The 248,038-nt window shown below is 43.6% G+C and overlaps 4 protein-coding genes across 5 annotated transcripts; 2 read left to right on the top strand and 2 right to left on the bottom strand.

The window, feature by feature from the left end:
• Positions 1-291: 291 nt before the first annotated feature.
• Positions 292-57,324, bottom strand: LOC308676099 (vesicular glutamate transporter 1; the record flags this gene model as incomplete). Its single annotated transcript, XM_081341824.1, has 12 exons — positions 56,365-57,324; positions 20,178-20,430; positions 19,232-19,350; positions 18,083-18,197; positions 15,138-15,225; positions 14,243-14,329; positions 12,554-12,696; positions 11,353-11,502; positions 10,182-10,314; positions 8,116-8,226; positions 3,366-3,493; positions 292-639 (listed from the first exon to the last, which is right to left on the bottom strand). Exons 1-12 carry the CDS (start codon positions 56,424-56,426, stop codon positions 292-294), a joined length of 1,737 nt encoding a protein of 578 aa, XP_081197950.1. The 5' UTR covers positions 56,427-57,324.
• Positions 57,325-77,295: 19,971 nt separating this feature from the next.
• LOC308676101 (PIH1 domain-containing protein 1-like) lies at positions 77,296-98,251 on the bottom strand. 2 transcript variants are annotated; one of them, XM_081341828.1, is made up of 11 exons: positions 98,172-98,251; positions 95,307-95,358; positions 94,777-94,886; positions 90,854-90,920; positions 89,530-89,715; positions 86,694-86,755; positions 85,487-85,571; positions 85,234-85,330; positions 83,448-83,538; positions 83,173-83,316; positions 77,296-77,634 (listed from the first exon to the last, which is right to left on the bottom strand). In XM_081341828.1, exons 3-11 carry the CDS (start codon positions 94,858-94,860, stop codon positions 77,587-77,589), a joined length of 864 nt encoding a protein of 287 aa, XP_081197954.1. In that variant the 5' UTR covers positions 94,861-94,886; positions 95,307-95,358; positions 98,172-98,251; the 3' UTR covers positions 77,296-77,586. The 2 variants fall into 2 exon arrangements, with proteins under 2 accessions (XP_081197954.1, XP_081197953.1); XM_081341827.1 differs by having other exon boundaries at positions 95,307-95,449; positions 98,170-98,185.
• A 4,382-nt stretch (positions 98,252-102,633) lies between these two features.
• On the top strand, positions 102,634-157,701 carry LOC308676096 (aldehyde dehydrogenase family 16 member A1-like). The gene is made up of 18 exons (XM_081341820.1): positions 102,634-103,510; positions 106,222-106,604; positions 110,800-110,902; positions 111,598-111,724; positions 113,762-113,940; positions 117,580-117,657; positions 119,603-119,787; positions 122,418-122,570; positions 123,695-123,892; positions 124,571-124,669; positions 129,504-129,640; positions 131,415-131,520; positions 131,598-131,764; positions 134,414-134,581; positions 139,812-140,016; positions 141,731-141,916; positions 151,055-151,180; positions 157,221-157,701. The coding sequence occupies exons 1-18, from the start codon at positions 102,688-102,690 to the stop codon at positions 157,392-157,394; spliced, it is 3,597 nt and encodes a 1,198-aa protein (XP_081197946.1). The 5' UTR covers positions 102,634-102,687; the 3' UTR covers positions 157,395-157,701.
• A 22,340-nt stretch (positions 157,702-180,041) lies between these two features.
• Positions 180,042-209,088, top strand: LOC308676102 (fms-related tyrosine kinase 3 ligand-like). Its single transcript, XM_081341829.1, is given in 9 exon segments — positions 180,042-180,518; positions 187,809-187,909; positions 193,769-193,879; positions 197,956-198,009; positions 200,142-200,288; positions 202,957-203,113; positions 206,140-206,171; positions 206,174-206,311; positions 208,434-209,088. Coding segments are annotated over 8 exon segments (699 nt in total). The 5' UTR covers positions 180,042-180,518; positions 187,809-187,873; the 3' UTR covers positions 208,458-209,088.
• The last annotated feature ends 38,950 nt before the right edge of the window (positions 209,089-248,038 follow it).

Here is a 248,038-nt window from a genome sequence, read left to right on the forward strand (position 1 = left end):
AGAGCATCAGCCTAGAGCAGGAATGGACAATGTGGAGGTACAGTGGCCTGTACCCAAGGAAGAGTAAAGGTTTGAAAGTAAGTGCTTGTGGATCATTACCGAGGTGTAGCAGACCGCTGGGAAGGGCAATTTTCAGTGGGTCCAGACATTGATTGCCAACATATCAGAAATGGGATGGAGGTTGAAGGACGGGATGGTAAAATAATGGAAGATAGAGAAGAAGCCTTCTCCTCACTCCAGTGGATTGTAACTAAGGCCCCATCATCACATCAGGGTGGAGGATGGGGTTCTCTACGACAAGTCCCGTTGTTCTGGCACGCCATACATATAGGAATCTTTCCCAGGCTCCTGTATATATTCCTCCTTTTTGTCCCAGTCAGCCGTCCAACCTCCATTGGCGAAACTGGTACTTTTAGTGGCCCCATAACCGCTGCCGCCTGCTCCTGCTCCCACGCGGGCAGCTTCATCTTCCTCATCAGCCAGTTCATCCTCGTTGATGAAGCCACATTTCTCTTCAGTCAATTCTTCTGGCTCAGCCCAGGGTTGCTTCTCCCCAGAAGCAAAAATCCCATAGAAGATGACACCACCATAATGGACGAGAGAGGCAATGAGGAAAACATACTGCCATTCTTCTCGTGTCTGTGGAAAATATAAACATCCCATCATTCAGAGCTTATTTGAGGGATATCCCGTGCCCGTACAGGTAGTTCTCATGTTACGAATGTAATGGAGCCTGCCCATTCCATTTGTAACTCGAAAACTAGGAGGAGTGAATCTCGTACCTCACACGAGATTGTTCCCTGCTCGTTAAAACGGCTCATTAAGTGAAGATGAGGTATCTCAGGGTGGGGAAGGCCACGGAGGGCCTAGTGATGTAACAGGCCCCCAAGGCCTCCCTGGCCAACTAAGATACTTCATGCTTCCCACTCTCTTCATGCCCCGCCGGATTCACCTTGAAAAGATCTTGAAAAGATCTGGTTCCTGCTGCCCCCTATATCTGATTTGATTGATTTGATTTTATTAAATGTATATGCCGCCCTTCTCCCTGAGGACTCAGGGTGGCTCACAACCATAAAAATTAAAAAAAACATAAAGTAAAAAATTTAAAAAAGAATTAAACAACAGATGCAATAAATACAAGACAATTTAACCCAGTAAAAAGCCTAATTAAAACCATAGTCAATCCAGTCCCGCTTGTTGCAACAACCAGGTTTTCAGGTCACGGCGGAAGGACCGAAGGTCAGGGGCCGTCTGCAGCTCCGGGGGCAGTTCATTCCAGAGGGTCGGCGTGCCCACAGAGAATGCTCTCCCCCTGGGCGTCGCCTGCCGGCATTGCCTGGCCAACGGCACCCTGAGGAGGCTGACCCTGTGGGAGCGAACCGGGCGATGGGAGGTTGACAATGGCAGCAGGTGGTCTCGCAAGTACCCCGGGCCTGGCAGATGCTTCTGCGTGCCTCTGGGTGTCGGAGGCCTTTTCCAGGCTGCTGCTGCCTAGAACTGAGGCTGGGAGATGCTTCCGTGGCCCTCCGGATGCCCAGTCCGAGTGCCAAAGGCCTTTTCCAGGCTGCTGCCACCCAGATCTGAGGCATGCCCCAGCCTCAGATCCAGGCGGCAGCGGCCTGGAAAAGGCCTCGGGTAGCTGGATCGGGCCTCCAGAGGACCACAGAAGCAATCCATGGCTTTAGGCACGGGCGGCGGCAGCTTGGAAAAGGGCTCCGGTGCCCGGATCAAACCTCCAGAGGCACGCGGAAGCATCGCCTGGCTTCGGTTCCGTTCTCTGCCGCAGAGGAGGCCTAAAGCACTATGAGATCACACGAGATCAGTAACGTGAGATCTCGCCTCCCTAAATTCGTGTGATCTTGCATTACCTTAGGCCTCCATTCTCTGTGAACGCCCCAAAGGCCTGGAGCAGCCAGGAAAGCGAAGGATCTCGATCTTCGCAGGGTGAGTATTGAAGGCCTAGCGCCTAGGGAGACCCGGGGCGGGGGTGGGGAGGGAAGGAATAACCAGGGTGAATATTGCAGTGCCACTATGGTCGCTTGTAAGGGTGAACGCCTGCCATGATGCCGCAATATTCGTAATTTCGAGATTTGCTCGTAAGCACTAGGGGGCGCTTTATTGCATAACTTCGAATGTTTGCTAAGGGAACGCTCGCAACTTGGGGATTACCTGTATTTTTCAACCCACAGTGGACACCCTCTGAAAATCCCCTTTTCTTACTAATAATTAAGTCATCATAGCATACAGTGCAGCTTTGAAGGAGAAAAGGATCAGGTTAGTTACAACTAAATAGAACTGATAATTTATAGGATCTACACTTATCTAGATATAAATATTCAGAAAGTAAAAACTTAAGGTTACATAAAGCACCCCTTCATTGTTTCTAGAACCAGTCAGAGTGGAGGACCAATATTTTGTGCAGCTCCATAACAAAAGTTATAAAATGCAAAGAACTAAAAGGAGCAGTAAAGGTTCCTTTTACTAACATAATACAGGTAATACTTGACTTGCAATCACAGTTGACCCTAAAACTTCCATTGCTAAGTGAGGCAGTTGTTAAGTCAGTTGCACCTCATTTTATGACCATTTTAGCCGCAGTTGTTAGTTAAGTGAATCACTGCAGTTAGGTGAATGGGGCAGTTGTTCAGTGGATCTGGCTTCCCCTGCCTGCTTTGCTTGTCAGAAACAGTCGTAAGTGTGAAAAATGGTCATGTCATGTTTTTTCAGTGCTGTTGTACCTTTGAATGGTGACTAAATGGGTAGTTGTAAGTCGAGGACTACTTGTAGACCAAAGCCAAGTAAGCTATCTTGTGACTTAACTTTATGCATGACCATCATAACCTCTCGCTCTAAGGCTCTTTTCCTATGGCAAATTAAAGTTCTCTGCATCCATTCTGCAGAAAATTAAATGAGCATGAAATCTGTCATTCCTTATCCGACAGATACTGCCAGTCACCTGATGTCCATCCAAAAACCTCTCGCTCTAAGGCTCTTTTCCTATGGCAAATTAAAGTTCTCTGCATCCATTCTGCAGAAAATTAAATGAGCATGAAATCTGTCATTCCTTATCCGACAGATACTGCCAGTCACCTGATGTCCATCCAAAAACAATGGGTAACAACGCCTGATGTAGGACATGCCTTTACGCTTAAGGGCAACTTAATCTTATCTGACTCAAGAGATGAAGATGGAATGAAAGCAATGTCCAAAGATGTTACCTGCACATTTTAGGTCATACTTAAATGGAAGTGGGGAAAGGCCGTATGTACAAAAAGCCCTACATACATTTTACACAAAAATAAGAATTGTGAGGATAAGAAGTACATAGAATAAAAACTTTCCACTTTCTAGAAACCATTTCTTACCTTATGTTTAGTCATTGCTCCAACAATGATTGGGCACACCATGCCTGACAGGGTCCCCACGCCATTGGAGATGCCCATCAAGATACTGGCATATCGGGGGGCAATATCTAAATGGTTGACATTGAATCCTGGAAGTGGAGGAGATAAAAGTGAAATGAGTACGATACACTCCCTGAAAATTTATATAATTTATAAATTTATATAATTAGACTGCATTAAATTGCAGTTTAATAAGAGAACTGTTAATGTTACTATGGTCTTCTTCAGTCTAATAATACAATCAGCCATCTAGAGGAGTTGCACTTCAGTTTCCGTAATCAGATTGGAGAAGACATCCATAGCACCATCTAGCTTCAGCTGATTGGACCAGGATGGATGAAGGGACAGGGAGGATTTAAAGGGGTGGGGGGTGGGGGGGAAAGGAAAGCATTTTAAGGTGCATAATCAAATCTGCAAAATTCATTGCATTTCTATTGATCTGCTAGGACAGGGGTAGGCAACCTTGGCTCTTTTATGACTCATGGACTTCAACTCCCAGAATTCCTGAGTCAGCATAGCTGACTCAGGAACTCTGGGAGTTGAAGTCCATGAGTCATAAAAGAGCCAAGGTTGCCTACCCCTATGCTAGGACAAGCATGTTATGCAAACTAATTATGGGAGCCATTAAATAATTAGTTCATTTTAACACAAGCAGAACGTGGTTCAGCTACTAGATGGTGATAGTGGAACAATGCAAGAGGACATTTTATGTGATTGACAAGGGATGAAGACTAGCCAAAGTGTATCATTTCCAGCTCCGTAATTCTGAGGTCTAAGATGTCCTCAGCATAACTTAGTTTGGGTGGGTTTGTGTAGGAAATGCCTCTTAAGGATTGACAGAGGGCAGTTGATAGCCATGACTACATCACAGTGGCCCAAGACTCAACTCCCAACCAACTGAAAAAGCTTCATGGGGCTAAGCAGGAAAACCTTCTGTTTTGGAACAGAAAACCAAACCAGAAGGCTCTCTCTACTTTCTTCAAAAAAATAAACATAACATTTAAGGATGCAGTGAATTTCCCTAGACATCTGATGGGAGGAAAGACGTGGTTTGCATCTTAATACTGCAAATCCTCATATTATGATGCTCTGCATCTCTCTCTATAAATGCACTTTGAAGCACACTGAAAGCTGTGGCACCTTGAGGTATGAAACCTTCCACCAATAGATAGTAAGTTGCACGCGTACAATGAAAAGTAGAAGTGGATTCGCTTCAGATTATGGTACAGGAAACCTGTTCTTTTGATGCATCACGCACACCTGCCTTTGCTACACTTGAGTTGAGTTAACTTGAGTTGAGTTAACTTGAGTTGAGTTAACCTTCAAGGATTAGCCTTTTCCAGTTACGTTCTCATATTCTTTTTGGTTTGTTTCCCCCCTTTTGTGCTTTCTTGTTTTTAGCTAGTGGCTAAGACAGTTTCTCAGCCTGGGCAACTTTAAGATACGTGGACTTCAGTTCTCTGAATTCTACAGCCAGCATGAGCCAAGCCAGGAGTAGGCAACCTTGGCTCTTTTATGACTCGTGGACTTCAACTCCCAGCAGTGGCGTAGCGTGGGGGGTGCAGGGGGGGCCGGCCGCACCGGGCGCAACATCTGGGGGGGCGCGCTCGACGGCGCCGGGATCCGGCAGGGCGGAGGCACCGGAGCCCCAGCCGGGAAGGGCCTGACGCCCCACGGCGCGCCACACACACACACACACACACACACACAAACACACAAACACACAGCGTGACTCCTCCTTCGGGCCGCTCCGCCTTCGCTCCGGCGCTGGACGGAAGCCTTCTCTCCCTCCTCCCCCCCCGCAAAGGAGAAGGCGGCTCCTGCCGTGCACAGAGCGCGGCCCTCCTGCAAGCCCGGGGCTCCACTGCGGAGGCTCTCCCAAGGCGCTCCCGGGGTTGCCAAAGGCGGGGGGGGCGCGGCAGGGCTTGAAAGAGGGTGGATTTCCCGCGGGGGGAGGATCGCTGCAGCGTCTCTCTGGGGGTCCCTGCTCTGGAACGAAAGCTGCGTCGGCAGGTTGCCGATCCAACCGTGCATCGGCGATCGGGACCGCCCCCCCCCGACACACGTCGCCAGCAGCGAGAGTTTCCAGCCAGGCCGGCGAATCTTTGGGGTGAGGTGCCAAAGAGAAGGAGGCGGCTTGGCTTGGATAAGCAGCGTCTGGGCAGAAAATAGGTCGGGCGCCGCAGCAAGTATGAATTCCTGGGGTTCAGCCTAAGCAGGCAAAGCTGCAGGGTGGGTTGGTTGGCTTTTCCGGCTTTGGAATAACCTTGGGAAGCTGAGGCATTGTAAGTTGGAAGTCATTGTTTGTCGCCTAACATGTTGGGTCAACCCCACGCCACATGCTAAGCCATAAACCGTGGTTGGTATCCAGGGTTTAGGACAAGATGGAGAAAACTAGCCAATTGTGGGATCATAAATCTTGATGAAGCCCATCATCGCTCCATGTGATGTATGCACTCAATCTACAAACGTAGTCCAAGCCTATTCACATCTGTTGTAAGGTCATTCTCTCGTGGGGTTTATCCTGACGTCCACTAAGAGTGGAACAAACATGCCCCATTAACCATTTTCAACGCCATGTCCTCTCTTTGTCTCATCCTAAATCACAGCTGAGGCACCTTAAAGTTGCCTTGTTTCAGTGTTAAACTAGCATTTTCCCTCTTCCCAGAGACCCTTTTTTGCCTTGAACCTAACTCAGGGGTAGGCAACCTTGGCTCTTTTATGACTCATGGACTTCAACTCCCAGAATTCCTGAGCTAGTGGAAGAGACTCGAGTGCTAAAATCCACAGGTTAGGGGGCGCAAATTACTTGCCTTGCCCCGGGTGCTGACAACCCACGCTACGCCACTGACTCCCAGAATTCCTAAGTCAGCTGACTCAGGAATTCTGGGAGTTGAAGTCCACGAGTCATAAAAGAGCCAAGGTTGCCTACCCCTGATCTAAGCCAATGAACAATGGTGTTTTGTTTTTTTTACAGAATGAGGCAACACAAAATGTTTCCCGGGAAGTAGGCCCATGAGAAACGACTTATGGGTCTGAGGGACAGAGCAGAGCGAACTCCATTTCTCTCCTTGCGTTATTTCGAGGCAATACAGCAGAGTAAGAGACAGTTGGAAACTGGCAAGGGGAGAGCAAAAATGAGGAAAGGGATGGTGGCAAAGTGGCGCTAGTGATGATACAGGAAGTTGAGGAAGGAGGGGGCTATTGTGACATGATGACAAGGTGGAAGCTTATCACAAGGAGGTGGAGGGGTTGGTGAACTGGTGTAAGGAAAACAGCCTAGTTTTAAATACCGGAAAAACCAAAGAGGTCATTGTCGATTTCAGAAAAGGCAGACACAGCCACACTTCTCTGTGCATAAATGATTCACCTGTGGAGATGGTTACCAGCATCAAATTCCCGGGTGTGCAGCTAGCGAGTAGGCTGGCTTGGTTGCTCAACAGTGAGACACTGGTGAAGCGGGCACAGCAGCGCCTGCACTTTCTGCGTCGCCTGAGAAAAGCTCATCTTCCTTCCCCTGTCCTGACCACTTTCTACAGGGGGACGATTGAGAGCTTCCTGTCATACAGCATCAAGTCTGGTTTGGAAGCATCACTGCTTCAGACAGGAAGGCGGTGCAGAGAGTGGTGAGGATGGCCGAAAAGATCATTGGCAGTTACCTCCCTCCCATCCAGGACATAGCACAGAAGCGTTGCTTGAACAGGGTCCGTAAGATTATCTGGGACACGACTCATCCTCTTCACAACCTGTTTTCCTTGTTACCTTCTGGGAGGAGGGGGCTTCGTGGTATCCGTAGCAGAACATCCAGGTTCAGCCATAGTTTCATTCCATACAGCATTAACCTTGTGAACTCTCAGGTTTCTTCCTTCCGTTATATATTCAAGATGGACAGTATTTAACATTTATTTGTTATATATATGTAGGGGTGTGGGTCTATACGTATGTTGTATATAGTATGGTTAGGTGTGTGTCATGTATGTGTTCCACCTTGAGAGTGGGCAACTAAATTTCATTTTTGATGTGTGCCTTTGTGTCCACAGTAAAAAAAAATGACAATAAAGGTTATCTTATCTTGTTCATCCCAAAACATATAGGGTGGGATAACAACACTTATACTTTACCGTATACAGATAGTCCTTCACTTACAACCACAAATGGGACCAGATTTTCTGTTACTAAGCAAAGCGGCTGCTAAGTGAGTCATGCCTGATTCTATGACTTTTTTTGCCATTTAAGTGAATCTCTGCAGTTGTTAAGTGAGTCACGCCGAGGTTAATCAAATCTGCCTTTCCTCGTTGACTTTGCTTGTCAGAGAAGTGGCTTGAAAGGTCACAAGTGGCAGTCACGTGACCCAGGGAATACTGCAATTGTTGTACATACATGCTGGTTGCCAAGTGCCTGAATTCGACCATGTGACTCTGGGGATGTTGCAATGGTTGTAAGCGTGAGGACTAGTCATAAGTTACTTTCTTTGGTGCTGTTGTAACTTCGAACACTTGCTAAAGAAATGGTTGTACGTCAAGCACTACTTGTAGTGCTTTGGCATCTTTTCCATCCTTGAAATCATCCCAAGTCAGGTTGAAGAAGTCTGGGCAAAGCTTTTGGCCCACTCATATTGGGCTCCTATCCGGGTAAACATAGGAAAGGAGTGGATAATTTACCGTAGAACCTAACCATGCCTCAAAGTCAGCCCAACTGTCCAAGAGCTTACCTGAGATAGCAAAGCCACTGAAACCCACAGCCAGGACGAGAAAGGAAATCGCCACCCCTCTGCTGTGGGAATAACCAACTACTAAGAGCAATGTGGCTTCCATGCCAAACCCTGACGAGAAATGAGAACCACACATGTAACTATGGGTTACAAATAATGTTAGCTGTATTCAAACATCTCATGAGACTAAAACTAAAGAAATCGTGTTATGGATGTCATGGTTCCGACTAATAAGACAGATCAAAGAACATTCAGGCATTGTTTATTCTAAAAAGTCTATAGTAATGAGAATGAAGCATCGGCACTCATGGATGGATGCCAGAATCTGAATTCTCTTCCCCTGAACACATCGTATCAAACACAATTCCCTCCCTTAGTTTAAACGTCATAAATCACATTCTCCAATTAGTTTAACATGCAAAGCTTCACTTCCTTTCTATAGCGTGCCATTCCTTATCTTATTAAAACAACCGGCTTAGCATTCTCCTCCCTCCCCACCCGGCCAGCTTCATTTAATTCAAAGCAAAACAGTTTTAAAGGAAAAGGCTGCCTCTTATATTGTCAGAGCAAAAACATCCAATGTTTGCAGCATTGACAATGGCTTAGTATGCAATATAAGAACCCAGTTTAAAACCAATAATCATCATTGGCATAAGACCAGGTGAGAGACAGGTGAGATCATCATGGAGAAAATCTATCTGGGTGGTCTCTTAAGAGCTGACGTTGACCTGATGGCACATAATCAATAAACCCAATGATAAATTCTGCACTATGCCAGTCATTTTAATACTTTGAGATTCTGAGATCATTTCAGACCATTCTGGAAGGAGGTTTTCTGAAGCTTCCCTGTAACAGTGCTCTTCAGATGAGGTGGACTACAGTTCCCAGTGTTCTCATTGGGAGGGCCATAACTATGTTGGCTGAGGATTTGAGGCATTGTAATTCCAACCCACCTGGAGGAGGATGTACCAAGTCTTGGTGTGCTTTTTTGTTTTTTAAAGAAAGCTGTTCTTTCACACATACAGGAGTTTGGAGGTTTCTGGCAAGTTGTCGGAAAAAATCCCCCTCAGGAAAGAACAGACAAGATGTACAAGGCCTTTCACTCTGGTTAGGCTCAGGCTGTTGGAAACCCAGCGTGGACTTCGTTAAAGCCAGATGCAAAAATTTAACAGAGATTTTATTCTGTGAGTGCTGGAAACCTATCTTTCTTCCTCATTAAAGAGGAAAACAGGATTTCTCTGAATTGTCTGCAAAGTTTTTGGGTTTGGAGGACCTGTGTTATGAATTAAAACTAAGTTATGAATTAAAACTCATAACTGCTGACCGTGGTTGTTATCAGCTAGGGATGATGGGATCAGATACATAGCATCACCTTGACTCCATAGGCTGCCCCTTTGTATTTTAAGAAATACAGTGTGACCCTACAGCAGGGGTAGGCAACCTCGGCTCTTTTATGACTCATGGACTTCAACTCCCAGAATTCCTGAGTCAACTGACTCAGGAATTCTGGGAGTTGAAGTCCATGAGTCATAAAAGAGCCGAGGTTGCCTGTCCCTGTCCTACAGCATTCCTTCCTCTAAAGCAGGGGTCTCCAAACTTGGCAGCTTTTAAGACTTGTGGACTTCAACTCCCAGAACTGGGGAAGTCCCCAGATCTTAAAGTTGCCAATTTTGGAGACCCCTACTTTAAAGAATTCAAGTGCCTTTTGTTAATTGCCAAATGACTCTCAGTACTCATCCTTTCGATCTGGGTATCTATCGATCTCATTTTTCTTTTAAAAAAAAGGAAAGAAAAGAAAAGAGAAAGATACTCTCTAGAGCCAGGGGTAGGCAACCTTGGCTCTTTTATGACTCGTGGACTTCAACTCCCAGAATTCCTGAGCCAGCCATGCTGAGGGAAAAGAGAGGTTGCCAAGTTGAGCCGTGCTGGCTCAGGAATTCTGGGAGTTGAAGTGCACGAGTCATCAAAGAGCCAAGGTGGCCTACCCCTGGCTCCAGAGGTAGCTGCTCAATCCTAACCCTTGTTCCCACCACTTGTTGTATGACAGTGATGCCTTTCTCACTCACCCCCACAGTTCATCATCTTGCGGACATTGGTGGTAGTCATAAGTCTTCGCGAGCGCAAGAAGTCAGCAATTTGGCCTCCAATGGGTACAATGATGGTCATAACCAAGTGGGGCAAAGCAGAAAGCATCCCCACCTGTGTGTCAAAAGTGAAGAGAAACAATCAGCATCCCAGAGACCAGAAGGTACTAATTAAAAGACAGCTGAGCAAATCCAGGTATCCCTTAGAACAGCGTTCCCCAACCTGGGAGGCTGGGCGGCCCGGCTGGGGAACTCCTCACACAAAGAGAGAAGAGAAGCCTTAGGGGCGAGCCTTTCGCACTCCTTCAGGCTTCTCTGTGCCAAAAGCTTTTGCAAAGGGATGGAAGGCCCGAAGAGATCGCTCCCCCGAAGCCTTTCATCCATTTACAAAAGCTTTTGTCCCGGAGAAGAGAAACCCCTGGTTGGGGGGGGGCGCAGTCTCATGCTCCTTCAGACACACTGAGGCTGCCTGACGCTCCAAACGCAGATCCGGAGTCTTGCGCAGGTAGCCTTGGGTCAGTCAGCGAAGCTCAGCAGGGTGTGCTTGCCTCACTCAGCCTCTGCTCTCACTGCTCCACTTTTGGAGCTTCAGAGCATTGGTTTACCGCAGCTGCACGCGTGTACCGGCCCACCTGTTGCACGGCCCGGTTGCGAATAGGCCACGGCCCAGTAGTGGGCCACAGCCCAGGGGTTGGGGACCCCTGCCTTAGAAGATGAAAGGCCTGGAGGGAGACAGTATCTAACTCCCATTTCTTTTTCAGAAATAGATTTATGACATTATGCAATTATTATTATTATTTTTTTAAAAATAACTCCAATCCCACTTTCCAGCCGCGAAAACACGTTTTAAGAAATAATAACAATTTGGCACTTTCCCAAATCTTGCTCTATCTAAATTTTCCTAATAGTGGATATTGATTGATATGGTTTATACACTACACGCCTAAAAGGCATTATCCACGGTCTTTAATCAAAGTGTAAACCAAAATGGGCCAGTTCTAAAATTTAGAGAGGCTCCCAGTTTCTACGGCCAATGAGGATAAGCATCTCCCTTGCAGAATATGCCCAGGTGCTGGTAATGCCTGCAGTAAAGCTATTAGTGTATCCCTGTGCACACACATAACACAAACCAGGAAAAAAAGCCTTTTCTTACCTTACTGATTTCAAAGCCAAAGACTTCTTCAAAATAGGCTGGCTGGCTGATTAAGAGCAAATAAAATGTCCAGCTTCTGCAAAAATTGGCTACAATTATGGCATACACCGGCATGGATGTGAAGAACCGGCGCCAGGGAGCTTTGAATTTCTGCAGAGAAGGAGCAAAGACCTCTTGTTATCTGATACCTTCTAGATGGGCTGTTTTATGATTTCTATACGTTCCAGATGGGACAGTCAACAGACGTGCTAGCTGGGGATACATCCACCCAGGGTGGGAAGCCAAGAGCTGTAGGACACACTATATTAAGCAAGCAATTTAATAAATGAAGGTAAAATTGCCTGGAGCATTTTGAAGCGCCACAGAGGAGCTGGCTAACTCAGGGCTTTTCAACCTTTTCACCCATTGTACCACTTTTAGGATATGCCGACATCTGAGTACCACCAGTCGCCTAGCAAGGTATCAAAAACTTGATGACCAAGAAAAAAATGAAAAAAAATGATGAAGTACAGGTAGTCCTCGACTTAGAACAGTTCGCTTAGTGACTGTTCGAAGTTACAATGGCACTGAAAAAAAGCCCCCCCCCCCCAAGCCACAGTCGAGCAAGACACCTGCCTGCCTGCCCGGCGGCGCTCTTCCTCCTGTCCGAAGTTTTCATTGTTTGTGACATTTCTGTTGAGGATTGGCAGCGGGGGTGGGGTTGGGGGGTGTTTGGTTTTTATTCCCCCCCCTCTGCTGGGTGGTTGCAGCAGGTTTTGGTCACTTCACGTGACCCTGGGACACTGTGACCGTCATAAATATGAATCAGTCGCCAAGCATCTGAATGTAAATCACAAGACCCTGGAGATGCTGCAACATTCCAGCTGATTGGTGCTTCTTCTAAGCTCAGCAGAAGCGCCAGGATCAGCACTGAGCTCCAGCTGGAGCCTGGCACTGATCCTGGTGCTTCCGCTGAGCCCTGACAGCCCTGAAGAAGCGCTGATCCTGGCGCTTCCGCTGAGCCCTGACAGCCCTGCAGCTCTAGCCGTCTCTCGCTCAGGCTTGTGCAGTGCTGCCACCGGTTCAGCTCATCCCCCCCCCCCGCTACCACTTTTCTAGGATGGTCGCGTACCACCTGCCAGGTGCCAATGTACCACACGTGGTACCCGTACCACTGGTTGAAAAGCCCTGAGCTAACTTACAGATATATACAAATACTGACTATCAGGGGATTCATCAGGGTGGAGCTCTCTCCGATGGTTTCCTCTATGTACTTCCTCTCTTCCTCCGTGATGGTGGGATGCTTGGCCGGACTCTCATAGGAAACCATCAGCCAGAATAAATACCAGAAAATACCAAAGCTCCCTGCAAAGACAGAAGTGCAGAATAACCGGTGAGAGGATAGAAATAGAACAGAACAGAACAGAACAGAATAGAATAGAATCTGGAAGGGACCTTGGAGGTCTTCTAGTCCAGCCCCCTGCTCAAGCAGGAGAACATATACCATTTCAGACAAGTGACTGTCCAGTCTCCTTAAAAACCTACAGTGATGAAGTACCCACAACTCCAGAAGGCAAGCTGTTCCACTGGTTAATTGTCCTCACTGTTAGGAATTGTCTCCTTAATTCCAGGTTGCTCTCTCTCTCTCAGTTTATAATAATAATAATAATAATAATAATAATAATAATAATAATAATAATAATAATAATAATAATAATAATAATAATAATAATAATTTGGAAGGGACCTTGGAGGTCATCTAGTCCAACCCCCTGCTCAGGCAGGAAACCCTATACCATTTCAGACAAATGGTTTCCAACCATTGTTTCTCGTCCTGCCCTCTGGTGCTTTGGAGAATAACGTGACCCCCCTCTTCTTTGTGGCAGCCCCTCAAATACTGGAGTACTGCTATCTTGTCACCCCTATTTCTTCTTTCATCTAGACTAGCCAAACCCAAGTCCTGCAGCCATTCTTCGTATGTTTTAGTCTCCAGGCCTTTGATCATCTTAGTTGCTCTTCTCTGAACTTTTGCCAAAGTCTCTCAACATCTTTTTTGTAGTATGGTGACCAATCTATGATTTTCCCCACTCTTGGGTGCACGTGCTCGTCACCGCTTTTAAGTCAGGGGATAACTAACTCAGCATGAAATTTGTGACTCTGATCGCCGATCCTTATTTGGCTTCAATTGCTTATGTTTCCCATCATTCCAGTGATCTGACTTCTTGCCAAGTTGATGGGTGGTGGCAAAATGTAACAGACCTGGATGCTTTCTGCAGACGGTGGTGGAATAAGTGGAAACATTTACAACAGATAGTCCTCAACTTACAACCACAATTAAGCCCAGTTGTTAAGCAGGTCATTATGTGACCGTGCCCGATTTTACAACCTCTTTTGTGGTGGCTGTTAAGCAAGTGCCATATTCACTAAGCCAACCCGTTGTTCACTATGGGATTTTTTTATTTTTATTTTTTGCCAGAAACTGGAAATTAAAGCCCTTTTCCTGCAAAAATGTTTTAAACCACGGTCACGTGACTCCGGAACTCTGCAAACGGCCATAAATGCAGGCTGGTTGCTGATTGCCCAAAATGTGGTCACATCACCTTGGGGGGGGAGGTTTCGAAGCTGGCCATCAGAACTTGAAATCCAGGTTGTAAGTTCCTTTTGGGGGTGTCTGTCGTAACTGGCTGCTAAGCAATTAGTCATAAGTCAAGGACCACCTGTACTTTAACATCTGGATAGCACAGAAGGAGATGGCTTACGGCGATCTTATTGGGCTGGGAAGGAGATGAAGGCAATGGCACAGAGACGTGGAGGATAAAAAAAATCTGCTAAAGCATATTTGGGCTCTGGTTAAGTCCCAGTGAAGAACGGCCCAATATGGCAGCCATCGCTTTTGTGCCAGTTCACTTACCATACACGTAGAACACAGAGCTCCATCCTGAATATTGAACTAGAATCCCAGCAAGAGGCATGGCCACCACCGCCCCTGCATAAGAACCTGGAAAGTTACGTAGGAAACATTAGCTAAATATACAAGCCAGGATTCCTCATTCCCATCAGCCTTTGAACTGATGCCACAGTTTCTCTTTGATTTGAAAATGCCATTCTTAGTCGTGGTCGTGATTTTTACACAAGAGAGAAAAACAGACAATAAAACCCTACCCGCAAGAGGAACGGGAGCTAATAAATAATGGTGAAATTAAGGTGTAATTCCTGAATAATTTACCAGCAACGCTAATTGAACTGGAAAGGAAACAAGAAGGGCAGAAGCTCCAAAATAAAACTACTAATAATATTTACAGCTGCGTGAGACTATATTGTTTCCAAGTAAACCTTATAGAAATACGTTGCCTACGAATATGAGCGCTGATGGATATCATGATACTGTACTGAATGCTTGGAGCAACCACTATTTTAATTTTATTACTAGATTATTATGGAAAACAATGCCTCAGCAACAATAAGTCAAAAATGTGAAAGCAACTTAGCAGCCATTTTTAGTGAGTTCATAAACCAGTCCTGTGATGATTCGACCCATGGGATGAGAGGGAAAACTCTAGTGAAGTGTTTTGATCTAGAGTTTTGCACAAAGGCTAGATCAGTGTTTTTCCAACTTGGCAAATGTAAGTTGTAAGTGGACTCCAACTCCCAGAATTCCTCAGCCATCATGCTGCCTGAGGAATTCTGGGAGTTGAAGTCCCTATATATCTTAAAGTTGCTAAGCTTGTAAAATATTGGGTCTCGATCAAAGATTCAACTTTCCAGAAGTCAACAACTGTCAGCTTTAAGAAACAAGGTTATCTTACCACAGAAAGCTGTTGTGGCCAGGCGGCTACGTTCCAAAGGGGGCGCCCATTTGCTCCAAATACCATGGCATGCTGGGTAGGTGACTCCCTGGAGGTGAAGGGCAGAGAATAATATAAAGAGGAAGGCCAGAAATTAGATTCATTAGTTTCTTAGCTCTTTCCCATTCAGACTGTTCTGTAAGAAAGTGATAAGATACATGGAGACGGGACAAAATTTCATAGAAGAATTAAGCCTGTTGACTCTGAGAAAGTAGATAGGATCCTGAGAGCGGTCAGTGTGATCACCTGTGCATTAGATCCATGTCCTTTAGTTGGTCAATGTCTCCCCAGGAAATCATGAGTTGGAGGGTCCAAGCAGTGGTAAATTCATCCTTGAGAGAGATGGCTGGCTGTCCTCTTCTCGAGAAGACCTTCCAAGAAGACTGTACCATATTGGATAATTTCTGACCTGTCTCCCACTTGCCTTGGGGAAGATTGTTGAGAAGGTGGCCATTCTGAGGCTTCAGAAAACTCTGGAGGAAGTGGATATCTGGATCTGCTTCTGAATCAAGGCAGAGTACCAAATTGGCACTGATCTCCCATGATAATCTAGGAAAAGACTGGGATGGGAGGTGGGGGAAGGATCCATTCTGGACCTCCCTGATCTCTGAGTGGCCTTTGATAGCATCAATAAATTGCATCCTTCTGAACTGGCTTAGGTTATTCGGAGAGTTACTCCCCCCAAGTCTGGGATTGTTCGGACGACCAGCCTGTCTTTTGAAAGGCTCTAAAGATTTGGCTTTTCTCTCAGGAGCCTTGTGGGGTCGTTTTAATTATTCTGGTTGTGGGACTGTGAGAAGTTGGCTCCTATGTGAGATGGCTTATTTTTTATTTCTCTTAAAGTTGCCCTGAGTTTCTAATTAGACAGCTATAGAAAAATAAAATAAAACAAAATAATAAAATAATAATAAAATGAAATGAAATGAAATGAAATGAAATAAAATAATAAAATGACTGAATAGGGCAAGCCCAACTCTGCTTGCTAAGATGAAGAACAAGTACTAATTAAGAAAATTCTAGAGTGTGGAGAAATGGATAGATTGGCTTTAAAGATTAAAGAGAAAAAAGACTCAGTGTACTTTAGAACATGGGATAATTTCTATCAATGGCTAGAAAAATGAGTCAGAGAGAAAGGAACGTGGTATGTAATTGTGAATATATATTAGCAAGAAGAAGGCTATTGAGTGATTAATTAACATATTGTTTATGATAATTAACTATATTATTGTTAGTTAAATACATGTACCCAGACATTATGCTGTTTGCTAAATATTGAAAATGTTATTTGGAAAAACCCCAACCCTAACCCCAACTCTAATCCCGACCCCACCTTATACCCTAACCCTATAAAAATTAATAAATTCTATATATAAATTAATAAATTCTATATATAAATCTAGATAGCACACTAAAATGCAGAGACATCGCCCTGTCAACAAAAGTGCGTATAGTCAAGGCTATGGTCTTCCCAGTTGCAATGTATGGCAGTGAACGTTGGACCATAAGAAAGGCTGAGCGCCAAAGAATTGAGGCCTTTGAACTGTGGTGCTGGAGAAGACTCCTGCGAGTCCCTTGGGCTGCAAGGCGATCAAACCGGTCAGTCCTAGAGGAGATCAACCCTGACTGCTCTTTAGAAGGCCAGATCCTGAAGCTAAAACTAAAATACTTTGGCCACCTAATGAGAAGGAAGGACTCACTGGAGAAGAGCCTCATGTTGGGAAAGATTGAGGGCAAGAGAAGAAGGGGACGACAGAGAATGAGGTGGCTGGATGGAGTCACTGAAGCAGTAGGCGTGAGCTTAAATGGACTCCAGAAGATGGTAGAGGATAGGAAGGCCTGGAGGAACGTTGTCCATAGGGTTGCGATGGGTCGGACATGACTTCGCAGCTAACAACAAAAACAACAACAATATATAAAGAACAATGGAATCTTTCTCCCATTCCAAGTATGGATCTCTCTGAAGTGAATCTCTTTTCAACTCTGAGTTGAGAACATATTAGATGTGAGAACAGAATCTAAAGTATGCCTACAAGCAGCCAACCAATTCAGGGGCTTATGACAGGCCATTTAGCATTCAGAGCTGTGTCTTCCAACTTCACTCTTCTCTCCCCTCTATCTGTCACCTCTAGACAATCTGATGATTGGGCTGATCCTACAGCTGAGATATCAATCAGCCTTCTCCAGTTTGTTGCCCCTTGGTTGTCTTGATCTTCACTTTCCATAGCACTTGCTTGGCATGGACTTTTGTCATGGTGGCAGGCTAAAAGCCCAACACATCAGGCTGAGGAAAACTGAAGTAAATACAAGAACCAAGCTGCTGTAAGGGAATATTATTTTTAGGCAGATCAAGAACCTCTTTGTAGGGCAAAACAGGATTTATCCCATTGAGGGCAATAGCACGGCATGATTTGATGTTTTTCTTACACCTGTAGATACTGTTTAGATGTTCATCTTCTAGCTGTATGATACTTTTAGCCAATTGAATATCTCTCAATGTTTATTACTGTTAGCAATAAAAGTGCTCACGACCAATGTTTATTTTTTATTGGATTCTTGCAATACCCTGGAGATTCAGCCAGGCTTTATTTACTGTAAAGTGGAAGAAGCTCACAGAATCATAGAATTGTGGAGTTGAAAGAAAGAACAAGGGTCATCTTTTAATCCACATATGTCAAACTCGCGATGTCACGTGACGTCATGCAACATATTGGGACGGTTTTGCCATTGCCGGCAATGGGGTGGGTGCGGCTTCCACATGATGCATCCGGCCCGCGGGCCGGCAGTTTGACACCCCTGTGAAGAGGAACACTTAGGGATATTGGGAAAGCTTATCTTCTGCAACTCCTATCCATTCCCGTGTCAACTTTGTGGCTACAAAAGCAAACATGGGAAGCGATCAGCCTTACCTCAACAAGCCCTTGTAGGATCCTCACAAACATCACACAGCCAAAATGGACCCGAGCAGCTGAGGGAATCAGCATGTTCAAAGTAGAGGTTGCCACAATGGCAAAGCCAAAAACCCTACAACCAGTAGAAGAGGGTGTTAGCAGAAGTAGTAGCTAACAGCATTGTTTACTTTGTGCATGGAATTTCTATTGCATCGTTCTCCTATGAAAGTGTTTAGAGTGGCTCTTTTCACTAATCATCTAATCAGTAAAACCCAAAATCAAAGCTTCATTTTTTTCCACTCCAAGCACAAAGTCCAGAAGCGATTTCCAAGTAGAAACAAAAGTACTTATATATTTTTTCCTTTAATCAAAGCAGTCAACCACCTGTATGATTCAAATTGGCATCTTTAGAAAAGAACATGCAGCTTGAATCATAACTGTTCAACTATAATCTTGGACTGGGTCTATACGCTCAGATCAACTATAGAGCCTTGGTGGAGCAGTGGGCTAATGCCTCCTTAAGAAACACCAGCTGCCTGCAATTAGTGCAGGTTCGCATCCCACCAGGCTCAAGGTTGACTCAGCCTTCCATCCTTCCGAGGTAGGTAAAATGAGGACCCAGATTGTTGGGGGCAATTAAGCTGACTTTGTAATAATGCCGCTTGTGTGTGTGTGAAAGCCCTAATAAGCAGGCATATACATAGAATGAAGGCTACTGCTAAGCTTGTAAGCCGCCCTGAGTCTTCGGAGAAGGGCGGGATATAAATGGAATTTTAAAAAAAACAAAAAACTGAGACCCAATTTAATGGCATTTTCAAGAGTTGCTGGTCTCTTAACTTTTATTAGCCCAGACAGGATGGCCAATGGTGATGAGTAGCAGAAGACCAAGACACCAACATTTTGATGGCCGAAGATTCCCTAGCTCAGGGGTCCCCAACCTCCAGTCCGTGGACCAGTACTGGGCCATAGCATGCCAGCAACTGGGGTGCACAAACAAGCAAAGTCCCATCCACGGGATGCAGGCAGCACACAAAACCATGCCCCCTCCGGTCTGCGGAAAAACCTCTCTCCACGGAACTGGTCCCTGGTGCCCAAAAGGTTGGAGACCTCTGCCCTAGCTGATCTACACACAAACATATATTCCACTTCCCCCCTCAAAACATTTACCTGTTAGCTGCAAATTTCTGTGCTATGAACCCCCCTGGGATCTGAGTGACGATGTAACCCCAGAAGAATGACCCGTGGATCATGCCTACTGTCTCTGGATCCCAGTTGAACTCAGCTTTCTAAGCAGGAAAGGATGAGAAACAAAAGACAGGGGGACACATGAGCAGGCATTTCCTAATTGGAAGCACCTATAATACCTCCTAGATAGGACTTGGAGCAACTTGGAGAAATGCAACTGAGACAGTTTATCGCATTCTGCAGAAAAGAAAAAAGCAAGAGAAAGACTTGCAGAAAATCATTTCAGGTAAATGAAATTGTACGTGGACCATTTTATGTCCAGCAGTTCAACTTATTTACAGTACGTGCACAGCTGACAGCACATATTAACCTGAACGGAGGCTGAAAAGAGTGTTTTTGAGAATGTGAAGAGTGCTTTCCTCTGAGACCTGACACCAGAATGCCCAGGCTTAGGGAAAACCCATAAGTGATTGTCAGCAGTGGTGGGATTCAAATATGTGAACCACCAGTTCTCTGCGTGGATGCTGCTTCCGGAAGTCCATTCTGGGCCTGGACAACAAAAAATTAGCTACCGGTTCTGCCAAAGTGGTGCGAACTGGCTGAATCCCACCACTGATTGGCAGGCTTTTTTCCTCTCTTCCTGATGTTTATTTTTAGAAATGAAGCATCTGTTAAGAAGTGTGTACATTTTGTTTCCTATGTGAGTGGTGGCTTGTATTTTTATAAACTCAGGCTTCTCGGACTTCTAGAGCTTCGTCTTCGTCTGTTGAGCCGATGCATCCTGCAGAATTCTAAAAAAGGTACAGAATGTCTGTTTGAGATGAATGCCTCCCTACAAAAAACAAGAAACAACAACAACAAAACAAAACAAAACCCTGAACCAAAACACAAGTTACTTTCCATTAACGGAGGACGGAAACAGCCTCACCTTCACAATGACTTTATCCCCTTCGTAGACGGTGTTATTATTAACCATGCTGACAATGGCCACGCCCAGGTTGCATCGGATGCCAAAGCTGATGCAGAAGCCCAGACCGCAGAGGATGGCAATGATGTAACGGCGAGGCAGGCCAAAGCAGGTGCAGTCTATGACGGGCTGGGTCTTCTCGGTCACTCCAACAGGCCGCCCCTCTTCTGTCAGCTCGATGATCTCCCCGCCGGGCTGCTTCCGTTCTAGAATTCTGGGGGTGGAGACGGCAGGCAGGGTGGGAACAAAAAATGGGTGTATGTGACAGAATTAGCCGTTTGATGTAGCGGTAAAGGTGATGGGCTGAACCCCAGGAAATCAGGACTTCTAGTCTTCACTTAAGCCTGAAGGCTGGTGACTGCTTTTGGGCCAGTGGCAGTGATTCACTTAAAAACCACCTTGCCCTAGCAACCAAAATTTTGGTCCCAATTGTGGTCCTAAGTCAAGGACTTACCTGTATTATTTCTAATGGAAAATCTAGACAGATTCGATTCGATTAGAATAGCATAGAGCTGGAAAGGACCTTGGGGGTCTTCTAGTCCAGCCCCCTCTTGCTCAAGCAGGAGGACCTATACCAGGGGTAGGCAACCTCGGCTCTTTTATGACTCATGGACTTCAACTCCCAGAATTCCTGAGTCAGCTATGCTGACTCAGGAATTCTGGGAGTTGAAGTCCATGAGTCATAAAAGAGCCAAAGGTGCCTACCCCTGACCTATACCATCTCAGACAAGTGACTGTCTAGCCTCTCCAGTGATGGAGCACCCACAATTTCTGGAGGCAAGCTGTTCCACTGGTTAATTGTCCTCACTGTGATTGCTTCTCTCTCTTTGATCAGTTTCCAACCATTGTTTCTTGTCCTGCCCTTTGGTGCTTTGGAGAGTAACGTGATCTCCTCTTCTTTGTGGCAGCCTGTCAAATACTGGAATACTACTATCATGTCTCCCATATTTCTTCTTTTCTTTAGACTAGCCTGTTATGTATTGGGCTTGTGGTGTTACACCACGTGCGTTGCTGGAGGAGCTAACAGCTCTCCAGCAACCCAGACACGCCGTCTCCGGTCCTGCAATTGGTCAACCCAAGGTGGCAAGCATGGGTTCAAACCTATTGGCTGCCGCCTAGGGGTTAAACTATATATTATGGCTGGTTGCGGCCCAAGCTTCAGTACAGTTCCAGCAAGAATAAAAGTATGAGTTATTCTGTACTCAGCCTCGTGTCATGATTCCTGCTCTCCAGAGCCCACGACTTAACATAGCCAAATCCAAGTTCAGCAGCTGTTCTTTGTATGTTTTAGTCTCCAGGCCTTTAATCATCCTAGTTGGTCTTCTCTGAACTTTTTCCAGACTCTCAACATCTTTTTTGTGACCAAAATGGGCTGCAGTATTCCAGGTGTGGTCTTACTAGGGTTTTTATAAAGCGGTACTAATACTTTGTGTGCTCTTGATTCTATGCCTCTGTTTATACAACCCAGGATTGTATTAGCTTTTTTGGCTGCTGCTGAAAACTGCTGGCTCATGGTTAAGTGATCGTCCACTAGGACTCCCAAGGTCCCTCTCACAGTTACTGTTTTTAAGCCAGGTCTTGCCCAGTCTGTACTTGTATCTTTGATTTTTATTAAAAAGGTAAAGGTAAAGGTTCCCCCGCACATGCGTGCTAGTCGTTTCTGACTCTAGGGGCCGGTGCTCCTCTCCGTTTCAAAGCCGAAGAGCCAGCGCTTGTCCGAGGACGTCTCCGTGGTCATGTGGCCGGCATGACTAGATGCCAAAGGCACACGGAACGCTGTTACCTTCCCACCGTAGTGGTCCCTATTTTTCTACTTGCATTTTTACGTGCTTTCGAACTGCTAGGTTGGCAGAAGCTGGGACGAGTAACAGGCACTCACTCTGTTATGCGGCCCTCGGGATTTGATCCGCCAAACTGCTGACCTTCTGATCGACAAGCTCAGCGTCCTAACCCACTGAGCCACCACGTCCCCTGGTACCTAAATGTAAAACTTTGCTTTTCTGTACTTTGAAACTCATTTTGTTGGATAGGGCCCATTGTTCAAGTTTGTCAAGATCTTTTTGGATCCTGAGTTTGTCTTCTGGGGTGTTGGCAGTTTAGTGTCATCTGCAGATTTGAGGAGCTCCCCTTCAATTCCCTCATCTAAGTCATTTATGAAAATATTGAAGAATACTGGGCCTGAGACAAAACCTTGTGGTACCCCACTGCTTAATTTTCTCCCTGTGGATGTGGTGCCAGTATGACAGTACTCTTCTTCAGATTCAGTGTTAAAGACGAATTTCTTGTCAGGGATGATATAAAAATACAGGTATTATAGCAGAAGGCTCATATTTAACATATAATAAGGTTGCCCAGGCATTCTTCATTAAAGCCTCCATCTCTGGGCTGCAGAGACCCACATGACTGTTAGATGGCAGCAAAGGAGTTCCGTATTTTTCTGGCCTTAATCTTTTTATTTTATGTATTTATTCAAAAATCACTTCATTAACTGATTCTAAGGCATACAGCTGGATGCAACTGCACAATCAAAGTCCTGTCTTTTTTTTTTTAACACACATTGTGCTTTGCAACACAAATAAAAACATGGAGGGCTTCCATCATGCAGGTGTGGCCTCCATCTACTTCTTGTCATTTGATCTCTCTCTCTCTCTCTGCAAACTTCCCGCAATATAGCTATGTGTTTTACAAGCTTCTTTTTTTTTACCAAGTAAGGAATTATATTTTGACCTTCTTCCTTTGCAAATACAAGGGAAGGCAGGGATTCAATTTATGCCTTCCTGGTGCTCATCAGAATTCACTGACTCTTGTGAGTCGGTGAGCAAAAAAATAGAGAAAAACTCCATTGCTTCCATATATGCAAAATAAGAGATTTATCTTGGATAATACCAGACATAAAATCAATAAAACGAAATCAATAATGTAGGGAAGAGCGCTGTTTCGTGACTGGCAGATGCACTTAGCATGGGAAGAGGTCCTACCACAGGAGGCAGGCTAATGATGCCAGGAGGGTTGGACTGTCCCATAACTATAGGGAAGGGGATATACACGGGCAGGTCAGTATATTTCCTTTCCTAGGGAAAATGTGGTATAGTTATTTTAGAAAAACAAAAAACCTAAACTAAATCTATTTTTGGTCTTGGCAACTTTCATGTACGTCTTATCTCCGATGGGCAAGAAAGCCTCTCATCAAGGAACTAATCCAGGAGAGAAGCAACCTAGAACTGAGGAGAAATCTCCTGACAATTAGAACAATTTAATCTGTGGAACGACTTGCCTCCAGAAGTTGTGGGTGCTCCGACACTGAAGGTTTTTAAGAAAAGATTAGACAGCCATTTTGTCTGAAATGGTGTAGGGGGCTTCCTGCCTGAACTGGGAGTTGGGCTAGAAGGCCTCCAAGGTCCCTTCCAACTCTGTTATCAATTTTTGGCAGTACTAGGGGTACTACCAAGTTTGGGGGTGGTGGTCTTCTGGTGGCCCTGGGACTGCCTTACAGGCCCATCCTGGTCTAATGAATGGAAAGGGGAGTTTGGCCTACTTCCCAACCTGTACTGAAGAATTAATGGACTCTGCTTCACTTGAAAGCAGAGTGACCTGTAACTAGGCGGCTGCGAGAAGGAATTGCAAAAGTTCTTCTCTCCTGCCAAGGATTGTAGAGAAGCTTGGAGCCCTCCCAAGTCCTTGTCCGTCACCAGCCTCTTCCTGCTCTTCCATACCGTCTTGTCAGCCTGGTGGAGAGGCGGGTGCAACCCACGCAGAAGCTGTTCTGAGCAGAGCCGATGCAGATGGGCTGCGAGCTCCGTCTCGGCTCCAGGCCCAATAATTCTTTCTCTTGCTTAGCAACCAAGGAACACGGTCCTTATTCCCAATCCTGCTTTTCCTGACCTTCTCTTCCCTCATCCCCAAATCCTCCCTGCCCTTCTTCTAAGTCTTCCGTACCTTTCCAGCCTTCATCTGCCTCGCAGGAATGCAACAGTAACGTTTCCGGTCCTGGCGCCAAGGAAATTTTCTACATCTATCTGAAACTCCCCAGTGCTTATGAGACCAGATGGACAGAATGGCCCGCGTTCATTTTCTCAACCTTAAATTCATTGCATTCCATTTCTGCCTGGTTTTTTTTTTCCTATCCTTTTCCTTTGGGCTGCCCCTACCCCCCCCCCCCCCCAAATCGTACATATTTCCCTGTGCCTTTTTCTCATTATTGTACTTTTGTATCCTGCCTACCAATTTTCTTGGTATAGTCATATACTATGTGGTTGAATACAAATGCATTTTAATGCCGTGTTTGCAAATATATGCATCGTTTCCCTACATTTAAGGCACATTCTGTATGCCTTAAAAAAGTAAGAACACTATTGCAGAATTCAGAGAGGTGTGAATATCAAAGAACAACTGTATTTTTGTCTCCCTCAGGAAGTGCTAATTTGGTACGTTTAGTAAAATTCCACCTCCGTTTCTACTTCTGGCCTCTATTTCTATCATTCTCTGTTCCTTTCATTAGTTGCTGAATTATTTATTAAACCTGTGAAACTAGTTGAGATGCATCAAATACTAGTGCAAAAGAAATGGGACATGGGATTTGTGGATTTATAAAACACCCCTTTGCCTTTCCAGATTTTTAACTCTGAACTCTTAGTTGAAATTTCCAGGTACATGCAGTGGGTATAAGTACACTTGCCATCAATACAGGTGGTCCTCAGCCTACGACAGCAACTGATCCCAAAATTTCTGTTGCTAAGCGAGGCAGTTCTAAAGTGAATTTTGCTCCATTTTACAACCTTTCTTGCCACACTTGTTACACGAATCACTGCAGGTGTTCAATTAGTAACATGGTTGAGTGAATCTGGCTACCCCATTGACTTTGCTTGTTAGAAGGTCGCAAAAGGGGATCACACAATCCCAGGATACTGCAATTTTCATAAATATTGAGTCAATTGCCAAGGGTCTGAAATTTGATCACATGGGATTCTGGGATTCTGCAATGGTTGTTTGTGTAAAAACAGCCATAAATCACTTTTTCCAGTACCGTTGTAACTTTGGTCACTAAGTGGACTGTTTAAATCGAGGACCACCTATATATAAAAAAATGGAGACCTTTATAGAGATTGGACTGCGAATCTCGGAATTCCAAGCTGTGATGGCCAATGGCGATGCATCTTGTTTCTAAGGTCTGACATCACTCTTCTACTCCCACCCCCTAGAAGAGAATCTGTTCACGGATTGGCTGAGTTGACTACACTGGGAGAAATACCAGTGGCACTGTAATTTTTTCCACAGATAACACAACCACTCGTTTTATGAATTTCTCTCCCATATCTTTCAACAAAAGTCAAACACACAAAACTTAACCCATGAATTCCTGTCAGTACGGTATAATGGTACCTCTCTACTTTTCTAAAAATTAGGGGAGCGTACCTGAACAAAGTACATTCTACCTAGGTCTAAAAAAATGCCACTTGAATATTTCGCTGTGCTGTTTTTCTAAGAAATTATGATTGTAGCTGTTTGTTGTCTTACACAAAAGCAATGCAGAGCTTTTGTAAGGAATTTTGAAAAATATGGGTGGTCTTTGCTGCCTTTAATTTCTGGCTGTGGTCAAAAAGGCTATTTGACATGGTTACAAAATACTGGACATTATTTTATTCAATACTTTTTTGGAAAAATATTGATTTCCCAATATTTATTATATATTGATTAATATTATAGAGATGCGCAGGATGTTATAATAATCAATGTTATATTCCTGTTTTAATGTTTATCTATAAACTATGAACTTGGGGGGGGGGATTTCAGAGGACCTGTTGAAGAATTGATATGTTATATAAGACAACCATAGGTCAACTTATTGCTCACTCCAGCAGTTCGATCCTGACCTGCTCAAGGTTGACTCAGCCTTCCATCCTTCCGAGGTCGGTAAAATGAGGATGCAGATTGTTGTGGGTAATATGCTGACTCTGTAAAATGTTTTGAGAGTGCTGCGAAGAACTGTGAAGCGGTATATAAGTTTAAATGCTATTGCTGTTGCTAAATCTGAAGATTTTCTTTTTTTGGGAATAGCTGCTATCCTCTCCTTTCCTCCTAAGGACAAGTTGCCAGCAAATTGTCACTGTTACTTCCCCTTTAATCAATCTGTCTTAGGTAGAAAGGACCTAACCTTGAACAAATTGTAACAAAGGCAAATTTTGCATTAAAATTCTTAGGAAGGAGCCCTGTTCAAAAAGTCTCTCTCTTGCTGGAATAACGAGGAAAATACTACTTTAATGCTGACACAGCTAGCAAAAACTTAAGGCTGTCTCAGTCATGAACTAGATGTGAGAGAAAGGCAAAGATGCGGTGAAGGAAAAAAAATATTTGTACCATAATTAAGTGGAACTGAGGGGAAAAAAAACACATATTATTTTCTCTCTTATTCCGATGCCACCCAAGAGCAACCTCAAGCTGTGCACAGTACAGGTAGCCCTCTAATTACAACCATTTGTTTAACAACCATTCATAGATACGACGGCACTGAAAAAAGTGATTTATGACCAGCCCTTGAAGTTATGACTGTCACAATTTGTGGGTGCTTGCCTTCAGAAGTCGTGGGTGCTTCATCACTGGGGGTTTTTAAGAAGAGACTGGACAGTCACTTGTCTGAAATGGTATAGGGTCTCCTGCTTGAGCAGGGGGTTGGACTAGATGACCTCCAAGGTCCCTTCCAGCTCTATTCTGATTGGTTATTGGTTATTCCTTTCGCAAGACTCCCCCAGGGCCATGTGATCGAAATCCAGGCATTTGGCAACTGACCTGTACTTACAATGATTGCAGCATCCCGAGGTCACTTGATGGCCATTCAAAACCTTCTTAGGGTCCCTCTGACAAGCAAAGTTAATGTCGGAAGCCAGATTAGCTTAGCAACCATGACCAAAAAAAAAAAAAAGAAGGATCGTAAAATCAGGTGCAGCTCCCTTAACAATTGCGTCACTTGGCAATGGAAGTTCCTGTCCCAATTGTAGTTGTAACTCGAGGCCTACCTATAAAATCTATTTGGTTTTTGACAACTATTACCTTGAGGGAAACTGAGTTACTGCAGAACCTCGATACGGAAGCCATCAGGAGTGACCACAGATCTGGTCCAAAAGATCAAGATGATGGCTCTGACAGTACAATCAAAGTTGTGCCTGTTTTTTTAAATGAGCATTGCACAAACCACATGCAAAAAGAGAGAGAGAGGGAGAAGACTTTTAATTGCCACCATCTTGACTTTTTTGACCACTGCTTACATAAAGCTATGGAGGCAACAGAGACAGGAGGAGGAGGCAAGAGTTTTCAATTGAATGAGTGGTTCACCCACTCAAGGATGGGTAGAAAGTGCTTCAATTCAGCCGTGTACAAATGCCCTGAGAGCTGTTCTCTAAAAAACTTTGTTTAGCCTGCGTTTCAACAGATCGGGGTAAAGGAGGAAGAGCCCATGAAGATGGTGGATAAAGCCTGGTAGACAGATTCACCCCATTTGTTTTTGCACTGCCACAGGATTATTGGCTGTCACCCAAGAGGGAGGGCAGCCAAACTGGAAGGCTCAACCAGTCCCTTCACTTATCCACATACTTCCCCAGACAAATCAGGACAGCACCAATTGGCAGTGAGTCAGAACATAGGTAAGACAGGTAGGGTAGAGGCTGGCAGTAGACAGAACAAGTCTCATGCTGGGATATTCTCAGTCATTTCAGAGATGGGTATACAGGATTTTAACCAAGAAGAGTTGTGGACATTTATGGACAGGACTGTCCATAAGAAAGATCCAGGTTGGTTGTCCCAAAGCTGCTTTTTCAAGAGGCAACTGGACTTCCTTGTTTTTCTCTGAAGACATTTCACTTCTCATCCAAGAAGCTTCTCCAGCTCTGATTGGATGGTGGGGAAATGGAAGGATTTATACTCCTTGCAGACAGCTGGTCATTTGCATTCTTTTGGAGAGTCACTGAGGCCACTTGGAGGTTTATCTATGTCCTCAAGGCCGCCTGAGTGACGCAAATGGGCGTGGAGCCCTCTTGGAGCTGATGAAAGGACTGTGTTGTAGACTGGAGATAGATGATGTCGTATCTGTTGAGAGAGGGCTATTGGTGAGAAGCGAAACCTCTTCAAAGAAAAACAAGGAAGTCCAGTCGCCTCTTGAAAAAACACCTTTCAGATAACCACGACCTGGATGACTGAGAATCTCCACGGACATCCAGGTTGGTTGTGGCGGACCCTGGCAGGTCCTTCAGATGCTGATCCCTGGCGCTGGGCTCAAGTGAACTTTTAAAATGGACATATTCCAGGATTCCAGTATTTTCCTCCGTATTTCTTTCTGCCTGTCCCGAGGAAGATTTACTTCTGCTGGCTGGGCTCTATTCTCTGCCTTTTGCAAAAGAGCATGCTGCCTACCTCCGGATTTTGCACAACTCTGGATATGATCCCTTGTGCTGACGTCAGCTCTAGGTGGTGGAGCCGGCTGGCAGCTTAGGAGGAACGGTTTTAAATATCCCTGGCTGTGCTGTCCTCTGCCAGCAGCTTTGCCGTGACCTTGAATAGTACCATAAGCTTCTCAGACTGTAGGATCTTGCTTCTCTTCCGCCTTATAATATCCACTCTAGGCACTAGATACTAACCACAGGGGAGAGCAGAAACAATCCCAGAGGCTGAGTATTTCTATAATCATCCAGAAGATCCAGCACAGACTGGCAATACTTGATTTTCAGGGTGGTTTCCTCGAAAGTAAATCTTACGAATTTTGACGGATTGTCCTCCAGAGTCAGAATTCCTACTACAGCTTCAGCCACAATAGCTTTGATGCTGCTCAGGCCTTTTATGAACTCATCAAATCTTTTCTTATCTAGTGACCTCCAGAAGTTCTGGACCTAAGGATCCAAATCTATCCCAGATGCACCAGGCTGGGGAAAACACATCCATGTTTGTCCATTTAACTGACGTCTTTATGTCTAACAATCGAAAGACCCTCAAAGAAATAACTCAAAACGTTCGTCGCTAACGTTTCACACAGGAAAGGTGGGATATTAGTCTGTGGTTTTGAACTTCAAGGCAATGCTGTAAGTTGGTATCTTATTGAATGTTCTCCAAAGTGCTAATTTGCTTCTAGTGGGTCTAGAGAGGGTTCGGATACAAGCATTTCCTATTCTGCTATGTACAAAAACTTCATCTTCCTATAAAGTCGGCATGCCCAACCAAAGAAGCTAGCATGACAGGGAGTCCTCAACTCACAACCACAATTGGGACCAGAATTTACATGGTTAAGCAAGGCAGCTACTGAGTTGTGCCTGATTTTTATGACCCATTTTGCCATGTCTATGAAGAGTCTCAGTCATCCAGGTCATGGTTGTCCCAAAGGTGTTTTTTTCAAGAGGCAACTGGGCTTTGTTTTTCCTTGAAGACTTTTCACTTCTCACCCAAGAAGCTTCTTCAGTTCTGTCTGAATAGGGGCATCCAAATGTTGACCACGTAACTGTGGGATGCTGTGTCAGTCATAAATGTGAGGGCAGGCTGTAATTCTCTTTTCCCTCCCCAAAGCTGTTGTAGTTTTGAATGACTATGAATACTAAATGAATGGTTGCAACTGGAGAATAAGAGTAAGATAGTCTTTATTGTCATTTTTTACTGTGGGCACAACGGCACACATCAAAAATAAAATTTAGTTGCCCGCTCTCAACCGCATTGTTACCAACTTAACCACTGCATTGATTCAGTTAACAACTATGGCAAGAAAGGTCATAAAATGGGGGCAAAATTTCCTTAACAACTGGCTTGCTTAGCAACAGAAATCTGGGGCTCAAATGTGCTGTAAGACAAAGACTACCTATATTTGAAAACCTCTATTGACCGAAGGAACAATAGGTGTGAAAGTCAACAACTACGGTCCCATCTAGTGATAACTTCAGGATACAGATGCTGTAGCTTGTACAATAAGAGGAATAAATAGTTGTTGTTGTTAGTTGCGAAGTTGTGTCCGACCCATCATGACCCCATGGACTACGTTCCTCCAGGCCTTCCTGTCCTCTACCATCTTCTGGAGTCCATTTAGGCTCATGCCTACTGCTTCAGTGACTCCATCCAGCCACCTCATTCTCTGTCGTTCCCTTCTTCTCTTGCCCTCAACCTTTCCCAGCATTAGGCTCTTCTCCAGTGAGTCCTTCCTTCTCATTAGGTGGCCAAAGTATTTTGAGTTTCAGCTTCAGAATCTGGCCTTCTAAAGAGCAGTCAGGGTTGATCTCCTCTAGGACTGACCGGTTTGATAGCCTTGCAGTCCAAGGGACTCGCAGGAGTCTTCTCCAGCACCATAGTTCAAAGGCCTCAATTCTTTGGCGCTCAGCCTTTCTTATGGTCCAACTTTCACTGCCATACATTGCAACAGGGAAGACCATGGCCTTGACTATACGCACTTTTGTTGGCAGGGAGATGTCTCTGCTTTTTAGTATGCTGTCTAGATTTGCCATAGCATAGAATAAATAGTAAAGGATATGAATTAACAAAGGGCAGGAATGGAAAAAAGCATCTTTGTGCATCTAAAAGAAAGAGAAAGGAGAAGGATCTAATAGAACTAAATCAAAGTGTTCTGACCTTGTGGAAAGAAACTGATTAATAAATGCAGAGAAGTGAAGATGTAGGTTTCAATATGAAAGAAAGTGCTTAAACCTATGTCAGAAATTAGGAATTGATATCACCCAGGAGGTTATTATGGATGCATATGACAGTAGGAATCCGTAGTTTTGTAGCAGTTGTACATTACTTTCCAATGAAGGCAAATAATGGTGGGGGGGGAGATGAATTTGGGTACAACTTGTGCAACATTTTGAATGAGTGTAATCCTGGGGGATAATAATTCTGCTAGATGACATAAGTGATGGGTGAGAATGAGATGAGAGCACATAGAAAAAATTGCTCTCAAGACATTTGTAGACTCAAAAATAAGCGAGAATGATGACTGGTGAGAAACTGCTTAGCAAAAGATATGTGACTTTTTAATATGCACTTTAATGCTGAAGTCTATTCATTTGTGCACATGGCAGAGGACATCAGAAAGGATATGAACTACCAATACAATTTGTGAATAAGTTACAAGGGATGAAGAATGTGGGAGAGGCAGTATTTGGGAGTCTCAAGGCTGGCTCTTGGGAGGGAAGTGGATTGAAAGAAACTGGACTGAAAGTAGAATGACCACAGGTAGTCCTTGACTTACAACCAAAACTGAGCTCAGAATTTATGTTGCTAAGTGAAAATTTTTGTAAGTGAGTTTTGTTCCATTTTACGACCTTTCTTGCCACATTTGTTAAGTGGCAGTTGTCACTGCAGTTGTTAAATTAGTAACAGGGTTATTAAGTGAATCTGGCTTCCCCATTGACTTTGCTTGTCAGAAGATCGCCAAAGATGGTCACATGACCATGACCCCGGGACACTGTGACCGTCATAAATATGAACTAGTTGCCAAGCATCCAAATGTAAATCACATACCGTGGGGATGCTGCAATGGTCTTTGTTATGTATCCAGGTGAAGAGAACACATACACACTTACAAAGCAGTCACCACCAGGGGGCGTTGAACTGTAACTGTTTTGGCGGGAACCCAGTTTCGGCAGGAAACAGAGGTTCAAACCCATTGGCCGGCTGCTCACCTGGCCAGGTATAAAAGGAGGGCAGGTAACCCCTATTCCCCAGTACAGTCACTTCCACCTAATAAAGATCTGCCATGCTGTATTCATCATCTCGGCGTCCTTCCTGCTCTCCAGAACCCACTACGCAACAGTCTTAAGTGTGAAAAATGGTCATAAATCACTTTTTTCAGTGTAACTTCGAATGGTCACTAAACAAACTGTTGTAAGTCAAGGACTACCTGTATAGGAGAAAAATCTGTTATTCTTATGGTCCTCCAAGTCAAACTTGGTTCCTAGGGATATCATAAACAAATCCATGCAGCTTTCCTGCCAATATTTTTGGAAATGGTCTAGCAGGGGTAGGCAATCTTGGTTCTTTTATGACTTGTGGACTTCAACTCCTAGAATTCCTGAGCTGGCCATGCTGGCTCAGGAATTCTGGGTGTTGAAGTCCACGAGTCATAAAAGAGCCAAGGTTGCCTACCCCTGGTCTAGAGATACTTTTGTTGGGGATGTTTTCTTACTTCTCAATCTAAGATGGTGTTTCTCAACCTTGGCAATTCAAAGATTTATGGACTTCAACTCCCAGAATTCCCAGTCCCAGTTCTGGGACTGATGCAAATGACAGTATTTACATCATTTGCATGATAATGTCATATTGGGTGTTACTTAAAAACTTCTATCAGTGCTTATCCTTCAACTTGGAAGATTTGTTTTATTCTATATCAAGGTTTCAGTAGAAATAAGAAAATTAGTGTAATTCAGAGAGAATACTTGTCAAAAAAAATAGTTGGGCTACAACAAAACCTATATTGGATTTTGTTTCATTTCCTTTTAATTTGATTTAATTAAATAGTTCTGACATGATTGCTCTCCAGCCATGCATTTAATAATTCTTCCTATCTGTCACCTGAAAAATTAGTTTGGCAATAACTGGAGATCTGTCTATATACTCCCAAGGAATCACCAACTTGATGGCACATATAATCAATAATTTTTGGGACATTCTCAGCTTACATACAAACCTTTTGGGGATCAGTTTTCAAATTCTTTGATACTTGTTCTTACCAATATATATGTTTCTGGATACCTAAACATTATCCTGAATATAAAGAAATTATCTTACTTTTGGCTGGATTTGTTTGACTTCCAAATTGATAGGCATTAAACTTCCTAGGTTTATCATATATATTTTTTGCAAATATGCAAGTTAACTTGAGTTGGAAATTCTAACTATCACCAATGCATAACCCAAGCATTTCATATTTCTCCAATTGCTCTTTAAATTCTGTAAACTGATCAGAAGATTATGTTTTTCACCAGCATTTGAACTTTCTAAAAGACCATTAAGGGACGCGGTGGCTCAGTGGGTTAGGACGCTGAGCTTGTCGATCAGAAGATCGGCAGTTTGGCGGGTCGAATCCCGAGTGCCGCGTAGCAGAGTGAGCGCCTGTTACTCGTCCCAACTTCTGCCAGTTCGAAAGCACGTAAAAATGCAAGTAGAAAAATAGGGACCACTACGGTGGGAAGGTAACAGCGTTCCGTGTGCCTTTGGCGTCTAGTCATGCCGGCCACATGACCACGGAGACGTCCTCGGACAAGCGCTGGCTCTTCGGCTTTGAAACGGAGATGAGCACCAGCCCCTAGAGTTGGAAACGACTAGCACGCATGTGCAGGGGAACCTTTACCTTTACCTAAAAGACTGAAGCCTAAAATGATTAGGGGACTGAGGGCTAAAAATTATAAAGAACCGTTGCTGGAATTGGGTATGTCTAATTTAATGAAGAGAAGGACTAGGGTTGACATGATAGCAGTGTTCCAATATCTCAGGGGTTGCCACAAAGAAGAGGCAGTCAAGCTATTCTCCAAAGCATCTGAAGGCAGGAGAAGAAGCAACGGATGGAAACTAATCAAGGAGAGAAGCAACCTAGAGCTAAGGAGAAATTTCCTGACGGTTAGAACAATTTACCAGTGGGACAACCTGCCTCCAAAAATTGTGGGTGCTCCAACACTGGAGAATTTTAAGAAGAGATTGGACAACCATTTGTCTGAAACGGAATAGGGTCTCCTGCCTGAGCAGGGGGATTGGGCTTGAAGACATTCAAGATCCCTTCCAACTCTGTTATTCTGTTATACCATTTTCACACCACTTCCTTTCATTCCTGTTTTGTCAGTACCTATCTTCATTAATCGCACGTTTTCAAGTCTCCCCGATCTGGGATAACTAGTGAGGCTTACAAATCCATCTGTATTTTATTTTGGGGGAAAAAACTTGAATATTATTTCACCCCATGGCATTTGGTTTAGCTTCAGATTTCCAAGTCCCAAATGTTCCCCAATGTGATTATCTATACAGCCGGATATGCTAGCGTAAGTGCTGTGGGACCAGAATTCTGGGAATCCTTCTCCACCTTTGCCTTCTTCTTCCACGTTGGTGCTGTTGTTCATTATATTTCTGATCTTTTGGAAGATTGAATAAACATTTTGGGGCTGGGTGAATTAAAGAGGTTTTTTTTAATCTTTTGCAAAATGGCCAAAGGTAACAATTTAGGGCGTGTGGTTGTTTTATCAATGTTATTTTCATCCTCCCTCTTTTCCTTTCGCAGCGCTAGTGGAACAGGTGCCAAAAATGGCACTTTGTCACATTTCACACATAAAACTTCTAAAATAGAACAGAGAGATAAAGAGGGATGCAAATTAAATAAGGCAACTCTTTCTTCCATTTTTTTTCTTTCTTTCTTACAGCTGAGTACCTTCTGCTGTATCCTGTTTTTTTGCAAGATGGTGCCTTCAAACGCCAAAATGTCAGGCAATTCTGATCCTAGCAGACTATGAATGTGTATGTAGGTTGAGTGTGTGTACAAGACTGCGGGTGGGAACATATGGAAGTAGTGTTAAACCTCAGCATATCATCACTGTGGCCAAAGCCTCCGTCGCTCCCATTTCCCGCCCTACCCTCATACATCTTGTCTAGCGAATATGCAGTAAAAAAACACCTGAGAATAACACAGGATGCATAACGTATGCATGCAATCGTGTTTAGTTCCCCTCCTTCCCAGAAGCATTTTGCTAAGAAGCTGTCACTGGCAGACATTGTGGGTGAACTTTTGTCGTCTGCATTCTGCTGGGCGTGACACAAAAAGAGAAGGTGACAAGTGAACATGGAGAATAAAAGTTGAGGTGCACCAAAGGAAACCCCACCAATCGTCTTTGACGAAGTGGCCTTTCAGAAATGGGGGGATGCAGCCATTCCAGAATGCTGGAACTGGTTCATGAGACTCCGTTCTTCTCCGCTATTAAGATTGCTCTTTCACGTTGATTCTTTTTGTGTTCTTAAGAGTGAAAAAGCTGAGCCATCTTGTCTTCCGCTCCTTCATAGATTACAAGAGTTTAGCAGGCACTGAATTTTCTCAGAGATCTTTCAGACCGAAGCCTAGCATTTTCACCAGAAATGTACCAGGCAACAAGAAGTTAATTTTGTTTCAACTTTCTGGTATTTTTGCTTGCACATATAAAATAGTGAAAAATACATATTCTGTCATGTAGTGTGAAATATACCACACTAATGTCTACGGAGATTCTCAGTCATCCAGGTCATGGTTGTCCCAAAGGTGCATTTTCCAAAGGCAGCTGGACTTTTTTTGTTTTTCCTTGAAGATGTTTCGGTTCTTATCTAAGAAGCTTCTTCCATTCTGATGACAGAACTGAAGAAGCTTCTCGGATGAGAAGCAAAACGTCTTCAAGAAAAAACAGTTGCCATTTGAAAAAGCACTTTTGGGATACCATTCTAATTATCTTAAGGTTTTTGTTCAAGTGTCTTCCATTCGACCTGTATAATTCAAAACTTCCTCTGTCTGCTCCTTAATTTCCTGCTGCAGGTATATTTGATCTGTTCATTATCAAATGTGGTGAAGAAAAGATTCTAAGTAGCAGCAAGATTAAACTGCCCCCACCCCCCAACTGAAGCTCTTGTAATTATTTTAGGCCAAAAGGTAAAATTTCCCTCAAGTCAAGCTCGATTCCTGATGACTAATGAATACATCCATGCATTCATTATCTTGAAAACTTGGAAGTGCCTTGTGATCATCTTCTACTGGAAAGTTTTTCCATTTCCCAATTTTAGGATTTCCTAGTGATTTCCCATTCAAATTTTAACCTTTTTAAGTTTTTTTTATGAGTCAAAAGATATCAGTTTGAAAAACCTGCCATGATATGAGTTGCTGTGAATATAGGTGGTCCTCGACTTACAGCAACAGTTGAGCCCAAAATTTCTGTTGCTAAGTGAATCATTTGTTAAGTGGGTTTTGCCCCATTTTACGACTTTTCTTGCTGCAGGTAATAATAATAATAATAATAATAATAATAATAATAATAATAATAATAATAATAATAATAAGAAGAAGAAGAAGAAGAAGAAGAAGAAGAAGAAGAAGAAGAAGTTGGAAGGGACCTTGGAGGTCATCTAGTCCAACCCCCTGCTCAGGCAGGAAACCCTATACCATTTCAGGCAAATGGCTGTCCAGTCTCTTCTTAAAAACTTCCAGTGTTGGAGCATTCACCACCTCTGGAGGCAGGTTGTTCCACTGGTTAATTGTTCTAACTGTCAGGAAGTTTCTCCTTAATTCTAGGTTGCTTCTCTCCTTGACTAGTTTCCATCCATTGCTTCTTGTCCTGCTTTCAGGTACTAAGAGAATCTCTGCGGTTGTTAAATTGGTAAAACAGTTAAGTGGATCTGGCTTCCCCCTTGACTTTGCTTGCCAGAAGGTTGTAAAAGACGAGCAGGTGACCTCGGGACACGGCAACCGTTGTAAATATGAGTCAGTTGTCAAGCATCCGAATGTAAGTCACATGACTATGGGGGATGCTGCAATAGTCATAAGTGTGGAAAGTGGTCATCAGTCACTTTTTCCAGTGCCATTGTAACTTCGGCACTGAATGAACTGTTGTAAGTTGAGGACTATCTGTAGTTTGTTTTGGCAAGACAGCAGGTAGCATCGGAGCCAAAATGCTGTGTGTTCATAACACACTGAACTACGAACTAGCCAAAGTACGAAGTATATTAGCGTACCATATAGCCTGGGATCTGTATGATGCAAGTTATGTTTCTGTACCTTATTCGAGTTCTGAAAATTGGGTTAATTGGGAAAAAACAAACCCTGGTTCGGTTAGCCACTGCTAAGCATGTTGTGCAAAAGGATCCCATGAAATGCCAGTCCAAGTCTCCTGTCTAAGCGCCCGGGGCTCCTCTGCTTTGTCCTGCAGGCTTCCCTGTCATGCTGGGTAACAGAGGTAGCCGAGAACTGCAGGATGCCTTTTAAACTTGCTCCAGGCCTAGGTGAATAATTCATCTCATTCTGGTACTAAATACTTCCTTCTTCATCTATATTTCATGGAACTAAACACTCCTCACTTTTTCTTTTTTTTTAAAAAAAAATCATGATTTGTTTAATTCTCCTAAATTCTTTAGACACGGGGACAAGTTTCCTGGAAACTTGCAGTAAGTGAAATATGAAGAAATACGACTCCTCAGACCCTTTTTATAGATGAGTAAGGGCATTGTCTTCAGCTATCATTGGAGATCTTTTATATATTATTTGGAGATTTGCTCGGATCTGTCCTAGAAGAAAGAGGAGGAGGAGGAGGAGGAGGAGGAGGAGGAGGAGGAGGAGGAGGAGGAGGAGGAGAAGAAGGCGGAAGCTTACAATCTTGGACATGGTTTGCAATTTACACTGTTTCAGTTTATTCACAATAAATTGGATTTGCACTTCACACTAAATCATGGTTGACAGACCACAGTGATAGAGGTCATACAACATGTTAAAACCTGGCAATCTTGTTACAGTTATGGGAACACAGCAATTGACTGACTGATCCAGGGATGTCCAGCCAGCATGGGAAATTCTGGGAGTTGAAGGTCACAAGTCTTCAAGTTGCCGAGGTTAAATATCCTTGGACTGACTAAATCAATTGGATTGAATTGGCATTGATCTGATTCTTGCTCATCAATGAAGATCACCTTCTCAGACCTGAAAGATGTTCACAAGGACATGTTTTGATTCCCTTCCTTTGGGAAACCAGGAAGTTGGGGGTTCAGAGGCTGATCTTCCTGGTAGCTAACCTATCTTGGTCATATAGCTCAGGGCTTTTCAACCAGTGGTACGGGTACCACCTGTGGTACATTGGCACCTGGCAGGTGGTATGCGGCCATCCTAGAAAAGTGGTAGCAGGGGAGGGGAATGAGCTGAACTGGTGGCAGCACCGCACAAGCCTGTGCGAGAGATGGCTGGAGCTGCAGGGCTGTCAGGGCTCAGCGGAAGTGCCAGGATCAGCGCTTCTTCAGGGCTGTCAGGGCTCAGCGGAAGCGTCAGGATCAGCGCCAGGCTCCAGCTGGAGCTCGGCGCTGATCCTGGCGCTTCTGCTGAGCCCAGAAGAAGCACCGATCAGCTGGAATGTTGCAGCATCTCCAGGGTTTTGTGATTTACATTCAGATGCTTGGCAACTGATTCATATTTATGACGGTCAGTGTCCCAGGGTCATGTGAAGTGACCAAAACCTGCTACAACCACCCAGCAGACGGGGGGAATAAAAACCAAACACTCCCCACCCCACCCCCGCTGCCAATCCTCAACAGAAATGCTCACAACAATGAAAACCTCGGACAGGAGGAAGAGCGCCGCTGGGCGGGCAGGCAGGTATCTTGCTCGCCGGTGGCTTGAGGGGCACTTTTTTCAGTGCCATTGTAACTTCAAACAGTCACTAAGCGAACTGTTGTAAGTTGAGGACTAACTGTACTTCATTACTTTTTTCCTTTTTTTTGGTCATCAAGTTTTTGACACCTTGCTAGGCGACTGGTGGTACTCGGATGTTGCCCTATCCTAAATGTGGTACAATGGGTGAAAAAAATGAAAAGCCCTGAAATAGCTTTCCTCTCAAGGCTAGGATTGCACCCCCCCACCCCCTTATCCTTTGAAAAAAGGTAAATACTGCAGAGTCTTTAGACCCAAGGTGGGGTTGTGTGACTGTTAGGTTAATCTGATTGTTCTATTTTTATATATTAAGTTTTTAGTCTTATATTTGATGTGTCTATGATTTCATAGCGTTATTTCTATGACAATAAGCTGCAAACAATCTACAACTGGAGAGCAGTATCTACTCTACGTCTGAAATAAGCGCTATCGCTCCCAAGGAAAAGATATTTGGCTTCTGTCTGGTTTCTTTCTAGTGAGTTTTGATCTTTTTTTAATTTGCAAATGCTTTTAATTGAAACGTGACTTGGATTTTTAATGGTATTCCCTCACTTATATTGAACTGAATTGATCAGCCTGAATCAATTCATTGCACAGTGAAGCCTCTCCAGTGAAGAATGGGAACAGTAATCAACCGCCTGGGTGGTGTGTGTGTGTGTGTGTGTGTGTGTGTGTGAGAGAGAGAGAGAGAGAGAGAGAGAGAGTGTATAACTATTTTTAAAGGTATGTTTTTGTGTATGAAGCAACTTGAGAAAAATATTTTTAGAGGCAATATGAATTCTTGAAAAATATACTAAGATTAAAAGCTTCTTGGCTTTAAAGAGGATTAAGTGAAATTTGGGCGTATAAACCAACAAATAGCTAAACTGGTATAAAGGAATTTCCTTATTTACAGACTGTATTCTCTTAATAAGAACTGCTGGAAAAGTTTATTATATTCATAGCTTGTTTGGGCAATTCCCAGAACATCTGATTGTCCCTTGGGAAAACCAGTTGGATTCTGAACTCTTTTTCTTTATAAAATGCAGCCATCAAAAATGAACAAACAGGACCTATTAGCTAAAAGAATGTAGCCAACGATTATTTGTTTACTACAATATTACTGTCTCTTTAGAGAAATTACGGTATACTTCTGCATTTTTCCACTTCTGATACCAAAAACTATGAAGTTCTTTGAACATGGTCTATCAGCCCTGCTAGGTAGACCAGGTGAGGAAATCAATTTTGCAGAAAAGCTACAACTACTTTTAGTGAGATTATTAATAACACAATCTTGCAAGTCTAGTTATCCTTCCCTTCCCCTGGCCCCATTCTTATACCCCAGTGAATTGAGGAGGCATCTGCCTGAGCCACTTCAAAATCTTATCTTGTTTCTCCTGGCTAAAAAAATGTTTCCACACCCTTTGCCTAAACAATGATCTCTTCATATTTCTGTCAAGATCACCTTCCTTCCTTCTTCTCTACACCAACAGCTTTTGATTGCAAAACTCTGGATAACCATTAGATCAGGGGTCCTCAAACTTGGCCCTTTTATGACTTGTGGACTTCAACTCCCAGAATTCCTCAGCCAGCATGCCTGGCTGAAGAATTCTGGGAGTTGAAGTCCACAAGTCATAAAAGGGCCAAGTTTGAGGACCCCTGCATTAGATGGTAACAAAAATGTTTTCTGTATCTTTTTGCTGCTGTCTCAGGTTACCCACTGCAAATCTTGGTAGCCATATGCCTGGCACCTGTGAACACTTGGCGTGTTTGACTGTGCAGGAGGATGTCTCTGAGATGTTGACATTAAATAAAAAATAGTTTGATGAGCTAATTAGATCCTCGAAAAGAAAGCGGTGAGACCTTTAAGGTCAAAAGGCAAGTAGGTGTTGGCTGTGGCAGAAGCCACAAAAACAGTTGGGAAGGATATAAAGGTACAGAGAGATATAGCAAATATTATTACATAAATTCAGTTTAGCTTCTCTTTTAACGTATTTTTATGTTGCTTGCTATTTCTTACTCTTTTTCTGCACTATGCAAAATATTGCTTATTCCAAAAGGTGTAATAGTAGGGTTGGTTGGTTGGTTGGATGAATGAATGAATCTATCTATCTATCTATCTATCTATCTATCTATCTATCTATCTATCTATCTATCTATCTATCTATCATCTATCTATCTATCTATCTATCTATCTATCTATCTATCTATCTATCTATCTATCTATCTATCTATCTATCTATCCTACTGGGGAGGAAAGCTATGGCAAATCTAGACAGCATACTAAAAAGCAGAGACATCATCCTGCCAACAAAAGTGTGTATAGTCAAGGCCATGGTTTTCCCAGTTGCAATGTGAAAGTTGGACCATAAGAAAGGCTGAGCGCCAAAGAATTGAGGCCTTTGAACTATGGTGCTGGAGAAGACTCCTGCGAGTCCCTTGGACTGCAAGGCGATCAAACCGGTCAGTCCTAGAGGAGATCAACCCTGACTGCTCTTTAGAAGGCCAGATCCTGAAGTTGAAACTCAAATACTTTGGCCACCTAATGAGAAGGAAGGACTCACTGGAGGAGAGCCTAATGCTGGGAAAGGTTGAGGGCAAGAGAAGAAGGGGACGACAGAGAATGTGGTGGCTGGATGGAGTCACTGAAGCAGTAGGCATGAGCTTAAATGGACTCCAGAAGATGGTAAGAGGACAGGAAGGCCTGGAGGAAAGTTGTCCATGGGGTCGTGATGGGTCGGACATGTCTTCGCAACTAACAACAACATCTGTCTATCTATCTGTCTGTCTGTCTGTCTGTCTGTCTGTCTGTCTATCTATCTATCTATCTATCTATCTATCTATCTATCTATCTATCTATCTATCTATCTATCTATCATCTATCATCTATCAGTTGTCCCTGCTATGAGCAGAGAGAGAGAGGTTGAGATTTAGATAGATTTAGCTATATAGGTGCCCACAACAGGGACAATTGGTGTCATCTTCACTGACCATCAGCGCTCCCCAGGCCATAGGTTGGGAATGTTGGGTTAGGCAATAAATCCTCAGTTACAAACCACAATGGCTAAATTCACAGAATTCAATATATGTGACCACCCAACTCAGATAATAACTTGGGACAGCTCACAACAGTGTTAAGTTGATCACAACATGCAATACCTAGCTGGTAGCCATCGTAAAAACTAACCAATAACAAGTAACATAACCATATCATGGATTTTACTTGACCATCTGATTCTCACAACCTGGGTACAGAGCTATGTTTTCAAGGCCTTGCAAAAGGCTGGCAGATCAGTCTGGGCGAATGACGTTCCAAAGGGCAGGGAAAATGACAGAAAAAGCTGGTTTCCAGGGTCCCACCAAATGGCAATGCTTAATTAATGGGAACATATCATGGCTTTCCTGCTAGTTACAATGGAACAGGAAGAAGTGACTGAGAGAGGCAGTCCCACAAATAACCCAGCCCCATCCTACAAAGAGCTTTATGGGTGATCACTAGCACCTTTAATTGCACCTAGAAACATGCAGGTAGTCCCTGACTTATGACCAAAATTGGGAGCAGAATCTGCACTGCTAAAAAGGCAGTCGTTAAGTGAGTCATGTCTCATTTTATGACCTTTTCTGCATGGTTGTCAAATGAATCCAGCTTCTCCCATTAACTTTGCTTATTGGAAGATGGCTGGGAAGATTGCAAATGGCCATCACATAACTCTGGGCTGCTGCAACCGTCATAAATACATGCCAGTGGTCAAGTGCCGGAATTTTGATCGTGTGACTATGGGGATGTTGTAAGTGCAAGGACCAGTCGTAAATCACTTTTTTTCAGTGCCATAACTTTGAACAATTGCTAAAGAAATAGTTATAAATTAAGGACTACCTTTGAACATCCCAAGGAGCGCTTTCAACTGTCTGTGTCACTGTCGTTTGAATTGGCTGCAGCTTTTGGATGCTCTTCAGGGGCAGCTCCTTGTAGACTGCATTGCAATAGTTTACATGGGAGACAACTAAGGCATGTGTGGCTATAAGCAGAGCCTCTCAATCAGGGAAAGTCAGCCTTGGCAAACAACACAAGAGTTGTGTAAAAATCTTCCTGGATTTCCTTTTTGAATGAGAGATCCCATGTCAGGCACCGGTTTTGTTTTGGATAGTGTAGCCCCAACCAGAAAAAGAGAGAGACTGTCCTCAGAACCAAGGGCCCTAAAACTCAAAGACCCTAGGCCTTGCCTTAATTGGGTTGAGGCCTTTTTCTTGCCTAGCCAAATCCCCACAGTTTCCACACACGGAGCCTCTGTGGCATCACGATGGTCAGCCCAAAGTGGATTTGTGAAAATGAAATTGCATCTCCCTTTGGCCATGTTGTGTGGGGAATTCACTGGAGAAAACAATTCTGTTTGGAAGAGTTAGCAGTAAAAGGAAACCAGGCCATCAACACGGTGGCTGGACACTATCAAAGCTGACACCAGGCAGAGCATAAGAAATCTCAAAGAAGTAACGCAAGATTGGAAGATGTGGAGAGAGAGAGACCTGGCCCATAGAAACGTCAAGAGTCAGACTCAACTGAATGGATAACATCATCATCATTGGCTTGATATATTTATTTTATTTATTTTATTGAATTTGTATACCGCCCTATTCCCGTAGGACTCAGGGCGGTTTACAGGGCAGTTAAAACCATGAAATACAAAAATTAAAATCAATTAAAACAATTAAATTAAATTCAAGCCCCAAGAGTAAATCTAAAACCCATTTAAATTAAAAACCCCACAGTCTGGACCAAACAGATCAAAGAGCCAAGTTTTCAGGTCCCGGCGAAATGAGCGAAATGAGCAGTCCTAAGTTCCGTGGGTAGTTGGTTCCATAGGGCAGGCGCACCCACAGAGAACGCCCTTCCCCTGGGAATAACCTGCCGGCATTCATTAACCGGCGGTACCCTGAGAAAGCCCTCCCTGTGGGGGCGCACAGGAAGATGGGAAGATGATGCCGGCAGCAGGTGTTCCCTTAGATAGCCCGGACAGGAGTGGGGAACTTGTCGAGCCTTGTGAAACACTCCAGAAAGCCGGAGCTGTGTGTTATGTATCCAGGTGAAGAGAACACATACACACTTACATAGCAGTCACCACCAGGGGGCGTTGAACTGTAACTGTTTTGGCGGGAACCCAGTTTCGGCGGGAAACAGAGGTTCAAACCGATTGGCCGGCTGCTCACCTGGCCAGGTATAAAAGGAGGGCAGGTAACCCCTATTCCTCAGTACAGTCACTTCCACCTAATAAAGATCGGCCATGCTGTACTCATCGTCTCGGCGTCATTCCTGCTCTCCAGAACCCACTACACAACACTGTGGATTAGGCCTCCCTTCCTCTAAATCAGGGGTAGGCAACCTCGGCTCTTTTATGACTTGTGGACTTCAACTCCCAGAATTGTTGAGCCAGCTGGCTCAGGAATTCTGAGAGTTGAAGTCCACGAGTCATAAAAGAGCCAAGGTTGCCTACCCCTGCTCTAAATCAACACCCAGCTGGAGCCAGACCAGAGGAAGGGAAAAAAAATCAGGGCAACACAATGTCAGCCACTCCCAATCCCTGAAGCCTGCTCAGAAGTATAACATGATGAAGGTATCAAACGCCACCGAGAAACCAAAAACAGCCAGCATGGATGCACCACCCACATCCCACTGAATCTTATTAAGTAGTTTCCTTGTTTCTTGATGCTTCATCAATCCTTCTACTTGTAGCTTTTACAGTAAAATTTAGCATGAAATCTGAAACCCAGTCATAGAACAAGCTAGTTGAAATCAGTTGTACCAAATTAATAAGGGCACCTTTAAGCCCTGTTCTGTGATATGTTGAGGTTGGGTTGAATCATAGCTGAAGGAGCTGTGCAGAAAGATTTCAATGAATCTGAGAGCTGAGAACTACAAACTAACTGTGGATTCAACTCGTGGTGTCTTTCCTCCTTGAGGTTTCTGAAATGACATAATACTGATTAAGATTTGCAAAAGCCAAGTTTCAAAGCAGATCAATACTCTTTGCCAAGACGCTTCTGCAAGACTACCACAATAAGTTGAGTAAGATAAGAATGAACCTCACAGTTCCCATAGCCAATCTTTGACAAAGGCTCATCAACAAGCTAGCCTTGAAAGCTCGGCTATTAAGCAACTGTTGATAAGACAGGAGCTGATCTGCAACAAGAATCCGCTGACAATTCTTCCAAGAGTTCCTCTGCATGTGAAATGAAGCAAGGGAAGGTTGGCCAGGAGCCAATGACATGTCACTTCAAATAAAAGCTCACGAACAGAAACAAACAAAGCCTTCGTTTGTGGGTGGCATCAACAGATGGGCAATATGGTGTGCTAATGATTTGGCTTTGTGTGTATATGTGTGTGTGCGTGCACCTTTAGGAATGGGACGTGCTAATATTAAAATGCTGCACTTGACTTTAGGATTGAATGAAGTTGAAAGATACAGAGAAAAGAGCATGCAGGGAGACCTAGGGGAATAAAATGTGTAGCTACGTACTATGCTCACTAACCACAATGACTTGTCTCACAGGGCATCCTAAGCTGAAACCCAATAAACCAGATTATGGCTTAGCCTATTTGTGCAAATCCAGTCATTATCCAGTTCCTTTCCTTTTTTTCCTTTTGTACTTTTAAATTAAGTAAAACCATCCATCATTTTAGATAACAGAATAAACAAACAAACAAACATCAAGGAAATAAATCAAAATAATCAAGATTAGTAAAAGATACATCAGTTTCAATAGATAGATAAATAGATAGATAGATAGATAGATAGATAGATAGATAGATAGATAGATAGATATAGACAGACAAACAGAATAAGATACTGAAAATAGAGTAAACTGCACATTTATATATTGAAACAATACAGTTCTGAGGAAAGGAAATTGTATTTCTATTTATCTAAAACTTTTGCTTTTAGAAACAGGCCTCTTTTACATTAAGCACAAATTAATTTAGGATTAACTATTATGAAATAATCTAGGTGATGTAACATTTGTTCTCAATAATTATTCCCAATCATTCACCATACTAATAATTCTGCTTATTAGGAGGATGTGTTTATTTCTAAATTTTGCTACAGTTTGGGAGTAAAATAATGGGGTTTTTCCCCTCTAATTTATGAAGTTGCTACCTTGTCCATAAAAATTAATAGGTTTGTCAAGGGATCAAAGAACAACCAATGCCTTGGAACTTTTTTATTCCATGCAAGTTAAAGAAAAAAAAAAGTATTACAACTCTTAAAGCAGTCATCCTTTCCCCCCCACTAATATGAAAAAGGAACTGCTGAAATAAATAGAGCTGCTTTACACCTGTGAAATTTGGAACGTTCTTTCTTAAGAAATATGCACAGCCCTAGTGTTTTACTCCTTAATGCCTGAATTCATCACATCTTGAAAGTTTAATTCAAACTGGTTTCTGGATTCGCATGATATGTTCTATCATAAACTACCCAAAGGGGCTGTTTATGCAACCAATTGAGCCATTACAAATCAAAAGAAAAACCAAAACTGTGCCAGTGCAACTGATCATTCGATTATTCGACCATCTCTGTGAAGGTCAGGGTGTGGAATGGTATGTGGGAATGGCCTTGGGAGACAGGAAGAAGAGCTGCAGATGGGACAATGGGCAGGTACAGATGTCTCTGCCCACAAGAACTAGGGAGAAATACTCTCGGCCTTGCAAGATTCTGTTAGGAATTGTTGTGCAGAGGTCTCCTTGTGCTACCAAGGAGTTGCACAGACAAGGAAGGGTACTGACAGCAGTAAGAGTCACACAGTAACCCCAAGAGTACACTGAGTTGTGAAAGCAAAAAGTACTTTACTTTTGAGGTGGTGTAAAAACAAAAATGCACGGTCAAAAAGAAAAACAGTCCAGGTCATACACAATAGTAACAGTCCAAGGAGTATTCCAAATACAAAGTCTTCTTACCGGTCCAGAGGTCAAATACACAGTTCAGGTTTATCACAGTAGTAAACCAGTAGTAAACCAACAGTACAGCAAAACAGTAATAGTAGAGAGAGAGAATTCAGAGAGAGAGAAGCTACGTTTCTAGCACCCTCTTATGGCCAAGAGAACACTTACACACCCATTGGCCAATTAACATCTTAAAGTCACAACATCATAGTTTATATATTTTCAACCCAACTATGTAGGCTATCACCATATGCCTAACAGATTCTGTTAATGTTGTTGTTATTTGCGAAGTCGTATCCGACCCATCGCAACCCTATGGACAACGTTCCTCCAGGCCTTCCTGTCCTCTACCATCTTCTGGAGTCCATTTAATCTTATGCCTACTGCTTCAGTGACTCCATCTAGCCACCTCATTCTCTGTCATCTCGTTCTTCTCTTGCCCTCAACCTTTCCCAGCATTAGGCTCTTCTCCAGTGAGTCCTTCCTTCTCATTAGGTGGCCAAAGTATTTTGAGTTTCTCTGTTAATCTAGCCCTTACAATAAAAACAGAGCAAGCACTCCTGGTTGTGCTTCTTGTCTGAATGTCATCCAGGTTATGGTTGTCCCAAAGGTGCTTTTTCAAGAGACAACTGGACTTTCTTGTTTTTCTTTGAAGGCATTTCGCTTCTCATCCAGGAAGCTTCTTCAGCTTCTTGGATGAAAAGCCAAACGCCTTCAAAGAAAAAAAAAAGAAAGTCCAGTTGCCTCTTGAAAAAGCACCTTTGAGATTCTTGTCTGAATGATCCCACAAGGATAACAAGGTTCAGGGCTTTTTTTCTCATAGAATGCTCAGAACGGAGTTCCGGCACCTTTTTTGGATGGAACCTTGTAGGGTAGGCAAGGCGGGTTGTATGATATGTGTGAGTTCCGGCACCTTTTTCTTTTACAAAAAAAGCACTGACGAGGTTACTCCAACCTTTCCCCTCCCCCAGAATAGAAGCTCAGTGCGGTTGTCCTCCACCTTAATCACTGTGTCACCAAGACTAATAGGAGGAAGAAAGAATGTTATGTATGTCTGCCACCCAGTACTTATTATTGCTTATAAAGTAATAGGAAACAAACAAACAAACAAAACATACACAACACAACATAATACATTAGGCCCATTTTCTGAATCGTGGGATTGCAACCTCACCTTGTCAGACAGGTAAATGCCACAGTAAGCCACAGAGGAAAAACCATTTCCCACTTTTTGGTAAGTGATAATCACCATCAAATGCGGCGAGAAATAGGGCTACCACAACTTCTAGAGCCAACTTTGCTTAACGTCATACTGTAAGTCCATTCGTTCTTAGCTGCATGGCCCTGCATAACTGAAAACACACAACTTCCCCACGTAATAATCTTTCTTTTGTACTAGAACCAGTACAAAATTCCCACTTATTTTCCCCTTCTGAGGATTTACTTTTCAAATCCAGTTCCTGCCCCCACGTCCAGATCCAGTGTTGCCAAATTTTAGTGTATCTCTAAACACACCGTCAGTCAGTCTCAGACACAGACATCCAAAATGCACACATCCAGGAACACATTATATAAGGGTTAGGCTATTGGGGGCAGGAAAGCCAAACAACATCTATGAAAAGAATTTATGCCGGATGCTAGACAGGGGATTAGCACTGGGGCCAGCTGTCTTATTCTCTGCTCGTGTGTACAAAATGCTACAAGCACCAGTCCGAAATCGTAGCTGGCAGAGGAGAGCTATACCGCCAAACCTTTTGTTCCAACTGCTGAAGGCTCAGAAATATATTTACTAACGATTGAAATCACTTTGAAACTCTGTGTGTCTGAGCCAGGTCTGCAGTCTGCATTAATTGAAGGCAAGAAGGGCAGAGAATCACAGGGCACAAATGATAGCAAAGATTTTTTTTCAGATCCCTAACTAACCTCCGTTTCCCAGGATCCTTCAGGAGAGCAATGGACACCTGAAAGCTTCACATAATATGTGGGGCCAGTATCATACATAAATGTAGGACCAAAATGGTTTTCCTTTTTCCTCTCAAAAAGGGTTAAATCTATTTTAGGTGTTACAGTTTTGTGTGTTTACTACTTCAGGGAGTGCTGGTTTTAAAATTTGGTTCAGAGCTTATTATTTATTCCGTGTGTGTGTGTGTGTGTGTGTGTGTGTGTGTGTGTGTGTAGGCACACACACGCCTTCAAATTAGTTTTGACTCCTGGTGACTGCATGGATTAGGCCCTGCAGTTTTCCTGGCAAGATTTCAGAAATGGCCTTCCATTGCTTTCTTCCTAGAGCTGAGAGGGAGGGGCTGGCCCAAGATCACCCAGCTGACTATGTGCCTAAGGTGGGACTAGAATTCACCATTTCCTGGTTTCTGGCCTGATGCTTTAACCACTCATCAGACCAGCTCTCATATTTAATAGCATTAGTACTTTTATTTGGTATGTCTTATATCTAAATGCATAGTGCACAGTACCTAGGCTTATTTCCCCCCCCATAAGAACAACACTGTAAGTTAGGAAACAAAATGACTGCCCCCTCCCCCCACCCCCAATCACCCACTGGATCCAATGCCTCACTTTCTACATCACACCAACTCTAACAGAAATGATTGTAGAATATAGAATACGAAATTGTGATGCTTTGAGGAGAATTATAAAAGATTTTGATGAAAGAAGTGGCCTTCTGCTTTACAATGATTTTGTTTGTGCTTAAATCTTGGTTACAGTCCATGAGAATGATGTGGAAGGAGCTGCTGCACTGGATACATAAATGAAACTAGTTAATATTTTACCAAACCAAATGAGGGATTTGGATAATTTTCTTAGATTGGATTTACAAAAGAGACCTGTTAAAGTTGTAAAGAATTTTGTGAGGGGGGGGGAAGGAAGTCATAATAAATCAAGTTCCATGACTTTATTTGAGAAGATTAAGGATTAAGATTGTTAAACATAAAGGGAAAGAATATGAGGTTGGTTTATTTGATCAAGACGAAAAGATTTACAGATTTATATAACATATATATATATATAAACCCGAATGACCAAAGATCTACATCTATATCTATATCTATATCTATATCTATATCTATATCTATATCTATATCTATATCTATATCTATATATCTATATATATCTATATATATCTATATATATCTATATATATCTATATCTATATCTATATCTATATCTATATCTATATCTATATCTATATCTATCTATCTATATCTATCTATTTATCTATCTATCTATCTATCTATCTATCTATCTATCTATCTATCTATCTATCTATCTATCTATATCTGAAACACGGGACAAATCTTATTGCCTGTTTCAGCCTAGCAAGGTATTCTAAAATACTTAACAAACACTTAACACATATCTCCCTTGCCTCTCAGCTAACAAAGCGAGAAAGAGCCTGTGGCCTAGAGGTTAGAACAATTGCCTAATGTGCAATTGGCCCAGGTTCGAATCTCAGAAGGGTATGGCTGACTGATGAGAACAAATGAGTTTGAAATGGCCATATTAGTCTCCCTTTAATTCTTTGTTAGCAATCAAAAAAATTTACACACACACACACACACACAAACATATTATTTCACTCTACCTTTTCTGAACTTTCTATTTTTTTTCTTTTTATTCCTATATTTTTTTTAGTTTGCAATAGTTCCTTTAATTGTAATGCTCATTAAAATTAGTATTTAAAAAAAGGTTTTTTGCCTTGTTAAGATGAGGGTATGCCAAAAGAAACAATTCTAACCACCAAACTGGGTTTCATGGAATTCTTTGGGTAATCTTGAATTCTTAAAGATCAGGCATAACAAGGATGTTTGTATGTAATATAGATTCCCAGGTGTAAACAACCAAACACTCACTGAGTTCAAAGCACTGAAAAATTTATCACTGAGATCTATACACAAGAATCCAATCAACTAATGGGCAAAGCTAAATAGGCGCTAGATAAGGGTCAAGGGAATACACTGGTAGGTCTCTTGTGGGAGCGCAAGGATTCCAAACTGATGACACATTTATCCCCACCTTCCAGTTCAGCTTGCTTACCTCCTACATGATGAAATAATAGAACCAGGAAGGACCTGAGATTCATCTCCTGACAAACAATCACACGAATGTACCTTTGATTCTCTGGATCTTCTGAAGAAGGCACCAACCTATTGAGTTGGCCATCTTTTCTGTTACTCAGAGCACTGTGTACTCAAAACCAACTTGGCATCTCCCAGATGATTTGAACTGTAGCCCTCATTACCCTTAGAAAATCACGTGAGTGAAAATTTGTGGGGAAAAGTCCAGCACATACAGAAGGTGCAATGTCAAAGAAGGCACAGGTTCAGACAATAATTGAAAGGGGCTGGAACAATTTGGCTCTCTGGCTGTCCAAATCTGGCATAAATCAGAACACCTTATTTAATTTACTTTTTTTAAAACAAAAAAAATAAATATACTCAAGTCCTCAAGTACAACTAGAGAGAGACACAATTCTGTAAACACAATGGAAATGTTTGATTGAAGGAGAGGTGATATCATGAAATCAAAAGCCTCCTGTACAAAGTTCTTTTGTATTTATTATTTAAATCAGGTATGCCTAGCCTGCAGCCCATGGGTCACATCTGGCCCTGTATAGTGAGTAATGTGGCCCCCACAAGATAATAGAACATTAAAAAATAAAGGAAGTTTGTTATTTATATACATCAAGTGTACTGTATATTTTATATGTGGCCTTCTTCACTCTGTGGTCTAGGTTAACCTGGACGACTATGATCTAGTAGTAACTGTGAGAGAGATCTTGGAGTCCTAGTGGACAATCACTTAAATATGAGCCAGCAGTGTGCTGCAGCTGCCAAAAAAGCCAACACAGTGCTAGGCTGCATTAACAGAGGGATAGAATCAAGATCACGTGAAGTACTAATACCACTTTACAATGCCTTGGTAAGGCCACACCTGGAATACTGCATCCAGTTTTGGTCACCACGATGTAAAAAAGATGTCGAGACTCTAGAAAGAGTACAGAGAAGAGCAACAAAGATGATTGGGGGACTGGAGGCTAAAGCATATAGGGAACGGTTGCTGGAATTGGGTATGTCTAGTTTAATGAAGAGAAGGGCGAGGGGTGACATGATAGCAGTGTTCCAATATCTCAGGGGCCGCCACAAAGAAGAGGGAGTCAAGCTATTCTCCAAAGCACCTGAAAGCAGGACAAGAAGCAATGGATGGAAACTAATCAAGGAGAGAAGCAACCTAGAACTAAGGAGAAACTTCCTGACAGTTAGAACAACTAACCAGTGGAACAACCTGCCTCCAGAAGTGGTGAATGCTCCAACACTGGAAGTTTTTAAGAAGAGACTGGACAGCCATTTGTCTGAAATGGTATAGGGTTTCCTGCCTGAGTAGGGGGTTGGACTAGATGGCCTCCAAAGTCCTTTCCTCCTCCTTCTTCTTCTTCTTCCTCTTCTTCTTCTTCTTCTTCTTCTTCTTCTTCTTCTTCTTATTATTATTATTATTATTATTATTATTATTATTATTATTATTATTATTACAAAATATAGAGCAGAAAATGATAGACAGCCATACTGCAGAGAAAGATTTTTTTTCTCTACTCACCCAACTTATGGCGACTGGTTTGCAAAGACAATCCTACTAAGCGATTGTTGTCTTATTATCTAACTCCACTGTTACAATGTTGGAGAAGAGTCCTTCAAATGAATCTTTCCCCCACCCCTCTTTCTGAATTTCTCCCTCCTCTTCACCACGTCGCTTGCACACCACCCAAACGCCACCCTGGTTGCACACTTGCAGAGGGTGGTGAACAAGGGGAAGGGTAAGAAAGGGAAGCAAAACTGGGATTTCCCCTCTTAGCGTGGGGACCTCAGTCAATCCCTGGTGAAAGAAAACTTGTCCTTCAAGACTCATGGAGCAGGGGGCCCACGTGTCTAGATAATATAAAGTCCTTGGCTAGTAAGGGGAGTGATGAGGACTGAAGGTTGTTTTTTTCCTCAGTCTTAACTGGCTTTCTTTTAGCCTGTCTCTCTGAGGAACATATTTAAGAAATGGCCAAGAGACAGCAATAAGACAAAACTTACTTGCAGGATACAGAGGATACCGAGGATGGAGTCACACAGTAAACCTTAAATCCAGCTTAACAAAAATGCAATTGCTCCGTTTGTGTAACATGCTTAGGCCCAGAGAGCTGAACCTTGTGGCTTAGCATGTCTAGTTCACACGAAACGCTAACACGCAACTGGGTGACCTACAATATTCCAAATGACAATCTACCCACCCCCATTTTGACTAAGAGTGCTGTGTCAACTAGCCACTTGCTGCTTTGTTACATTACCTGTAAAATTGAGGGAAATGGTTTATTTTGCCAGGTTTTATTATAGGTCTGGTTGAGTCACCTCTGGCCAAATATGTTTTATGGGCACAGCTTGCTCCTCTGTCTTCCATAGCCTTTCCTAGTAGAAATTTGTAGCTACCATTCTCATGTTTCCCCATCCCCAAACCCAGTCTCCTGCTCTTTTTGTTAGTATCTAACTTTAGCCTAGGACAGGAAGGCCTGGAGGAATGTTGTCCATAGGGTCGCGATGGGTCGGACACGACTTCGCAGCTAACAACAACAACTTTAGCCTCTTCCAAAGAGTAAACTTTAATTCCCAGCATCTCCAATGAAGGTTGTGCTAGTTGAGGAATTCTGGGAACTGAAGTCCACGCATCTGGACATTTCCAAGATAGGAAAACATAGACTTGTAACTACATAGCCTCATTCTGACAAACTTCTTAAAATATACAGTGACTGCCAGTACGGGAAGGTCATACATTTTTTCTTCAACAAGTTTCAGCTGCTACATCATCTAATTTCTTCTTCTGGAGACCAGCTTAGTGGAACTGACTTTCAAAATTTCTTCCCAATTTCTAAGGGCTGAAGCTGTGAGGTGAGAACCGGTGATTCTCAAATACACAGGTAAAACTGCATGGTTTCAGAGCATTGGTGTCTTCTATCCTGTTTGCGGTAAAATTACTTACCTAGCTCTATTATGCCCGTTAGGGTCTGCTGTAAGGAAGTATCTGAATACAGGTTTTAATATTGGAATTGATGACCCTGCTTGGCATGAAAGCTGGCATACTCTTGAATATTGATGAGGAATTTACTGTCATCCCTCCATCCCCATTCCCCAGTTTTAAGCAAAGGTGCAAAAATTCTCTTAGGATTGGGTCCCCATCATTCCTTTGGATGCTCCATCCTGTCTTTGTCGCAGCTGTTGCTGAGTCAGAGTGACACACATCTTGTGCGGAAGACATCATAAGCTGTGACTCTGGGCTCCAAACTATGCCCTGTTTTGTTTTTTAAGTAGTAGATCATTGATCGGTCCTGAAGTTCAAAAGCTGTTTATAAAGAGATGATATGCACAGATGCATGTATTCAGGACTTGGTACCATCCTGGGACAATCCAAATCCAGCCTGAAGAAAAACAGATTCTGCACCTCAATAAATTATGCAAAAGAAGCACATTTGCATATCTCTTCTATAATTTAATCTGTTTCTGCTACTAGGAAGTGTTCCATTCCTCTACCTGCCTTATTCAATCTTTGCCTGGCATTCCAAAGTTCTATCTCTTTGTTTTTCAAATTTAGCTTAGAAACTTGGCTTTGATTTCTTGTCTTTTTTTTAACAGCAAGGGTTATTCTATATGCTGAGGGTGAGCCTGATTAATTTCATTGAACTGGGTACTCCAAATTCTTATGCATTCATAGAGATGCCTTACAAATCTTCATGTTGTCCCCAGGGAACCGTATTTGCGGAAGGGATAATTTGTTGTCTGCACAACTATCCATTTTAGTCAGAATAGTTATGGAAGACGTATACGTCCTTGTGAGTTTAAATATACTTATAGAAATAGGAGCGGGGGGAGAGAGACACAGCGAGCGCTCTCTAGCCACTTATAACTCTGGTGAATATTTTATGTTCCACTATGACGGTGCATATTTCAAACTGGAATCCATGCCAATTACGTAAAGCAATTTTGCTGTGGCAGTCAGACTCCTCCCTCTGTATCTTTATGGTGGGCTGGGATTTTATTTTAGTTTTTCTTTGCTTGGCTTTGTTTATTTTTAAATAGCAATGATCTTCTCAGCTGCACCGACTGTAGCCTTGTTTGATCTCCTAGTACTTTAGAAGGCCTTGCTTGGAAGGAAGTGGAGTGGATGTGGGGAGATTTGGATGATGAGCCATTCCTAAAGGAATGTATCATCTTACGTTGGGTTTGCTTTAACAGGAATTGGGCCATTTTGGATCGTGACTATCCAAAACCTCTTTTTGCTCAAGACTTAAATTGTTGAGAATTTGATCTCAGTGGGCTTAATATTCAAACATTCCTTTCCCGATTTGATTTCTTGTGCATTGTCTTTCAATTCAGGAATTGACAACATTTCGAGTTCCTTGTCCTGCTAATTGAAGAAACTAAGATGAATTTGACAAGCTCATATCACCCCTTGCTATTTTAAAGTCCATCCTCTACTAGCAAAATTATTCTCCGGACTGATACAAGGCTGAGCAAATGTAATAAAATAAATGAAAATATAATATTCAGCCCAGGAAAAGATTTAGGTATAATGGGAAATCTATGGATGTATTAAGGTGGTGGTGGCAGAAATAGTAATGCTGAGTGGTGGCAACATTATTGTATGGGGTGATGGGGTGGGGTGAAGAAATGGATAGATGAAGGTTAAAAATAGAAACATTTCTCTTTCTTGTTCTTTTCAATCATGGTGACTTCTCTCATCATCACATTCTGGTGACCAAATATATAGTGTTTGGTAAATGCTAAAATACTGGAGATAGGAGCAAAGGGAGATATAAAAGAGTTTAAATGTGATTTGTAGAACTAGAAAAATGATTTCCCTATATATTTGAAGCATGCAAACACAGTGATACAAAATAAATTGAAGCATTCAGGTTTGTAGCCAAGAGATTCCATCTGGCTATAGAGCAAAGGAGAGATTTTTTTTTAAAAAAAATATAACTTAGATAGAAAGTGGATTCTGTAAGCAGGGGCACACATGAAAAAAAATAAAGCAAAAATGGAAAGAGAAGGAAAAGCAGTTTGTGGTCTTCGGTGCCTGTATGAAAAGCTACTAGAAAATATATATTATGCTGTGTGAGAATGCTAGTTAATCATGGTTGACCTCCAGTAGCTGAGCACTCAGATAAGTATGCAATTAAATATGGTTTGTATATTTTAATTCCACCTAATTAAATCAGGAGATCATATATAATTCCCACAATCCCCATTTGACTTGCACACAACACCCTAGTGAGGTAGGGAACTGACCTGAATTCAACCTCCATCCTTCCCCCTCCACAAACTGTGTACTGGGAATGAGTTCATTAACAAGAGACCGGTATTTTTCAGATCTGAAGTGTTCGGATGAGGCAAGCTTGTGTGATTATTGTGAGAACATACAAGAAATACTGAATGGGATGGCATTACGTTAAAGACCTTGCTGTGTGCATGTGTATCTGTTTAAGTGCAACCTCAGAGCTGGAAAATGTGTATAAGCTATAAGTGGGTAATTGAGGATACGAGTATCTGTAAAGTGTGGGCATTGCCTATGACAGTTATAACGTCTTGCAACACCCCCCCCCCATTTTCAATTCCAGTTTACCCTACAATTCAATGAAAACGTAGAGCATTTACATGTACTGTTTTAAATAGTTACAGTTTACAATTCAAAGCCCGTTATTTCTCTTTTGCCTAGATGGCAGTAAACTTTGTTTTAACCCCCCCTTTCCCCCCTCCCCCCCAAAAAAATCTGTTTGCATTTTCAAAGAGAGAAAGGAAAGCAAGCAGGCAGTGTCAAATTCTTACCTGTTTATCTGCCCCAAGGTCCTTCCAGCCAACTTCTTAAACTCCTCTTTTCGAAACTCCATGACGTTTTGCTTCCTTGGTAAAAGTCAGAAGCGCTGGGACGCCTCTGCCCCTCTCCTTTCCCACTGTCACCTTTGGAGACACGGAGGTGAACAGTCACAGACTCCGCCGCAACATCAGGAAGGCTTCTTGGGGGAAGAGGACGGGGGTTGCACAGCGATCTCAACCCGTTCCTCTCGCCCGACGCCTTTATTTATTTATTTATTTATTTATTTATTTATTTATTTATTTATTTATTTATTTATTTATTTATTTATTTATTTTTCTCGTTTCTCGTGGGCTTCTTTCCCTCTTGCCTCGATTTCCCCGTTCTTTTCTTCCCTCCTCTTTCCTTCCTAGCTCTTCTTCCTCCCCTTCTCGCCACCGGTCTCCGGGTTTTCTCTAGGACCCTCGAGATCTCTCAACTTGAGGAGCGGTGCGTGGGGATGCGACCATCAACGGCGCTGCCGCCTGGCGCCCTGCCCGATCCACCAACACGGCCTGAAGCGTCATGGGGGCAGCTCTGCCGCCGCGCACTAGTGCCCGCGCCCTGCGTGGGACGCTGCGGAGGGTCCCGCTCTCTCCCCGCGCTTCCGCAGGCACTTAACCACTAGGGGGTCAGCCTCTGGCAAGGCATTTGCGGAGCGCCGGGGCTGGCTCAGGTGGTCGGCGCGAACTTTTCCCTGTCCCGAAAACCCGGACGCCGCCCAAGGTTGGGGTTTCAGCACCACGGAGAGCGACGCGAGAGTGCGCTACAGCGCCCGGCGTGAGATTAAGGGAATCGCGAACCTGTGAGCTGAGAGTCGGGAGGAGGAGGAAGAGGGGGGGGGGGAACGGGCGGATAGAAGAGATTACAGGGGAGTGGACCATGGATGGGAAGACGAAAGGCAGCGAATGGGGAGGGAGGGTTGTTAGTATAAAAAACTGAGGTTCCGAAAGTGGGGGGGTTGGGGCAAGAGATTCTGGGTAGGGAAAGGGTACCAAAAGAAGAGAAAGGAAAGGGAAGGCGGAGAGCAGAAAGTAAGAGCTGTTGGAAAGAAGAAAAACTAATATAGCGAATAGAAGTGACAACTTTTATTTCGATAGAAGTCTGGATTAGGGTCTGCTGAAAAGATGAAGATGAAGAGGGAAGAGAAAGGAGAGGAGAGAAGAGAGAGAAGAGAAGAGAAGAGAAGAGAAGAGAAGAGAAGAGAAGAGAAGAGAAGAGAAGAGAAGAGAAGAGAAGAGAAGCTTGGGCAAATAGAATAGCAAATAGAAGTGACAACTTTTATTTCGATAGAAGTCTGGATTAGGGTCTGCTGAAAAGATGAAGATGAAGAGGGAAGAGAAAGGAGAGAAGAGAAGAGAAGAGAAGAGAAGAGAAGAGAAGAGAAGAGAAGAGAAGCTTGGGCAGGACGCAAGACTTCCTTGCAAGTTACGGCTGCATCCCAAGAGAAGGCCCAGTAAGCAGCTCAGAATCATTAATCTTTCAAAAGTACTGAACTAAGCCGAGACAGGAAGAAGCTGGGATTGGGGTGGAGCACAGTCTGGGCACTCGGGGGGGGGGGGCAAGGCAGGAGTAAAGGAAGAAGAAACGGGGGAGAGGTGGTGGAGGCAAAATTTTGTATCCCGCAGTCTCCATTGGGAGCAGGTTGATGGCAGAGTGTTCTCTCTCCCACATCCAAATGTAAGCAAAGCCCTCAAGAAAGTGATGAAATGGGGGGGGGGCATTCCCATGAGGCATCAGCACCCATTTGCGATCAGGGCTGGAGAGTGGAATAACGTGCAGGAGACCCCACTCGCTTGGGATGATGCTTTTCTTGTCCTTTTGATAGGCTGTCATATCACATTAGCCATGAGAAACAAAATGCTCCGATGCAGTTCAATCTTGTGAACTTTTATGTTGTGTGGACTTCATCTCCCAGAATTCTCTATGCTGGCTGGGGAATTCTGGGAGTTGAAGTCCAGACTTCTTTTATGTTGCCAAAGTTGAGAAACACTGCTGTAGAGTCAAAAGAGATGCAGATGATCTGTCTTAATAGCAAAATCCTATGGCTCCAATTCAGAAGGAAGACCCATTCTTTTCAATTTTACATTCTTACATTCTATGAAAAACGTGTTTGATTGGTGCACATTTTATTTTTTTATTTTTTTATTTTTATATTTAAATTTATATACCGCCCTATTCCCGTAGGACTCAGGGCGGTTTACAGGGAAAATTAAAAGTTAAAAATACATCATATACAATTAAAACGATTAAAACTAAGATTAAATTGATCCCTGAACTTAACTAAAATCCCATTAATTAAAAATTAAAACCCCTCAGTCTGGGCCAGACAACTCAAAAAACCAAGTTTTCAAGTCCCTACAAAATGAGCGGAGGTCGGGGGCGGTCCTAAGCTCCGTGGGAAGCTGGTTCCAAAGGGCCGGCGTGCCAACAGAGAATACCCTTCCCCTGGGGATAACCCGCCGGCATTCCTTAACCGGCGGTACCCTAAGAAGGCCCTCCCTGTGGGAGCGCACAGGACGATGGGAAGTTGATGCCGGCAGCAGGTGTTCCCTTAGATAATCCGGACCCAAGCCATTTAGAGCTTTATAGGTCATTACCAGCACCTTGAATCTCACCCGGAGGGCAACCGGAAGCCAATGCAGCTCACGGAGAAGAGGTGTTACATGGGAGTATTGGGAAACTCCCATAACAACTCGTGCAGCTGCATTCTGCACCAGCTGAAGCCTCCGAGTGGTCCTCAAGGGCAGCCCCATGTAGAGAGCGTTGCAGTAGTCTAGCCGGGAGGTCACAAGCGCATGGGTGACTGTGCGTAGGGCATCTTGGTCCAGATAGGGCTGCAACTGGCGCACCAGACGAAGCTGGGCAAAAGCCCCCCTGGTCACGGCTCCTATATGATCTTCAAAATTGAGCCGTGAATCCAAGAGGACGCCCAAGTTGCGAGCCCTATCGACGGGGGGTAACACCTCACCCCCCATCATTAGTGGTGGAACAACCTGGTTTATCTGAGATGCCAATATGCACAGCCACTCAGTCTTGGCAGGATTGAGTCGAAGCCTGTTTCTCCCCATCCAAACCCGGACCGCTTCCAGGCAACGGGACATCACGTTGAGTGCATCACTGGGTTGGTTCGGGGTGGAAAGACATAGTTGTCTGTATTTCCCAAAGGCCCAACCTGGTGTCCTCCAGTTGTGTTGAACATCCATTATTCAGACACAGCTTCAGACTGGTGAGAGCTACAGTAAAAACATCTGGAGAATTTGGAAAAGGCTGCCTTGACTCATCTTCTACAAGAATTGTGTTAGTTGTGTTGTTATGGCATCTGTAGGCTTATCTCATTTTATACCAATGTTCAGTTAGTTTAAATATATTTATTCCACATAAAGTTAGGGGGGAGAAGAATTGCAATTATAAGCATTTTAATTTGCTAGTTTCTGTACCATCTTATATTTAGTAAATGTTCAAACAATTCCAGAAATGAGAAATTGGTCAATGCTACAACTTTGCTTGATGAATTGATTCAGTTCCACAAAAATCTTGTTAATAAAATAAAAATATCAAATGAAAAATGGCTCTTTTTGAATGTAGTGGCATTCTTCCCAAAATATATAATATTATTAAAGAGCATTGATTTGGCTTTCTGCATTATACAGAGAACAAAACAAATCAAGTTTTTTTTAAATCTGCCTGGCTGGATATATGCAACCTATGTAAATGAATGCAGACATGCAAACTTTTACCAGAAAAATAAACCGCAATAGTCACATTGAGAAGTTTTCTGCTTTTATGTCTCCTAGTTACAAACCTTTCAGAATTAATATGTGGATTATTTTTCCTACATATTTTTTGTTAAAGGCAAAAATATCTGTAACAAAAAACATCTTTGAGACCCAAGCTGAAGAATAACGGAATAAGAGGAATGGGTGATAATAAGGATTTTGCTTAATTATTTACATTGTACTAATTGTGACCTATGGCTGCTTACTTGGAAGTAAATGCCATTGCTTAATTCTTGCTTACAGTTTGTGCTCCTGTCTGCAATGCAAACATGGTTTGATGGCCATTTTTAGGACATGCCCTCTTTTCATTGACTGTCTCATCCTTAACAGTCATCTGAGGAACCCTAAAGTCACCAGTCATTTGATAAGACCCCAATCAGAACTTCCACTTTCCTTAACTTTTTTCTAGTAATGAAGAAAGAAGTATCAATCAATCCAGCCCTTTCCAGCCATACTTAGAGAATTTACAGATGGAGTTTGAATCTGTACATTTAGAAATGCAAACAGGAGGCATATGTGGGTTTCCTTGCACCGCTGAAGTTCTCTCACTGTTTCTGAAAAACAGATTGCCAATCTCTTTTTAAATATATGTGAACATGACAACAGTTCTTCTGGATCAGGGCAAGGCCATTTTATTCTTTCTCACGGTGGCCAACCAGATGCTTCCAAAGTACTTGCAAGCTGGAGGTGGAGAAGTAGCAACCTCCCATAATCATTCCTCATATCCTGGAAGGGATACTGACTCCATTCCAACAGTGGCAGGAAATGTTCAAAATGAATACTGTGTTTCCCTGAAAATAAGACCCAACCGGAAGACAAACCCAAGCATGATTTTTCAGGATGCTCGTAATATAAGCCCCACCCCCAAAATAAGCCCCAGTTAAGATTATCAGCCAGACTGACGTAATTAGTACAGTATTTTCCCGAATATAAGTTCTAACCAGAAAATAAACCATAATGTGTGTTTCGGAGAAAAATTTAATATAAGACCTGGTCTTATTTTCAGGGAAACACAGTAGATCTGTTTTTTGAAAATGTTATTCAATTCTCCTTAAAACCATCCAAACCAGCACAGATCACTATGGCAAGTAAGGGATGAATTCCACAGGCTAGTTACTTCAATTAGCTTGACTGAATGAAGTAACCAATGTTTTAAAAGCAGTGTTTATCAACCTTAGCAATATTAAGATGTTTGGACCTGAACTTCCAGAATTCTGCAGCTAGTGTGGGTTGAGGCCCACACATCTTGATGTTGCTAAGGTTGAGACACAGTAAGGATGGACAAGCTCTTCTCTCTGTCCACCTTCTCCATGATTTTATACACTTTGATCATGTCCTTCCTCATTTTTTGGTTTGGTTAAACCAGAAATCCCAAATTGTAAATGTAGAATAGAATGTTTTTTATTGGCCAAGTGTGATTGGACACATAAGGAATTTGTCTTCGGTGCATAAGCTCTCAGTATACATACAAGCAACAAAGTGATAAATCATAAACCATAAGATATAACCAACAAGTGATACTCATAAGATACTTATAGGAGTTTTAGTTTTAGCTTTTTTCTCCGACGGAAGAGAACTAATATGCTGGGGAGACCACACATTATTTGTTGGTAATTGGATTGTATAGATATCAGCACAGTAGGGGAATGAGATGCAATAGACAGGGAAGTCACAAAAACATCGTGGAAACAAAATTAGCAACCCACTTCACTATTGCTGCCAAGAAAATTATATGGAAAAGTTATCAGAAGTTGAACTCAACTTTAGCTTATCTTTATCTTTTTATATAGACTCACCCAAGTAGGTCAAAATACTATTTGCTTGCTTGATTTGGTATATGGAATAAACTCAGAAATATTAGTTTTAAATTGTAGTTTATGGCAGTGGGACTTTAAAGCCAGAGCTTTAATAAATTGTTATTTATTAAATAAATCAGTGTTAAATTAAGGGTTTTTTTGGAGCTGAGTGACCTTAACATATCTAATAAATAGATAATGCCTTAACTGGCAATCTGAATTTGTAAGCCTAAAATAGGTGTCTTCAGGGATTGGTGGAGTGTAGTCCAGATTCTCAAGAGGGAGGGGCCATATTCCAGAGGAGCAAGAGACAGCAATGTTTAGATAATTTGTTGGGAGAAAAAGGTTCAAGACAGCTGCCCGCTAGGAATTCTTAAGAGTATTTCTTCGGTGATGCAAGCAATTTGTGCTACTTTGGCAAGATTCCTGTCCTATAGGTGAAAAACAATAAAGGAAACTTCTTAGCAGTAATTCAGTGTGTCTTTGTTGCTTTTGGGAGCCTGACAAGGGCAGTCTGTGGCAAATATGTATGTTTTCAACCAATCAGTCAATCATCTATTGGCCTCTGTTGGATCCAGTCCTTTCACCGAAATCAAAATGGATGGATGGATGGAAAGATGGATGGATGGACATCTTCCACAGAAATGGGCGTGGAGTAATCGATAAAAGCAGCATTATACCAGTGCAATACAAGCTCCATCCATTTTGTAGATCCAGATCAGGAGGAGCATTGTTCTAGGCTAGGCCCTCAAAACTCCTCCCCTTTCATACAGGTATGCAGTGTCATGATCCATGTACAAAATGGGTGGAGCCTGTATTGCACTGGTGCGATGCTGCTTTTATCAATTGCCCCATAGCCATTCCTGTGGCAGATGTCCATCCATCCATCCATCCATCCATCCATCCATCCATCCATCCATCCCTTTTTAAGAAACTTACCCAATCGATGCAGCAAACATCCCCATATACCAGAGACTATTTTAAAAATCCGCCGATAGCTTCACTTCTGAGGCTAGCAATCTGATCCCTTGGAACCTGAGACTCAAACAAAGCGCTAAGCATAATTCAGGTCCACGCACCGGAGCCGAAAGCCTCGTTTTAGCTGTGAAACAGGAGGCAAAGAGTCAGGCCGAGGTGGCAGGAAGGTGTCCGGGTTTGTGCGAGGCTGGCTCATTTCTTCCTCTTTCCAGACTCAGGGGACAGACCAGCTGTCAGCTGAGTCGCGAGCAGTCAGGGAGTTGGCAGTAGTGAAGGTGAAATGGGATTTTGGAAGGGAAGAGAAACCCAACAGGACACAGATGGTGCTGGGTGGGAGCAAAGCAAAGGCCGAGGGACAAAGCAGTTTTGGGAACAAGTGAAGAGGAAAAAAAACGCTTCAGCCAAGGTGAGACTGATTCTGTTTATTCTATTATTCAGAGAAGATTCCCTTCATTTTGGACAAAACTAGTTGTGTTAGACCAGGGCTTTTCAACCTTTTCACCCATTGTACCACTTTTAGGATATGACAACATCCGAGTACCCCCAGTCACCTAGCAAGGTGTCAAAAACGTGATGACAAAAAAAGGACTGTTCGAAGTTACAATGTCACTGAAAAAAGTGCCCCCCAAGCCACAGCCAAGCAATACACCTGCCTGCCCACCCAGCAGCTCACTTCCTCCTGTCCAAGGTTTTCATTGTTGTGAGCATTTCTGTTGAGGATTGGCAGCGGGGATGGGGTGGTTTTTATTTCCCCCCCCCCGTCTGCTGGGTGGTTGCAGCAGGTATTGGTCACTTCACATGAGCCTGGGACACTGTGACCATCATAAATATGAGTCAGTTGCCAAACATCTGAATGTAAATCACAAGACCCAAGAGATGCTGCAACATTCCAGCTGATTGGCGCTTCTTCAGGGCTCAGCAGAAGTGCCAGGATCAGGACCAAGCTCCAGCTGACAGTCCCGAAGAAGCGCTGATCAGCTGGAAAGCGGCACTGATCCTGGCGCTTCCGCTGAGCCCTGACAGCCCTGCAGCTCCAGCCATCTCTGGCTCAGGCTTGTGCGGTGCTGCCCCCAGTTCAGCTCATTCCCCTCCCCCGCTACTTTTCTTGGATGGTCACGTACCACCTGCCAAGTGCCAATGTACCACAGGTGGTACCCGTACCACTGGTTGAAAAGCCCTGTGTTAGACTACATTTTCCGTTATCCCCAGAGGGGTGATTCTCCGATCATGGTCTATTTCTTTTTTTAAACCCCAATTGGTTATTTTGTGCTGGGTACAAGAAAGAAAAGAAAGAATTAACATTATAGCCTTTGCTCCTTGTGGGGGGGGCCTGTGTAAAACTTGCCCTTTGGTATCACAATGTGTGATCGTTTGTGCTATAAGGTAGTCCTCGACTTACAACAGTTCACTTGGTGACCATTCAAAGTTACAACGGCAATGAAAAAAGGGACTTGTGGCCATTTTTCATACAACCATTGCCGCATCCCCACAGTCACATGATCAAAATTTAAAACCGACTTATATTTATGACAGATACCATGTCCCAGGGTCACGTGATCACCTTTTGTGGCCTTCTGACAAGCAAAGCCAACGGGAGAGTCAGATTCCCTTAACAACTCTATTACTAAAGCAACAATTGCAGTGATTCACTTAACCACCATGGCAAGAGGGGTCGTAAAATGGGGCAAAATTCACCTAACAAATGTCTTGTTTAGCCTCAGGAATTTTAGGCTGAATTGTGGTCATAAGGGCTACCTGGATAGGACTACCTATCCAGGACTACCTGGATAGATTATAATTTATTTATTAAAAGTAAAGGGGATATTTATTGCTTGCCTGAACCTCAAAAGAAAAGATTGACTTTATCCCGGTTGGAGGCGACATTTGCACGAATTCCTTTTTAATGACAAGGTGTCATGATACCCCAACATTTGAGAACCCTTGCACTGAATCATAGAGAGCACACAGGCAATCAGCCAAAATGAAATGTGAATGAACTGTGGAATGTGAACGAACCCTGGGAAACTGTCAAATGTGAATCTGAAGAGATGCCAAATCCCCAGCGTATTTATTCCTCAAGCTCTGCGTAAGTGGCTCTGTCTAGCAACAGCTCGTCACCCAAATATGTTGCCCATTGGCTACTACTTGAGCCTTTTCAGTGACCATCCCAGTGACCGGTGACATGCAGAGCTTCCGTTCCACCATTATACCATATTGTGACCCCTTAGTAGGAGCCGGAGTCTTTGGCTTCTCCAAAAAGCAATGGTGTTTGAATGGACTCCTACTGCTATCTTGTATCCTAGATCGCTGCTTTTGCAGCTTCAGTAACTAAGTCAACGGTAGGCAACCTTGGCTCTTTTATGACTCGTGGACTTCAACTCCCAGAATTCCTGAGCCAACCATGCTGAGGGGAAGGGAGAGGTTTCCATGTTGAGCCATGCTGGCTCAGGAATTCTGGGAGTTGAAGTCCACGAGTCATAAAAAAGCCAAGGTTGCCTACCCCTGCTCTAAGACATATGGCCTTCAACTCCGAGAATTCCTCAGCCAACATGCCTGGCTGAGGAATTCTGGGAGTTGAAGTCCACACATCTTAAAGTTGCTGAAGTTGAGAAACACTACAGGTAGTCTTGACTTATAGCCACATTTGGGACCATTGCTAAGGAAGAGTTATTAAGGAAGTTGCGTTTGATTTTATTGCCTTTTTTGGCCATGATTGTTGAGTGAATCATTGCAGTTGTTAAATGAACCACACAACTATTAAGTGAATTTGCCTCCCCATTGACTTTGCTTGTTGGAAGTCAGCTGGGAAGGTTACAAATGGCAGTCACGTGAACCTGGGATGCTGCAACTGTCATAACAGCAAGACTGTTCAAATTACAAATGTCTTGTAATTTGAACCGTTGCTAAACAAATGGTTGTAAGTAAAGGATTACCTGTATCCTAGAAAAGAATTACTTACAATCATTTGTTTAGTGACCATTTGAAGTTACAATAGCACTGAAAAAAAAGTCACTTATGACAGTTTTTTCACATTAGCATTGAAAAATGATCACATGATCATGTCACATGATAAAAATGTGGACACTTGGCAATTGGCTTGTATTTATAATGGTCACAATGTCCTGGGGTCACGTGATCACCTTTTGCGACTTTTAAAAAAATATTTTATTATTTTTCTAGTTTTACAATCATAAATACTTAATAAACAACATGTTGTCCTATGTCCATTAGTAATTCAATGGTACATATTAACATCTTCAATCTAGGCCCAATATTACACCATCCAATGCCTCCTCTCTTCTTCCAGTAGTACACATTTTCTCACATTAGGCAAATACAATTCTTATTGTTGTTAACACATATACAATTGAATATCAACATCCTTGTTACATTTTCCTAATAATATCAATAATGTTGGTTTAAAATATCTTTTCTAATCAAAATATATCTCAATCGCATTTGCACTTAATATCTGTTTGTTCAATTAATATCCTGTTTTTCCCGCTTTTAAAAAAAATAATTTCCCATCAGTGTTCAAAATGTCTCTATCGCTTATAATTTCTCATAAGTTATATTTGGGTAACCAAAAGCTTCCCTTATTCAAATCCTCTTAGCATTTTCTTATTTCCCTTCTCACACCAAAATATAATATTCTGTCTTTCTAGTTATAATAATACTTCTATTTCTAACAATTATCTATTCTCATTCACATTCAAACATCTGATTAATAGTATAATATCCCGTCGAATGGGTCAAAACCTCTATTTTCTTCACTTTTACTCTAGCTTTCTTCCTTTGCCAACTAACTTTCCAAGTCAATGCATTTGAATCATCAAGTAATTCTTCCTCTATTTTTGTGTATATTGTTTGGAATAAGAAAGACAAATCTGATTAAAGTATTTTTAGAAGGACATTCAACCCATTGATATTCATTAAACAGCTTCCCTCCTTCTCCAATTTCCCACAATTCTCCTAACAGCTTTATCTTCCATTCAATGAGCTTCTCTTCTGTCCTCAAGTGTGTTCTAAGATCTTGACAGATAAGGTATGTTTTCCATTTCCGATATTATCGCTACGTCTTCTAATTCTTCATTTGTCTGAATCTGTATGTTGGTTCCTTTCTTTAGACCCTCCATCTTTGGATCTGCTTCCTCTGATTTTCCTTCCATTTTCTGGGTTGCTAGTTCCTTCTTTGTAGTCATTTTCTGAGTTTGTAGGTTTAGATTAAAGAATTGTTCTTTTATCTCCTTTGTATTATTTTTAGTCTCATCATGAGTTAAGGCAATTGTCTCTTGTATTGATTTTAACATAGAATTTCTTTCTAAAATTCATCAACATTTTCTTGTTGGTATGTCAAGCTGGGGACATTGGGGACAGGTGTTATGGATGGTTTTTTACCATATGAAGCTAAGTATGGAACATCCATTTTGTTTTTGTATGTAGTCTTTATAGTCCAATCTATTTAGGCATTTAAAAAGTTTCAATAAATTGTCATTTGAACTCCTAATTATCCAGCTGGCCTATCAGTGTGTCCTTAAGTCTCCCCTCAGCAAATATAAGTAAAGTTTGATTTTTTCAACTTTTTTGTCCAATGAAAAACACATCTTTTCTGTTCAGAGACAGAAGAGCAATTAAAAATTGTTCATCAATCAAAAGTTTACAGTCCAAAGTATTCCATCATCTCAATCAATAATGCATGTTTCTTCTATAGGGAAATAGCTCCATGACACAGCTCTAAAAGTCAGTTAGTATTTATATTCATAGTCCAGGCAGGCCAGTTTCAAAATAGTTTATTGTCTCTGCCACACAGATAAGCAGACAAGGTTTGCCCCCCCCCCCCACTTTTCCCAGCTGCAGTCTTCAAAAGTGAAAGTTTCTGAAAACAACAAGAGTCTTATCTGAGTCTGGGCTTCCAGCCAAGTTTCCTTTAGGCTTTAGGCATAATAAATTGTAGTGTTGTAGTTCACCACTAAATGTCGTTGACATGGTCTTCCAGATTTTTACATCCAAACTTATATTACAAGCTTTTTAAGTCTCTTCTTAAAAAAAAAGAAATCTCAAAAGTGTATCTAGTCTCCAAATATGTGTATTGCTTCAAATTAATCTTGTAATTTTCTCTATTTTCCCCCAAGCAATTAATTCACCACTTTTCTTTTCCTGAGGGAACGGAGTGTAAATTCCCCTTCCCTCTCTTATCAGGAAGGATTCTTTGCTTTGGGCAGTTTTTCCCCAGGAAAAAGTCTGTCATAAAGAGAGGATAGGGTCTCACCCAGTTCTACCCACATTGCTCGAATATTGCTGGTTAATGCTTATTTTCTTTGGTTGTCAGCAGCTTCTGACTGGCCACACAAATGTAGCCAGTCTTTCCCCCGCTGGTTAAGAGGGCTTCCTCAGATCAAATGGAAGGACCGCCACCCTCCCGTGATCAACAAGGGTCCCCTCCTTCTCCGTGGCGACTTTCAACCCTTTTTAGGGTCCCAGCGGGGCAAAATGAAACATGGAAGACAGAGCCCCGACTTCCTGCGCCCGTTACACCACAACGGCAAACCGGAAGTCCCTTTTGCAACTTTTTGACAAGCAAAGTCAATGGGGAAGCCAGATTCACTTAACAATCATGTTACTGATTTAATCACTTCAGGAATTCACTTAGCCTCTGTGACAAGAAAGGTCATAAAATGGGGCAAGACTTAGCAACAGAAATTTGAATTGTGAACATAAATCGAGGATCGCCTGTATAGCTTAACTTATTCTCCTTGAATCAGCTAAGAATCCTATCAATCAATCAGAATAGAGCTGGAAGGGACCTTGGAGGTCTTCTAGTCCAACTCCCTGCTCAAGCAGGAGACCCGATACCATTTCAGACAAGTGGCTGTCCAGTCTCTTAAAAACCTCCAGCGATGAAGCACCCATAAATTCTGACGCAACTCGTTTCTATGGTTAATTGCTCTCACTGTTAGGAAGTTTCTCCTTAATTCCAGTTTGCTTCTCCAGGTTGATTAGTTTCCTGTGCTTAAGCATCTAACAGTACTGAGTAGCTTTGTGGGGCCATACATGTTCTGCCAACCTAGCAGTTTGAAAGCACGTAAAAATACAAGTAGAAAAATAGGGACCACTCCCGTGGGAAGGTAACAGTGTTCCGTGCGCCTTTGGCGTCTAGTCATGCCGGCCACATGACCACGGAGACGTCCTCGGACAAGCGCTGGCTCTTCGGCTTTGAAACGGAGATGAGCACCGGCCCCTAGAGTTGAAAACGACTAGCACGCATGTGTGGGGGAACCTTTACATGTTTAAAGGGGCACCAAAGTCCCACAGCCAGCACCATCCTCATTGCACCCTCCCTCCTGCTTCAGAAATCAGCAGGAAGGATAGAATGAGTGTGGAGGTGGTGCAAACGAGCAGTTTCTGAGAGAGGAAATGCCACTGGCTGGACAAAGCACAGGTAACAATGTACTTGAACCAATCAACAACACCCTGCACTTTTGGTGATGCAGAGATGTCTGTGAGTTGAGAATAGAGACTCTCTTACCTGCACCTCAATAGAATTGCTGCAAACACAAATCATCTTCCCAGATGTGACAGGGCTTTTCCACCTTTTCACCCATTGTGCCACTTTTAGGATATGGCAACATCCAAGTACCACCAGTCGCCTAGCAAGGTGTCAAAAACTTGACGACCAAAAAAAAAGGAAAAAAGTGAAATACAGGTAGTCCTCAACTTACAACAGTTTGCTTAGTGACTGTTCGAAGTTACAATGACAATGAAAAAAGTGCCCCCCAAGCCACAGCCGAGCAAGACTCCTGTCTGCCTGCCCAGTGGCGTTCCTCCTCCTGTCCGAGGTTTTCATTGTTGTGAGCGGTAGGGGTGGGGTGGGGGGAGGTCTTTGGTTTTTATTCCCCCCATCTGCTGGATGGTTGTAGCAGGTTTTGGTCACTTCACATGACCCTGGGATACTGTGACCGTCATAAATATGAATCAGTTGCCAAGCATTTGAATGTAAATCACAAGACCCTGGAGATACTGCAACATTCCAGCTGATCAGCGCTTCTTCTGGGCTCAGCAGAAGTGCCAGGATCAGTGCCGGGCTCCACTGAGCCCTGACAGCCCTGCAGCTCCAGCCATCTCTCTCTCAGGCTTGTGGGGTGCTGCCATCGGTTCAGCTCATTCCCCTCCCCCGCTACTTTTCTAGGATGGTCGCATACCACCTGCCAGGTGCCAATGTACCAGAGGTGGTACCCGTGCCACTGGTCGAAAAGCCCTGCCCTATGAGACTTGCTACACTTCTACGGAGATTCTCAGTCATCCAGGTCATGGTTGTCCCAAAAATGCTTCTTCAAAAGGCAGCTGGACTTTGCTTTTCTTGCACCTTTGGGACTTGCTACGCTTCATGTTTCAAAAGTGCACACCTGTGCATGGGTGTTTCTCTGTATATTTAAATATTGAAGTATATTTTGTTTGGAGATTCTGCCCACTTTTTAGGGCAAAATATAATAGCAATAAGTAGAACAGACAATAAAACAGGCAGTCCTTGACATGTGACCTTAACCGACTCGGAATTAAGGTCATAACGTGGCAGTTGTCCAGAGGGTTACCATGTGACCCCATCCATTTTAGGTCCTTTGTGGCTGTCATTAAGTGAACACCATGGTCATTAAGCAAGCACTGCAATTGTTAAATGAATCCATTATACCCCCATAGGCATTTTTTGATGGAAACCAGAAGTAAACACAGAAAACCAGCAAAAAACCCAGTGGAAATTGTGGTCTCCTCACCCTGGCATGTGGCAAATGGCTATAAACACAAGCTAGTTGTCAAGCATCCAAAATGCAATCTCTTGACCACAGGGGTGGGGATGAGGTAGGAGTTATAGGGCCTTCAGAACTTCAAAATTGGGTCATAAGTACATCATTTAAGTTGCTAAGAGACCAGTCGTTAAGCAAGAACTTCCAATAGAGAACTGAAATTATTAGAAATTGACAGAATTAAGATTGGCATTGGCTCCTCTCTCCATTAATGCCCACAATGGTAATGACCAGAGCATCATTTTTGTATAATGGCAGAGCCTGGGGGTGGAGTCAAAAGAGGAATCAGCATTCAATTAACCCTAATCTAATGCTAACATAGCACTATTCAGATAGGTAACTGTTAGTTGACTAGCTTTTTGTGCATAGGCATGAGCAATAGATCAATTTAATTGGGGCATGACGGGTCCTTGGTACTCTCTGAGTTTGGTTGTTTTCTTGCAAATGTTTTATTACCCAAACTAGGTAACATCATCAATGCTACCATGTTTCCCTGAAAATAAGACGTAATTCTAAAATAAGCTCTGGCTTGAGTTTTATGTGTGCGCCTAAGCCCTATTCCCAAAATAAGCCCTAGTTAAGACCCCACCCATTCCATCCCACCATCTGGTTGCACGAGATGGGGAGAGGCGTATGCGTAAAAATCAAGCTAGGGCAGGGGTGGAGTGGGGTGGGGGAGCTGTCACACACACACCGCACCCACTTACCTCAGGACGTGTTGCTTCCTGGCCTGTTTCGCTGGCAGAGGACTTTCCTGAAGAAGTGGGCCAGCAGCGGCCACATGGCCTCCTGCTGGACGGGGCTGTCGGTGCTGCCACCCCGAGGTGAGACAGGGTAAAAAAAATAAGACATTCCCCCGAAAATAAGACCTAATGCCTCTTTTGGAGGCAAAAAAACCAAAAACCAAAAAAGGTCTTATTTTCAGGGAAACACAGTAATTGGAACTTAACCCATGGCCTTGGTCTTTCACGTCTGACAATTCTCCTTTTTCACTATTACACTTAGACGGCCTTTCCGACCTGGTATTTGGTATTGTGAGCCAGCATGCGGGAAAGAACATCAGAGCCAAAAGAAAACGAGCCTGTGTGGGAACTGTAGTAGTGGAAGTTCGGCTCAAATCTGGAGGCCCAAGTTGGGAAATGCAGTGCGCAGGAGTCAAGGAACAGATGCTTTTTTGTTTCTTAGGGAGAGAGAAAAAAAATGGATCTGAACCAACCAACCCCATTTCCTGAACCAGAGAACCTCCCACGGCAGCTATTCGCTCCTTCTCAAGATCCCAGACACCTCTCCAAGTAATTAGCAAGTAACTCAGCAGGGTAAATGAAATGCCCCACAACGTGAGATGCAGCACATGCATTAATAAGATGTAAATGTATTCATAGTGAAAGTAGTGTTGGCAGAGGATAGCATAGGGGAGAAGGCAGATCCCTTGACATTTCTGCGGTGCTAGATCAACGTCACTCTTCCACTCCCATCCTGTTTGCTTCGATGAAAGTATCAGGGTGGGGAGAGCAAAGCTATGAGGCATCTATCCATGTTCGTAGCTTGCCAGGTTCATGTTAGGATACATTCATACAAAGCGCCAGGGCTTTTTTTTTTGTCATAGAATGCCCAGAACGGAGTTCCGGCACCTTTTTTTGGATGGAAACTTGTAGGGTAGGTATGACGTGTGTGAGTTCCACCATTTTTTTTTATTTTTTACAAAAAAAGCACTGCAAAGCGCTGACCCTCCACTGGTTCAACTGGGTAGGTATACTCAACAGGATCAATCTTCTCCAACTTGTCTTCCAGAATACTAGGAATAGTCAGAATTCTTGGGCTTCTTATCCAGGAAAATTATCTGGGAAAAGCTACAGTAAACTATAAACCATTATTTACGAGCTACAGGGGTTACACTCATCGAATTTTCTGAGGTTTTGCAAAGGTTAGTTAATGCTAGGTAAAGGTAAAGGTTCCCCCACACATGCATGCTAGTCGTTTCCAACTCTAGGGGCTGGTGCTCATCTCCGTTTCAAAGCCAAAGAGCCAGCGCTTGTCCGAGGACGTCTCCGTGGTCATGTGGCCGGAATGACTAGACGCCAAAGGCACACGGAACGCTGTTACCTTCCCACCTTAGTGGTCCCTATTTTTCTACTTTGCATTTTTACGTGCTTTCGAACTGCTAGGTTGGCAGAAGCTGGGACGAGTAACAGGCGCTCACTCTGTTACGCGGCACTCGGGATTCGACCCGCCAAACCTTCTGATCGACAAGCTCAGCATCCTAACCCACTGAGCCACCGCTACTAGATGCTTAAACCAGTGTTTCTCAATCTTGGCAAAGATGTGTGGACTTTCAACTCCTTCAACATGGCTGGCTGGGGAATTCTGAGAACTGAGGTCCCACATCTTGCCAAGGCTGAGAAATGCTAGCTTAAACAATGCTTAAACAGAGCTGAGCCTTCTTGGAATTTTAGAAGATTCTTCTCTTAGATCCAATTATTTATCAGTTTGGTCCAGTATTGCTTTGACAAGGTCACATGTGCATCCAATCTAGTTTTAGCAAAGGCTTTCCAAGGAGAAATCTTTTCTGACCTCTTCTTCCCAATCTGTCCCTGCCAATGATTAAACATTGGGTTAGGATGCTGAGCTTGTCGATCAGAAGGTCGGCAGTTTGGCGGGTTGAATCCCGAGTGCTGCGTAACAGAGTGAGCGCCTGTTACTCGTCCCAGCTTCTGCCAACCTAGCAGTTCGAAAGCACATAAAAATGCAAAGTAGAAAAATAGGGACCACTACGGTGGGAAGATAACAGCGTTCCGTGCGCCTTTGGTGTCTAGTCATGCCGGCCACATGACCATGGAGACATCCTCGGACAAGCGCTGGCTCTTCGGCTTTGAAACGGAGATGAGCACCAGCCCCTAGAGTTGGAAACGACTAGCACGCATGTGCGGGGGAACCTTTACCTTTTACCCCTAGATCTGCTGTACAAGACATCTATGCTCTTGGGTCTAATTTGTAGGTGGACATTCACTTGATTCTACTGTATTTATTGCTCTGGTGTTGGGAGATAATATAGATGTTGTCTTACTACAGGGACTCAGCCACATCTGTTTCTCAGTCATGAAATGACAAAATTATCATCCAGGGGAAGAATTGTCCGCCGCCTAAATGCAGAAGCATTTATACCCTGGAACTCCTTGTGAAGGCTAGAGAAAAGGAGTACCTATGATCCTATCCCAGTTGGGAAAATTCCGAATATTTTGGACTTCAGCTTCCATCAGCTCTACCAATAACAGCTTGTAGGAGATATTGTTCAAAACATCTGAAAGGTAATGCCAGGTTGCTTTTCTATCCCATTCTGCAAATAAAAATTAGGATTCGCCTTGATTCTCCAGTCCTCTGCATTCCTAATACCTCTTTTATCTCCATTCAGCTGGAGTCAAATCTGCTTGAAATGCTCCTGAACTATATATTACTGTGTTATGAAGACCCTAATCTAAGCTTTCCACATCGATGTTGCTATGCAGGGATTCCATATTGAAATTTTTACACTTAAATATAATGTCCCCCCCCCCCGAGGTGATGCAGGCTTTTCAGAAGAGTATGCAAACTTGGCTCTGCCAACTCACAGGGGGAGTTCAGAGGAGCAGCCTTGAGGTTGGTTAGTGCTTTGGAGGCTGTCTCCTTGCTGTTAAATTTTAATTATTCTATCCTTGTTTTACCACCTTCTTTTATTGAAATTTATATTTTATATGGCTTTATGTTTTTAATTGTACACTGCCCAAAGTAACTAAGAGAGATAGCAGCAGCACCTAGACTTATATACTGCTTCATAGTTCTTTACAGCACTCTCTGAGCGGTTTACAAATGTCAGCATATTGCCCCCAACAATTTGGGTCCTCATTTCACTGACCTTGGAAGGATGGAAGGCTGAGTCAACCTCGAGCCCCGACAGGATCGAACCCGAGGCTGTGAGCAGAGTTAACCTGCAATACTGCATTTTACCACCAGATGGGCAGTCTCTAAATCCAATTAATAAAAGAGAGAGCCATTGCAATGGAAAAACCCTCTACAGAGTTAAATTAGTTGGGCTTGCTCTTCTTGCTAGTAAAAAAAATGGCTAAGGTCCCAATTTGACTTCCAGCCAAAACCATTGAGAGAAAAAGCAACCTGTAGTAAAATTTAAATCCGTCCCATCTCCCTCCAGTTCCCATGAGCAACAGGGATGGAAGAGAAAACAGGTTGTTTTAAGGAAAATGAGAGACAGACGGTGTGAAGGGGAGCAGTCGGGGGTGGTGGTGATGGACAGGTGCTGATGGAACAAGCTGTACGGAAAGTGGGGAAGAGCATGGATAAAGATGAGAACAGGAGGAGATTTGTATTTGTATGTCTCTAAGTTGGAAAGAAGAGATAGTAGTTGTAAATGAAGAGAAAGTTAGATGGAAACTCTTGTTCTCTACCAATATGCAAAAATTACATATCAAACGCTAAGGATTCAGGTCCCAGCACATCCAGTTAAAAAGATGCATGCAACAAGCAGCATAGATGAATAAAACGTTGGGTCATCATTTTAGAGGTATTTCCTCACCTAAACAGAAGGAACAAGGACAGGCAAAAAAGCAACTGCAGTGGTAGCATATGAGACTTCTGATTTTCTGCCAGCTTCCCCATTGAGTTTTCTTATGGAAATTTGGCTGGGAACATTGGAAATCTATCTTTCTTCCTTCCTTCCTTCCTTCCTTCCTTCCTTCCTTCCTTCCTTCCTTCCTTCCCTGCCTGCAAGTGGCTGCTGCTGGGTTTAGGAGGGAGAAAGGGATTGCAAGACTGGCTGGGAAACTGTCACAGTGTTGAAAATGAAGATCACATGACCATAGCAGAAACTCACCAGTGCAGCATCAGCCAGTAGCACTGAAGCAGCCATGACTTTCCCAAATTTCATTCTCTTGAAAGTCATGGGTCCCATATTTTGGATGTATTCTGAAAGTTAGTCCATATGAAAGTTAGTCCATATTGGTTCAAAAATAATTGCCCTGCAATGCATCATTTCACAGTTAAAGGTCATGATGACGTTTATTAGCATATAGATTCTAATGTAGCTCAGCCCTCTAGACCACGGGTGTCAAACTCGCTGCATCACGTGACGTCGTGACTTTTTTCGCATTGCCGGAGCAGGGGTGGCCGTGGCCTCTGCATGATGCAACCGGCCTGCACGCTGGCAGTTCGAGATCCCTGCTCTAGACATACCAGTTTACTCTTTAAGACAAGGTTTCATAGCGTGGGAGCCTCCAATGTTTCAAAAAACAGGTAACAAAGATGCCATAATTCTTAGCAGGATGGGAATTCATTTTTTTTTCCTTCCTCCTCCTTCTCCCAAAGCCAGAAGAGTGCAGTGCAGAAATCACTCACAAAAATCTGCATGAAGCATCAGTGTGAGGAGTCATAAAAGTCAAGGGCACCTATGATAGACAAATTCCTGTCATCTTGACCTTTTTGGCCCCGCCCACAGGGTCCCTATGCATTGCCTCTAAGACGGTTGCTTTGGAACCTGCAATTTATTTAGTTATTTACTTATTTTTATCCTGCCTTTAATTAGGGGAAGAATTTTTGAAAACAAGATTTCAAATACTAGATCAAGGCCTATATATATATAGTTCATGGCTATTACTGTATACATTTTTTAAAAAATTGAAGTTTCCTATTGTTAAAAGCTCCCTTTAGCACACTACAGCTCTACCAACTTTCAGGTTTTATTGAAAACCAGGACTACAATCTTTCTTCTTCTTTTGGTCAATTTGCCAGAAAAGTGTTACCTTGCATAAGGGCTTCAATCATGCAGATTTCACAACTGGCTCAGAAATTATTGCACCCATGAATGTGGCGAAGTATTTTGGCAGCAACCTATAAAGTCAGTTCTGAAAATATCACATCTGCGAAGAAGATATTCACACGGGGGGTGGAGGAGAAAACACACACCTTCATTCCTGCAAGGACAAGGGATAGCTACAGAAGAAAGTGTTACAGGAGGATGAAGTGGGCATCTTTGTCACAATTACATCCTCAGCTATGCTGAGGGGAAAGGGAGAGGTTTCCAAGCTGAGCCATGCTGGCTCAGGAATTCTGGGAGTTGAAGTCCATGAGTCATAAAAGAGCCGAGGTTGCCTACCCCTGCACTAGACCAAACTGGCTCTTTTATTAAATATTCCTTACTGAAATTGGTGTGGTTCTTGCTTGCTTGATCTTGCCCGGTTGAGTAGGCATGACAGCACACAAGGAAAAAAAAAAGTTCTAGCTTTGGGCATTCTCTCCTTGGCTGATTTTTCTAGCCAGATGATCTTTAGAAAGGAACGCATTCAAAAGACGGCATGTTTGGAGCCCACTGGAAGAGATTTCCTGCAGGAATCACTTCAAAATTCTCTCCTTCCGCAGTTGAAGCAGAACAAACTTTCATTAGCATTAAGATGGCAAGTACAAATCATGGCCGCAGATTGCAGTTGAGCCGACTGTAGGAGCAAAGGGGGGGGGGGAGTACATGGATTATGTGTTACAGAAGGAGGCAAAGTTAAATGGGAAAAAGTGACAGCTGTTGTGGGTGGAAAGGAAGCTGAAAACAAACCGTAGGAGGAAAAAATGGAGACAAATCCTGAATCACATCCAACATGTTTTACTGTGTGTTTCTAGGTTCAAAGCCTGTGAGCCTTAGAGATGACACTTCCCAAACTCCGGCATCATTCTTTGGAGAAGGTCATTCCTATTTCTCCAGACAGCCGTTCCTTCGCTCAGAAGTTTGTCGTACAGGGCTGTGGCATATGTCCGTAATGTACATCCCCAGCCTACAGTGTGATCAATCCTCCAGACCGTCTGTTCAGAGCTCATGGCAACAGCAATGGGCGTTGGACAGGCATTAAGACAGTAAGGATCTGGAAGAGGGAAGAGAAAGTAGAGGGTGATTGATGATTTAAGCTCTTCCTGTTGCTGCATCTGTTGAAACAGGTAATCTTTCAAGAGCCCAAGGAACAAGGCCACAAACAAGGAGCAGACCCACAGCGACACTTGCATTGCTCCAGGCCAGGAATGGCAATCTTTGGGTGCCTAGGAATAAACTCTTTTTTGCGCGGGGGGGTGGGTGGGTGGGAGAGAGGAGAATTGGGGGCCATAAGGAGTGGGGTGAGGATGAATCTATCAATTATATAAAGCCTGTTTCATGGCTTACACAAGAGGCTTCATATGTTCCACTTCACAATGACGGGGGTGGGAGGGGGGATTTTAACAGCCACCAAAAGATGTTTCTGGGTTGCAGGCAGCTGGCTGCCTATTTTAGTGGTTAGAACCAGGGAACTCCCATCTTTTGAGGATACGGAAGAGTCTTGACAAAGCTTCAGAAATCAACGAAGGCACAGTGCTGCAGGCAGGGAGGTGTAGGTTTGGGACCAGACTCCAAATCATCTCTCAAAACAGAGAATGACAGCATTGTTGGGCAGAGGTGAAAAAAACCAAGAGGGCAGCTGAAAGGAAAATGTCAAGATATTTACATTTATAACTGGAACAGTGGGGGTTGTGTAATGAGTCAAAACACAGTTATATAGCTGACTGATTGAAGAGCGCTGGCTATGGCCAGAGGGAATTTATAGCTGTGATTGGTTGCCTTGAGTGAAAAAGGGGCGTTTCCTTATTTCCCGCCTTTTTTGCCCTGTGGGCTCTCTGTGATTTACCTGATTGTTTGTTTGTTTGTTTATTATATTTGTATACCGCCCTTCTCCCGAAGGACTCAGGGCAGTGAACAGGGCATATATAAAAATACAAATTACAAAAATTAAAAAGAGAATTAAACACAAGCCCAAACTAAAAACAGTAGAAAAATGTAAAAAAATCCCCAATAAAACCCCCAACGCATCCCCCATCAGGCCAGGCCGGCCTGTTCAAACAGGTAGGTCTTCAAGTCGCGTCGGAAGGTGCCATCCGGAGCTCAACCGGCAGCTGATTCCATAAAGCTGGGGCGCCCACAGAGAAGGCCCTCCCCCTGGGGGCCACCAGCCGACATTCTCTGACCGGTGGCACCCTGAGGAGGCCCTCTCTGTGGGAACGCACAGGGCGGAGGGAAGTTGACGCCGGCAGCAGGTGATGATGTTCCTGCTGTGTTGATTTACCTGACTATGCTCCCGTTGGCCTCTCTTATTTACTGACTATATTTATTTATATAAAAACCGCAAGTGCTGGTCAGCACTTCTGACTCCATTTGGACACCAGCTGTGCAATTCCCTGACAGAAAAGCTCCCTTTGGAGTAAAGGTCTACTAAGGTGCCGTTTCTGAGTAAACCTGCATCCTTGAGGAGATTCAGGAAAAAAAAAAAGCCTGATGGAGGATTATAGCTTCTAGGATAAAGCTTGCCAACTGGAAGTAATCCAGTCCTGGAAACTATGATAGATAAATGTATTGGACTTGTATTGTGTTGTTGTTTTTTTGGTGCCCTTTGGCAACTGGAACCTTTGCTGCAAACATCGCTGATTCTGCACATTTTAGTCGAAACCTCCAATTCCTAATGGTTTCATAAACAGGGGAAGCCACTGTCGTGAGATTAAAAAGTCAAGATGGTGGCAGCTGCCTGATGGAAACCTTGCCCCTTTTACAGGCATGGAGGCATCTGATGTGTAAACATGGGGTGTGGCTTCAATTGCACAATTGTAACAACTATTCTAAGGGACGCGGTGGCTCAGTGGGTTAGGACGCTGAGCTTGTCGATCGGAAGGTCGGCAGTTTGGCGGGTCGAATCCCGAGTGCCGTGTAACAGAGTGAGCGCCTGTTACTCGTCCCAGCTTCTGCCAACCTAGCAGTTCGAAAGCACATAAAAATCCAAGTAGAAAAATAGGGACCACTACGGTGGGAAGGTAACAGCGCTCTGTGCGCCTTTGGCGTCCCGTCATGCCGCCCACATGACCACGGAGACGTCCTCGGACAAGCGCTGGCTCTTCGGCTTTGAAACGGAGACGAGCACCGGCCCCTAGAGTTGGAAACGACTAGCACGCATGTGCGGAGGAACCTTTACCTTTTAACAACTATTCTTACCCCTCCCACCCACCTCTGGCAGATGCCCCTCTTGATAAAAAGAAAGATTAGCTTATTTATGTTCTCCACCTGATGATTCTTCACCAGGAGAGCTTGCAAGAAAGCTTGTAGCTCAACGAAAGCAGTCAAACTAAGAAACTGAAGGTTTGAGAATCAAACTTTCCCCATAATAAGGATTTACATGCAGCAACCCTCCACTACAGAAGAAGTGGGCAATTTTTATCTCCCACAGACTACCTCTGGAAATAGGCTGGGGTGAAACTGATTTTATACAGGTAGTCCTTGACTTACAGCCATTTGAAGTTACAATGGCACTGAAAAAAGTGACTTATGACTGTTTTTTCATATTTACAACCATTGCAGCACCCCTGTGGTCACGTGATCAGAATTTGGACACTTGGCAACTGGTGTGTATTTATGACAGTTGCAGTGTCCCCAGGTCATGTGATTTACCTTTTGCAACCTTCTGACACAGGTGTCCCCAACCCCAAGTCCATGGACTGGCACCGGGCCACAGCATGCCAGAAACTGGGCCGCACACAAAAGCAGCACACAAAATCACGCCTCCTCCAGTCCGTGGAAAAACCTCTCCCCACAGAACCTGTCCTTGGTATCCAAAAGGTTGGGGGCTACTGTTCTGACATGCAAACCCAATGGAGAAGCCAGATTCAAGTAACAACCATGTTATTAACAACTGCAATGATTCACTTAACTGTGTCAAGAAAGGTCATAAAATGGGGCAAAATTCACTTAAGAACTATGTTGTTTAGGAACAGAAATTTTGGGCAAAAGGTACAAGTAGTCCTTGATTTACGACCATAACTGAGCCCAACATTTCTGTTCCTAAACAAGACAGTTGTTAAGTGAATTTGGCCCCATATTATGACCTTTCTTGACCTGTACAACAGGATCTTGAGGAGGAAAAGGGTCCTTTGAGTACTCTTTCTCTAAATCTCTCCTCTGCTAGCGATGGTGGCTGTTAATTCTTCATCTTCAGAAGCATCAGCTGAGTAATGGGGAAAAATAGGTGTCGCTCCTGCAAAGTATCTCCATGAAGGGCAAAGAAGGGACAAATGGCAAAGTGCGTGTGTGTGTGATATAATTACGCAATTGCTACAGTTCATCCAACATTTGTATCTAAATCATGGCATATTCATGATGATGTCATCATGTATACAGTGTCATTTTGGCACCATGGCGATTTGTTATGGAATCCACTCAGCTTCTGGCAGACAAGCTGGCCACAAACAACAGTTACAGATCCAAGTTACTCAATCAAGGGCAAAAGATTTGAGTGCTAAGAAAAAAAGTAAAAAGGATTTCTGAGAGGATAAATCTCTATTAGATGAAGTTTGCATGCACACTCACCCATGAGAGCTTAGATGTCATTTTCTTAATTAGAGCAAGCAGCAACTGAACCACAAATGAATGTCGGAGACTGGATGCGTACATTAGGTAAATCTGCAGCTAGGTTGTGATTCAGTGTCTCACACAAATAGAACCACTAAAGTTACAACATTCCTTTAGCCAAGTAATCAGAAAGAAAGTTCTATAACTTTCAGGCAGATTCAATGAACTTGATCATCTCGGCCAGGGGTGTCAAACTGCCAGCCCGTGAGCCGGTTGCATCATACGGAGGCCGTGCCCCACCCCCAGCTCCGGCAATGCAAAAAGAGTCGCGATAGGTCGCAACACATCACGTGACGTGGCAAGTTTGATACCCGTGATCTAGGCCAATGTTTCTTACTCTTGGCAACTGGAAGATATGTGGACTTCAAGAATTCGAGGTGTGGTTGTGATGATGCAACGTATTATCATATATGGTGGACTTGTAAAAAAGTCAAAGCTTTTTGGATTAAAATTTGGTGGAACATGCAGAAGATATTTAAGAAAAAGATAAGGTTTTCTCCACAGTTATTTCTGTTGGGTATTATTACAGATTGTACTGTTATAGATACTAAATTGATGTTGAATTTAATTACGGCAGCAAGACTTTTAGTAGCGCAATATTGGAAGAAGGAGGAACTGCCTACTATAGAAGAGTGGACTTTGAAAGTTTCAAACCTGGCGGAAATGGCAAAGATTTCAGCATATTTGAAAGAACAATCTCAACAGAGATATATTGTGGAATGGAGAAGATGGATCGAGTATATTCAGAATAAATATGGGACTAAAAAGTTTCATTTAGCATATGAATAAGTATTAGTTTTATATGATGTATTATTAGATATTCATTATTAGTTAGTTATTTAGTTATGTTTAAGGGGAGTTAAAGCGTGATAGAATTTAATGTGTTTTTTTAGTTAGTTAGCATATTTTAGCTTAGGTTTGTAAAAGTTAATACCCTGTATTCAGCTCTGGGAAGTCGGGGGGGGGGGAGGGTGAGGGAGGGTAAGTGGGGGGGGGGAGGGAGTTTATGTTTTTAAAATGTATTCTAAAACTTTTCAATTAAAAAAAAAGAATTCCCTAGCCAGCATGACTGAGAAATCATGGAACTTGAAGTCCACATACCTTCAAGTTTCCAAGGTTGAGAAACACTGATATGTTACTTGGTGACTCTTTCATACTAAATACCCCCTCTGCACATTAGCTCTTCCTTTTTTTAGAGCTTTTTGAAGGTTCATGCCGATGATCTCAATTGAAACAGGAAAACAGGAAAAAAAAACCTCCCTTTGGCATATTTTGAAGAGCTCTTATGCATCTACATCTATTTCACTGCTGTATGGCCAGCACCTAGCAGCTGAAATGAAGGAGAATGGGACTCAGACTGGAAAACCTCCCAAACTAGGCTTGCCTTTTAAGTGTGACCAAATTACTACAGGCAATCCTTGACTTATGACCCTTTGTAAGTCATAAAGATCATAAAGCATATCATCATGTGACTGGCACGGTGGTCATAAAGTGAATGCAGTGGTTTTTAACTGAACCCGTTATTTGGAATGGACCAGGGTTTTTTTTGTAGGAAAACAAGAGATAAATATTAGTTTTTAGCCAAAACATAAATTGTGGTCAAGTGACCACAGGATGCTGCAAATGGCCAAAAATACAAGCCAGCTGCTGAGTGCCCAAAATGTATCGTGTGACCATGGGGAGAGGGTAACCATCCAAACTTTGGAACTGGATTGTAAGCAGCTTTTTGGGGGGGGGGTCTATCATAACTTTGAATGGTCTCTAAGTCTCTCATCATAAGTCGGGGACTACTTGTCTGTACGTCAGAGGTGATAGGGTTATTACATAACTTTGAGATAGGAGGAGAAGTTTAAGGAGAAAAGTTGTAAATATTCAAACTCTTCTTCTGGACTGAAAATCTGGAGGTGAAGACATGCTAGTTTTTTGTTGTTGTTTTTTATCGGGGTGGACTTCTCCAAGTCTCTTCCATGCTTAAGTTCCTCACCTTTGTTTCTTTGTGGAATTGAGCCCGGCTTTCCTCAGGGACAATGCTGTAGGGTATGAAAATGTCCAAATGATAGAGCTCAGGATGTCCCCGTAGCACAATACGGTCTTCTCCAAGGTCCAGCTCAAGATTTCTCACTGAGATCTGTAGTAGTGGCGGGGGAGGGGGGGGGAGAAAGAGTAAAACACACTCAAAAAATTGCAACCAGTCCCAGCACCTGGGCTAGAGTTGGAACAGATAGGTACTTCCCGGTAAACCTCACACCATGGAATTACCATTTCAGGGAGGGAGACCTTCGCCACTAGACGATCCGGGTGACTGGTTGATGGCTCTGCAACTATGGTGAATTCAGGAGCTGCAGCAGAGCTGAAAAAAGAGCAAAATGGACTTAAATTGGATAAGGAGAGCTGTGTCCAAGGCAGATTAAAAGACCACTGGCAAGTACAGAATTCAGATGGCTTTTTACGGGGCAAAACTGGATGGAAGACGAGAGATGGAACAGGTTAGATAGTAAGCAGCATGTCTGTACTCCATACCGCAACATATTAGTGTTGGTCCCCTCATTGTGTACTAAGTACAATCGGGGGAAAAAAACCCCACATGCTACAATATCAACAGTTTAATTCAGTGTCTGTCAACCTCGGCAGCTTGAAGATGTGTGGACTTTGAGTCCCGTGGCTAGTTGGGGAATTCTGGGAGTTGAATCCACATATCTTCAAACTGACAAGGTTGAGAAAGGTTGAGAAACACGATTAAGTGACTCGTGCCCATTTTACAACCTCCTTTGCCATGGTTGTTAAGTGAACCACTGAGTTAAGTGAATCATGTAAAATGAATCAGGCTTCCCCCACTGATTTTGCTTTGTCAGAAGCTAGCTGGGAAGGGTGCAAATTGCACCCCAGAAGGCTACAACTAGAGTAAATTGCCAGTTGCCAAGCACCCAAATTTTGATCATGTGACTGAAAGCGTAAGGACTGGTCATGCTTTTTTTCAGTGCCACTGTAACTTCAAACAGTCGCTAAACAAATGGTTGCAAGTCAAGGACTACCAACGTTGCTACAAAGAGGTTAACAAATGAAAGTCTCCTTTTGCCAAACCATGCTGGGGCCTGAAATACCACCTAATGGTTTTCTGAAATGTCAAGGTCATTATCACTATTTTCTTCCTATTTGCGAATCTATTCTTCCAGACACATTATATAAAGACACAGGTCTCCAAAGATGTTTGTAGGGCTGGGAAAAATGGAAGGAAAAGATAAGAGACTGACTAGCAGAAAGGTGAAGGAACACAGTTACAGCAGCACCTGAAGCATCTGGTTAGAGACAGATCTCCTGAAGAATATCTATCCATGTGGTCACTAAGAATCTATGCTGATGCGATGGCACGTAATACGTCCATTAATCCTAACAGATCTATCCTGCCCTTACCTGATACGTGGGCAAGCAAGCCAAGGTTGCGCTGTGCCAGTTCCACCACTATCCAGAATTGACAAAAGTAAGTCTAACCAGAATGGATGGACCTCAGGGTCAAAAGTCTTATTCCAGGTCGTCATATTAAGTCCTGAACACATAGAAACTTAATGTAAACCACTTTAAACCTGATTGTAAGAGGGTTCCATTTTGGTAACAACAGTTGTCAAAATATGGAATATCTTAACCGATTCGGTTGTCTCAGCTACTAACTTTTACAGCTTTAATTCCAACTTAACTTCTGTGGACCTCATTCCATACTTAAGAGGTTCCTACGGAGCTGTGCATAAGTGTACTAATGTGCCTATTATCTCTGTCACATTTTAGTTCTTTCATTTTGTTCCATTGAATTTGTAATTGTTGTTTGATGAAGGAATGAATGTATATATTCATATAAACACCATGTATAAATAAATATGCTAGTTTGGAGATGACATCCAGAACAGCTAGAGAGCACTTTTTGGGGGGGAAAGGTGTGTGTGTGTGTGTGTGTGTGTGTGTGTGTAAAACGTAACAGCACAAGAAGGTGGTTTAGCTTAAAGGAGACCACCCTTCCCCACCCAAAAAAAAAATAAAATAAAAAATATCACACCTGCTGTGCATTTCCTGGATGATGGGCTTGGATTTAGTGCGGATATTCTGTTCCGATATGGAGCCCATAAATTTCCTGTTCTTCAGAATCCGCCAGTCTGGGAAGGAATACAGACAACTATGTCAGCTGGTTGCAAAGGTACAAAGGAAGGAAGAGCAAGGCAAAGATGCAGGGTCCCATTAAGATTGCTTATATTCAGGGAGCCACCCCACCCACCAAAGGCCCTCCTTGCTACAATTCTTATTTTCTGTACCTTGGTTGCCGATGTCCATCTTGTATTTCTCTGACAGTCCTTCCATGGCTATGGTAAGGAAGAATTCTTTGAGAAATTGGTTGCTCTTGACATTGGCAAAGATAAGAGAGAAAGTTGAGAAAGCTTAGGCTCCTTTTTCTGATAACTGTGTTTAAAAAAATGGCTTGAAAATTTCTTTCTGCAATAAAATACTGTGCGCCTGGGGTGCACGCTCAGATGTGAATACTGCCAGTGCAAACCACCAGCATTTACATCGGAGACGTCTAATCTTGGTAATACGAAGACCTGTGGACTTCAACTCCCAGAATTCACTAACTAATTCTGGGAATTTATTTATTTTATTTTATTATTAGATTTATATACCGCCCTTTCCAGAAAGACTCAGGGCGGTTTACAGGGTATTTAAAAACCAAACCAATACAAAATACAAAAGTTAAAAAACAATTAAAAAGATTAAATTATCCCTAAAAATAAAAACCCCAGTTAAAAATTCTCAGCCTGGGCCGGAGAGCTCAAAGAGCCAGGTCTTCAGGTCCCGGCGGAATGAACGCAGGTCAGGTGCAGTCCTAAGCTCCACAGGCAGCTGGTTCCAGAGGGCAGGCGCACCCACAGAGAAGGCCCTCCCCGTGGATGTTATCCGCCGGCAATCTTTTACCGCCGGCACCCTGAGAAGACCCTCACTGTGTGAGCGCACTGGACGAAGGGAACTTGATGCTGGCAGCAGGTGTTCCCTCAAATATCCAGGACCCAAGCCATTTAGGGCTTTAAAGGTCATCACCAGCACCTTGAAGGCTTGTGGACTTCAATTATAGTTGAACTACTTATAGTAAACAAGGCATACATATTATGCACCATACTGAGTGGGTGCAAAAAATAAAATAAAATAAAAAGGGATAGAAAAGACTCAGGGCCCTCAAATGCATGTAATTCACAAACATGTTCCAGTGGTGGTATATGAAATTACATCGCAGTAAAGTCCTAGATTATTTTTGATTCAGAGATTGGGAAGAAAAAGAAGAGATAAATCAGGCATAATATAAAAGGATCAAGAGTATAAAATGCAAACGCCATCTCTGATGCCATTGGAGGTCATGCATTCAGCTTCCCGTTGAACTGAAAAAGGCAACCAGATGAGCACAGGAAGGGAATACTCCACTTTGGAGTTTCCAGATCCCAAACCCCCGTTAAAAAAAAGGGAAAGACTCACCTCTATTTTATTAAAAAAGTTGGTGTTGATGGTAACATCGTAGGCTGTGCAACCATTACCACCTGAAAGGACAAAGGGAACGTTAAGCTGATTCCTAATGGAGAACGATTCTTCCTTAGGTCTACAATGCATATAAAATGGCTCTGTGTTCCTAGTTGTTCTTGAAGGGATACAAATACGTATAACAGAATAATAGAACAGAAATAACAGAAAAAAAGTACAGGTGAAACTCAAAAAATTAGAATATCGTGCAAAAGTTCATTTATTTCAGTAATGCAACTTAAAAGGGGAAACTAATATATGAGATAGACTCATTACATGCAAAGCAAGATAGTTCAAGCCGTGATTTGTCATAATTGTGATGATTATGGCGTACAGCTCATGAAAACCCCAAATCCACAATCTCAGAAAATTAGAATATTGTGAAAAGGTGCAATATTCTAGGCTGAAAGTGTCCCACTCTAATCAGCTAATTAAGCCATAACACCTTCAAAGGGTTCCTGAGCCTTTAAATGGTCTCTCAGTCTGGTTCAGTAGGAATCACAATCATGGGGAAGACTGCTGACCTGACAGTTGTGCAGAAAACCATCACGGACACCCTCCATAAGGAGGGAAAGCCTCAAAAGGTAATTGCAAAAGAAGTTGGATGTTCCCAAAGTGCTGTATCAAAGCACATGAATAGAAAGTTATGTGGAAGGGAAAAGTGTGGAAGAAAAAGGTGCACAAGCAGCAGGGATGACCGCAGCCTGGAGAGGATTGTCAGAAAAAGGTCATTCAGAAGTGTTGGGGACTTTCACAAAGAGTGGACTGAGGCTGGAGTCAGTGCATCAAGAGCCACCACACACAGACAGATCCTGGACATGGGCTTCAAATGTCGTATTCCTCTTGTCAAGCCGCTCCTGAACAACAAACGTCAGAAGCGTCTTACCTGGGCTAAAGAAAAACAGACCTGGTCTGTTGCTCAGTGGTCCAAAGTCCTCTTTTCTGATGAGAGCAACTTTTGCATCTCATTTGGAAACCAAGGACCCAGAGTCTGGAGGAAAAATGGAGAGGCACACACTGCAAGATGTTTGAAGTCCAGTGTGAAGTTTCCACAGTCTGTGTTGATTTGGGAAGCCATGTCATCTGCTGGTGTTGGTTCACTGTGCTTCAGGGTCAACGCAGCTGTCTACCAGGAGATTTTGGAGCACTTCATGCTTCTTTCTGCAGACAAGCTTTATGGGGATGCTGACTTCATTTTCCAGCAGGATTTGGCACCTGCCCACACTGCCAAAAGCACCAAAACCTGGTTCAATGACCGTGAGATTACTGTGCTTGATTGGCCAGCAAACTCACCTGACCTGAACCCCAAAGAGAATCTATGGGGCATTGCCAAGAGAAAGATGAGAGACATGAGACCGAACAATGCAGAAGAGCTGAAGGCCCTTCTGCAATAGCGATTGAAGCATCCTGGTCTTCCATAACACCTCAGCAGTGCCACAGGCTGATAGCTTCCATGCCACACCGCATTGAGGCAGTAATTGCTGCAAAAGGGGCCCAAACCAAGTACTGAGTACATATGCATGCTTATACTTTTCAGAGGTCAGATATTGTTCTATGTACACTCCTTGTTTTATTGATTGCATGTAATATTCTAATTTTCTGAGATTGTGGATTTGGGGTTTTCATGAGCTGTACGCCATAATCATCACAATTATGACAAATCACGGCTTGAACTATCTTGCTTTGCATGTAATGAGTCTATCTCATATATTAGTTTCCCCTTTTAAGTTGCATTACTGAAATAAATGAACTTTTGCACGATATTCTAATTTTTTGAGTTTCACCTGTATATGTTTTTTCAACACTATTTCCTCTTCCGTTAGGATGATTAGAAATGTGTATAATATTGCATTTGTATTCTGTAGCAGATTTTCTGCAGAGTATAGGATGCAGAGTAATCCACACAATCAAAATTAGGCAACGGTGCTGTCGTTCTCTGCGATTTCCAACTGCACCCTTGTGAAGTGCCTGAACTGAGAAGTCTGGGAGCAACTTAGAAGTAATTCTGAGTGACTTTTGCTACCTGTTAGTGCCATCCTCACTATTGCCAAAGATGGTTTTGTTGCTCCTTAGCCCAGCCAGATGATACGACCTGAGGAGCAATAGGGCATTCAATTAGGTAGATGGGAAACAACTATAATATGGATTCGTTTTACATCCACCTAGCACACCAGTGTGGGAAGGCAGAGTTTATTATAGGCCCCATTGATTAGGGATGAACATCTGGTGGGACCATGAAAAGGGACCTTCTCGGTGATGGCGCCTTCTCTACAGAACATCATTCTCCCTAAGATAGGGCCCTAAAACATGGTTTTGTCAGGGGACCTGGAGAATACTAATGGAGATGGAGCCGATCAAGTGGCTGTTTTGATGCTGCTGTTGCTGCTATGGGGAGTGGAGTGCTTTTTTATAGTGTTTTCATTATTTGGTGGGGTTTTAAATAGCACTAGCAATAGCACTTAGACTTATATATTGCTTCATAGTGCTTTACCGTGCTAAGTGGTTTACAGAGTCAGCAAATTGCCCCCAACAATCTGGGTCCCCATTTGGACCTCGGATGACCTTGAGCTGGTTGGGATCAAACTCCTGGCAGTGTGCAGAGTCAGCTACAATACTGCATTCTAACCACTGTGCCACCACAGTTCCTAGCTTATAAATGTTACAAGACACCGGGCGTCACCTATGTGTGAATTGGGCAGCTACTGTATATAAATTTGTTTAATAATAAAAAAAATTCCTAGTTTGTACCATTCATCTCAGCAGCAACCAATTTTCTAATGAGTTGACCACTCACTCTTGTCCACTTCTGCATGGGGTTCTCCCAGACTCATGGGGATCCGGAAGGTGGAGGCATTTTCTGACTCAATGAGGCAAGCCAGCTCTTCGTTGGTTAGGTCGGGTGGCGAAGGGAGGTGCTGGGATCTGCAGACATTGACAAAAATCTTCTCACCAGAACTTGTGTGGGTTTTAAGGCAGAATCCTAGGCAGGGGGGGGAAAAGGTGCCAAATGAAGATGTCTCACGCACACAGCCAAAACTAAAAGTGATAATATCTTTCCTGCAATTTGGCAGACCAAATTTCTTCTTGTCTTATTGTAGGATTCAAATGTGGTGGGATGCAAGTGGAAATTGAGCCTATCCACTGCTAATTAATTCTACGGAAATAAAGCAACGTCCAAATCCAGGTTGTCCAGGATCAATAAAACTCTGTAAACCCTATAAAATCTTACAGATCAGGCTAGATCGGGCTTATTTGAACAATCCCAACCCTACCCTACCCTACCCTTTTTACTCTACCTCTGTCCCACCCACAGCAGCATAGCAACTGCAACTGATATTTTTTTCTAGCTTTCCAAATTCACCTGCAAAAACTTCTCTTTTGTTGCATTTAAAAATCTTCTCTGTTTCGATATTAATTTTTTTTACATGACAGGAATATAATGTAGTTATTTTTGTAATAGTCTACCCTTTTTGAAATAGTGTAAAATATAAACGTTTATGACTGGTTGTCTTTGAAGTTACAATGGACCTTTCCAGAGCTACTGACAGCCCCTTTTCAAAGTTACAATGGTTGCATCCCCTCCCCACAGACACATGATCGCATTTTGGGCACTTGGCTATCAGCTCATTTTTATGGCCCTTTACAGCGTCCCAGTCACATGACAGCAATTTGTTGCGTTTTTGTTTCCCCACTGGGAAAAACGCATTCACATAAAGACCATATAGCATTTAACAATCGCTGCAAAACTGTAAAAAAAAATCAGGTCACATGATGCCTCAAATTATGACCAGAACTCTGGGCTTAATTATGGCCATAGGTCAAGGCCTAACTGGATCATTCCCTTGTCCATAAGCTTTTCCTATTCTCTTTCAGGTCATAACATCCCTATTATCTCACACATCTCCCTTGGAAATCAATAAAGGAAGGATGGGAGAAACAAGCAGAGAAAGAAGCAAATTGTTGGGGAAATGAGCAAACATGTGCAATAAGATAAGAAAGGCGAAGAGTTTCTCATTTCCATCTAGGTCTGAGAAATCTTCTCCAATATCTTAGACCTTTTTCACATTCCTTTTGTTTCATTAAGCAGGTCACCTTTTGCGGCAGTATTTTTTTTTTACCTGGAAGGGGGCGGATGGGCTTGGATTCTGCTGGAGAAGGCACAGAACCCTGGATATTCTGGGCTGCCTAGGGGAGACAATGGTGGGATGTGTTTATAAATCCTGCATACCTTAATCTGTCAGCAACCACACTCAGCAACCACACTCCAGCTCCCCACCACCTGTCTGTGCCCCACTAGCCCATCTTTTTTTTTTTACTAGTCATATCAATGTATTTTCTTTGTGTTCTTTTTCCTTGTTTTATTGTTCTATTATTTACTATTGTTGTTTTTTTTTAAATCCCATTTATATCCCGCCCTTCTCCGAAGACTCAGGGCGGCTTACAATCTAAGAAGCACAAATCAATGTGCTTAGCAATAGCCTTCATTCTATGTATATGCCTGCTTATTAGGGCTTTCCCCCCCCCCTCAAGCGGCATTATTACAAAGTCAGCTTATTGCCCCCAACAATCTGGGTCCTCATTTTACCTACCTCGGAAGGATGGAAGGCTGAGTCAACCTTGAGCCTGGTGGGACTCGAACCTGCACTAATTGCAGGCAGCTGGTGTTACTTAAGGAGGCATTAGCCCACTGCTCCACCAAGGCTCTTGTTTAAAGATCCTTCTTTTTTTGTTTATAGTTGTGAGCCACCTAGAGTAGCCCCATTGCAAGATAGAGAGATAATCATCACCATCATCATCGCCCAGTGAGGCACCATCTTTATGTGGTTGTGGGGCTCGTGTACTCTGAGGAAGATGAGAGCTATGCCAGAGGTTCAACCATACTGGACAGGTCTCATCAGAGGAGTCAGACCAAGAGTGTCTCTCCCATGAAAAATATGATGAGATGTAAATTTCAGAAAACCATAGTGGCTTGGATGTCACCTGGGTTAACAAGGTCCGCTCTAGATATGGGAGTTCCTGGATTATCTGGTGAAAAATGGGTTACAGGACTCAGGACTGTTGGATGAGCAACCAGGGCCAGCAGCTGCAGAACTACTGGAAGGTTTTTACCTGTTGCAAATACACAGTGATTGAAAACAAAGAAATAATGATCTGTGATTACAGATCAAGTCCAACAAGAAGAGGATATCTAAAACGAATGCACCAGTTCTAGAAAGAACAACATCCAGAATCAGAAATAACAGAACAGAGACTAGCAGATCAATGTCGATTTATAATAGAAAATAAAGTATTCACAGAAACAGAATTGGACGAACTGCAAAGGTTTACCCAGGGCAAAGAAATCAAAGCCTTGCCAGAAGTAATTCAGAATGTAGAGGCAAACCAGAGGGAGTTGGCAGTGAAGGAATCCAGCAGAGATATACAACTGTTCTCATTTGGAAACCAGGCACCTCTTCCTCAGGAAGAACAAAACCCTCTAACTAAAGAAATAAAAGAATTGAAACAAAGAATAACTGAGCATCCAGAACAGCCCAAAAACAACAGAATAAGGCTGCATTGAAGCTTGTTCCAAAGAAACAGCTAGCACAAGCATTAAAAGATGCAAATACTGTAATATCAATTCACTGCAAGAAACAAACCAACAAATCACAGCTGCAGTTATAACTGAATACCTGGGAAGCAAAATCAACAAAGAAAAACAAACAAGCAGTGCACCACAAAAATGGGAGGTTAGTCTAGAAAATAAGACCAGCAAGTTAAGATCACATGCAAGCAAGCTAAAACAGATGAAAGAAAAGAAGCTGAAGAACAAGAAGACCAAAGAATACCTAATCAAGAAATACCACTTAGAAACAAGGAAGATCAAGGAAGCACTGGAAATAATAAAGCAGCAAATAACAGCTATAGCCAGGAAAATCAGTAGATACGAAGCTCGAATTGCAAATTTTATTTAAAAAGTTTTACAATACATTTTATTTTTAACAAACAAAACACAACCCCAGCCCACCCCCTTCCCACTCCAACCCTCCCCAGCCCCTCCCTCCCTTCCCCCTCCCCGACTTCCCAGAGCTAAGTACAGGGTATAAGAATACAAACAATCATAATCTACCTTATGCAAACAATCATAAACTATTAAAACTCAAATTGCAAATTTTAGACAGAACCTCCAATTTCAATCCAATCAGAAACGTTTCTACCAATCCATCAATGGAGAAACTGCAATGAGTCAGTAGCTGACAAGGAAGAAACAGTGCAGTTCTGGAAGCAGATCTTCATCAAGAGATTGAAGAAGATTTTAAAGTCCAAACTCAATGGAGGAAATACCATGAAGGCAATCAACACCTGGGCAATTCCAGTTATTAGATGCACAGCTGGAATAGTGGACTGGACTCAAGCAGAACTAAAAGGAATGGATAGGAAGACCAGAACAATAATGACAATGAATCATGCCCTTCAGCCACACAGTGACATTGACAGACTCTATCCACCAAGGCAAATAGGTGGGTGTGGAATGCTGCAAGTACGTCAGATGGTTGAAGAACAAAATACAAAGACCTACAAATAGAAATAGAAAGACTGTGGCAAAGGCAAGCAAGGGTAGTACCAATAGTAATAGGCGCCTTGGGTGCAATTCCAAAACAACTGGAGCACCATTTGAACACCATTGGCATTGACAAATTCGCCATTAGTCAATTGCAAAAGGCGGCCTTACTAGGAACTGCTTCCATCCTGCGACAATATCTGTAATACCATCAAACATCCACATCTGCCTATCCCAGGTCCTTGGTAAGGACTCGATAGGTAGACAAAAATGCCAAATCCAGTCTGAACATCTGGCTGACTATGTGATGATCAATAATAATAATAATAGTAGTAGTAGTTGTTATTATTCATCTCATTCTCTAGGAGTGATCTGACAGACTAATTCAGTCACACCTGCAAGGGCAACGTGGAAAAAAAGACAAAAAGAGGACAAAGCCACTTTAACCTGGAATTTTGGAAAGTGTAGATCAGGCATGTCAAGCTGCCGGCCCACGGGCCAGATGTATCACATCGAAACTGTGCCCACCCCATTGCTGGCAATGGGGAAAAAGTCCTGATACATCGCGCGACGTCATGTGATGTTGCGAGTTTGACGTGCCTGGTGTAGATCAACACTTTTGGTACATGCCATGTGTAGAAAAGCTATCATTGTGCATCATAATAAACGAGCAGTGTCATTGGACATCACACAAGGGCTCTGATACCAATTACAGTGGAGTTCCAGCTTCCTCCCAACATTTGTAAATCAACTATTTGTAAAACTGCATACATATGCTAAATTGATATCAACATCACCTAGGTATAGGCAAAAAAAAAGTTTAATAAATACAATGTACAGTGATTACTAAGAAAAGTAACCTTAACAAAAACTAGAATTAGGAATGACATTTAAGCACATTTTAGCCCCTTCATAAAAATGCAGTGTCTTGTTCATGAGAGAGATCTGTCTATTATCTCTGATTAACTAACAAGCTTAAATTGCTTTTATGAAAACCAACTCAGAGTAACAACATACATTTATAGGATCATGATGGCTTTACTGCTGTGTGTCTGGCTCCACTGCCTTGGTGGAGCAGTGGGCTAATGCCTCCTTAAGTAACACCAGCTGCCTGCAATTAGTGCAGGTTCAAGTCCCACCAGGCTCAAGGTTGACTCAGCCTTCCACCCTTCAACCGCCCAAAAACATCAAATTAAGAAGTCACTCTTTCAATTTAATGTGACAAGAGGGGAGAAATAGCTGGATACATAAGGAGGGAGCATATTAAACTGGATGGATTTAGTTTACGGGAATATTAAATATTTTATTAAATCAAGATGGGGGGGCTTTTTTTGTTCTAGCATGAACTCTGCCTTGTTCCTGCTCCCTTCTGGATCGGGCACTCCTTCTATAACCTCATTCTGCTATCTTATGGCAGGAGTACTGCTTCTGTTGCAAAAAAACAAAAAACAAAAAACCCAACATGTATCTTAAATTTGAGAGAAACTGCCCTCAACGCACCTGAAGTAGAAGGCGATTGAATTCCTCTTCCTCTTCTCCTTGTAGCTCAGCCGATAACAAGGACTTATCTGTAACGGATGTCATGCTGAAACTGGTGGGCCCAATATAGTCTGCAAAATGAAGCAAGGGTTAAGAACCAAAATTGAGAAGAAAAAACCTTTGGAGAGGTGCGCGCGCACCTCCGCCCGAACAGCCAGTGGCGCCGTCCGTTTGGAAAGCTGCCGCGCGGCAGTCTGCAAACGGGCCGCGGCAGCTTTCCAAACGAGCAGCGCCACTGCCCGTTCGGGCGGAGGTGCGCGCGCACCTCTCCAAAGGGGAGACCCGTTGCCGCGCAGGTGCCTGCCATTTTGCGCATGCGCAAAATTTTTTTTGCGCATGCGCGTGCGTAGACACACACGTGCACACTTTTTGTGGCTCCCACTTTTTTGTTTGTGTAATGGAACTGGTTCCGAGTGGTTGCCGACCCCTGGTCTAGTGGAATGATTAAGATATCAGGCTAGAAACCCAAAGGCGGAGAGATCTAATCTTACCTTGGGCACGAAGCCAGCTGGGCGATGTTGGGCCACTCACTTTCTCTCAGCCCTACGAAAGAAGCAATGGCAAACTACTTTTGCAAAACTTTGCCAAGAAAACTCCTGGGACTTGTCCAGGGAGTCTCCGAGGACTGGACAAACTGAAAGGGGGAAAAAAAAGGCAGAAATGCTGAAACTTTTGATAAACACTATGGAAGATAACTTCGAAAGCACATAAAAATGCAAGTAGAAAAATAGGGACCACTCTGGTGGGAAGGCAACAGCGTTCCATGCGCCTTTGGCATCTAGTCATGCCGGCCACATGACCACGGAGACGTCCTCGGACAAGCGCTGACTCTTTAGCTTTGAAACGGAGATGAGCACTGGCCCCTAGAGTCAGAAACGACTAGCATGCATGTGCGGGGGAACCTTTACCTTTACCTTTATGGAAGTTAACAAAGAGGTTTAGAGCCTCTTAAAGAAGAATAAAAGATACATTTTTGTTTTTAAGATAGCACAAGGCCCTTTTTTACTTCTGCTACTGAAGACCAATGCAGCCACCTCATAGAAAAGTTACCAAATTAATATTATAACTGCAATTGCAGTCCATATAAGAAAGCCATAGAAGATCCCGGCATATTAAACTGGTAGACTCCTTGTACCACCCAAACCAGGCTTCAACTGATAGCAATAGCAATAGCATTATATACCATTTCATAGTGCTTTACAGCCCTCTCTAAGCAGTTTACAGAGTCAGCATATTGCCCCCAACAATCTGGGTCCTCATGAGTCAACCTTCAGCTAGTCAGGATCGAACTCCTGGGAGTGGGCAGAATTAGCCTGCAATACTCCATTCTAACTACTGTACCACCACAATTGTTCTGATTCCATTGGCCTTGTTTTTTAAGTCCATTATTTATGGCATCAACCTCCCCCTTCCCTCCAAGAAAATCAGAAAAATCTGTTTTCTTTCTTCAGTCTTATAATATCCAAGCAGTGTAGACTAGAATAAACAATTAGCCAATAATTGCCTAGCAACCTAAATAAATAGAAGAAAAACTCCATTATAATCTGGCTATAATAGATTACTCCTATTTGAAATTTCTTCCTTTTGCTGCGACTACCCCTTTTACTACAACTCCATTCTTAGTTTGGCTTTTACCAACCCACCTTTGACCTCAAATGAGTGCTGAGACTAAAGCAGTCAAATCTTACAATCCTCATTGAGCTTAGAATAGGGGTGTCAAGCTCACGACGTCAAGTGACATGTTGTGACATATCGTGACTTTTTTTTCCCATTGCCGGCAATGGGGTGGGCACGGTTTTGCCATGATGCATCCAGCCGGCATCATGGGCCGGCAATTTGACCCCTCTGGCTTAGAGCAACTGACATCCTATCGAAATGAACATAGGCAAGTCTCAATTAGTGCATTTAATTCATCCCACAAAATGGCTGAATTGTTCAAATTTGCACTATTTGAATATTTCTCTGGAAAACAGGAAATCTTAAGATTCTCATTTATCCCCAAATAATGTCAAAACAGGTAAGAAAATATAGTGTCTTTGGTCTAGAGTGGTTAGTGTTGGCCTAGAGGAGATTGGTTGTGTAGTTGGTTCACATGGTGTAGTAAGATGGAGGGTTTGTTGTCACTGTGTGTTGGGGGTGGGAGCACAAAGGGAGGCTCAGCTAATCTCAATGTACACATAGTTGTACTTTGACAATAAAGGTTCATTTCATTTCATTGAGTTCTAGATCTTTCTTAGGCATGAAAACTGCATGTGTGAGCCAATCACTCTCTTAGCCCAACCCTCACAGGATTGTTGTTATAGAGAAAATAAGGGGAAGGAGGAGTATTAGATATAAAGGCAGAATGAAAAATAGTCAAAAAATTTACATTCATAAGCTCTCACCCAAGTGGTTTCCTAGGACATTTTTACTACTATACTCACAGTACCCCCAACATATTCATATATTGTGTTAATGTTAATATATTGGCAGACAGCAAACAGGACCTGGTATCAATTATTTAAATATAGTCTTTATTAAGGAAAAAATATGGATTAAAAAATTACATAAGGAATCAGAAAAAAGAAAAAGATTTTAAAAGATCAAAGAAAAAGTGACAAAGAGTAGAAGTCTAGACCAGGGAAGTAAAAATATCTAAAGAAGTGACTTCTGATTTTCTTTACAAACATAATTTGGTGGTTACAAACATAATTATCACCACTTTTGCCTTTCCAAATTATATATTACCAGTTCATTTTGGTCCATTTTCCCCAAAAAGTCCATGAAAGTTTTCCAGTCTTTTATAAAAAGTGTGACCTTGCTATCCACATATAAATCACATTACTATTAGGTCAAATTTTGCACTATTGGAACTCACACTAACCAAGAGCTACTTGTACAGTTGACACACACACACACACACACCCCTGTAATGTTATCACTTTGAAATTGTTAACTCTTAAGGACAACATTGCTTTCCAACCCACATTTAATGGAGAAGTAAGCCATGGCTCCACTCTCTAATCTTTGCGGTATCCTTTACAGCAGGGGTCTTCAAACGTGGCCCTTTTATGACTTGTGGACTTCAACTCCCAGAATTCCTCAGCCAGCATGCTTGGCTGAGGAATTCTGGGAGTTGAAGTCCACAAGTCATAAAAGGGCCAAGTTTGAAGACCCCTGCTTTACAGATATGGGATAAGGAAAAATAATCCCAATCGAGAAGAGCAAAAAAATAACATTTTTTTAAAAAATGCGCCGGGGCTCCATTTTTTTTACTCACACGCTGTACAGCAAAAAAATATGCCGTGGAGAGAAATTTCCTCTGCTTTCGAGGTTTTTTTGGGGGGGTTATTAAATTATAACACGCGCACTCACACCTTGGTACGAGGCTCTGACCAACGAATTTCACCCTCTCTGTTCACCGAGAGCCGGGACGGAAAGACGCACCTCCCAACTTGGAGAAACTCCCAGTTCGTTACGTTGCGCGCAGCAGGGAGTTGTTTTTATAGACTTCAAGATGAGCATAGACGTAGAAACTTAGAGAAGTGAGCCTGTACAAGCAATGTCAAGACAAAACTCCTTGATTTGAAAAGGATCGATATTTCAACGTCTATGTTCACCTGGCATTGCTTTGGCCTTGGATTTTATCTCAATATCTGATAGCCCTTGCCTCCGTATTACCTGACCAGGGTAGCACTTTAAAGCGCTATTTGTTTAGGAAACGAATTGGCTTAATTATAATATAAAGCAGTGGTTTTTAACCTTGGCAAATTTAAGAAGTCTTAACTTTAAGAAGTCTAGACTTCAGCTAACCGAATTCCCCAGCGCTTCCAACTCTGTTGGCTGGGAAATTCTGGGAGCTGAAGTGCACATATCTTCAAGTTGCCAATGTTGATGTTGGAAGATTCACCCTGACAAAACTCCCATATTCTCATCAAGGTTGACTCAGCCTTCCATCCTTCCGAGGTAGGTAAAATGAGGACCCAGATTGTTGGGGGCAATTAAGCTGACTTTGTAATAATGCCACTTGGGGTGTGTGTGAAAGCCCTAATAAGCAGGCATATACATAGAATGAAGGCTACTGCTAAGCTTGTAAGCCGCCCTGAGTCTTCGGAGAAGGGCGGGATATAAATGGAATTAAAATTAAAAAAAAAAATTAGAAAAACATGCAGACACACTTTTATTTTCTGTAAAAGCCTTTTGTTGAACTTCTGTGACACCTCATAAAATGTTGCAAAACCCACGCTTGCCTGAGGCAAGCCAGCAATTGGGAAAATCAGATAGCAAAGCCAAGAACTCCTTGCCCTGCCCCTGATGGGATTAACTCCCAAAATAGAAACTGGACAAAAGAAATATCTGTCACTGCGTTTCTTTTCTGTTTGTCAGCTTCGCACGTCTCACTCTGTTTCTCTGCCAGCTGCATAGTAATCTTATCAATGTAACCAAGGTGATTGTCACATGTCCAGCCATGTTATGGTTTCATGCCTAGAACTGCTATTAAGTGCGCATGTCTACAAGTTTTCTCACTTTACTTTTTTACTTTTTCTCTTCTCTTTGTATTCTGTGTGATGAGAGGATGTAGTCAGTTAGGAGTTTTCTTTTGCTTTCCAATTAAAGTTTTATATACAGTAGAATATGCCTCGGTTTTGTTTATTTTTACCTGATGTTTACCATGCGTCAAATGAACCACGGTTCATCGCCCTCTGATAGGGAAGTATTAATTTATTTTCCCTGACAATATCACTTAAGATAAGAAAGGGAACATTGGACAACCATTAAAACACAAAAGAAGGAACCAGAAAACCCACAGCCCTAGGGCAGAAAAAGCATATAAAAATCACAACTCAGGACTGGGAGACCACCTTGCAAGGCAGGAACGCTGAAGTCACTTCTCTGTCATTTTTTATTTTATTTTATTTTTTTGCCTTAGCTGCTGTCCTCAAATTTCTTCATCGTCAGCTTTCCCCAGCTGGAAACGAACCGAGAAATTCTTCCGACATTGAAAAACACTGGTATAAAGGATTAACTAGAAAGAGGATGGATGTTTCAAGATGCAGAATATACTTGGCTTGTACACACTGTCGCAGATTTGTAAAATACTGTTTTCTCTGCTTCTCGTTTTTTGGTTGATCGGTTAGGTGCCATTAAGACGCTGTCGATGCCTTAGATCAGGGGTCTTCAAACTCAGCCATTTTATGACTCATGGACTTCAACTCCCAGAATTCCTCAGCCAGTGTACCTGGCTGAAGAATTCTGGGAGTTGAAGTCCATGAGTCATAAAAGGGCCGAGTTTGAAGACCCCCGCCTTAGATGGATTTTCTTCATGATGATCCCTAAACTGGCCCTTCAGGTTTCGACGGCGTATGTTTGCTTTTATTCGGAGCACATCATTTTGAAAAATTACCAAGCCATCTAGTATCAATTGGGAGAGGAATGCGTGCGCTGTTTCACTATGCTACGGACCTCAATGATTTGTAGAGTTATTTTCTATCTCTATAGTCGGTATGTTCCGCCCTCAGTCTATAGCCTTACGTCTCGACCCTTCTTTGCAAGTAACTGAACTCTATGATAGTTGGGAGGTCGGAAGTGCCTCTTTTATTAAAGCGGCGGGGATGCTGCTCCGTTGGAGGGTTGCTGCTTTTTTGCTGTCAAGCCCGAGCAATTAAAACAGGAGTCAATGGCCGGCTCTTCGGCGACGGAAAGCAGCCGAGGGACCCCTTCAGTGTACGATCTCTACAGCTCCATGGAGTACGGGCCGGTCCCGGAGGCGCTGGGGGAAGCCCAGGTAAGGGGCTGGAAAGGATTCCCTCTCACGTCTGAGCACAACCCCACCCACCCCCCCGCCCCCCGCCGCCGGAGAGAGCGCAGGATCCAGTGAGCGTAAAGAGGAACGTGATCTGTAGGCTCCGAAGGAAAGTAGCTTGGGATTCCCGCGTCGCGCTAAACCACAATGCTATTGGCGCTCAGCGCGGGGGAAAGAACTCAACAAGCCGTCGTTAAGCCATTGTGGTTTGCGGCGGCCGGTAGCCAAGTTTTGCAAAGGAGGGGGTTCCAAAGCGAGCCCGCAGAGACGTTGCTCTATCTCAGGGGTCTTCAAACTTGGCCCTTTTATGACTTGTGGACATCAACCACCAGAATTCCTCAGCCAGGCATGCTGGCTGAGGAATTCTGGGAGTTGAAGTCCACAAGTCATAAAAGGGCCAAGTTTGAAGACCCCTGCTCTATCTTGATTCCTCCCTCCCCGCCCAAAAAAACAGTCCCCAAAAGGCTTTTTTTTACCCCATATTTTAGCCTTTTTTGGTTCCCCCCCCCCGCCGCCTCTGTCCCTGACCTTCGCTCCCTCTAGGGCAGCAAGCTTGGCTGGCTGAGCTCCTGCTCGGGTACGAAGGCCTTTACTGAAAATCCAGGTTCAGGACGTGTCACTCCCGCGGGTCTTCGAGGTATATAGCACGTTATTTAAGCGCTTCAAAAGACGAGGCGCTATTGGTTGGGACGCTCGGGCGGGTTTTGCGCCACTCGTAATACGACCGGCAGCGCTTCTGCTTCGGTTCTCTCCACCTAGTTTTTAATCGACAAACGTAGCCTCTTCCTTAGCCAAGGAGATTTGCATCGAGGAAATGTGCCTTTCTGGGAGAAAATCACAACCGCCAAGAGTTTCAGCCCAAGCGTTAGGACCCGTAGTAACTTCCCCGTTGTGTTCAGTATTTTGCTGTTGCTACATCGGGACTTAACGCGGCTGCGTTTTTGGCAACTTCCGCCTGGCCGGGTTGAAACCGCGCTCCCAACATTAGCTAGCTTTAGCCTTAAACTTAGGTTTGTGGCTGAAGATGGTGTGTGAATATAGTCCCAGCCCACAATTGGGACTATAATCGCCGGATTTAACCTTACATCTGTAAATCAGCGTCGTGCGAAAGCTTCGGGACCTGAACGAACCAAACTTCAACAGAGTAGGACGAGGGTTTCTTGCAAACGGTCTGTGTGAATGTGAGGCTCTCCGGAGCAATGGGGGGGGAGAGAAATGGAGTGTGTGAAAGAAACTTTTCTTGGCGGAGTTGCTCTTCTCGAGACCAATGTCATCCCCGCTTCGCCACCTCCGAATTTCCAATCGCTGATAGGGACTTTCATTTTGCTTGGCGGTCCCTTTCGGTAGAGAAATCCGGAATAACTACTGCGATTCAATCCAGGGTTAACGCCGCCCGCGTGTCCTGTTTCAAAACAGAACCGGATTTAGGTTCAACTGGGGAAGAAGGGGGAACCTTCATAGGCCGGGCCAAAAAAATCAGGAGTAGAAGGAAAAAGCAACCCACCCACCCACCCCCTAGAAACAGGGGTCTTCAAACTTGGCCCTTTTATGACTTGTGGACTTCAACTCCCAGAATTCCTCAGCCAGCAAAGCTGGCTGAGGAATTCTGGGAGTTGAAGTCCACAAGTCATAAAAGGGCCAAGTTTGAAGACCCCTGCCCTAGAACGTGAGAACCGGCTTTGACTCCCGAGTTCCCAGGGAGGTAACAGTTTCCGCGGGCCGGGGGTACAAAGCAAATTACACCCCCACCCCCATCGCGCCGGCGCAGACGGCTCCAGAGTCCCGATTTAAATCAGGTTCATATGCATACCACGGGCTCGTTGGCCAATAGTTGCGTAGTAAAGTCCCACCTCGGGTTACGTGCTACCGCGGAGGTACCCGCCCCTCTTACTTCGCCTCGCTCGGTCTTCTGGGTTAGGGAGGGGGGGTATATCCCGGCGTGCACCGGGATTGTATTTTTTTTTAATTAAATAGAGGTGGCAGATCCTTCTCTTCCCCCCCCCCCCTCTCGCCCGACGCCCGTCTTTCCTTTTGATTTGGTCCTTCTGCTCCCTGCCACCCACCCACCCCGCTTCCTTTCCCGTCCCGGGATGTCCTCGCCTTCCCCTTCTTCCTTCCTGGGCCCGAGGTCGACGGATCGCCCTAAAGTGCCTCGAACTCGGGCGGCCACTTGGAGTCACGGGGAGACCCTGGATTTCCTCGCCTTGTGGGGCGAGGAATCCATCCAGGCGCAGCTCAACCGGTGCCACCGGAATGCCGACGTCTACCAGTGGATCTCGGAGCGCATGGCCGAGAAGGGCTATTTCCGCGACGAGGATCAATGCCGGACGAAAGGCAAAGACCTCAAGAAAAGTTACAAGCAAGCCAAGCTGCAAGACGGCGTCGCCCGACAGCGCTGCCGCTTCTTTCGCGAACTCGACGCCATCCTGGGCGGCGGCGGCAGCAGCGCCCGTGGCGGCGGGGACGGCGCTCCGTGGTGCCAGGTCGTCGTTAAGGAGGAAAGCGATCCGGAGCTCGATCCGGATCCGCAGCACCCGGAGGACGAGTACGCCTGGACCCAGGCCTCCGTCACCGACGGCAGCGATCTGGAGCCGCCCGGCGAGCCTGCCGGCGCCCCCGCCTGTTCGTCGTCCTCTTCTCAAACGGCTGTCGGGGGCGTGATCTATGCGGAGCCCTCCATCCTCCACCGTCAGTTGGCCGGTGGCCTGATCAAGGAGGAGAAGAGCCCCCCACGTGAAGAGGCCGACCCCCGCGGGGGAGGCGAGGCAGCAGATGGGGCTTACCTCTACCCTGCTCAGGAAAAGTCTCCAGGGGAGATCCCTGGCAGATCCAGGGTGGTGGAGAAGCCTCTGCTCCAACAGGAGACCCCTGAACATCTGGATGGCCCCTGGAGAACCGGGCTAAAGCGAAGAGGTGAGTAGAAAAGGGAGCAGTACAATCCCGGGTATGGGGGAGAGGGAAATCCAGACCGGTTTATCCAGACATCAGAGAATGAATGGATTTCAGGGTCAGCGACTCCTTCATTTCTGATCTCCTTAAAGGTAAAGGTTCCCCCGCACATGCGTGCCAGTCGTTTCCGACTCAAGGGGCCGGTGCTCATCGTTTCAAAGCCGAAGAGCCAGCGCTTGTCCGAGGAGGACGTCTCCGTGGTCATGTGGCCGGCATGACTAGACGCCAAAGGCGCACAGAACGCTGTTACCTTCCCACCGTAGTGGTCCCTATTTTTCTACTTGCATTTTTATGTGCTTTCGAACTGCTAGGTTGGCAGAAGCTGGGATGAGTAACAGGCGCTCACTCTGCTACGCGGCACTTGGGATTCGACCCGCCAAACTACCGACCTTCTGATTGACTAGCTCAGTGTCCTAACCCACTGAGCCACGTCCCCTTGAGTTCAGTGGAACTGATTTCCCCCTGGATGTGAGCTTAGAATTGGAACCCACTAACCTCAATTTCCTGATCTGCTCAGATTCGTATCTCTAATTTCCAACAAGTGCTGCTGGTTTGCTGGGTTTTTTAGTTAAAAGTTTCAGATGCTCACTGTCGGAGATAAGCAAGCGAATTGCTGTTTAAAAGCCTGATTGAACTGTTTCACCATTACTTTTGTCATGTTTGGGCTAGAATGCTAACAATGTCTTCTCTTGGGTCTGATTTGTAGTTGACTGAATGGCCAAATAGTTTGATGCTTTATTCCCCTTAGGGGACGCGGTGGCTCAGTGGGTTAGGACGCTGATCTTGTCGATCAGAAGGTCAGCAGTTCGGCGGGTTGAATCCCAAGTGCCACGTAGCAGAGTGAGCGCCTGTTACTCGTCCCAGCTTCTGCCAACCTAGCAGTTCCAAAGCACGTAAAAATGCAAGTAGGAAAATAGGGACCACTACGGTGGGAAGGTAACAGCGTTCCGTGCGCCTTTGGCGTCTAGTCATGCCGGCCACATGACCACGGAGACGTCCTCGGACAAGCGCTGGCTCTTCGGCTTTGAAACGGAGATGAGCACCGGCCCCTAGAGTTGGAAACGACTAGCACGCATGTGCGGGCGAACCTTTACCTTTTATTCCCCTTAAGGGAGGTCTTCACGCAGAAAACCCGGTCTCCACGCAGAAAACCCTGCCTACACCATTTCAGATAAATGGCTATCCAGTCTCTTCTTAAAAACCTCCAGTGTTGGAGCAACTTCTAGAGCCAAGTTGTTCCACTGATTAATTGTTCTAACTGTCAGGAAATTTCTCCTTTGTTCTAGGTTGCTTCTCTCCTTGATTAGTTTTCATCCGTTGCTTCTTGTCCTGCCTTCGGGGCGCTTTGGAGAATAGCTTGACTCCCTCTTCTTTGTGGCAGCCCCTGAGATACTGGAACACTGCTATCATGTCCCCTCTCGTCCTTCTCTTCATTAAACTAGACATCCCCAATTCCTGCAACCTTTACATTTGTTGTACATTGAATTTTAATGTGCCATGTTTAACATTTTATGGTGGCATGTTGGGACCGACAGGAAAGGATAATAGGAACTGATACAGGTAGTCCTTGACTTAACAACAGTTCACTTGGTGACCTTTCGAAGTTACAACGGCACTGGAAAAGTGATTTATGACCATCTTTCACACTTACGACCGATACGCCATCCCCATGTGATCACATGATCAAAATTCAGGCACGTGGCAACTGGCTCATACTTAGGACGGTTGCAGTGTTCCCGGGGTCATGTGATCGCCTTTTGCAACCTTCTAACAAGCAAAGTCAGTGGGGAAACCTGATTCACGTAACATCCCCGTTACTAATTTAACAACTGCAGTGGTTCACTTAACAAACGTGATGAGAAAAGTCATAAAATGGGACAAAACCTGCTTAACAAATTTCTCACTTAGCCAGATAAATTTTGGGCTCAATTGTGGTCGTAAGTCGAGGACTACCTGTCCTTAAATTCAGCGTCCTTTTCCTATTGCTTTTTTCCAATGATACTCCCTCCTGTATTGTGGGTTTTGTTTTTGGTTTTTTGCCCCAGACATTTAATATTCACTGTATTATATGGGTTTTAGGGATATTTTTTTCCTCTTTTGATGTTTCTACATCAGAGTTCCTTGTGGAGGTTACGGATCTCCCCTCTTGATTCTTTGAATCTCACTTTGTCTATGTGAATCAGGGGTGTCAAACTCATTTTCACTGAGGGCCACATCAGCATTGCGGTTGCCCTCAGGGGGCCGGGTGGGTGTGGCCTGGGTGGGCGTGGCCTGCTGGGTGGGCGTGGCTAGAGTGCGTATGGCCTACTGGGTGGGCATGGCTAGCTCTACATCGTTTGCATCAAGGGTGCCTATGGGGGCCTGGGCAGGAGTGGGACAGATCTGAGGGTCTCTGGCAGAAGGAGGGTCTCTGGGCCAGGGCCAAGGCAGTGGGGGCCGTTCCCTCACTGTTTCCAGGATGGCTTCGCGGGCCGCATGAAACCACTTCGCAGGCCGGATCTGGCCCCCGGGCCTTGTGTTTGACATGTCTGATGTGAATGATGAAAGAACATGCTGCTTTATTGGTGTGTGTATGTCAGAGGCTGGTTCTCCTGTCTGAAGAGCTCCGGTCTTCATAGCTTTGGTCTTCATCTCTGCCACTTGAGTAATATAATCTCATTCCTCCCTTCTACCAGCTTTTTCCAGGCCACGGAGTCTGCTGAGTACGCGCGAGAAGTTGGCTCAGCTCCGGAACAGGCGGAAGAGACCCTGGGATGACAAATTTGACGAGCTGGTGCGGGATATCCGGACACATTTCAAAGAGAGAGAAAAGATATTTCAAGGGCTGTGGGAAGAAGAGAAAGCCCAACGGGAGAAAGACCGGCAACTTTGGGGAGCTGAGATGGCTTGGATTCGGCAAATGTGGAACAAGAGCCAGAAGGAGAAGGGAGCAGGGGAAGAAGACAAGATGAATGGGCCTGGGCACGTAAAGGAAGAGAATCGAAACAGAGATGTCTGCAAAGACGCGGAAGAGGGATCTTGTAAAGAGAGCCGGGTTCAGGAACCTCTGCTGCTAAAGGTTGCCCATGCTTTAGAGCAGCCTTTCGTATCTCATTAGCTTAAATCTCTTCCTGTGGAGGTTATTTGGGGGGAGTGGGGTGGGGAAAGAGACTATTTATTTACCCCTAAATGTCTTATGAAGATTCTCGGTCATCCAGGTCATAGTTATCCCAAAGATGCTTTTTCACGAGGCAACTGGACTTGTTTTTTCTTTGAAGACGTTTCGCTTCTCATCCAAGAAGCTTCTTCAGCTCTGACTGGATGGTGGGGAACGGAAGGATTTATACTCCTTGCAGACAGCTGGCCGTTTGCATTCTTTTAGAGAGTCACTGAGGCCACTGGAGGTTTACCTGTGTCATCAGGGTCACCTGAATGGTGCAAATGGGTGTGGAGCCTTCTTGGAACTGCTGAAAGGACTGTGTTGTAGTCTGGAGATAGATGATGTCGGGTCCCTCCCCCTCTGTGGAGAGAGGGCTGTTCAGTTTTGACCTAGATGGCCCCTTGGACCCCTCTTTCAAGCCAGCGGTCCTCTCTGTCCAAAATGTGGACTTTGCTGTCTTCGAAAGAGTGGCCTTTGTCTTTTAGATGCAGATCGGACTGCTGACTCTTGTCCTGATGGGTTTGTTCTCTCATGTTTTGCCATGCGTTCACAAAGTGGTTGTTTTGTTTCCCCAATGTACAGATCTGCTCGCTGCGTTGTACTGCATATACCACGTTGCTCAGTTTGTGTGGGGGTGTTCTATCCTTTGGGTGGACAAGCTTCTACCTTAGTGTATTCGTGGGTTTGAAGTGTACGCGTATGTTGTGTTGGTTGAAGATCCTCCTGAGCTGTTCCGATATTCCTGCAACGTATGGAATGACTACGTTGCTTCATTTATGGTTTTCTTTGTCTGTTACGGTCTGCTGGGTTTTTTGGGGGGATTTGATGAATGCCCACTTGAGATCGCCACACGTTCTGAGGGCTTCCTTGATACATTTTATTCTTTTTCTTTCCCATCTTTGCTGGTAGGCAGACCTTCAGCTCGGTGGTGTAGGGTTATATAATAATAAGTTGGAAGGGACCTTGGAGGTCATCTGGTCCAACCCCCTGCTCAGGCAGGAAACCCTATACCATTTCAGACAAATGGCTGTCCAGTCTCTTCTTAAAAACTTCCAGTGTTGGAGCATTCACCACTTCTGGAGGCAGGTTGTTCCACTGGTTAACTGTTCTAACTGTCAGGAAGTTTCTCCTTAGTTCTAGGTTGCTTCTCTCCTTGACTAGTTTCCATCCGTTGCTTCTTGTCCTGCCTTCAGGTGCTTTGGAGAATAGCTTGACTCCCTCTTCTTTGTGGCAGCCCCTGAAATATTGCAACACTGCTATCATGTCACCCCTCGCCCTTCTCTTCGTTAAACTACACATACCCAATTCCAGCAACCGTTCCTTATATATTTTAGCCTCCAGTCCCCTGATCATCTTTGTTGCTCTTCTCTGTACCCTTTTTAGAGTCTCGACATCTTTTTTACACCGTGGTGACCAAAACTGGATACAGTATTCCAAGTGTGGCCTTACCAAAGCATTGTAAAGTGGTATTAGTACTTCACTTGATCTTGATTCTATCCCTCTTGTTAATGCAGCCTAGCACTGTGTTGGCTTTTTTGGCAGCTGCAGCACACTGCTGGCTCATATTGAAGTGATTGTCTACTAGGGCTCCGAGATCCCTCTCACAGTTGCTACTATTGAGTAAGGTACCACCTATACTATACCTGTGCATTTGATTTTTCCTGCCTAAATGTAGATAATTGATAACTCCCATTTTGTGCTCCAGTGGGGTGGTGAGAATCAAAATGTAAAATATTGATCTCTGTGTGTGTGGGGGGGGGTGTTCTGTAAACTTCAGTGTTAAGGCTTCTGTCAGAATCCATTTATATCATATTCATAAATGTATGTTTAAAACAATATTCCATGGATCCCGAGGAGGAAGGAACGAATGAGGATTCAGCCAGCCTTAGGCATTTCAAAGATTCAGAGAAGCCTTTTGAACTGGGGGAACAAAAGGGAGGGCTAGGATAGGAGGCATCTGGCTTGTGTCTCCTTTTGAAGAAAAAGAGCAATAACCATAAAATCCAAAGTTCCTTTTCCCACGAAAGGGATGACACGAGGTAAATGATGGGGGGGCTGACCAAATGGGGTTAGGGAAGGGGATTGAACAGGGAACTCTTTATAAGGTTTCAATTTGTAGAACAATATTAGATCCTGTCTTGTATTCCCACAGCCAAGCGTGTCATAGTAAAGATTTCTTTTTGGACTAGAATTGGCTCCAAGAGTTTTGTCTTCCTAAGACGTGGTTTGGGTTGGGTCCTGACAGCTTCTGTCTTCCTTAATGTGTACTGCAGAGTCCAGGAAGGGCAGACTACTTTCCTTAACATCTTCCCCGGCGAATTTGATGTATCTGTCCACAGAGTCGATGTGTTTGGTGAACGCTTCCAATTCCTATGTTTTGATCTTGACCCAAGTATCGTCCACGTAAGGGTGGAATTCCTTTGAAGGGGTTTAGGGCTTTGGTTTCTACCTTTTCCATGTAGAGATTGGCCGCAATGGGAGACACAGGTGAACCCATGGCGCAGCCGTGTTTCTGTCTGTAGAAACCCTACTTATTTATCCCTACTTTATTATTTTTTATAAACTCAGGAATATATATAACTTTCTCCTGTTTTTTCCCCACGACAACCCTGTGAGGTGGGTTGGACTGAGTGTGTGTGTGTGTGTGTTTGGATTCTGTATCCTGGCATTCAAGCCAAATTAATGGCTTTTATGGCACAATCTCACACTCTCTCACCCTTCCATAGTAACCCTTACAGTAGGATTAACTTCTCTCTAAAAATTATTTTAGCCTTCAACTCCTTGGCAGTTTTAAACTAGCCTGCTACAGTCTGTGTTTCTCAACCTTTAGGCTTAACAGGTTGATCAATCAGTGAACATCTTTGCATGGATTTGAAAATGAACGCGATAGCACAGGTAGTTCTCGATTTATAACAGTTCATTTAGCAATCGTTAAAAGTTACAACACCGGGCAGTTGTTCAGTGAGCCTCTCTCCATTTTACAGCTTCTTTTTTGCCATAGTTGTTAAGTGAAACGTGCCCTCATTAAGCAAATTCAGCCTCCCCCATGGACTGCGTGTCAGAAGCCAACTGGGAAGGTCACACATGGTGATCGTGTGACCTTGGGATGCTGCGACCATTCTAAATATGTACTGGGTGCCAAGCAGCTGAATTTTGATCACGTGACCTTGGGGATGCTTGTAAGCCTGAAGACGGGTTGCAAGTGATAAGGAAGTGCAGAGTACCTCTTGAGCTAACAAGAGCTTGCACAGAAAAAGAGGATATTGAGAGTAGTCTGGTTTACGCAGCAACCACACAGATACACTGAGGTGTGTAAAAGGGTTTTACTTGTGGAATAATACAATAGCACAGTCCAAGAAAAAATCAGTCCAGGTCATACACGAGTAAAGAGATGATAGCAAATAACAATAGTCCAAGGATTATCCAATACAGAGTCTTCTTACCAGTCCGTAAGTCAAAACACAGTTCTTCAGGTTTAGCAAACAGTAGCAAACCCACAAACCACAATAATCAGCAAGTAACAGCAAACGTAACAGAGAGAATAACAGAGAAAGAAGTTATGTCTCTAGCTCCCTCTTATGGCCATTGGAAAAACAGCGTTGGCCAATCATCACACATTTAAAGTGTTACAATACAGTTTCTATTACAACAATACAATCATAGTTTATATATATTGCCAACCCAACCAGTTAGGCCATAGTCATCTACCTAACAGCAAGTCCCTTCTTTTTCCGTGCCATTGTAACATGGGACAGTCGCTAATGAATAGTTGTAAGTAGAGGACTACCTGAATGCCAAAAAGCTGAATATTCTGATCTTTTCCTCTCGATCAGAGTGGATGAGTGGGTAGGGAAACAGTGGATCTCCAGATGGGACAGTAATGGATCTCCTCTTGGCCCTGACTATTGACTGGGGCTAACAAGAGTCCAGCAACTTTTTGAAGCTATAACTTCCTTCCCTGAAACTTGCTGTTCCCTCCTGTTTTCTAGAAAAGGTTGCTAAGTATCCATTATTATTTAAAGAGGACGCTGGGATGTACCAAAACAGATCTCAATAGGTATAGGGTAAATTCTTCTTTTCCCCTGCAACCTGACACTTCCCTCTTTCTCCTCAGTCCTGGCTGGAATCTCATGGTCGTAAATTCGGACACTTTATAGGTGGCAAGTGGCTGCAACCAGAGGGACGAGAGACCAGCACACTCAAGAATCCTACCACAGGTAAAGATGGCGAATGAACAAGGGAGGGTGACTTGTGGGTGGCTTCGTATATTCTGCATTTCTGCTGGCTAGCGAATTCGGGGAATTGAAATCCACCTCATTTAAACTGGCTAAGCTTGAGAAACGGTGGTCTAGTGTTTTATATGCTTCTGCTCCGAAAACTCAATTTCTCCGCGGCTTGAAAAGTATGTTCTCTGTGTTGCTTGTAATGCCATGAAATTGTTGATAAATTGGGGCTAAAGAGATGCCGTAGGCCATTCACGTGGCCTTTACTTTCTTCCAAGTCCCAAAATGGCAGTGATTGCTGTTAATTTCTTCCTCCCCTTCACAGAAAAGGCGGACGCTATTCCTTAAAACGATAGCAAATCCTGCTTTCCAAAATTGCTAAGAAAATTTCTGAACCTTTCAATCAATCCGTGGTGGCGCAGGGGTTAGAATGCAGTCTTGCAGGCTGACTCTGCCCACTGCCAGGAGTTCAATCCTGACCGGCTCAAGGTTGACTCAGCCTTCCATCCTTCCCAGGTCGGTAAAATGAGGACCCAGATCGTTGGGGGCCATAGGCTGACTCTGTAAACTGCTCAGAGAGGGATGTAAAGTACTGTGAAGTAGTATATAAATGCTAAGTGCTATTGTTATTTCAGGGTAGACTTTGCAGGAGGGAAAAAAAACACCTTTTTTCCCACCCTCTCCTTTAGGGGAACCACTGGCCACCACAATCCAAGGCAAGCAAGAAGATGTGAACAAAGCTGTTCGTGTTGCTAAAGTAGCCTATGAAAGTTGGAGCCTAATTCCCAGCCATGTTCGAGCCCGACACCTTTACAAGTAAGTGGCGGTCACAAGAGGGTAATCTTGGCGACTTACAGATGGTCCTCTACTTACGACCACAATTGCGCCCCCCCCCCAATGTTCTGCTGCTAAGCGAGGCAGCTGTTTAGCTTTCTTCTCTTTTTATTGGTTTATAATATGAAACACAAAAATACAAAAGCAAATAGGAAAAATAGGGGAGGGAAAAGGGAAAAGAAGAGTGTAGAAAAGAAGAGAGAAAAGCAAAAAAGAGGCATTGACTTCCGACTCCCTTTGGTGCGATAGAATAAGACAGTAACATCAAACCTCAACTTTTTACTTTTACATAACAGCATAAACTGAAGGGACGCGGTGGCTCACTGGGTTAGGACGCTGAGCTTGTCGATCAGAAGGTCGGCAGTTTGGTGGGTCAAATCCCGAGTGCCGCGTAACAGAGTGAGCGCCTGTTACTCATCCCAGCTTCTGCCAACCTAGCAGTTCAAAAGCACGTAAAAATGCAAGTAGAAAAATAGGGACCACTACGGTGGGAAGGTAACAGCGTTCCGTGCGCCTTTGGCGTCTAGTCATGCCAGCCATACGACCACGGAGACGTCCTCGGACAAGCGCTGGCTCTTCGGCTTTGAAACGGAGATGAGCACCGGCCCCTGGAGTCGGAAACAACTAGCACGCATGGGCGGGGGAACCTTTACCTTTAACAGCATAAACTAGCCATTTCTATAACAACAAATCTAATCGATAAAACCCAAAATCAAAGTTTCCTTTTTTTCCACCCCAAGCACAAAGTCCAGAAGCAGTTTTCAAGTACAGGTAGGTAGTCCTCGACTTACAATAGTTCATTTAGTGACCATTCAAAGTTACGGCAGTCCCTTTTTCACAGTTACGAACTTTGCAGCATCCCCATCATCATGTGATCAAAATTCAGATGCTTGGCTCCTGGTTCATATTTATGACCGTTGCTGTGTCCCAGGGTCATGTGATCACCCCCGGCGACCTTCTGCCTAGCAAAATCAATGGGGAAGCCTGATTCACTTAACAAGCATGTTACTAACTCATTAACTGCGGTGATTCACTTAACAGCTGTGGCAGGAAAGATTGTTAAATGGGGCAAAATTCACTTAACTATCTCACTTAGCAACAGAAACCTTGGGCTCAATTGTAGTCATAAGTCAAGGACTATACCAGGGGTAGGCAACCTCAGCTCTTTTATGACTCATGGACTTCAACTCCCAGAATTCCTGAGCCAGCATGGCTCAGCTTGGAAACCTCTGTCTTTCCCCTCAGCATAGCTGACTCAGGAATTCTGGGAGTTGAAGTCCATGAGTCATAAAAGAGCTTGCTCCTGGGGAGGAAAGCCATGGCAAATCTAGACAGCACACTAAAAAGCAGAGACATCACCCTGCCAACAAAAGTGCGTATAGTCAAGGCTATGGTCTTCCCAGTTGCAATGTATGGCTGTGAAAGTTGGACCATAAGAAAGGCTGAGCGCCAAAGAATTGAGGCCTTTGAACTATGGTGCTGGAGAAGACTTCTGCGAGTCCCTTGGACTGCAAGGCGATCAAACCGGTCAGTCCGAGAGGAGATCAACCCTGACTGCTCTTTAGAAGGCCAGAACCTGAAGTTGAAACTCAAAATACTTTGGCCACCTAATGAGAAGGAAGGATTCACTGGAGAAGAGCCTCATGCTGGGAAAGGTTGAGGGCAATAGAAGAAGGGGAAGACAGAGAATGAGGTGGCTGGATGGAGTCACTGAAGCAGTAGGCGTGAGCTTAAATGGACTCCAGAAGATGGTAGAGGACAGGAAGGCCTGGAGGAACGTTGTCCATAGGGTCGCGATGGGTCGGACACGACTTTGCAGCTAACAACAACAACAAAGTAGCCCTGTCGAGGTCTGCTGTTCCTTTGAACGGTTGTAAACAGCTTGTCGTAAGTCGAGGACCGCCTGTAGAAGAGTTGGTTTCTTTCTTAATGTACTATAGCCTACTCCTCTCAGCTGGAAGTGCAGTGTGCAGCCGTTCAGTCCAGCTGTGCTTTCTCTGAAGTTGCCTCTTCCCACAGTGTCGCCAGGACCATCCAGAAACATCAGCGGCTGCTCAGCCTTCTGGAGAGTCTCGACAGTGGAAACCTAATCCGGGAAAGCCAAGAAGCTGATCTCCCTTTGGTTGTCCGGCACTTCTACCACTATGCAGGATGGGCCCAGCTGATGGAGGAACAGATGGCCAACTGGCAACCACTTGGTAAGCTGGAAAGACTGGAATCTTAGCCCGGAAAAAGCACCCAGGCTCCTCTTTATTCAGGTTTCCCTAGCGCAGGGGTAGGCAACCTCGGCTCTTTTATGACTCATGGACTTCAACTCCCAGAATTCCTGAGTCAGCTGACTCAGGAATTCTGGGAGTTGAAGTCCATGAGTCATAAAAGAGCCGAGGTTGCCTACCCCTGCCCTAGCGTGAAGTTTATCTGCCCCCCCCCCCCTCTAAGCACTGTCCACCAGACCAGGGATCTGATTGGGGAATTCTGGGAGTTGAAATCCACAAGTCTTTAAAATCGCCAGGTTTGGAGACCGCCGCCCTAAAGGAGTGTGAAAATGGTTGAAACGTTCCCTTTTGTGTTCCATGTAGTTGTTTGTTACGAGTTCACAGCAAGTTGTTTCGATCTCCTGAAAAGGGCCCGAAGCTTGTAATTTAATTTAATTTAATAATTTAATTTCTATACCGCCCTTCTCCCGAAGGACTCGGCGGTGAACAGGGCAATACATAATAAAAAACAGGATACAAAAATTAAAAAGTAATTAAACAACAATGCCCATAATAAATTAATACATATTAAAAGTTAAAACCGATTATAAAACCCAACCCCAACCCATCAGACCAGGCCAGCTTGTTCAAAAAGAAAGGTTTTGAGATCGCGCCGGAAGGAGCGAAGGTTGGGGGCCGTCCGGAGCTCAACCGGCAAGCGGTTCCATAGGTCTGGCGTGCCCACAGAGAACGCTCTCCCCCTGGGGGCCACCAATCGACATTCCTTCATCGGAGGCACCCTGAGGAGGCCCTCTCTGTGGGAGCGCACTGGACAGAGGGAAGTTGACGCCGGCCACAGGTGTTGCCGTAGGTAATCCGGACCCATGCCATGTAGGGCTTTATAGGTTATCACCAGCACCTTGAACCTCACCCGGAGAGCAACCGGCAGCCAATGCAGCTCGCGGAGCAAAGGTGTAGCATGGGAGTATCGGGAAGCCCCCAGCACAACTCGCGCGGCTGCATTCTGCACCAGTTGAAGTCTCCGAGTGGACTTCAAGGGCAGCCCCATGTAGAGAGCATTACAGTAGTCTAGACGAGAAGTCACGAGCGCATGAGTGACTGTACGCAAGGCATCCCGGTCTAGATAGGGTCGCAACTGGCACACCAGGCGAACCTGGGCAAAGGCCCCCCTAGTCACAGCTCCAATATGCTCTTCTAAAGAGAGCTGTGAATCTAGAAGGACCCCCAAGTTGCGCGCCCTATCTACGGGGGGTAATAGCTCACCCCCCATGGCCAGAGATGGGATAATCGGAATTTCCCGGGATGCCGGCACGAACAGCCACTCAGTCTTGTCAGGGTTGAGTCGAAGCCTGTTCCTCCCCATCCAGACATAATGACCTGCTGACGCTTGAAAGACCACCAGAATAATCATAATAGGAACAGGGCACATTGGGAGCTTGAAATGACTTGAGCCTGACGGTTCGGTGTGCCCTTGTCATGCACGATAATGCAGCAGTGGCCGAAGAAAGGAAGGGCTTACTTGTAAAGATTGCAACGCTTCTGAAATTAAGGATTGGGTTGTATATAACAGGGCTTTTCAACCTTTTCACCTGTTGTACCACTTTTAGGATATGGCAACATCCGAGTACCACCAGTCGCCTAGCAAGGTGTCAAAAACTTGCTGACACCCTCCCCCAAAAGGAAAAAAGTGATGAAGTACAGGTAGTCCTCGACTTACAACAGTTCCAGCTGATCGGCGCTTCTTCTGGGCTCAGCGCCAAGCTCTAGTTGGAGCCTGGTGCTAATCCTGGTGCTTCCACTGAGCCCTGACAGCCCCGAAGAAGCGCTGATCCTGGTGCTTCCGCTGAGCCCTGACAGCCCTGCAGCTCCAGCCATCTCTCGCTCAGCTTGTGCGGTGTTGCCACCGGTTCAGCTCATTCCCTCCCCCCGCTACCATTTTTCTAGGATGGTCACGTACCACCTGCCAGGTGCCAATGTACCACAGGTGGTACCCGTACCACTGGTTGAAAAGCCCTGGTATATAAAATGTCTGTACAGAAAGAGGCTTTTTTTTGCATCTAACTCTATTCCTTTTGCTTTTCTGGTATGTGAGGGGGAAGTTGGCGACACTGAATGAAAGTTACCTAGATATTGCTATTGGGTGGGGAGAAATGGGTGACCTTACCATAGTCTCTGCCTGTCTTTGTGCTGTCCCATGCTTTCTAGCAGGATGAGTACTTCCAAAAATTCTGGCAGCTTCTTAGACTAATCCTTCATCATCAGTCATTTTATCTTCAGTTTTGTCAGTAAAAAAATAATAGAGAAATGCCCTTGAAATTCTTCAGCAAAAATTAGCAAGGAAAAAGAGGAGAAAATGGTTAAACATAGTAATTTATTTGGGTATGCCTATGCATTGTAATGGAATTGCCTAGGAATATTAATAACTCTTTCCATGTGATTAAAGGCTAATGGGGTCATGCAATACACACACACACACACACACACACACACACACACACACACATTAATCCTTAGTGATTAGATTTGGGGTCACAGGCCAAAGTATGTGTATTGTCCAGCAGTAAACCGCTTTGTTTAATTACATTTGCTTTTTGCATCGTTTTTATTCTTTTATTTTTTGTACTGTAAAGGCTGCAACATTTTTCAGGTACATTTGACTGATCTTTTTGCTCTTGAATATGGATGATGCGCTTTGGGTTAAGCGGTTGATGGTTGTCACAAGGAAGATGTGAAGGATGAATTATTATGTCACTTTATTGTACGATATTGTTACCAATCTAGTCTCGGGAGTAGTTATAAATGTATAAATGTATGTAATAAATGATTGAACACTTTTTAAAATTTCAAAAAAAAAGAAGCCAACTCCCTGAATCCCGCAAGATTTGCATTTTACAAACTACAGTGTGCTATAATAATGTAGGTCCAGCTAGGAGTCACCACCCTATTATAAAGCACCTGCCAGCTAGGGACTGTACGGGGTTCTTCTTTAAGAAAAAACACCTCTAAAAAGTTTTAATCTTGGACTGCAGCCCTTCCTGTACAGATCCCAAAGTGCAGAACAGAGGGAATTTGGCACATTTTGGATCCCCCTAAAGCAGGGGGCTTTTCAACCTTTTCACCCATTGTGCCACTTTTAGGATATGGCAACATCCGAGTACCACCAGTCGCCTAGCAAGGTGTCAAAAACTTGATGACCCCCCAAAAAGGAAAAAAGTGATGAAGTACAGGTAGTCCTCGACTTACAACAGTTCGCTTAGTGACTGTTCAAAGTTACAATGGCACTGAAAAAAGTGCCCCCCCCAAGCCACAGCCGAGCAAGACACCTGCCTGCCCGCCCAACGGCGTTCTTCCTCCTGTCCGAGGTTTTCATTGTTGTGAGCATTTCTGGAAGGGACCTTTGAGGTTTTCTAGTCCAACCCCCTGCTCAGGCTTATAGGGTGCTGCCATTCCCCTTCCTTGCTACCACTTTTCTAGGATGGTCGCGTACCAACTGCCAGGTACCAATGTATCACAGGTGGTACCCGTACCACTGGTTGAAAAGCTCTGCCCTAAAGAGGATTGCTGTAGATACTGAATGCAGCCATGGAAACAGTTTCTGATGAAACTTGTGTCTCTCTCTAGGTATAGTTGCTATTCTTACTCCTCAAAGCTTTCCTCTGCTGACGCTGACGTGGAAGTTGTGCTCGGCCCTGGCCGTGGGTATGTAAAAATGGTTCCAACTCACCCAAGTGAGTCTTTTTTTTATTGAAAAGTTTTACAGTACATTTTATTTATAACAAAACAAAACCCCTCCCAACCCCCTCCCCTCTTCCCAACCCTCCCCAACACCTCCCTCCCTCCCCCTCCCCCCTCCCCGACTTCCCAGAGCTAAATACAAGGTATAGTGAGTCTTGAGATCCACCCAGACGCAGAAGTCACCGAGCGTCTCACGGGGTTAATCTGAGTTAATCTGAGAGTAAAATTATGCAGAGAAAGTTGAGCCCTGTCATTGCTTCTTCGGAAGAAAGTTGGGTTAGCAGTGTAGGTAAAATATATCTGTTTTTATTATTTTTATTAAGAAAATTTATATGGCTGCCCAACTCCCTCACGGTGGGTTACAGAACTACAATCCCCAAATCAAAACCCAATGAACTCTTCCCCTCCCCCCACCCCATGACAACAGTCAAACAAACCCCTGGATAGGCTTCGTATTGCCTTGGGGACCCCGGGCCCACTGCAAAACCGTGTCTTCAGGGCCTTTTAAAAGGGTCGCAAGGTGAGGGCCAATCTTGCCTCCACAGGGATGATGTTCCACAGGGAGGGAGCCACCACCGAGAAGGCCCTTCTTCTTGGTCCCACTAGTTGGACCTCCTTAAGAGAGGGGACCTGTAACATATCTTGCCTCCCTGCTGTGCTTTTCAAGGAAATACTGTAACCTGGAGTCAGTTTCGTGTAGAGGTTAAAAGCATCGGGCCAGAAACCAGACATTTGTGAGGTCGAATCTTGCCTTGGACACAAAGCCAGCTGGATGACGTTAGGTCACTCACTCTTTCTCAGACTTGAGAAGAAGGCAGTGACAAACCGAAGACATATTGCCAAGAAAATTGCATGGACTTCTTACACTGAATGTTGACTCAGGCACCATCACCAACAAACTGGAATTATAAACTGGGTACTTTGAATAGTATATGTTGTGTAGATCAGGGGTCTCTAACCCCGGGCCGCGGCATGCCAGCAACCGGTCCGCACAAACAAGCAAAGCCCCATCTGTGGGACGCAGGCAGCACACAAAACCACACACCCTCCGGTCTGCGGAAAAACCTGTCTCCACGGAACCGATCCCTGGTACCCAAAAGGTTGGAGACCTCTGGGGTACATATAAAAACTCACAAAATCTAATTTTTTATTTGTTATTCATCTGTCCCTGGCTTATCGTACCTGATATACGTGGCTAATACCGGTCTTCTGAGCTAGGTGTCACCTTGATAAGAATGCTCTTCATGGGATATTAAGAGCCAAGGAACTTTCTTCCATCTTCTTTTTCAGTTCATTCTCCACCTACCCAAGACTGAACTTTGAGACGGAAAAAAGAAGTCTGGTTCCATGTTTTGCCTGCCTCAACTGTCTTTTTCAAATTGTCCTTATTTACAAGAAATACTTTCTTGTCTTGATTCTGCTGACCCAGTACCAGTTATAATCACAAGCTGAGCAAGCTACAGCTTCAGTTTTTTGTGAAAACCCAAAGTCCATTTTCGTGAGACCTTCTGGTGTAATATTTTAAGAGGGAAGCCTAGATAGCTTAGGGGCCTTACCAAGTCTAAATGTGGCGCCTCACAATTTCTGTCTTCTGTCATGAAAAAAATGGAACTCGTTGACTCCCCCTTTGTCGTCTTCGGCTTTTCCCCGCCTAACGTCCTTCAGTTTTCCCCAAGTGACTAGGAATACAGGCAGTCCTCAACGTACGACCACAGTTGAGCTCAAAATTTATCTTGCTAAGTGAGACATTTGCTAAGTGAGTTTGGCCCCATTTCTTGCCACAGTTGATCAGTGAATCGTAGTAGTTCTTAAGTTAGTAACGTGGTTACTAAGTGAATATATATCTTTTTTTAAAACCTGCCTTTTCTCTTTTCCATCCCTAACTCTCCACTGCATGCTTTGCCAACAGGAAACACGGCAATCTTAAAGCCAGCCAGCAATACCGGGTTGGCTGCCCTGTTCTTGGCCGAGGCCTGTGCCCAAGCTGGGCTCCCCCCAGGAGTCTTCAATGTCGTCACTGGCAATCAGGGGCTGGGAGAAGCCTTGGCACTCGACCCAGGCATTGACAAAGTGGCCTTTGCTGGAACTGCCAAGGTAAAGCCCATCTCTTCTCCATCCAGGCACTTAGGAAGAGGCTCAGAAGGGAAAATCAGGGGTTTTGTGTGTTTTTTTGCCAGTCTTGAGGGTAACATATTTGGTATGTAGGCTAAGCCCACAGGTGCTTTTTTTCAGGAGGCAACTGGACTTTCTTGTTTTTTCTTTGAAGACGTTTCACCTCTCATCCAAGAAGCTTCTTCAACTCCATCTGGGATGGTGGGCAATGGAAGGATTTATACTCCTTGCAGACAGCTGGTCATTTGCCTTCTTTTAGAGAGTCGTTGAGGCCACCTGGAGCTTTGTTGGTTCGTCCTTAGGGTCACCTCAGTAGTGCAAATGGGTGTGGAGCCTTCTTGGAATACTTATTTATAATGGTGGTTTTCTCCAATTTGGACGGCCTCCAATTATATACAGGCTTCAGCTCCCTAAATTCTCAGTAGTGAGGTGGCTATGTTGGCTAGAGTAATCTGGGACCTGAAGTTCATTTACCATAAAATGCTCAGGTTAGGGAAGGCTGAGCAACAAAATAGAAAAAAGGTTTTCTATAGATGCATTTTTCACTGTATAAGGCAGACATGTGAAACTCGCGACGTCACACGATTGGAGTTTTTTTCCCCATTGCCAGCAATGGGGTGGGCACGGTTTCATCGTGACGCATTTGGCCTGCGGGCTGGCAGTTTGACACCCCTGGTATAAGCCGCCTTTGATTTCCTGTATTTCTGTTAAATTCACAAAAAGAAGAAATGAAGGAATTAGCCCGCTGGATTTTGTGCAGCGATGATGCTACTATCATTGCTAAAGAACAGTCCCGCCCTTGGGAAATTGTTAGTCCAATTAAATTCAAAGAGTTTTTCCAACCAATCCCTCTGGCTGCCAAATTTTAAGGGAAATTTTCAAAAGCCCCCTTTGTTTCTTCAGTTTACCTAATGGGAAGTTCAGCAATCTGTTTCTGTGTGTCCAGCAGTGGTAGAATGGACTTTATTTATTTATTTATTTATTTTAATTCCATTTATATCCCGCCCTTCTCCAAAGACTCAGGGCGGCTTACAAGCTTAGCAGTAGCCTTCATTCTATGTATATGCCTGCTTATTAGGGCTTTCACACACACCCCCAAGCGGCATTATTACAAAGTCAGCTTAATTGCCCCCAACAATCTGGGTCCTCATTTTACCTACCTCGGAAGGATGGAAGGCTGAGTCAACCTTGAGCCTGGTGGGATGCGAACCTGCACTAATTGCAGGCTGATGCTTCCTGTCCTGATGCTTCATATTAGATCAGGGATCTTCAAACTTGGCAACTTTAAAACTTGTGGACTTCAACTCCCAGAATTCTTCAATCAGCCCTGAGGAATTCTGGGAGTTGAAGTCCACAAGTCTTAAAGTTGCCAAGTTTGAAGACCCCTCTACTAGATGGTCTGCAGCTCCCAGGATTCCAGTTAGTTCATTGGAATTATGGGAGCTGTAGTCCGATTGGAGATGGTCACAGTAAAGAATGTGCACTCTTAAGTTTTAGATCTGCTTTCTGAGGGATCACTTAGCTGCATTTCACCTTAGGAAGCAAGAGCTTCAAACTTCTTTGCTTCTTCCCTCAATAAATACAGGTAGTCCTCAACTTACAACAGTTCATTTAATGACCGAAGTTACAACAGCATTGGAAAAAGTGACTTATGACCGTTTTTTACACTTATGACCGTTGCGGCATCCCCATGGTCAGCGATCAAAATTCGAATGCTTGGCAACTGACTCATGTTTGTGATGGCTGCAACGTCCTGGGTCATGTCATCACCTTTTCTGACCTTCTGACAAGCAAAATCAATGGGGAAGCCAGGTTCACTTAATAATCATGATAAGGAGCCGAGGTGGTGCAGTGGTTAGAATGCGGTACTCTGCAGCTACTTCTGCTGACTGCTGGCTGCCAGCAGTTCGGCAGTTAGAGTCTTACCGGCTCAAGGTTGACTCAGCCTTCCATCCTTCCGAGGTCAGTAAAATGAGGACCCAGATTGTTGGGGGCAATAGGCTGACTCTATAAACGGCTTAGAGGGGGCTGTGAACGACTGCGAAGCAGTATAGAAGGCTAAGTGCTATTGCTATTGCTACTAATTTAACATCTGCAGTGACACACTTAACAAATGTAGCAAGAAAGGTCGTTAAATGGGGCAAAACTCACTTAACAAATGTCTCACTTAGCAGCAGGCATTTTGGGCTCGGTTAGGGTCATACGTCGAGGACCACCTGCACCTACTTCACTCCAGCTTTCTTGTGTTTACCCATCATCCACTGCATTTCATGTTCTTTTGATAGTGTAGTGCAGGGGTAGGTAACCTCGGCTCTTTTATGACTCATGGACTTCAACTCCCAGAATTCCTGAGTCAGCATAGCTGACTCAGGAATTCTGGGAGTTGAAGTCCATGAGTCATAAAAGAGCCGAGGTGGCCTACCTGTGGCGTAGTGCAAGACCTTCAGTCTCCTGCTTACTCCATGATCAGTGACATGTCCATTCTCCCTTATTCCAACTAGCACAAGAATTTGACATGGGGAATGGGACTTCGGGCTGGTGTGGGAGGGATGGTCAATGCCCATTTTGAATACGATTCGATTGGTGTGATGGGGAATGTGTTGTTGGTACAGGTGGGCCGTTGTCTGCGTCGAGCCACAGCTGGCAGCGGCAAGAAGCTTTGTCTCCAACTTGGGGGGAAGTTGCCTTTCCTTGTCTTTGACTCAGCTGACTTGGATAGTGCTGTTGACGCAGTGGTGGATGCCATCTGGCTAAATCGAGGACAGGTATGCTTTTACCAAAGATAGGATCAGATGAAGAAGAGACCTGGGGAATGGTTGTTTCTTAACATTTCCCTCTTTTTTTCAGGCTGCTGAATGGTTGCTCATCCAACCACTGCAAAAGAGGGAAATATTAAAAAAACCACTCCATTCTTTGTATTTCTTCTTTGGCATAGCATGAGATTTTGAGATTATGATATAGTAAATCTTTGTCCAGAATTTTCTGAAAATTCTGGCACACACATATAAAACTTTGGATGTCCACATCAGCTGCCCCATTGAGTTGCACCTATTTAGCCAATTACAGTTGCGTTTATTTTTATTTTTTTGTGCTCACACTGTTTTAAGACGTTTATTTAATGTTACATTAAGTAGTCCCTAAAAATAGATAGGGGCTAGACCAGGGTTAGGCAACCTCGGCTCTTTTATGACTCATGGACTTCAACTCCCAGAATTCCCGAGTCAGCTGACTCAGGAATTCTGGGAGTTGAAGTCCATGAATCATAAAAGAGCCGAGGTTGCCTACCCCTGGACTAGACACATAATTAAAAGATCAAGCAAGAACACAACAATTTTAAAAATAAATTAATGACGCCTACTGTTAGAACTTCAACATTTTTCCAGTTAGCGGAAAGAGAAGAAAGAAAGGGCAGGGATACTTGAAAAGGATCTCTCTGGCATTAACTCCAAGCTTGTCTGCAAAGATAGCAAGACATTAAAGTCCGGCCAGTCTCAAATAGTTGGAAATAGTCTGCTTCCCAGGCATACGGGATTTTGTAGGTCATACCTAACCCTTTGAATGGTGTCAGAAATAGACAATAATACAAGAATTCTGCATTGACCAAGTCAGGGTTTGCTTAGCTATAGTTTACGGAATAAACTGCAGTGTTCATCCGATACAACACACCAAAGCGAAACAAATTCCAAACATTTCCAAAATGGGCAAAGAATCAATGTGGGAATCACATTATTTTTGTAATTGTTTATCCACACGTTCTTAAGCTGAAACATTTTTTGATGAACCAGGCAGTGAGTTTTATTCTTACTCGAGCAGAATCTCGGCTGCAAAATCCTGCAGCCAAGGATTGAATTAATTAACCCTGTGGGCGGCTTTTCCTTCCCCTTCTCAGATCCACAGTGCTGGGGCTCAGCTGTTCCTTCAGGAATCCATTGCCAAAGACTTTATTCAACGCCTGAAGCACCGAATGGGGCAGCTTCGCTTAGGAGACTCTCTGGACAAAATCACAGATGTGGGACCGTTGGCCAGCGAGAAACAGCGAAATTTCATTGAGAGCCTGGTGGAAGAAGCTCGGAATGAGGGGGCTGAGGTAAATGGGAAGAAGTCATGCCAGACAGATCGGTCTTATGGCCAACCCCCGCCCCCGCACAATTGATTTTTAATATTTAACCATTAAAATTATTGATTATCTAAATTATTAAAAGTACTTAATTCACATTTTTTTACCATTGCAGTTGAACAGCATTAAACTTGGCTTCAGGAAAATCAGCTTTTTATGTGTAATAAAAATATCTTTAGGGAATAAATTTATTAATGTGTATTTGATGGAAAAGTCATCTCACATAGTTGATGGCAATGTCTTAAAAAAAATGGGGGGTCCATTTCCGTAAATGGTATTAGATATGGAATTTATTCCAGAGCCAAACCGCATTGCTCACAAAGATGTAAATAGAAATAAGCCTACTGTTGTGTAAAAAACCATTGTAAAACATGTCTGTGGAACATCTGTTGTGATTTGTGAAAATTATGGCCTTGAGGTTTTTTTGTCACTTGTTAAGGAATAGTTGGATAATGAAATGTCTGCAAGAAAACAACCAAGCTCAGAGGGAGCACAAGAATCCTAGAGTTCAACCCTGAACTAGAAGCATAGCAGAGAAGGGACCATATAGATATTGAACCCAACCCCCTGCTCTGCATAGGAATCCAGATTAGGAATTCTGTGACCGATGACTGTCAACATAATTCAAAAGTAGTTATTGTTTTTTAGGTTTTCCAGGCCTGGGCATCCCTCCCATCAAGTCGATTGTTTTACCCTCCAACCTTAATCACCGGCGTGTATCCGACCTCCCGTTGCGTCCGGGAAGAGGTAGGAAGAGATAAAGCATTTCTGATAGGTGATTTAATCACTAGAAATTAATGCTGGTAATAAATGGAATAATGAGAGCCAGTTGGGTCCAGTAGGTAAGGCTCTAGGCCAGAAACCGGGAGATTGTGAGTTCTAATCCTGCCTTGATCATGAAAGCCACCTGGGTGACTTTGGGCCAGTCACTTTCTCTTAGCCCAGTCCACCTCACAGGGTTGTTCTTGTGATTAAAAATAATAAAGGTGAGATAGATAGATAGATAGATAGATAGATAGATAGATAGATAGATAGATAGATAGATAGATAGATGATAGATAGATAGATGATAGATAGATAGATAAGGTGCATAGACAGACAGACAGATAGATGAAGCAAGGGAGAAAGAGAAAAAAGAGAAGAAAGAAAGAAAGAAAAAAGAAAGAAAGAAAGAGAAAGAAAGAAAGAAAGAAAGAAAGAAAGAAAGAAAGAAAGAAAGAAAGAAAAAGAAAGAAAGAGAGACAGCACTGAGCCAATGCAAGGAGCTGTTCCCTCTTCAGGTAACTATGTCTGGCCATATGCTAGATTTCTTTTAAACTAGTTTTAATCCATCTTTCTTTCCCTCACCTGCTATTTTCAGACACGTTAGACCTCTCTTGCTTTAATTGTTAATGTAATTGTTTTAATACCCACTGACCCTGAGACCATGTTGAATTGGAAATTCTGAGGCATTTGGTGGAAGGCACCTTGGTAGATGAGGCCGCCATTCTGAACTTAGCTTGTGACCATTTAAACATGGGCAACGTTAACAATATCCTACCTTTTCTCCATTCTTTCTGCCTCTCTTTGTCTTCTCTCTTCCCTCTATGTACTTTTGGATTGTAACTTCTGTAAGCTCCTGAAGGCTGGCAGGTTGAAGAAAGCTGTAGTAAATGGTGGGGGTCAAAAGTAGGGCTTTGAAAATGCTTCAGACCTCATGCAAAAGTTCTCCTGTTCCTTTACAAGTTTCTGTGCCTGCCTGAGAAATGATATGGCTGTTTTAAAAGTCATATTAAGTTGAATAAATAGATGTCTTAAAGTAGCAACATTTAGGTTTGCAGATAGAAGACTGAAAAAAGATTAGTGCTATGCTAGGTTTGACGTTTGCTGATTATTATGTCTATATAAAGTATTAGGAAGGAATGCCAATAAATACCCTTCCTCAAAATGTTAAAGCAGCCCCATCCTCCAAAAGATTCCATGTGCTTGTTCCCAAATTTTCCCACATACGTGTGTAGGCATTTTTATTTTGCTGATAACTGATAGACATACACAGATAGACAATTGGGGAAAAGCTCTGAAATACAGGTAGTCCTCAACTTACAATAGTTCATTTAGTGACTGTTCAAAGTTACAACGGCATTGGCAAAAGTGACCTGACCGTTTTCCACATTTACGACCGTTGCAGCATCCCTGTGGTCATGTGATCAAAATTAAACTAAAAAATTAACTAAAAAATCTTTCAAAGATCCTGGAGCACTGGGGAACTACCAGAGGACTGGAAAAGAACTAATGTAGTTCCCATCTTCAAAAAAAAAGGGGGAGGGGGAATGAATCCAGAAAACTACAGGCCTATCAGCCTGACCTCAATACCTGGGAAGATTCTGGAAAAGATAATCAAACAACGAATCAGCGAACACCTCCTAGAGGCAAACAAAGTCATTACCAAAAGCCAACATGGGTTTGTCAAAAACAGATCATGCCAGACAAATCTTATTGCATTCTTTGACCAAGTGACAAAATTAGTGGACCAGAGGAATGCTGTGGATATAATTTACTTGGACTTCAGTAAGGCATTTGATAAGGTAGATCACAACCTACTACTTGATAAGATAGAAAAATGTGGGTTAGACAGCATCACCACCAATCAACTGAACATTCAAATTGACTGGCACTGATGGTTGACACGGATTGCTGCCAGCATCCTAGGTATCAACCAGGTACCTCCTTAAAATGTAAGATGTTCCAAGTAGCGCAGTTTTTTGTAGCGTTGCTGGAGTTATTGCAGAAAGCTGCAGTTTCTTGATGTATTTTGCAAAGTTTTTGGACATAGTTCCCAGTGCCCCGATGACAATGGGTATCACTGTTACACGTTTCATCCATAATCGCGCAGTTTCGATGGCCAGGTCGCGATATTTTGTAATTTTTCCCAGTTCTTTTTCTTTGACTGTGGCATCTTCTGGTATAGCGATATCAATCAGCTGTATGCTTTGGTTCTCTACAACTGCGATATCTGGCGTGTTGTGTTCCAAATGGCGATCTGTCTGCATTCGAAAGTCCCACAAGATCTTCACCCTCTCATTCTCCATTATTATTATTATTGTTGTTAAATTCAGAGGCTTGAAAACTGACTCATATATATGACAGTTGCATTGGGGCAGGGGTAGGCAATCTTGGCTCTTTTATGCTGGCTCAGGAATTCTGGGAGTTGAAGTCCACGAGTCATAAAAGAGCCAAGGTTGCCTACCCCTGGCCTAGGCTGCTTTATGACTCATGGACTTCTTGCAACTCCCAGAATTCCTGAGCCAGCCATGCTGAGGGGAAAGGGGGAGGTTTTCAAGCTCAGCCATGCTGGCTCAGGAATTCTGGAAGTTGAAGTCCACGAGTCATAAAAGAGCCAACGTTGCCTACCCCTGCATTAGGGGAATCAGGGTTCACGTGATCCCCTTTTGTGACCTTCTGCCAAGCAAAGTCAATGGGGAAGCCAGATTTACTTACCAACCAGGTTGCTAACGTAACAACTGCAATGATTCATTTATCTTCTGTGGCAAGACAGGTCGTAAAATGGGGCAAAATTCATTTAACAAACGTCTCGCTTAGCAACAGAAATTTTGGGCTTAACTCTGGTCGTACGTTGAGGCCTGCCTCTAGTCACTCCCTGCCTTTCAGAGGATGTGGCTGGTTTTTTTTAAAGCATTAAGGGAGGATGCTTTGCTTACTGCAGTGTGCAAAGCATCCCTCCTGAACCCTTTGCACAGTTGTTAGGTTCATAATAGTTGTTACTCTCTTCCATCCTTGGCATCCATCCAAGGAAGTTATGCCGTGATGAACTAACAGGGGGCCCTCTCGCGACACCAAATTGTGATTGAAAGAGAGAAAGAGCTTGATCTTGTCCAGGACTTTTAATACAGCAGGGTGAATTAAATAGAGGGGGGGGAACCCACAGTAAATCTTACGTTAGCAAAGTTTAACAAATTTGTGCCTAATATAAAGAAGATACTTAAGTGCACTACGTAATGGGAAAGTGGCTTTAGATAATAAGGGTGCAGTGAGCGGTGATACCGATGATCACATGCATGGAGAAGGGCCTCCTGTTCCCCACCCACTGCCTTTTTTGGGGTATAAGAGATGGACATTTAGCTTTGTTTCTTCATTTTGTAACAACGGGTAGTTCTCGACTTAACGACTGAATTGTTTGGAGTTACACAGGCCAACGTGGGGGCTACTTGCGACCTGGGTTTAAAATCCCAATGGTTGCTCCCCCTCCACACTCATGTGACCAGACCTCAGGTACTCAGCAACCACGCTGCATTTATTGCTGTTTATATAGCATCCCATAAGAAAGAATTGAGGCCTTTGAACTATGGTGCTGGAGAAGACTCCTGCGAGTCCCTTGGACTGCAAGGTGATCAGATCGGTCAGTCCTAGAGATCAACCCCGACTGCTCTTTAGAAGGCCAGATCCTGAAGCTAAAACTCAAATACTTTGGCCACCTAATGAGAAGGAAGGACTCACTACAGAAGAACCTAATGCTGGGAAAGGTTGAGGGCAAGAGAAGAAGGGGATGACAGAGAATGAGGTGGCTGGATGGAGTCACTGAAGCAGTAGGCGTGAGCTTAAATGGACTCCAGAAGATGGTAGAGGACAGGAAGGGAGGAACGTTGTCCATGGGGTCACGATGAGTCGGACACAACTTCGCAAATAGCATCCCAGAACTGGGCACCGTGTTTTATGGTGGTTTCGCCGAAAACCAGCCGGCAATTACTGTCACTTTTCAGCAAAACCAGAGCCGTAACGAAACATTACTTCATTGGATGCCTGCAGCATTTCTTTTACGACTGAAGCAGTTGCAAAATTTATAGCTATCATGACCACTCCATTACAGTTTGAAATCGAGGACCACCTTTATAACAAACCTGCTTTAACTGTACAGGCAGTCCTCGACAGCTGCTAAGTGAGTTTTGCCTATTTTATGACCGATCTTGGCACAGTTGTTAAATGAATCACTGCAGTTGTTTACGTTAGTAACACGTTTGTTAAGCGAATCTGGCTTTCCCATTGACTTTGCTTTTTAGAAGGTCATAAAAGGGGACCACCTGTCCCTTGGTCACTGCAACAGTTATAAACCTGAGTCAGCTGCCAACTGTCTGAATTTTGATCACGTGACCATGGGGATGCTGCAATGGTTATTAAGTCTGAAAAATGACTATAGGTCACTTTTTTCATTGCCGTTGTACCTTCGAACAATCAATAAATGAACTGCTGTAAGTTGACTACCTGTATGCTACATCTTTGTCTACGTTCCCTGTATTTTCCATTCCACCAGATTTTGGTTATTGTGGTGAAGGGACTCTGGAGTCTTCCAGGATATTTTTGTGGCCTTGGGGGCTCCAGGTTGCTCATTCCCAGCCTAAAAAAAATTGAAGGAAGTGCTGCTTTTCAACCTACACAAAATGTTTAAATTGAACTATTCATACTAATCTGCTGTGTCTGCCATGCAACAGCTTCTGCTTTTCTCAGCCAAACTTTGCTTCCTTGGCAGAGTTTATGAGGTAATGAATTCTCATCTTTTGTAAATGATCTAAGGCATTTTCTTTTCCAGATCTTTGGACCTGTTCTGGTATCCCTGACTTTCCGGACAACCAAGGAAGCGGTGGCTTTGGGGAACAGCACACCTCATGGACTGGCTGCTAGTGTGTGGACCGAAATTCTTTCCTTAGCACTCGAAGTTGCCCACAGGTACCACTATAAGTGCAGCCTGATCTTCGTTAAGGTGTCCTGATCTCTTATCTGGATCCTTGCTCCATCTGGATTCTACCATTCAGTTCCCAATCACAGAAATCTAAATCATTGTTTCCCCCCCCCCCCGTACAAGTAGCCCTCGACTTACAACAGTTCATTTAGTGAATGTTCAAAGTTACAACAGCACTGAAAAGAGAGTGACTTACAATCATTTTTCACAGTTCGCCTTTGCAGCATCCCCATGGACATGTGATCCAAATTCAGACGTTTGGCAACCGGTTCATGCTTGTGACTTATTGCTGTGTCCCAGGATTATCAGATCGCTTTTACACAAACTTTTGACAAGCAAAGTCAACAGGGAAGCCATATTTACTTAACCAACCGGGTTACGAACTTACCGGCTGCAGGGATTCCCTTGGCAACTGTGGCAAGAAAGGTCACAAAATGGGGCGAAACTCACTTAACAAAGGTCTTACTTAACAACAGAAACGTTGGGCTCAATTGTGGTTGTAAGCCAAGGACTACCTGTAATACAAGAGCTTCAGTATCCAATAAGGCCAGAAATGTTCATCCCAGGGAAGCAGCTGTGATTCTACAGAAAATTGCCAATCCCCTAAGCTTTCTTAAATGTAACCCCCTTGTAGGATCAGGTGACTGAATGCTGAGATGGAAGACTCAAATCACCCATCATGATGTTTCTGAATGTGTCCTCCTATTTCAGGGCTTTTCAACCAGTGGTACGGGTACCACCTGTGGTACATTGGCACCTGGCAGGTGGTACGCGACCATCCTAGAAAAGTGGTGGCGGGGGAGGGGAATGAGATGAGCCGGTGGCAGCATCGCACAAGCCTGAGCGAGAGATGGCTGGAGTTGCAGGGCTGTCAGGGCTCAGCAGAAGCGCCAGGATCAGCGCCAGGCTCCAGCTGGAACTCGGTGCTGATCCTGGCGCTTCTACTGAGCCCAGAAGAAGCGCCAATCAGCTGGAATGTTGCAGCATCCCCACGGTCATGTGATTTACATTCAGATGCTTGGCAACTGATTCATATTTATGATGGTCATAATGTCCCAGGGTCATGTGAAGTGACCAAAACCTGGTGCAACCACCCAGCAGAGGGGGGGAAATAAAAACCAAACACACCCCACCCCACCCCTGCTGCCAATTCTCAACAGAAATGCTCACAACAATGAAAACCTTGGACAGGAGGAACAGCGCTGCCTGGCGGGCAGGCAGGTGTCTTGCTCGGCTGCGGCTTGGGGGGCCCTTTTTTCGGTGCCATTGTAACTTCGAACAGTCACTTAGCGAACTGTTGTAAGCTGAGGACTAACTGTATTTCATCACTTTTTTCCTTTTTTTTGTTTTTTTTTGGTCATCACGTTTTTGACACCTTGCTAGGCGACTGGTGGTACTCAGATGTTGCCATATCCTAAAAGTGGTACAATGGGTGAAAAGGTTGAAAAGCCCTGTCCTATTTCATTTCCTGAAAGTATCACATCAAAAGGTTCCAAATCAGAATATTCCCCACTAGGCTAATTTTATTTATTTTTACTTGTATGGCATGTTTTATAAAAAGGCAGCTTTCACCTACACATGTGTGTATAAGCTGAAGCAGTCCAGTTGGTTCTACTGTGCAGGCTTGTAACACCTTCAAGGACATTGGGTATCTGTCCGCAAGTGTCTCCCAAGAATACAGAAAGAGCAAAAGTGTTTAACTTTTTGTGTCGTGATACTTGATATTTCACACCCTCTTTTTTTTTCCTTCTGTATTCTTAGTTTGCAGGTTGGAACAGTCTGGATCAACAGCCACAATATGTTAGATGCCGCAGCTGCCTTTGGAGGGTACAAGGAAAGTGGCCATGGACGGAACGGAGGCAAAGAGGTTAGTGAGGAAGTAGCTGGCTGACGGGAGGGATCCCAGCACATCTCCAAGTTTCATTCTGAATTCTTTCTGTCCAGGCACTTTATGAATATGTGAGACCAATCTGGGAACTTCAACCGCGCATTTGTAGTGTGGACCTGAATTACAAAATCTTTGCTACCTCACCAAACAGTGATCTCCCAGTGATTCCTGGGGATAAGACTCCGTGCTCTCTAGTTTCTGAGCTGAATGAAGACATTCCAAGGTAAGAATAAGTATGAAAGTGTCTGATTTTCTCAGAAAACGACGTCACACACTTTGTAGCAAGGATTTTTTTTAAAAAAAGAGAGAGAATCGGACTTGATGGTGTTACTCAGCTACAGTATCTCAGAACAGAATGGTACAACTCACCGTGGCATTCACATAGTTCCTTTTATAATAATAATAATAATAATAATAATAATAATAATAATAATAATAATAATAATAATAATAATAATAATAACAACAACAACAACAACAACAACAACACAAAGCTAGACGTGAGCAACAACAACAACAACAACACAAAGCTAGACATGAGCGAGTTGCTAAACTAATCCACTGGGCATTGTGTAAAAAATACGACTTGCCTGTGTCCGAAAAGTCGTGGGAACATAGGGTGGAAAAAGTTGTCGAGAATGAGAGGGTGAAGATCTTGTGGGACTTCCGAATACAGACAGATCGCCATTTGGAACACAACATGCCAGATATCACAGTTGTAGAGAACCGAAGCATACAGTTGATTGATATCGCTGTACCAGGAGATGCCAGAGTCGAAGAAAAAGAACTGGAAAAAATTACGAAATACTGTGACCTGGCCATCGAAACTGCGCGATTATGGATGAAACATGTAACAGTGATACCCATTGTCAGGGGTAGGCAGCCTCGGCTCTTTTATGACTCATGGACTTCAACTCCCAAAATTCCTGAGCCAGGCTGGCTCAGGAATTCTGGGAGTTGAAGTCCATGAGTCATAAAAGAGCCGAGGTTGCCTATCCCTGCCTATTGTCATCGGGGCACTGGGAACTATGTCCAAAAACTTTGCAAAACACATCAAGAAATTGCAGCTTCCTGCAATAACTCCAGCAGAGCTACAAAAAACTGCGCTACTCGGAACATCTTTCATTTTAAGCAGATACCTGGTTGATACCTAGGATGCTGGCAGCAACCCGTGTCAACCATTAGTGCCAGTCAATTTGAGTGTTCAGTTGACTGAGTTTCATGTTTTATGAATAAAAGTTTTATAATAATAATCTTTATTGACACTTTAAATGTACACCAATTGGCATACATCAAAATGAAATTTCATGGCATACAGCTCTCAAAGGGTCACCATCTCCGATATACACTCCTTGTTCGTGGCCAGCTCAAGTTTCAGATCATCCATTTTTGTTTTTGTTGACTATGTTTTCATCAAAATTATTTTAGCTGTTGTATCAAAGGAAATCATTTCTATGACTACCAAAGTATTTTGTAATGCTTTGATGATGATTAATAAAAAGAACTAATCCCATAGTGAATTATCCTGCGGCAAGTTGTTACACAGGGTAGCCCCTGAACACTCCTGTCAAAAGCCTTGTATTGTGGGGAATGTTAAAAGGGTGGCTAAACTAATGAGCGTATGTGCTAATTTGATGTTTGCATATTATTATTATCAGATGTATATTTTGCCTAGTTTTTTTATACAGCTCATGGTGGTGTGCATTGGGCTCCTGCCTTTTATTTTCTCACAGCAACAACTTTGGTAGGTAGATTGGGCTGAGAGAAGAAGTACATGCCTCTGGGAGGACTAGAACTCACAGTTTCCAGGTGATTGGCTCAGCTTTCATGTCAAATGTGGGACTAGAACTCACAGTCTCTTGGCTTCTAGTCTAACACCTTAAACACTACAATAAAGATGTCAGTCCCCCCCTTTATCTCTAGGGTACACTTTTATGGGGAATGCTATGGATAAAATGACCATAGCATTTTATCCAGAATTGCTGAAGCTTTACAACCGTGCAAAAACCTGGGATATGTATCCTAATTCACTTTTCAGCAAGAATGGAAATTTACAATGAGGCTTAAGAAAAAAAAACAGGAAAGGATCTTTACCGTTGAGTTTTGTTTAAGATGGAGCCATTTCCTAGTTTTGGAGTGCAGCTCATTAATGAGTTTTTGAAAAGTGGTTAGGATCAAGGGTTCACCAGCATTTAAACCTGAGTATCTATTCTGATTCATTGCCCAACGCCTAATCCTTCTTCCAAAGTTCAATGTACAGAGTTCCCCTACCTTCAGCTAAACTCTAAAAACAATAATGGGGCCCAGGTCAATAAGTAAGCTTGGTGAGGGAGCAGGGATTTGAACCTTGGAGTGAGTATGAATGTGAACCATCCCTATGATCAATAAGAGGGCTGGTTTCTCTCACGCCCGGCAACGATACGGTGCATTTCAGCATAGGTAGACAGCCTTTCCCTTCTTATTAAATAATCAGGATTCATAGGCCTCGTTGGTACCTCAGTCTTGAGGAAATAGGGGATTTTTGTAGCCTTTGAATATAAAGAACTAACCTTAATAGAAGGACTATGTCTAATATCCAGACATTTTCACTTACCAAACCCCTTTGCAGCTTACTGCGTTCTAGAGAATCTCGTCCTTGGGAAGTCTCCACCTATCTGTAAAATCCATGCACCCAGAGTTTGTTGCTTTTCTTTTGAAATGGATTCAAAAGAACAAGAGGCAAAGGCTCTATTATAGTCCGTCCTCCCTTCCTTCCTTCCTTCCTTCCTTCCTTCCTTCCTTCCTTCCTTCCTTCCTTCCTTCCTTCCTTCCTTCCTTCCTTCTCTCCCTCCCTCCCTCCCTCCCTCCCTCCCTCCCTCCCTCTCACCCGCAGTGTGGACCGAACCTACAAGCTGTACTACGGTGGTGCTCAGAAGAGGCCAGATTCCTTGAGTTCCCGAGCCATCCTTGATCACGCGGGCAAAGCGATAGCCTGTGTGGCCGATGGGAATGTGAAAGACATCCATAATGCAGTGGAAGCCGCTCACAAAGCAGCCCCTGGGTGAGTCCTGACCTTTCATTTAGCTTACCATCTAACCCAGGGACTTGGGGGTTCTTCTCTGATTGTAAGCTACCATACATACAAGCAGCCCTTGCTTAATGACCAGTTGCTTAGCGACCATTTGAAATTACAGCGCGCCCCCCCACCACCCAAAAGGTACTTATGACTTGGTTCCAGAATTAAATAGCTATGCGTGCATACACACAGAGAGAGAGAGAGAGAGAGAGAGAGAGAGAATGTGCATCACATGATCACATTTGGCAACCAGCTTGCATTTTCGGTAGTTTGCAGCGTCCCATGGTCACATGACCACAATTTCCAGGAGTTTTTGCCCATTTCCAGCATTTACTTCCGGTTTTCTGCAAGAAATGACCATTGGGTAAAACAGATTTAATTAATGACTACTGTGTTCACTTAAGGACCATGGCATTCACTTAATAACTGCCACGAGAAAAATATAAAATCTGGTGTGACCTGCTTAACCACTGCCACGACTTATGACTTTAATTCCAAATTCAGTAAGTTGAGGACTATCTATAGACAGAGGTGTCTGTGGTTTATCGGCACACTCACAGCTGCATACTTCAAGACAAGCTCCCTACAATGTTCCATGTTCTGTGTTAATTAACATTTTGTTTTGCCTTAATAGTTAAATTAAGGGCTCTGTTCTGGGCCCAGTGCTCTTCAACATCTTCATCAATGATTTGGATGAGGGGATAGATGGGGAACTCATCAAATTTGCAGACAACACCAAGCTGGCAGGAATAGCCAGAAGACAGGCTTAAGATACAGGAGGATCTTGACAGACTTGAACATTGGGCGCTATCTAACAAAATGAAATTCAATGGTGAAAAAAGTAAGGTTCTACATTTAGGCAAGAAAAACCAAATGCACAGGTCTAGTATAGGTCAGGGGTAGGCAACCTTGGCTCTTTTATGACTCGTGGACTTCAACTCCCAGAATTCCTGAGCCACTATAGCTGGCTCAGGAATTCTGGGAGTTGAAGTCCACGAGTCATAAAAGAGCCAAGGTTGCCTACCCCTGGTATAGGTGGTACCTTGCTCAATAGTAATAACTGTGAGAGGGATCTTGGAGTCCTAGTGGACAATTACTTAAATATGAGCTAGCAGTGTGCTGCAGCTGCCAAAAAAGTCAACACAATGCTAGGCTGCATTAACAGAGGAATAGAATCAAGATCACATGAAGTGTTAATACCACTTTACAATGCCTTGGTAAGGCCACACTTGGAATACTGCATCCAGTTTTGGTCACCACGATGTAAAAAAGATGTCGAGACTCTAGAAAGGGTACAGAGAAGAGCAACAAAGATGATTGGGGGACTGGAGGCTAAAACATATAGGGAACGGTTGCTGGAATTGGGTATGTGTAGTTTAACGAAGAGAAGGGTGAGGGGTGACATGATAGCAGTGTTCCAATATCTCAGGGGTTGCCACAAAGAAGAGGGAGTCAACCTCTTCTCCAAAGTGGCCGAAGGCAGGACAAGAAGGAACGGATGGAAACTAATCAAGGAGAGAAGCAACCTAGAACTAAGGAGAAATTTCCTGACAATTAGAACAATTAATCAGTGGAACAATCTGCCTCCAGAAGCTGTGAATGCTCCAACACTGGAAGTTTTTAAGAAGAGACTGGACAGCCATTTGTCTGAAATGGTATAGGGTTTCCTGCCTGAGCAGGGGGTTGGACTAGATGACCTCCAAGGTCCCTTCCAACTTTGTTGTTATTGTTGTTGTTGTTGTTGTTATATAGCTCCACAAAATTAGAAGAGATTTTTCTGGGTAGTGTTTCTCGAACTTGGCAATTTTAAAATTTATAGACTTCAACTCCCAGAATTCCTCAGCCAGCATTACTGGCTGTGGAATTCTGGGAGTTGAAGTCCACTCACCTTAAACTTGCCAAGTTTGAGAAACAATGTGTAGAGTGTCCAGTGCAGCGCTCCTGTTTAGTGTAAGGAATAAAGTTATATCTCAGAAAATCTTGAGCCCAAGGGAGGGGGAAATTATATCAAAAATTCCACAAGGATTTAAAACTGGGATTTGTTACACATGCCAAATAATATCTTTGGATAGTTATCATGTAAACAGATTACATTGAATTAGAAGCATTGCCAGATGTTTCATTTATGAATCGATGTGTATAAATTAATTTGGTTTATAGGAGCAGTGGTCTAAAGCTTGGCCAATTTTTTTTTCAAGACCCACCAGCAGAGGACACTAGATGCTAACTAATCCTCTAATACACGTGGTCCTTGATTTATGACCACAATTGAGCCCAATTTTTTTTGTTACTAAGCAAGACAATTATTAGGTGAATTTTACCCCATTTTTTTTACTTTTCTTGCCACAGTTGTTAAGTGGATCACTGCGGTTGTTAAGTTAGTAACACAGTTGTTAAGTGGATCCAGCTTCCCTAGTTTTCCCCTTGCTTGTCAGAAGGTCGCAACAGGTGATCACATGACCCCGGGATGCTGCAACTGTCATAAATAGGAACCAGTTGCCAATCCTCTGAATTTTAATCACGTGATCACAGGGATGCTGCAATAGTCATTAGTGCGAAAACCGGTCATAAGTCACTTTTTCCAGTGCCATTGTAACTTTGAATGGTCACCAAATGAACTGCTGTAAGTCGAGGACTATCCGTGCGTTTCCTTCCTTATGTCCTGCAGACTGCTACTTGAGCACACATTTGTGATGGGTTCTGATTTTTTTTAACCCAAGTACAATTTCATCATCTGAATCCTGACAGAGTGAAAGGGATGGGTGGTGGACGTTTGGAAATGTTACTTGTATATTTTGGCAAAAGTGCTATTTTATTTTGCTGCTTTCTTGTGCAATACGCTAGAGAGACTTTCAGCTTCTGGGTGTGATTTTTTTCCCCTTCCAAATATCTTCCATGCTTGCCTCGATATATCTGTCCTTTAATGCAGAACCCTGAAGATGTACTTTTGCCTTTTGGTGAGCCAAATCATTGGCTCCAGCCTAGCTTTCCCCAACTATCTGAGGGGAATGAGATTCAAAATTCATGCACATCTGGAAGGCATCCAGATTAGAGAAGGGTGTCCGGGTTTCAAGCAAAGATCTGCTCCAGCTGTGGTGCCAGAGAATCTGCAAATGCAATGCAGTTGGATGGGATGCTTATCGCTTGGTCGTTCATGGCCTGGTGGGTCTAGGACAGTGGTAGAAACCTATGGCACGCGTGCCAGAGGTGGCATTCAGAGCCCCCTCTGTGGGTGCACGCGCCATCGCCCCATCTCCCCCCGGGGCCCCCTCCTCGCCAGCAGCCCCCCCCCGGAGGAGAGTCACCCCCAAGCACAGCCCGCGCAGAGCAGAGCAGCCAAGAACATGGCAGCTGGGCAGCGGGGACAAGACTCCGCCCTCATGCCCCATCGTGCGCAGTTGATGGTGCGGGGCATGGGCAGAGGGCGTGGCCGATCTGCGGTGGGCTGTGGAGGTGGTGAGTGGCCCTGTGGGGGGTGGGGAGGCAGAGCAGGCAGGATGGGGTGGGGGCAGTTTTGGGGCACTCAGTCTCTAAAAGGTTCGCCATCACTGGTCTAGGACAACTCACCATGGCCAACTCGTCACAGGACAAGTTGATATTGAAAAAAATACTGAAATAGAACCATTAAAGAAAGGATGCCAGAGGAGGGACAAAATGAAAGCTGAATGACAAAAAATAAAATAATGTTTAATTATTGTAAAGAATTAAATTGAATTGTTGAATTGACTCGCGGCGAGTTCTCCTACAGTGAGTTGACCGTGGCAACTTGACCACAGGAAGTTGGCTGCGGCGAGTTGTCTCATTCCGTGCCCTGGATGTCTCCTGTCTGGACTGTTGCAATTGCTCTAGGTGGGGCTACCCTGGAACAGTAACCAGAAGGCGCAGAAGGCAACCACATGAGCAATCTTGGGCACCCAAAGAATGGTGCTGCGCAAGGTTCATTGGGTGCCAATTTGCTTCCAGGTGCAGTTCAAAGTACCGGTTATGACCTTTAAAGCCCTACTTGGACGGGTCCATATTACCTATGGAACCGTCTTTTTCTCCATTACATCAGCCCATTCTCCCCAGTCAGGCAGCAAAGGTACAGTATGCTGTGCACCCCATCAGCTGAAGAATTTCAACTGGCGGGGTCCAGGAGGAGAGTCTTCTCTGCCATTCCCCCCAACATATGGATACCCCCCCCTCCTTTCTTTCTAGAAAGATGTGAAAACATGTCTCTTCCACCTCGCTTGGGGCTCACAGAGGAGCACACAGCCATGGGGTTGACCAAGTGGCCTTGAATGTCCTCTGCCCAGCCTTAATTAACCTTTAACCTTTAAATTTTTTAACGTTCTTGCTTCTTGCAAATTTTATATGCTCTTTTTAGATTTTAATAGTTCACTTGTACACTGCCCCGAGACCCGCTCTGAGCGACCATGGACGGTTTCAAAATTTGACAAATAAATAAATTGATACAGATCCGTGTTTCCCAGACATGGCAGCTTTAAGATGTATGGCCTTCAACTATCAGAATTCCCCAGCTTGCGGTTCCCTCTTTGCTTAGCTCTAGGTTTGCTCTTGCTACTGCTAAAGTAGCAAACGTTACTCTTACTCCTGGAGTTTGCATTTAGAAAAGGCTGGTTTTAGTTCACATGTCCTGAAAATGATTCCTAGGGTAGCAAATTGGCCGAATTGATTGGTTGATTGACATTCCCTTGCCTTTTTCTGCTTTTGGGGGCGGTTCACTTAGCTGCTGTGGAAGTTGGCATAAAGTAAGGAGTCCCTTGCGGATTTTACTCTGCTGGTCGTTCCCAATTCTAGAGGGCAGCGCTCATCTCCATTTCAAGACCATTGAGCCAGCACTGTCCGAAGACATTTCCACGATCATGTCGACCACATGACGTCACGGAGTACTGTTACCTTCCTACTGTAGTGGTACCTATTCATCTACTCATATTTGCATGTTTTCAAATTGCTAGGTTGGCAGGAGCTGAGGTGAGGACAGGAGCTCACCCTGCCACATGGCGCTTGGGTCTTGAACCTGGGCTGCTAGCTTTCCAGCTGACAAGCCCAGCTTCTTAACTGCTGAGCCACCGCGCTGCCCCAAAGTTGGCATTCTGGGCTAAATATCTTTTTTTCTTGTTGCAATAAAGTTGGTTATACATCCTCAAGAAGGGTTTTTCTATGAACGACGTTGCTAGCTTTCCTTTCTAACTTTGGGTTGGTCTCATGACAGATGGGCAAAGAAAACGGCACATGCCCGGGCACAGATCTTGTACTACCTGGCTGAAAACCTGGAACTCCGTCGAGCTGAGATTGCATCACAGCTGGAATCATTAATGGGTATAGAAAAAGAGAAAGCTTTGATGGAGGTGGATAATAGTGTGCGGCGACTATTTTATTGGGCAGCTTACTCTGACAAATGTGGTGGAGTTGTGCAGGTGAGAATAGCAAGGCCTTGTCCTTAGATACATACAGTTTGCACTCTGTAACTGTTGATGGATGGAATGTGGCTGAATGTATGGAAGGATCTGAGATGTGTGCCCAAGAATTAGCTTTGTGAGCAGAAGGCATTGGGTTCAACCCCAGCTATAAAAAAATAACAAACAGGTATTTTTGCTCAAGATTCTAGAATTAACTTTCTCCAACTTTGGTGCCATTCAGATATGTGGAATTCGATCCACAGAAGCCGCAGCAATGGCTATCCTGGCTAAGGATTTCTGGGACACGGTCCCTATATCTGAAGAATGCAAAAGTGAAGACAGTTGTGAAAGTTAATGCCAGTCAGAGTTGCCGATAATGGTAGTAGGTAGGCAAGTCGATCAATCTATGAATCGTATCACCTGAGTCATATAACCTTCCAGAACAATTCTGGGAAATCTAATCAAAGTTCCTGGAAAGTGTTGTCTTTAATTTATATGATTCTATTCCTGTAACGGAATGAGCCCCCCCCCCACATGCCTAGGGAATAATCGGGAGGAGCCTGCAACCGAATAATGGACAAGGAAAGAAACTTAGAAAAGATCTGCCATAAATAATTAGGCTTAAAAAAAAAGTTGGGAGAATTGTACTTTCAGGCTTGCAAGGTTGTGTTAATGTAGCCTTGCAATAAAGTACAATTAGCTCATCCTGTTACATTTTCTGTCTGGTCTTCTTGGCAGGTTGACAGTTTCCCTCTTTACATCGTAGGTATTCTTAAAAGTACTGAAAAATAGTGGCTCCACATGAAGACACTCCTCTTGCAGAGTGCCCTGTATTTGCATGTGAACACCAGCAAAGAGGTGACCTTGCTGGGGGCAATTGCCACCATAGAGGACTTTCCCAAGCTAAAATGCCCCAAAGGACACACTCAGGTCATGTAGAGGCTTCTATGCATACCCTAGGCAGGGCTAAGACTCCCCTCTGCAGATAATGGCCCCACTGACTGAGGGTATGTAGGAATATGCTTGGGAGACAGGAGGAAGAGCTACAGACTAGGCAATATTAGATAAGAGGCAGCTGAGTCCACAGAAGCAATGAGAGGGTGAGGCAAACATCTCAGAAGGGACCCTCCCGAGGTTCTTCAATCTGACAGGTAAGCAGAGAGAGATGGATTCTCAGACTGGAAGGAGTCTGGGAATGTAACTTTATTATACAGTCATAGCTAGTACTTTGGGTGTGCTTCTTGTTTGGCCTGCCTTGCAAGATTAACATTGGGGCTGCAGGGGTCTGGTGACTCTCTTTTGGATTTGGAAGTCCTCATAAGAAAATAAAATAAAAATGTGTATGAAAATGAAATGAATCAAAGAACTAGCAATAGCACTTATACTTATATACCACTTCACAGTGCTTTATACCCTTCTCTAAGGGGTCTACAGAGTCAACATATTTCTTTCTCCCAACAACCTGGGTCCTCATTTTACCAAACTGGGAAGGATGGAATGCTTGAGCCGGCCAGGATCGAACTGCTGGCAGTAAGCAGAGTTAGCCTGCAATACTGCATTCTAACCACTGCGCCACCAAGGCTCTTCCATATAGATATTTCAGCAGATTGATTTGGAAAGGAAATGGAGGCCGGCAATTAGAAGCTTTCAGGTGAGGATTTTGTTAATGGAAGAACTTTTATTCTCTTTATAAACTTTGAAATTTTTTTGCTTGTGCCTTTTTCTGCTACAGGAAACCACTCTATACGGTGCCTGCATTCACTTTCGAGAACCTCTTGGTGTCGTGGGAATTGCCTGTCCAGACGATTACCCCCTCCTCAGTTTTGTCAGCTTGTTTGCTGCAGCAATTACACGTGGCAACTGCATTGTGATTATTCCCAGTGAGCGATACCCTTTGCCTGCCCTGGACTTGATTCAGGTATTTTCTGAATGTTTCTGACCTATTTTGAAGATCATTAAAAAAGGCATGAATGAACATACACGTGACGTATGCCTGCCCTCATGTGTGAACCTCAATTACTCCACGGAGTGTACCACCTATTTCTCTTTTAAGTATTTTTCCCCCTGCTCATGGAATATTTATTTATTTAGCAAAAAAAAAAGTACATGTCGGCCACTTGGCAAGACTCTGGGGCCATGGTGGCGAACCTATAGCACGCGTGCCACAGTTGGCACGCAGAGCCCTCTCTGTGGGCACGTGCGCAGTCGCCCCAGTCCTAGGCCTTCGCTTTAGGCCTCTGCCACCGTGTGCAAAAAAAAAAAAGGTTCAATCAATTTCAACTTCTCAGGGGAGGAAAAAAGATCTCACAAAGTTGGAATTGATTGATTGAACTTTTTAGTCCCACCCAGTTTGCCGTTACCACTGCAACCACGCCCACCCAATGGGCCACAGCCACCCAATGGGCCACGCCCACCCAGCACCCGACAATACATAAGTGGGTTTTGAGTTGCAGTTTGGGCACTCAGTCTCTAAAAGGTTTGCCATCACTGCTCTGGGGTGTTGACATTTTATCAGAACCTGATAAAAACATAAAGTCATACAAATGTGATTAATGTAAGTTTTATGCAAGTTTTAAGAACTCCAAAATAATCTTAGCTCGGAAAAAACGGCAAGTAGAAGTTTGATTTGGAAATTTATAAACAGACTAAGGGGCCAGATGGATTTTAAATAAGATTTTGAAATGAATTACAAGAATCCTTCCTCTGGATTGTAAATATGTTTATTTTTGAAAGTATTAAGAAATGTTCCCATCAGAAAATGCTGTTGATTAGGGGGGGAAAGATAAGACGGGACTTTGAAGCTTGGACCACTAGAAGGAACCAGAAAGAACTAAAGTTTATAATTAAAGAGAGATCCACTGTATAGAATGGAGCAAAATATTTTTACCTTTTGAAGAATTCATGGAGTTTTGAGAACATTGCACTGAGAAAACTCTTAAAATTGTCTGCTGTCATAAAGCTAGGTTCAAAAGAGGTTATAGAAGAGAAACTAACTTTATTGGACAAGACAGAAGCTGGTTTTAATGTGGATTTTAAAATGACAGGTTACAAGAATGATATGAAAAAGGAAATTTATTTATTACATGTCTATGTCTAAAAGTCTTTTGGAGACATTGTTGACAGAAACCTTTCTTGTTGTTTTCTCTGTACTGGGGGTGGAGGAGAAGCTAAAAATTGAGCCAAAGAAGTTGTAGTTATTATTATCCTTATGCGGGTTGTTATTTTAATTTGCTTTAGGAATGTCTACATTTTTTTTCCTTTTGAGTCTGGAAGGAACAGGCAGAATGGCTTCTGTGGTACCCCAAGAATGTAAAATTCCTCACATGGGAAGAGCTTAAGTCTGTCTTCGGGAAGTTGCATAAGAAGACAATTGTATACATGCCCTTATCCTGTCATAGTGTTAATAGATATACAAATATATTTGTAATTTATTACGCAATTAATAAAAGCAAGGAACTTAGGTGGTTTAATAAAATGGAAGGAATTGAGGTGATAGGAGTAGGGAATCAGATATCATAGCTATTAGCAATGTATCTCAACCTTGGCAACTTTAAGAGGTGAGGACTTCAATTCCCAGAATTCCCCAGCCAGCATGCTGGCTAGGGAATTCTGGGAGTGGAAGTCCAGAATTCTTAAAGTTAAGGAACAACTATATTAGAGTCACACATGATTTCTTAACAACGTATAGGTTTATCCTCCCTTCCTTTAAGGCAGGGTCTCAAATTATGTATCTGCTTTCTGCCATTTTATTTATTTATTTTATTTTATTTATTTAATTAGTTTTATATACTGCCCTATTCCCGAAAGACTCAGGGCGGTTTACAGGGCAAAGTTTAAAAAACAATATAAAAGTTAAAATAGAAATAGAATTAAAATAAATTAAATTAATTACTAGCCCAACAAATTAAAACAAAGTTTAAAACTTAAAACCCCTCAGTCCAGGCCAGATAGATCAAAGAACCAAGTTTTCAGGTCCCGATGAAACAAACGAGGGTCGGGGGCAGTTCCGAGTTCCACAGGTAAGTCATTCCATAGGGCAGGCGCGCCCACAGAGAACGCCCTCCCTCTGGGGATCACCCGCCAGCACTCCCTGACCGGCGGCACCCTAAGGAGGCCCTCCCTATGGGAGCGCACAGGACGATGGGAAGTTGATGCTGGCAGCAGGTGCTCCCTCAGATAATCCGGGCCCATGCCATTTAGGGCTTTATAGGTTATCACCAGCACCATGAATCTCACCCGGAGGGCAACTGAAAGCCAATGCAGCTCGCGGAGAAGAGGCGTTACACGGGAGTATCGGGAAACTCCCATCACAACTCGCGCGACTGCATTCTGCACCAGTTGAAGCCTCCGAGTAGTCCTCAAGGGCAGCCCCATGTAGAGAGCGTTGCAGTAGTCTAACTGGGAGGTCACGAGCGCATGAGTGACTGTGCGTAGGGCATCTCGGTCCAGATAGGGCCGCAACTGGCGCACCAGGCGAACCTGGGCAAAAGCCCCCCTGGTCACGGCTCCTATATGATCTTCCAAACTGAGCCGTGAATCCAGGAGGACGCCCAAGTTGCGAGCCCTATCAACAGGGGGTAACACCTCACCCCCCCCCCCCATAGTTAGCCTATATTTTCTCACATTTTCAACAACAACACACTGAGGCCTAAATGTATCCATCCAAGAGTTCTTGAAGAACTCATGTAAAATTGCTGAGCTAGCAAAAAATAGGTAATTTGTTGCTCAAATCAGTGCTGGAACTCCACAAAGGTAAATTTAGCTCCATCAAATTTTGGCAGATTTTTAGAGTGTCAACAAATATGTGAATAGAAACAAGATGCTGTACTTGGATTCTCAAAAGCCCTTCAGAGTTTTTCATCGATGACTCTTGAGTAAACATAGTGTCTATGGGATGAGACAAAGTGTTTCTTTAAGGCCTACCAACTGCTTAAAGAAGAGAGAACAAAGAGTAGGAATAAGCAGGCATTTTTCTCAGAGGAGAAAAAACATGGAGTCCCTTGAGGATCCCTATGCTGGGAACTATTGCATTTTAAATTCTTGATAAAGGCTCTTGATTTTGGGTTAAGCCCTGAGCTGGCTAAATTTGTAGATGATTGCAAACTGTACAGAGTACAGGAAGTCCTCGATTACAACCATTTCTTTTAGTAAGCATTTGAAGTTACAACAACACTGAAAAAAAGTGGCTTATGACCACACTTACGACCGTTGCAGCTTCCCCAGGGTCACATGATCAGAATTCAGCCGCTTGGCAACCGGCATCGATTTGATGATCATTGAAATGTCCTGAAGTCATGTGATCACCTTTTGCCAACCTTCTGATAAGCAAAGTTAATGGGGAAGCCAGATTCACTTTAGTAACCATGTTACTGATTTAACAACTTAAGTGATTCATCATAGCAACTGTGTCAAGAAAAGAGGGCAATACTCACTTAACAAATGTTTCTCTTAGCAACAAAAATGTTGGGCTCAATTGAGGTCGTAACTCAAGGACTACCTGTATCAGTTGCAATTGCCCTTTCGTATGTTTTAGACTGCCATTCCTTGTCATTCTTCATGCTGGTTAGGAATGATGAGAGTTTTGGTCCCATTAGAAGATGATAGTCAATTCTTTATTGCAGGGGTCTCCAAACTTGGCATTCTTTTTATTCCCACACTGCCTAGGGAATTGTGGGAGTTGCAGTTCACAGTCTTAAAGTTGACAAGTTTTAAATGACCCCTGCTTTTTATTGGAAAATACTGTCAATGAAGAACAGGAATAAATGGCTCTTATAAAAATAATAAAGCAAGCCTAAATTAAAACAGTATTAAATATATACATTAAGATAGAGAGGAGGAAGAAGAAAATGTTAAAGATTTCTCTCTACTCTTCACAAGGAAAAACCTTGGTGAAGTTATAATCTTCACTAGGTGTATAAACTACTTAAATCCATAAAATTATCATGCCTCAGCTTCCATCTCTCCTAGATTTTGGATAGAAAACACAAATAGATGTGTGTGGCCTACTTTAGGATCTTAGGAAAACTGTATGATTCACTTTGTTTTGCTGGTTATAGTAACAAGCAGATTGTTGGCTGACTTTGGATCTGTATTTCCCAAAAACTGGTCTTCTCTAGAATTGCAAAATAATAAGCAGAGCCAAGGAGCTTCAGAACTCGACCTAATTATGTCAATATTGTTTCTTGGACTAAGGGATTGGTCAAAAGAATGTGAGAGAGATTCCTTGCAGATGGGTAGTTCTAGGGTCTTTGGGAATGGATGCAATAAAAGTAAAATAACTGGAACCCTAAACAGAGAGGTTCCTATATGCTTTTCACGCCATGCTCCATGCAAAGATAGATGAAAGTTATAGTCTGGCATAGCTGGAGGACACCAGCTGAGGGAATTCATTACATGTACAGAAATCTGTAATGGTGGACTTGGTATTTCGTTTTCTATAAATCCAGTTGTTTGCTTTCTGAAATCCATATTCAAACTTCCAACGTTCAAGTGGAGCTTTTTAAAGATGGCAGTCAGGCTTGCTTATTTTATCATTTGCTTCCCCATCTCATCGTGTGGAGGGTTTGGTGCCTCTTTTCATTTCGTAGAGTTCATCATAGATAGTACGGCTTTCTGGGTTATAACGGTGAGAAAAATGTTAAAGGTTTCCAATTACAAATAGTTAAGTCTTAAGCTGCTCGAGATGGCAGGATGTGCTACGTCTACTGGGAAAACGTACAAAGATCTAAAGATGGGACAGAGAAAGTCGACAATAAAGAGCACAATGTTACTTTACAAGCTCCCGTTCCCAATCTGAAGTTAGCAAAGCCATAGCATTGTTTTGTCCAGTTGTTTTGTACACTTATTAAGCAGAATCACCTGTTGTCAGAATAGCATGGATGGAAAACTACTGACTTGCTAGATTCTCTCTGTGGGATGACAATAGGTAAAGGTAAAAGGCAAAGGTTCCCCCCGCACATGCGTGCTAGTCGTTTCTGACTCCAGGGGCCGGTGCTCATCTCCGTTTCAAAGCCGAAGAGCCAGCGCTTGTCTGAGGATGTCTCCGTGGTCATGTGGCCGGCATGACTAGACGCCAGAGGCGCACGGAACGCTGTTACCTTCCCACCGTAGTGGTCCCTATTTTTCCCAGCTTCTGCCAACTGCTAGGTTGGCAGAAGCTGGGACAAGTAACAGGCGCTCACTCTGTTACGTGGCACTCGGGATTCGACCCGCCAAACTGCCGACCTTCTGATCGACAAGCTCAGCGTCCTAACCCACTGAGCCACCGCGTGACAATGCAGGGGATGACAATGCAGTCGTTCAAATAGGAGAAGGGAGCCCTTGGAACTAAAATTCTTAATCCTTATAACAGGAATCATCTTGTCTGTCCATCCCTACCTGCTCAAAATAAGCTACTTTGAATAAAATATGTCTGACAGTTGAGAAGACAAGCATTAGATTGCAATATTGACTCTTAAAACCAAGGGTGGACAACTGTCAGGACTGAAAAAGCTACTTTTTTCTTTCACTAAAGGACCCACCAACCTGAACCAAGTGCAGAATTCTGGTTCAAGAATGCCAAAATTTATCGTCTATGGAGATTCTCAGTCATCCAGGTCATGGTTGTCCCAAAGGTGCTTTTTTCAAGAGGCAACTGGACTTTCTTGGTTTTTTTCTTTGAAGACATTTTATTTCTCATGCAAGAAACTTCTTCAGCTCTGAGGATGGTGGGGAATGGAAAGATTTATATTCCTTGCAGACAGCTGGTCGTTTGCATTCATTTAGAGCAGACATGTCAAACACAAGGCCCGAGGGCCAGATGCGGCCCACAAAGTGGTTTCATGTGGCCCGTGAACCCATCCTGGAAACAGTGAGGAAACAGCCCCCGTTGCCTTGGCCCTGGCCCAGGCTGGCCGGGAGCCAATGTACAATTTTGTGGTGGCCATCTATGCTGAAACACATTCAGTCTTAGCTCCACAAGGCCATCTGGACACATCAAGGGACCAGCCCCTGCCGTGTCAATCCCGCCCCCTGGGCGCGCACTGGGGAGGTATCACCCTTTGTGAGGAATGAAGAAATGCACCATTGCCTGGAAGTGGCAAGCACATGGCCCTGCCTACTTCGGACAGGCTAGGGACTGGGCAGCATTGCACTTTTCTTCAGATTCACGCCACCCGGCTCAGCCTCTCTGCACTGTGAGGAGAGCACCCCGCTGCCTGCCAAAACCAGGCAGGCTGGGGGCTGGGCAGCACTGCGCAGGTAACGTCGACTCTCATGCTGCTCATGGCATCCCCTCCCCCAGAGCCCACCAAGCCGGATATGTGAAGTAGGCGAGGGCCATGTGCTGGCCACTTCCAGGCGATGGTGCATTTCTTCATTCCTCATGAAGGATGACACTTCTCCAGCTGTGTTTCTTGCCTGTTTTTCTCCCTCCCTCATCTCAAATATTTTCCCACCACTCGAAGGAAGGAAGGAAGGAAGGAAGGAAGGAAGGAAGGAAGGAAGGAAGGAAGGAAAGGGAGGGTCTGAGGGAAGTCCTGCTTTAGTCCTTCCCTGCTGCCCTTTCACCATCCCCTTGCCCCCTCATTCTGGGGTCTCCCATCCTATTGCTAAGGAAGCTTTGGATACAAAGCCAGGTCTCACATGGAGAGGGAGTGGGTCTCCCTCTTGACTTTGCTCTCGTACCCATCATGAGCAACCTGGCTAAGGAGAACAAGCATAGCAGAAGCAGCCTTGAGGAGGAGGTAAGTGCAGCTGGGCACCCCCTTGGGTAAGTGGGGCTGGGCTTAGTGCCGTGGGTGTTTGAGGACTGGGCTGGGCATTTGATCTCCGTGCCACCGTCCAGCCCCCCCCCCCCGCATGGCCTGAGAGGAACAGTGAGGCTCCTCCAGTGGACCGTGCCTTGGCACTTGCCCCGGTCCCATCTCTGTCTGCCAGAGACCCTCACATCTGTCCCACTCCTGCCCAGGCCCCCATAGGTACCCTTGACGCGAATGATGTAGAGCTGGCCATGCCCACCCAGTAGGCCACACGAATTCCAGCCACGCCCACCCAGTAGGCTGCTCCCACCCTGGCCACACCCACCCGGCCCCCTGAAGGTAACGGCAATGCTGATGAGGCCCTCAATGAAATTGAGTTTGACATCCCTGATTTAGAGAGTCGTTGAGGCCATTTGGAGGTTTATCTGTGTCCTCAGGGTCACCTAAGTAGTGCAAATGGGTGTGGAGCCATCTTGGAACTGCTGAAAGGACTGTGTTGTGTGAAGCTTCTTGGATGAGAAGCAAAATGTCTTCAGAGGAAAAACAAAGTCCAGTTGCCTCTTGAAAAAGCACCGTTGGGCCAAAATTTATCAAAATTGAACTACAGATTTATTAGGCCCCGAGAGTGTGGAAGGATCCATCTCCTGGTTATATTAGCTCTGTTGACTGGTGTTTTACTTAGTTGCTATGTATTTGAATGTTTGTCTTTATGATGTAATTGTTTTTATTTCTACTTGATAATGTTCACCATCCAGAATCACTTCTTGAGATGGGTAGCTTTATAAATTGATTAAATTAAATGATTAATTGACTGAGCTCCTGCTCTGCGACAGAATTTATTACTAATACGAGAACCAAACTCACTAGTATAATGAGTACGCTCCTGGTTTTTCTCCCCAGAGATCTTCTTCAAACACTTTAGTTTAAGGGGAGGAGATGGGAGGAATTGCCTTTTTTCATCTTTGTTAGATCATTGAAAGCCCAAAGCTCTGCTGTATTACAAATCATCCTGACATTTATGGCAGTATATGAGTGTTCTTCTGCTGTTTTTAATAAAGTTGACAAGAGATGTTGATTTCTAAAGAAAGACTTCTCAATTTATCCAAAAAAAGAGATTGCTTTGAACAATAATGTACTGCTGCAAGAATTTTATAGCATGGGACAGGTTTCTCCGACTTAGGGTCTGTCCTGCAGATACAAGTAGTTGTCGACTTACGACCACAACTGACCCCACAATTTCTGTTACTAAGCAAGACAATTGTTAAGTTTGCCTCATTTTACAACCTTTCTTGCCCCAGTTCTTACGTGACTCACCGCCGTTGTTAAGTTAGTAACATCCTACATTGTAACTGTCAGTGCCCCAAACAGGTAGTCATGCTTTGTTTTGGAGTGACCTTTCCTAGAAACCTAATGGCTCTGATAGAGATGTGTTGATGGAAAGACATATCAACTGGGTTTTTGAGTGTTTTATTTATTTTTATTTATGTGTGAACTTATAAATAATTTGGGGAGAAGCAGTAAGGAAGAAACAATATGCAAGAAGCAAATCTGTCAATTTTGGCTTAAATGAGGCTTCCCCCCCCCCCACACACACACACTGTTTCTCTTCCATTTATCAAAGAACGTGCAGGTGGTCCTCGACTTACAACAGTTTGTTTAGTGACCCTTTAAAGTTAAAAACGGCACTGAAAAACGTGACTTATGACCGTTTTTCAAACTTACAACTGTTGCAGCATCCCCAGGGTCACGTGATCGTGGGCCACATGATCAGAATTCAGACACTCAGCACCTGGCGCACATTTATAAACTTCTGACAAGCAAAGTTAATGGGGATACCAGATTCACTTGACAAGCATGCTTAACGATTGCAGTGATTCACTTAACAACTGTGGCAAGAAAGGTTGTAAAATGGGACAAAACTCACTTAACAAATGTCTCAGCAACAGAAATTTGGGGCTCCACTGTGGTCATAGGTCAAGGACTATCGGTAGGAAACAAGTTGAGAGTTCATACGCGCATGAGGAACATGGTACTAAAAATGGTAGATATGGGCTCACAGGTTCAGTCTAGAAATCTCAAATGTTTGTCAATATGGCATTATAGCAGTCATTGTGTTTTCATTTTTTGCAGCTAGGTTTCTGTGGCAGCTTTTTTTCCCCCGATACCAAAAAACAGACACAACATGAATCATCTTTAAAGCATGACAGCTACACATTCAAGGATAGGTGTTACCCTGTAAAGAGAGCGTATTGGCTTATTTTCCTATCATATAGGTGGTTAACGGCATCCACTTTCCCATCCCTCTTTATTGTTAACAGGTATTCGACACCTCTGACGTGCCTGCTGGGGTGGTGAATATCATCTCTGGCTCCCGGGATTATTTGAGTCGAAGTTTATCTGAGCATCATGATGTCCAAGCCATGTGGTACTTCGGCTCTAAAGAGGTGAGTGTCCTTGCAGGCTGTGGGACGGGTTGGGCCAATTTGCCACAACCAACTCACCGTGGCCATCGTGCTGTGGCACAGCTCATCGCAGTCAACATGCCGTGGGACAATTCAATATTTCAATTTAATTATTTTAAATAGTTTAAAAAATATTTTAATTTTTGTCATTCCCATTTCATTTTGTCCCTCTTTTTGTATCCTTCCTTCTTAATGATTCTGTTCTACCTTTTCTTCTTTCTGTGGGAGCGCCAGCCCTGTGGAACCAACTTCCCCTTGAGCTCCGGATGGCCCCGGATCTCCAGTCCTTTCGCCGCGGCCTTAAAACATTCCTTTTCCATCAGGCTGACCTGGACTGACGACAGGGATTTTTAAAATGTTTTTAATTTTGTTATTGGGGCTGCTAGTTTCTTTTTTAACTTTTGTATTATTGTATTTTTTATTGTTGTTAGCTGCCCTGAGTCCTTCGGGAGATAGGGCGGCATATAAGTCCAATCAATCAATCAATCAATCAATCAATCAATCAATCAATAAATAATAGTGCGGTGAGTTGTCCCGTGGCAAGGTGGCTGTGGTGAGTTGTCCTGCTGTTGGCCACAGTGCAGTAAAATACAGAACTACAGCCTCAGGTTTTTACCAACTTAAGTACTAGCCATTTCTATAACAACAAATTATATTAATCAACAAGACCCCAAAGTCAAGAGTTCATTTTTTATTTTATTTTTTGTCTCGAGCACAAAGTCCAGACATGGTTTCTGAGCAGAAGCAAAGCTGGGTATGTTCTTTTCTCTAAAGAGAAATTGGGAATGCAGGTTGACAGTTTTCAACTATGAAAACTATGTGTTTGTTTGTTTGTTTGTTTATAGAATTTATATGGCTGCCCACTCTGAAATGCACGTTGTTCTCATTTCTTGAGTTTGCCAACTGTACAGGGGCACAAACCCTATTTGAAAATTACATGAAACATTTATTTTATTTTTTATTTTAATTCCATTTATATCCCACCCTTCTCCGAAGACTCAGGGCGGCTTACAAGCTTAGCAGTAGCCTTCATTCTATGTATATGCCTGCTTATTAGGGCTTTCACACACACCCCAAGCGGCATTATTACAAAGTCAGCTTAATTGCCCCCAACAATCTGGGTCCTCATTTTACCTACCTCGGAAGGATGGAAGGCTGAGTCAACCTTGAGCCTGGTGGGATGCGAACCTGCACTAATTGCAGGCAGTTGGTGTTTCTTAAGGAGGCATTAGCCCACTGCTCCACCATGCCCAAGCCTATTCTGTTTTCTTAAGTTGTTGTTATTACTACTAGCAAATTTTGACTTTATAAGCACGCCATTGCTGTTGCTCCTTTCTTAAACTTCTTTCTGAGCCTTAACGTTTAGCTTTGGCAATGAAAGTTAAAGGCTAGAACTGCTGTCTAATGAAATCGTAATGAGAGGCTCTTTCTGCCTTCAAGACGTAGCCCAGGGAGCAGGAAGGGATGGCTTCTCCTACCCTTAAAGCCATAATATTGGGATTCCCCATTTGTCAGTGCCTTGCAACTCTAAATGCTGATACTACAGGATTTGTATTTTGTTGTGAGAAAACTCAAAAAATTACCATGGGTTCCTTCCTGAAAAGCAAATGACTCAAAGGCAACCTGTTCAAACAGGTCCTGGGGTCACTGGACTCCAGGAAATCCCACTACAGGGAGTTCTCGACCGACGGCCACAACTGAGGCCTAAATTTTGAGCCCAAAATTTCTGTAGCTAAGCGAGACATTTTGTTAAGTGAGTTTTGCCCCATTTTACAACCTTTCTTGCCACGGTTCTTAAGTGAATCGCCGCAGTTGTTAAATTAGTAACACAGTGGGTAAGTGAATCTGGCTTCTCCCATTGACTTTGCTTGCCAGAAGGTCACAAAAGCTGATCACGGGACCCCCCCCCCCAGACACTGCAACCATCATAAACGTCAGCCAGTCACCAAGCTTTTGAATTTTGATCCCGTGACCTTGGGGATGCCGCAACAGTTGTAAAGTGTGAAAATCGGTCATAAGTCACTTTTTTTCAGCGCCGTTGTAACTTTGAAAACAGTCACTAAATGAACTGTTGTTAGTCAAGGACTATTTGTACTGCACTGTGCCCTGTCCATCTTCAAATGTAACTGAGTTCCACAGCTGGTTTGTTGAGCAAGCCAAAGTCAGCCTTCCCAGCAAGCCGATTAAAAAAGCCCTGGTTTGTTCAGCCAATGACTACTTTTATTTTCTCTCGGTTTTCTTCTGTCAGTTCTCAGGTGGTATCCCAAGTATACTAGACAAGTTAAGAACAATAAGGTTTTTATACGGTGAGGGGTTGTTGGTTTTTCTCCACGCATTAGTCGATTTTGCCTGCGTGCTGTGGACTTTTTTGTAAATGAGCATTTTTGAGGTTTACCTCTTATTTATAGTTGGTGTGAGTCTGCTTCTGAGTTTGAAGCATATGGGGGGGGTTCTGCTTTTGTGGGGATTATCGGGGGATAGGTCTGTCATTTTTGTTTTTCTTTTGTGGGTGCATATTTTGGTAGCATTGTGAGGATTGATATTTGTTGGGTTTTGTAGGGGATAGTTGTGGAATATCATGCAAGATATGTGTCTTTCTTTTTTTTTAAGTCACTAAGTCCCCTGATGGGAGATGAGTTTTTCTGGGGGCTTGTATGTGGTTTGGCATTTGGAGACACGATCTTTAGGGGTTTGAATGAAGAGCAAAAAAGGACAGATTAAGGAGGGATATCTTTTTAAGCTATTTTTGCTTTGTTCAATAAGAGATGCATAGGGATGACAGTAGACCAGGAATAAATGCTAGGCTTATTAGAATGACAAGCATAATTTATAAACAGCTTCCATTTTAGATTCCTTGCCCGAACTAAACCTTGGTTCAATGTCTTGAATGAATGAAAATCTTTGGTCATGCTGCTTCGTGATCCCTGTGAGAAATATAAGTGGCAATCCAACTCAAGGTATTCTGACAAGGTCCCCCTTAACCTGGAAGCAGCCAAGATACTTTTCTCTCCTTGTTTTTCTTAACCTTGTGAACTCTTAAGATGTATGGACTTCAATTCCCAGAATTCCCCAGCTAGCATCTTAAACTTCAGAAGGTTGAGACACACTGTATTAGATAGTCGCAGAAGAAAACTGGGTGTTCCCAAGCCACCGTTTTCAGGGTTGTGAGCCAAGTCTTGTCTTTTAAAATGGAATCTGTTTTAAATTACCAGCAGTCTCTTCCTCTTCCTTCATAAAGTGTTAGGTGACATTATATCTTTACTTAGCAGGAGCCACTGTACTCGATCCTTTCCTTGGCAATCGATAATATAAAAACAATGCATCCATGTTAGATGACCAATAATGGAAAATATAGGTAGCTCAGGATTGAAATGAGAGGGTCTTTGATACTCTCTGAGCTTGGTTGTTTTCTTGCAGACGTTTCATTACCTAGTCCAGGGGTAGGCGTGGCTGGCTCAGGAATTCTGGGAGTTGAAGTCCACGAGTCATAAAAGAGCCAAGGTTGCCTACCCCTGACCTAGTCTATCATTAGTCTGGCTCAGGGGTGTCAAACTCAGTTTCATTGAGGGCCGCATCAGCATTGCGGTTGCCCTCGGGGGGGGCGGGGTGTGTGGCCTGGGTGGGCGTGGCCTACTGGGTGGGCATGGCTAAAGTGCATATGGCCTACTGGATGGGCGTGGCCAGCTCTACATCATTTGCATCAAGGGTGCCTATGGGGGCCTGGGCAGGAGTGGGACAGATCTGAGGGTCTCTGGCAGAAGGAGGGTCTCTGGGCCAGGGCCAAGGCAGTGGGGACCGTTCCCTCGCTGTTTCCAGGATGGCTTCGCGGGCCACATGAAACCACTTTGCGGGCCGGATTTGGCCCCCGGGCCTTGTGTTTGACATGTCTGGTCTGGCTAGTATGGGTGATATTACCTAGTTTGGGTAACGAAACATATGAAACAAAACAGCCAGGCTCAGAAAGCACCATAAGCCACTCATGTTCGAAAAGGTTGCATCGGATTTATTTATTTATTATCACATTTTTTTATTAGTTCATCAAAATATAAAATACAAAAGGAAATTCAGAAAAGTGATAGAAAACTAGGAGGAGGGGGAGGGAAAAAGAAAAAAAAACATGGTGTAAAGAGTAAAAAGTAAAGAACAAGGCACCGACTTCCAACTCTCTTTTTAGCACAGTAGAAAATAACATTATAACCTCAACGTTTTACTTTTACACAGCAGTATATACTAGCCATTTCTATAATAACAAACCTATCTAATAAGCGAAGACAAAATCAAAGTTTCTTTTTTTTTTCATTGCCAGCTCAAAATCCAGAAGCAATTTCCAAATAGAAACAAAATTAAATATATTCTCCTCTTTGGGTAAAAGAATCAATTTGACCATCTCTGCTTCTCCTAGCTGTGGAGAATAATATAAACTTCTGTTTACTCATTAATCTTTTATCATAATTTTTATTAAAAGAATTCCCTTATGCTATTTCAGGTTTTTTTTTCTAACCCTGAAGGGAGAAAAGGTTGAAACGCATTTATGATACTGACACTAGCTGAGAGACAATGTTTGAGAATACTCACAGAGTAAGGCCTATTCAAGAAACTTTTGCCATGAATCAAATGCTATGCATCAGGGAGGATCCTACAAGGGAGAGGTATAAACATTCCAGAACAAACAGGAGGAAGAGGAGAAATTTTTTTTATTAAAGTTTATTAAATTTATATATAAAATTCTATTTATTTATTAAAATTTTATGCCACCCTTCTCCCCTAGAAGATGACTCTGGACACTACAGTAGTGGCCAAGATTGTGAAAAACTTTTGGGAAAAGTGCATTTTTGAGGTTTGATGGCTAATAACACCACTTTTTTTTGGGGGGGGGAAGTAGTACCATAAAAGTATATATCAGTGGAAAGATAATTTAATCAAGAATGTAATCAACATAGTTTGTTCAATTATCTGTACTGTATTCTATGAAAAGTTATAGCCAAATAACCAGAAAAAGGAAGCACAACTTGTTTAGGTTGATAACGGGTAGCTTTCCTTCATCTGATTGTAGCCAATGAGCACAAGTGTTTAGAGAGCCAATCAGGTGTCATCTTGTTTTGGCAATGAGCCAATCAGATCACACTGGGATCCAGTTACTGATGTCATGTATTGAAGCTGAGAGGAGGACATTTGTCAGTGTGTTATGTGATCGCTATCAAGTTCTTTCATTTAGTGAGCTTGTAAAACGTAATAAAATTAAAGTAATGGTGCAAAGAGTTGACTGGTTGCCCAGAAAGCGATGTAAAATAGTATTATTAAGTGAACAAGGCTACAGTTATAAAGAAATTAGAAGAAAAAATTGGTGGAAACTTAACCAAAGGTGGCATTTCTACTGTACACTTTTTCCAAAAGGTTTCCACAATTTTGGCCACTACTGTAACGATGCAAAGGATTTGAAAGTCTCGGGCCTAAATCAGTACAGCTCTATTCGCTTTATCACTTTATTGTTCTATTCATCTAGGTGGCATTAATATCCAAACAACTTCAACAGTGTTTTCTTTTGCTATGTTTGGACCGTCCTTTTTTTTTAATCCCATTTATATCCCGCCCTTCTCCGAAGACTCAGGGCGGCTTACAATCTAAAGCACAATGTGCTTAGCAATAGCCTTCATTCTATGTATATACCTGCTTATTAGGGCTTTCGGGGGGGCCCCAAGCAGCATTTTTACAAAGTCAGCTTAATTGCCCCCAACAATCTGGGTCCTCATTTTACCTACCTCGGAAGGATGGGAGGCTGAGTCAACCTTGAGCCTGGTGGGATGCGAACCTGCACTAATTGCAGGCAGCTGGTGTTACTTAAGGAGGCATTAGCCCACTGCTCCACCAAGGCTCTTTTAAAGTCCGTCTTGTAGGAGGTTGTTGAAGTGGGTATCTCCTAACCGACAGGCCACTCACTACCATGTCTCTTTTTGTAGCCATCTGTTGTCAGGTAAACAGACATACAATGGCATCATAATAATGTTGATTCTTTCACCAACAGGGTTCTGGCCTTGTGGAATGGGCTTCTGCTGGGAATCTGAAGAGGACATGGGTGAATTACGGAATTGATAAACATTGTTGGAGTGATCACGAAGAATCAGGAGAAGAATTTCTCTACCAGGCCACCCAGTGTAAAAGTGTCTGGATGCCTATGGGTGACATATTTGCCAATTGAGCTTCAGGGAAGTAATTGGGAGGTGGGGCAGGGTAAAAAACAAAAACCAAAACCCACCCCTATTGTTGATAATAAAAGAGCATTTCTCCATTTTATTTAAACTGGTATCGAGCCGTTTTGAATGGAATTGGTGGTTCTTTCTGGGTATTTTCCCTTAGCAAATTCACATTCCCAGTGAGACAACAGAGCCTCCCTCTCATATATCCTCATCCATCCCCAGGTTAAGTGTCATGTTAGGTAACTGTTCGGCGGGGTGGGGCTACCCTCAATTCTTTTGAAAGGAGAAGGGCCACCCTAGGCTGTAGGAAGAGCCATAGTAGCCAAAAAAAAATCACAAGGAATTTCCTAGCACCTTTTTCAGACCACTGTAATAAATAAATGCCTAAGCTGTTCAGAGTTGCACATAACTTCGTCAGATGCATGGATGGCTAAAGCAGCGTTTCTCAACCGAGGCAAAGTGTGGGCTTCAATTCCCAGAATTCTAAGCCAGCCGTTCCCCATGCTGGCTGAGGAATTCTGGAAGTTGAAGTCCACGCATCTTAAAAGTTGTCAAGGTTAAGAAATAATGGGCGAAAGTGACATGGAATTTATAGCAGGATGTGGCAGAGGGAGGGAGGGGAATAGATAGGATGATTATTGTACAGGTGATGGAGCTGCAAAGTGGATTTTTGAAAAGGGGGATTCTGGTGGATTTATCAGGTAATTTTACAGGGTTTCTTTCTTTTTGTAGAATTTGCAACTCTCCTATTTTATGGCTTACAGTACAGTATTCACACTTTTCTCACTGGGCAACACCTGTTGGCAACTGTGCTGAGAGGAGCCTGCAAGGTCTATGGAAAAGAGTAGTCGTCAGAAGCTCCAATGTGTCTCACATTGCTTAGTCCAGGAATAGACGGTTACCCAGTAAAAAAAAGGTCAGATTTAGGATTGCCAAATGAGATATTTCAGAAGCTGGATTAATTTGTTAAATGTGTGTCTCTTATCCAAGTTTAGTCTAATTGCAACTGAGTTAGTTATAACTTAAAAGAGAGCCAAGTTGGAAAAGACGGAAGATTATTGCCTTTTTTTGTAACAAAAATTGCCATTTCCTATTCAGCGCAACTCAATATTATTTGTAAACTTTTTTTTCATTGCTCAGCTTAGGGAAGGGAGAGAGAGGGACATAGTTCAGTGGTAATATGATTTATTGTGTGCAGAAAGTTCTAGGTTGTCATCTGTGATATCTCTCTTCACTTGTTCATCAAATGTCGAGGTCTTTGAACTCCAGAATAACTGTGAGCCACTTCACAATTAAAATAAGATAGAAAACAGTATCAAATAAGAACATCAACTCCAATGGAAGGGAATATACATAGCTCAGGGTTGAACTGTGGAGCGCTTGGTGCTCTCTAGGCTTGGTTGTTTGCTGAGGTTTCATTACTAAACTAGGTAGCATCATCAATGCAAGTAAGTGGGGGTGAGAAGTGAAATGTCTTCAAAGAAAAACAAGAAAGTCCAGTTGCCTTCTCAAAACGCACCTTTGGGATAACTATGATCTGGATGACTGAGAATCTCCATAGGCATTCAGCCATCATTAGACATACAAACACATTTATGCACCATTCAAAAGAGACAATAAAAAAGTTAAGCAGGAAAGAGATAGGAACACATCCTCTCCAGCAGCCAACACCAGGTAAGCAGGGTTTAATACCAATCAGGCAGAAAACAATAACCGAAGAACTATCAAGGAGAAAAACCACACCTCCACCAGAACAGGTAAGGCAAGTTACTGTATATAAACAGAGAACAAATAATTACGCTCACTAATAATGTTACTTAAAATGTTGAGGATCTGCTGTCATGCTGGCTGAGGAGTTCTGGGAGTTGAAGTCCACATATCCTAAAGTTGCCAAGATTGAGAAACACTGGATTAGACTGACCAGGGGGTGTAGATTAACATAAGGCCATATTGCAGTGTTTTTTTTTTCAGTTTAAATTTTATTATTTTTTCCATATTTCTAGTACTTACACCTGTGGAGACCTTGGTGCTCTCTCTGAGCTTGGTTGTTTTCTTGTATATGTTTCATTATCCCACTAGGTAATGTGATGATGTTATTTAGTTGGGTAACGAAATGTCTACGAGAAAACAGCCAAGCTCAGACAGCACCAAGGATTCAATAGTTCAGCCCAGAGCTGCAAATATTCTCTTCTGTTGATCTTACCTACTTATCTTCACTGCCCAGAAGCCTTGATATTTCAGACAGTAGGTGGAAAGCCCCAGCTTTTAAAGTTTGTTTTAGACATCATCCTTTGTTGTCTATTTGGGGCACCAGAAGTTTTTTTTATTTTTTTATTAAAAGGTTTTATAAAAGTTACAATACAAACCCACCCACAAACCACCCCCTCCCCCTCCCCCACTTCCCAGAACTGAATACAGGGTTACAAAAATAACAATCAAAATCTAAATAACATTAACCAACTATATATGTAACCAAGTTCCTAACACACTTTAACTCCCCTTTAACATGAACACAAACAAAATAAAAGTAAACATAATAATAATAAGAACATAAAAACAAGATAATATCCATATTATTAAACAATACTAATAATAAAATATAATAAAACTAATAAAAATACCATAAAAACATACTAATATTAATAATATCATTCTATAATTCATTCATAAGCTAGATGAAACTTTTTAGTCCCATATTTGTTCTAAATATAATTATCCATCTTCTCCAGACCGAAATGTATCTTTCTTCTGAATGATCCTTCAAATAAGCAGAAATCTTAGCCATTTCTGCCAAATTTGACACCTTAAGTGACCAATCTTCTATAGCAGGCAAACTATCTTTCTTCCAATATTGACCTACCAAGACCCTTGCTGCTGTTATCAAATTCAACATCAAATTTGTTTCTTTAGTATCACAATCTATAACAATACCCAATAAAAACAATTGTGGAGAAAATTTTATCTTTCTCTTAAAAATCTTTTGAATATTCCACCACATTTTAATCCAAAAAGCTTTAACACTTTTTTTAACAGATTGATGACAGGGCAATGACAGATTGGCTTCTTAAGTATGGCTTAAAGTGTGTGTGTGGGGGGGACTCTTTTACTGCTTCTAGCATATTTATTTATTTAATTAATTTTAATCTCAACTCATCACTCATGTGTAAACTGTGAGGATAAAACAGAAAACCTTTTTTTTCTCTCTCTCTCTCAAGAGCCAAGTAGTATGTGAAATTAACTTGATGGGTACATGAGGGAGGAGGGTCTGAAGTCCAAGATGAAAGGTATGTAGGTAGGACACAACGGACCCACCCACTCAATTTGCCCAGAAAGTGCGAGTTTTTTTTTCATCGACAGCTCTGGTTTGTCAAAGAAAGAGCAAGATAAGAATCCCCACATCGAAGTAACACTAAGCCAACTACAGACAGTGATTTTGTTCTAATTTAGCTGATTCTACAAGCAGATGCTGCCAAGCAGGAGCAAGTCACTGGTTTGCAACAACTGGTTTGTTTCCAGTAAGCTAGGGGTCTGGGCTTATCATTACCTGTCGGTATGGTTAAAGTCCATGTTATGAACTCAAAAGTCACCCAATCAGCAATGTAAATGTAAAAAGGTTGAGCCATTTGCAGGTGTTTGAGTTCTTGTAATTGGATACAACCATTCTGCTATGCTTTAGTTGGGTATTTTGTCTCTGTGTGTATATATCTATATATCTATATCTATACTATATCTATATCTATCTATATGCCTTTGAGTCAGGGTCAACTCCTGATGATTACCTGGACAAGGTCTGCAGTTTTCTTGGCAATATTTCACGGTAATCTTCTCTGTATCGTTCCAGTTTTAGTATATGTGCTGTACACTTGGCAATATTTCAGATGTGATTTAGCTATTACCTGCAAGTAAGGGCTAAAAGTAAGTGACTGGTCCAAAGTCACCCAGCAGGCTTCATGCCTAAAGCAGGACTAGAACTCACAATTTCCTGGTTTCTAAGAAAACTTTAGTGCCTTTAACCAGTGCACTAAACTGGCTCTTTTTAGTTGCCTACATTAATTGAGATTATTACTTAACATTACATTGCTCTAGTCTACACCGATTGCAAGCCGCAGCTATGCATTTTTGTGAACACCACTAATAACCCTGCTGAAATATATTACGAATCTGAAGTCATCTTAAATCATGGAATAAAGCAAAAGAAAAATTCTGGGTGCTGTTTAAAGTCAAAATAATGGTATTGCAATTTAAAAACTTCTTAGGTCCAGGATATTTGCATAGATACATTGATATATACTTCCTTTTGAATATTAGCATGGATTTACATACACATTTCTAAACTGTTATTTATTTACATTTTCTTTCTTGAAAAGGAAAATCTAAACCTTCAAGAATCTGAAAGCTCAATCCAGCCATAAATGCTATTCATATTTCCCCATCTTTATGCAATTCTCAGTTTAAAAACCAGAACAATTTCTGATGCCTAAAAAGAAAACACTTTTATTCCAAATATACTATCTTCAGGCAAAATTATATATATTTCTGGTCCATAGTGGTAAGATTACAAAAGTACAGAAATAAACCCATCTATTTTAATTTTGGTTTTTCTTTTCTTGAATGCTTAAGTGATCTAATTTTTAGAACCTAAATCAGGGTTGTTTTTTGAACCTTGACAACTTTAAGATGGACTTCAATTTCCAGAATTCCCCAGCCAGCATCTACACCAAATCCTCACCCCAGGACTTGTGTCTGATCAGCCACTAAATCATTTATGTCCTATGGGCTGATACAAACCTAGACAAGGAGAACACACCTGGCTTCAGAACCGTACAAGGCCTACTGTCAGGTAAACAGATTTTTCCGAAAGTATGATTGAAAGCCAACACACAAACAAAAAAAAACAACACCACAGACTTTTCCCTTGTAGATGTTTCTTCCTTTCCTTTAGTTCTGAGAAGCCAAACGTCTTCAAGGAAAAAAAAATAAAAAGTCCAGTTGCCTTTTGAAAAAGCACTTTTGGGACAGCTGGCAGGAGGTTTGCTGTATACACTAGGAGCGTAGCGCAGTGCTTTTTTGTAAAAGAAAAAGGTGCCAGAACTCACACGTCATACAACCCGCCTTGCCTACCCTACAAAGTTCCATCCAAAAAAGGTGCCGGAACTCCGTTCTGAGCGTTCTATGAGAAAAAAAGCCCTGAGCATAGGAATATGCTGAAGGCAACAAGAGAAGAGGAAAGAGGTGGCTGTTTTTATGGGGAGATCATTCCTATGGCAAAACCTATTCTTAAAGAAGATGGAAATCCCCACTTTAACTCTGGAACAGCCAGGGCTTTTTTTCTCATAGAACGCTCAGAACGGAGTTCCAGCACCTTTTTTGGATGGAACCTTGTAGGGTAGGCAAGGCAGGTTGTATGACGTGTGAGTTCCGGCACCTTTTTCTTTTACAAAAAAAGCACTGGGAACAGCTATAGAGTAGCAAGTCTCAAGCATGGCAACTTGTTGGCTAGAGGATTCTGGGAACTGAAGTCCACATGTCTGAAAGTTGCCAAGCTTGAGAAACTGCTTATAGGGTGGACTGAGTATGAGATTAACGTGACATTCGTAAGGACCTATCACGCCAGGGCAGGTGGAAAAAGGCAGCCAGGTTGAGAAGAATGCTACTCAAGCTGATTTCATCTGATTCACCACTCTTGGCCTTTGAGAACAAGCACCCACTCATACTTTCCCACTGGGTGTCTGTCGGTGCACATTCTGTGGGCCACTCTGATAGACTGTGTTTGGCTTTGGGGTTTCTTTTGTTTTTGTTTTTTTCCTAGAGTTTCCGGCTTTGTAAAACAGAACTCTCTCATCTCAGTTGGAGAACTTCATGCTTCATGCAGGTGCTATCTGCTGGAGCACAATCAGAGCGAGAGGGAACATGTTGTGGTTAATGGCCCTGTTCATTTCTAAGAAAAGATGTGTTCAGCCTATCATTAGCTATGATTGGGAACTGTAAAAAGCTTTCAAAATATTGCCCTTCCGCATAATTTTCTTGTAAAAGCCACTGTCCTTAACCTCAACTCTGCAGAACACATTGTTGTTATCTTAGTTGTACAGGTAGTCCTCAACTTACAACAGTTCATTTAGTGACCACTCAAAGTGACGTAGGGCATTTTTTCACACTTACAACCACTGCAGCATCCCCATGGTCATGTGATCAAAAAATCAGAGGCTTGGCAACTGACTCATATTTATGGCGGTTGCAGCGTCCCGGAGTCATGTGATCCCCTTCTGCAACCTTCTGACGAGCAAAGTCAGTGGGGAAGCCGGATTCACTTAACAACCACGTTACTAATTTAACAACTGTAGCGATTCACTCAACGACTGAGGCAAGAAAGGTCATAAAATGGGGCAAAAGTCACTTAACAAATGTTTCACTTAGCAACAGAAATGTTGGGTTCAGTTGTGGTCATAAGCTGAGGGCATGCTTACTTGGCTGTAAGACCCACTAAGGTAAAGGTAAAGGTTCCCCCGCACATGCGTGCTAGTCGTTTCCAACTCTAGGGGCCGGTGCTCATCTCCATTTCAAAGCCGAAGAGCCAGCACTTGTCCGAGGACGTCTCCGTGGTCATGTGGCCAGCATGACTAGACGCCAAAGGCGCACAGAACGCTGTTACCTTCCCACCGTAGTGGTCCCTATTTTTCTACTTGCATTTTTTACGTGCTTTCGAACTGCTAGGTTGGCAGAAGCTGGGACGAGTAACAGGCGCTCACTCTGTTACGCGGCCCTCGGGATTCAACCCGCCAAACTGCCGACCATCTGATCGACAAGCTCAGCATCCTAACCCACTGAGCCATCGCGTCCCTTATGTAAGACCCACTAGGTTCAGTTTAGCACAGTAATCCAAAAACCCACGTAAGGAAGGAAGGATCAAAGGTTTCTAAGAAATAGTGGGGTGACCAGGGGCAACGGCATTGGGACAGGAAGAGAGGCAAGTGGTAAAAGCAGCACTGCAGCAGCATAAGGCAACATTCATCCATTGATACATGCATTGTGATGTTTGGATGTGCATTGTGAAGCACACGTGCAAGGAATAGATTAGATTTTTAGACTTCTTTTAATCTTGCCTTTATTATTTTTATAAATAACTCAAGGTGGCGAACATGCATAATATTCCTTCTTCCTCCTATTTCCCCCACAGCAACAATCCTCTGAGGTGGATTGGAGTGAGAGAAAATAACTGGTCCAAAGTCACCCAATCAATCACCTTTTATGCCTAAGGCGGAAGTAGAAGTCACGCTCTTCTGATAATTGGTCCAAAGCACCCAGCCAACTTTTATGCCTAAGGCAGGACTAGAATTCATAGTCTGCTGGTTTCTAGGCCAGCACCTTGTTGCTTTTGTTATCCTGATGAAAGGATTGGATTCTTTAGATCCCTGTGACCAGAAACATCTCTCTCTCTCTCTCTCTCTCTCTCTCTCTCTCTCTCTCTCTCTCTCTCTCTCTCTCTCTCTCTCTCTCTCTCTCTCTCTCTCTCTCTCTCTCTCTCTCTCTCTCTCTGCACAGTAGAACAAGCTGCTGAATTCAGGGTTATCTGCTGGGGGTCAAAAATATAAAGTTGCAACATGCATTAAAAAAATGGGGATCAGGTTGCTTACTCAATCAAAGAAATTTTGGAGGTCTTCTAGACCAGGGCTTTTCAACCAGTGATACGGGTACCACCTGTGGTACATTGGCACCTGGCAGGTGGTACGCGACCATCCTAGAAAAGTGGTAGCGGGGGAGGGGAATGAACTGAACCGGTGGTAGCACCGCACAAGCCTGAGCGAGAGACGGCTGGAGCTGCAGGGCTGTCAGGGCTCAGCGGAAGCGCCAGGATCAGCGCCAGGCTCCAGCTGGAGCTCGGCACTGATCCTGGTGCTTCTGAGCCCAGAAGAAGCGCCGATCAGCTGGAATGTTGCAGTATCTCCAGGGTCTTGTGATTTACATTCGGATGCTTGGCAACTGATTCATATTTATGACGGGCACAGTGCCCCAGGGTCATGTGAAGTGACCAAAACCTGCTGCAACCACCCAGCAGGGGGGGGAATAAAAACCAAACACCCCCCACCCCACTCCCGCTGCCAATCCTCAACAGAAATGCTCACAACAATGAAAACCTCGGACAGGAGGAAGAGCGTCGCCGGGCGGGTAGGCAGGTGTCTTGCTCGGCTGTGGCTTGAGTGGCACTTTTTTCAGTGCCATTGTAACTTCGAACAGTCACTAAGCAAACTGTTGTAAGTCGAGGACTACCTGTACTTCATCACTTTTTTCCTCTTTTTTTTGGTCATCAAGTTTTTGACACCTTGCTGGGTAACTGGTGGTACTCAGATGTTGCCATATCCTAAAAGTGGTACAATGGGTGAAAAGGTTGAAAAGCTCTGCTCTGATCCAACCCCCTGCTCAAGCAGGAGTCCCTATACCATTTTCAGACAAGTGATTGTCCAATCTTTTCTTAAAAATCTCCATTGATGAAGTACCTACAACTTCTGAAGACAAGCCTGGTTTACTGGTTTGTTAGGAAGTTTCTCCTTAATTCCAGGTTGCTTCCCTTCTTGATTAGTTTCTATCCACTCTTTCTTGTCTTGCCTTCTGGTGCTTTGGAAAATAAGTTGACCCCTCCTCTTCTTTGTGGCAACCTCTCAAATACTGGAATACTGCCATTGTGTCCCCACCTAGTCCAAATATTCTCTACACTAGCCAAACCCAAATCCTGCAACTGTTCTTTATATGTTTTAGTCTCCAGGCCTTTAATCCTCTTAGCTGCTCTTCTTTGCAGTTTTTCCAAACGCTCAAGATCTTTTCTGTAATGTGATGACCAAAACTGGATGCAGTATTCCAGGTGTGGCCTTACTAAGGTTTTATAAAGCGGTACTAATACTTCACATGATTTTTATTCTATGCCTCTGTTTAGAATGTGGCTGCCATCTTAATTTTTGGGTACCCCACCCCTGTGGACACTCCCAAATGCTCCATTTGTTACGTATTCTCTTACCTGAGAAGAATTTCTAGATGAAAGCCTTGTGAAGAGTTATTTAAGAATACCAGAGGATGGAGCTGAACAAATCTAGACAATGGCAGGCCAGAAAAATCTGATTTAGAACACGAAGCAAAAGTGGGAACAGAAGTACATGCTTGTACCCATTACGGGTAGAAGAATTAGAGCACAACTACCTAATTTCTATCTGCAGAATGTTGGAAGGTGTCAATGCTACTAACATCGGATGTTCTTGCTTGACAACATAGGGAGATGTAGCCTTCCTTTAACTCATATATTATTTTTAGAGCTAGAATTAGTGGACGCTGGGGGGGGTGAGTATGGAGAATGTATCTCAAGACTGTTTGTAATAAAAGAAGATAAGAACTTGGCAGGTTGTTAAACAGGAAGGAAAGTTTGCATTTTAAACTACCGTAATTGGAGAATGTGATTAATGACATTAAATTAAGGGAGGGAATTGTGTTTGATAAGATGTGTTCAGGGGAGGAGAATTCAGATCTTGGCTTCTAATATGTAAGTGCCGAAGCTACGCAAGTATAATAAAAGATTATTTAAGGTAAACAATGCCTTGAAGTTCTTCGCGGGAACCATGACATTAAGCCAAGATCCAAAACTTTTCAAACTATTTAGGGGTCTTGAACCCCAGCCCCTCTCTCCAGACTTGAGGGAAGCTGGCAGAGATTCGAGAGAAGATTTCATCATGGGAAAAGAGAAACTGCTTGAAGCTAGCAACCCAGCTGCGGTGTCAGCAGCTGCTATCAATCCCATGGTTGGAAGCAGCAGATAACAAGCCAGGGGAAGAACAATCTTGGCAGGTCTCCCAGCTAGAAGAGCTGATCTGGCCCTCAGAGCAAGCAGACCGGTGAAGAGCTACCAGAATGTCTACCGCTGAAGGTTCGGGCGAGTCACTGGACAGATTTGAAAAGCTAGAGATGAGAAGCTATATGACCTATAAAGCCCTAAATGGCTTGGGTCCAGGATATCTGAGGGAACACCTGCTGCTGGCATCAAGCTCCCTTCATCCAGTGCGCTCCCACAGGGAGGGACTTCTCAGGGTGCCGCCAGTAAAAGATTGCCGGCAGGTAACACCCAGGGGAAGGGCCTTCTCTGTGGGTGCGCCTGCCCTCTGGAACCAGCTGCCCATGGAGCTTAGGACTGCCCCCGACCTCCGTTCATTCCGCCGGGACCTGAAGACCTGGCTCTTCGAGCTCTCTGGCCCAGGCTGAGAATTTTAATTTTAATTTTAATTGGTTTTTTTTTTACTTTTTCAGGGACTGTTGTAATTATTTTTAATTGTTTTTAACTTTTGTATTTCCTGTTTTAAATACCCTGTAAACCGCCCTGAGTCCTGCGGGAAAGGGCGGTATATAAATCCAATTAAATAAATAAAAATAAATAAACTCCTACTGAGAGAAGGCTACAGCCCCTCCATTGCAGATCAGACAGGCTTCCAGACCCTGCCTTCCCCTGCCAGAGCCTCCAGCCTTACAGAGAGAGAGAACCCTAGTCTGAGGCCTCTGCAGCAATGGGGAGTTTGGGAGCCCCCGCAGGTAGACAGCCAGCAACCTCTGAGCTTGCCACAGCTAATAGAGGCCTTGCAACAGCTCTGGGTGGTGGAGAAGCCAGGAGATCAGCAGCTGGTGGGAGGACAACCACAGCAGCAGGGGGGGGTGGCCACAGTCCCTGAATGTGTAACCCCAGGGCACGCAGCAGCCAGTGTTGGATCCACTTTTCAGGGCAACCTTCGACGGGGACCCAGAGAAGCTGGTTTTCTCTCTCAACCAAGTGCGCTCTCATTTGAACCTCTGTGCCTACCTCTACCCAGACCCAGCTGCTATGGTCGACGTGATTGCGTCCAGCCTAGAGGGAGAGACATCTGACTAGCCGAATCAATTATACAATAATAATAAGCCCCTGAACTGGAGGACCCCCCCACTTTTTCCTCCTAGGACTGAGAGAAAGATTTGAGGACCCGTCCATTGCCCTCAAAGCAGAAGAACAAAACCATAAGATAAAGCAAGCAAGCCGGCCGGCCTGCCCTGGAGTATGCACGAGAGTTTTGCAAGTTAGCCGGTCGACTAGAGAGGTGGCCTAAGCAGTCCAAGAGCCTTGGTGGAGCAGTGGGCTAATGCCTCCTTAAGTAACACCAGCTGCCTGCAATTAGTGCAGGTTCGAGTCCCACCAGGCTCAAGGTTGACTCAGCCTTCCATCCTTCCGAGGTAGGTAAAATGAGGACCCAGATTGTTGGGGGCAATAAGCTGACTTTGTAATAATGCCGTTTGGGGCCCCCCGAAAGCCCTAATAAGCAGGCATATACATAGAATGAAGGCTATTGCTAAGCACATTGATTTGTGCTTTAGATTGTAAGCCGCCCTGAGTCTTCGGAGAAGGGCGGGATATAAATGGGAATAAAAAAAATAGTCCATCACTTCAGGGAAGGGTTGGACGACCACCTCTCTCGGGCCTGCATCTATCGAGCGGTTCCTGATCAGCTGCAAGCATGGTACCAGGCGGTGGTAAAACTAGACGTTCAGCTTGCCCGCTATAAGAAAACTTCCCCACCCGAAGCCGAGCTGAAGCCAGAGCAACCCAAACAGCAACCACCACCCCGAGGATCTCCAACTGTTGCAGCTGCTGAAAGACCCAAGCCACCTGCAGGCCCACCAATCAAGTGCTTCCGATGCAGACAGCAGGGACACCGAGCAGCAATCTGCCCAGTCCCCTTACCCCCAACAGCAGAGCAGACCGGGACCAGCAGCGAGAAAGAAACCTGCGCAGCAGCCAGTGAGAGAGAAATCCAAGTGGATCACACAGGAACCTGTTGCCCAAGTCACATCCTCCACGGGACTCAGGCTGGATCTGCCCCTGTTCTACCCTCTTTTGACAGCGACGACGAAGGAGAGAACAACCCGATGGTGAGATGACACGTTGCACCTTTCTCACTATCTGCCAAGCTCATAAACCCTAAGTCGGGTACGCAGGTAGATTTAAAAGTGCTAGTTGATTCTGGATGCTCCCGATGTGTCATTAGTTTGCCATTTGCCATAAAATTGGGCATACGAGCAAAAATGCTCTCCAAACCTGTGAGGTTTGAGCAAGCCGATGGCTCCCTGATGGGAGGGACTTTAGTCACGCAATTAACGGAGCCTTTACGCCTAGAAATAGGTGAGCACTGGGAGTTCACTTGTTTCCTGGTGGCTCCAAAAATGACTGAGACTGTGATCCTAGGATTAGCCTGGTTGGATAAATGGAAGCCATTTATCTGGTAGGAGAAAGGAATGAGAACTGTGAGACTACCTATAGGGCCCAAGACCCCCACTGATTCAACAAACATTACAGGGAATTTCAGCTCACCGAATGAGCGAGCACACATGGCTGCCTCACAGCCACCAGGCGAGCCGCTCATCCCCAGCAAGTACCAGGACCGAGCAGAGGCATTCAGTGACAAAGAATGCGATACCTTGCCTCCTCACCGGCCCAATGATTGTTCCATTGAACTGTTGCCAGGGGCCAAACTTCCATGACCAAGAATGTATGCTATGTCCCCCCTTGAAATGGAGGAGATGCAGCGGTAAGTGGATACAAAGCTAGCAAGGGGATTCATTGAACGGGCCAAGTCTGCTGTGGGAGCCCCTGTGCTGTTTAAAGAAAAGAAAGATGGGTCTCTTTGTTTATGCGTTGATTATAAAGGTTTGAACACAGTGAGTGTGGAAAATAAATACCCCCTCCCCCTCCTGAAGGGCTTACTAACCCACCTGGCTAAGGGGAGTGTCTTCACTAAGTTACACCTGAGAGAAGCATATTACTGGGTGAGAATAAAGGAGGGGGATGAGTGGAAAACTGCCTTCAACTGCCCCTTGGGAAGCTACCAGTTCAAAGTCATGCCATTTGGACTGCAGGGCCCCCCAGCCATATTTATGCAGTTGATTAATGAGGTTCTACATGATCATTTATGGTGTATCTTGATGACATCCTGATATACAGTACGAATATGACTGACCATATAAGGCTGGTGAGAGAAGTGTTAAAGTATTGAATGCCAAGCTTTATGTCAAATTGTCAAAATGTGAATTTCACCAAGCCTGATTAGATTATCTTGGCTATAGAATTTCCAATGAGGGCATTGAAATGGACCCAACCAAAGTGAAAGCTATAACTGAATGGCAACCCCCAAAGACTCGCATACAGCTCCAGAGCTTTCTAGGTTTTGCCAACTTCTACCATCAGTTCATCCCCTCCTTTGCCAAGATTGCCTTGCCCCTTACAGAACTACTAAAAACAGGCAAAGGAGGAGGGAAACCACGACCGAGCCAACCACTAGCATGGACTATGAGTTGCCAAACAGCTTTTGAGAATTTAAAAAGACTATTTGCTGCTGAACCAGTTCTAAAGCCCAGGGGAGCCCTTTGTAATTCAAGCTGACGCCAGCGACATGGCAGTCGGAGCTGTATTACTGCAAAAGAATAAAAGTGGGGTCCTGCAGCCCTGTGCCTACACCTCTAAGAAATTTACTGAAAGTGAGAGGAGATGGGCTGTCTGGGAGAAGGAGGCCTTCGCAATTAGGTGGGCTCTATTAAACTGGCGACACTATCTAGAAGGGAGCAAGGTGCCTTTTGAAGTATGGACAAATTACAAAAATCTAGAGGCACTGAAAACTCCCTGCAAATTGTCCCCAAAGCAATTGCAATGGGCACAGTACTTTAACCATTTCAACTTCAGTCTAAAGTACATACCAGGAGGGAAAAACTTCCTAGCTGATGCATTATCGAGATTACCCCAGTACAAAAGCGAATGCAAAGAGGTTAACGAGGCAATCATCCCCAGTCCACAAACTGCCGCTCAACTCACGCCTCGCAGGACGCCTAACCCTGATGACCCTGGGGCAAAGAAAATAAAACAAAAGCTCTTCACCGATCAATGGTTCAAAGACAATCAAGCCTCCCTAATATGCAGGGATGGTTTAGCTTACAAGGGGGGGAAACTGTATTTGCCTGAATCCCTCCATCTTAATGCTCTCAAACACAGCCATGACCTAAAACAGGCTGGACACTTTGAATATCTAAAAACACTACATCTCATCTGCCAGCAATTTTGGTGGCCAGAGCTAAAACGGCATGTGGAAAACTATGTCAGGAGTTGTGCTGTATGTCCACCATGAAAAGAATTCCAGGGAAAACCCCTGGGTTATTGCAGCTGGTGGCAGAACCTTCTCAACCATGGGAAGAAATAGCTATGGACTTTATAGTAGACCTACCTGAAAGTAGAGGAAATACTGTCATCTGGACTGTGATAGACCTCGAAGCAGGCTCATTTCATTGCTTGCAAAGGACTCCCATCAGCCCAATGACTCACTAAATTGTTCCTGAAACATATCTACCGGCTGCATGGTGCCCCTAAGCAAATAATTTCAGATGGTGCCCCTAAGCAAATAATTTCAGTTCACAGCAAAGTTTTGGAGGAGTTTTCTTAAATTAATTGGATCATCTCAAGGCCTATCATCTGCTTTCTATCCAGCTACCAAAGTGGCTACGGAATCCACTAACAAGATGGTGGAGCAATATCTCAGATGTTATGTTTCATACCAACAAACAAACTGGGCAGACCTCCTCCCTTTCGCAGAGGTGGCTTACAATAATTCTGTTCACAGCAGCACCGGCTACACGCCTTTCAGGGTAGCCACAGGAAAAGAATTCAGCCCAATGCCTGAATACCCTCAGTTGCCCTCCACTTCCCAGACACTTGATCAATGGGTGAGAAGGTGGGAAGAAGTTTGGAAAAACACGCAAACTGCTTTGAAAAAGACTTCTGAGACTTATAAAAAGCAGGCAGATAAAAAGAGAGCCCCTCAAAGAACATTCCAAGTTGGGGAAAAGGTTTATCTGTCAACCAAATATTTACGCCTAAAATTACCCAGTAAGAAATTAGTACCAAAGTTCTTGGGGCCTTTCCCCATCGTAAGGATCATCAACCCAGTCACAGTAGAATTGAAACTCCCTAAGCTTTTAGGGAGAATTCACCCTGTTTCTCATTGCAGCTTGTTGAAACCTTTTTGAGAATCCACTTTAAGACCTCCCTCTAAGAAGGCACCTGGGCCTGAAGTAAAGCGTATTCTCGATTCTAGAATTTTTAAAGGGACATTGCAGTACCTAGTACAATGGAAGGGATACTCGTTGTCTGAAGCCACTTGGGTGAAATCTAGCGATGTGAAAGCCGACCGACTCATCAAAAGGTTTTATGAGAAACACCCCAACAAACCGAAAGGCAATCCCTAACGTGGGCTTTTAATTATGCTACAGGGTCTATCCTACAGGGGGGGCCAGATGTCAATGCTGCTAACATCAGATGTTCTTGCTTGACAACATAGGGAGATGTAGCCTTCCCTTAACTCATATATTATTTTTAGAGCTAGAATTAGTGGACACTGGAGGGGGGGAGTAGGGAGAATGTATCTCAAGACTGTCATAAGAGAAGATAAGAATTTGGCGTGTTGTTAAAGAGGAGGGAAAGTTTGCATTTTAAACAAATTGGAGAATGTGATTAATGACATTAAATTAAGGGAGGGAATGTGTTCAGGGGAGGAGAATTCAAATCTTGGCTTCTAATATGTAAGCGCTGAAGCTACGCGAGTATAATAAAAGATTATTTAAGGTAAACAATGCCTTGAAGTTCTTTGTCTTTTTTCCTATCTATATAATAATCTATTTAGAGCAGGAATGCACTGCTTTAAAGACCCATTCCCTCATGCCTTGCCAGGTGCTGGTTGATCTTATGGAAAACTTTATTAAATTAAATTCAAAATCTTTTATTTCCTCTTCACTGTTTGGCCCCTGATTCTATTTTGATTCTCATGGGCAATGCAAGTACTGAAATTACAGCTCCCTGAATTCCAGTTCTATCAAAGAAGGTGATTCTTAAGTCCCAAAGGCCCTTTTCCAAAAGACAACCGGACCTTTTTGTTTGTTTGTTTTTCTTCGATCCGAGAAGCTTCTTCAGTTTCTGAAAGTTCTTCAGTTCTGAAGAAGCTTCTTGGCTGCGAAGCAAAACATTTTCAAAGAAAAAAACCAAGGAAGTCCAGTTGTCTTTTGGAAAAGCACCTTTGGATAACCATGATCTGTATGATTGAGAATCTCCTTAGTGTTATAGGTACATATACATAAGTGTTCAGAATCCCCACAAATGCCAGTGAGATGTATCTGTGGGTTAATACATACCGGCTGCATAATGTTGTTGTTGTTAGTTGAGAAGTCGTGTCCGACTCATCGCGACCCCATGGACAACGTTCCTCCAGGCCTTCCTGTCCTCTACCATCTTCTGGAGTCCATTTAGGCTCACGCCTACTGCTTCAGTGACTCCATCCAGCCACCTCATTCTCTGTCGTCCCCTTCTTCTCTTGCCCTCAACCTTTCCCAGCATTAGGCTCTTCTCCAGTGAGTCCTTCCTTCTCATCAGGTGGCTGCATAATATGCATGCATAAATCAAGATTGCTACATTGCCATAAGCTCTAGTTACAGGATTCAGCTTGCAACTGCTAACTTTATTGGGCTTGTTTCATTATTAGCGATTTATCACAAAGTGAGTAGGCATAGCCTACAGCAAAGTTAAATTAAATGTGGAATGGAAAGAAATTAGGCCGTTCAAAGCCAAAATTGTCTTTAATCATTGTCTAGTTCCTTATTTGCACAAGGAGCAGTTTCCCCAAGCCCAGCATCCTTTACAAGTAGTCCTCGACTTACAACACTTCATTTAATGACCATTTGCAGTTACATCACTGCAAAAAGTGACTTATGACCGTTTTTCACACTTACAAGCATTACAGCATCCCCAGAGTCATGTGATCAAAATTCAGAGGCTTGGCAACCGACTCATATTTATGACAATTGCAGTGTCGCAGGGTCATATGATCACCTTTTGTGACCTTCTCACAGGCAAAGTCCACGGGGAATCCAGGTTCACTTAACAACCGAGTTACTGATTTAAGAAGTGCAGTGATTCACTTTAAAACTGTGGCAAGAAAGGTCATAAAATGGGGCAAAACTCACTTAACAAATGTCTCACTTAGCAACAGAAATTTTGGGTTTAAATGTTGAGGGCTACATGTACATAAGCAGGGTATCGTATCGTATAGGATGCTGCCTAACAAACTAGGATGGTAATTTAGATTTCCTGAAGTCCAGCCAATTGAAAAAGCTGCTAAGGAAAACTGAGCTAAGCCTCATCCAGGGATTTCCAAACTTCACTTTCCCCTGCTGGCTGAGGAATTCTGGGAGTTGAAGTCCACAGGGCTTAAAATTGCCAAGTTTGAAGAGCCCTGCTCTAATCTCAGGGAATGAAGTTCGCCCTTGTGTCAGGGTCAGGACACAGCAGATCATATCCTCATGAACAGGCAAACTGTGCTAGAGCGCCAATGCCTGGTTTTTCCCTAATCAAAACTGTGTGTTTTGTTCCATTTGGTACCCTGTGTTTTTTTTCGTACCTTGGGACCACAGTGGAAATGTTTGCCTTTCATTTCAAACACTCCAAAAATTAAGAAATGAAACAGTGGCAGAGAACTGCAGCTTCCCCATTAATCTTATTCCAGGATCACAAAAGGTAGCATAATAGTCCATCACTTTTAGCGCTGTTGGGCTCATCGCATGCTGGCTGGGGAATTCTGGGAGTTAAAGTACACAAATCTTTAAGTTGCTAAAGGTTGAGCAAACCTGGGCTAGACCAATGCAGGATTCTCTATCCTCTAATTCTAAATGTAGTCCTCAACTTACAACAGTTCATTTAGAGTTTGTTCGAAGTTACAATGGCGCTGGGAAAAGTGACTTATAACCGGGGTTTTTTCCTTCATACAACCGTTGCAGCATCCCTAGGGTCATGTGATCACACCTGAGATGATTGGCAACTAACTCCTATTTATGACGGTTGCAGTATCCTGGGGTCACGCAATCACCATTTGCAACCATTTGCCAAGCAAAGTCAATGGGGAAGGCAGATTCCCTTAACAACTGTGATACTACTTACAGCAGTTCACCTAACACCGGTGGCAAGAAAGGTCGCAAAATGGGGTGAAACTCACTGAACCACTCACTTAGCAACATAGATTTTGGGCTCAATTATGGCCGTAAGTCGAGGACCACCTGTACATAACTGTAGAATTCTACATGTTTCTGATTAGGATTATTCTAATTGTACATAATTCTAATTGTTCTGATTTTGGGCCACCCCAGGGTAACACAGCTCTCTTCCTACATTGTTTCGAGAGGTTGAGTCTATCCCAACTTGTCAAGGAGCAGATACTTAAGGATACTGGATAGGTCTGAAGTATTTCAGTTTAACAGCAGAAGGAGAGAGATTTAAAAAGTGGGGGCCTTCCCACTGACCCTATTATTCACTCTCTGGATTTGGCAGAACGCGTTTGGCAGCCTCTCTTCTAACAAATAATGAACTTTACTTACAAATTGTTTGTGTTATTCAAGGGATGCACTCCTTTTTTAGGGTGAGAAGTTCAAAACAGATTAATGTATAATGCTAACTCCAGTAGCTGAGTTGATATGGATGATATCATAAATATAAATCTATATAAGGGAAGGGAGACAAAGAAAGATACGCCCAATTGAATGCAGAATTCCAGAGAATAGCTAGAAGAGATAAGAATGCCTTCTTAAATGAACAGTGCAAAGAAATAGAAGAAAACAATAGAATAGGGAGGATCAGAGATCTTTTCAAAAAAATTGGAGAGATGAAGGGAACATTTCATGCAAAAATGGGCATGATAAAGGACCAAAATGGCAGGGACCTAACAGAGGCAGAAGAGATTAAGAAGAGGTGGCAAAATTACACAGAAGAACTATACAAGAATGAGCATAATGTCCCTGATAATCACAATGAGGTGGTCACTGACCTCGAGCCAGACATCCTAGAATGTGAAGTGAAGTGAGCCTTAGAAAAGCTGAGCGACAACAAAGCTAGTGGAGGTGACAGTATTCCAGCTGAGCTATTCAAAATCTTAAAAGACAATGCAGTAAAAGTGCTACACTTAATTTGCCAGCAAATTTGGAATACTCAACAGTGGCCACAGGATTGGAAAAGATCAGTTTACATTCCAATTCCAAAGAAAGGCAGTGCCAAAGAATGTTCAAACTATCACACCATTGCACTCGTTTCTCATGCTAGTAAAGTTATGCTTAAAATCCTACAAGCTAGACTCCAGCAGTATGTGGATCGAGAACTACCAGAAGTACAGGCAGGATTTCGAAGAGGCAGAGGAACTAGAGATCAAATTACCAACATACGCTGGATCATGGAGAAAGCTAGAGAGTTCCAGAAAAATATCTACTTCTGCTTCATTGACTATGCTAAAGCCTTTGATTGTGTGGATCATAACAAACTGTGGCAAGTTCTTAAAGAGATGGGCATACCAGACCATCTTATTTGTCTCTTGAGAAACCTATATGTGGGCCAAGAAGCAACAGTGAGAACTGGACACTGAACCACTGGTTGGTTTAAAATTGGGAAAGGAGTCCGGCAAGGCTGTATACTGTCGCCCTGCCTATTTAACTTATATGCAGAGCACATCATGAGAAAGGCAGGGCTAGATGAATCAAAAGTTGGAATTAAGATTGCCGGGAGAAATATCAACAACCTAAGATATGCAGATGATACCACTCTAATGGCAGAAAGTAAAGAAGAACTAAAGAGCCTCGTGTTGCGGGTGAAGAAGGAGAGTGCAAAAGTTGGGTTGAAACTTAACATTAAGAAAACCAAGATCATGGCATCCGGCCCTCTCAATTCCTGGCAAATAGATGGGGAAGAAATGGAGGTAGTGACAGATTTTATTTTCCTGGGCTCCAAGATCACTGCAGATGGGGACTGTAGCCAAGAAATTAAAAGACGCTTGCTCCTGGGGAGGAAAGCCATGGCAAATCTAGACAGCACACTAAAAAGCAGAGACATCACCGTCAACAAAAGTGCATATAGTCAAGGCTACAGTCTTCCCAGTTGCAATGTATGGCAGTGAAAGTTGGACCATAAAAAAGGCTGAGCGCCAAAGAATTGAGGCCTTTGAACTATGGTGCTGGAGAAGACTCCTGCGAGTCCCTTGGACTGCAAGGCGATCAAACCGGTCAGTCCTAGAGGAGATCAACCCTGACTGCTCTTTAGAAGGCCAGATCCTGAAGCTAAAACTCAAATACTTTGGCCACCTAATGAGAAGGAAGGACTCACTGGAGAAGAGCCTAATGCTGGGAAAGATTGAGGGCAAGAGAAGAAGGGGACGACAGAGAATGAGGTGGCTGGATGGAGTCACTGAAGCAGTAGGCGTGAGCTTAAATGGACTCCAGAAGATGGTAGAGGACAGGAAGGCCTGGAGGAACGTTGTCCATAGGGTCGCGATGGGTCGGACACGACTTCGCAGCTAACAACAAGGGAAATAGTTTTCCAGATCAATTTCAGCATTTAGAAAATCAAATCCTTTGGCACATGCAGACTTCTTCAAACTGGTGTATTTTGAAGGCTGAAAGGGGGCACTCAAGGCAATTATGCCAATACTGTAGTCTATATTTTAGTAATTGATTTCAATAGTTTTAATACTCTTTTTTGGTCACTATATTTTCCCCTCACTTTTTTGAGCACCACAGAGATTATAGGTAGTTCTTGACTGACAACCATTCTGTTCGAAGTTACAACGGCACTGAAGAAAGCGACTTATGACCGGTTTTCGCACTTATCACTGTTGCAACATCCCCATGGTCACATGATCAAAATTCAGGTGCTTGGCAACTGGCATGTACTTTTGACAGTTACACTGTGATCACCATTTGTAACCTTCCCAGCCAACTTCTGACAAGCGAAGTCAAGGGGGGAAGCAGATTCACTTAACAACCACACAGAGAACACCAAGGACCCCTCCATTTTTAAAGTACCACACTAAGTTTGTGATGTGTTTGGCCTTCTGCAGTGATCATGAAGTCAAGAAAACTCAGATGGGCACTAATATTACCCTGTCCATAGCTCAATGTCACTGGAAGAAATCCAGAAGGATCCCAGACATTCATTTGCACCCAGGTTTATTAACTACTGTCTAAACGTCCATGGGTTTGTACAACGATACAAGGTAAAAGGTAAAGGTTCCCCCGCACATGCATGCTAGTCGTTTCCAACTCTAGGGGCCGGTGCTCATCTCCGTTTCAAAGCCGAAGAGCCAGTGCTTGTCCGAGGACGTCTCCGTGGTCATGTGGCCGGCATGACTAGATGCCAAAGGCGCACGGAACGCTGTTACCTTCCCACCGTAGTGGTCCCTATTTTTCTACTTGCATTTTTACATGCTTTCGAACTGCTAGGTTGGCAGAAGCTGGGACGAGTAACAGGCGCTCACTCTGTTACGCGGCACTCGGGATTCAACCCGCCAAACTGCCGACCATCTGATCGACAAGCTCAGCATCCTAACCCACTGAGCCATGACGTCCCACAACGATATGAAAGGAGTGCTGAAACCTTTGAAATCAATTAATAAAATATAGACTACCAGTAATGCCATAATTGTCTAGGCTGCCCTTTTTTCCAGCCTTCAGAATGCACCAGTTTGAGGAAGTCTGCACACACCAAACGATTCGATTTTACAAACGTTTAAACCGGTCTAGAAAACTACTTTCCTAATATGGATTTAATAGGGATTTTCTGGATCACACCTGATCCTCCACCCACTGGCATGTGCGGACCAGGCTTCCCTAAGCCCTCACCCTGCAGGTCTCGCTCCATCCCAAACCTTTGGCCCCAACTTCCACCCAGATTTTTTTGACTGTCTGGATGCCCTTCCAAACCCCAGGCTTCCCCCGGGGGAGACCTGCGGTGCAAGATCGGAGCGAAGACGCAGCCAGGCCGAATCCTTGCGACACTGCCTGCGATGACCTACACCCTCCCCCACCCACCCACCCCCAGGTTCAACGACGGGTCGTTGAGGTCAAGATGGACTCCCACGAGAACCTTTTCGGCGCGAAGGCAATGGGTAAAAAGAAGCCGTGGGACCCTCAAATCCCTTGCTTGAAGGCTTGGCAGGGCGGAAAGCTGCGCCCTTTCCAAGGAGATCAAAGAGCCGCGCCCCCCCCCCAGCCTGGGAAAGAAGCGTCTGGGAATCCTAAGGACTGAAGCGCAAGAATACTCGAGGTGGACTAGCGGCTTGCAAAGTCCTCTTAAGGAGAACGGAATCCAGAAGAACAGCAGAAGCCGCTCGATCGCCCGGCCCGCTATAATTTGTAACCTCTGATCTCCTGCGGGGGTGGGTGGGGGGGGTTTGGGGGGTTGGGAGGGGGGCGGTGGAGCTCCGGACGGCTCCCGACCTTCGCTCCTTCCGACGTGACCTAAAAACATATTTATTTGAACAAGCCGGCCTGGTCTGATGGGTTTAGGGGTATTTTAACGCTTTGTATTAATCTATTGAATTGGGCTGTTGTATTTAATATTTCTTTTAATTTTTATATATTGTATTTTATTGTATTGCCCTGTACACCGCCCTGAGTCCTTCGGGAGAAGGGCGGTATAAAAATTAAATAAATAAATAATCCGAGCTTTTCGCTCGGATTCCCGAGCTGTTGGTGGCGTCGGAGGAGGAGGAGGAGGAGGAGGAGGAAGAGGGAAAGGGGTTGCGCTCTCCACGACCTTCGGAACGCGCGCCGGGGCTGAGAACGCCGATCCTTTTTGGGAGGCTGATGGTGGATCCCTGGATCGGGTCGCCCACCCACCCACCCTCCCCACTCACCCCCCGCTTTCTGCGCAAAGATATCAGCCGCCCTGGGCTCAAAGGCGAGCAGCTGCCGGGTGGGCGGGCTCCTCCCCCATCCGAGTAACTTTCGCTTTCACACGCCGCTGCATGCAAGCAAACTCCTGCGCCTTTTTTTTTTACTGTATTCTTTTTCCCCCTTTCGCCCGACGTAACTCACCTGTCGGCACAGCTGGCAACTCTCCTGCAGCGCCACCTCCGCCGGCGAGGAAGAGGGAGGGGTCGGCACCGAACAACGTCACCTCCACCCACCCACCCAGCCAGCCAGCCCTCTCCGCCCGACCCCAAAACAGCTACTGCCGTCCAGGGACCGCGGCGCGGTTCCTGTACCTGCCCGCCTCGCATCTCTACAAGGTAGGAAATTGGCTCTTGCTAGACGGAAGGTTCAAACCGACCGACCAACCCCACCCCGCCCCGTTCTCTGGAAGAAGGGGGAAAGCAGCGGGGGGGGGCTAGCTCCACTTTCGTTTTGGGACAGGTGGTGGGGGAAGCCTTCCGGGTGGGTCCTAACTAGGATGGCGGGCGGGGTGGGGTGTAGGGGTGGGGTGGGGTGGGGGGCTTGGCTTCGGGGGCTCTTTCCCCATAAGCTCGATGAGCGTTGGAGCTGAGGGGCTTGGACGCGTGCGGCACTTCCTCTGCCGGCTTGGTTTAGCCCTCTCCCAACCCCAACTCGGGAATTCGGAGTTGTCTGCAGGCCAACTACTACTGTACCTGCTGTTTTGGGGGACTGGAGGCTAAAACGGTGGCTGGAATTGGGTATGTGTAGTTTAAGGAAGAGAAGGGTGAAGGGTGACACGATAGCAGTGTTCCAATATCTCAGGGGCTGCCACAAAGAAGAGGGCAGTCAAGCTATTCTCCAAAGCGCCTGAAAGCAGGACAAGAAGCAACGGATGGAAACTAGTCAAGGAGAGAAGCAACCTAGAACTAAGGAGAAACTTCCTGACAGTTAGAACAATTAACCAGTGGAACAACCTGCCTCCAGAAGTGGTGAATGCTCCAACACTGGAAGTTTTTAAGAAGAGACTGGACAGCCACTTGTCTGAAATGGTATAGGGTTTCCTGCCTGAGCAGGGGGTTGGACTAGATGACCTCCAAGGTGTCGTCTTCTTCTTCTTCTTCTTCTTCTTCTTCTTCTTCTTCTTCTTCTTCTTCTTCTTCTTCTTCTTCTTCTTCTTCTTCTTCTTCTTCTTCTTCTTCTTCTTCTTCTTCTTCTTCTTCTTCTTCTTCTTCTTCTTCTTCTTCTTCTTCTTCTTCTTCTTCTTCTTCTTCTTCTTCTTCTTCTTCTTCTTCTTCTTCTTCTTCTTCTTCTTCTTCTTCTTCTTCTTCTTCTTCTTTTTCTTTTTCTTTTTCTTTTTCTTTTTCTTTTTCTTTTTCTTTTTCTTTTTCTTCTTCTTCATTATTATTATTATTATTATTATTATTATTATTATTATTATTATTATTATTATTATTATTATTATTAGCAGGGCGGCTGAACGTGGGGACGAGGGGATGGGGGTTTAGCTTAATAGAACCTCCCTAGTTAGGTGTTTATGGAGATTCTCAGTCCTCCAGGCCGCGGGGTTGTCCCCGTAGGTGCTTTTTCAGGAGGTGACTGGACTTTCCTTGTTTTTCTTTGAAGGCTTTTTCCGCTTCTCCTCCTCCGAGAAGCTTCTTCAGCTCTGACTGGATGGATAGTGGATCGTTCTTGGGTGCTTCTTGGATGAGAAGCAAAAGAGGGACAAGGAAGTCCAGTTGCCTTCTGAAAAAAGCACCTTTGGGACTCCGTGGTTAGGGGCTGATAATCATGACTTCTGAGAACTGGTCTCCTGGTGAACTTCCTGGGCTCCTAAGGGCGCTTGGGCTGGTATCTGTGATGGGGTTGAGCCCCCATTTTTAAGGGGTTCTGGATGGAGCGTCCTCATGTGGCTGCAGATACTGGAGAGGAGCTTCGGATGGACAGCTCCGTTTTCCAGTCAAGTGGAATCCTGCGGCAGCCCTATTTTTTTTGCCTTCTCCGGTGCTTTAGTGTGTGTGTGTGTGTGTGTGTGTGTGTGTGAATTTTTACATAATGAAACAGAACTTTTCCTGATACAGGTAGTCCTCGACTTATAACAGTTCACTTAGTGTTCATTCAAAGTATCAACACTGGAAAAAAGTGACTAATGACCATTTTTCACATTTTACAACCATTGCAGCATCCCCGTGGTTACGTGATCAAAAGTCGGATGCTTGTCAACTGACTCGTACTTATGACAATTGCAGAGTCCGGGGGGTGTGTGTCAAGTAATCCCCTTTTGTGACCTTTTGACAAGCAAAGTCAATGGGAAAGCCAGATTTACTTAACAACCGTGTTATTAACTTGATGACTGCAGTGATTCACTTAACAACTGTGGCAAGAAAGGTCATAAAATAGGCAAAACTCACTTAACAGCTCTCCACTTAGCAACATAAATCTTGGGCTCAACTGTGGTCATACGTCCGGGACTACGTGTACTTAAGCTGTAGTGATGCTCCACTTCCTACAGAGCAGAAAAAATTGGGGTGTGTATGTGTATCTCAGCAAGCCATCTAAGGATGAGGAAAGGTGATTAGAAATCTAACGGTGTCTGTTCCTCCCCCACATCCTTTCTGTGCTAAATCTTTGCAAGGCAAGAAGAACACAATTTTGCAAAGCTCCTCAAGGCACAGTGCAAGTGAAAGGGGTAGGAAGAATTTCCCTTCTTCCCCCCCACCCCCTTATTTATATGAAGCTCTTGAAAAACAAACATCAAAAGCAGCCAACCCATAAGGTACAGCAAAGAAAAAATTCCCCTCTGCCAACGAAAGTGTGATTGAAATGACTTTGGACATATACATCGCAGTAATATTTGATTAATGCGGTTGATATCTTGAATGATAAATGTGTGAACAGATGTAATGAGACTGCATATCACGTAAACAGTATAAACTGCCAGTGTGTAATCGGAAAAGTTCTTTGTAATTGACATTATTTGGACGTGGAAACTGCTTTGGTGGTTTGTGTAGAGTCAAAGCTAGTTTAATAAGAGCTTCAGAAGGGATTTGGGGTTTTTCCTAGCTATTTAAAAGCAACCCCTTTTATGTTTTGGTTTGGAGACAGAATCCTCCATTTATTGATGCTAAGTCAAAGAACGAACCTCGGTTGGTCTTGAAAAATGAACCGGATCAAGATACATTGTGGAGTGGAGGAGATGGATTGATTATATTCAGAATAAATATGGGACTAAAAAGTTTCACTTAGCATTTGAATAAGTAGTGGATATATATGATGTATAACTAGCTTGTAGTTATTTTACTGAGAGTTAAAGTGCGATAGAACTTAATATTTTATTGTTTGCATATTTTAGATTATGTTTGTTTGTATTTTTATACCCTGTATTTAGCTCTGGGAAGTCGGGGGGAGGGGAGGGGAGGGCTGGGGAGAGGGGAGGGGGAGGGGGGTGTATTCAAAAATGTATTGTAAAACCTTTCAATAAAAAAAATAATGAACCGGATCAGACCTGGAAAAGACCAGGAACAAAACCCCAGGATAACAGGGTAGAATAGAAACTGGGGCAGTGATACGGGGCGGAAGATGGGGGCGAGAAGAAGAGAACTTTTTCCCCCCTTATTTATATGAAGGTTTTGAAAAACAAACTGCGCTGCTGTCTCAGCTGACCCATAAGATACAGCCAAAAAAATTCCCTTTCCCAGCGAAAGTGTGATTGAAATTACCTTCTGACATATTACTTTTTAAGCAGTGCGCTGCAGCTGCCAAAAAAGCCAACACAGTGCTAGGCTGCATTAACAGAGGGATAGAATCAAGATCACGTGAAGTGTTAATACCACTTTACAATGCCTTGGTAAGGCCACACTTGGAATACTACATCCAGTTTTGGTCACCACGATGTAAAAAAGATGTTGAGATTCTAGAAAGAGTACAGAGAAGAGCAACAAAGATAATTAGTGGGCTGGGGGCTAAAACATATAAGGAACGGTTGCTGGAATTGGGTATGTGTAGTTTAATGAAGAGAAGGGTGAGGAGTGACATGATAGCAGTGTTCCAATATCTCAGGGGCTGCCACAAAGAAGAGGGAGCCAGGCTGTTCTCCAGAGCACCTGAAGGCAGGACAAGAAGCAATGGATGGAAACTAATCAAGGAGAGAAGCAACCTAGAACTAAGGAGAAACTTCCTGACAGTTAGACCAACTAACCAGTGGAATAACCTACCTCCAGAAGTGGTGAATGCTCCAACACTGGAAGTTTTTAAGAAGAGACTGGACAGCCATTTGTCCGAAATGGTATAGGGTTTCCTGCCTGAGCAGGGGGTTGGAGTAGATGACCTCCAAGGTCCCTCCCAATTTTATTATTATTGTTGTTGTTATTTACATTGCAGTAATATTTGTTTAATGTGGTTGATATCATGAATGATAAGCAGTTTAGAAAACTGGTGAACGTGTGCCTAATGTTATCGGGAGACCATTTGAAAGGTAGGATTTCTTTATAATACATTTTTCAGAATCTTCCAGCTCAATGCAATGTGATGCTCCGTATGCCTGGAGCCCAAGGAAGTAAAGAAAATAAAAACCACTGTTAAAATTAAGATTTAGTGTGGGGAATTTTGGGAGTTGAGAAACACTGCCCTGTTTTTTGCGATCTTCTAAAAATGAAATAGTTTCACTTTACTTTTTATTCACTTAGAAATAATATACTTTGCTGTTAATAATCTATTACCTTCTCATATTTTATGATCATTTAATGTCCTAGCTGTAATGAATCATCAAGTAAAATGTTTCTGTGACACACAGTGTTCTTTATTTTTTGTTTTTCAATTGTCGCTGCAGAGTTTCTCTTAGCACCATCTGAGTTCCCTGCTGAACCTTATTTTCCCCTCCTTTTTTAAAAAAAAGTGTTCAGTAAAAATGGGAAAGGTGGCATCCTTCAAAATAAAACACCAGCCCAACATCATCTTCTAAGAATTCCCGTGGCCCCCTAATGGGTTTTACTTGCTTTTCAGAAAATAAAAATGATGGTTGGATGCAATGCAGTGTAAATGTGCCCATTAACCCCTTGCCAAAAAAAAAATTAAAGGTGAAGGGGGCATTTGGAAATCTCCTGGGGAAGATTCTGGTAAATTTGGGGATTAGTTTTTGTGAGAGCTCTTATAATTTGCTCTTATAATTTTAAATTGGTTCTCCAGCCTCTTGGCTTTCTTGCAGGTTTTGTGTGCAGAAAGTTTCATGTTGAATCCCTGAAATCTCTAGTAAAGGAACTGCTGGTAGATATCCTGTTCAGACATTTCTTGAACAACTTGGAGAAATTTGTGCAGTAGATAGCATTGGACTAGAATGATCACTGTTTCTCAACCTTGGCAACTTTAAGATATGTAGACTTCAACTCCCACAAATCCCCAGCCAGCCAAGCTGGCTAGGGAATTATGGGAATTGAAGTCCACACATCTTAAAGCTAGGTGCCACCGGTCAAAGAATGCCGACTGGTGGCCCCCAGGGGGAGGGCGTTCTCTGTGGGCGCGCCGGATTTATGGAACCATCTTCCGGCCGAGCTCCGGATGGCGCCTGACCTCCGCTCCTTCCGGCGCGATCTCAAAACCTACCTTTTTGAACAAGCTGGCCTGGCCTGATGGGATGGGGTTGGGTTTTATAAATTGGTTTTAACTTTTAATGTGTATTAATTTATTCATGGGCATTGTTTAATCGTTTTTAATTTTTGTATCTTGTTTTTTAATATGTATTGCCCTGTTCACCGCCCTGAGTTCTTCGGGAGAAGGGCGGTATACAAATTAAATAAATAAATAAATAAATAAATAAATAAATAAATAAATAAATAAATAGGTAATAAGCAAAGGAAGTTATTCAGGATTCAACAGGCTCATATATTCGGTGGCTCTATTACCCTTCCATGTCTAACCGAGCACCGTATACTCTCTGTGTAGGGTCCTCTGCCCAAAGGGGCATCTTAGCCTCTGCAATTCGACAGGCCAGATCCTTTTAATGTTCTGTAAATCCTTAGAACCTGATTTGCCCCCCCCCCCACTCAAAACTTTGAGAGACTAGAAATGATACATTTGCATGGATCGGCCCCGGACGTTTATTTTTATTTGCTTTTTAATGTTTTACGTTTTAACCAAGTGTGTATTGCAGTTTGTAAAATGATGTTATTGGGAGGCGCCGGGACTTGTCTGAAAGATGGGCAGCTACGTAAATGTTTTAAATAAATAAATAAATTTCAACTATTAGACGTGCATGATATTCTGTGATTTATTAAAAAAAACAACCATACATCGGTTGGGTCATGATGCCTAAAGGGGCAATTGTCTAAGGGTAGGAGCAAGAAGGAATGATGTAGAAGAGGGGTCTTCAAACTTGGCCCTTTTATGACTTGTGGACTTCAACTCCCAGAATTCCTCAGTCAGGCACGCTGGCTGAGGAATTCTGGGAGTTGAAGTCCACAAGTCATAAAAGGGCCAAGTTTGAAGACCCCTGGTGTAGAAGAAGGAAGCATTTAAGTGCTTTAAAATGCCTACTTAGAACGTGTGAGAAAACTCTAGAAGATCCGACATCCAGAAGAGGGAAAAATAACCTCCTTGGTCCTCAATTTATGATCACGGTTGAGCCATTGCTAAGTGAGGCGGTTGTTAAGTGAGTGGCACCTCATTTTTATGCACAGTTGCTAAGTGTATTGCTGCAGTTGTTATGCGAATCCTATAGTCATTAAGCGAATCTGGCTTTGCCCTATTGAATTGGTTTGTCAAAAGCCGGCTGGGAAGGTTATAAATGGTGATCACATGTCCCACATGTCATAAATACATGCCAGTTGTCCAGTGCCCAAATTTTGATCACATGACCACGGGGCCGCTGCAACAGTCATAAGTGTGAAAACCGGTCATAAGTCACTTTTCCCGGTGCTGTCGTAACTTCGAACAGTCATTAAACAAATGGTCGTAAGTTGAGGATTACCTGCACTGTTACCAAGAATAACAACATGGAACTGTCCATACTGTCACCAGTTCAGATTTGGTTTATGCTCTTCGGTTACTTTTGATTGAAATATTGTTGGTTATTCTAACTTGTAAAATTGATCATCTGCAGCAGGTGACAGAGTAAAATCACACGTTTCTTAAAAAATTGGCCCATGCAAAAACCTTTGACATTGAATTGTGGAAAGGAAATTGCATACAGGTTAGTCATCAACGTATGACCCCAGATGAGCCCCAAATTTCTGCTGCTAAGTGAGACATATGTTAAATGAGTTTTGCCACATTTTACAACCTTTCTTACCATAGTTTTTTAAGTCGATCACTGCACTTGTTAAATTAGTCGCACAGTTGTTAAGTGGATCTGGCTTCCCCATTGACTTTGCTTGTCAGAAGGTCGCAAAAGGGGATCACAGGACCCCTGGGCCCTGCAACCGTCGTAAATACGAGTCATTTGCCAAGCATCTGAATTTTTAGGACATGACCTTGGGGATGCTGTAATGGTTGTAAGAGTGAAAAACGGTCATAAGTCACTTTGTCCAGTGCTGTTGTAACTTCAAACGGTCAGTAAATGAACTGTTGTTAGTTGAGGATTACCTGTACTGGCTATTTTTAACTGCACGGTGTCTTTCGCTGCTTAATCTTAATCAATATGCTTTCTTTTATTCCAGAACCTCTTCCCCTCTTTTTAAGGGGGAAACCTCAGCATGCTGGCCACCTACCAAACTACGTGGAGATGAATTGGTGTCCTGGAACTCCAGATTCTTCTGTGGTAAGTCAAATGATATCAGTTGATGTCAGCTGTCTCCCATTGCTTGCCCTTCAGAGGCGGTAAACTACATTTCCCACAATTCCTGGGCAGCAGGGCCAGTGGAATTCTAGGAGCTGTATTCCTTTTTTTAATAATTTTTTTCCATTATTTTTTTCTTAATATAAAATACAAATGAAAATAGACAGTAAGGTAAAGGAAAAAGAAAAAAATAGTGACTTCCAATTTTTTTGGTGCGGCAAATTATATATAAAAAATTATAACCTCCAACTTTTTATTTATATAAGAATAGCATTAGCCATTTCTGTAATAGAAACCTATTTAATCATCAAAACCCAAAGTTAGAATTTCATTCCCCCCCCTCTTTTGAGCAGGAAGTCCAGAAGGGTTTCCAAATGGAAACAAATTTAGATACATTCTTATCCCTAATTAAGACAGTTAATTTTGCCATTTCTACCGATTCCATCGCTTTTTCAATCCATGGAGTTGACATACCTTTCCATTTTTGTGCATATCCAATTCTTGCTGTAGTCAGCACACATAATAACAAAGTGTCAACTTTTTTTCAAGTTCTTTATCCAGTAGTCCTAAAAGAAAAAAATTATTTTTGATTATATATTCATTGTCTGAATCTTGGGGAGCTGTATTCCTGACATATTTGCAGAGTCCCAGCTTCCAAAAAGCTTCTGTATTGCAAACTACTCTTGTACTTTAAAAGGGATTCAGAAAGAAGAGGGAAGTTAAGATTATCAGAACTTTGGAAGTTAAATTGTGGTAAAAAAGAATCCCGGATGTTTAGCCTTAGGAAACAAAAGAACAAAGGAAACAAAGAGATCTTTTGTCTGGAGAAGACGGCCTTAACATGATATGTGCATCTACAGATGTTAATCTGTAGATGCACATATGTTAAGGCCGTCTTCTTGATTTTTTAATCTCATCTCACCTGACAGATACTCCTGATTCTCCTGTATCGTTTCAAAGCTATAAAATTCTCATCCTTTGGTTCTCATTTTCTACCTTTTGCAATCAAGAATCACAACTGGCAATGTTTTCTTACCATCTTGCACACACAGGTGCCCCTAAAAGTGATCAAGGCACATTTCTTTTCCCAGGCTTTTTATCATAACTATTGTTAATACTTTTTTCTCTATTCGATTTTGTATTTTACTTTGGCAAGTTAAACTAGGAAGAAGAGATTCTCAAGACAGAGATTTGTTTCTGTCAAGAAGTGAGAGTCACCTAGTTCAAAGATACAAGGCTAAGCACTCAATAAACCATGAAAAAAGTCTGGGTACAAGAAAGAGTTCCACTTCATTTGGACACTAAACACTCCTGTTTAGAGTGGTTATTTCCTAGTCATAAAGAAGATTTTTAATCTAACTGAGTCCCAATTAGCATCTAAGTAGTTTCTGCTGAGACAGAACAAAAAAGCTAGATAGAATAAAATAAATATTAATCAACTAATCCAGCTCCCACACGTTCCTCAAGTTTTATTAACTGTGAACGGGACATTCTAATATAGAACAACGTAATCTAATAAAGCCACTGAATAAATAAATAAACTAACATATAGGCAACTCATCTAGTTTAACCCTCAGAGGATATGCTCTTTTTTTTTGGCAGATTTGGAATTTTAAGAAGGTTTGTTTTAAGTAGCTTCTCTTGACTGGGTTCATACATCGTGCTAAGTCATAGTTCACTTACGTTATTAAGGAAACCACAGCTATGCAAAGTCCAAGCCAAGGAAACCACATTGTCACTTAACATAATATGCAATTTAACTATTTCATGGACATTTGCTGGATTTACATGTTAAACCTAGTCATAAGGTGTTGAATTAATGTGAGTATCCAGCCAAAAGTAGTCTATAATCATGATTCAGCTTAGTATTAATATGGCTGACATGACTAATAACAAACTGACTAAAATAGACTAGGATTGAAAACCATTGTTGAGCATCACAATTTCTAAACCCAATAGTGTATTAAACCACTTTAGATCTCCTTTTAGTCGGGAGAAAGTGGCAACGAAAAATATAAATAAAGCATGAAAGTCCTTTTTCTGAAAAAAACATATAGTGATATAACAATTCATTACCATCAGTTTATCAATATGGCAACTCTGCAAGTTATTTAGGCTAGTCTTGGGCTTAGCTAACTTTAATTCTAAGACTTAGAATTAGCTAACTCTAATTCTAAGGCTAGGCTAGTAACTTCCATACCTGAGTAATATTTGAACTCAGGACCGTTCAAGAGATTTATTTATTTATTTATTGATGGGATTTATATCCCGCCCTATCTCCCGAAGGACTCAGGGCGGCTAACAACAAAACATATAATAAGTACAGAAATCAAGATAAAAATGAAATTGAGAACATCAGTGCAATAAATTAAAATTAGGGAATTTTAAAAAATGAATTAAAAATACTAAATATAAATTAATTAAAATGCCTGTCAGTCTAGGTCAGCCTGGTGGAACAGGTGTGTTTTGAGGCCGCGGCGAAAGGATTGGAGGTTTTGGGCCATCCGAAGCTCAGGGGGGAGCTGATTCCATAGGGCTGGCGCTCCCACAGAGAAGGCTCTCCCCCTGGGGGTCGCCAGCCGACATTGCCTAGCTGACGGTACCCTGAGGAAGCCTTCTCTGTGTGAGCGTACTGGACGATGGGAATTTGTTCCCGGCAGCAGATGGTCCTGCAAGTATCCCGGACCTAAGCCATGTAGGGCTTTAAAGGTAAGTACCAGCACCTTAAATCTCACCCGGAGGGCAACTGGTAGCCAATGCAGCTCACGCAGGAGGGGTGTAATATGGGAGTATCGGGGAGCTCCCATCACAACCCGTGCAGCTGCATTCTGCACCAGCTGAAGCCTCCGGGTGGTCTTCAAGGGCAGCCCCATGTAGAGAGCATTACAGTAATCAATACGGGAGGTAACGAGTGCGTGGGTGACTGTACGTAGGGCATCTCGGTCCAAAAAGGGGCGCAATTGGTATATAAGACGAATCTGTGCAAATGCCCCCCTAGCCACGGCTCCAATGTGATCTTCAAAACTGAGTCGTGAATCTAGGAGGACGCCCAGATTGCGTGCTCTATCAATGGAAGGTAATATCTCTCCTCCTATAGTCAGAGATGGAACCTCTTGGACTAAACGAGATGACGGTACGTACAGCCACTCAGTCTTGGCCGGGTTGAGTCGAAGCCTGTTTTCTCCCATCCAAATCTGTACCGCTTCCAGACAACGGGACATCACATCGAGGGCATCACTGGGTTGGTTCGGGGTGGAGATGAATAGCTGGGTATCATCAGCATATTGATGATATTTCACCCCGAAGCTACGGATGATCTCTCCCAGCGGCTTCATATAGATGTTGAACAGGAGGGGCGAGAGCACCGAACCCTGAGGCACTCCACAATTAAGAGGCCTAGGGCTTGACCTCTGCCCTCCTGCCAACACCGTCTGCGAACGGTCCGAGAGGTAGGAGGAGAACCACCGCAGAACGGTGCCTCCCACTCCCAGCCCCTCAAGACGACACAGTAAGATACCATGGTCGATGGTATCAAAAGCCGCTGATAGATCTAGTAGGACCAGGACAGAGGAATAACCTCTATCTCGGGCCCGCCAGAGATCATTCACCAGCGCGACCAATGCCGTCTCCGTGCTGTGCCCGGGTCTGAAACCCGATTGGTACGGATCTAGATATTCAGCTTCCTCCAGGTTCAAAGGGAGCTGTCGTGCTACCACGCTCTCAACGACCTTCGCAAGGAAGCGAAGGTTGGAGACAGGACGGAAGTTGTTTAAAACAGCTGGGTCCAGTGCCGGTTTCTTGAGGAGGGGCCTTACCACCGCCTCTTTCAAGGCAGCAGGGAAGTACCCTTCACTCAGTGAGGCATTGATAACTGCTAGGAGCCAGCCTCGTGTAACCTCCCGAGATGCATAGACTAGCCAGGAGGGACACGGGTCCAACAAACATGTGGCGGCACTTAGTTTCCCCATGATCTTGTCCACTTCATCCGGAGTCACAGGATCGAACTCTTCCCAAATGTACTCGGCCAACTTCATCATTTTCCTCTCGTTAGATACTGCCCAGTCAGAGTCCAGACCAGCCCGAATCTGAGCAATTTTGTCCACCAGATATTTACTAAATTCCTCAGCCCGTCTATGTAGGGGGTCCTCTCCCGTCTCTTGACTTAAAAGGTAGCGGACCACTCTAAATAGGGCGGCCGGGCGATTATCTGCGGACGCAATGAGGGTGGTGAAGTAGGCGCGCTTTGCCACCCTCATTGCCACAAGATAGGATCTAGAAAAGGATCTTAACTGTGTTCGGTCAGACTCAGACCGACTGGTTCTCCAAATGCTCTCTAGGCCCCTTCTCTGGCGCTTCATCTCCCGCAGGTCCTTGGAGAACCAAGGAGCGAGTCGGGACTTGCGCCGGGTCAGAGGCCGCAAAGGGACAACGCGGTCGAGCGCCTCCGAAGCAGCCTGTTGCGAGGCATTAACTAAGGACTCGACCAGGTTGTGGGAGAGGGAGGTGGGAATCGGTCCAAGCGCCATCTGGAATTTATCTGGGTCCATCAGGCGCCTGGGGCGGAACCACCTGGTCGGTTCCGCCTCCTGACAGCGGGGGGTGAGATGCACCACAAATGTTAAAACAATTGGGATCTAGACTCAAATGACAGTGTGAAGGAGCACAAAGTGTTACTAGAGCACAGCTGGAGTGTAAAAAGAGATTTTAAGTGACACAGGAACATTGATCCCACAAAAATTCCCATGAGGAGTTACATTAGGCCACACATTTCAAGTGCTTTGTTGGCGGCAATGAAATTGTTCCTCAAACTGGCATCCTTAAGACATATTTGGAATAGACTTCTGTCCCCAATTTAGGAATGGCTGACCCATCATGCCATTAGGGTATTTCAAAACTATTAGGTATTTCCTAATTTCTTTTTTTTAAAAAAAATAAATAAAAGGCGGAAGAACTGTTTCTTGGAATGATTCTCTGAATGAAACACACACTCTTGAATATTTGCAGAAGAGGTTATCTTGATCTACAAAACAAGGATGGCACTCAAAAAGGACTTCAGAAGCCTGTGGGTGAGATAAGGGGAATAAAGTCAGGAATGTACCAATTGAAGAGAATATACTTAGTTCAGGAAAGATTGAGGGCAAGAGAAGAAAGGGATGACAGAGAATGAGGTGGCTGGATGGAGTCACTGAAGCAGTAGGCGTGAGCTTAAATGGACTCCAGAAGATGGTAGAGGACAGGAAGGCCTGGAGGAACATTGTCCATAGGGTTGCGATGGGTCGGACACGACTTCGCAGCTAACAACAACAAATACTTAGTTCAGAGTTGAAGTCTAGAGTCCTTGGTGCTCCCTGAGCTTGAAGATGTTACCTAGTTGAATAATAAAACATCTGCAAGAAAACAACCAAGCTCAGAGAGCACCAAGGACTCCACTCAGGGATAGTTTTTATTACTGTAATTAAAATATTCGGTAAAACTGACATAGAGAGGTAAACGTAAAGGTTCCCCTGCACATGCGTGCTAGTCGTTTCCGACTCTAGGGGCCGGTGCTCATCTCCGTTTCAAAGCCGAAGAGACAGCGCTTGTCAGAGGACGTCTCCGTGGTCATGTGGCCGGCATGACTAGACGCCAAAGGCGCATGGAGCGCTGTTACCTTCCCACCGTAGTGGTCCCTATTTTTCTACTTGCATTTTTACGTGCTTTCAAACTGCTAGGTTGGCAGAAGCTGGGACGAGTAACAGGCGCTCACTCTGCTACGCGGCACTCGGGATTCGACCCGCCAAACTGCTGACCATCTGATCAACAAGCTCAGCGTCCTAACGGAATGTGCCAATTTTCTCCTAGGTCTTGCTGCTCGTATTGCTGCTTTTCTCCCCATTTGGGCCACTCAAGGGCTGCAAGTTTGATTATTCTCCCATCGCTACTTCTGACTTTTCCCAGGATATAAAACCACTGGTGAGTATGAGTATATTGCATAGTTCAGCAGGCTGTCAGCCCCGTTTGGTAGACCAGAGCCGGAAATTACCCCCATGGAAGACTAAATCTATCTTTATTGACACTGGCTATAATTTATTTAAGAGGGACGCGGTGGCTCAGTGGGTTAGGACGCTGACTTGTCGATTAGAACAGGGCTTTTCAACCTTTTCACCCACTGTACCACTTTTAGAATACAGCAAAATCTGAGTACCACCAGTCGCCTAGCAAGGTGTCAAAAACTTGATGACCAAAAAAAAAAAAGGAAAAAAGTGATGAAGTGCAGGTAGTCCTCGACTTACAACAGTTCGCTTAGTGACTGTTCGAAGTTACAATGGCACTGAAAAAAGTGCCCCTCGAGCCACCGGCGAGCAAGACACCTGCCTGCCCGCCCAGCGGCGCTCTTCCTCCTGTCCAAGGTTTTCATTGTTGTGAGCATTTCTGTTGAGGATTGGCAGCGGGGGTGGGGTGGGGGTGTTTGGTTTTTATTCCCCCCCCCATCTGCTGGGTGGTTGCAGCAGGTTTTGGTCACTTCACATGACCCTTGGACACTGTGACCATCATAATATGAATATGAATATGAATCAGTTGCCAAGCATCTGAATGTAAATCACAAGACCCTGGAGATGCTGCAACATTTCAGCTGATTGGCGCTTCTTCTGGCCTCAGCAGAAGCACCAGGATCAGCGCCAAGCTCCAGCTGGAGTCTGGCGCTGATCCTGGCTCTTCCACTGAGCCCTGACAGCCCCGAAGAAGCGCTGATCCTGGCGCTTTCGCTGAGCTCTGACAGCCCTGCAGTTCTAGCCATCTCTCACTCAGGGTTGTGCGGTGCTGCCACCGGTTCAGCTCATTACCCTCCCCCACTACCACCTTTCTAGGGTGGTCACGTACCACCTGCCAGGTGCCAATGTACCACAGGTGGTACCTGTACCACTGGTTGAAAAGCCATGGATTAGATGGTCAGCAGTTTGGCGGGTCGAATCCCGAGTGCCACGTAACAGAGTGAGCGCCTGTTACTCGTCCCAGCTTCTGCCAACCTAGCAGTTCGAAAGCACGTAGAAATGCAAGTAGAAAAATAGGGACCACTACGGTGGGAAGGTAACAGCGTTCCATGCACCTTTGGCGTCTAGTCATGCCGGCCACATGACCATGGAGACGTCCTTGGACAAGCACTGGCTCTTCGGCTTTGAAACAGAGATGAGCACCGGCCCCTAGAGTTGGAAACGACTAGCACACATGTGCGGGGGAACCTTTACCTTTACCTTTATAATTTATTTATTTAACAAACTTATATGGCTGCCTGTTTCAAAATAAAAAAAAATACCCTCGGCATTGTACAGCAATGAATTAAAATAAATGTATAAAACAATTATCCAGAATGTCAAAATATAGAGAATAATTACAGAATCATGCAAGTCTGATTGTGTTGTATTTCCCCCCCAAATGTCCTACACTCCTGAGAATCAGGGAAATGCCTTCCTGAATCGCTTCTGAGTATTACCTTGTTTCTTAGGCCTTAAAAAACATTTCAATCCCTTTTTGCCTAGATTAGGGGTTCCCAACCAGGGGTGCGAGACGATATTCCAGGGGGTGCAAAAACTTGAGTTTTCAAAATTATAGTGCAGTGATGACGAACCTTCTAGAGACCGAGTGCCCAAACTGCAACCCCAAACCCACTTACGTATCATCAGGTGCCGGGTGGGTGTGGCCGACTGGGTGGGTGTGGCCCATTGGGTGGGCGTGGCCCATTGGGTGGGCGTGGCTGCAGTGGTAACAGCAGACTGGGTGGGACTGAAAAGTTCAATCAATCAATTCCAACTTTGTGAGGTTTTTTTCCCCGCGAGAAGTTGAAATTGATTGATTGATTGAGCCTTTTTTTTGTACATGGCGGTGGAGGCCTAAAGTGAAAAGGTTTTATAAAACCCAGCTGAAGGCCTAGGACTGGGGCGATGGTGCGCCTGCCCACAGAGAGGTCTCTGTGTGCCACCTGTGGCACCCGTGTGGCCCACTGGGTGGGTGTGGCACATTGGGTGGGCGTGGTCCATTGGGTGGGCGTGGCTGCAGTGGTAACAGCAGACTGGGTGGGACTGAAAAGTTCAATCAATTCCAATTTTGCGAGAAGTTTTTTTTCCCCATGAGAAGTTGAAATTGATTGATTGAACCTTTTTTTTTGGTACATGGTGGTGGAGGCCCAAAGCGAAAAGGTTTTATAAAACCCAGCTGAAGGCTTAGGACTGGGGCGATGGTGCGCCTGCCCACAGAGAGGTCTCTGTGTGCCACCTGTGGCACCCGTGCCATAGGTTCGCCAACACAGTTATAGTGAATATGCCTAATTCATTGCCGTTATTTAGAATTTTTGTAAGGGGTGCGAGAATACATCAGAAGCGTTTTAGGGGTGCGGGGTATAGAAAAGGTTGGGAACCACTGGCCTAGATAATGGTTCTTACACATCCCTATCAAGGTCCTGTTCCTTACTCTGCACATCTTCTCATTATTTTTTTTTACTTCTATCAATAGCAGAAATGGTGATAGTGATGAAAAATTCTACAGCAACTGAACAAGTCAATCAAAAATACCCATGTTTGTAGAAGTGACACACTGTCCCTTTTGTTGACTGGGATTTTTATGGGAAAGAACTGAAACTTTGAATAATTAAAATATAATCATCATGCTGGCCACATGACCACGGAAATGCCTTTGTCCAAGGGCTAAGAAATGGAGATGAGTACCACCCCCCTAGAGTTGGATGGGGAAAGCTTTACCTTTTTACCTTTATAATCATCAAATCATGTTCTCACCTTGGGCCTCTGCAAAACAACTGCAACTCATCCTTCCCTTTTCAGTCCCCAAAGTAGAAAGATAAGGAGCAAATCAGAAGGTGACAAAAGAAATCTGAAATGCGTAAAAGAGAAAAGCAGTTGTAAACTCCATCTTGTTCACCGCCCTGAGTCCTTCGGGAGAAGGGCGGTATACAAATTAAATTATTAAATTAAATTAAATTAATTGTCAAAAGGTTAGGATGAACATTTGTCAATATTTGTTAAATCTAAAGCGCCAGGCGTGGTGCCACAGAAAATCAAGCTGCATCATTTTACCCTGACGTGGCAGTCTCCAAACCTGTTGGGCTACTCATTCCCAGCCAGGAGGGCAATTGCTTGGGATTTAGGAATTAAGGGCACTTTATTTCTACTCTTCAGGCTGCCCAAGGAACTGAAATGCAAGGAGCATCTAATTTAATGGCACTTTATAAGTAGTCCTTGACTTATGACTGATTGCTTAGCGACTGGTCAAACTTACAACAGACTTCCTTGGGGGTAATTATAACCTGGTTCCAAAGTCCCAACGGTCAGGCCACCCCCTGTGATCACATGACCATATATTGAGCACTCAATAACTGGCCCTCATTTACAGTCATTTCCAGTGTCCCATGGTCACATGACAGTGTTTTATAACGGTTTTGCCAGTAGCTGGCATTTACTTCCAGTTTTTGGGAAAAGTGGCCCATTGGTTTACTGAGCGATTTTCTTAGAATGGTGACAGTCACTTAACGACCACAGCATTTGCTTAATGACCATGTTGTTGTTAGTTGCGAAGTCATGTCCGACCCATCGTGACCCTATGGACAACGTTCCTCCAGGCCTTCCTGTCCTCTTACCATCTTCTGGAGTCCATTTAAGCTCATGCCTACTGCTTCAGTGACTCCATCCAGCCACCTCATTCTCTGTCGTCCCCTTCTTCTCTTGCCCTCAATCTTTCCCAGCATTAGGCTCTTCTCCAGTGAGTCCTTCCTTCTCATTAGGTCGCCAAAGTATTTGAGTTTTAGCTTCAGGATCTGGCCTTCTAAAGAGCAGTCAGGGTTGATCTCCTCTAGGACTGACCGGTTTGATGACCATGGCAGTTGTTTAATGACCACCACACAAAAGGTTGTAACACTGGGTTTCTTATGTGGCTGATTGGATTTATGACCATCACGACTTACAACCATGATGGGCAGTCGCCATTATGGTCGTAAGTCAAAGACTATTTGTAATCTTGTCTTTCTCTTTCTCTCTCCTCAGAAAGAATATTTGCTCCTGGATTACAAAGTATCAATGCCGTTCAGTCTGAAACAGGTACAATTTTTGCCTCAGCCTTTACATCAGGGGTGGGGTAACTATGATCTGTGAACTATGATCTGCGAACTTCAACTCCCAGAATTCCTGAGCTAGCTTTTAAAAAATAATAATAATAATAAATATGCTGGCTCAGGAACTCTGGGAGATGAAGTTCACAGATAGTAAAAGGGCCATAGTTCCCCACTCCTGCTTTACATAAATGCTATTGCCTTTCCATGAACATCAACAACATTGCTGTTGTTGGTTTGGCAAAAATGTATATTGTACATTGATCATCGATCATTCTATTATTGTAATTGATCGTTCTACTATTCATAAAAATAGCCAAACCTCTTTCATGGAACTGCCCGTGGCACATTGGCTAAAGATGATGGGTTAACCTCCAACAAATTTCCTGCCATGCAACTGAGAATATAGCCTGATGCTGAAATAAGACTCTTGTATCTAGTCAATATTTTGTAGGAGGAGGGAAGTTCAAAGCTGGGGCAGTTTAATTTGGAAATGTTTTGGAGGTTTTTTTTAAAAAAAGAAAAATAATATGCTTATTTTAGGCATCTGATACGCTAATGGTACAGTTTCGATATTTCCCTGTGTTAAAATGGCCCAAAATTGCTGTCTTTGTTTAGCGATCATGGTTAAAAAAGCTCCAAAGATTGTAGAAAGCAGACTTGGTGTGTGCGTGTGTGTGTTTATGTTCCCCTGCACACACGCATGCAGGAGCTTATGATCTCAGGTTGCCCATCCCAAGCTACTGTTTAACTCTTGAGTTTGCTTCTGGCATAATTTTAGGCTGTTTGGTTATATGTATGTTGCCAAGCTGCCTTTTTAGAACAGAGGCCATTGTTTTATTGAGGAAGGTGGCCTGTTGGAGTCTTTAATCAATTTCACACAGAGAAGACTTAATTCAGTGGCAAAGAACATGTCTTGAAAAGCCATTCTTGCAATTGTTTTGGGCTACCATCCCCAAATTCCTTGTGGATGCCCATAACAGGGTGATAGGAACTAAAGTCTGCAAGGGCCCTTAGCATTCTTTGCATATTCATTGAAGGCTCCTGGTTCAATCTTTGGCCTGTCCAGCCACATCTGGGAAAGTCTTGTCTCAAATAACTGAAAAGCTACTGCTGGTGACTCTTGATCAGCCTTGTGGAGCCTTCCAACTACTCTGTTTCCCTGAAAGGAAGGCCTACCCTGAAAATAAGCCCTAGCTTGATTTTTTTTGGGGGGGGGGGTAATGTAAGCCCTACCTCAAAAATAAGCCCTAGTTTTAGGGTGAGGCACAAATTTAAAAAACAAGCTAGGGTGGGGGTGTGGATCTTACTTTGCAGCCAGGCCTCTCCTCGCTGGCCCACTTCTTCTGAGGCGTCTTCTGCAGCCAGGCCTACATTTCTCAGTCAGACCTGCATTTCTGGAAAGGCCACTGCAGCTGAGAACTGAGCTATGGATTGAATCCATAGCGTGGTACTTGGCTGCAGAGGCCTTCTGGAAAGGCCTGACTGTGAAATGCAGGCCAGAATGCAGCTGCAGAATGAAGCTGCTCCTTCGGCTGCAGAAGAAGTGGACTGGCTAGGGCTAGGCAGATATGTCGATGCAGGAGGTGAGTAAAGAAGACACTCCCGAAAATAAGACCTGGTGCCTCTTTTGGAGGCAAAAAAACCAAAACCAAACCTGGTATTATTTTCGTGGAAACATGGGTATGTAGAAAATGCTCCCTAACTGACTGGAAAATCATGTCTTCTGGTTAAGAACCAGTGCTTTGACTCACTAATGTACCACAATGTTCCATACAGTCAACTTTTTCCCTTAAGTGAGCATGGAATTACAGATCTCACTTTATGATAGGCCTCTAGGTATAGAGTTTTAACATGATTTTCATCTCCCCTCTTGGATTTTGACTGAGTGAAAAATATGTTCTTGGTGGCTACCAGATTTGTGTTGCAATGATATCCAGTAGAGAACCACTAGATGGCAGCAGTGAATCCAGATTTTCTGTGTCTTTGTTCCCATCTAGAGGTGATCCAAAGATTTGCAACCCAAGTGTGGTAGCCTGGGTTTATAATGAGAGTACAATCTTTTTTCTTCTTTTTGGTCTCATGTTTTCTCTGCATCCCATTTCCATTTATATTCTCCAGGACATATTCTGCAGTGAGTTATGGAATCTTCATTTCATCAATGAAAACTTAAAGAAATTAATCAACGTGTCTGGGGAAAGACTGAAAAAGTTAATCAAGAAGATATATAATCACACAAAAGTTGTTGAACTTTGTAATATTGAAGTAGTAAGTTGAAGAACTTTGTTTAGAGTGCTTCAGAATACAACACAAGTCATTCCTATTTTATTCACAGTTTAACCCAGCTTGTCTTGTCCCAATAGCTTAAAACAGACTGCAATCAAAATTTCTATTTTGGGGGGAGTGGGGGTGGGAAATCAGTATTAACTTAGATCTAAGCAAAGAGGAAAGACTTAAATTAATCCAGGGCTCTAACAGTGCTAAATGAAGAAATCCTTATGGATATTTCTGGAAAAGGCTGAGCTGTGAAATTTTTTTGCCTCCAGTGTTGAAACAGGAAACCTGAAGCTGGCAGTATGGGTGGATGTTTTAGCAAAAATGTGATAAAATGCAGTCACACAACTATGGTTTATTGCAAACAGCTGTAAATGGCTGGTTGCTAAGGTCCCCAATATATGGTCCCATGACTGAGGAATGGGGACTGGTTGACGTAACTTCAGAATTGGGTCATAAATATTGGGTGGGGAGGTGTTTCGTCATGACTATTCAGCATTGGTGGATTACCTGTATATTAGTGTGTGTTAGTTTTTAATCTTCCTTTTTAAAAATTGTTAATAAAATTATATATAAAAACATGACCGTGAAGGGAATTGTCTCACATGACACATCAAAGGCACAAAAAATTGTGCATACTCCTTGCCTGACAGGAACGGTTGTATCTACCCATGGTCACGAAGGATCAACACCAGTTTGATCACTTTTAATCAAAATGAGGGAAAGAGGAACTTTTTTTACCCTATTTTTTGGCTGGGAGAAAATGGAAAAGAATCTGAATTTATTTAAGTTCTTCACTTTTTATCTGGCTGAAAAAGCAATTCCTCCCTTCCTTACAGGTCATCCTCGACTTACAACCACATCGGAGCCCAAAATTTCTGTTGCTAAGCAAGAAAGTTAAGTTGAATGAGTTGTGCCCCATTTTACGACCTTTTATGCCACCCTTCTTAAGTGAATCACTGCAGATGTTAAGTGAGTCATGTGGTTGTTAAGAGAACCTGGCTTCCCCCATTGGCTTTGCCTGTCAGAGGCCAGCTGTGTGACAAGCAGATGGTGATCACATGACCCCTGGTTGGTGCAACTGTTATAAACTGTCATAAGTGTGAAACGGTCATAAGTCAATTTTTTCAGTGCCGTTGTAACATCGAATGGTCACTAAATGAATGGTTGTAAGTCAAGGACTACCTATATTTGTTATGCCTGTTTCTACAAGTGGGCCCATTTCATTTTGAAGCAACAGCTGCTGAGCATTTCCAATCTGAATCAACTCTAACCCCACTGTGTAGTGTACAATTAGAGGGGATCTTTGAGGTCATCTAGTCCAGAACGATCACTATTTGCGATAAATAGCATCAGCAGGATAAAGGGGGTCTTTTAGCTGGAAATTGCCATCAAGCCCACAGTCTACAGTGTGTGTTGTTGTTTGTTTCTCTTTTGTAAAGAATTTTATTAAGTTTCAAATATAAAAAAAACTAAAATAACATGTTGCAACGAAAAGGCAAAAGTGGGGGGAGGGACAAAAGGGAAAATTTTTAAAAGTAACATAAAAATCCCCACCAAAAATAACATAGGAAAAAAAGTTACTTTTAACTCTCTTCAGTTCAGATAAAGTTGTAAGATAAAACAAGATAGCTTATTTCAGTTTAATAAAGAGGTACAAAACTAAAATATAAAAGATATACATATCCAACAATCAAATAATCAGAATACTCTCTTAGTCTAAATGAGTGGCATGGGGCCCAAGAGATGAAGACGTTCGCCTCCCAATCAGAAGGTTCAGAGTTCAATCCTAGAAAATGACAGATGTTTATAAAGGCACAAAGAGAAAATATTTGCTGCGAACTCTGCATAGGCGTCAGGAAGGGCATCTGGCCAGTAAATGCTCAGTGCCATTGAGTCATTCAGACTCCACCCTGAATAAAGGGATTGTAAAACTCTCTTAGTTTAAATAAAATATATAGCCCATAAATGCATCATAATACCATAATATCAATTTCACAAATACACATAGTATTATTAGTTATTTTTATAAGCAAATATCTATAATAATACATTCTTTACTTCAGTGGTTCTCAATCTTCTCTTTACCATGGACCCCCTTTAAATACCTTTTGTGGCCACAGACTATAGCCACGGGCCCCCAAGACCTAACTCAAGATTTAAATGGGGACATTTCTTCAAACCTTTGTAGACCCCCCCTGTGATGATATTGCGGCTCCCAGGGGTCTGCAGACCACAGGTTGGGAACCACTGCTTTACTGCAAATGTAAATAAATGCGTAAAAAGCCCAAATAAAATGTGCAACTATTAAACTCCAGCAGCACACATTTCTATAATAATCAAAACTTATCTAATCAAAATTAAGACTTCATTTTTATCTTTATCAAGCAAAAAAAAATCACAAAGCATCGTCATGTAGAAAGAAAAGCAGTCTGATTTTTATCTTTAATCAAAGCAGTCACTTTTGCCATCTCAGCCAGTTCATGTTGTGTGTGTTTTTCCCCCCTCAAAATAAACATCAAAAGATGTAAAAGCATAAATAATGCTGTCTGAACTTTGGCGCTGATTTATGAAGTATGAAGTAGTAACTACAGCTGTTGTACTGGGATGAGCAAGCTGCAGTTAATGCTCTGTGTTTTGTTTTGTTTTTGTTCTTTTTCAGGAGAATAGTTCTGTCAGTTTTGAGTTGACAAATATCTCTCAGTTTGTAGATGTCATTCCTTTCCACCTTCAGTCTTTATCAGCGAAAATAGAGAAGATTACATCAGAAGAAAAGTGTGCTGATTTTAAGAACTGCACCGTTATTCAGAGCCAAATAGGTAACATTTCTGAGTAATGGGGAAAGGGGTGAGGAGACAAAGTTTTGGCCATGTTGCCACGTGAGCCTAACATGGTTCATTCAACAATTTTATCTGCTGTGTCCAATGTCCCATTCGATTCGTCCCCAGACAAATAAGTGTTAAAATAAGGTTTTCCCCCTTGTCCCTCCATCATCCAAGGACAGGCTAACAGTGTGTCATATCTATAAAGCTTTGTCCCTAATTGCCATGAAGGGAAATGGGGTAACTAGCAGAGGAAGGACACCAAAAATGGCATCACTAAAGGCAGGATAGGGATCTGCAATGTTTTCCACAAAGGATTGTTTTTTACCAGTTCAATAACGGCATAGTGGGGTTGCAGGGGAGAGCACCACGTGACATGCCAGTGTGGAAAGGCCCTTGGTACGTGTTAACTTTCAGAAGATAATGTTCCCACAATGGAATATGGCAGAGTTCCCCAACGTTTCCAGCTTTGCGGACTGGCGGGGGTGGGTGGGAGAGGGGATGGTCCCAGTGGTGGGATTCGAATAATTTAACAACCGGTTCTCTGCCTTAGTGACCATTTTAAGTATGAAAAAACGATATACCGAAACTGGAGAGATAAAGCGTCTATTCCTGAAATTACCTCAGAAGCACCACTTAGTTTTCGCCTGAGTGACCTGATCGAAGGCGCCGCATCTCCATTTGCTTTCCATCGCTCCTTTCTCGGACATTTGGGGAAGAGTTTTTTTTCCCCCGCCTGGAAGGAAGTTGAACGAAACCCAGACGTGTTCCGGAAAACACAGATTTATCATAACCGTTTCGCCAAACTCAACCAAAAATTAGGTATCGGTTCTGCCAAGCAGGTGCAAACCGACTGAATCCCACCACTGGATGATTGCATGCAAGTGGCCAGCAAGCATGCGTGCGTGTGCGCAACTCCATTTGCGTGAGCGATGTGCATGGGCACCTGCCACTCCCTTAAATGGAGAGCATGAGTGCACGTTTGCCTGCTGCTCGCCGGCCATTTCCACGGCCCGGTTGCAGCCCCATCATGGCCCACTAGTGGGCCGTGGCCCACAGGTTGGGGACTCCTGGAATATGGTCTACCATGTCAGCCTGCCCCAACCTAGTGCTCTCTGGACTTTAAATCCAACATTGATTGGGGCCAGATAATGTACAACATCTCAAGAATTCATCTCAACATCTCAGTACAGATCGTCCTCGACTTACGATCCCAACTGAGCCCAAACTTGATGTTGCTAAGTGAAACATTTGTTAAGTGCATTTCGCCCCATTTTTCGACTTTTTTGACGCAGTTGTTAAGTGAATCATTACAGTTGTTAGTAACGTTGTTATTAAGTGAATCTGGCTCCCCCGTTGCTTGTCAGAAGGTCACAAAGCTGATGACATGACCCCAGGACACGTCAACTGTCATCAATATGAACCAGTTGCCAAGCATCCTAATGTTGATCACATGACAGTGATCAACAGTGAGCAACATGCTGCAACAGTCGTTTAGTGCGAAAAACGGTCATAAGTCACTTTTTTCAATGCTGCTGTAACTTTGAATGGTCACTAAGTGAACTGTTGTAAGTCGAGGACTACCTGTATCCTGTTCCTTAGGGGCTACAGTCACAGCATCCCTGCAGATGACACTCACAAAGTACCATTTTGAAGCACCATGAAAACCTCATTCTCCTAAAGATAGCTGTGGATTCTCCTGGCATGGGTCAGGCCCAAATGCAACCAAGACACATAGTGACTCCTTCCTGCCTCTTTAACTCTTCTGAAATGCAGCTTCTCCTAACTGAGGGAGCCAGCTCCTCGCTACTTTACATCACATATGATTTTTGCAATATTGGAAATGGCAGCTCACAGATGCTACCAAAATTGCCAAAGAGAAGATTGATACCAAACTGGATGGAAGACTTTTCCAATTTGGAGCAGGCCCTAATTATAGTAATATGGCTGACCCGGAATTTTGTATCTCTGATTCAGTCACTGTGAATGAACTTCACAGGCTGTTCTTCTGTTTTAATCTCTTTAATCTCTCTTTCTATCCAGCCCTTTTATCTTGTGCCTCTTAAAGGTACACCTATGTTTTCTTAACTCACTCTGATTTCTACAGGAAGTAGAGACTCTAATAATTCTCAGCATCTATACTAAAATTCTTACTTCTTTTTGTAAATGATTTGTTAATCTTATCAAGGAATGACACCACCACAATCGCGCAGCTGGCAAGGAAAAATGTCAGCAAGGAGCAACAACTAGTATCAAAGCTTTAAAATCAGAAAAGCAACGTTAAACCTTCCAGATCTGTTCGTAGCTGGATACCATGGAATAAAGAATGCCTAAACTTCATCTGGGATACACTGAAGTCCTTTGAGAAAGAAATCCATAATTTATCTCAAGTTGCCACCACCCAAACTCTTTTAGTAATTGGACGTAAAAGAGGGATTCCTCCATGATAATTTAACAATGTAGAAACAGTAAACAGTTGCAATTAGATATGCTACATTACTTCTCTATCTCCTCTTACGAGACCCATTGCAATGTCACATATCTTCAGGCAGGTCAACCAGTGGAATGTGGGGTGCAAAATGTGACTCATTGGGTGATTTATATAATGAATAAGGTTAAGCTAAAATGGCTGGGCATTTTCTGGGTCAGCACATCAGGGAAACCCAGACGTTGTCTTAGCCCTATGTTTCTCAACCTTTGTGACTTTCAGAGGTATGGACTTCAACTCCCAGAATTCCCTTGCTGGCTGGGGAATTCTGGGAACTGAAGTCCACACCTCTGAATGTTGCCAAGGTTGAGAAACACTGCCTTAGCATGTTTGGGGAATACTACCATCATGTTAAAGCCATAATATGATTGATTGATTCTGGCATGGCAATGTAGCCAATGGGTTTTATGAACGGGTTGAAAATTTAGCATGTGTATGTACCCAGCCATTGTGTCTTTCCTCTGAATATCGTTTACTCTCTGCTCCACCCTCCCCACCCCTTTGTTACCAGCTGGCATTTAATCTGCCCATATAGGTCAGTCTTTCTCTGTACTACAGAATCTTCTAAGTTATCCATCAACCCTTCTGATTGGAAGCTAGAGAAGAAACAGTCATCTCAGCCAATCTCCCACAAAAGAACTTACTGGTGGCTACTTCTTCCAGCTATCTTGGTCTGTCTTATCTTCAGTTTATGGAAAAAGTGCCAGGTAAACTCTTAATAAGAAACAATTTCAGGTAAAAATGCAACACAACAGCTACATGTGAAACAGCCTGGGACTCTGCCTCTACAGAACAGATACTGTCATGGAAAGATCTGGATGAAGAGATAGAGCATGGGTGTCAAACTCGATCGATGTGACGTATCGTGATACGTGGGCATAGTCTGCATGACGCATCCAGCCCACAGGCCGTCAGTTTGCACCCCTCAGATAGAGAGAATCAGGTCTATAGATGACATTTAATTGGATGGATTCCTGATCCCCCAGAAGACAGAAATAAAATTCACAAACGTTCTTTGAGAGAGTGGAGCTATGGACTGCAAGTAACAGAATGAAGTTTACTAGAGATACATACAAATTTCCTCACTCAGGAAACACAATTCACATATAGGGGACTGAAGATATCTAGCTTGATAATTGTATTTGTGCAAAAGATCTTGAAATAATAGCTTATTGCAAAGTGAACATGGGTCCATACTGTCATTGAGCAGCAAAGAAGGAAGATTCGGTATCAACAAGTACCGTTTCCAAAATAGAGAGCATTGTTCCTTGCAATGGACCACATACTATCTTTCTACTGCATTAACATGTCTTGATACTTGCCTGTTTTCCCATCCTTTACAAACATACATACATTTACAGCATTTGCTTCCTCTACATTTTTACCATATGTGCATAATACATAAATATTAGGGATAACTGTAATTTGAGAAGCTTCCCTCTTTCAGACATTTCATAACTGTTAAAAACACAATTCAACCATGCTTTAACTAGGATTGACTATATCTGGTGTCCATGTAGAGGAATTCTATTAATTGCACATACAGTATTTTGTTTTTATTCTGCATTTTTACTCTGTTAGAGTGTGACCCATAGCTTGCCAATTGGGGAAGGTTATAAAAACCGTGAACTAAACTGGATTGCAGCAGAATATAACTAGAAGCCATCATAATCCTCATGTTTGCTCCATTTTCCCTGCCAAATACAAAACAGTGAAGACAAAGGATGTGTTCTAAGTTATTGGTTTCCTTCTTAGGTGTTTAATTGGATATTTTAAATGGTCCATAAATAGGGCTTATCTTTATGGCTGATGTGGTTGAATGGCAAGCTTCCAAGATATCTCTTCCAAAGCCAGATAAGCAGCAGCAGATAGATAATTAGACAGGAAATAATATTCTAATCAAAGATCAAGGAAGAAGCCACACCCCCATAATATTCATACATAAATGGATAATTAGCCCATGAACTAGTAAAGTAGTCCTCCATTTATGACCACAATCGGGGCCAAACTTTCTGTTGCTAAGCAAGGTGGCTCTTAAGTGAGTCGTGCCCAATTTTATGATTTTTTTTTTGTCACAGCTGCAAAGTGAATCGTGCAGTCATTAAGCGAATCCCTGATTGACTTTGGTTGTCAGAAGCCAGCTGGGAAGGTTGCAGATGGCAATCAGATGATCCCCGGTTGGCCACTGCCTGAATTTTAATCATGTGACCATGGAGATGCTGCAGTGGTCCTGAGGATCAGTCATAAGTCATTTTTCCCCCCTTGCTGTTGTGACTTCAGACGCTAAATGGTTGTAAGTCAAGGACTACCTGTATATTTATGCTGCTCCATATCTTGTATAATCGCATTTGACTACACAATCTCATGAACGAATACCCCTCCATAGGAAATTAAATTACGATGCTCCTCAAAATTTAGTACATCAGAAAAAATGCTAGATTAGATATGTGCTTTTTCTCTTAAGAAAAGCAAAAGGTGTTTTGTTTTTTTGTTTAGAAAAGGGGGGGGGAATCTGGGCTTAAATGTCATAGAATCAAGTCAGCTAGAACTCTCCTTGCTGACATTTTATCCGGGTGCAGAGAATATGAGACCTCTCCTGCCTCTTACTAATGCTGTGGATCCGTGTTTCTCAACCTTAGCAACTTTTAAGATGTGTGAACTTCAACTCCCAGAATATCTGGGAGGAATTCTGGGAGTTGCAGTCCACACATCTTAAAAGTTGCTAAGGTTGAGAAGCACTGCTGTAGCTATGTGCTTGACAGATTCCATCTGCCCCACGTTTTCTTCTCCTCCATACATTTGCCCTTTCTTGTCTTTTTATCTTTTCAGTGGTCGTCTTCAAGAGCAATTTAAAACTACCACCCCCCCGCGGCATGGAATCTAACCTCAACATCACTCAGCATCTTAAGAGCCTGCTCTATCCCACTCCTAGCCTTTATCTTGAAGGACTAACCTGGCACCCCCTGTCGGAGGGGCTTGCATCTTTCTTTTTTGTAATGTATAGAGGGTCCTCAACTTACGACTGCAATTGGGACCAGAATTTAGGTTGCTAAGGAAGATGGAGGTTAATTCAATTGTACCTTACACTCCTTTTTTTGCCACGGTTGTTAAGCAAATTACTGCAGTTCTTAAGTGAGTCATGCAGTTGTTAAGCAAATCCAGCTTCCCCCATTAAACTTGCAGGTCAAAAGCCAGCTGGGAAGGTTATCAATGGTGACTGCATGCTGCACCCATCTTAAATACATACTTGTTGCCAAGCCCCTAAATCTTGATCACGTGACCATGGGGATGCTGTGATGGACTTAAGTGGGAGAATTGGTTGTAAGTCTCAGTGGCCATTGTAACTTTGAACGGTTGTTAAACAAACGGTTTTAGTTTGTGCTTATGCCTATGTGCTGTATGTGCTTATGTAAAAAGGAGAGAGAGAGAGATGGTTAATACGTAAGTTTTTTTATTTTGTATAAATAAAAGCAAATATTTAGTAACCACATGAATGTTCCACAAAGAGGAACTTTCCAGTGCATTTTTGTTTGATGTGAGCAGCTAACGTGTATTGGTCTTTTACCAGAATCAAGCAATAGACAGCCTCTCCTAGAATCATCTGTGGACAGCAAAGTCCAGCCTCTGAGACTTTATCATGTGTGGACTTCAACTCCCAGAATCCTTCAGCTATCAGGGAATTCTGGGAGTTGACGTCCATACATCTTAACGTTGCTGAGGTTGAGAAACACACTCTGACATAACATCTTTAGGGGGCTCAGCATTCCCTGACTCATTCTAATCGACACATCTTGAAGGGCACTAGAGCTATTTGCTTTGGACTAGAGACAGTTCAAACCAGATAGGAGAAAAGTTTGTGTATCATTGTACTGACACCTAGTGATCACTCAGAATGCGCAGCCCAGATCTGGTAGCCCTGTTCATCTCACTGCTGACAACTTTTTATAAAGAAGGCAAAAGGATGGTGAAGGATAACAAAAACAATAATAAATACATTTGCAAATCATGGACACAGGACATTGCAAAACACCGTAAATATGGGTTGATTGCCAAGCCACCCAAAATCAGATCAATTTCGAATCTGAGTATCTTTTTTTTTTTTGATCCATTGGAACTGATTGCTAAGGAGGAAGGTGAACTTCCTACAGTTATAAAATGCCTTTTAAATGCAATTCCTAGTTAAGGAAGAAGCACTTGCATCCATCAGAAATGCACTCCTACAAGGTGATTAATACGTGTCATAGTGTTTTTTTATTATTAAAGAGTTTTATAAAAAAAGATTTTACAATACATATCCCCAAAACCCACCCACCCGCGTGTCATAGTGTTGATGTCAACTCTTAGCAACCACATAGATAGATTTTCTTCCTGATGATCAGTCCCTAATTTGGTCCTTCAGACTTTCCAATAGTTCTCCTATCACCACTCTAACCATGTCCACCCATTTTGTTGCTGGTCGCCCTCTTCTCTTTCCTTCCATCCTAGAAGTTATCCGTGTTGATATTCATAATTTCCATGGAAAAGGAAATTTGATTCCAGCCATTCATCATAATTTAAAGAGCCTTTCCCTTCGGGAGAACAGCCTCCGGTTGAGATTCCCTATAGCAAAAAAAGAAAGCTTTTTAATATTTAAAATAATTTAAGACTGATGTTATCTGTTTGCAAGAAACGTATATTAGGGTTGTGGACTAAAAGTATTTGTACGCAAGCTTCTAATCAACAACAAGTTGATTTTTCTTAACTTACTATAAACAAAGGTTACCTAATTGGATTATAATTTTTTTAAATTTTTTATTTTATTCTTATTGGAGATTGGAATGGTGTTCTAGACGTATAGATGGATGATCTGGAACTGCGAGATATTTGGCGTGATATATGCAAGAACTATTTTTGATTATAGTTCAGTTTGGTTGGAGATTAATAAGGTTAATAGAGATAGGTGCTTTTGGTGCGTAATTGAGAATTTGTCTAGAGATTAGAGAAATGTGGGAGAATGTAAATAGTAGATGAAATTTTTTTCTTTGAAATTAATATGAATAAGGATTGGGATTAAGAAATTTTATTTAGCATTTGAGTAAAATTCCTTTTCTGTTTTCTTCCTTTTTTTTTCTTATCTGTAATATTATTACTGTTTGTAATCATTTTACATGAGCCAGAGGGTGATAGAATTAATAGTTTATTGTTGATAGCATATGGATGCTTATGTTTGTTTTTCGTTTTTATACCCTGTATTTAGCTCTGGGAAGTCGGGGGGGGAGGTGGGAATGGGGGAGAGGGATAGGGAGGGTTAGATGGGGGTGGGGGAGGGGGGGATTAAAGTTAAAATGTATTGTAAAACTTTTTAAATAAAAAAAAAGGAAATGAGCAATGGAGATGTTCCCTGAGCCCAGTGGCGTAGCTTGGGTTGTCAGCACCCGGGGCAAGGCAAGTAATTTGCGCCCCCTAACCCGTGCACCGCACCGCACGCCTGGCACCCCCCCCCTCCACAGTGGGCGGCGACCCGGCGGCTCGGATTGGATTCGCACAGCCAGCACTGCAGTGAGAGAGAGTGAGTGAGCCAGGCAGGGGCAGAGAGCTGCGAGTGCGAGCGCGCCCCCCCCGATGTTGCGGCCGGTGCGGCCGGCCCCCCTGCACCCCCCACGCTACGCCACTGCCTGAGCCATTTATGAAATGGAAAACATCTCCTTTTGGGAGGAGAATAAAAGTAAGGCAGTGGAATTCTTTCAAAATAGCCATTAAAAGGCAATAAATTTGGGGTCACTTGTATCTGGGCATTCTTTTTCATTCAGGTTAAGGCAATACACATTACGACAACCCGAAAGCGGGGAGAAAATTCATGGTCCCCTCCTGCTTAACCAGCAAACATAATTTTCCACATCCAATTTCCATTTCATGGCCATCTCTTGCATACCGCATTGTAACAAAGCCAATCTTTTTTTATGAATTTACTTTCACTGTTTTCTCCATCCTGCTACTGGGTTTGTCTTCAGAAACAGGGTTTATCACACTCTCCCATGACATTAGGGGTTGACTCTGTTAATTCTGCCCTGACCCCACCCTGTCCCATAACAGATTTACCCATATAAGAGAATTCTCTCTGATGCATCTCTAGCCAATTGTTTCTTCACATCTTCCAGAGGAAAATGGCTTTCTCGGGACAACATCTGCATTTCCTGAGAGGTCTCATCTTTTGATTAGCTCAAGAGTTTAAGAACCTAAATTTCCTGCCTTTGGAAATTCCAGACATTTGACTGACAGCCTGAAATCGTTCATAATGTCTTTTGTTAGGCAGCTGATTGGGCTGGCCTTAAACCATCTGGTCAGTTTGTAGGCTTAGCTTATGGATTCTTAAACCTTTTGCCATCAGAACTTTAATCTTAATGAATACACGCGCACTAAATATCCAAACACCAGAATGAACACAAATGAACGATGGAAATAGTACAACGAAACTTTGGAAAAAGTATAGTATTTATTTGCAACGATATAACTGAAAAGATCTCCACACTGCTCCTTCACTCTGTTTGCACTAAAGGAGGTGTGCCTTAGCTCTACAATATGACAAGCAACTCTTGCAAAGTTTTAGGTGTGAGTTTTTCAGTAATTAGGAGGCAGTAAAAGTAAGCTGTTAATTTGCAGAAGGGGTGAATTGCGCTAGTTTTGTGCTTTGGTTTAAACATAGCCCGTGGGATTATATTTTAATGAAACCGCTATAAAACTAGTTCATAACTTAAGCACAGAGAAGAAACTGGCATTTTCCTCAATGGAAAAGATCTCACCCAACATCAGTTTTCCCAAGCTGATGTCTACAGATGTATTAGACAACATTCACATCCACATTCACCACCACTAAGGCTTTGGGGACACTCCCTTTAGGGAAGACTGCCTTGCAGAGAGATGCCATCTTGGTGTCTAGACTTTGCGGGTGACATGTTTGAAGTAACTGCTTTCATGACTGATTATGTGCTGTCAACTCTTACTGACTGAAGTAGGATAATTTGAACCTGGTCATTTGTGCCTCTGGTGAGAACTCGGGATTGAATTGCTTTAAGGATTAAAGGTAAAGGTAAAGGTTCCCCCGCACACGCGTGCTAGTCGTTTCCGACTCTAGGGGCCGGTGCTCATCTCCGTTTCAAAGCCGAAGAGCCAGCGTTTGTCCGAGGACGTCTCCGTGGTCATGTGGCCGGCATGACTAGACACCAAAGGAACACGGAACACTGTTACCTTCCCACCGTAGTGGTCCCTATTTTTCTACTTGCATTTTTACGTGCTTTCAAACTGCTAGGTTGGCAGAAGCTGGGACGAGTAGCAGGCGCTCACTCTGCTACGCGGCACTCGGGATTCGACCCGCCAAACTGCCGACCTTCTGATCGACTAGCTCAGTGTCCTAACCCACTGAGCCACCACGTCCCTTTGCTTTAAGGATTACACACTGGGTATTGCCCTCAATAATCATCTTTGAAATGTCGTGTTTGAGGACAGGAACAAACCCAGATAAAGCCTGAATTCCCATGCTTTGCAAGTCGGGCTTGTACATAGTTCCCTCTACATCTTCAGTAAGCGGACATCTGAAGCACCAATTTGCTGGTTCCTATCACCACAACATAGCTTTTTCTTAATATAGGTTCATTGAGATTAGTCAAACATTACCCTTCCTTCCTTCCTTCCTTCCTTCCTTCCTTCCTTCCTTCCTTCCTTCCTTCCTTCCTTCCTTCCTTCCTCAGTTGAAATTGCCAAGAATTCTAAGAGTTCTCTCAGCTTCCCCTTCTAGTCTAAGTGAAAGAAAGAAGGATTAAACTGAAGCATTTTTTGTTCTCACCATTCCAGGAGTGGACATGCCAGATGGGACGGTGTCAAGTACAAATGGGTGTCATACAAAAGGCCAGTCAATGGAAAACATATGTTCTTATAAAAAGCAAAATAATTGACATGTGCTTTCCCAGAAGGAACGGGAGGAGTGAAGAAACAACGGGATCTATCAGTCAGGCACCACCATGACCACCATCCAGACAGCACACTGGTTGCCAAAGCTGAAGAACAGATTGAAACCCAGAGAGTAAATTCTTAAACCGGTTTCATTTCCAAAGGGTTTCATCAAGGGAGACCAGCAGTGTGAGGGTTTCCTGTGTCAGAACCCTATGAAGGAGAATAGTTGGTGATGTTGCCAGTTGTCAAAGAGCAGGACAGGTGATACTGCAAATGCCCCTTTAGGTTAGGAGCTGCATCTTCTTGTGGTTACCTCTAGCAATGCAGCAATTGTTTTTGTCTGGAAAAAGAGTTTGGTCTAAGGTTTCTCTCTTATCTGTTGGGAGCTTAGCAATGGAATCGATCATACAGTGGTCAGGAACACTCCAGCATATTGCTTCCAATACAGTGCCAAGGTGGGTTACATCCATATGGAGGGAGGGGGAGGATGGGAGGGGGAGAGGGAGAGAGGAGGAGGAGGGGGAGGGGAGGAGGGGGAGGGAAAGGAAGAGGAGGGAGAGGAAGAGGAGAAGGAGGGGAAGGGGAGGAAGAGGAGAAGGAGGGGAGGAGAGAAGGAGAGAAGGAGAGGAGGAAGGGAGGGAGGGGGAAGAGGAGGGGAGGGGGAGGAGGAGGGGAGGGAGGGAGGGAGGGAGGGAGGAGGGATGGACGGGATTGACAGGAAATATGGGAGGGAAAGAGATACAGGTACTCCTTGACTTAAAACCATTCGTTTAGCGACTTCAAAGTTTGAAGGTATCCCAGCACAGAAAAGGGCGGCTTACAACCAGCATCCCCATGGTCACATGATCAAAAGTCAGATGCTTGCAATCGGCATGTATTTATGATGATGATATATATCATCCTGGTGTGAAGTGATCACCTTTTGTGACCTTCCCAGCTGGCTCCCAACAAGCAAAGTCAATGGGGGGAGACTGTGTTCACTTAACGACTGCAGTGATCTGGTTAACTCAAAATCCAAGGTGACTCACTTAACAGGTGCCTTACTTAGCAAGGGAAACCCTGGTCCCGACTGTGTTTGTAAGTCAAGGACTACCTGCATACAAGTAGACTCTATAGCAGGGGTGTCAAACCGCCGGCCCGTGGGCCAGATGCGTCATGCGGAAGCCACGCCCACCCCATTGCCGGCAATGGCAAAACCGTCCCGATACGGTGCACAACGTCACGTGACGTCGCGAGTTTGACACGTCTGCTCTATAGCTTCACATACATTCTAATAGCCTAATTTAGGAAGGTGGATTGCTTTCATCACTGTTGGGAGCCCTACATGGATCTGCAGATTCATCATTCTTCCTTCCAACCACACCTAGCCAGATTATTCCAGATTGAGACACACACTGAATATAATAAGGGAAGGAGGAGAGGAGGAGAGGGGAGCTGCTGGAGAGGAGCTGGACCTCAGATGAGATTTCCAAGGTTGGCTGGAGACAGGCATTCCAGTTTCACAGGGCTTCGTGGCAGCTCCTTGGGATCAGGTCCCGCCTCAGGTTTAGCAGGTTCCTCTGGTGACGTTTCAAGTCCAGGAGAGGGTTGTTTGAGATCTGGAACCGAGAGGACCTGCATTGGTTTAAGTTGGATTTGTGTCGGAGTTGGGTGGAAATGACCATCTGTTTCATGGAAGAACCAGTCATAATTCTGGGGCCTGTCCAGGGAGAGAGCTGAGAAGAAAAGAAGAGAGCTGGAAGTTAAAGGAATATGTGTAGTGTAGTCTATATCAGTTTATCATTCCAGGTCTGGAACGGTTGGGGCATTTGAAAAGTTCAGTACCCGATATGGGTTCTCTGCCAAAATGGCTGTTGGGTGGACTTTCCCATTCATGAAATGGTTGCCGTGGAAGGCCTGATTCTATGAGAAGGTTACTTGAGGCCCTTCCTAGATCTTCTTCCATCCCACTTATTTACACACTGTGATGATTTTTGTCAAATGATCCATCTAGGCCAGGGGTAGGCAACCTCGGCTCTTTTATGACTCATGGACTTCAACTCCCAGAATTCCTGAGCCAGCCATGCTGGCTCAGGAATTCTGGGAGTTGAAGTCCATGAGTCATAAAAGAGCCGAGGTTGCCTACCCCTGATCTAGGCACTCCTACCATCTCAAATGAATAAGGCATCACCCAGTAAAATGCCTCTCTGTTATGGAATGGGACAACTCAACCTAGCCATCTTGCTGCGGCCAACCCAGCACCACCATCTCACCGTGGCCATCTTGCCATGGCCAACTTGCCACAAGACAACTCACCGCGGCCAATTTGCTTTGGGACAATCTGCTGCAGAACAATCCACACAGGATAATTCAATGCAACAAATGCTATCTGCCACTGTTTCTTCTACATTATTTCCCTTGACAAAAATGGAAATAATGTAGAAGAAACCGTGATGGATAACATCTATTGTGTTGAGTTATCCACATGGAATTGTCCACGTTGAGTTGTGCCACGTCACGTTGGCCACAGTGAGTTGCCCCATGGAGAGTTGGCCATGGCAAAATGGCCATGTGAGTTGGCCACGGCAAGTTGTCCTAGACCTTTCTGTTATGATACCCTAGTGCTTATAAAGTTTGTTTGGCATCCTTTGGCACCTACATTAATGTCTTTTTGGTACCTGGCAAAGACCTTTTTCAATTTACAAGATGTGGTACAGAAACATTCTTATGACCTTAGTTTTATTCCTGTGTCTATGACTGCATGTTTTAAATGTACAGTAGTCCTCTATGGAGATTCCCAGTCATCCAGGTCATGGATGTCCCAAAGGTGCTTTTTCAGGAGGCAACTGGACTTTCTTGGTTTTTCTTTGAAGACGTTTCGCTTCTCATCCAAGAAACTTCTTCAGCTCTTGACTGGATGGTGAGGAATGGAAAGATTTATATTCTTTGCAGACAGCTGGTCATTTGCATTCTTTTAGAGTCGTTGAGGTGCAGGAGTATGAACAGATTTCCAGAAAACATTGCAGACTATGGGAACCATTTGCGCTTCACTTTGAGATGCAGACAACACAGACTCATCCTCAACAGCTTGCGCCTGTCTTCAACAATAGAGGGACACAAGGCAGAAAACATCCTGCAGCTAAGAAGGCTCCACACACATTTGCACTACTCCGGTGACCCTGAGGACACAGGTAACCTCCAAATGGCCTCAACGACTCTCTAAACGAATGCAAAGGGCCAGCTCTCTGCAAGGAATATAGATCCTTCCATTCCCCACCATCCAGTCAGAGCTGGAGAAGCTTCTTGGCTGAGGAGAAGCGAAACGTCTTCAAAGAAAAAAACCAAGAAAGTCCAGTTGCCTCCTGAAAAAGCACCTTTGCGACTACCGTAGTTCCCCCTTAACAACAGTAAATCATGACCAGAATTTCCACCACTAAGCCACGTCATAAGTGGGATGTCACGTGACTGCATTGCTTGTGACAGCAATCCCAGCACTCCCCTTTACCATTGTTAAAGCAAGGATCACGAGTTATTAAACAAGTCCCAGGCAGCTTGCAAGCAGGCTGACAGGCAGGTAAGCAGCTGCTGTTGGGCAGAAAAGGGTGCGCAGGTGGCTGGCAAGCCACGGCATGAGCATGGCAGGGTCAGGGGTGGTTCCTGCCAGGCAAGGAAACATATGAGAGACTTACCACAGTGACCCGCGACCTTCGTTGTTGACTTCCCCATTGACTTTATTTGTGGGAAGCCAACAGGGAAGGTCATAAGTGGCGATCACATGACTGTGGGATGCTGCAGGTGTTGTGAACACGAGACAGCTGTCAAGTGCCTAGTGCCTAAAGGTCACATGGCCTTGATCAACTTGAGGACCAGTCATAAGTACCACTCATTCAGCACTGTCGTAACTTGGAAGGGCTGTTGAACAAGCGGTCATTAAAAGTGTACGCAGATAATCATCCAGGTTATGGTTGTCCCAAAGGTGCTTTTCCCAAAAGACAACTGTACCTTCTCGGGGGGGGGGGGGTTGTTTGAAAATATTTTGGTTCTCATCCAAGAAGCTTCTTCAATTCTGAACTTCCTGAGTGGGAAGCAAAATGTTTTCAAACCAAAAAAAACAAGGACGTCCAGTTGGCTTTTGGAAAAGATACCTTTGGTGATTAAAAGAGGAAGAGCTGTAGACCCATGCTCCCCACCGCCACCATTTTTTTCAACCAAAGGCTTGAAAAACTGACGAAGCAGAAGAAAGAAGTCTGTGTCTCGCCCTGGTTGCAAATCCAGGGGAAAGATATGGGCAGTGACCTCTAAGTGACCCTTCCCCTCCCAAAGGACCTGGGGAGTAGGATTACCAGGGTCATCAAATGCCTCCTCATCCAAGCGATGATGTGTGAATGGTTCTTTCTTGGATCCTCGAGTGTGGGCACAATAGATTCCAACGAAAACACACAGCAATATACCACAGACCCAGAGGAACAGAGCTATGGTGTTCTTGGACATTCCTTGAGTTTCCCCAGCTTGACCTTTACAGGGGGAAAAATGCCTGAGTTCACATACAATATTCCACACTAGGGGAAAAAATGAGATCGGCTTATACAGGTAGTCCTTGACTTACGACCACAATTGAGTCCCAAATTTATGTTGCTAAGTGAAACATTTGCTAAGTGAGTTTTGGCCCATTTTATGACCTTTCTTGCCACAGTTCTTAAGTGAATCACTGCAGTTGTTAAGTTGGTAACACAGTTGTTAAATGAATCTGACTTCCCCCATTGACTTCGCTTGTCAGAAGGTCACAAAAGGGGAACACGTGACCCTGGGGACGCTACAATGGTCATAAATACTGTGTTTTCCCCCAAATAAGACCTATCCCGAAAATAAGACCTGGCTTGATTTTTATGTGTGCACCTAATATAAGGCCTACCCTCAAAATAAGCCCTAGTTTTGGGGCGAGGTGCATGGGTAAAAATTAAGCTAGGGCAGGGGGAGGGGCAGCTGCCCCACACACCACGCACCTGCTTACCTTAGAACCGCTGCAGCCAGGCCTCCCACGCTCCGGTACCTGCACCGCTGCCTGAGTTCTTCTGCAGCTGCTTGCGGCCACACACCACGTGGCACATCATGCCGGTGCCGCCCCTTGCAGCAGGACGCCGCATGGCTTGTCTCACCAATTGCGCCAGTGCCGCCTCTTGCGACAGGAGGCTGCATGGCTTGTGTCAGTTGCGCCGGTGCTGCCGCTTGCGATGTGCCACATGGTATGTGGCCGCAAGCGGGCACAGAAGAACTTGGACAGCAGTGCAACAGGTGTTGGGGTGCGGGAGGTCTGGCTGCGGCGGTCCTAAGGTAAATGGGCAAGACGTCCCCCCAAAATAAGATCTGGTGCCTCTTTTGGAGGCAAAAAAGTACAAGACCGGTTCTTATTTTCGGGGAAACGAGGTATGAACCAGTTGAATTTTAATCACGTGACCAAGGGATGCTGAAATGGTTGTAAGTGTGGAAAACAGTCATGAGTCCCTTTTGTCAGTGCCGTTGTAACTTTGAACGGTCACTAAATAATGCTGTAATGCTTCAACATGTTAAGGAACCCAGCTGTTGCTTCCCTACATTGGCTGAAGGTACGATGTGATTGCTTTGGGCATAGTGGTCTCTAGAGCAATCCTATTTTATTAACCTGGGTTTATAGCCAGAGAGTATGCTGATGATTATGAGAAGGAAAAGTGATACTGAATTCTTATTTTTAGGCCGGACCATCTTCTAAACCAGAGATCTGCAACCATGGCCATTTTATCTTACGGACTTCAACTCCCAGAATTCCTGAGCCAGCCATGCTGATTCAAGAATTCTGGGAGTTGAGTTCTAAACGTTCAAGCTCTCTTTGTATTATGGATAAGCTAACTCTGGACCATTCGAGAATCCCAGATTCAATTGAACAAAAATGAGATTTCTCCCAAGGAACCTCCTTCCCAATTGCCCTTCACCTTGTGGTTTCAGCAGCGCCATTGCCACGCCCCGAGGTGCAGGCTGATTTTTTCCAGAATCTTCCATGTTTAGGCGGGAAAGATTGAAGCGAGCCCTCTCCTCTTCTTGAAACATCTCAGTCATGTTTAGCACCATATCCGCACGCCTAGCTGCAGCCTCCCACTCATAATTTCTTATAGGATCATCCACGTTTTGGTCAGAAAACCCAAAAGGACTATCCTCTTCTTCCTGGATCAATTCAGTATTCTCAGCCTGGGTGGTGGAGACCGAAGGTTGAGTCTGGTTCTGCTGAGGCAGGGACGAATTGAGTGGAGATTTGGTAACCAGACTGGGGTGCAGGAGAGATTTGGGGTCTTGTGTGGATTCAGAAGGCATTGGTGGCATAGATGACAATGTGGTGGGGAGAGATGAAGAAGAGGAATAAAGGGATGTGCTTGATTGCACATCAGCCCCTGCATAACTCAGACTTATAAGTAACAGTGGGCCAAGAGCAATGCAAGGTAGATTCATTTTCAGACATACACCTCAGGAAATTTCTATGAAGAAAAATAAAAATACTTACAAATACAATATCAGCCACACATTAGATCTTCTAAAAGTTCTTGACTGAGCCCACAAATCCTTTGCTTACTCTTTTTCACACTTTTTCACGCTGATGTGGTTTGCCACACAATGGAAAGCTATAGCTTGTTTCACACACAATTTCAGTCACCAATGTCACTTGAATGTCATCCAGCAGCAACGTGAGGCATAAATACACTTCTCTGCAGTATCTCAGATGAATTCTTTTAAATGGCTAGTCCACACATTCAGCCTGCAAGCTGTGTTTCTTGGATTTCTGATTCTAAGTCTGCAAATGTCATCCGTAGAGTAGACAAGCAACATCCATACAGAAATAACTGATATCAGCAACTGGACAGTGTTGAGCTTCAGGGTTTATTGACTATGGTCTATATACTTCTGAAGATGCCAGCCACGATTGCCAGCAAAACGGCAGGAAATCTGTTGTCTAGACAGCAGGGGTAGGCAACCTTGGCTTTTTTATGACTTGTGGACTTCAATACCCAGAATTCCTGAACCAGCCATGCTGACTCAGGAATTCTGGGAGTTGAAGTCCACAAGTCATAAAAGAGCCAAGGTTGCCTACTAGACGAGGGCTACCGTGGTCTATGCAGATTCTCAGCCATCCTGGTCATGATTGTCCCAAAGGTGGTTTTTTCAGAAGGTACTTGGACTTTCTTGTTTTTCTTGGAAAATGTTTTGCTTCTCATCCAAGAAGCTTCTTCAGCTCTGACTAGATGGTAGGAAACGGAAGGATTTATATTCCTTGCAGACAGCTGGTAATGGCTATCATTGAAGCTCAATACTGCCCAACAGATACTGGCTGTGAAAACCTATACAATATTAGCAATACTGGGAATCATACACTTTGTAAAGGCGGGGGGGGGGAACACTTTGAAGGAAGAACTCCCACCACCTCACAATGATAGCCAAAGGTTGCTGATTGCGGGAGGAGTGCACAGGCAGAAAAACAGGAGGGAAGTGAAGAAATAGAGAAACTGGAATAGTGAACAGAAAACTCTTCATAGAATGTCAAGTACAGAGAAAAGTTTGTTCACCTTTTACATTAAGCAGTGTGAATTTTAGACAACCTACATTATCTTTCTCAACCTCTTGCCTTCTAGAAATGTTGCATTTTGATTCCCAGACTTCTAGACCAAAGAATACATAACTTTTTTAAAGCAACAATTGACTTTGGATCCTTCTAGGGCTGTGGTGGCGAACCTATGGCACGCGTGCCACAGGTGGCATGCAGAGCCCTCTCTGTGGGCACGCATGCCGTCGCCCCAATCCAAGGCCTTCAGCTGGGTTTTATAAAATCTTTTCGCTTTAGGCCTCTGCCACGTGTGCAAAAAAAAAGGTTCAACCAATCAATCAATTTCAACTTCTCACAGGAAAAAAAAAGATGTCGCAAAGCTGGAATTGATTGATTGAACTTTTTAGTCCCACCCTGTCCGCTGTTACCACCACAGCCATGCCCACCCAATGGGCCACGCCCACCGAATGGGCCACACCCACCCGGCACCCGACAATACATAAGTGGGTTTTGGGTTGCAGTTTGGGCACTCGATCTCTAAAAGGTTCGCCATCACTGTATGCCATTGAAGACTTTCCCTCCCCATCCATGTTCCATTGATTTTTCTGTAAAGTGAAGTGGTATTTCTTGGTCACTGAGCATGTTCAGTCTTCACTGAGCTTAAATTACTTTATGTTGCTGCAGAAATACATTTCTCCGAACCCTAATGATATTTGTATGGCTGCATAAGAATCCACATGTTTCTTGTGATTAGAATTTTGATTGGATGTAGGATTGAGCCAGTTGTTCTCTAAGGGGATTGTAATTATCTTTTTCTGGGATTGTGAGAAGAGATTTACAAATAACTTTTGCACTAGGAATTGAAAGATTCTCCAAGAATCATCGGTCAAGCCTAAATAATTCTACTTAAGGTAAGCTTCATATCACTAACAATGGTTGGGTGATGCTATGTTGATACTATAAAGAGCTAGGATGGAATTGACCATCATTTGAATTTACAAGTGGCTGTCCTGATCAATGGCCAAAAATTATATGAAATGAATAATTCTCCATCACTTCCACCAAACAGATGTGGCAATGAAGATATAAATGTAAGGAAAAAACACAATATTTTGGGGGATGGGATTCAATAAAAAAAATACAAGGGGTCTGAATTGGGTTTCTGAAGGTCTGACATTTTGTGCTGCCACCCAAAAAATCTGATATGAGAAGTGTGAATATTGGAGTCTTAATCAATCTTTTACCTGTATACTTGTATGTACATATATCATTGTGAGTTGCCATGTATTTTCAAAGATGACCAGATCTCAGTAACAAAACCTTAAATTCTCTCAAAGAATTTCCATTCAAAACAAGCTGGCTAGCTGAATGCTGCATTACAGAATATCAGAGTTGGAAGGAATTTTAGTTTTCTGGTCCAAATCCCTGTTCAAGTAGAAGACCCTATATACCAGTGGTGGCGAACCTATGGCACGGGTGCCAGAGGCGGCACTCAGAGCCCTCTCTGTTGGCACATGCGCCACCGCCACCAGCAGCAGATCCATCAGGCTGCCACCGCCACCCGGAGCAGGATCCCTGCCCAGCACAAAGGAGGCAAAGCTCGAGTAGAGGTGGTAGAGCAGAGGTCACCAACCATTGTCAATTGGTGGACTGGGAGAAAAGGGAGGGGGAAGCATTTTACATGCATGCATGCGCGCATGGGGCCGCGAGCACACACGCACTGCAAATGGGGCGGGGCTAGTGCCTGCGTGATACTCACTAGCCCTGCCCCATTTCTTGCGTGGTGCAGCGCTTTGTATCTGCACCCAGTGGCGTGGCGGCGGCCATTTTTGCACCTTGCAGCATGGTGGCCCATTTTTGCACCCCCGGTTTTTGCGTGCCAGAGGCGGCACTCAGAGGTGCCTCCCTGCCCACCCCCTGAGGGCACCACAATGCTGATGCGGCCCTGGCACTTTGCAATAAATAAGTCGGGTTTGGGTTGCGGTTTGGGCACTCTGTCTCTAAAAGTTTCGGCATCACTGCTATATACCATTTCAGGCAAATGGCAGTCTCTTCTTAAAAACTTCCAGTGTTGGAGCATTCACCGCTTCTGGAGGCAGGTTGTTCCACTGGTTAATTGTTCTAACTGTCAGGAAGTTTCTCCTTAGTTCTAGGTTGGCTCTCTCCTTGATTAGCTTCTATCAGTTGCTTCTTATCCTGACCACAGATGCTTTGGAGAATAGCTTGACTCCCTCTTCTCTGTGGCAGCCCCTCAAATCTTAGAAGACCACTATCATGACACCCCTAGTCTTTTCTTCATTAGACTAGACGTAACCAGTTTCTGCAACTGTTCATCATATACTTTAGCCTCCAGCACTGTAATCATCTTTGTTGCTCATCTCTGCACCCTTTCTAGAGTCTCAACATCTTTTTAACTCAAACGCCGCTACCAGCAACACCTGGAAAATCCCTCTGGTTATGAAACCTTGGCTTTCACAAGAACTTCTGACAAGAGGTGTTAACCCAGTCCTAGATACAAAAACAGTGCCCCAACTCCCCTGAGTAACAACAGTGGCCTCAGAGTGGTTTATTGTTTACACAGCTTTCATCACCCATTTCCTCCTGGCCATCATCACGAACAAACTTTTCTATTTCTAAATGACTTTCAAAATCTAGATTTTTAGGGGATGCTATGGAGAAGGTGAGCGTGAGTACAAAAAGCAAAGTGCTCTTTATGACTTTGTGTAATGGAATGGCATACATTTTAATTTTCTCTCTCTTTGTAGTCCACAGTTTCTCTAGATTGAACTGCTAGATTTCTCATCTATTAACCTTCAATTCCCTTCTGCAGTGCTACAGAAGCAAAATCCTGTATCCACTCACCTCAGAATAAATCCCACTGAATTGAAATTACTTCTGAGTAGATCAGCATCAGATTATGTGAATCAGTGCCTCCCTTTTGATGGATTTCATTTTTTCAAACTATAAAACTGCAGCTCATAGGAATTTTTTTTGCCCTTCTAAAAGCCACATAGTCTAGATGTGATGAACGAGGTATAAAGAATTTCTAAATATTCAAAACTCTACCACTATTCTAAAATTTATAATTTTATAAATAAAATTATTTGTGTCAAAGTGAGACTGTATATTTTATGCATACATATATATCATCACCATCATTTTAGCCTTTGTCTATCCATTGCAGGATGAAGGCCTCTCTTGCATGTTTCCAACCAATACAGTCCTGAGCTTTTTTAATTATTATTTGTAAATATTTTAATTAGCCTTTTTCATATAAAAAAATGAGCCATGATAAAGTTTGGGGAGTTCTGTTTATAACATTAGTTTCAGATCTTCAATCTTAAAAAAGCTTTCATTTGATCAAAGGATTATTTACTATGAGGTTATTTTTTTCATTATTTTATTATTTTTTTATAGTCACAAATCCTTAATATTTTATCACCAACATATTGTCTGGATTCCAGTGTTTAGTTCACTAATACATGTTAAACTCCTTTCTCTCTACCTCATTTTTCTAGTCATGGATAAAATGTATCCCATGTTCTCAAGTAATCTGAATCTTCTTTTTCTTTCATTTCCAGTGTCAATCTGTCCATTTCTGCACAATCTAAATTTTTCTTAATTTTCTCTTCTTCCGCTGGTAATTCTTCATCCTTTCAATGTTGAACAAATACAAAGCCTAAGCTTTCTTATACATACATACATACATACATACATACATACATACATACATACATACAAACATACATACATACCTTTTTGTTAAAATAGTCTAACCAAAACTCAAAAACTAACTTGACTCTACAGGAAGAGTTCAGCATATCTGCATAGTTGCTAAAAGGGTATGTTGAAAGGCAGAAACACACAAAAAGAGCTGACAGTGTACTTACCATCCAATAGAAGTTGGGTTTCTGATATGGCCACTTGCCTAAGGAAAAGAAATTGATCCAGGTAACCTAAAAGAAACAATTTGCAGCCAGGTAGAAAAGCATGAAAGGTTAGCAGCCGGGTAAAAAAGCATGAATGTGTAAGGGGGGGGAAAAAAAGCTCCACCCCCATTTTGCCAAGCTCCCCTTTTCTCAAGGGAAAGAGAAGAAGCTGACAGATTGTGACTCCCGGGAGAGAACAGCTTAGCAACACACTTGTTTGAGGAGATTATCCCAGTTTCCCAGAAAGGCACCTCCGATTTTAATGTTCTAGCTTCTCCCCGCCTCTAACCCGATATATTAGGAGGGAGAAATAATGGGTTTATTGCCCTATTCATTCAGGAAAGTACCAAGCCAGGAATAAACACTCAAATTCTACATGATATATGTATCGTAAAAATCATGTTATGATTCTTTTGGGGGCGGGGGAGAGGACAAGGAGATTAGACAGGAGACTGCTAATTGGGATCAGAAAAAAATGCATAAAAGTTAACCTAGTTAGCACACTTTCTGATAGCTGGACTTATCTTCTCATCAGCATACATATATAGAGCACCAAGATTGGGGGGGGGGGATTTGACAATCTCCATGGGGCCCTTAGTGATCTCTGAACTTGGCTTGCAGATGTTTCATTACCCAACTGGGTAACATCATCAGTGCTAGAGGGAGTTGGGTTTGCTCTCTGTTTATATACTAGTGGCTTGCCCTGTCAATGTTGGAGGGAATGTTCTTGATCTTCTGCCCCCAAATAATCAAGCTTAGAGAGCACCAAGGACTCCACAGTTCAATCCTGAGCTACAAATATACTCTTTTCTCAGTCTACAAACTCCTTTTGGAAGACACGTGCCTACTGATCGAATGGCAGATGGATGCTTTCAGAAAGGTACATTTTGAATGAAACATATGACTACTCATCAAAGGCAGGCAGGCACGATAAATTCATATACTATCCTAAACCACGGTAGAGTGTGAGTTTGGCCAAGGGGTCTGTTAAACCAGCTACTGTGGTATTTATACACCATGCTTTATGGCTAAGCAAATACACGAACATAGGTGATTGGTACTAATGTTGGGGGGGGGAGAGTCTGTTTTCACAACTACACAATTTGTAATTGCCCTGCTATCATTAATGCTGTGGTTGCGGGCCCATCCATCGCCACTGAAGAAAATTGGAATTGACCATCAGTCCGATCAACTTTTTGATGGAAAGGAAACCAGGTCCTTTTAACTGATTTTAAACTAGGATTTGAAATAATTTGTAAGACGATTCTTATCGTCAGTGTATAAATTAATACATCAATAGAAAGAAACAAATGAGAAATACCATATAATAAACAAACAGAAACGTGAAATATTCAAACCATAGAGAAGATGCAAGGTAAATTTAGTAGCAGAATAATCTAAACATGGCATGTTTATATTTTTCTGAGTTTACAGTGATCGCAGAGAACCAGCAGTAGCCATTAACAGCCTTCCTGGCCATTAGCTAAACACAGAATATGAACAAGTGCTAATGAGTGTTTTCTTGCTGGTTAGTATTGAATGCTTCAGTTTTATGTCTAAGCACAACTCCCTCTGTAAAATAATGAAAGAAAATAGAATGATAAACATTTGTGAGTTGGACATAGGGAAGAAAAAGATCTTACTTGCCTTGCTTCCTCCTAAATGACACCTGACGTGGCTTATGCACTTCTGAGCCACACAACACACTATGCCGAAAAGAGAGTGAACCAAATCCTGATTTAGCATGATCTATAATCTAGCTTCTGAATACCTGTTAAATTAAGTTTTTCTCAACAAAGCACATATATCTGAAACAGCACCATTCACACCCAAGGAAGGAAGCAGCATCCGGCTAAAAAAAATATTTTAATGAGTTACAAAGAAAAAATTAAGTTCTGTTGGACACTTGCAGTCGCAACCACATTATGCATATGGTTCTCAGTCTCCAAATATCAAGAAAGACACACTGAGGTTCTTCTAAGCCAGTGGTGTCAAACTCGCAACGTCACATGACGTGTCGCGATTTTTTCCCCATTGCTGGCAAGGTGGGGTGGGCGCGGTTTCGGCATGACGCATCCGGCCCAGGGGCCAGCAGTTTGACACCCCTGTTCTAAGCAGTTTCCTTTAATGTTGTTCACCTATAGACAGAAATCTTGCCAAAATAGATGAAAGAGAAGAAAAGACAGATCCTGGGGGTGGAGTCAAGAGAGGAATCAGTCTGGAATCCTTACATTCTCACAAGAGATCCAAATCCATCCTCCCTTGAATTCCGTTAATTCTTATCTATCACCAATTTAGTGATGACCATTAGTTGGCTAGATTCTTATATGTAGGCTTGAGCAATAAATTAGCTTAACTGGAACTTAATATGTGATCTTGATTCTTTACATCTGACATTATTTGCATAATTAAAGCTATACTCTAAGAACTACTAAGGACGAGCTCTCTTTAACCTCTTCCTCCCATCCAAATTATCTAAACTTCTCCATCTCTTGCTGCTCATGAAGACTGCTCCTGCCTCTCGGGAATGCAGACTACATCCACCACAATGTTTCACAACCATCACATGACTTACTTATTGATTTAAGATTTGTACGGCTGCTTATGTTAAAACACAATTCTGGGCATCTCACAGTAACCATAAAATCCAAAACTATAAGACCAGAAAACGTACAACCAAAACAGACCTTGGTGCCTTAAGTCATTCCCTAGAGTTGCTACACAACCCAGATATCCTCATTCTATCCTAAGTAAAAAGCCAGGCCTTGATGATCTTCTGAAAGACTAAAAGGGTGGGGACTTGCCAGATGGCTGGAGAGAGGATGTTCTATAAGGTAGGGGCTGTCATGGAAGAGGAACACTTTTGAGGTCTTGCTAGATGGCAAGATTTCAGGGAAGGAAGACCTGGAGAAGACTATCAACTGAATATTAATGTTACTAAAAGAAAAGGAAAGCAAAAACAACTACCAAGTAGAAAAGTATGCTTATATCCAGTGCTTTTTTTGTAAAAGAAAAAGGTGCCGGAACTCACAGACGTCATACAACCCACCTTGCCTACCCTACAAGGTTCCATCCAAAAAAGGTGCCGGAACTTCGTTCTGGGCGTTCTATGAGAAAAAAAAGCCCTGCTTATATCTCATTATTTCTAGACATAAATTAATTTCCTCTTACCAGCTCATGTTTGGTTTAGTTCCTGTATAGGTTATGTTAGATGATTAGTGCCAGCCATTGGCAGTTCCCCAAAAGGGTCATCAGATGGAGGCAAAGAGGCTTCTTTGCTTCCACTGATGAGCCAAGGGTCCCTGACCCGACAGCCCCATTGGTGAGAGAGTTTTATGGTCAGGGAGGGACCAAGACTCCCCCATAAATACCTCTGCACGAGGGGCTGTTCTTTGTTCTAGTTTTCTATTCTCCAGTTCTTCCCCTACTCCTAGCTCTTAGTCCTTCTCTTGTTTTAGTCATGTAATTGCTAGCTTGTTTTGTTTTATTTTATTTCTCTCTCACATGCAGGCATGAATGCTTTCATGCCAAGTATTTCTTTCTCTTTGATCTATCATTGAATAAAGCCAATATGATTGCATCTCTGTGTGATGCCTTTGCTTGGAAGCTCCTTTAACGATCCATCGTGAGATCACCTCACAAGTTGGTAGCCAGAGGATGGTTTAAAGGAAAGCTTCCAAGCTTGCAGATAGCAGTAAGATGCCTAGATTTGAAACTGAAATGGATGGCCGGAGATCCAAAATTGTGACCAGAAGTCTTCAATCAAGATCAACAGCCCCAGCCCCTGAAGCAACCTCAGCTGCAGATGAAAGCACAAATGGCCTTCATCCCGTCAGAGGATCCAGCAGAGCGTCTAGGACCCCTTCACATGCCTCTTTACAACTGAACGCCACAGAGGAGAGCATAGAAGGTTTGCAGACTGTCCAAGACTGCTCAGATGCTGCAGAGACGGACCTGGCTGAAGCCAAACGCCACGTGAGTAAGCTGACTGCACAGGAACGTGAAGAGCTGCTTAAAGAGATCTTTGCAATGCAGGGGAGGGGGGAGGCAGCCCAGGAAACCGCGCAGGAAGCCTCCGAACACGCGGTGAGTCTTTCCCTAGCGGCCACGAGGCCTCCAAATATGGCGCCCGCCACCCTTAGTGACCCCGGGACCCCAGGGCTTTTGGCGTGAACCCCCCCGCCCAGCTGTGAGCTACAGCTTCCTGGGGCAAGCGGAAACAAGATGGCTCCGCCCACATGGTCTGGAACAGGAAACAAGATGGCGGCCCCCTGTAACCCCACACGGTCTAACAAAGACAAGACTTTTTTAAGTCTGGAAAGCCAGCAGTCCCTGGCATCCAGCCAGAATAGCCAGCAGTCCCTGGCATACAGCAAAAATGACATGCAATTCCTGGCATCCGGCCACAGCAGCATGCAAATTCCTGAGTTCTCCCCACCACAAAGCCTAAAGCCCTATGATGGCGATGAGATCTGCCCAGCCGATACTAATACAAATACAAATGCAATTAAAACGGCCATCCAAGTCCTGACTACGGCCCTGGGGGCCAAGCAGACATCGGGGGTGCCCACCCCCCCAAGGCCTCCCATCCTCTCCCCAGGGCCCAACTGCCGGGGGAAATCCAGCCTGCAGCCTCCCAACAATCAACCCCCGCGGCCTCCCACCTTTTCTTCAGGTCTTCAGGACCAGCAATGGGCTCCTCAGGGCAAACCAGGCAATGATGAAAATCCATGTGGCTGCAATTCTCGGGAGGATTCATTGCAGCAACTACGAGCCGGCAAATCTGGGCTCCGCCCCCCCAATGTCTCATGGGAAGAAGGGAGAAATCCTGAACAACGCCCTCCCCCGGATCACATGGTTTTCGGGCACGCCCATCTGGAGTTACTAAATAGTCAAGAAAGGATTCCCTCCTCGACCACTAGAGGGACCCCTTTCACTGTGGGAACGCCTTTCCCTTTTCCTTTTATGTCAATGGACATTTCAGAAATTTTTGAAAGTGGGTCTGATAAGGACTATATTCCGGCAGCAAATCTTCCAAACGATTTTAAAAAGCTACAACTGGGAGGGGAAAATTATAACAGTTGGAGTAAAGATATACAGCTATATCTCTTAAAGAATGGGACTCTACAAATGGTTCAGAAACCACCCCCTCCCCCATGGGGACGTCAAGAAGAGTGGCGACATTTGCAGGCTTACTCGACCCTGCTCAGTTCTCTGGATAATAACCTGTTCTCCAGCATACCAGCGGGGCTCAGAGCTGATGAAGTGTGGCGCCTATTATACAATTTATTCAACAGCGATACCATTGGTTCCATCACCAGACTTACAACTGAGCTTTATACAACCAGACTGAGGTTTGGTGCCAGCATGCCTGAACATCTTGCAAAATTAAAGGCACTCAGGTCAGAATTGATATCCAGAGACTTTCCTGTAAATGATGTGAGCATGGTTGCGATCATTTTTGCTTCCCTAGACAGGAGTTGGAGCAATTTCATTGTTTCACTCGAAGCGGTCAAGAGGGAAAACATAAATCTGTCCTACCTCACAGGAAGACTGATCGAAGAGGATAGAAGGAGACGAGATGCCGGAGAATATGCCAGAGTCACCACTCAGCAAGCCAGAAAGGGGCGCCACAACTCAGAGCAAATTAATGCTCTGCTTAAGTGTTTCATCTGTGGCTCTGAGGAGCACCTCAAGAAAGACTGCCCCCATCAACATCAAGCCCCTAAACGTGGTCCCAATCAAGTAAGAGGCAAGGGGCAAGGAAGGGGGCGTGGCAGGGGCAAGGGAAATTCTCTGCATACTTGTTCCCTCACCCCCACAACAAAGGCTGATAGCTCCACTGACTTATGGTTACTTGACTCTGGAGCTTCTTCTCACATTACTAATATGAGTCAAGGTTTTAAAAGGTTAAAGAAAATTAACTCATCTGTCAAGGTTGCAAACGGTGATACTGCTTTAATTGTTGGTGAGGGGTTTGTTTCTGTACCTGGTCTTGGGAAAGTTGAAGGTGTCTTGCACGCTCCCTCCATAGCCAACAACCTATTAAGCATTACCAAACTGTGTGACGATGACAAAGTAGAAGTTTTATTTCGCAAGGGGGGAGGTCATGTCACCAGGGACCAGAGGGTCATTGGAAATATTACAATCATAAACGGCTTACCATATTTTTCTCCCAAGCCACCACAGCCTGCCCCAAGGCTTTCCAAGGGCAGTGTGGGCAAGGAGCCTGAATCTCAGCAGGCACCTACAGCACCACTCAAAGCAACTAGAGCCAAGAGGGTGTCAATGGGGAAGCCGATTCACAATAAGTGCGTCCACCTCATGCACAGAAGGCTAGGACATGCAAGCTTCCCTGTAGTTAAAAAGATGGGAGAATTTGCTGAGGGAGTCCAGCTCAAGGACTGTGACGTATTTCTGGACTGTGCCATTTGCAAGAAAACAAAGAGGAAGGCTGCCCCGACCTCAAAGGTGTCATTACGTAAGACTCAATACCCATACCAACTAGTACATGTTGACCTAGTTGGGCCTTTCACACCATCCCTAGGAAAGAAAAAGTATTTTCTCACTGCCGTTGATGATTTTTCAAGATACGGCCACGTGTATACTCTCACAGAAAAATCTGAAGCCTTTGACGCCATAAAGTCACTGTACAACTTCGTAGAGACCCAGTACAAGACCAAGATCGCACAATTGCAGAGCGATCGCGGGGCTGAGTTCATGTCTCAGAAGTTCCAGGACTGGGTAAGGCGTAAGGGCATCCGCCATTTTCTAACTGCACCATTCACCCCTTCGCAAAATGGTGTAGCTGAGAAAAGGAATGGAATCCTGCAAACCATGATGCGTAGTCTGATTGCAGACGCAGGTGTCGCAGAATCATACTGGGGAGAGGCGGTCCATTATGCCAATTACACCTTAAACCGCACCTGGAGCAGTGTTGTGAACCAGACCCCATATTTCCTGGTTCACGGTAGGAAACCAAATCTGGCACATTTGCGTGTGTTTGGTTCCTATGCATGGGTACACATCCCCAAGCAGCTGCGGAAGAAGGGGAGATCTGTTTCCCAGAGACTAAGGTTCTTGGGCTATGCTCCTGGCTCCAAGGCCTATCGTTTCCTGGGAGAAGGGGGCAGGCCTGTGACTTCCCAATCTGCCTCTTTCGAAGAGGATTCCAATTGGACCCAGATCCACTCAAATGATCTGAGCCCATATGCCAACCGACCCAGCAGAGGCACACCAACCACGACATCACCTGAGACGACCACATACCCTGCCACCGACGAAAGTGAGGAACAAAACGAAGATGCGTCCAGTCCCATGGAAGAAGACACGCCGTCTTCACCCCCAGCGACACCTCAGAAACCCGCGGAAGAAAAGAGCGGTGAGTGGCAGAAGGTAAGGAGGTCAAAGCGGTCCAACAAAGGGGTCCCGCCAAAGAGAATTGACATTGGCCACATCGCGTCTGTCAACAGCGTTGTGGTCACCCCAAAATCCTTCTCTGACATCCAGGAGCTGCCCATCGAAGAGCAGGAGAAATGGCAGCTCGCGATGGAGAAGGAGATGCAGAGCTTAAAACAACTCAAGGTCTTCACCCCCCAGCAACCTCCAAAGGAGAGGAAAGTCATTGGCACAAGGTGGGTTTACAAGGCCAAACCACTTGCCAATGGCCTCTACCTATATAAGGCCCGTTTGGTAGCCCAGGGCTTCGCTCAGCGTTACATGGAGGACTACTCGGAGACTTACTCTCCAAACGTCCGGGCAGAGAGCGTCAAGGCCGCCCTCGTGACTGCAGCCGCTCTGGGAGAAGAAGTCTTCCAATTTGACATCCAGACGGCTTACCTCCACGCCAACTTGGACCGGCAGATCTACGTGAGAGCTCCTCCTGGCTACCAGCAAGAAGGGGGAAATACATGGTTGCTTCACAAAGGGTTATATGGTCTTAAGCAGTCAGGGAAATTATGGTATGACTGTCTTAGAAAGAGTTTAGAACGAGTTGGTTTCTCAGCATCTCATGCAGATCAATGTGTTTTCACACGCAATTCCAAGGGAACCACAGAACGGGTGTTAGTTTATGTGGACGACCTATTATATGTAGGGCCTAACAAGAAAGGGTGTGATGAATTTGCCAAGGCCCTGGAAGAAAAATTTACTCTGAAGTCTTTGTGGCGGGTTGACAAGTACTTGGGTGTGCATATTTTGGCCACTAAAGGGGGGTTCGCTCTATCTCAAAAAGAAAAGATAGAGGAATTACTGGCCAAATGCAAAATGACAGAATCTAATCCTACGCATAGCCCAATGCAAAGCGACTTTTACAACCACACCCATAAGGACGGTCCTGAGTTCACAGATAACACGCTTTACAGATCTGTGATTGGCTCCTTGCTATACATCAGCAATTGGAGCAGACCTGACATAGCTTTAGCTGTGAATCTATTGTCCAGGCACGTGGAACACCCAAAGGAATTCCACTGGACTGCTGTTAAAAGGGTGCTTAGATACCTAAAGGGCACAGCTGATGCTCTCCTTATGCTAGAACCAGAGAAGGGGAAGACGGCCCAGCTCTCTGCTTACTCAGACGCAGACTGGGCTGGCGACACCAAAACTAGACGGAGCACTTCTGGTTTCCTCATATTGCTAAATGGCTGCCCAATACATTGGCATGTTAGGCAGCAAAAATTTATTTCTTGCTCCACGGCCGAGGCTGAATATGCCAGCCTGTCAGACACGGCCAATGATTTGACTTGGTTCAATGAACTGATAACAAGCATCTGGGCATCTCCCCCTCTGCCCATCCAAATTCTAGAGGACAACACTGCCGCAATTGCAATCTCGGAGGCTTATGCAGTAGGATCTAGATCTCGCCATATAGACATACGCTATAAAAATGTCAGGCAGCTTACTAAAAAGGGTTTTATACATGTTGAGCACTGTAATACAGCTGACCAGATAGCTGATCTGTTTACCAAGCCTGTTCCCATTGACCGGCACAACCTTCTGTGTAAGCGTTTGTGTTTGGCCTTCTGAATGTTTTCATGCATGTCTATGACACCTGCTCACCCCTCACATACATTCACTGGTCCCTGTCATTGGCTGGCAAGAAGGGGAATTGTTAGATGATTAGTGCCAGCCATTGGCAGTTCCCCAAAAGGGTCATCAGATGGAGGCAAAGAGGCTTCTTTGCTTCCACTGATGAGCCAAGGGTCCCTGACCCGACAGCCCCATTGGTGAGAGAGTTTTATGGTCAGGGAGGGACCAAGACCCCCCATAAATACCTCTGCACGAGGGGCTGTTCTTTGTTCTAGTTTTCTATTCTCCAGTTCTTCCCCTACTCCTAGCTCTTAGTCCTTCTCTTGTTTTAGTCATGTAATTGCTAGCTTGTTTTGTTTTATTTTATTTCTCTCTCACATGCAGGCATGAATGCTTTCATGCCAAGTATTTCTTTCTCTTTGATCTATCATTGAATAAAGCCAATATGATTGCATCTCTGCGTGATGCCTTTGCTTGGAAGCTCCTTTAACGATCCATCGTGAGATCACCTCACAGGTTAAAGTTCCTTAATCTAATGCAAAAGAAATGTGAGTGTCTCTGAATATGTACGTACGTATGTGGGAAAGAGAGAGAGGGACTGGCTAAAAGTCAAACACCCACTCTCTGAGAAAAGGTTACGCCAGACAGAAGCGTACATCTGAAGGCGGTACCCAGGGTCATTAATTTATCAGCAGACTTTTGTATCTGGCTACGCATCTCTGATCTGAAGCTTAATTAGCCCTACTGAGATCAACATTGTCCGCTGTCTTACTATTGAGAACTTTAGAGGAGATGACACTTTGCTTGGCTTTTTTTTCAGAAAGAACACCATCTCCATGCCTGAATAAAAGATTTATTAAAAAAAAAATGGAGGCCCTTTTTGCTTGGAAAAAATCAACTTCTCGTCCAAGTTAGAAGGTTCCTTCTCAAAGAACCGGATGCCTGGAGTGCTTTCCTTGTCATGTTTCCCCATTTTCTAATTTTTTAATCAGGAGGGAAGGAAGGAAATCCATCTTTGATTAGTCCCTATGCATTTTTTTCCCAAAGTCTTGGAAGCCAGATGACCTTCCAAATTTCCTTAAAAGATGTCTATGCTATACAGGTAGTCCTCGAGTTACAACAGTTCACTTACTGACCGTTCAAAGTTACTACTGCACTGAAAAAAGTGACCTATGACCGTTTTTCACACTTACAACCTTAGTAGCATTCCCATAGTCATGTGATTGAAATTCAGATGCTTGGCAACTGATTCATATTTATCACAGTTGCAGTGTCTCAGGGTCATGTGATCACCTTTTGTGACCTTTTGACCAGCAAAATCAATAGGGAAGCCAGATTCACTTAACAACCGTGTTACTAACTTATCAACTGCGGTGATTCACTTAATAATTGTGGCAAGAAAGGTTGTAAAATGTGGCAAAATTCATTTAACAGATGTCTCATTTAACAACATAAATGTTGGGCTCAATTGTGGTCATAAGTCGAGGACTACCTGTACTAGTGGGAAAATGGCTGAAGCGGAACTACTTTAAACCCCTCTTAGGAACTGAAGCTTGAAATAATTTGCAGTTGGGCACTAGAGCAGGGGTGTCAAACTCAATTTCATTGAAGGCCGCATCAGCATTGCGGTTGCCCTCAGGGGGCCGGGTGGGTATGGCCTGGGTGGGCGTGGCCTACTGGGTGGGCGTGGCTAGAGTGCGTATGGCCTACTGGGTGGGCATGGCCAGCTCTACCTCGTTCGCATCAAGGGTGCCTATGGGGGCCTGGGTAGGAGTGGGACAGATCTGAGGGTCTCTGGCAGGAGGAGGGTCTCTGGGCCAGGGCCAAGGCAGTGGGGGCCGTTCCCTCACTGTTTCCAGGATGGCGTCGCGGGCCACATGAAACCACTTCACGGGCCGGATCCGGCCCCCGGGCCTTGTGTTTGACATGTCTGCACTAGAGGGAACTGAAGGACGAGGCAGAAAAGAGTTAAAATGGACAAGTGGCTATAACTTTTTTTTATTTCAAAAATAATTCTTAAAAAAAAAAACCTTTTGAATCATGGATGGGGATTTTAATTAATAATATTAATTAATTCTCGGGAAGGATACAGATTTCAATGGACAGACTTTTAGAACATGATGAGAAAAACTTCAAAATACTTTTACCTGACATAAGGCATTATAAAGTTTGAAGGCATGAAAGGCAACAAAATTGAGATTACCAAAATGGAAATACAAAAGATAATTCAAGAAAACAATCTGGACAGGGAACAATTATGACAAGAAATCCTGACAATGTCTCTTCGTAGAATTTATAAAGTACATTGATGAAAGCTTTGAAGAATCCTTTTAAATGCCCAAGAGTTATGAATGATCAAATCCTGAAATGCCACAGGAATTATTTAAATTATAGGTTAAGATTGTGCGGAGCTAAAAAAAAAAGAAGGAATATAACGTTGGACTATTTGATCAGGGATTAATAATTAGTTTAATACTTCTGGTAACTCCTAATGGATTTTTTTGCTGAACCGGTTGGTGATTTCTGGATCGCATCTAGACAAAAATTAGGTTATGGGGAGAAGAGGTTTTTTTTTTAATTGTAGTTTTAAAAAAGGATGAAATTAGCCTATGCTTGATGTGATGAAGTTTGGAAGCCTCTTCTTTATTGCCTTTCTCTTTTGCTTTTTTTAGTCTATTTTTTCTTTTTCTTTTCTTTTTTCTTCTAGTCTAGTTTGCATTAGTTTTTACTATGTGGATTAACAATTTCAATAAAATTATTTTTTTTAAAAAAAGAGGACTCCCTCTGGAGTCCTTTGGGGGGGGACAAGTGATACCCTGTGTTATGACACCATTGCCCATATGCAACATTTGTGTAATGAGACTACAATGCGTGTGACATCATCATGGCTTGCACCAGGCTCCTGGGGTGTTTTGTCTGACTTAAAAACATAACGCTGCTTGTCCTGGAAACAAGAATACAAAATATTTTGGCACCGTTGCACTCTCCTCCAGTTCGAGCTATACAGATGAGTCTACCCTCTGAGGACTTTGTGCGATATAACATGTCCTTTTTTCACGAGCTTTGCCATCTTACTCAGCCCACAGAAATATCCGCTGCAACTTATTAGTGTGTCTGCACTAATGAAGTCAATATTAACAAGGCCGCAAAAGAAGTAGGACCGCATTGCCACCCACTTTCCATTGACAGCCCAGCAAGTGAGTCACCTATTAGTATGAAAGAGGTTGTCATTAGTGCGATGTTGACAAGACCTTTCAAGCAGGGTCAAGGGGAATTCAATACAAATAATTCAATAATGAGAATGAAGTAATGGAGCTATCTAAATCCCTGCCTTGTTAACGTTCATTTTATTCCTCCTCTCATACAGTACATTCAGTACAGTACAACCTGCTACTTATTATGTCTGATTTTCACACTTAAATTCCTGTCTGCTTGTGACCAAGTTCAAAAAGTATGCTACTAGGCCATGGCTGGTTTAACCAGGCAAGGAACTATTATTAAGCCATAAATGGCAACTTACTAATAAGCCAAAATAGTTAAAGGTAAAGGTTCCCCCGCACATGCATGCTAGTCATTTCCGACTCTAGGGGCCAGTGCTCATCTCTGTTTCAAAGCCGAAGAGCCAGCACTTGTCCCAGGACGTCTCTGTGGTCATGTGGCCGGCATGACTAGACGCCAAAGGCACACGGAACGCTGTTACCTTCCCACCGCAGTGGTCCCTATTTTTCTACTTGCATTTTTACGTGCTTTCGAACTGCTAGGTTGGCAGAAGCTGGGACGAGTAACAGGCACTCCCTCTGCTATGCGGCACTCGGGATTCGACCTGCCAAACTGCCGACCTTCTGATTGACAGGCTCAGCATCCTAACCCACTGAGCCACCGCGACCCTTCAAAATAGTGGACTGGACATAAAACATAATAAAGTGTAATTATTTTATGGTGTCATTTAATGCACGATCCCCACCTATCTGCCCTTCCATTTGTCTTGTTTTCTTTGTACTGTGTCTTCTGAATTTTGTTTCATTTGCCTTTGTATTATGAACTGTCTTTTAAAGTTTAATAAATTATTCTTGTTATGGTCATCCAGATGTTTAAACAACATTTGGCATTTTTATCCACCAAGGACCTGGGATAGGCTGATGTTATTTGATGATCCAAGTAAAGCTGCCTTTTGCAATTGACCAGTAGTGATTTTTGTCAATGCTGACAGTGTTCAAATGGTGCCCCAGATATTTAATATTATGTGTGGGTAATCTACAATTAGCTTCACACTGTAAGACTGATGGAAACTTAATAATTCAAGTCCTAACCAAGGACCTAAGAATTATTAAGTCAGCGTCTAAAAACACAGGAAGATGCATATTTTTATTATTTACTTTATTATGGTTTGTCTCCCAGCCAGCTAACTGTATAGACTCGATTTGGCATTTTTTATCGATTTATTGAGTCTTTCCCAATAACGGGAATAGGCAGGTGTTGTTTGATGGTGTTAGAAGTACCGCTGCAGGATGTAAGCTGCTCCAAGCTAAAGCTGCCTTTTGCAGCTGACTGATGGTGATTTTGTCAAGGCCAGAGGTGTTTAAGTGGTGCTCGAGTTATTTTGGGATTTCACCCAAGGTTCTTATTACTATTGGTACTATCTTTGCTCTTTTTGGGCCAGTTTTTCTACTCCTATTTACAGGTTGTAATTTTCTCCAAGTCCAGTCTAAAAATCTGACTGTGCGACCAACCTCTTCCTCCTCCTCCTCCTCCTCCATCATCATCATCATCAATAACAACAACAACAACAACATCTTTTCTTCTTGCAGGCCATTTGCCAAATCATAGTACTAGGCAAAATACTTGCATTAAGCTGCAAATTTATGGCCCTTTTAAATTCCATATTAGGAAACAGCAATCTGATATTTTATCCTCCTGTATTTGGCAAGTGTGTTTGTGGGGGTGTTTACATAGTGTTTGGATCTTTGAGAGGAAGTCAAAAAAGTCTTCTTGTGTTGTTTTTTTACACATACACGCGCGCGCGCGCACACACACACACACAAACCTGGATATCTCTGCTTTGAATTCTCTACTTCAAGGAATCATTCTTAAGCTTATGAGCAGAAGCTGTACTTTCTTATGTCTTGGGAATATCATGCAATCAAAGCCCCACCATTTTTTTAACATGGTTCTGACTCCACTATTTATGTCTAATCTGATATTCCTTAGCACAGTGTTTCTCAGCCTTGGCAACCTTTAAGATGTGCAGAGTTGAACTCCCAGAATTCCCCAGCCAGCCGTGCTTGTTGGAGGATTCTGGGAGTCGAAGTCCACACATCTTAAAGGTTGCCAAGGTTGAGAAACGCTGTCTTGGCACAATGATAACAGATATGCAAATTGTTCTCGATTCTGAACTACGTTTTCACTACATGGAGTCTATAACAACCTATTTTAGAATGATTTCTATGTCAATCTGCTTCAGCAAAATTATTTAATGGGTCTTTTGAAGTTAAAAACACTATTGGGGGATAATCATCTGTGGCCTACCATTAATTTATGCCTTTTTTTTCTTCTGTTCAACTGTGTCCAGTTCTCAAACAAATCCCTACAGGTTTTTGGCAAGGTTTTTCAGATGTGGTTTACCATTGCCTCCTTCCTAGAGCTGAGAGAGAGTGACTGGCCCAAGGTCACCCAGACGGCTTTGTGCCAAAGACAGGACTAGAACTCACTGTCTCCCATTGTAACCATTACACAAGACTGGCTGTGATGCAAATTCCTTTGTGACTTTTTATATACAATACTGGTCTTATTTTGCTTTGAATTCTTTTTTTTAGAAAAAAAATCACCTGAATGTATGAGGGGGGAAAAGAAAGTAAAATTTTAATTGTACAGAAATATCTCTTTCTTCCACTTGCCTTTATGTTTCATTCCATTTTATACATGTGTTAAATATATATAACTAACTGTACAAACCCCCCCTCCCCGGCAACCCATTATTCTGTTGATTACCATTTCTCACTATTGTCTTTCTCCTACTTAAGGAAACTTCCCTTAACAATCACCGTTACATCTTCCGCCACTTAAACAAGCCATGTCATGACTCCATGCTTATGCTACCTCATTATTTTCTTGATTGGAATGACATGGGGCAATCCATTCCAGCTGAATCTGTTCCATCTTTTCCTCCTGCAAAATGTTGACTTGGTTTTCTATTGATCTGAACCTTCATGCCTCCATCAGCCTCTTGCACTGGCCTTGTCGAGCACGTACGTCACAAGCAGAGCTGGACGGGTATAAATGTCCCTAAAAGAGGCTGCTGGTATGTGGGAGGACAGAGAATTGGACTAGGAGAAGTCAGAGGAGTGCCACATAACACATTTGGGTAAAGATCCAGTGGCCGTCTCCAAAGGAGAGGTTGTAGGGAATTACGTCAATAGGGCGTGACATTGGTCCATGCTGGTGGTGATCTCTTCTCTATTTTTTTTCTAGTAGCAAGCAATGGATCCTGTAACTGGTGCACAGAAAGGGATCTTGTCCATCATAGTCATTCTTAGCTCAAGTGGGCTACTTGCATCGGGAATCTTCTTGCCGAGATTGCATTCTCCGGTCAGGTAAGCTGTAACTTTTGATTCATTGCCATTTTGTTTTTCACCAAGTTATTCTAGATCACAGGATCAGCTCTGTATGTAATGATTAGTAAGGAGAGAGCGAGAGCGAAATGTGCAAATTAAGGAACACAGACGGGCTCTTACACAGAAATAGGTGACAGAGAAGGATATCAAGCAAAGGTAGGAACGAAGCTCTTCTGCATATAAGCCTCTGAGATAACCAAGTTAACACAACTTTGTATACAAATATATGTTCTCGACTGCCTGTATTCTTTAGGCACTCTTCCATTTTCCCATCTTCTGGATGTTACTTACTGTATGTTTTCAAAAGAAGACCATAAAGAGAACCTCACCCTTAGAACAGGGAGATTATGATTTCAGTAGTCCTAAAGTAAGCTCCCAGTATCTAGTCATTCAAAGGTTGAACCAGAGCGACAAAATTCCATTCATATGGAACTGGCTGCCACAATATGTGGGGATAACCACTACTTCCGTGTACAGAAAGATCTGATGACCAAATATTGCTTCCAGACACAGAAAGTCTTTAAAAAGAATGAATAATGTTATTATATTCATCTCTGGCTAATGGACTTCTCAAAAGCTGCTCTCCAATTTTCTCTTTTATAGGGAGCTTGTTGAGAAGTTGGTAGGGCTCCATTTGTGGAGATCTCTGGAGGAATGGATGATCTAGATTCTTTCTAACTAGACTTGATTGCTCTTGTAGACAACCTGTAATAAGACCAGAATAAGGAACATACCAACCTCCTTTTCTTCTTTGAATTCTCATCAGCTTACATACATTTGATCAATATCCTTCTGGACTATTGTACACACAAGTGCTGTGAGTAGGCAACATTCTGTGCAGGAATACTTTTCAACAGTCAATTTGTGTGTGTGTGAGTGTGTGTGTGTGAGAGAGAGAGAGGCAATCAGATAGACAGACAATCAGACAGACAGACAGACAAAGAGACAGATTCAAATGCCACAAGGTTGAAATTCTCAGCCCTCCTATTTTACACCTACATGAAGCTACTGGAGATCATCTGCTGGCACATAATCAGCTATCAGCAGTATGATGATACCCATATATACGTATGTATCAACACCAGGGTAAATAGGAGACGTGGTTGAAATTTTGTTTTGTCCCCTAATCTGGGGGTCTTTCTGAATTCATCACACCTGGAAGAGCAGGTGGTAGCTGTGGCTCTATCAAGTGCAGTTCTACCATTTCCAGATTGGGAAGCTTTGTTCATAATCATTCACACTTTGGTCATCTCCCATTTGGATTATTGCAATCCACTCACATGAAGCTACCCTCAAAGGCCACTTGGAAGTTTTACATAGTCTGAAATATGGCACCCAAATAGTTATGGGCACTAGTTATCCACTGAGACCCATACAGGTTATTGAGTACAATGACAGTTGTCCCAAAGGTGCTTTTTCAGGAGGCAACTGGACTTTCTTGTTTTCTCTTTGAAGACCTTTTGCTTCTCATCCAAGAAGCTTCTTCAGCTCTGACCAGATGGTGAGAAATAGGATTTATATTTCTTGAAGACAGCTAGCAATTACATTCTTTTAGAGCACGGGTGTCAAACTCGCTGCATCACATGATGTGTCACGGCGTATCGTGACTTTTTTTGCATTGCCGGAGCTGGAGTGGGTGCAGCCTCCATATGATGCAACCATCCCGTGGGTGGGCAATTCAACACCCTTGTTTTAAGAGAGTCTTTGGAACCATTTGGAGGTTTTCTGTGTCAGGGTCACCTGAGTAGTGCAAATGTGTGTGGAGCCTTCTGGCTGCAGGATGTTTTCTGCCTTGTGTCCCTGTACTCTGCAATCTTTTCTGGAAATCCATTCATACTCCTGCACCATTCGAAAGGGGTTCATCCCAATTTAGCTATGCACTTTGGGATGAACCCCCTTCGAATGGTGTGGGAGTATGAACCGATTTCCAGAAAACGTTGCAGGGCAGAAAACACCCTGTAGCCAGAAGGCTCCACACACAGGGCAAAAAACACCCATTTACACTACTGGTACTCAGGTGACCTTGTGGACACAGAAAACCTCCAAATGGCCTCAATGAATGCAAATGACCAGCTGTCTGCAAGGAATATAAATCCTTCCATTCTCCACCATCCGGTTAGAGCTGAAGAAGCTTCTTGGATGAGAAGCAAAATGTCTTTAAAGAAAAAACAAGAAAGTCCAGTTGCCTCCTGAAGAAGCACCTTTGGGACAACCATGACCTGGATGACTGAGAATCTCCATATACAATGGTAGTTGTACCTTTAAAGCCCATTGTTCAGATCTGAGCATCTACAAGGTCACCTACTCCCACGAGCTTCTGTCCTTTCATTAAGTTTTGGGAGAGAGGGCTTCATCCAGATCCTATTCCTTAAGGAGCATCATCTATGCCTGCTTCCACTCTTTCCTGGAGGAGCATCACCCTCACCACAGACACTGACTCTCTTGGCCTTCTGCAGGGGTAGGCAACCTCAGCTCTTTTATGACTCATGGACTTCAACTCCCAGAATTCCTGAGTCAGCTAATTCTGGGAGTTGAAGTCCATGAGTCATAAAAGAGCCGAGGTTGCCTACCCCTGGCCTTCTGCAAAGCTGTTAACATTTAGGCTTTTCCAGGGGGTTGTTGAGATCTTGTTCCCACCTAGTGGTGAATGTTCATATACATGCAGTTTGTTTGCACATATGAAACATCTATCCTTGTATTATTAATTGATGGGATTCCGTAACAATGCCATTATTAGCTCACTAAGTTCCTTATCATCAGAGATGCTGAAGGCCATGTAGATATAACAAATTCTTGAGAGACAGGTCCATCAGTGGTTACGTCAGTTGGAAGCCATGCCAGTTGGAAGTGAAATTTTTACATGTGGATGGAAAGATGCTTATCGTCACTGGAATTAATGATAAGGAACAGCCTTGTTCTCTTGCTTATGGTGGATACTGTACAAGCAGGATGCTGGAGGCAAAGGCTGAGCCACAGCAAAATCTAAACTGGGTTCCCATAAATGGTGGGAAAAGACTAGATGTGTGCAAATTAAATGTAGAGAGTAAAGAAGAGGAGGGACGCGGTGGCTCAGTGGGTTAGGACGCTGAGCTTGTCGATCAGATGGTCGGCAGTCTGGCGGGTCGAATCCCGAGTGCCGCGTAACAGAGTGAGCGCCTGTTACTCGTCACAGCTTCTGCCAACCTAGCAGTTCGAAAGCACGTAAAAATGCAAGTAGAAAAATAGGGACCACTACGGTGGGAAGGTAACAGCGTTCCGTGCGCCTTTGGCATCTAGTCATGCCAGCCACATGACCACGGAGACGTCCTCGGACAAGCGCTGGCTCTTCGGCTTTGAAACGGAGATGAGCACCGGCCCCTAGAGTCGGAAACGACTAGCACGCATGTGTGGGGGAACCTTTTAAAGAAGAGGACCTTGGTGGAGGCCTAGGGTAAGAGATCTTTCATATCTCTGGCAATATCATCTTTCTTAGCCTCCACAGTAAGGATGTCACTGGAGTGATTTGGATTTTGTCCAAGGTTTTCTCAAATATGAGCCTCGCTAATTAACCACATCAAGAAATCAAGTCCACAGGAAAGCTAAAACTAATTTTATTGAGATTAGGATGCTGAGCTTGTCGATCAGAAGGTCGGCAGTTTGGCGGGTCGAATCCCGAGTGCCGCATAACAGAGTGAGTGCCTGTTACTCGTCCCAGCTTCTTCCAACCTAGCAGTTCGAAAGCACGTAAAAAATGCAAGTAGAAAAATAGGGACCGCTGTGGTGGGAAGGTAACAGCGTTCCGTGCGCCTTTGGCGTCTAGTCATGCGGGCCACATGACCACAGAGACATCCTCGGACAAGCGCTGGCTCTTCGGCTTTGAAACGGAGATGAGCACCGGCCCCTAGAGGTGGAAACGACTGGCACGCATGTGCGGGGGAACCTTTACCTTTACCTTTATAATAACAGAATCTTGCAAATCCGATGTGTGTACCTCCTCCCACTTCTTATATTCCAGTGAGTTAGGGAGGTGTCTGTCTGAGCTGTTTCCAAATTTTATCTGGATGTTGTGGACTTAGAAAATGTTTTATCCTTTGTCACTTTGTCACTTTGGCAGCACAGTTTGCATATCTCCATCATGGTCAGGATTCATCCAGTAATCAGGATTCATCTATCATAACTCCCTCACTCCATTTTTTTTATCTTACCTTCCGCCAGACACATTTTCCAAAATACATTTTATTTCATTTGTTTTAAAGTCAATGGAGAAACCAGACAAAAACTGGGCTTTCAATCAAAAGCTTGACATCTAAACAAGTGTTTCAAAAGCCTTTCAGATGTACTTCAAACTACCTCAGAAGAGTCAGAACTGAATGTTATGTTCAAGACACCTGAGAATTTAAAAAAAGAAGTGAAGGTGACTTCCAGAAGGGTTTTGATCAATTCTTTTCTTGGTGGTCAAATGTGATTTCACTCTCTAGTAAAAAGAAGCCATTTTGCTTTATTTGAGAGAGAAAGAGAAAAAAGGCAAATCAGTATTGACTGAATTCGCGCATTTACCAAATCATAGTTTGGCTATCTGCACAAAAAGCCACAGTTGACTGGTTTCACAGCACTCGTTAAGCCAGGGGTCTTCAAACTTGGCCCTTTTATGACTCATGGACTTTAGCTTCCAAAATTCCTCAGCCAGCGTGCCCGGCTGAGGAATTCTGGGAGTTGAAGTTCATGAATCATAAAAGGGCCAAGTTTGAAGACCCCTGCATTAAGCCATCAGCTAAAGCAGAGTTCCCCAAACTTTTGGAGTTGGCAGCCCAGAGTGGGGGGAGGGGGGAAATGGTTTCATAGGAGTGGTAAACACATGCATTTGCTCACATACATGGGGTCGTGAGCACTCACACACAGGGGGCCGAAAGCGCCTACAGTGCTCATGTTGATGTATGTGCTCAAGCGTGGCGCTGCAAGCTACACTGGCAGTGATGTGTGTACTTGCACATGTGGCCATGAGCACCAGCAATGCTTGCATGAGTGAGGCTACAAACACCCGTGATCCTCATGGCAACACTCACACCAGTGGGTCTGTGCACATGCGCACACATGCACACCAGCCAGATACACGGCCCAGTGGCCAATAGGCCACAGCCTGGTAATGGGCTCAATTATGGTCATAAGTCAAGGACTACCTGTACATTGTAGTATGTAAACTAGGTCGCTGTTTAATTCCGTTCTAGAGTGTGTAGTTTTTAGAAACAGATATTTAAACAAAGTCTGAAAAAAACACAAGCTACAATTTCTCACAAAAGAACTTTAGCAATCTTTAATCTTTTTCCCTTTAAAAAAAACAAACCCACCTCAAATGTCTTTTGTCTTCCAGAAAGTTTGGGAAGCGTGAAGTCTCCCAGTATCCTGGCTTAGAGAGCAATGTTGACCTCAAGACTGACCTTATTCCGTGGGGCATCCATACACCATCCATCACTCTGCAGGACTGGAGTCTCAAATGGATGTCTTCAGATGCCACAGCCTCACAAGATGATGACAATCGTGATGAAAAACAGAACAAAAAAACATACCCGTGGGGTTTAGCGAGAAAAGAAGCTATACCTGCTTGGAGCCCAAAGGGGGCAGTAGATACAACTGGCTGGCTACCAGGGTGGCGCGGGAAGCGGAGTGTTGTGGTAGCAGATGATGCAGCTTTCCGAGAGAAAAGTAAGATGTTAACCGCGATGGAGAGGCAGAAGTGGCTCAACTCTTACATGCAAAAGTTTTTGGTGGTAAACTCGGATTAAGAATGAAGTAGCAACACATAGGGGAAGGGGAATAACATTACGCATAATTAAGGTCAAGCTATGCATTGCCACACTCATGGACCCCCATCAGGGACCAATTCCAGCATGACAGAATGGAAAGGCCTATAGAGGCTTATAAGCTGAATTTGCTCCTGTTCTAAAGGCTTTCCATGGGATCTGAAAGGCAAATCCTGGTCCCTTGGGATCTTAGTAGTTAAAAGCATGCTCTCTTCACTGCTTTCTCCCAAAATCAGAGCCACATAAGGTGTCCTACTCCATAGAGCAGATGTTTTTGCACATTCCGCTAAGCCATAATATGGGTTACTTTGTTTTGGTTTAACCTGGTTTGTAAATCCAGCCACTGAGATTTATCAACTGCTACTTATGCATGAGCACAATGTGTGAATTTAGCCAATAGTGGTTCATTCAGTAAAACATGGTTAGATGAACCAGGACTTGGTCTAGGAAAAGCAAGAAGGATTTTGGCAGAGGCTTAATTCAAATTATACCCTTCATGGATTGCAGAGCATGTCATACTGTATGTGTGAATGGTGGGCCTGTAAATTGCTTTATTGGCTTGAGACTTTCAATACCTGTCCTAATAAAATATGAGGTTTGTTTGCTTTATATTTTTTTGGGTGGGAACATTTGTGGAAAATATGAACAGAACAGCAGCGCTTTACAGAGAAAGTCTGAAGAAGACTGTGGTTATCACCATACTGTCAATATTTAAATATAGGTAGTCCTTGACTTTCAACACTTTGTTTAGTGACCGTTGGAAGTTACAACGGCACTCTAAAAAGTGACTTGTGACTGTTTTTCACACTTATGACCGTTGCAGCATCCCCATGGTCATGTGATCAAAATTCAGACGCTTCGCCAACTGGTTCATATTTATGACAGTTGCAGTGTCCTGGGATCATGTGATCCCCTTTTGCAACCTTCTGACAAGGAAAGTCAATGGGGAAGCCAGATTTACTTAACAACCTTGTGACTAACTTAACAACCGCAGTCATTCACTTTAATAACTGTGGCAAGAAAGAACATAAAATGTGGCAAAATTCACATAACAGCTGTCTCGCTTAACAACAGGAATTTTGGGTCCAACTGTGGTCATAAATCAAGGACTACCTGTAGTAATATCTTTCTCCTAAGAAACACACCATTTTTAATTTTAGGTGCAGTAAAAGAGCTCATCTGAGCTACTTCATTGCTCCTGTCTGGCTTCTCCTGGCAGCAAAAACTGTGAAACCAACCTGAACATGCTCATCGTACAGTTTGTTTAGCATTATATACAAACAGGAATCCTGGAGTCTAGCTTTTCCCCAAGGTTTGCTTGTGGCTTATGACACTGGTTTAATTAGAAACAAGCCAGAATTTCCAATAGACCCCCTAATACTGAATAAGCTGTAGGCTGAACTATCTGGTTTCATTAGCTTATTCTATTCACCCTAATACTGTCTATTCACAATTAGTATCATAATGTAATATCTAAACACTGCCCTGCTATCTTTCAAATACTATTTACTGTTAATTCCTTGTATTTTTGCCATTTCTATTAGTTTTATGATCACCCTACCACACACATAATTCCTGAACTATAATTTATATGAATGACAAGGGATTTTTTACCAAAACA

The sequence above is a fragment of the Vipera berus genome, assembly GCF_964194415.1.
Source record: "Vipera berus genome assembly, chromosome: W".
NCBI lineage: Eukaryota > Metazoa > Chordata > Lepidosauria > Squamata > Viperidae > Vipera > Vipera berus.

Coding starts and splice junctions, on each gene's coding strand:
- LOC308676096 (XM_081341820.1), top strand. CDS start 102,688: ATGTCCTCGCCTTCCCCTTCTTCCTTCCTGGGCCCGAGGTCGACGGAT. Junction 117,658..119,602: donor GTGCTCGGCCCTGGCCGTGG/GTATGTAAAAAT, acceptor CTTTGCCAACAG/GAAACACGGCAATCTTAAAG. Junction 140,017..141,730: donor AATGTGGTGGAGTTGTGCAG/GTGAGAATAGCA, acceptor TTTCTGCTACAG/GAAACCACTCTATACGGTGC.
- LOC308676101 (XM_081341828.1), bottom strand. CDS start 94,860: ATGACATCCGTTACAGATAAGTCCTTGTTATCGGCTGAGCTACAAGGA. Junction 86,756..89,529: donor CCATGCAGAAGTGGACAAGA/GTGAGTGGTCAA, acceptor TTGTCCTTTCAG/GTGGTAATGGTTGCACAGCC. Junction 85,572..86,693: donor ACTTTTTTAATAAAATAGAG/GTGAGTCTTTCC, acceptor GCCAATGTCAAG/AGCAACCAATTTCTCAAAGA.